The following is a 288,358-nucleotide window of genomic DNA, read 5'->3' as shown; positions in this document are numbered from 1 at the left end:
ACAACATTGAATGGGAAAGATGAACAGCAACAAACTCCTCCTCTTGGGTAAATGTGTAGAACACAGTCTGCTCATCACTAACACAATCTTTAGGCAAAATGTTAAATATAAAATATGGATGCAATCATGGTCCAAACAATAGTGCCTGATCGACTATGTTATCACCAGCCAATAAGACATCCATGATTTCAGAATTACCAGAGCCATGTGTGGCACAGAATGCTGGACAGACCACAGATTGGTAAGAGCAGTGCTCAACCTGAATATAGTCCCTCAGAGTGCAACCACCCCAAACTCAACAGATTAGCCTTCAACATAGCAAAGCTCAAGCACATTGACTGTCGGGTGCAGTTTCAGCAGTCACTTGATGACCAACTCTTTTCATGCCATCCATTTACTGGCAATCCAGCAGAAAAATGGAACCAGTCCAAAGTTGTGATTATTGACACAGCTCAATCAGTGCTGGGCCCCCAACAAAGTGTACACCAGGATTGGTTCGATGAGAACAATGAGGACATTTCCAAACTCCAAAGCAGAAAGTGTTTGTTGAATGGCAGAACATTCTCACTTCCATCTCAAAGAAAGATAGGTTTAAGTACCTACAGAGCAGTTTGAACTGAGGAGAATGCAGGATGAGTGGTGGGAAAGGAAAGCAGCAGAAGTTCAGCATTGTGCAGATACAAACAATGCAAAGATGTTCATTGATTCCCTCACAGCAGTATATGAACCATCTAAAACTGGCACAGCTCCCCCGAAGTAGGCAGATGGCATAACCCTCATCAAAGACAAGGAGGGAATCATACAGAGATGGGCTAAACACTTCAATAGTCTACTCAATAGACCATCTATAGTTGATCAGCATATACTTGATCAATTATCCCAGGTAAACCCGTCAAAGAGAATCTTGACCTCTCTCCATCATTTGAAGAGATCACAAAAGCCAGCAAACAGTTGAACGCTGGCAAGACATCTGGAAAGGATGATATTCCAGCAGATCAATACAAAGCAGCAGACCCAAAGGCTATCGAGGAGTTTCACAACATCTTGAGTAGCATTTGGGAGGAAAAAACACCATGAGACTTCAAAGATGCTATTATTGTTTTACTGTTCAAAAACAAAGGCAGTAAAGCTGATTGCAGAAACTACAGAGGCATTTCCCTCCTCTGTACAGCAGGGAAAATATACCTCTCATTTTACTGAACAGACTCATTGCAAACATATCTGAGGAGAATCTGCCAGAAGTGCAGTGTGGTTTTAGAGCAGGTTGTAGTACTACAGATATGATTTTTTGTCATAAGCAGGTCCAGGAAAATGTTTTAGAGCAGAACAGGAACCTTTATGCAGTCTTCATTGACTTGACCAAAGCCTTTGATACAGTTAACAGAGAGGATCTATTCTACATAAACTGGGCTGCCCAAGAAAGTTCATACAAATCATCTGTCTGTTCCATGACCACATGACAGTGTAAGTGCGCGCCAGTGTTGACTATTCTGATGCATTTGAAATCTTGAGTGGAGTGAAGGAAGGTTGTGTACTTGCTCCAGTGCTGTTCAACTTGTTCTCTGCCTGTGTCCTTAGCCATGCCACAAGGGACTTGGATCAGGGGATATATATCTACTATCAACTCTATGACTCTCTCTTTGATCTTCAAAGACTCAGTGCTGAGACCAAGATGCTGGAGAGACTTCTGATCAAGGCACTTTTTGCTGATGACTGTGCCTTGATGGCCCATAGACATAGCAACCTGCATGTCATCGTTGATAGATTCTCTGAAGCACCCCAGATTGTTGGCCTCACCATCAGTCTCGGTAAGACAGAGGTCTTGTTCCAACCAGCACCTCATTTCAATTCCCCATCATCAGCCATCTTCATCCAATGCACATAGCTAAAAAATGTGGATGAATTCAAGTATTTGAGCAACACCATCTCGAATGATTGTTCCCTTGATAAGAAAATTGCCTCAACAATTAGTAAAGCCAGCCAGGCCCTTGGCCAACTCCAAACAAAAGTTCTTAACCAACTTAACATTAATCTCTCCACCAAATTGAACATCTACAGAGCAGTGGTCTTAACATTTCTCCTATATGGCTTTGAAACATGGACTCTTTATATAGAGCACATTAAACAACTTGAACAATTCCACATGCACGCTCTCTGCTTCATAATGAGCATTCACTGGCATGACAGAGTGACCAATATTAAGGTCCTTGAGAGAGCAAACACAACGAGCATTGAGGAAATGCTATTGAGAGCACAACTTAGGTGGACCAGACATGTCATCAGAATGGAAGACCACCATCTCCCAAAACAGATCCTATGTGGGGAGCTGTGGCAGTGCAAAATAAAGAAGGATCATCCATATACATGCTTCAAAGATAACCTGAAGAGTAGTGTCCAGTGGACTTCATCAGTCTCAAAGAACTCATCAGAACTGGACTCACTGTTGGTCTCTGGCAAAATCAGCAAATAACAGGTTTGAATGGGATCAACAAAATCATCTCCAGGCTGTATGTGAAAGGTACCACAGAGCTGCATCATCAGACATCATAGATATGAACTTCCCATGATCTCAGTGTGAATGACTCTGTGCATCAGGGTTTGTATTTCAGAGTCATATGCGTAGGTATAGATGAGAATTGAGACAATATCGTCATTATCATCAGTGATGGACTACCAACAAAATGACTATTCTATTATCTTCAGTACTCATTATTACAGTCTAACTCATTGATCTGTAAGAACTTTGGGATACTTTGACTATGAAACACACTAGAAAAGCAATTTCACTCACAGGAATATAGATAAAGCATCCTATGTATCATGCATGCTCCTGAATGAAAAGAAACACCATCATGTGGTTAGAAGTGCCTTTGGCTTAAGGAAATGACCTGACAGTTACCTGGTGTTAAAAGTAGCAGGATGATCCCAGGAGACAGTTCATCACTGCATTGAAAACGAGGGAAAGGATCAACTCCCCAACCAAATTACTGCCTTATGCTCACAGGAAATTGCATTGTCAAAGGGCCAGCATATGCGCCATTCAGATGTCACAGAGTGTTTATTTTTCTTAATTTCGTTTTGATCCCTCAAGTCTTTTCAGGTGTTTGTGAAATCAGACAGGCTTTTCATGGGTACTTACATAGGCTGCCAGTCCTAAAAGCTAATCAGACAGAGGGCATTATCCTCCTATCATTAACATCAATGTGAATTTCACCCTTGAGGTCAATAGGCACAGGATTGGGCCTCATTTCATTCTGCATTCCTTTTACTGACTGCTTCTTGTCTGCCTGTTTCTAGACATGTTAATAATGCTTCACTCATTCAGCACTAGAAACTGATTTACTCTGGATTTAAATAGATGTACTTGGGAGCAGAAGTTGCCCAAATGTATCTGTTTACTTAATGTACTGACAAGTGAGATACTGTATCTAATGCTTACATCAGGAAAGTGGTTGTCAGGAGACCTGAGTCCTTTCCCTGACTACCATGCTATACAATCTTGGACACATGACATAGGCCCAAATTTTCAAACTTGGGTTCCTAAAGTTAGGCAGCTAAATCTATATTTAGGCACTTGCATAAGTGGCCTGGTTTTTCAGAGGTGCTGTCCTCACACAATTCCCGTTGCAATGAAATTTGTCAGTGCTTAGCACTTCTGAAAATCAGACCAATTATTTAAGGGTCCAGGTTGGAAAATATTGACCAATGCCTTTTACAAAATGTCTGAGTGAACACACAGTTAACTAACAGGTCAAAGTAGTTCTCTAGTAAAAATATACAGAGGGTTTTTTTTAACCTTCCGTGAAATGCAAAGCCTTCATGACACAAAACAAACAGATTAGCCAGTCAGATGATTTTGCTTTGAACACCTAGAGCTGGGATTTTCAAAGGAATATTTGGGGAGTTAGGAGCCCACTTCCCATGGGACTTGAGCTCTGTGATGGGGTATACAAACTCCATACTGGAGAGTAAGGGGTTAAGGAAAAACCCTAAGTACAGCCAGCCCCACCCAGACATACCTGCAAAGCCTGCAGATGCTGAAGGCAGGACTTTAGAAAGAGGAGCAGAGCTGTTCCGAGGCAGGCAGCGGAAGGGAGCAGGTGTCTGCTCTGAGCAGAAAGTAGTGCACAGGAGCTCATCCCCTGAGACCTGACAACGCAGACCTGTGCAAACCCACAAAGGAGAAGCAGGAGATGGAGCGAGTGGGTGAGAGACTTGATTGGAGTGATTTATTCTGGGAAGCTGAAGATAAGTGGGGTTAGGAAGTGGGGGCAGTGGCTTAGCACCCTAAGGTGTTGGGTGTAGCTACCCACCCTTGGACCTGGGACCAGATCCCAGAGGGTGGGCCTGAGCTCCCCTACCCACTCTGAGAAAACAATACAACAACAAGAGCCTTCACCTCTGGTGAGAGGTCAGCTGGAAAAGACTGTGACTATTCAAAGACCCAGTCCTCAAAGCCCCTGTGCTAAAAGAGAGGACTGGAAATCCTTGGTGGGGGGGGCAGGGAAGCACTGAAGAACAGGACGGAACTTCAATGGGGAAATGTCCTGCCAACCACTGCCTGACTACTAGGCAACACTGTCTGTTGCTGTACACGTTCTACAGCTACCTAACTCATGTAGGATCTTTAGAAAGACCAAGACCTTTAAGTCAGACAAATAGCAAGATATTCAAAAGTGGTCATTTTCATTGCTTCCATATTTGGGAGCCCAACCTGAAATACCTTAATGGGACCAGATTTTCAAAGACAGGTGCTCAGCATTTTCTGAAAATCGGAACCATTTAAGGTCTGTCAATTTGAGTGCCTAAAATGGAGACATGCAAAAGCACTAGTGATTACAAAAATCCAGGCAAATCTCTTTTTAATTTAGGGAAGAGGCGAGGGGGATATTTGTTTTCTAGGGCAATGGAAAGGAGGGAGATGTCACAATAAAACAAAGTCATAATCAGTTTCAGGGTTGTTCTCTCTAACAATGTAAGAGAGAGATTCACAATAAAACAATCTTCATCAGAGTAGAGAGAGTTTCTTTGGGCACTTTACTCTCCTGAATGTTGGATGGAGGGCACTTACTTGCATTAATATTTGTATATGATATTGTCCTTTAGTAAACGGGGGCCTTTAATCTTCATATCTATTAAAAGGAAGAAATCATTTCTTCCTGGGATCTGTATGCAGCAGAAAAAGCTTGTTTGTCTGGAGAAGAGCCTCTGTGGGATACCTGTTTCCAGGAACTATGAAAGCTTATCCTCCAATGAAGAAAACTGCAGTGTAAAAACAGAAAGAAGCACCTGTTCACCTCTCTCTATGAGTGCATACAAATTGGTTCATGCCATGAATTGCTTAACCTCCATTATGTTTTGCAGTGTGCAGGAAGGTTGAGTGCATTTTTCTTCATAATTTAAAATGTGTTTGTTTTGGGGGCAAGGGGATCATTTTTTTAAAAATCCCATGTTTCTCTTCCTTCCCTCAATCATCTCTATAAGTTAACATCTGCGCTTTAACATGGATGCTGAAATTCTGCCTCTGTTGACATCAATGGGATTTTTGTCATTGACTTCAATGGAGGCAGGATTTCACCCAGAATACCTGATTCTGATTATACCTAAATTAGTTTTACACCTGCTCATGGAGTGACTCCTGATTTAAACCACTGGAAGTGAAAGCACAGTCAGGTCCAGGAGCTACTTCCCTGCTGGAGCGCTTACTCAAGATGTCTGGCAACTAAGGACGGTCCATGCTATAAAGTTCATTTCTGAATCATAGGACTGGAAGGGACCTTGAGAGGTCATCTAGTCCAGTCTCTCTTCACTCATGGCAGGACTAAGTATTCTCTAGACTATCCCTGACAGGTGTTGGGCTGACCTGCTCTTAAAAATCTCTAATGATGGAGATTCTACAACCTCCCTAGGCAATTTATTCCAATGCTTAACCACCCTGACAGTTAGGAACTTTTTCCTAATGTCAAACCTAAACCTCCCTTGCTGCAATTTAAGCCCATGGCTTCTTGTCCTATCCTCAGAGATTAAGAAGAACAATTTTTCTCCTTCCTCCTTGTAACAGTCTTTTACGCACTTGAAAACTGTTATCATGTCCCCTCTCAGTTTTCTCTTTTCTAGACTAAACAAACCCAATTTTTTCAATCTTCCCTGTTTTCTAGACCTTTAATCATTTTTGTTGCTCTTCTCTGGACTTTCTCCAATTTGATCACATCTTTCCTTAAATGTGGCACCCAGAACTGGACACAATACTCCAGTGATGCCTAATCAGCGCAGAGTAGAGTGGAAGAATTGCTTCTCATTTCTTGCTTACAACACTCCTGCTAATACATCCCAGAATGATGTTTGCTTTTTTGCAACAGTGTTACACTGTTGATTCATATTTGACTTGTGGTTCACTATGACCCCTGGATGCCTTTCCGCAGTACTCCTTCCTCGGCAGTCTTAAACGTGCTTTAAATCTTAAATACACTTAGATCTGGGGAGGTTGATTCAGCACATCTCTAGCAGCTGCAAGTTTTACGGTGGTGGTTGTGGATTTGAATGCTCTGGAATATAATTATATGTGGAAATGAAGAACTGAAAGTAAAACTGTAGAGCATTCTGGATGCTAACTTAGAGCTGGGTGGGAAACGGTTTTCCCATCCTGTGACAGTTTTCCAAAATTTGAATTTTTTTCCATTCCAAATCTGGATGAAGTTGAAACTTCCCAAAAATTTCACCATCTGACAAACCAACTTTTTTTTTGATCAGGTCAATCAATATTTTGTTTTGATCATTTCTAAATATTTGGTTTTGCTTTTGACCTTTTTGCATTTTTAATCTTTTTTATTTACTATAAATTAACTAAAATTTCAAAACAAAAAGTTGATTTGAAATGGAAAACTAAACATTTTGCTTCAAAACTTTTTTTTTCAAATTATTTTTGAAATAGGATATTTGTTTAAACTGACCCTTTCCCACAAATAGTTTTGGTTTTGACAAATCTATATTTTCTATATTAGAAAATTCCCAAGCAGCTCTCATGGGCAGAAAACATGTGCCTCAGTTAGCTATAAATCACTCCAGATAAAAATTCATTGGCAAAGAAATAGAACTGAGTGCTGTATTCTTAGTAAGTAGCAAATCAGCATAGACTGATGAAGATGTATCTAGTGAGTACTTCTACAATCATGCCACACCTTCCCTCTATCTTACGCTCAATAGTGTCATGATCTTTACTCTTGTGCTACTTTGGGCAAATTATGCTTTCAGTTTATCTGTCTGTCTGTCTACGTCCACCTCCTTCCTCTCTCTCTCTCTCTCTTTCTCTTACAACAGCAACATCTTAATTTTTCAGTAATCTCATCTGCTAATTGTGTTGCTTTACAGTGAGATAAGCAACGCCAGTAAAAACCTGCTTATTATTTTACAGGGCTATTTCCAATCTATGTAGGATTAATTCCTGGCAACCTTACTAAAAGGCACTGAAGACTAGATAGCATCATGCAAATTTAATGAAGCACAAAACAAGTGGAAATATAATGCAGAAAAGAGGTCAGCAAAATAAATTAATTAATTAAATGAAATACCACGGTACTTTATTTTTCTTGAGATGGTCTTAAACATGAGATTGCCCAACAAGTGACAGTCAAAATGAGGACATGCACAGTCACCTCTGAAATACCCCTCTGGCTATGTATCTTAGAGATGAGACCAGGCAGATCACAGAGAAGCTCATAGTCATATGCTTCTGGATAGCAGAGGAAGCAAATTCTGGTTGTTCTTAATAATTAATTACCATGAATATTTTGCACTTATATGTATTACCTTTTTAGCCAAGGATCTCAAAACACTTTACAAAAGTGGGAAGCTAGAGAATCATTTTATAAAAGGGCTGAGACACCAAGAAGTGAAGTGACGTAGCCAAGGTCACACAGCAAGTCAGGAATCTTAACTGATACACCTTCGATTCCCACCAGCTATCCTTTCACATGCACCCAGCCCGCACTTTGGGGAATGAAGGGGTGTAGGTCTTCATACTATGATACTTCCTTTCCTTTCTTACATGTTTTGTGGAGAAGTGAAATAATTAACGATGTTGACATTTGAAGTATAATCACTGCCCACCAAGCAAGCACTCATTGAAATGGATAGGGCAGTTCAGCCTGCCTGCAAACTCAGGCAGACAGCTCACTTCATCTTTTGAAGGTTTTCTTTACAGCCTAATCAGCGCGGACTAGAGCAGAAGAATTACTTCACGTGTCTTGTTTACAACACTCCTGCTAATACAGCCCAGAAGATGTTCACTTTTTGCAACAGCATTTCACTGTTGAGTCATATTTAGCTTGTGACTATGACCCCCAGATCCATTTCTGCAGTACTCTTTCCTAGGCAGTCATTTCCCATTTTGTATATGTGTAACTGATTGTTCCTTCCTAAGTAGAGTACTTTGCATTTGTCCGTTATTGAATTTCATCCTATTTAGTTCAGACCAGTTCTCCAGTTTGTCCAGATTATTCTGAATTTTAATCCTCTCCTCCAAAGCACTTGCAATCCCTCCCTGCCTGGTATCACCTCACCCACACTCTTTATCAGTGTACTTTCTATGCCATTATCTAAATCAGGGGTCGGCATTTTAATTTAAATTTAAATGAAGCTTCTTAAACATTTTGAAAACCTTGTTTACTTTACATATGACAATAGTTTAGTTATATAATATATAGACTTATAGAGAGAGACCATCTAAAAAATGTTAAAATGTATTACTGGCACGCAAAACCTTAAATTAAAGTGAATAAATGAAGACTCGGCACACCACTTCTGAAAGGTTGCTGACCCCTGATCTAAATCATTGATGAAGATATTGAATAGAACAAGGCCCAGAACTGATCCCTATGGGACCCCACTTGATATGCCCTTCTAGCTTGACTGTGAACCACTGATTGCTCTCTGGGTAGGTTTTCCAACCAGTTATGCACCCACCCTATAGTAGCTTCAGCTAGGTTGTAATAAGGCTCTGGTAATGTTTTTATTTATTTGATGGGGTTGGAGGAAAGGAACCCTCTAATTTTTGAGCTTCATCAGGCTGAGGTACAGTCGATCCAAGCGAGCTTCTCTCTCAGCTGTAGGTTTGCAGCATTCTTAAATTTGATTATTACTGATAACAGCTTATTAATAGAAAGGAGAAACCGGTGATCAAGGATTTCACCGTGGAAGAAATGTAATGTACTTTGAATTACTTTGCACAGAATACAATCTTCAAAAACATCATTTCCTCTCTACCTAAAAATTACAGCCTTGGCATTTGAATTATTAGGTGGGGAAACAAGAAGGTAGTATTTCCTTGACTACTGAAAAAGAGATTTCTCCACAATGTACAAAATGAAAATTCATTACAAACATAATGTGACAACACAGAAAGCAAACGTACAGACCCAGGGTAAATGGAAAAGAGACCCAGAGTTAAAAAGAACCCGTTATATTTAATGGGAAACATCACAGTTATGTATCTTGGCCCACTCCATACAAGAATCAAATTAATGCATTTCAGAAATCATTTCTTACTGTATTTTCATAACATTGCCATATTATATTGTAACAGCAAAATTCACTTTGGAACCTTAGTATTCCCATGTAAAATGTAAGCATATGGCAGTACAATAATGACAACAGATGGCAGGAAATGATAACTTGGTTTGGGAATTCTAGAAAATATGCAGGATACTGGTTTAGGTCTAGTGGTTAAATTAGGAGATGGGGGATGTCAGGATTCCAAGGATCTGTTCCCGACTCCGTCATGGTGTGGCCTAGAGCAGGTCAGTAAACCTTTCTGCCTCTCTTTTTAAACTGAGGGTGATAATACTTGGCTACCTCCAGGTGCGGGGCTTGTGAGGTTGAATTCATTAAAATTTGCAAAGCACTCTAAGATCCTTGCATGAAATATGACCTAGAAATGCCATTTATTTATTTATGGCTCAGTCTGGTGTATGCTGAGTACCAACTGTACTGATTATTACCAGGAGTGGTCTGATCAGTTTCAATTGAGACTTTGATACATTGATCCTTGTTTTACAAACCCAGCTATTCCTCAGTCGAAAATGGCTAATGTAAAAATTAAACAAAGAAAATAAGAATGTTCAGATACGTTTATTTGTTATCAAATCCCTGGCTACAGTACACTGAGATTATGTAAATGGTTTCCCGATTGCTTCATATTTTTTCTCCACTTCATGTGGCTTATAACAGATCCCACCAGCTCCAGATATGCCTGAAATTCTGTAATCTACAAATTAACCTCACCATTCATGATTGAGATGTATAAATTGCCTGGTGTAGCTCAACAAGTGAGGTACACTGGTGTCTGCCAATGTAACCAGGGTTACTTTTCATGTCCATTCTTTGTGAAAGGGCAAAATTAATTTCAAATTTTATGTGAGGAACTATATTGGCTCATCAGCAGTATCAAGTTAGTCTTCTGTTCTGTATTGCTCTGGCCGTGGGTTTTGATGTTATTTGAAATCCAGTTACACACCCTTCTTAGAGCATAGAGCTGGGGGGCCTATGGTAAATGTTTTCAGTATCTTCCTGCTGTGTGAGATGTGAATCCTGTCAACATTTTAAGCAGTAGAAGAAAAATAGCTTTTGACATAGCAAAGTGTGTTTGAGGGTTTTCCCGCCTTCCTGGTTTCACAAATAATGAAATCATTCAATTAGATTCAATTTTGACTTCCAACAAGTAGAGTTTATGATGAGGAGACATATTTCAATTGCTCAGATATCGATCTATAAATCAATAGCAACTTCAAAAATGTATCAGTGAAGTTGAGGAATTAGTTAAGCTATAGATCTTGTGGATGGATGGAAGGGTGTCCAGAATGCTATGCAGACCAAAATCATACACTTTGAGTCCTGACCCCAGTGTTTTTTGGAATTTTTTTGGGTCTCTACAACAATTGTTTCCTCCCACTACTGACTCAGAGAAAATATTTACGAAAACAAGAAAAGTCTTTAAAATAATATCTGAGACCCCTAAAGCATGTACATAACTTTAAGGCAGTGAGTAACCCTACTGAATTCCAGGGGAGTAGTCACATACTTAATGTTAGGCATGTGCTAGAGTACTTTGCTGAACCAAGGCCCAAAACTGGAATAGGAAAAAACCCTGTTACCTGTTCATGAGTAATATAATCAAGTGGTAACAGGTTACAGGGGGAGCTGGGTTTTAAGGGTACTGAGAGCCAAAAGCCCCCACAGAAATTGAATATTGGGGGTTGAAGAGAAATAATTTTTCCCTTGGTAATCACAAGCAAATGAACCATTAACAGCAAACCAGCTGTTCATTGGGAAGAACAAGAAGGATCTGCAGTGAGTAAGAATGTGCCTAGGGCAATAGAATGCTTTTCACTTTTTTTTTTTGTTCTAATTCCCATCTCTTCTAGGCAAATGAGAGAGTTATATGAGAAAAGGATGTAAAGCTACAGAAAAAGGCATGGATGGTTATCACTGGCAAGTGCTGCTGTCTAGGCATAGGAACATGTTATTTATGGCATAGGAACATGTTATTTGGTTCGGGGGTTGGGTTAAGTTAAGGGTACATTTTCCATATGGCACATACAGGGTTACTCTCTCATCTCCTGTCAGTGTTAACATGAGGAGATCTGATGCATTTAATTTCGCATTGGGAATTGGTCCAAGTGCTGTGTTTCGCCCACAGCCTTAATTTAGCACCATTCACTGCATTGACACATGGGAACCTTTCTTTGATTGCTGATGTTCTTAACTGGTAGGTGGAGCAGCATGTAAGGTGCCTTGTGCCTGATGTACTTGGCTTATTGAGGTCAGTATATTTATGTCTGCATCTGTAACTTTCACTTCATTCATCTGAAGAAGTGAGGTTTTTACTCACGAAAGTTTATGCTCAAATAAATCTGTTAGTCTTTAAGGTGCCACCGAACTCCTTGTTGTTTTTGTGGATACAGACTAACACGGCTACCCCCTGATACTTGAGGAACCTGAAGCAATGATGAAGTCAATTATCTGTAATCCTGTAGAGTTATTTTAAAATTAGACCATATTATAAATGCAAGGGAACGTTTTTCATGTCTGTGATTAGTTATAGATCCCAGCCTCCACCAAATCCTGCAGTTCTCTCTCAGTTTGTGTTGCTGTTCCTATTCCCTTTGCCCCTTTTGTTTCTTGTCTCTGTTGTCCTGTGTGGTACACTCCTAAAATCCAGCAGTTCTCCTTTCAGCCACCTATCTATTTAGTTGGGGATTGGTCCTGCTTCGAGCAGGGGGTTGGACTAGATGACCTCCTGAGGTCCCTTCCACTGATATTATGTATTCTATGATCTTCTCTCCACCACTGTGGTGAAGTCTTTAGTATGAATTTGCTCAGTTTTTCAGACTATCTAATTCCTGATCCTGTTTGCAAAGCCTGAGCAACATGGGATTTTTTGGGAGCTTTTCAGGATTTAGTGTGGAAATTTGCCTTTTTTGCTCAGGTAAACCACTTCAGGCTGGAGGATGAGTAATGATGCAATGCAGCTTCCAAGAACAGTTAACAGAAAGAGATGAGATAATCAAACAAAAATGTGAGTTGTGGGTGGCAGGGGGACATGTCTGTGTTTGCATTTCCATCTGCTCATAATGTAAAGGCAGAGGGGAAACCCCTGGCATTTGGTTCCAGATCAGCGACATATTGCAGTCCAATATCATAACACCGAAGGCATGGCATTCATTATTCATATTCGTGAACACTCAGCTCTAGTCAAAAGTAGGGCCAGAGAAATGAGAAAGGAAGAACAGGGACTGAGTAAAACATTAGCCTACCCTCAAAAACTGGACTGGATTTCTCTTCAGGTTCCGGTTTCTCAAGTTATTCTCTTTTGCTCTCTCTGTCTAGCTCCCAGCACTGCTGCAGCTCCATCCCTCTTTCTGCACAACCTTCCCACAGCTCCTTGCTTCTCTTCCCATGAGTTCTCAGTCTCCTGCATCCCCAGCCGACATACCTCAGTTTCCCCGGCCCCCATGTCCTGGTGCCTTCTACTAACCCCCACTCCCTGCAGTTCCCCCTACCTTTGAAGTTCCTCTTGCAGAGTCTAGCTGCTCTGACAGCCAATCTGTTCACACCTGAGGGAGCACAGTCCTCCTCCTTACATATGCCCCCCACATGCTTCTGGGAGTTCTCTGGAGGTTAGTAAGCTTGTCTGCTGAAGTTTCTCAAATGTCTTTACTAAATCCCTTTAATGCTTGAAGATGGAGGTGCATCTGCCTTAGTACCTTATACATCTAAAGAGATTCTAATCTTTTAATAACCAGAGGAGGTATTCTCCATGCACATCTTAATTCCTGTCCTTCCATCCCAGTGCAGCTGATTTCTGATGTAGGCAAACAGCTGGTGTCTTCTGTGTGATGCAAACAAACTGTTTAACATCCCTGCTATTCAGTCCTTCATCTCTAATTCTCTGACTAAAGGGAGGAGGGACTGAAATCTTCCCTCAATATCATTTAGAATATTTTTTTATTTTTGTGCTTAGAGAAAAATAAAACATAATTGACATTTTAATTTCTTATTCTGTTCTCTTTCCTTTCTCATTGCTGTGTATTCATCTGAAACAGGCTCCTGACCTACATTGTCATAATTGTAAAGCTGAATCAATAGAGAAGAAGGTTGGTCCAATGCTGGGGGGCTTTAGTATAAGACTTGGGAGGCCAAGTCCCTACTCTGCCACAGACTTCCAGTGTAACTTTGGGCAAATCAATGATTCTCTCTGTGTCTCAATTCCCCATCTGTAAGAGGAGGCTAATAGCACTGCCCTACCTCTCAGGGCTGTTGTGAAGAGAAATGCATTAAAAATTGTGAGATGCTCAGATACTGCAGTGGAGGGGCCATGTAAGTGCCTTAGATAGATAGTGAACTTCAAAACATGCTGGGCCAACAAGATGCCTGCCCTGTGGATAGCTGTTTTGTATTGCTGAGGTTTTGCAGCCAGAAAGCTACCCTAAAAGAGCAGCTCAGTAGCGCCCCCACCCCACCCTGGGAAGGGATAAAATCAGCTGTATGGTTAGACCCAAAGGTTAGGAGGGGACAAAACTCACAGCCTGATCCTAGGATGGAGTGTTGTTCCTATGGGACTGCTGCAGCCAGCATAATTTGCAACAAACTGTAAGGTTACTACTTTTCCTCGTACTCTCATCAGCTCCTAAACTCAGTGCAGCTGTGGGGTCCTGTGAGCCTGAAGCGACATCTAAGAGTTGAAACTGTCTTCCAACCCTAATGCAGAACTGTCCAAACTACTTGACTCTGCTCAGTGAGTTTGGAAATCTCACAATAACATGACATTTTAAATTCTTCCAACTCTCACCCAGGCCATAACTACCATCAATAGGCCTTTTCTCCTGGTATTCCAACACTACTTCTGGTCACAGAAGGAAGCTGGCAATGCAAAAGAGCATGAAAATGAAAAATAGTGCTGAAAAACCTGTGTCGCACTTTTCAAGTCTCAAAAAGGGTTTAATTCAGAATTAAGTTTTGGGATCAAGGATTTCTAATTTTATCAAACCTCTTTCAATGAACCTTACAAACATGAGTTGTTTATCTTTGAAATGCAGAAGAAAGAGAGTCTCACTTAATTAGTGGTCTTTGGAAGTGTATTATAGGTGGGGGGAACCATGAATTAAATTGTATGGAAACTTCCTTCTAACCTGCTTACCTCATGGCTTTGCACTTTGAGGGGGTGATGGGCTCATTTGAATCAATTGAAATTTTACAGCATCGCAAGTCTGTGTATTTTTTATTATTACTTTGGGAAGTTTAAACTTTCTTAATATTGTAGAATAGGTGCCTCGAGAAGAAAATCTCAAGAGGAGAATAATATGGGATATTTGCCTCTTATAATAAATTTGCTAAGATCTCAATTCTACCAGATTTTTAAAGAAGAACAAATGGAATTTGATCTTCATAAAATGGCAGTAGAATTCTTTGTTTCTTCCCACTTGGATTTTTTTTTTAAATTAGGTCTGTCAACAAATTAGGTCTGAGATTTATTTATCACATATATTCCTACTGAGCAATAGTATCATAGAATCATAGATTAGGGTTGGAAGAGACCTCAGGAGGTCATCTAGTCCAACCCCCTGCTCAAAGCAGGACCGATCCCAATTCAATCATCCCAGCCAGGGCTATTATTGCTGTACATATGGCTCAGATTGAATCTCTAATGGGCTTTCTGTCTTCCTTGCTGTTTTTTTTGCGACGTGGTGGGCCAGATCCTCAGGACTGTTATTTGGCACCCAGTGCTAAACCACTTCTGCAGCAATCTGAATCACAGACTGCTGGTCCAGTCTGAGGTGACTCTAAATTGGGCCAGCTGCAATGGCTGCCAGTGGGTTAGTCTAGCAGCTGGAGATTGTGTATGGCTGCTTTGGCCATGAATCCTTTTCTTTGGCTCTGCTGATACCAGGGCCTGTAAGGAAAGGAACCCTCACTTACATAGTTTAAAGTGTTCCTTGTGTTGCCAGAGTGGCACAAAGAGGACTTATATGGACCAAAGATTTGTTTGTCTTTTGGATTGTCATTGTTTCTTCCATTTGGGGATTATACAGGCAGAGCATAGTTTAGATCAATATTGTGATTTCTGAGAGCAAAGATCTTCCTGTTGACATAACTCTAGATTTTGTTAGTCAAATTCTAACCTCAGAAACATAGGTGTAAATGTAAAATAGATTTAGATTTACACCAGAGACTAAGACCAGACTATGGCCCATAACAGCAATGTGTTTTGGAAGTGCTAATTAAAAGCATTAATTTTTTTAAAACAAGTTTCTGGCTTTCAGCTAGGACACCACGTTCTGTAATCACTGAGCTAAATTGCCTTGTGGCTGGTCAAAGGTTGAGTGGGAGACTTTACAGGTGGTGCTTTTGACTCAATAGGTAGCCGTTTCCCTTCTGAATATATGTTGAGCTACTGCCTGGTGTTAGGGAGCAAAGCATTCTTGGAGGTGCTATACACTGGCCTCATGATTTGAGACTATTAAAGGTCTGGGCAGAAGAGTATAAACCTGGACAAGCTCTAACGTAGGCAATTTAGCTCTGGCTAAATTTTCCATATATTTTAACTGGATATGGTATTCTTCATTTCCTATTCTACACTGTTTTGCAGCATGTTGCTTGGCACTGTTCAACACGTGTTGTGTTCCACCCAAGAAGTGGCTGCATTTCAGTATTGTGCTGGTGACTGAAGTGAAAGATCTAGCTTTAATATGTGTGTTTAGTAGCATCTATATCACAGTGGCACGTCAAAAGAGAGTTAATGATTACAAAAGCACTTTGAGATCTGTGGATGAAAGATACTGTGTGACTACTAACCATTTTGTTCACTCCTATATTAAACTAAGTTGTGTTGTCATTATTATTTGTTATTTTTGAACTCCAGCAATGTGCTTGGTGCTATACATGACCCAAATGACAAGACAGTTCCTAGCTCAGGGAATTTAGAGTCTAAAAGGCAGAAAAATAAGACAAGACATACTATTCTGGGAGACCCAGGGGACGGAGCAATCATAATTACTTTTAAATTTTGAGCTAAAATTCAATTTGGATACCACATCATGAGTAGCTTTCAGGAGCCAGTGAAAAATAGAGCTTGCTTTCAAAGGCTGTACATTTCAGGAGTGGGCAGAACTGAGGTGGTGAAGGGATTGCCATTTACCCTGGAATTTAATTTCTCTATTACAGAAGAGTAACAGCTGTAAGGAGCTTTAACCTAGATATTCTTCTGCTTATAGACAGATTTGCAGACCAAGTGACAAACTAGTGTCTTATAGGGCACACAGGGAGTAGTAATCTATTGACACTGAGCTCCTGGGCTAGATTTAAGACCTGCTGAATTTTCTTACCATACAGGAAGTGCAGCCTACTGGTGAAGGAATATGTGATCAGTTCCTGAATAATTCAGGTAGCCAGCGGCATTCCTAGGTACAGACACACATAGCTCAAACCTACATCACTTTCCACGTCCCAGTGTTGAACTTCTGGTGGCAACAGAACCCTTCTTCTCTGAGGATCCAATGCACATCTGTGAGAACGTGCTGTCTGGGAGGCTTTCCAGAAGGAGTGCTATGAAAGGATGTTTAGACTGTGTGATTAAAATCTGATCTAATTGGAGACAATCCCAAATAATCAAACTTGGATCCAGATTCATAGATTCTAAGGTCAGAAGGGAGTATTTTAACCATCTACTCTGACCTCTTATATAACAAAGGCCACAGAACTTCCCCAAACTAATTTCTAGAGCAGATCTTTGAGAAAAACTTTCGACCTTGATTTAAAAATTGTCAGTGATAGAGAATCTGAGATTCTGAGCCTTCCTTTATTTTAGGGATTATTTAGATCCGGTATTTTGGTTCTGCCTATTATAGATATAGGGGAAAGCTGCAAAACTCAGATTCAGATCTATTTTTGGATTCCAGCCCATGTACTTTTTTGAGCCAAAGATTTGATATGGGGCCCATATCTAGTATAACTCAGCTGCCTGAGTGTCTCTGTAGGACATTATCTCCTCAGATTTCTTTATTTCCCAATGGGCTGAATGTAATGAATAGTTCATGATTTTGGCCTTTCCCCCCTACATTATCTCTAGCTGGAGAGGAATAACATTTGATTGGGGTAAAGCATATGGTATATTATATTGTTCTGGATTGTAATGACTGGATATTCAATAAAGTATGTCATTCTGTACTGAGGCTGAGATTTTCAAAGCTAACCAGAGGATTTAGACATACAACTCCCATTGTAATTAATGAGCTCTGTGTACCTAAATCCCCCAGTTAGCTCTGAAAAATCTCAACTTCAATTACCACTGCAAACAAATGATTGTGGTACATTGCATATACAACTTCTCCACATATTTGTGCAATTGCTGGATTATATCTGTGTCTGGCAACTAAATGTACTACTGCATATAGAATTCAAGCAGACAGCTATGAGGAACGTAAATTTTTTGCAAACCTTCCACTACTTGTACGTTCTTTCTTGGTGCCAATGTTTGATTCCTGATTTCCTGTAATTTGTAAAAAAATACAGTTTTAGACGTTTGAAAAACCACATTACTCAGCAGAAATAACTTTTATTGAAACTTTCTGGTTAAAACAATACAAAATGGCTGTTTCTCAAATATTTGCTGTATCATTTGCATGCAAGATCTCTTTAAGGTCAAAGGCCAGCATCAAAGGAAAATTCAGGGCAGTGTTAGTGGCCCTGCAACCTACACATCAGAAAACAGGGTATAGAAAGTGGAAGCTAGTAACCTACATTATCTACTGGAACTGGACCCCTACTGTTTTTGAAGGTATTTTAGGTAGTGTGATTAGTTTCTGAAAGTTCACCTTCTTCAGACCAGGACTGGATTATCATTACACCTACCCTAGAGTGCCAATTAAAAAAGAAGCCCGATGCAATTCTACAAAGGCCATGAAAATAAACATGTGAGTTGTGTCATGAACTGCATCCTTTCTGTGTCATGTCTGCTCCTACTAGTTGAAAGTAATTGAAACAGGTGCTATATTAATATTTATAATTTCTCACTAAAACATTATTTGATCTAATCGTGTGAAATGCCACAATTGGGAAACTTCCCTTGAGATGGTTCTCAAGTGCTCTACTTCTCTGTGCATGTCTTGCATACATTATATAGTTTGCCAATGTTTTATATATCACACTGAGGGGAGACAAATATGTCCCTTTTCCCCCATAGCTGGTCAGAGAGGACTGCTTACTGAAAGGTGTCTGTGTTCAAATAGGCTTCTTTTAAAAAAAAAATCAATCATGCATTTCTAAAAATGTCAGCAAGCATGCTTGGAGGCTTGCACCGTCATCCGTGTGGACTCTGTGTGATCTTTGAGGGGGCCTGCAGGACTCAGCACGCCTCACTCTTAAAGCGATGGGAACGGTATGACCCTCTGCATATTTCTGCGACTCCAGAGTTCTAACCACTCTGGCAGTTGCTGGATATCTGTTCTGATAGGAAGTAGCCCAGCATGGAGTTGACTAGAGATGATTCTAGCATTATTCACTGGGAATATGTATGCCTTTGTATGGCAGGCACAACCTTCTGCAAATGTAATCACTATTTATAAATATCTGCTGATTCGTTTCAGTTTGCAATTATCAGCCTATTGATTGTTTGTCAACTGTTTAATTGAGATAGTCAGTGTTATATTTGTTACCATTTATATTTAACTGGTGTAGCTCACACTCCCACCCCTTCTTATACAACTTGTTATCTTAGATTGCGATAGCTCTTTGCGGCAGGCATGCTAGGCATTGGTACAGCACGTAGAATGATGGAGCCTCAATCCTATAATTGTGTGATTTATCACCTAAGTCACCCAGAATATTTTCTGCTTCTGGGCTGAATGACTGTAGAACAGGAAAACAAGAGAAGATGAATAATGAACATGTACAATGAATTTTTAAATGAATGCTAAAATTTGTGAGGCATTGCAAATATTTTCATGAATGGCCAACAATTGTCCAGATGCTCATAAGTTAATGAATAATAGGGCTTAATGAACCTTAAGGACCTAAACTCACCACTGTTATTCACAGAAATATTAATGAACCGGTTCTTTTTATTATTTCTTAGATTTCAAGGCCTGAGAGGACCACTGTCATAAGCTAGTTTAACCTCTTGCGTATATCGTTTGTGGTATCCACCATGTAATTACTTCATCAGGCCAAATAACTTGAAATTGATCTAAAACGTTTGATCAGCTTTAGACATAAAAATCAATCCCCGCCCACTAGATCCTATTGCTCTCTTTAATTGAAGCGCATACTGCCTTTCACGAGTATTTGATTTTAAAAATTAAAGTGAGAAAGCTAAGAAATTAGGAGATAAGGTTGCATGTCTCAGGCAAGGCTTAGACCCTCACTCAGATAACAATCCAACATTCCTAACTTCCAGGTCCCTGGTCTAGTTATAATTTACTGTGTATAATCACACTTCATGGTCAGACACATACCCCAGCAAACAAGGAAGAGATAACATCCTTGCTTAGGAATGTGTAACTCCCTCTAGGGATCATGGGGAGTTTGTTGCATGAACTGAGCAGAAAACAAGTCCTTGAATGTTTGCCTATATCCAGTGTAAGTATGAGAGTTTCTCTTCCTCAAACCTCTTATGGGAAAAACAGCCTATAGCTATAAACTGGCCATTATGAGCACTACTAGGGATGAAGAGGTTCATAAAAAGAGTCTTAAGGGTCTATCCAGCAAGATAATCCTTATAAGAGGGTTCTTATTCTTGGTCCATCTCAAGGTCTATACAGCACTCAGCCTCATGTGATCATTGCAGTTATGGCCCATTCCTTCCAAGTGTTCATCCAGAAAGACTGATGGGATGCAGTAATCACAGTTCCATGGGCAGGCTCTATATAGCAATTGCCATTTCACATTGAAATCTTCCTGGTCCTGTAAGGCCACTGAACGTGCCTTTAAAGGTTTTTCTCCTCATCTCCCATGCAGACGAGTATAACTTTGCGCTGGGCCAGTGCTCAAAGTGAGCAAGTATTCATAGACCTGAAATAGGAGCAACAGATTGGGGCATAGTTGCTCCAGCTGAAAAACAAGAACCCACTGCAGAAATTGAAAGAATGAATTAGAAGATTAAAGAAGGTAAAACTTGCAGATGGAAGAAGGAAAGAGAATGGGTAATTGAAATGTCCAATTCAACTTTTTCTGTAAAATTCAGGCATCCTTTATTTTTGCTCTGCTCTCCAGCTCTGCATTCTGCCCCAGGTCTATAAAATGGGGGACTGGTGTTGTATTGGGGGAGGTTATGCCTTTAAGAGCTGAGCTTCCCATGCCACAATTGTTAGCACGGCCTCTTATTAAGATTGCCCAACACTTCTCATTATAAGAGCTATTTTTCAGATGCTTACAAGTACGGCTGCGAGTTTGTCATGGATTCCGTGACCTTCCATGACCTCCGTGAAATTCCTCCACTGCAGCAGCCAGTGTGCCAGACCCCAGGGCTGACCAAGCAACTGCCACTGAGGGGCAGTTGCTCGAAGGTGGCCCCAGAGCCAGCCACACCCGCTGCTGCTGGAGCCAACCCCCAGCCAGCTGCTCAGGTGGCCCCGCAGCCAGCTGCAATGGCATTGCCCAGGCAGCTGGCCCCGCAGAGCAGCAGCCGGTGGTTCTGGATGTGGGGCCCCCCAGAGCAGGGGCTGGCAGTTCTGGCCCCAGGGCCCCCCAAAGCAGGGGCTGGACCCATGGCCCCCCAGAGCAGCAGCACCCCAGGGGCAGCTAATATTTAGTCAGGAGTGTTTTATAGTAAAAGTCATGGACAGGTCACGGGCCATGAATTTTTATTTATTGCCTGTGACCTGTCCATGACTTTTACTAAAAATTCCCATGGCTAAATCTTAGCCTTACTTATATGTTTGTGTTTGAGCTGGAAGCTAAGGTAGGGGCATGCACTGAATAAGGCAAGGGTCCTGTGGAAAAATAGTATGAGATCATGTAATTAAAGACTGTATCATAATTCAGACACACCAGGGGGGCAAAGTAACATTGCAGAGGCTACCTTAATTCTGGCATTTCCTCATTCCTGAATGCTGGTTTTCACAACCTTAATAATGTTCTTTTCATCTAGTTCTTTGGGAGTAATTAATAGAGAGAGTAGAATTATTAATTCCCTATTTAGCCATTTTTCCTATTTGCAAATTGTTTACTTTCTGCTTGACACTAAACCCAAGAAGGGGACAGGGCCTGCCCTATCAGCTCAGTGTTTGGCCAGTGTCTTGACAGTCTTTGTATGAACTAATTTAGTTGCATCAGCTACCAACTGGCATGCAGTTGCCATAATGGTGAGGAGATTCAGTTCTTTTGGTTTTTATGACCCTGTTCTCATATGAACAAATCTCAGCTTTATGGCTTGTTTGAAACTGTTCATTTCTACTTTTTGCTGTCTGTGATGGGTCACCTACATCACATGCTATTGTTTCTGGTTGGGTGACTAAACCTTTTTACAGCAGAAGATTAACCAACAGGGAATATTGTTCTTTGGACATGAATATACCCATTCCCATGCAAATATGGATATTTGTATGAAGAACAAACATTCTTCCTACACTGAAGCAGGCAAAAGCCCAGTAGCTAAAACATTCATGAAAAGCCAATAGCAAAGAGAATAAAAATGACCAAATCGAACAGCTGTTCAGAGAATTGGAAAGAAAGTTTGCAGATACTATTTTGGAGTAGCAGCCGTGTTAGTCTGTATTCGCAACAAGAAAAGGAGTACTTGTGGCACCTTAGAGACTAAGGTGCCACAAGTACTCCTTTTCTATTTTGGAGTACTTGACCGGAACTATTAATAATAAATGATGCTGTTTTCTCTTTACCACTGAAGGCTGAAGTTGAGGAAACAGGATGAGTCACTCTTTAAGCATACAAATAAATCAGCTACTTTTTTGAAAAAATATGTATCTGTTCATAAGACAGTTTATTGCTTCCAGTGCTTGGTGATGAGGAATCTAGATGAGGGGGTGATGATATCCATCCTTTAAATCTCTCCTAAAAACTCAGACCTCCTGTGGCATCTACAAAAAACAAAAAAGAACTAGATGATTCAGGGAGGATAGGTCCATCAATGGCTATTAGCCAGATGGGCAGGGATGGTGTCCCTAGCCTCTGTTTGCCAGAAGCTGGGAATGGGCGATAGGGAATGGATCACTTGATGATGACCTATTCCATCCATTCCCTCTGGGGCACCTGGCATTGGTCACTATCGAAAGACAGGATACTGGGCTAGATGGACCTTTGGTCTGACCCAGTATGGCCGTTCTTATGTTCTTATGACAATGACTAGGCAGTTGATGTGCTATGATCTCTGCTTAATAAACTAATCATAATCATTGTACTGGTCTCTTGACTTCATCTGTTTGTTGTATCCACCTGTTGTCTCTCATCATATACTGAGACTGCAGGATCTTTGGGGCAGAGACTATCATTTTGTTGGAGTAGCAGAATGGGGTCCCCCAAACCCAGCTGGAGCCTCTAGGCATTGCTGCCACACAAGTAATAAATTATAATGAATAAATAAAGTTAGTCATAGTAGTAACAGTCAGTAGAGGTGGGGTAGAATCTAGTGCATCAGGTCTGAACACTTCCAAACTTTGGGTGTGCCTGAAATGTGCTCTCTGAACTAAATCCAAATTTCACAGAAGACCCTGCCCTTTATAATGGGCTGAAACAAAACATTGGATTCAAACACCCCAGAACTCTGGAAGTTTGTAATGCAAACTTACTTCCCTTTTATTGAAGACAGTAACATAGCACATGCTTCACCCAAAATGCGAGGCTGGAGAAGTAAGCACATGTGTGATAAAACAATGGTAACAACTCAGGAGATTTATGCCTCTCTTCATTTATACAAGCTTCCGCCATCTCCATACTATTCTCAGACTCCGCATTAAAATGCCCTCATAAATAGCTTTCAACAATTCTCCCTTATTACCAGGTTGCCCTTCATTTCAGATTCCTATTCATCTGGATTCCATGCAAACCTTTTATTTTAAACACTTTTATTATTATAAATTATGTAGCTCAAAAAACACAAACTGGTGAAGCTGAGGTTATTGTTTGTGCTAATGAAATGAACATGACATAATTTCAAGCCTTCTGTGCCGCTATTTTGTCTTGGGTGTTTCTATCCCACTGCAGCTCTCATTTGAGTCTATGTCACTTGGAAGGCACAATAGAAGGTGTTACATTTAAAGGTGCCAACAAATGCCACAGTTGCTTCTTTTGAAGCAACAAAGCAAAGGAAACTCAAATCAAAAATTGGATGTCGGGGAAATCAAACAATGATCTGTGAACAGCTAGATGGGTAGTTTCTTATGAAGATCCAGTGAATTCAGGCTGTTGGAAAGCCAGTGACCATTGTTGTCCCATCTTCAGGGAATTGGGGACATTTCCCTTGTTGAGGGAAAAGCCATTATGTACAGAGCTGACCCCTTTTGGCCCCAGCCCCTGTCTCTGTGCAGCACAGACCGCAGCGCATTTGGGGAATCGTGATGGGCCTTGAACTGTGTCCTTCCTGTTTTGTATTATGCTGTGCTTTTTAATCACATGTATGCCGCTGTTTCTTGTTAAACTATCTCAGCCATGACCTCCTTCCTGTTTTTGCAGTATGTCTCAATGATAAAGTTGTTGACATTTTTAGAACACGAGAAAGCACTCACCGGAGAGTGGCTAAGGATGGGGTGGGGATGGAATTCATTGGTTAAGAGTGCCGATGCACGAGGACAGCATGCGATGTTAGAGGGTATATAAGCTTTGTCTAACCTGTATACAGGGTCCCCTCCTGACTAGCAGGGGGGCACCACGCTCGAGCGTAATGCATTAAACAATTTACTAGACTCTGCAGATCTGGATCTGGTTTTTGGTGCCTCAGCCTAAAACTCGAACCGTGCGTGACAGATCAGATATAATTCGCGATAGTTTGTAACACCCTAAACGAGAGACTTTACAAAATAGCATCTGTTGGGGGAGGGAGCCTTCTCCAGTGCTGAGACCTTGAGCCTGCAGCTTCGTGTGTCGTGCACAGCAGGAAGCATGGGATTTGTGCACTTGTGCACGTGTGTTGGGATGGCTCTCAGGCTATGTTGTAGGGGCTTGATGCTTCCAGGACACAAGTATGGACCGTTGCACCCGTAATTGCAAGGAAAAAGTGATAAGCAGAACTGATCCTGCGACAATGGGGGTGGAGCAAAGCTACTTCTGCTTAGTAGCAAGATTAAGACACAGAAGGGAGCATATAGCAATGCCCCTCATTTGAATAATGAGGACTGCACTTGAACCCATGTTACTTCAGTCACACCAATTCTCTGCCCACCCTTTTTACCCTGCGAGTGACCTGATGGCCATGCAACACTATAGTTAATGCTGCATCAGTTTTCCCTCTTCTGTCTGTTCTGTTCCTATGTTCTTTAACCTTGTGCTCATATGTATAGCATGCCATACCTATACTGTGATGGATCAGGTTAGGCATATGGAATACTAGTGGTTATTTTGGATGCCAGTGGGCTTTCTATTGTCTCCTGAGGCGTGTATGCCAGAAGCTATGATAAGAAAGATTTGACTCTACATAAGGACTGAGCAGAGATGAAGAGACTTGTACTGGCAGAGTGATGATTACGATAAACTAGAAGCAGCTAGGAGCTGTCTGCCACACCTGGCTCTCTATATCTCTGCAAGCCTCATATCTAGAGAGCAGAGCAGCAGCACTGCTACATTACGTGGGCACAAATGATATAAGGTGAAACATCCCAGCATGGATAGAACAATTCCACTCTTTTCTCAGGCAATTTCTCAAGTATTAGCAACCATGGTAACTGGAATAGAAATGTAACCAGTGCACTGTGCATTCACAATTTGACATAATAATAACAAAAACCCCTTTATCTACATAGAATATTCATGTTCAAAATAAATATAACTTACATCAGCTGCCTCAGTTACCTAAGTATATGAGGCATGTTAAACTTCCAAATGTTCGGGTTTGTCTGTAAAAGTACCCAAAGATTTGGTAGCACATGAGATCAATAGAAGCCAATGGCATTCAGCACCTCTCAGAATCAGAAATCTTCCAGGGATATCTAGATTAGAGTTGGCTGGACAATATTCATCAAAAGTTTTCTGTTGGAAAAATGCCATTTCGATTAAACCAAACTTACTCGCAAACTCATATTGCTTTTTGGCAACATTTCAGTTTGGAAAAAAGTACATTTTAAAAATGTCAAAACATCCTACTTCAACATTTTCTGAATGGAAAGTTTCAATTTTTCATTTTAAAATGCTTTTTACATTTCAAAATGTACTTTATTTTGTATTTTAAAATATTTTAAAAGGGATCAACATTGAAAAGAAACGGTCTGAATTTATCAAAACACGATGTTTTAATCTGACTCAGACAGGTTTGTTTGTTTTTCTGGAATTTTGTTTAGCTTGAAATTTTGTCTTTTCTTCCTCATTCATGATGGGGAAAAAGTTAAAAATCTTAAAATTTTTCATAGCCTGAAAAATCCATTTTGTGACCATCTGTAATCTAGATTTTAGCCCAAACAGGTTGGAATTATAACACGAATAGGTCTTTTTCATTGTATTTCAGCACCTTCAAAATACCCTTAGTCCTCCCTCTGTTTGAAATCCTGAGATTAAAACATGTAGTTTGCAGCATGCCCTTTAGAGTAACAAACGAATCGTTGTTTTGGCCTAGAAAAACAAAGATGTGTTATTGAGAAGGCAAACCTTGCACATAGTTTCTAGTCTGTGAGAAAAAAGGTTACATGTTTAAAATGTGGCAGGGGCCAATTAAATAAAAACATCATAGCAAAATTCTGCTCTCATTGACACTTGGCTGATTGAGTTGAATTGGTGTGAGTGGGAGCAGCATTTCCACAAAATGCCCAATCTGTTCAATAGAATAAGCTGCCAAGGGGGAATGTAGAATTGACATAATTGGAGATATGTAAGGTGAGACTAGAATTGCCATCACTGGAGACATCCAAGGCCTTCTTCCCTTAGTTTTGGCTTACGCAGAGGGAAATCATTTCTACCAAAAGGGGTGGGAGTGTGTGTGTGTGTGTGTGTGTAGCTAGAATGACGGCAGACCCATATTGTTATTGAACATCAGCTGTATACGGCACAGAAATGCTATGCAGTCCAGACCCGCTTGTCAATGCAGCTCAGGAGCACACCTCATTGAGTAGAAGAGGAAAGGACTTTCAGTCATCTTTGGATTCCCCACATCATGGACCAGGTGTGCACCAGACTAGAACCTCTGGCATGAGTTAGAGCAGTAGAAGTATAATGGCCCCAAAGAGCCAATATATCAGCGATGGATTGTGGGGTGCAATTCAGCTTAACCATCTGTGCCTTTCTCCCAGCTATACACAGTGAGTCATCTGCAGGTAGAAGCAGGGCCATTTTGCTTTCTCTATGACACCAGAGGTTCCCCTATTCCAGGGTGGGCCTATGCTGACTTTAAGGCTGTGTAGCGCCAATGGTGTGGCAAAAATTGACCCCAGCACTGTTTCTTTAAATTTCTAAACTGGAGTTCAATGCCGATGTGAAGAACCTTCTGATAAAGTAGATAGAAACTGGCATCCACTGAGACCTTTATTTTAATTACTATGTCCAATTTTGCTCCACTCTTCTGTGGTTAAGGAAAATCCTTAAACCTTGACTGAATTTATAAGAAGGACAGCCAGGCATTTTCCATTAAGTAAGTATATACAGTCAAGTTAGCTAGTTTCAAAGAAGATGATTGGTATTTCTACAGTTATTTATTGTACAGCACTTGGAAAATTTATTACCAACCTAAAAAATCTAGAGTCAATGTTTATTCCCAATTGCACTGGTCTAAATCAGGAATATTTTAGATCTGATTTACACCATATATATAGAATTTACCATATATATATAGAATTAGTCTTCTAGCATGTATAATGTCACATGAATATGTCATATATCAAATTCTGCCACCCTTACCTTGTCTGAATTGTACCAGCTACACAATACTTTACAAATCAATGGGACTTCTTGTGGTATAAGGCAGTACTCAGGATGAGTAAGGATAATAGACTCTGGCCTTAACAGATTCCATCAAAACACAAATGTAGGAGAAAAAGCATATTCAGATTTTTTTTGGACGGGTTCTGTTTGCTTCACCAACAATCATTGTTTAAAATTCAGATTTTAGTTTCTGATTCAACACCTGTTTCACCCTTGTGTCTTCTTCACCTTTTTATGAAAAATAAGGGCTGAATTAATTTTACAAAAAAGTCACTAACAAGCTGGCCCAGTTTAAAATCAGCGTTCCTGAATTGGTTTGTCTGTTTCAAGCACTGACTCACTCACTATGCTGGAGACACAGTCCAAACCTGGCACACGTCTCTCATTTGTAAAGTTACAGAGAATTCCACTTTTGTCTCAAATGCCTGACTGGGTTTGAAAAGAAGCACACCAATTACTCTTGTAGTTAACACTCGCTCTTCATTTTCCTTTGATCGCATTGGCAGCGTTGATAGCATTTTGCCCTGCTTAGCTTTCTGCAGGAACAGGGCATTAACTAACTTCACTCTGGCAAACCTTAAGAGGAAAAATAAAACAAGCTAAACAGCCACTAAGGTGTTGTGAGTTTTCTTTTATTTTCAAATATTTGGCAGGCGTTCCTTGCATTTGCTACCCAGCAAGGAAGGGAGCACTGGACAAATTTAAAAAAAAAAAACTAAGCTGATGTCCTTAATGTGGTAGCAATTAATAAGCAAAAGCACATGGCAGCAGGGGGAAGGCTGAGAGCATATGCAAGCATAGGGATTACAACCTATTTTTCAGAGGTAGGAACATCCCTCCCTCCCCACATTGGAAGATGTGAATGTCAGGGGTAAAGGTATAAATAGCATAGATTCCAGGCTGCTAGCCACCAAATTAGCAACAGGTTAATAGAACAGACAGCTATTTCCCAAAATGTGCTACATTACATACATTTCGGGAATGCATCCGATGAAGTGAGCTGTAGCTCACGAAAGCTTATGCTCAAATAAATTTGTTAGTCTCTAAGGTGCCACAAGTACTCCTTTTCTTATTACACATATAGGGACTGATTCTTTAAAGCTTTAATGGACTGAACAATGTGCAGTAACCCCAAATGACCATTGCTACACCCCATGGCTGTACAGATGAAAAGACTTTTCTCCCTTTCAATTAAGTTGTTAAAGCAACTGTTCCTGCTGCACATGCCTGGGACTCTTATTCAAGCAGAAGATAAAAGATAATTGTCAGTAAAGAAAGAGGGGTGTCCACGGTGTCTTGCATAACAAGTCTTGTTTGAATGAAATAGGCTCTCCTGTGATATCCAAGGCTTAGTGAGGGAGGGGGGATCATCAGAGTGCAGTAGACATGACCATACTTGATCATACAGTCACTGTACCACTGGAGCCTAGCTTGTGGCTCTGTAAAAATCTACCTGGCATATGAAAGGTGCTACAGAGAAACAAGTACTTGTAATTAGACTATGCTGGGCTCGCACTACACTGCAAAAAGCACATGCATGCTGGAGAAGCATGAAGCGTAAAGCTGACACCATTGCAGCATGACCCATCTCAATGCTCTTTCTGGGGCAGAATGATCTGCTGAAAAGAGGCTGGATAATGTGCTATCTGCCTATTTTTGAAATGAGATTTAACAATGCTGCAGCAGTTCATGCCCTGTGCCAAAATAATCAGGGACTTTGCTGTTGCCAAAATTGATTTGGCAGGAAGCCAAATAAGGAACAATCAACTGTCCTTCCAGGAATATGTTTTGGGCACCTACATGTTCCTATGATTTCTTTGGAATCAAGGACTAGGAAACCAAATTGCTGATAAATGCCCAGAGCTGATTCGGTTGACTAGAATGCATTTGTCAGTTACAGGAACAAATATAGTTAATCAGGCTTAACAAACCAGCACTGAACCTTCCCTATAACTAGAGCTGTGCAAATAACTGGTTTTGTTTTGTGTTTTTGATTCAATGGCCAAATTAAAAAAAATAAAGTCATTTCAGGTCAAATGAAACATTCTATTTCATTTTCAGGGTTTATAAACTTTTTAATTATATTATAAAATTCAGTAACATTCAAAATGTAAAAGTGTTTTGAATAAAAAAAATCTAAATGTTTCATTTTGAAAATGTCAAAAATGAACATTTTGCTTTCTAGGGATTTTTTTCCCAATCAAAGCAATTTGATTAATTTAACCCAGATTCACAAATTGTTTTGGTCACCCCAAAGCTGCATTTTTCTACCTACAGCCACACAGAGAGTAGGCTCCAATATGACTGCTGGTTCATGATGGACTATGTGATGCTATTTTAATACTGGCTTTTGCCAGGGCAGAGAGGAGAGAAAAGAGGGTCTCAAAGCTCGCTGCCTTTGCCTTGATGTGTTAGATAGTCACAAGTTAAATAAATGGCTTGTGCATGAAAGGCTGCTCCAGGATTTTAAAAAACAGAATGTTTAAAAAACAGAATGACCCACTATCAGATGGTTCAGTCTGTCTATCAGCTGTAATGTAAAGCTGATACTCAAAATGCTACAAACACCAAGGGTGAAAGGACTGTCCAAATAGGCTTTAAACAAATGGGGAGAAGGAATAGTTTTGTGGTTAAGATGCTGGGATGGGGGGCCAGGCAACCTAGAGTCTATGCCAAGCACTGCCACTGACTCACGGTGTGCCCTTGGACAAGTCATCTAACCTCTCTGTTCCTTAGTTTTCCTATTTGTAAAATGTTTCAGAGCTGTTGGCCTATCCCCAATGCTTCAGCTGTCAGTCAGCCAGAAAGACCTTATCTCCCATGTAGGTAAGCCAAGAGAGGCGCATCCTGATATCAATCCATAGCAACCCCTCTAGTTAATGGGGCAAGAGGGTTGGAGTCTCAGGCTAGGAAAAGTGTGGGGTTAAGCAGCTGTGCATGCTGACTACCTTAGTGAGCATTTGGCCCTATATTCCAAATGTGCGCCTCAAGGACTTATTTATACCATAGCAACGTAAATGTGGGCCTATTGTACGGTACACATCAAGCATATGACTAAACAGATATATCTCATCATCCTTAAATGGGATTTTTTTCACAATTTGTCATTGTGACTTGCATATTCTGCAATATTGTATTATCTGTGACAGCTGCCAGCAACAACAGATGGTTTGGTCTTCTGTCCCCAGCACTTTGAAAATGTAGAAATATAGTCATTTATATGTTCTCAGGGCTTATTCATTGTCTTTGCAAATTCTGTGAGTGCAGCAACACATGGGTAAGTCTGCACTGAATTCTGCTGGACTTTCTTTATGGACATCTTCATTTGTATGGTACCACAGATCCAACGGTACCAAATTCTCCCTCAACTTTTTGAAATATATGGTCTAGCATTTCTTTCCCAAAGGAGCAACAACTTTGCCTATAAATTCTTCATCTATTCATCTTTGACCTAGCTTAGGTCATTACAATTGCTTCTGATTCAGGCCTATAAATGATATTTTGTTTATCATACGAACATCAGTTTCACCTCCATGTCATAGAGAGAAATAGATCTGTTGCTTTCTGATGGTGATGCATGATGCACTTTGTGAACTTTCACCAGTCTCAGGGTCATTCTCATGGACAAATAGCTATAAGTGGCTCAACTAATTATTTGCCCTCAGGAAGATGTATCTTCAGTGAAGCTACTTCAGAAGTTAAATACTCTACTTACTTCTTAAAATGCTGCCTACTTCATTTAAAGATTAAGCATTGTACCCTTCGGCCCCAGTCCTTGCTAACCCCTGGGAAGCTGAGCTCTTGCAACACAGTGGGAACAACTGCCCTTTGAAAGTTCAGCAAAGATTTGATGATGTTATTCAAAATAATAACTAATATTTCTAATGCATTTTTGTTTTGACATCTCAGACCCTTTAGACTGCTGATCTTAGGGCTTGCTGAATCGTTACTGCAATTCAGTTAGACACTGCTAGCAGGTGGCTGCTGCCAATCTGACTTACACTTCATTTTGATCAAGGAAACAGGACCAATGGCTTTCACTGAGCGCTTCCAGGTAATTAATCTTATAGCATCCTCTCTCATCTATTGCTTAAAGCCTTCTAATGAATCCATATCGAATTCTTACACCTCTATGAAAACATGACATGAGAGGACAACTGATCAATGGGGAGGGGTGAAGACTCCATCTTCTTGTCTCCAGGTGGCATTTGGCCAGTTTGTGTGCAAGGACTCACTCGTTCACATTGTTTTCTTTCACAATAGTTGCTTTTTTCAACTCCCTCAACACTGTGCACTCAGTATTCTTTTCCGGAGCAGGAGGCTTGTTTATACAATGTTTATACAGTGCCTCGAAAAAATGGATTCCTTATGTAGTTGCTGCCTCTAGGCACTGTTGTATTAATTTAGATGAAATATAGGGGACCAAAGAGTCAAAGGTGTTAACCTGACTCTGAAACTGTCCAATATTAAACAAGATTCAGAAGCTGGTCTACAGTGACCACAGCCCACTTAGTACCATGGCAAGCATATTAGGAAATTCATGCCAAAGGTTAGAAATGTATTAACTGAAACACACACAAAAGAAAAATGAAGGGGTGGGGTGACATTCCCCTGGTGTTATCTGGACCAGTGATCTTCTAGGTCACTCCAATCCTCAACTCTGGGAACCAGCTTTACCCTGCTTTGCTGTGAGAACCCCCCTCCTGGGCTGTTCACGCACAGCCTCTGGCATGTAAGCTGCTCCCAGCTACATGAGTGAGCATCTTTGGCAGCTGCTGTTTGGATTGTGCAACTGATTGACACACGCCAATATCTCTGGTCCCAGACACAACCCTAGGAACCTCCGTCTTGCAGTGTCCAGTTATGCCCACTGGACGCTGCAAGCTTATATGAGTTCATCAATTTAACAAAGAAATTTATATGTACCGGGCTTGTTATCCCAAGGGGAGTCTCTGACATGCTTCAAACCAAACACACTGCTTCAGGTAGAATAAACAAACAAATTTATTAACTACAAAAGATAGATTTAAGTGATTATAAGTCAAAGCACAAGAAGTCAGATTTGGTCAAATGAAATAAAAGCAAAATGCATTGTAAGCTGATCTTAACACTTTCAGTGCCCATACAAACTTAGATACTTCTCACCACAGGCTGTCTGGTTGCCCTTCAGCCAGGCTCTCCCATTTGTTCAGTGTTCAGTCTCTTGGTGGTGGAGTCTGTAGATGGAGGTGGAAGAGAGAGCATGGCAAACATCTCCCCCTTTTATCGTGTTCTTTCTTTCCTCATGGCTTTGCCTCCTGCCCCTTCAGAGTCAGGTGAGCATTACCTCATCATAGTCCCAAACTGACCAAGGGAAGGTGGGTGACTCATTCGAGAGTCCAACAGATCCTTTGTTGCTGTCTAGGCCAGTGTCCTTTGTTCCTGTGAGGCAGGGCTGAGTTTGTCCCATGCATGCCCTGATGAGCTGTGAACTGCCCCTCTGCTCCTGGAGAGTTTTGCCTGGGCTTGTTTTAAGCCATGAGATCACATTTTCAGCCTCATAACTATATACGTGAAATTATAACCTATAACATTATGATAACAATGCTCAGTGCATCATGAGCCTTCTGAAGATACCCAACATGACAAACTTTGCATTGATACCACACAATCATATTATAAGGATGAACATGGGGGTGCAGGGTGTTCTCCCGAGGTACAGAGTGTCATGGGTGCGGGGAGGGGAATCAAAACAAGACAATAAAGCACTGAAATTGAGTCATTATGCAAAACAATCAAAATCCAGCTAAGTCCCTTTTTGGACATGGTAGATACTGGTTAAAGTTTTTTGTTCAGTCAAACCGTCCTCCTTGATGGAGAAGAAAGGGTTATATCTGTTTTTCAGTTCTGGGTTGGGAATGATACTTACTTTCCTGGTTTTAAGAATGCAGACCAACACAGAAAGGATAGTAAAGATGGGGGGAAATATAGCTTTTGTTGATGTTCTCAGGATACAGAATGGCTGGTCAGTCACAGGCTTTGGGCTAGCAGGTTGGACCCCAGCTCACCTCCCCGGTGAGGGATATCATCTGATTGATCTGGTCTGGACCCTCTCCTTCACGGTCTCAGGGCTTGTCTACACTACCGGCCAGATCGACGGGCAGCGATCGATCCAGCAGTGGTCGATTTATCATGTCTAGTATAGATGTGATAAATCAACCTCTGATCACTCTAGTGTCGACTCTGGTACTACACCTCAACAAGAAGCGCAAGGGGAATCGAGAGGAAAGAATCCCATAGACTGCAGTGAAGATACCGCAATAAGTAGATCTAAGTATGTCGACTTCAGCTACGTTATTCACATAGCTGAAGTTGCATAACTTAGATCGAATACCCCCTGCCCCTTCCCCCCCCATAGTGTTGATCAGCCCTCAGATTGAGCAGAGCTGTCTGGGCCATCTCATCTTGCTGTGCTGCTGTGCAGTACCGCTGAGAAATAGATAGACCAGGAGGATAGTGGGGGATGGAAAGGAACACATGAATTGGGGGGAAGACGGAGCAGGATCTCACATGTATCAGGCTGAGGTCCTCACTGGTATAGTGAGGTATGGTCAAGCTTTCCCACTGGAGCATCAAGGCCTGGTGTCACAGCAACAACCCTTCATCATTGCTTTATAAGAGCCCCAAAAAGGCAGTGGATAGAATAATTTCCCCCACTAATTAGGCCTAATTTCAATTTTGGTCCATTGATTTCCAGTCCTTTCTCCTCTTGTTTACCAGTCATAATCTTAGTACAGTCCTTGACTAGCCTCAGTAAACTCTTGCTATTTAAATTAATTCAGCCTGTCTCCTTCTCACACCTTTTCTTAAACAGTTTTATATAACACGTCATTGTGACCATTCATAAACTATTACCCACTTTACATAGTTGAGCTCACAACTAGGGAAAATTTGTAAGCCCAATTATTACAACAGCACTAGCACAAATATATGTGTTAAATAATAATAATGTGTACCTCTACTAGTATAGTTTTACTCTTATGATTTGGAGCTTGCATCCATACAGCATCTACTCTATGGTCCTTTCTGCCTTAGTAGATGGTAAGAATGAAGAGTACATTCCATTGAGTCAAAGATGTATCTGCACCAATCAAGGCCAGAGTTCCAGTCGAGTATATCAAATCCTGACTCCATTTAAGTCAATGGCAAAATTCACATGGGCTTCAGTATGACCAGGATTTGGCCCTGAATTTCAAAAGAAACCCCTGAGAAGAGAAGAAAATAAATAAAAAGAACATGGTTACCACAGCCCCAGTTCAAACCCCTAGCAAACTCCCAGTTAAACATAGCTTCCCCTTTACTTTGGGTGTTCCTGTACACACACGTTATGGATAAGGCCCTGTGGTGCATGTGTTTCCTGTGGGGACCCCAGCTGCTCACAGAGTGAAATAAAGGAGACTGTTTGTTCAGTGAGGCAAAGGAGACCCATTATTTTCCAGATTTATTAAATATGACATATAGGTGCCATCTTAGGCTCTGGGCACTTATCCAATAGGTTCTAATACACAAAGCTAAGGACCAATCTCAACCTTGCTGTAAGTCGGTGCAATGTCCACTGGTTTCAATACTTACACCAGGGAGGAACTTGATCCAACTTCCACAATTCCCCTCACAAACAACACTTCTATATCCCATATTCATAACCCAGAATTTCCTGCAGCTGCTGCTGCTGTTGCTTCTGAGACAGATGCTGAAAGAGATTGGCAACGTTCTTAGTGCCAGATGCAACATTTTTTGTTGACAAACTGTTAAAAAAAGATTTACTATTACTGGCCTGTTTCCCCTCAGGTTCCTTTGCTACAGGGAATAATATTAATTCTGTCAGCATTATGGACTTGTGGGAATACAGCGCAAGAATATACATGGGCTGTGAGACTCTCGAGTCAGATGGCGTTTAGCTGCTCAGCTTTTTTTAAGGTTAACAGAAATCATGTGACTCTATACTTCCATTCAGCTCATTGTAAATATCCATTTATTCAGGGAGTGTCTTGTGGCTATATTGCTGATATAATACTGCCTTTTTTGTACTGACAGGAATCAATAGCTGTATTTATGCGGCAACAATGTCCAAACAACTATACATGTATATCCAATAAATGGAGGAAATCATTGTCCAGCACAAGGTGGTTTTACAAATATCCACTTGTCTCCACATTTGCTTATTTCTCAGAGAGAACATTCAGTTACATGTGTTATTCAGTTCACCTTGAATGTGTCTGAACTCTCCAATCTCTCTTGAACATATTTTCAGCATTTTGCAATGTCAGACATTGCTTCCAGCTGTAAAAGAATTTATCCTTTATGTTCCTTTAAAGTAAAAGCAATTTAAAACATTTACGTCTGTAGAAATAGTAGCGCCTTGTGGAGTCCAGCACCCAAGAGGTGCTTGTTTTTGTACAAAATTGGACTATATCAAAGGCGGCATTGTAGAGTAGTTAATGATTGCCTTTTCATGTCAGTTTTTAAATTCCAGTGTAGAGTCTTTATTATTCATACCAATCTGTCTTTTAGATCATCTTTCATAGACACTCCAGATTAAATTTTCTTCATTATCATTACAGAACTAGATGAATAAGTGGCACATCTGTTCATGAAGTGGTTTATTATCTGTCCTGATGAGGTTTTCGATGAATAGTGGAATGACTTAAATACGGAGCAGACAAATGCACACAGGTTTATGCATAATCTTAAAATCACAGCCAGTTGTGATAGCTTAAGAAATCTGATTTTACACTGAAGAGATAATCATTAACTAATGATCTGGATCAATTTAGCATGAGGAAAACCTAATGTAGGGACATGGCAAAACAAAATAAAAATCTGGCAAATGAAACAGTGCTGACAAAGACCCCACGTTGTTTGATTGTTTCCCATTCCATTGCTGCAAAGCAAAATGTTGAGCTATGTAAATATTTTATAAACACACCAGTATTTCATCCTATCCATGTACAGCCAAATTGCATCAATAAATCTATTTATCTGGAAGCCATTAACTAACTCGTTACAACTGCATCATTTACAAAGGAGAATTGTGATCATTGGTTTGTAGTACAGGGACTCAAGTTGAACTGTCAATACACAGGTGACTGATGCCATTAGATATGGTTTCTAGAAATACCTCTAGATGACTGGAACACATAAAAAGTCATGATAGCTGTGACGTTATCTGATTAAAATATGACCATATAGATCATTGATGCAACCACTGTTATATATTTACAACAAATCTTGTACAAATGTGGCATGTAAGATGTCTGTGAAAAGGTTATGATTTGCTGGTTATGATTATGCTATCTGTATGCATGTATCATCTTTGTATTTGAAGTTATGAGTATTGACTCTATACATGTATTTCAAATGTTTGCTCCTGGGGTAACACCCACAAGGTAGTTAGCCAGCACATCTTGAAGGGACTATTCAAATTAAGTGGCTCATCAAGAAACACTTAACTGACAATGGACCATGGGAGATGCCCATCTACCTGAATGGACTGTCCAGCAAATGTTCCATCTGAAGTATAGGTAATGGCTTCCTGCAATGACTAGGCGAAATGCATGGACATGTGACTTGTCCATGTGACTCCAACCATCTTGTTACTGTACTTTTCCACAGTAAGAGCAATGGGTTTCTCTTACGGTGACCAGACAGCAAATGTGAAAAATCGGGATGGGGGCAGAGGGTAATAGAAGACTATATAACAAATTTGTCTACATTTGTCCAGCAAATGTTCCATCTGAAGTATAGGTAATGGCTTCCTGCAATGACTAGGCGAAATGCATGGACATGTGACTTGTCCATGTGACTCCAACCATCATGTTACTGTACTTTTCCACAGTAAGAGCAATGGGTTTCTCTTACGGTGACCAAACAGCAAATGTGAAAAATCGGGATGGGGGCAGAGGGTAATAGAAGCCTATATAAGAAAAAGACCCAAAACTTGGAACTGTCCCTATAAAATCGGAACATCTGGTCACCCTAGTTTCCCTCCACGTGGCAGAAGATATAAAAGGTCGTGGAAACCCCTCTATTTTTCCTCCTTTCTGCCCAAACCTTTGGACTATGGACTATACTAATGGGAACATTCTAAACAAGGGACAGAGGTCCTTCCAGTGATTTGGAAGCAGCCCGAGACTTGACTTAAGCTAGCAGTTTATTCCATCACTGCTACAAGCCTGAACCAAGAACTTTGCATTTATTGTATTTGACTCCTTTAACCAATTTGAACTCTCACCTTTCTTTCTTTCTTTTTCTCTTTTTCTTTCTTTTTCTTTTCTTTTCTTTTTTTCTTTCTTTCTTTCTGTCTTGATTGCTTTTCTTTCTTTCTTTCTTTCTTTCTTTGAAGAAACCTTTAGATTTTAAATATTAAAGGATTGGCATCAGCATGATTTTGGGGTAAGATCTAAATTATATACTGACCTGGGTGTATGGCTGGTCCTTTGGGATCAGAAGAATCTTTTATTTGAAAAGGTTGGTTTTAAAGAACCATCTCTAATTCTAGTGTTTTCGGTGGTAATAAAGGACTGGAATGCCTGAGGACACTGCCTTTATGACTTATTGTTAATCAGTGTGGTGAAACAGAAGTTTACTTTTGTTGCTGGTTTGGTATATCCTAGGGGGATTAGCCACCAGTCTTGGGGTGTATCTGCCCTATTTCTCAGCAGTTCAGCCTGAATTTGGCATTCTCAGTTGTGGCTCACTGAGGCATGGTTACAGTAGCGGTAATGAGCGGCTGGCCCTGAGTGGGTGTACAAAGGGGGGGAATGGGCAGGAGGTACAAATGCCAGCTCCCCGCTATGGTTTTGGGCTGTGGTCAGCCATAGTTGCAGTTACAGTTGTTTCACCACAAAAGGAGTAGGGAGAGCAAGGCTGTGAACCCACCAACCCTTTGAATCAGCCAGGGGTTATACATTGCACATTGTCGAAGCTGTCCAGAATGACTCCAGGGCTTTTTGTTGCAGCATAGCCTTTTCTATTCTCCTCACAATATTGGCTAGGGGTCAAAGTGACAGGGCAAGATCTTCAGCCCGTAGTAAGTCTCCTTAACCAGGACCCATGATAACTGGGGAAGGAGGGGGAGCAGAAAGGTGGTGTAAAGCTACCTCTTCCCTCCCTCACCAACCAGGTGTCCTGAGACCTGTTTCGGCACACCTGTGGATTGAGCCCATCCTCTGTAGTACAGATATGCTATCATACTGTATCAGCATGAGGTTCCTATAGGAGCTTTTTTATTATGAGACCACTGTCATAACCATAAAGCTAAGGGTAGTCTAGAATTCCTCCTTACCTGTAAGGGGTTAAGAAGCTCAGATAACCTGGTTGGTACCTGACCAAAAGGAACAATGGGGAAAGAAGATATTTTCAAATATTGGGCGGGGGGCAAGGTTTTGTTTTGTGTGTTCTCTTGAGAAGCAGAGAAGCATCAGGACAGAAAACTCCTTCTCCTATAAACCATCCTAAAAGTCTCTCATATTACAAAAATTGTAAGTAAAAGCCAGGCAAGGCGTATTAGATTATCTTTTGTTTTGCTTGTGAATTTTTCCTTTGCTGGAGGGAGGTTTATTCCTGTTTTTTGTAACTTTGAAACTAAGCCTAGAGGAAGTTCTGCTGTGTTTTTGAATCCTTTGTTACCCTGTAAAGTTATTTTCCATCCTGATTTTACAGAGGTGAATTTTACCTTTTTTTTTAAATAAAATCCTTCTTTTAAAAACCTGACTGATTTCTCTATTGTCCTAAGACCCAGGGGTTGGGATCTGTGATCACTTTGTAACCAGTTGGTTCGGATATTATTCTCAAGCCTGCCCAGGAAAGGGGGCATAAGGGCTTGGGGGAATATTTTGGGAGAATAGGAACTCCAAGTGGTCCTTTCCCAGATTCTTTGTTAAATCACTTGGTGGTGGCAGCGTACCCTACAAGGGCAGAGAATTTGTGCCTTGGGGAAGTTTTAACCTAAGCTGGTAGAAATAAGCTTGCAGGGGTCTTTCATGCAGGTCCCCAAATCTGTACCGTAGAGTTCAGAGTAGGGAGGAAACCCTGACAACCGCTACATGTAAACAGATTATGTGTAAAATATGAAACAATGTAATACAGGAACATTCCATCTTGAGAAGCTAGTGAAAAATCACTTGAGGAACATCAGCTGACATAGTCTATGAAGTTGCCTGGAACAATCAATGAAATTATTGCCTTATATGACACGGTTGTTTATCTATTGTTATGGAAATAAGGTGCCATCAAAACGGTTGAAAAAAACTTGAGGATTATAGTATGCCACTCATTTTTACACGACAGCAACATTTAATCATGTTATTTTGTTCTTAAAAAAGTCATAAACAGCTCCTGCAGTTGACTGTAGGTATCTGAAAGGCTAGTAATTAATATTATTTATTAGTTGTTAAGCAAGAACAAATTTGGAGCACCATACAGTGGCTAACCAGTCTGGAGTCCCAGGAGCATAATAAGTAAAATAACAAACAGAAGGTTATTAGCATGTCTTCCACCAAGGAGAAATGAGGATACATCAGATCCTAGGAGGTGTTAATACATGTATCATCCTTATCTATTTATATATATAAATCTGTACTTGAACTTTAAAGATAACCAACAGCAGTTAGGTTTCAGAGTAGCAGCTGTGTTCATCTGTATCCGCAAAAAGAACAGGAGGACTTGTGGCACCTTAGCGACTAACAAATTTATTTGATCATAAGCTTTTGTGAGCTACAGCTCACTAAGGTGCCACAACAGAAGTCAGCCGACGAGAAACAGTTCCCGCTCTGTTTCAGCCCTATGTATATAGAGAAAAGAGAAGAAAAAAAAAAGCCTCAAGACTTATGAAAGAGCAATTCTGGACAGTTAAACATGTGTGTTTGCTGTTCAAGTGCAGAGTAGCTGTTCTGCTCTCCATTAATAACATTGCCAGCCTCACTGTCCCAGTGATATTATGTGCACAGTCAAATTCTCAACTATACAGCATCTCTTAAGGACTGTAAATCTTAGATAGATTATATTAGATAGATAGCATCTATGCTGAAGTGGGTTTCAGCAGAAGTTTTTTTCTAAGTTACCTATATGGCAGCCAGCACCGGATAACTGAGACTCTCCCAGTCTTTTAATGTATTTATCCTCACAACACCTCTGGAGCTAGGGAAGTGCCATTTTACAGATGGGAACTAAGACACAGGAGACTAAGGGCCAATGGGAGTTAGGCACCTCGGCACTTTTGAAAATCCCACTAGGTGCTTCTCTGCATCTTTAAGCACCTAAACACCTTTAAAATGTAGCCCACAGTGACTTGCTCAAGATGATACAGGCAGTCTGTGGTAGAACAGGGACTTAAACGTAAGCCTCTTAAGCCCTAGGTTAGTGCCCTAACCGGAGGCCCATCCCTCCTCTTTCACAGAGAGTCTCTTAAGTCCAAATGTATATATGTAAACAGGTTATTGAATTCCTAAAATATAGATTTAAACAGATTGTTGAATTCCTTAGTACTGACTTGTCTCCCTCCTTGGACTTATGTCGCTCACTTCACCACACCTATCAAATTCCTGTTTCCCCTTATCATTTTCTATCTCAAAGAGCCAAATTTGCTCTTCAGCAGCGCCATCGATTTCAATGGGAGGAGCTGAGCACAGAGGAAGAGAATGACTCAGAGTAACTAAGGCAATTTCAACGTAGCACAATTGAAGGCAAAGCCTCTAAAATAGTTGGGATTTTTTAAGCTATTCTGTAGTTAATAACTTGAAGTCAGTGGAGCTACATTGATTTACATCCAAGGATCTGGCCCACTGCTGCAGTAACTCTGAAAGTGTTTTGAGCTCTGGAACCTATTTAGTAAAGAAAAAGAATACTAGCCATTTGGAACAATCAGGTCATCTCGTTTGCTGTTCAGAATTGCCACAGATCCTTTAGCTTCCATCAAGACAGATATAAAGGATCATTCAATGTCTTATTTGAAGGGTGGAATATTTACCACTCAAGCCCCTTCACTCCTAAGAAGACACAATGATGTTACTGTTGAGGATGAGCTCAGGCCTGATATGGAACGGAAATGTACTAACCTTCAGGCTCAGAGTTGAGAACACTCACAAGTTACATTGATATGTAACTAACCGAGCTTTGACAATCCTCATAAACATAGAATAAACAGTTCTCCTAACAATACATTTACAGTACACCTAAGATATGCCACTTTATAGGAGGGATATCAACATCACTTTCTATATTTATGTCCCAGATTTTACAGGTCAAGTTGGTCTTCATAATGATTTGGATAAAGAAATGAGATTTATACCCTGACAGCTGTTGCGGGCAAGTTAAATATAAAATCTATTTAGTACAGGTTAGCCTTAGAACATTATTTCTGTAATGTGTCGCAATGGCAGATACGATACAGAACATTATCTTGCTGCTTTCAGAACAATCACCGCTAGACTTGCCAACCCCTAAGGAGAGGAACATTAATCAGTGTATACTCGGAGAATCTAAATAAAATAAAAAACCCTGGCATGACTGTTTATCTAGCAAATATGAGTGGATTGCAAAATGGCAGAAGAAGAATGTTTTTACTCAAAACCCACTATCCATGACACTTATGAGGCCACAGCACTATATTAGCTGAGCACCTCACATTCTTGTTTAGTATATTTATTCTCACACCACCATTTTAAGGCAGGCAATGCTGTTATTCACAATTTACAGATAGGGCCCTGAAGCACAGAGATGTTAAGTGACTTACCCAAGTCCAAGGCTAATGCCTTAAACATTGGACCATCCTTCTTCTCCCTGCCCCGCTACATGTTACTGGAGCAGTCAGTACTGCTCAGTTACTGGCAGCTCAGCTTAATCAAGAGTTACAATCCCCTGGGAAATGCGTAAGACTTGTAATGTAATATGATGGGTTGTACGGTGTAATGATCAGTACCTGCTCTCTCCAAGCAATGTGAAATGTATGAATAAAAGGATGTCTTTTAACTTAAGATTTGTATGAGAGGTGGGTTACCCAATGAATCCAAACAGGCAGTAACATTGCTGTCTCTGGAACCCTCCATCTCCTGTCTCAGGCCTACATAGCCAACATCCATGCAAGAAGATCCTGTACTGCAAGACCAATATACTTGTACAGTGCCTAGGTACAAGGAGCTCTGAATCTCAGTTGTGGCCATTAGGCACACGTATAAGCCAAATAAGTAATGCTAATAACAACAATAAGTGATCATGCCATTTTGTACTGCCTTGTCTTTGAAATGCTCTCAGTGAGCACTGCGGCCCTGCATCTCTGAACGCATTAACAATACTTTCTGGGTCAGATTTTCTGCCAACAGCAGCAGCAAAACAAACAAACAAAAACTGTTACAGTCTGGATGCAGACGATAAGCAGGTGAAATAATTTCATCCCTAGAAAAGCTAGGTCCTGTCTCATTTTAGACAAGAAGGTACAAGAGCATTCATGGGAAGCAGAAGTCATTTGTATGGTGAAAGGAGATATTGAAGTTGGAAAGGCTAGTGTGGCTCATAGAATATCAGGATTGGAAGGGACCTCAGGAGATCATCTAGTCCAACCCCCTGCTCAAAGCAGGACCAATCCCCAAGTTTTGCCCCAGATCCCTAAATGGCCCCCTCAAGGATTGAACTCGCAATCTGGGGTTTAGCAGGCTAATGCTCAAACCACTGAGCTAGCCCCCTCCCCCAAGATGGATTGTTTCTTCTGTAAAACACGTTGGGCAACTGGCTGCTTTTCCTCCTCAAATTAAGTGGCAAGTGGAACTGGTGCCTGGTGCTTCTCATCGTTTGGCTTTTTAAAATTCCAAGCTTTTAACTTAAAATGGAAAACAACAGTACACAGTGTCAATAATAAGACAGAGCCGACCCCTCTCCCCCAGCACAGAATGTGCAGAAATCACGTGACCACAGCTATTTAACCTCAGCAACCATATTCCCCTCAATGTTCTCTGAGACTCAATGTTATGTTTGTCAGGAACTGGCAAAGCTGTTGAGCAAGAGTGTAATTCAGGGTGAATGTAGACAGGGCTTCCAACAGCTGTTGTGAGAGGCAGGCCAGATTTGGCCTTCCTTTGGCTAGCAGTTTGCTCTGCTGAGGTCTGATGCCTTCTTGCAGCACACACACAGTTTCTGCCTGAATAACAGCTATGTCAAGGCTTTTATTTATGTTTTTTTTCCCCTAGAGCTAATTCGATTATGCTGCTTCCAAATGCAATCCCAAAATGGGCCCTGTTCTGGCTCCTTGCAAAGAAGGATGAAGCAGACACAATCAAAGCTGAGTAGGCACCAAACAATTTGAGATTAGACATTTGTACTACAACAAAAACAGCATTTGATTTCTGTAGTAACTGATTGACCGGAACCAATGTCAGAAGGAATACAATTGTTTCTGTACCTTGCTAATGACACAGGAGCCGGTTTGTGCTTATCTTTTAAAGGAAGCCAGTGTTTTGGAAAAATAACATAGGGTAAATACGATGGATAGCAGGCAGGTCAACGAGTTGCAGTTCTAAGCACTACTGCTTATCTAAGTGCATTTCTTTCTGAGCTTCTTTATTGAATGTATGGAATAAAAAGTAACTCTGAAACAAAATCTTACTCTAAAGCCTCCATCATTTTCTGCATGGGTTATTTTAGTAATAGTTTAGAGTCTACTTGCAAAACATAAATCCCAAAGAATGGATTTGCTGAGGCTGGGAATTTCAAAGGACCGCTAGAAAAAAACGCCTTTGTGATACTTTCTCAGAGAAGTGCAAAAGTTGTTATAAAGGGACCACAGAGTTAGAGCCCCCACCAAGGAATACTCTCAGAGCATAAGGCTCCTACCACCAAGAGAAGAGCTGGCTCTGGCAGTTCCATGCAACCCTTAGGGCAGGTGGACTAGAGGAGGAGATTTGGCATTGAGAAGGGTGGAATTGGGTCATTCTTATCTCCCCCCACCTCGATTCTATGCCTCTGCTTACCTCATATTGGTCAGTGGAGTAGGGGCACAAATAACTTGTGCCAGGGCTCACACCCATCCCCACTATTCTCTGAACAGGAGAGAGACAATTTCCTCTCCACTCCTGCAACATTGACTTAAACTGCACAGAGGTGAATCAAGCCTTATATGATATGACCAAAGCGGCTATGAATAGCTTCCCTGAGCATTCACTCAGAGTGCATCTTCAGTGCTTGAAATCAGTGACAATAAACCGAGGACCCTCTGCCCGACTGTGAAGGTGGAGCACCTTGCCAATACTGTCTTTTGTTAACTATTCCCAGTAATATTGGAATCTTCTGAGAAAGAAAGGGCAGAGCCGTAATATACAGCAGAGTGAGGAGCACATGAATGAGGACATCATAATTTTAAGCCACATAGTATGTCTGCATAAATGTAAAAATGTTAGCATTATACTAGACTAAAGTTGACGCGCTGGTATGCATAAATGCATTTTCTTTTCCATCATATACAGTTCAACTGAAGAATTGTCCTATACTTAATAGCCCCACATATATTAGCTGCAATAGTTAAAAAAAGTAGCATTATTAAAACAGATTATACACTAACAATTATGCAAATATTCCTTCAGTGCAACTATAAAAAGTTTTGACGCTCTCATGTATTGCTATTATAAGCTTAGAAATATGTGGCAAGTGAAATTGAAGATCATTAACTTTAAGGAGTTGAGGGAATATTTTCCTAGAATTTAAATACATGATCTGGGACTCCTTTGAAGGTTTAACTTGGAAGTGATTATTAGTTAGTGCTAAAATACAGCTGCAGGATGAAACCTGGATCTGCCTAGAGGAATAGTCACACAAACCAGATCTCAAATGCTTTGTCCTTTAGCAGAAAATTTTAAAAAATAGGTATTTATGGGAACTGGAATAACATTTGCAGCTGTGATAAGTAAATGAAAAAGTTCTATGGGACAGGGCACCTCATGCTTCAGGGCATAAATGAATCATGGGGGGTGGGATTAGGAATGGATTTTCCCCATTTTCTAGTGATGCAGATTAGGCCATGTATTTTAAGGAGTATGATTTTTTTTTAAAAAAAAAACTTATTGACCATGACTGTAGATACTGGACTAAATGGAAACAAGGAAGTTAATTTGTTAGCCCCCTTGTAAATAACTGTCCAAAATTAATCTTAGAGCAGTACTGAGACCTGACTTCTCACTCAATTGACAGACCAAGAGTACATCCAAAATTACACCAAGCTTACACAAGACTCCCACGGAACATTTCTCTATATATTTTATTCAATCCATGTACAACTCTCAGGCCATGATCCAGCAATGCACATAAGCAGGTGCTTAGTTTTAAGCATGAGTACAACCATTGACGCCTTAGATACTGCAATGATAGGGACTTCATAAATATTGACAGAGCTGTTCTGGTAGAGTTGCTTGTATTTCTTTGTTATGTACAACAGATTAAATTATTCTCAACTAAATATCAGGATGTACAGAGTATAATCAGGGTTCCTAGGTGTACCTGGTCAAGTTGTCAGAACACATGGTGAATTCTTAGAGCCATATTGCATTTGGTACAATCAGGAGCTTCCACTCAGTTAATAGGCTATTTTTATTTTCTATACAGATATCTCAATGAACTCTTCCTTCAATTAATAATCCTTTCCTAAATTACCAGAATAAAGGATGGAGTCACTGGTCTGTTCTACTGCCTTGGATTACTCTGGCAACACACAGGAGCTGGAAAGCCAGTTTAACTGGCACTCTGAGGATGTTCACTGTGCATAATAATATCTAGAGCACAGAGTTAGGTTAACTGCGCCTACACCATCCTGTACAGCAGTGATTCTCAACCAGGGGTCCGGGGCCCACAGGGGGACCGTGAGCAGGTTTCAGGGAGTCTGCCAAATATGGCCAGCTTTTGACATACTAGAACCCAGGGCAGAAAGCCAAAGCCCTACCTCACGGGATTGCAGCATGGGGCACTGAGCCCCATGACCTGAGGCTGAAGCCAAAGCCTGAGCAACTTTGTTTTGCAGAGTCCTCTGTGGTGTAGGGCCCCAGGCAACTGCCCTGTTTGCTACCCCCTAATGCTGGCCATGGCTTTTATATGCAGAAAAACAGTTGTTGTGTCATACCTGGGCTGTGAAGTTTTTATAGCTTGGGGCGGGGGGCGAGGGGGCACGTGTGGCTCAGAAAGAAAAAGGTTCAGAACGTCTGCTCTACAGCCCTGGCACAGAAGTCATTGCTGGAGCATTGCTGAGTGTCAGTGATCCCACAGCTAGGTGTAAATAGAGCAGCCCAGAAGCTGCTCTAATTTATGCTGTGGGCCTGACTGGCTCTGTGATTGGGGGAGTGAAAAGGAGGCGGGATGCCATCATGCCTCCCCCACTGAGCAGTTTGACCAGACTAAGGCATCCCATCCCAGATGACAAGTAACTAACACATCAAGGTAACAGGAAAGGAATACTCACATGACTGCCCAAATTTATTTTAATGGGGAGGGGATTCCTAGCATATTGTACTACTCCATCTAATTGATTCAATATTGCCTCATGAGCCAAATTACCACCATCTTATTTATTATTCTTATTTATCATTAGTGCTGGAAAATGTGCATGGCACTTTACAGTTGGCCAGATACAATCCCTGCCTAGAGGTGCTCATGGGCTAAATACATAAGTGTTCACAGTATAATGTAAGATAGGACATAACAGTTCAGGCACATGTCATAGAGGCACTCACAGATGTGGTCATTGTAACTGGATGCTTCCTGGGATAGGTGGGTTTTCGAGACCTTCTCTAACAAAATTATGGAGGGCCTTAGCTTATAGTCAGGGCAGCTTGTTCTAGTCATAAGGGATAGCCTGAAAGAGGGCATAAAGATATGAATGAAGGGAACTATCAGGAGGGTTAGCCCAAAAGAAGAGAGGAGAGAAATGTTTATACTGTATTTTATATATATATATATGCACTGTCAAGTTGTGTAATGCTTAGAAGATGAAGAGGAAAAGCTTGAAACTTTACACACTTTCTTGTTATGTCACATCATGTTAACCGAAAACCTGCTGTCAGATTAGCATGTCATGCTTTGTGCGGTTCCACATCATCCCTACAGTAACTATTTGCCTTTAAAAGCCTGCACCTTGTGGTTCAGTGAAATGTGAAAGAGACAGATGGAATCCACGTGTTACGGGTGCAGGGGCTCGGTACTCACAAACAGCTCTGAATTAATGTCAGGCAGGACCCTCTTCAATGTGACAACCCCTCACCTCAGGGCATACTCTCACTAGGGTAAACCTTGACTTCATCGCCTCCTGGGAACAACCTCTGAGCCTTCAGCACACCTGTTACACGCCATGAGCTCCCTGCAGTGAGTCCTCCTGAATAGGGTACCTGGGGAAACCTTACACACACCCCAAAGGGTAGTCACGCACCCCCAACTTCCACAGTCCACAATGGCTCTCAGTCATCATTTAAAACAGAAGGATATATTAGTTTCTGGAATACAGCGTGAAAAAGTTCTTTGTTAGCACTGAAAACAGGAAATGACAGCAAAGTCCATCTTAGTCAGACCCAGAGCCCTGTCTCTTCCCCGCCCCCCCACCAACCCCAAAACAGAAGAGTGTCCTGTTCCAGCAACCCACCCAAAGTCACGTGCATTTGCCCCTCCTCTATCCTTTGTTCCTCTTCCCCGGGCAAACAGGATCACCCGGCCTCCATTTCAGCTCTTTGTTCTCCAACTTGTCACAGCCAGCTGGCTTCTGCAGAGGGTGGGTCCCCTGTCCTCAGTAGCTAGGTTACAAAGTGTCCAGCCATTGTCTGGGCCAGATACCTAGAAAACAGTCACACCTGGTCCTGTAGAGGTCTCAGCAAAGATCAAACACTCTTGTCTCACCACCTAGTTAATCATGCAATACCTAGGGGAAACTGAGGCACACACACAGTATTCATACAGAACATTAAGAAAATCCCCCACTTTGTCACACAACCATGGTAATGATCCCTATGTAATGGAATCTAAGCCATTAGCATGGTTTGAACATGGGATCTTCAGGCCAGGCCTTGGCACTCAGCTATAGGTGTAACTCCATTAGGTAGAGGTATTAGTAGCCTTTTATGTAATTGGACTAGCCACTAGAGGGGGATGTAACACAGTTATCCAGTGCATTATATACATCCCTTTACCAGGGGAGCTGAGCCTGAGCAATATAGGCATTCATATCATTGTATAGGTCACGACTTTGCAAAAGCCCTTGCCTCTGTCAGCAGGGCTTGAACATCAGACAGCCAGATAACAAAAGTAGACACCTCTACCATTTGCGCTAAGAGAATAACTCAACTAGGTGGTAATAATAGTGGGCTTTTATCTGTTATGCCTGCCACTAGAAAGGGGACATGACATACTTAGCCAATCCCCACCTCCAGGGATATGTGTTAAAAAATTAAATATGAGCAGCACTGAAAGCCTCCCCTGAAGCAGGTAGGGAATGACTGAGTGGGCTGATATGGAAGGATAAAATTGGCATAAAATACAACACCACGTGTAACCTTATTTGACAACTGTGGGAGTCATTTTCAGACAAAACTGGCCTATTGTTAAGCTAAATCAATCCATTCTCTTAAGACAAGACTCCCAAGGCAAAAACTCAGAGCAACAGTGCAGGCTAAAAGTTATATAAGCAAGCATGGATGTGTGCATGAAGAGCATGACAAAAAAGTCTGCTCGGTGGATAATCTAATCAATAAACTAAATCTGCAGACACCAAAAGAGAACTAAATTGCAATCTGTAGTGATTTAACACAAGTGGCAACAGATGGGCATGGAATAATTCATCTCAGAATGACAGCCACAAACAGGAGACAAAAATGGAGAAAAACAAGGTGGACATGTGGGTAGGTGCCTGGCTTTTGCTTAGGTTGGCTAAAGAGACCTTCCCTTCTATTTCTGAATGCCAAATCATGCTCTTCTTGAGGTCAATAGCAGGTTTCCCCTCTGATGACATTTTCTACTAGAGAACATGCTGCAAGCCTTCTGCTTCTGAGGTTGATATTGGTGTTAGTGATGATAGATTGAAGGAGTTGCTTCCTGGGGCTCTGGGGCCCATCTGTGTGAGGTCTGATAACCCAAACCAATAACCGAAAAAGAACCAAAGGAGTCAGTGTACCTGCTGAGATCTTTAATTAACCACTTAGCAAGGTGAAACAGACAAGACTCTTTTGGGTCAGCTGGTTGTGGAATTGCTATGTGAACAGTGGATCTGGTTGTCTGAGGACATTGTTCTGATGGGCATAGGAGTGCTCTGATTTCTGCAGGGTGACATATATTAAAGGGGGAGCATCCCCGGAGGTAATAAACCAGCAATCTGTCTCTACATTCATGCTTGTTTTCCCCTTCACATATTCAGTGAAAAAGTCCATTAGGTGATTAATAGAGGGCATTCTGGGAAAGAATGCTGTAAGTTTTCATCATGTGAGTCACATGGGTGCAGAAGGCTGTTGTAGGGTGCGAATCCAGAAAGAAAGTGGGTAAATCTACAGTATGGAACATCACTCACAAAAGTAAATTGTCTTGAATCCCCACCCTCCCTTTCTGGGATAGCAAAACAAAGATGCTGTGGGTAGTGAAGGTTAAGCCAGGGAGGTATAGGCATCTTCCCAGCCTTCAGCAGCTGGAGGGTATGCTAGACAGACTGGTCCATCCTAAAGTCTATGGGAGATCACTTGGATTAAAAGGATGGGATGAAGCCTCTCAGGATGGAATTGTTCCTAAGTGAGTGATGATTGATTCAGTCATTTAGTTTGCAATTCTGCTACTGCTGCATGTGTGGGCAGAGGCTTTTTTGTTGTTGTCTTTTTAAGCTGTTTAACTCGATAATGTAGAAGTTCAGCAACTTGTCCACATTAACTGCTGGAGATCACACTTATGTTACTGGTGTTCGGAAACTGCAGCTTTGCACATGTACTCAGTGTCACTTATGGCAGTGATAGAAGTTATACAAATTTCAGGCTGAGCTCTCTTCAGTCAGATAGGTTTGGGCCAGGTTTGATGGGAGGTGCTATGGGGAACCTAGTGGTTACAAGAAGTAGTAATATTTGTGATTTTAAAAGTGAAATGGTACATTTATTTATCACATGGCTCTACCATTTATATATGTGGATATCATCACAACATATACTGTGAACAGTCTATCTGTAGCTATAGACATACAATTATCAAGAAACGTATGTTGCATTGCAGCCATTGGTGAAACTCAGCCACCTCTTGGGTAGAACTCAGCAAGTATTCAACACCCCACTGCCACAACACTCCACAGCATCTTATGGTAGAATGAAAAATAATGTGTATTTGGGGATAAAATATAAATTATTATAATGAATAATTATGAGTGTGTCACTGTCAGCTCTTTGGGCTAAGTTTGAAAATAATAAAACCTCAACTACAAGTATAAACTAGCACCTAAGTACTGAGGTAGGATGAAAATGCACCATCCTTGATTCCATTTATTTGTGCATTGTTAATATCACTGAACCATATACGTTACATAATAAGAACAATCCCGGCTATTTTAGCTGAATCTTACTTGTAATTAACTGGGACATTTTAATAAAAAAAATTCAAGAATGATACTGAGAAGGCAACATCACAAAGTGGAAATGATAGTATAAATAATATTAAATTCTCTACAAATACATGTAGCCTTGCAAATAGATGGAATGCAAAGAAGCTATTTTAATAACAGGCTGTATTATATTTAATTTCTGGGGTGTGAATAAATAAAAGAATGAAACTGATTTGTCTTCAAACGTGCAGTCAAGGTCACTTATTCCTTTGAAATCAATGTATATAGTCCATTCCATGCTTGAAGCCCTTTATCTCTTATTGCTCATCTGTTGTTCTAGCTTATCTTCATTTTATCACAATTTATAAGCAAGGGAACAAAAAGGGGAGGAGGGAGGCAGAAGTTAATAATGTTAGGAGGATTTCATTTCTCTCCTTTAAAGCCAAAGGCACCTTCTTCTTGCTAGGTGAAAGTCTGGAATGAAAAGATTAGCTTTGTTTGTCTCAGTTCACTTGATGAGGACACTTACCTTCAGTCATTTTGTTGATGTAGCTGATTGACCACTAGACACTGAAATAACCTCAGCAGCAGCATGAAACAACCAGAGTTCTGTGCAAAGTGTTTGCCAGTATTCAGTTAGCCTACATCTTTCCTTTGCATCCATTTTAGAGTGGGCTATCTGTAGCCTGCAATTCAAGAGATACTGGAGCTTAGAGTCCAGCTCAGAGCTGAGGCAATACCGGGGGCGGGGATTTGTGAACATTCACTTGGGAAAACCCTTGAATTTTCCTTCATTCACTTTTCCCTTGGCTTCCCTTGGCTATTCATACAAGAGATTTGCGGGGGGGAAAAGGGGCCGCTTGCAAGAATGTTCATAAACAATGAATGTGTCATTCTTACCCATGGGGATATATTATTATGAATTTGTATCATTGTAGCACCTAGAAGCCCGAGTAATGGACCAATACCCCATAGTGCTAGGTACTGTTTAAAAAACAAACGATCCCTTCAAATGTATATTCACACCAGAGGAGCACAACTACTTGTGAGAATGGGAGGGACTTTATTTGAACCTGGTTATAAAATGTTCAGTCATCATCCAACCAGGGTGCAGCAACAATACCAAGTGATGGATCAGATAGAGTGTCGTGAATTATGAATGGCAGATATTCTTCATAGCAGCTGTGATCTGTTATTCATAACAAATCCATGCTTTGACATTTGTTTACAATGACGTTCATTAAATGGGGTCAGAAAATTTACTTGTGTAAAACAAAGTTCGATTATGGGTGCTTCATATAAAGAAAAGCAGATTACATTTGCAGCCTAAATTGTTTTCTGTATTTGGTTCATCAAGCTCTAACTAGGGGATCCTGGGGAGAACTAGGAGTTGCAGTATCTTGGGTCTAGTCCTGGTACTGCCACTAAGTCAAAGCTGAATCTAGCTCCCAAAGAAATGAGTCAAAATTTTGCTATAGTAAAGTCATGAGTAAAGGCTTCATATTTGGCAGCATGGTCCGGCAGGACTGGGAATAAGGTGAAATGGACTCTATTCCCAGTTCTGCCACTGATTTTCTGTATGTCCTATGGAAGTTATTCACATCATTGTGCCTCAGTTTCCCCTTCTGTAAAATAAGCATAAGGAGGCACCCCTCTATAAAGGCCTATGAGACCTACAAATAACATTTGGCACAATGAAAATTTAATGCCAAGTATTATTTATTAATATAACAGATCTCTAATGGAAAATGTATATCACAGACAACATGTTTATAATAGTTTCTAGTATTAATATTTTTGATGGTTTTAATGAGCTTGTGATGAAACCATTTTTCAAAGGCTTTCTTTTGGGATCCAGCTAATCTACTTGCAGCTCAGTTACTCTCTATTTTGTTTGACCTGATATGCTTTAAAAATGTTGAGTGTTTGGGGATGATTTGTCAATGCTTAGAGAAGTTATCACAGATGAAGACTCCTGCTCTGTGAATCAATATCACACCAATAATCCTGTTACAATCCTCTCTAATGTGCAAGATGTATCTACAGCAAATAATGTAGGACCTGATCCTACTCCCACTGAAGTCAATGGGAGTTTTGCTATTTACTTAAATGAGAGTGAGACTGTGGCTTTAATGTTCAATCATTTAGCTGCTTAAATTCTGCAATTTGGTGTAGTTTACAAAGCAGGGTTTATACTTTATTCTTTCATTTCAGATGAGATCAGGGAAAGTAGTGTGTGTCCAGAGAGCCCTCAGCTGGAAGAATGAATAGCTGGAGTTAAGTGATCTATTATTCATTCACTGCCTTGGTTCATGAACACCAATGTACGATAGGGCATAGTCATTCATCTTGGCTTTTTGCTGTTTTTCAGAGAGATGCTCCGCCTTACAGGGGAATCTGCCTTCATCCGGTACTGCTTGACCTGACTAAATACAGGGCCTGTTGCAGAGTGCTGCCCAGCATGTCTGAGGATTTGGCCCATTGACTTAAACAAAAGTTGGGAGGGAAGACAGTCCTGTTTCAAAGCAATGCAGTAGAACTCAGGAGATCCACTACACTACAGTGTTCACTAATTTTGGGTGCCCAACATGATACACCTAAGGCCAAGGTGAATCGAGCACTTACAGTTGCCATTAACTTCAAATGGAACTAAGGGGGCTCTGAAAACCAGGATGAGGGTATAACAAGTTGAGGCTCTCAAAGTCAGTGGCCAGTCATGAAAATGTTGGCTTTACACTTTGTGTGTCTCCACTGCCCCATTTGGAAAACGGTGTTAGCAATATTAACCTAAGTCGCAGGGTGACCATAGGATTCACTTATTATTTTTTTTAAATTGGTTTCAGAGCCTTGCATGGAACGTGCTAAAGAAATAAACCTTTGGCATGTAGTAAACACCATAGACAGCTCAGATAGGTGCCAGTGCTCATTACTACACAGAATCAGAGAGCATAAGGAGAACTGTTTCAGTATCTGTCTCTTTCAGATTAAAAAAACAACAACAACAGAGAACAGTTAGTGTGAATGTTTTAGCTTTAATACTTCCCATCACAAAGGAAACTAACTGTGCAAAGACCCTCTCAGTGATGCAACCTGCTAGCTTGTATTAGTAAATTGACTATTTCAGGTTCACTGGTAGCGTCACACATACCATTTGTCAAAACAGAGATGCGGGATTATTGTTTTTGCACTAAATGTATCTTCTCCAGCTGTGAAGAAAATGTGAGCTTTACACAGCGTTGCAAGGGTCTCTTGCAGTTGCACTCCTGAGAGGGGTGTACAAAACCCCGTATATCAATCAACCTAAGGACACACTGCCCTTCTGACGTCCAGTGAAACTAGTTTTGTCCTTTACTCTTAAAAGGAGCAAAAGCTTCTTTGTTTCACAGTGTGGGATAAGTAGCACATGGATTCCAGTGTTAAAAACTCTGTGACAAATGATGAAAAGCCCCATCATTCACAGGAGTGGGGTCACTAGACTGTTAGCTTTGGCGTAACTCACAATCCACCCCTGAGGTATCCTGTGGCACAATTAGAATCTCTCTTTCTCCCATGTCTCTATCTCTGTCTCCATCTGTGGAGCCTGTCTCTCCCCCTCCACAGCTGTGTCTTAATATTTCCTCTCTCTCCTTGAAATCATAATCCTCCATCTCTCCTCTCACTCAATCTCTATGCCTCCTTTGTTGAGATACCATTCTTCCCCCACCAGCTGGGCCTCCCTCGTGCTTGCACACCCATCTTCCCAAATTTCAGAGCTGTCTCTCTGTCTCATCCATGAATGCTACTTTCTGGAGAAAAGTCCATGAAAGGAAGAACAACTTAAAAAGCCACTCTCCTTGAGATATTTCCTCTCAATCTAGAAACAGAAAAGCCTAACTTAGAGGTAGGCAACCTATGGCACTTGTGCTGAAGGTGGCACACAAGCTGATTTTCAGTGGGATTCACACTGCCCGGGTCCTGGCCACCGCTCCCGGGGGCTCTGCTGCTGACCTGGAGTACTGGCTGCCAGTCCCCTGCCAGTTGGGGTTCCGTCCACTGGCCTCAGTCAGCCTGCTTCCAGCGCCGGATCCCAGCCACAGGTCGGGGGGGGTTGTACTGTGGCCAGGGGTCCTGGCCACTGGCTCAGGGCTCTGCAACCACGTTTGGCCCACTCGCCCCAGCCTGGGGCAGTGAGGGGTGCAGACAGAAGCAAGAGGGGGCACAGCTCAGCACCCCCACCTTAACAATTGTTCCAGTGCCACTGTACTGGGATATTTTTAAGTCCTGATTTGCTGCTTACATCACTCTCACACCACGTGGAACAGCACACTGTGTTTGACGTTGAGATTAGCATGTACATGCAAGAACTGGAATCAGAATTTTCAGACAGATTTCAAGATTTCCAGCGATTTGGCCCAATGCTTTCTTTTCTAATTAAACTTGAAAAGTTCAAAGAAGGTGACTTGGATTTGTCTGTATTTCAGTGGATGGGTGTTGAAGATTTCCAAATGCAGCTTGTTCAGTTAAAAAGCTCAGAATTGTGGGCATCAAAGTTTGGAGATCTACAGAGTGCACTTGAAGCTACCGAGAGAGATCATGGGGCCTCTATTCTGACCTGCTGGACGTCCCTGCCAGTGAAATTTAACTGTTTGAAGAAAATTGTGTTTGCAATGCTTTCAGCATTTGGATCCACATACCTGTGTGAACAGGTATTTTCACACGTGAAATCTGTCTTCTGCCCCTCTCGGAGCTGGTTAACAACTGATCACTCAGAAGCTTGTGTGCAGCTTGAAGTATCCAAATATGTGCCAGACATTGGGAAACTCAGCAAGGAAAAGCAAGGGCAAGGATCACACTAAACTGATGAGATCTGCATTTTAATTTAATTTTAAATGAATCTTCTTAAACATTTTTAAAACCTTATTTACTTTACATACAACAATAGTTTAGTTATATATTATAGACTTATAGAAAGATACCTTCTAAAAATGTTAAAATGCATTACTGACACGCAAAACCTTAAATTAGAGTGAATAAATGAAGACTCAGCACACCACTTCTGAAAGGTTGCCAACCCCTGGCCTAACTCCTTAATTTAATAGCTGATCAAAATCCAAAAATCAGATACAGGTCCCTCCTACCCCAAATCTGGGGTCAGGATTCTAATTGAATTCTAGTATTTTTCTTGAGTCCCAGCCATATGTTTCACCAGGCTCTGCCCTCTTGTAGTTCTGTGGCAAAGCAAAGGGTTCACAGATAAAATTTTCAACATGAAAAGAACTAAATATGTCCTGGTGCTACCAGCCCACAACACTCTAAATTTTCACATTTTCTTAAATAATCTTCACAATTACTATCTTACTTTTCAATAGATCTATTCACCTGGAGGATCCCAATTAACAACTTTATGTACACAAGTGTCAAGCTACTGACTTCAACCATCACTGACTGGCATGCCCCTGTGGGATGGAACTATGAATAGCACACCACGACAGTACACAACAGTGGCACCCACAGCCGTAGGCATGTTATGTACAATTGGCAGTGGAGAGGCCCAGCAGCGCTGGCCACCCGCTGCCCACTCAGATTAGACCTTGTGTTCCTTTCACCCTGGGGTGTCAAACCTGAGTGGCACTGTGACCCCAGTGCAGCAGGTCATCATGCCACTCACTCAATTGTGGCCCTGCAACCCCTTTGTCATGACAGTGGGCCAGTGGGGCCAAACTTGGGTGGCCATTGCTGCTCCTTCTTACCACTGCTGTAGGTCTGGCTCCTGCAGCAAGGCACTCCCCAGAGGCCTGCCTGGTCTTATCCCTCTTCCAGCTGCCCAGGTCCCCTCTCAGGGATGGGAAGTGAAACTTTAGTTGCATGGGCTGGGCTGGAAGGCAGGGGCTGAGCATGCCATAGACTCAGTGGGCAAAGTGCTGGGGCCAGCAGCTGCAGTGGGGACAGCTCCACAGGGACCGACAGTGCATATCATGGGAAAAATTTCAGGGGGGAATCTTGCTACTCAACAGTGTAGGCAGAAAACAAAGAAGGGTGCTGTAGCTAAATGAAATTGTACAGTTGATGTACAATTCAGGTAGGGAGAGCATATATCCCAAATATTTCAATGTGTAATTTTACTCTTTGTGCCATAAAAAAGTTATGGTCACTCATGGAAACACTGATGTTTTGAACACATTCTGAAATTTGCACAATGCTAGGGAACATCCAGGCATTTACATGAGTTCATCTAACTCACACCCAGACGAACCCAAGGGGGCCTGTGCAAGCTCAGCCCCCGCGAAATACGAGTGTCATCAAGCTATTTCCTGGTAAGTCCTGATGACCACAGAGAAAAAAGAGGAGAAGGGAGTAACGGAAATAGGAGCCAGAGAGAATGATGTTAATACTTATAAAAGGGGTATCATATTTAGTTTGTCATCATCTCTACTCAGAGCCTTTAGTCCCTTTTCTCCATAAAGTTTCTTATCTCTTAGGAAAGTCCAAAGTTTTCTAAAGAGGATTTGGTTTCCCACTCTTCCCAGACTTGTACCTTTTTCCCAGGGTGTTTGCCTCTCCTTCTGAGCTCTTTCAGCCTCAGTCTCTCAAACACTCACTCACACACACACACACACATACTCCCAGCAGCGTCTGATTGGATTGGTTCATTAGAATCAGCTGTTTGGGAATTTGTTTCCTCCCTGCACATGACAGTTCACTCTGTCACAATAAGACCCAACATGTCTAAAATTAGACACCCAAAAACAAAGGCACCCAAAATAACAGACCACTTTGGAAAATGTATCCCTACGTGAATTGTCCAAGGACACACAGAGTCAGTAGAAAAGGCAGGGATTAGATCTCAGGAGTTCCTAACTCTCAGGCCGGAACTCAGTTCATTCAGTCATGCTGCCTGTCTGAGTGGTACTTTATATTAATATTTAAACTGAATTTTCAATGCTTCTAAAAGGTGCTGACTCACTGATCAAAAACAGTACAGCACAGCCAGCAACACTTTATTCCATCAAATGTGTCTCACCATGGACTTTAAGGCCGGACAGGACCATCATGATCATCTAGTCTGACCTGGAGAGGGCTGGAGAAATCTTTCTAAAAGTGAGGGCTGTTCATGGACGGTGAGCCCATGACCTATCTGATGAGCTGTCAACAATGGTGCCAATTAGTATAATTTTTACTGTATTTGTTGTTTTATTTTATGTTTTTAAAAATGGGGCTGAACCAAACTCCTGATCCAGATCCTTGTTTGGCTCTGAATTCCAACCAATTTCTATAACAGCCTTATCTGAATACTGGCTCTGAACAACTCCACATTTGGGAACGGTCATGTTCAGATCTGGATTTCTAATCCACACACCTGAAAGTTGTGTTTAGACATACTGTACAGTAGGAAGTTTGGATATGTCCTGGAGTTCAATTCTAGGTTTCAAATGTCAGCACAGGGGCTTTGGTTCAGACCGTGTAGTGTCCTTCAAAACAGACCAGAGAATAGAAGACTTGACCGTAATGAATAAAAAGGCGATTCTTTATTGAAGCTGCTAATTCAGATGGACTCTGTAGCTCCTGTGTGTAGCTAGTCAAGAAGCTGGGGAGGCAGAAAAAATGACAGGGTCAATCTGAATCCAGCAGCCTCAGTAAAGAATCTCCAGTTTATTCATACAGCTGAGCCATGGGCTGCCTAGATTATGTCTGGAAAGGTTAAACTGTTTAGTTACTTTTGTTCAAAGACTATGTATGCAACTTTTGTAAAGGACCACTCAGTGCACAAGAAAGTACTGGTCTACTCACTACATCTACAGTCTGCCGACTAGGAGGGAAGTGCTGCTCTATTCAATTGCATAACAAAGGAGGGGTGGTGGGGAGGAAACATCCCCTAAGGAAACAGGAAGATAAGGAAGAGGTGGAAAATGGCTCCTACCCATAAAACTCTGAATAACCCGGTTAACCCCCTGATGACCACTTTGCTACACAAACACTGGATCTCTCTAAGTCCTGGTCTAGACTAAGCAATCAGGGAAGACACTGATAGCAACAGCAGGCTCAAACATTTATGTGATATGGATACTTGTCCACTAGAAACTAGACTGAAACCAAACTTCATTTACCTAGGGCACCAGCTATCAGATGACATAGACTTTCAGTTGGATTCAAAGCAATGACATACTCTCAGGTGAAAGACTCTATGTCTCTGTATCTCATTACCAGCTCCCTGAGTTCCCCCTAGATAAATTTTATTTAAATTGAGTTGGCATTGTTTTGTTCTAGCTGAGAAACTTTCCTAATATCTCACTGTAAGTGGTGAAAGTCTCTGTAAGCGGGTCATTTTCCTATCATATGTCATAGCTGCAGCCTCATCAATGGGAAGATGTGGTATATGTCTCAAAATTCACATGTGGTAACTCTACTATTCAGTTCCAAGACACACAGCCGCATATCTGAAGTCCTTTCAATAAATTTCTCATCTTGAACCTGTAAGACCTAAAAAATAAATCTGGAATGCCTCATCTCAGGGTCACTTTTACATCTGCTGCTCTGCACCATTCACTTTCCAAAAATAAGGCAAGTGCTTGTATGTTTCATTTTCAGGGCCTTATTTCTCTCCTGGCTGAACTTGGTGATCCCAGAGTAATCACAGAAGATTGCTATATTTGTTAACAGAGAAACTTACACTGAAATGTGCAATCTGATTTCAACAGGCTCCTTTTGGATTAGAACCATATTTCATTTTTCAAATAAAGTGAGTCTGTCATGTCATTGTGCTGCCAGCTCCGGTGAAAAGACAGGATACAGTTCTGTTTTTTATGAGATGTTTTTAATGACTGTTTCATTTATGGAAGCAATTTCCTGGTCTAGGAGGATATCTGTACTACGAGATGTACTGGGATATCCAGAGTCTGATATTGTTTTGGCAGTGACTCGGTGGGGGTGGAGAGGGGAGACAAGGAAGTTCACAGTAGTCAGGATCAAAGCAAGCAAATTGGGGGTAAAAATCATCCAGTTGTATGCTCCCAGATGCTACCTAAGGTTTAGAGTGTGACCCACACTCTGATGTCCATATATTGTGGCAGCTGTATTAATGAGATGGGAGAGTGGTGAACTCGGTATTGTGTGTAGAAGTGGTGTACATATATGGAGTGAATTAAGGAATTAGTGGTTGAAGGATTCCTGTTAAACAAGAGGAGCAAGGAACCTCCATAACAATGACCTGGTTAAAGAGAAAGAGCTTGTGATTCCCAAAGGGAGGATTAGGGTTGTCAGCACACAGCTCCCAGACAGAACGCAGAAGCTCTTACCTCACACCACATGGCATTGCATTTCACACTAGCATGTCAACCTGTTTCTTAGTATTTAGTCTCTTCTCTCTTCCCCGCTGGTTACAGCTTTCACAACCTTGTCTTGGGCATGAAAAAAATGTCCTGTCCAATGGGAAACAGAAATTTGAGATCAAATATGGAATTCATCCTCCTTGGGTGTGTTAAGGCCAGCTGTAAGGCTTGTGCAAACATCCCCATCCCTAAGTCTTAACTGGAGAGCTATCAAGGGGCAACATCCTTAGATGGCTGCTGACAAGGATGTGGGAAACTGAAGAAATAAGGTATGTCAGCAAACGTTTATTGTCTCTTGCAGAATATTGAGAATGTTTGCCCTATGGCACTGGCATGGCCCTGACTAGATGGAATGAAGAAGGAACATGCTTAGTTTTTGGTATTTTTTTGGTCAATTGGTGTCTTGTTAAAGGTGCTGGATTTACAAGGGCAGAGAGTGCAGTCCTTTTCTGTTGACTTCAAATATTGTAAGCATATGCTTAAAGTTAAGCACAACATTTAAGTGCCTTGCTTTACAAGCATGGTCTTAAGTATGTGCCTGAGGGCTTTGCTTAATCAGGGCAAGAAGGAGCTGTCTCTTCAAGGACAAGAGACCATTTATCCGTTTGCCTGTTTTCTTGTACCATACCCATCACCATGGTATCTGTGCGATGCTGAGGTCTTGTTATAATGCCTAAGTTTTCAAAAGTAACTCGTGCATCTGTTTGAGGGCTCCCACCTTCAAGCATCTTAAAGATGTCTGATTTTCAGAAGTACTAGGGGCATCTCGCCTCTGAAAAACAGGTCCCTTTAAGCTAGCTGAGGTTGAACAACCAAAAATCACAAGAGCTTTTGGAAAATTAAGGCCATGGAATCTAAGGTCACCTGGTCCATTTGCTTTACTCCAACACAGAGCTGTTGCAGAGGTTACAGGTTATTCAGAGTAAGGGAAATGTTTACTCTGGCTTTAAATGGCTTCTAGAGATTGCTATGTTTGAAGCAGCCCATCTGTAAGCATTTCCTGATGACTCTAAGAATGAATTAATGAACTAGCAGGAGTGCTGAGACTTCAGTGTACTACCAGGACATGACATTACTTGACTAATGATATATTGGCAACAAATGTGCATGATCTTAAAGTGTTGACTTGAATAATAGTGGCCCCAGGATAAGATACACATCTTATATCCCTGATTTTGCTGTCATTTCAATTGGTGAAAATGAGGAGTTAATCCACTGAAATCAACTGATTACACAATTTTCAGAGTAGCAGCCGTGTTAGTCTGTATTCACAAAAAGAGAAGGAGTACTTGTGGCACCTTAGAGACTAACAAATTTATTAGAGCATAAGCTTTTGTGAGCTACAGCTCAAATGCATCCGATGAAGTGAGCTGTAGCTCATGAAAGCTTATGCTCTAATAAATTTGTTAGTCTCTAAGGTGCCACAAGTACTCCTTTTCTTTTTGTGATTACACAGTGTAAATGTATGAGTAAAAAAAATGAGAATCAGACCATTAAATTGAATTCCCTAGACATGTTGGTCTAAAAATGAGCAAGGGAATGAAGAGAGTGTCCTGCTGTTACCCCTAGGTCATTACAGAGTAACTTTAGAGCTCATTTCCTAGGTGGGAAAGGGGAAAAAAGTGAGTAATAGATGGGTTTGGCCTCTGGAAGAGAAAGAATGCATACCAAGTATCAGAGAGGTAGTCGTGTTAGTCTGTCTCCACAAAAACAACGAGGAGTCCGGTGGCACCTTAAAGACTAACAGATTTATTTGGGCATAAGTTTTTGTGGGTAAAAAACCTTCTTCTTCCATGCATCTGAAGAAGTGGGTTTTTTACCCACAAAAGCGTATGCCCAAATAAATCTGTTAGTCTTTAAGGTGCCACCGGACTGAAAGAATGAATGATGCATCATCTACATATAAGAGTTTCATTGGGAGTTGTACCAAAGCAACTGACCACCAGTGGCTGCAATCAGGACAAATCCCAGTGTACACCAGGCCTTAGAGAAGAGTACAGATTCTCACTGGGAGTCTTTAACTGAAAATCTAGTACCCAGTATGAAGTAAAGTAAAGCGGCTTTACTATCTCCAGCATTGCCAGCGGGCTAGCTAGAACAAACTACAAAGTGTTGTGCAACAGCATGTACTGGATTCTTCTGGGGCTGTCGCTCCTTCAGTTGTTCCTAAAGCCTGCTCTGGAACGTGAAACTTTCCAGCACAATATATCTCCTGATATGATGCCTGATACCTTCAATACCACCAAGAAAGTCGTTCCCATTCCCAAGTCACACATACAATTTCACGTTATTGGGGTTTTTGTTTGTTTGTTTGTTTGTTTGCTTGTTTTTTTGGTCTTTGGTTGATTTTTATTTATCAATAAAACAATACTACAAAACATGGGAAACAGCTGCATTAAATATAGATCTGCAGTTACTCTGCCAACTTTTAACCTGCTGTATTTACAGAGTTTTCTCATCACCTCCACATAAATATTGATCAGAAGGGACCCAATGGATAGTCACCACCAGCCGGGTCACTGAAGGGCAGAACCTGCCTCCCCTGGCCTGTTGCATAAGGAATGGCAATTTGAAAGAGTGCAAGATGCAGACTTCAGCTGCATTCTGTGCTAGCTAGAGCCAACATGGCTGTGTCTCTATTCCCTGCAATCCCTGCGGTAGATCTCATCTTTGCCCTGTTCCGGCTATCTTTAAAGAAGGACTAGGATGCTGTGGTGGGATGGGGCATGCACTGACCTCTCAGAGCTGATGAGATTTCACAAACCATCCCAGTCCCACCCCTGAGCCCTGGTATCTTTAGAAAGGATCCTTTTTCACTGTGCATTATATCAAGCCAATTTCCATGGTTTTACGTCACTCCAGTTTTATTGAGCTTTTAGACATGTATTAATTTACTGCCATTTATATTGAGCCTTTGGACAGTTCTGACAGTTAACTTATTTCCTCCCCTGCTTAAAAGCTGCATCCTGTGGCATTTGCTAATACCAGGGAGTGGAGAGAGTAACCGAAGTATTAACCTGTAACCTTCCAATCAGAGACCTCCATCTGCATATTATAAATGCTCTGACAGCTTTTCATTTACTAGGTCAGAGATGCACTACATCTCCAGGAAGCTGTCCTGTCCTCTGACAAAGATCTGGACAAGTGACTCATTCTGAGTGCTATTCCTCCCACTCACAAGCACCTGTCCAGCCTTTTAAAATAAAGTTTCCTAATTTCATGTCCAGCACAGGAAAAGATTAAAATTTAGGTTGGGATCACTGAGCTTCTAGTTTTCTACAATCTAGAGATGGGGTAGACTAGAACTTAATAAACAGAGATGGGGTGGATTTGAACTACTTGTTGATACCACATGGTATCAAAGAAAAAAACTTCTACTCCCATGTCTAACACATAGTTAGATTGTGATTACAACTGCAGCCAACTATTGGGCAGAGATTGTAACCTGAAAACTCACTATAAATTAGCACCAGCCTTAAATTAAAGAAAATAAAAACCACCTGCCATCCTCCTCCCACCCCCTGTAGGATTACTGCAAAGATCAAAACTCAAGTTCCTGCTAAGAATTACATCACCAACCACCCGGGGAAATTGAAAATGGTCTTTACATAGTAGCAAATGGACCAGCTGAAACCTCCCCAGGACACCAAGTAAGAGCCAATGCTTGATCATCAGTAGAGCTGAGAAGGGAAAGGATGGCAGGGGCGTATGAACAGGGAACCAGAACAAAAGGAGAATTTTAAATGTATTTTTATTTTCCCCTTCTCTGAGAATCAGAGATTGAGAGAGCAATGAAGCGTTGGATTAAGCTGCAAAGAGCCCAGGGTAAGGGCTTTTTACACATGCACTGGAGAGAGTGAAAGAAGAAGAGAGGCAGAGAGTGGGTTGAATCACAAATGAGTATTTCAATGAGTATACCTCCTGATTTGTTGTGCCTCATCCTTATATCACTGGTCAGTACAGAAGAAGAGTTGGGGGGGTTTTTGTAAGCACTGAAGGGAATTATCACAACGCCTCATTCCTTTTCTTCTCCTGGAGGTTCCTTACTCGCAGAGCCGAACCTCACTAATATGCATTTGGCTAAACATTACTATACATAATCCACACCAAAAAAAATATGACTGTCTCTCCACTCATCTTAACAAAGATTTGGTAGCAATGACACAGTTATAGTGAAGCATCAGACCATTACCAGCACCATTTTTGCAAAATATACATCAAGCACCAACTAAAACATAATAAAGTATTATCTTAACTAAGTAAAGACAAAGTAAATGAATGAATAAGTAAGGCTCTACTGCACTCTGCTTTGTGATCTCTTAAGACATTAAGGGAAAGCAAAGAACTTTTGTGAAACTAAAACATTCAGTCCCTGAGGAGGTTCTTTTGTCTTTGTGCATGTGACCTACAAGTCAATGAAAATAGCATGGATCTGGTGTGGTCATCAGTGAGACCTCAAGAACTCAGAAGTCTTAAAGGAACTTTGGTGGGTTTGAATGAAGAGGTTCATCTTGTATTCCATAGATGAAATTCACTCCTGTCTGAAATCCAGTCCCATGCTTGTGCATCACTTTAAAATAGTGCTTAAATGGGATTTCTGGAAGACAATCATCCTTGAACTCCCAGGGATCGCTGACTGCTATGACTAAATCGGATTTAAGAAAATGATTAAAGCTGGTCAAAATATGCTGTTTCATTGCTGCCACAACATTTTGATTTTGACAAATTTTTCAATAGGAAGGTTTTTCTGAGCTTCAGGGTTTTCTAGTCACTTCAGACCAGAGAGAGACCCAAAGGAAAAACCCGACCTTTTCAACTGGAAAACAATGTTTTGACACAATTCCGAAATGTTGCCAAAAATGTTTGTAAGGCTTTGTTTTCATTGTAATGTGGACCAAAAATACATTTTGAAACTACACAAGTTGTTGCAAAATGAAAACGTTATCCTCTGGCCAGGTCTAAAAGTGCCCACGCTATCCTTTTTTACTGAGCCTGTTCCAGTTTTTTAGATGATATCCTGGTGTCCAGGGAGCTTCTTTCAGGACATCTGATGTGTTGCAGTTTATCAAAATATTTGTTTTTTTATAACTACAAAATAGTTGTTCCCGATGTAGTGCTATGCCTAGTAGAATTTGCTTTATGTTTACTAGGAAGAAACATTTCAGTGGATTGAGTGATCCATTTGATAAACACTATCTGGAGTGAAGAGGAAGGAAAAGTGAAGTCAACTGAGTAAATTATTATTTATACAACAATATACTCAGCTCTAATACAGGCCAGTCACGTCCCTCTTTATTTTCTGTGCTATCTGCATTGTTTTACTATCTGCTGCAGTATTTTCAAAAATCACTGCCGTACATTATTCCTACATCTCTACTAACATGGATCATTGATTGAATCAAGACTGACTGTGGACAGCTGTTGTCTGGGAAACTGCACACGAAGCCATGAAGCAAGTGAATAGTGATGGACTTCCTAGCCTCACACTGACAGTTTGGCCACTTGGTCAGAGATTTCATTTTACAACATCACAATCTACCAATATTTTCTCACAATTTTTCCTGCCTGTTTTCTGTATTCTACGCCATCGCCTCAGCACCATGCGGTAGTTGGTTAGTTTAGAAAAAAATCAGCTGAGATCTATAATGGCTATTGAAAACCACTAAGGAAACCATTTAAAGGCCACCATTGCTGGTTCTACAGAGCTGATACAGAGCAGATAACACAAAGCAATAATGTGACAGAATCATACAAGTTAGGGATAGATAAGTTAGATCATCAGGCCCATATTGCTACCAAGCCATGGTCCTGTGTAGGCTGCCAGTTACTAAGGCTTGGCACAATATGATGTAATATACAAATTAGTGCAGTGCACCACACTGCACCATCTGAGACCACTGAACTTCCATAAACACTTTGCTTTCCATATGCTTGTGTGGATTTTGTAACACTTCTCTTCCATGGGGACACACCATTTGCAGAGAGCCCTGCAGATCCTGGATCCTGTCAGCATCCCTCAAGAACTAGCCATCAGAAGGAACTGTCCTTGAAGATGAGCAAGGTATCAGCGATAAATAACTGTCTGAAAAACTCAGTGACACAAGTGCATAACTGTCCCTTTCTCCTTCCTTTTTCATATCAAATTGCTTGCTACCGCAGCACTTAACTGGAATTGCACTAGGATCGATATGAATTGGGAGTGGTCAATGGGGTCACATCAGTGGAGTGTGAGATCAGAATCAGACCAGAGAATATTATGAGTATATCAAGACTGAGCTCCAATTATCCACTAGACAGCTGTGCAGAAAAGGGAAAAAATATGATAGCAACCCCAAACTGTGTGTGCTGTTCAAATGCAAAAGGCTGTTGTGGGAAAGGATTAAAAATAGTTCCCACTCGCCCCCCCCTTCTATCTTTGCAACACCTAGAGGAGAAACCATCTAAAGACCTAACTGTTCTTATGCAGAGCTGAGCGCTAGTGTGCATTGCTGATCCAGTTATGGAATGTGACACATGCCTTGGGTGGATGACAAGGGGATCCAACACAGAGAAAGTTCCACTGCTGTTCCTTTTTCTTTGTATCACATCTCTCCTTATGGGCCTTTCCCTTCCTTTGCTCGATGTCCTGTATTTCCCCCAGTTGGAATTCACCCATTGTCTTCAAGAAAGGCTCCCTGTCAAGCCATATTAAAAAGTACAGAAGAAAAATAAATATCTCCCTCTTCAGATGTTTTCCTTTCCTAAGCTCTCACAGTTCCAGCTGTAACATGTAGTTTCCCAGTGGAAGTACCATAGTGGCAGGTAGTCCATATCTCCGATGAGATGAGGTCAATCCTACAAATGCTGCTTTTGATGACAGTACTTTCAGCAGTGGCATCAGAAAAAATTGTGTGCAGAAGGATTGGCAGGTAGTAAACAAGCTGCCCTATCCACTGAGCTGTAATTTTTGGCCCATCTCTAAACTAAAGTAGGAAGAAACAGAGTTCAAGGGGAATTACCTCCAATCTAAGACATAACAGATAACATCAGTTGGTGCTAAATTATAGTGTAACATGTCAGCATGTATACATCTTTATATATGACAACTACATGATACCAAATGATTTATTATGATTCGTGCCAATACAATGGATATGAAATTTTTTTTTTGAATGGTGAGACAAAATAGTAGCAGATTTGCAGCCACACAGTTTCACAATACTGATAGCTGTATGTTTTCGCTAGACTACTGTATAAAGACTAAAACAGTATATGGAAGCTATTAATATCTAATTAGAATCACTAGCAATGTAGAGAGCAAACAAAACCGCATGTTTCTCTGCCAGAAGTGCAGCTAAGGCAGAATGGTAAGAGCTACAGTTATATCTACCATTGAAGACCCAGTGCTTCTGTAAATAGGCAGTTTGTCTAGTAGTTGGACCAGATATGTCCAGTAGATGCCATTCCAAGAATGACTACTCTCAGATCACAGGTATCTCCCCCCAAGCATCTCTTTCTTTCAGGATTTTATTTTTAACAGGGAAATACAGCAGGCTAAAAGCTACATGTTTTACATACCACAGTAAAAACAGGTACTGAGTTATATTTGCTAGAGTCACAGTAGTTTATGTATATTTGCTATTCACAGACTGCAGAATATTGCCAAATAACCTCACTGGTGGGGACTGACAACATGGAGATACATGCATTCATGTGAGACCATAATCAATGATGTCTATACTGTATTAAGCACATTCATTTTTTAAAACATCTTCCAGTAAAGTTGATTCCTTTAAACTTTTAGTTAAAACTGCTTTTTTTTGTTGTTTTTTGTTGTTTTTTACAATTACTCACAAAATAACCTGTAAACAAGTTGACATTACACTTATGTACAAGTGAACCACATTGGAAAGTAGAAGAGGTAATTCAGTGGGTGCCACTTGATATACATCAATGTGCAACAGACTGACTCAGGCCCGGCAAAGTCATTAAGTGCTTGTATGAGGTCAGAAAATGTAATATGAGCAAGGCCCCATATAGATCACAATATCACAGAAGTCACAAAAGAAACAAAAAATCCTATGTTTCCTGTTGAAATATTGCATTAGGTGCATTTACTCTGTGGTTGTGTGTCTATATGAAATCTAAAGAGTTGAGTTATATTTTTGGCTAGCTCAGTACCAATTGCTGACAAAAGGCCAAAATCCTCTTCTGACATTCCCTCCTATATTCCGGTTTCTCTATATGTGAGGGGCTCCCATTGATGATGTCAGTGAGAGAGCCATGTGTGAACCAGAGCAGAGGTTTCTATGTGGAACTGAGAGAAGAATTTTGCCCATTAAAGCAATTGGGTCTGATGCTGCACCCACTGACATCAATAGGAGTTCTGTTTCTGTTCTTCAGACCAGTTCCTTTTTATTTGTTCCTTGCCATAGATTCAAATTCACAACATCATAATCATAAGCCAATTTTCATTAGAAATATCAATGCCAAGAAACATAAAATATGTCTTTAATGATTTGAACAGTGCTTTCTTGTCCCTTTCCAGTACTCCACATACAAAACCCCTTTGGGCATGAACAATCCATGATACCTGGCAATGTTTTGTACCATGATTTACATGGGGCCTTATACATAAGGTATTTGTAAAGTCAAGTCTACATGCATACACACAGCTGATGAAATGGGGTGTATGGAAGGGTAAGAAATGGGACTACCTTCTTTTAGTTTTTAGGGCAAAGAAGTGGTGGGATGAGAGGGGGGATTACTTGATTAATTTCTGGTCATTGCCAATAGTGATCAGACTTGCTTTCATTTTCTACTTCAGCACGATTCTTTGCAAAGAAAAAGACCAAATGGACCCATCAGAATTGGAATGAAAGTACAAAACCTGCCCTCCATTGTCACACTGCTATGAATCATTTACACGACACTGGGAAGTACTGCACTTACAGATAATCTAGGAAAAAAGTAACAGGGCTTTATGAAGATTTGTGTGCTCTTCCTTCCTCTCCCTTTTATGCTTTGAGTTCTACTTAGCTTATCTAGGGGTATATCTCTGTGTTTGGATTTATGAAAATGAAACACCTTCAGAAGGGACAAGATTATTTTTCAGATAGCCACCTTAGAAGCTGCAAGCCAAATCCATTTCTTGAGGAAGAGTACACAAATCCACAGAAGCCCACACAGTTGCACCTACTTACACCAGTGGTAAATTTATCATTGGATGGCTCCCATACCCCAGGGGTACATCACACCATCATGGTTGTGAAAGGTAGGTGATGGCAGCTGCATAATGTATTCAGAATACAGTCACTCCAAGGTGCACTTGTGCTATTTACAACAGAACTTTTTAAACTATATCTTAAGCAAATCAGCAACTGTACCTAAAAGATCACAAAAGGGAACAAGTTAACCAAAGACTGGTTTTGCAATGCCTTCACAGAAGTAATAAGGCCTGTTCACCACATAATACGGGTGGATTTGTGCCACATTAAAGGTTATCAGCTTTCCTCTCACTCACTCTCAGACACACACATTTTTATTACTAGCAGAACTTTTATTTGCAATTCTGGTCCCAATGAACTCAATGGAAGTTTTGAAATTAACTTCAAAGGAACTTGGATTTGGCCCTTATTATGTGTGGAAAATAACTCAAATATCCAGTTTGTTCCCCAAATATTTCAGAAAGGTAATTGCATTGCAATTTGGCTTCATGTCCATGTTATAACTAACCACACATATTCTAACAATGGGCATACATGGCTGGATAAAAACAAAATAAAAATGACTGAACCTATATTCTCAATCCAAACTCAAGCCTGATAAACATTTTTAGAGCTCAAAATATTAGCTTTTGAGTTTTGTTGTTTCAATTTCATTTTCACTCTCTGTATTACCTGGCATCAACCAGAAACAGAAATAGCAAAAAAATAAAATAAAATAAAATAAAAGCATAATTTTCTGGTATTTCTCACTAAAGCAAAAAAATAATGGAAATATTACTGGAAATGCTAGTCTCACAACATATCTATTTCTAGACCAAACCTGTATGTATAAGAATCCAAAAGTTAGCATGCTTAATCAAATGGAATTTACCAAGCTTAGCCCTTACCTAATAAGTATTTTCCACTGTATTTTACTTCCAAGTTGAAACCTGCTGCCATTAAAATCACTGGGAGTTTTTGCCATTGAGTTTTTAACAGGAGTTGGATTGGACCTTATGCCTCTTGCAGCTATATGTATATATTTGTAAGCAGCTGATATGTTACCTTAAGTTGCAAATACAGAATGCTTTGTTTTTTTTATTAGTATCTGGTGTCTGATCCTTTGTTCTAATCAGAAACATTTTTTTTAAGTAAGGAAGAAAGGAATGTACCTTGGCAAATTTTAAACAAATGACTTTGTAAGGAATTGCTTGTTGATTTCCACATTCACAATGGAAGAAAATTCTGTTGCAAAGGAAAATTCCCAGGTCAAAGGTGCACAACTAACCCCGGGGATGCATTACAGAATCAGTTATTTTTAAGAGTGAAATCAAAATAGCCAACAGTCAGCTCCTCCCCTCAGGTATGCACATAAAGCTTCTATTGACATCAATGGGAGTTGTACATGGGTACATGAAGGCACAATTTAGCTCCTAATAATTGTTTCTAAAATAGGCTAATTTCTTAAGCCCAATTGGATAAACTTGTAGGGACAATATTGCTGCTGTTGAAGTCAATAAGTCTTTTGCCATTTGGTAGACTTATTTCTAGTAGAAATAGGTTCTTTGCACCAGTGTAAATTATTGTGCATGGTGCAGGGCAACAGAGACCAACAGGATCTTCATGACTAGCCACGCATCTTAAATCCTCTGTGGGTTTTTTTACCTCTGTTTTTCTGCTATCTTTTCTTCTTCCCTTTTTCAGTTTTCTCATTCACATACATAAGGATAGATAGGACTACAGCCCTGACAATGGTTTGCTACCTCATTTTGTATAGCCAGGGGAAAATGCTTGAAAGGCCCATGTGAAATGAAAAGGCTCCTTAAATTTTGAGTAAGGATAACATTTCACTTCCATTATAGTTCTGACAGCTGCGACTGAGGTACAATTCTGCTACCCGCCTTCTGCAGGAATTACTCCTGAATCTTCTAACAGAGCGTTATGAGTAGTCCTGTGCCCTATAAATCTATGAGAACAAACAACTCCATAAAGTCCTGTGTGTGTGCGTGCATACACACACACATACACACAGATCAATTCTTCCAAAGTTTATATATTACAGTTCTCAGATAAGAAAAAAAAATCAGCCGCTAGTTACATCTCTAGGTACTGTCAGCTGCTTGTGTTTATTATGGGGCCAGGTAAAAGACCTGCTGCTCAGTTCTAACCCATTGCTGCATGTAAAAGAATGAAAAGGCCAGCGCTGAGATCAGGTTGACAAGAAAAAAAGAGTCTGTACAGTGAAGAGAGTTGATAGCCTAATGTAAGAATTGTGACTACCACTGTCACATTGAGTAACAGAAAAATTACCCTGTCTGGACAATGCCCACTACGGCTCCCAATCTGGGGGTATGTATTTTCCCCTCATTTCTTCTACTTTAGTGTTAATGAAAGGTGCCAGAGTGACACTTCTAGAGTCCAAAGTCCTCTCTCCACAGAATGTGCACATCAGAGGCAGAAGCAGTGTAAGCTTCGCACATATCGCCATATCCCTCCACCAATACTGCTAACAATTAAGTCTTGATTGTGGCTTTATTCTTCAGGCAGCAATGGATAGGACAGAAGAAGCACCAGACAGACAGGAAAATCTCTCTGCAGCTTTTCTGTGTGCACTGGGGGGGAAGCCAGGGATGGAGGAAGGAGGAGTGAGAGTGGAAACAATTTCCTTGGTGCACCAGCCTGCAGCTAGTGGGGGGGGGGGGGGAGGATAGCCAACATCCCACTCCTTTTCAACATCCTGTTTCCTGAGTAGAGAGAGTGAGCAAACAGCCCCTTCTCTCTACAAAGCATAGGGTGCACAGAGCAGAGCCTACTATCATGGGAAATTCTTGCATAGCTATGCAAATTGGGGTGTGCCTTCTTGTGCATCACCCAGACCCTGAACAGACAAGCAAGGGCCTCTGATAATCAACTCCCAATATAGAGACCAAATTCCTCCCTCAGATACCCATGCACCTACAAGAAATTAACCCAATACAAACAGCAAGAATGAGGATAACATGGAGGGATAGTTTATATGCCTAATAAACCCCATATTAACTCCCTACTATCCAAGCCTGGCCCGTCATCCCACTGAGCACTCTGCTTTTACATTGTACACGTTCCCCTTGCAGTTTGTCTATTCGTCTGCTTGTCTCTTATCTTGCAGGCAGGTTAGGACAGGGACTGTGCTCTCATCATTAGCACAGCACTCACCACATTATGGGTGCTCCTGCAAACAATTAACGATAAAAGACTCGTTTTATTAAAAGAGCCTAAGGGAGTTAGGCACTCATCATCTATTGAAAGTTCGCACCTAACTTCCTTAAGTCCCAGCCATAACGAACAATAACATGGAGGGAGCATCTTTAAGGGAAAAGTGTAGTTCCTTCCTATCTAGCCATTTTCTGTGACCTGACTCACAGAACCCAGTCAGTGCATGCTATTTCTTACTCTCCTTTCGGATGCTGATATTCCCAGCAGAATGGTTTGTCTTTTCGAGTAAGTGCCTAATTTTAGAGGATTGCTATGTCTAGGGTTCCTCTTGCATTGAGTAAAAGGCTGTAAAAAAATGAAACATATGCATTTGTTTCTGCACAGCACATACACTGCCATGCAGGAGCCGCGAGTTCCACATCAGCTTCCTAGCTATGAGGCTAGAAAGGGATTGGGAAAACTCTTTGACACATACAGGCAGCAACGGGGACAAGTTTGAGTTTAATCCTCTCTGGGCTGTTTTAGGATACTTCCCATGTAGAGCTGTCCAATCTCCTTCCCAAGGCCGCACGTACACCAAACAGAAGAATTTATTTAAGACTCTTATGGGCAAAAAGCATTTCACTGAGGGGCCAGATTCTTATTTTCACTAAGGCCTTGTACATCAATCCAGCACTGTAAACCAATCTCAAAGTGGGTGACTTTACATTGCCAAGGCAGTGCAAACTTATGCCTACACATGGAGCTGGGGGGTGCAATTCCCAGCTTGCTCTCATTGAAACTAGCACATTAAATATAATAGTGTCGTTGCAGCAGCTCGGGCTCACCACCAGAGTACAAACTCATGGGGTTTGTACTTAGGCTGACTAGCCTCTCCCACCACTCACTGCTGTCCGTGCTACCAGGACTACAGTACCGTAACTTCTCACTTAAAGTCGCCCTGGTTAACATTGTTGCGTTATTAGGTTGCTGATCTATTAAAGAACATACTCATTTAAAGTTGTGCAATGTTCTGTTATAAGGTTGTTTGGCTCCCCTGCTCTGCCCGCAGCTCCTGCCGGCAAGTGGGGTAGGGGCATGGGAGCTTGCCCCACTCCGCCCACCCGGCGCTCCTGCTCAGGAGTGGGATCGGGGCATGGGAGCTTACCCCACTCTGTCTGCCCAGCGTTCCTGCCGGGGAGCAGGCAAGCCCCCGACCCCACTCCCCGGCAGAAACTGTAAGCAGAGTAGGGGAGCCAGACAAGCCCTTGTGCCCCAACCCCACTATGCCCCTGCCTCAACCAAGCTTCACAATCATCATTGGTGAGTACAGCATTAAATTGTTCATTTACAATTATTTAAAACTTATACAGGATATGTATATAATGTCTTTTGTCTAGTGAAAAAAAATTCCCTGGAACCTAACCCCTCCCCCCCCATTTATATTCATTCTTATGGGGAAATTGGATTCGCTTAACATCGTTTTGCTTAAAGTAGCATTTTTCAGGAACAAAACTACAACGTTAAGCAAGGAGCATATTTAGCATGCTAGCTCGGAGATAGCTAGCATGACTATGTCTACACAAGCTGGGATTCACCCCTCCAGCTTCAACTGTAACCATCCCTTCGAATCAGGCCCATGAAGTCTATACTGATGTTACACAAGTGGAGCAGTCACTCTTTCAATTGAAATAACGAGGAGCATGACCTGAAATGGAGAGCTGAAATTACCAGGGAACAAAGCTATCTCTGATGGAACTTCACCATAGTCAATGGAGTTAATCCTGAGATAAATTTGGTCTTAGGAATGGATATACTATATAAGTTCCCTACAGTAACAAAGCAGAATATACATATAAGCTTTCCGGCTAGTGATTATTAAAGTTCAAGACTCTTATTTTGGTAGTGGTGCAGAGTAATAACCATTTAATTTAAAACAGGAAATATGAAGGCCACATGGATCAAACCCATTTTGGTGCATTTCATTTGGTCTGATTTTTTCTGCAAATATTAATCATTGTACAGTCCTGTGCAAACTGAGTCAAGTCCATTCAAACTCTGAGAGAAAGAAAAAAAAACAGGGTACACCTCTCCCTCTCTAAGTCCCTCATATTGTGTAATGCAATGTTTTGGAGATTAAAAAGAAAAAGAAAAAGTGAAACTCTGAAGCTGAGGATGCCAGGTTCTAGCCATTCTGGGTTATCAAAGTAGAGAAATGGTCTATGTTGTGCATGGAAATCTCAAAACAAATTCCTGCTGAAGTGAGAGCGAGAGTCAACCCTCTGCTCATTTTTCTCCCTAATTTGCTAATACAATGAATTAATGTTAGACTTCTTCCTTGTGACTTGCAGAGAGCAGAACTGATAGTGGAGGAGGATTCTGCATAATGCCTGATGGTATCAAAACCTCGCAAAAGGCTCACTTTCTGATTTGGCATGTCTGCCTGATACTGACTGGCTCAAAATAGAAAAATCACAGTTTCCAAGTCTTAAAGTGTCAGAGACAACGGAGCTGCTCTCTGGTGTGGACATAACAAGAAAGAGAAAAAGCACCATTTAAGCCAATCCATACATCTTGGGAGCCAGCCTAGTGTTCTTGCTTTGCATTGACACACACAAGGGAAGTTGCAGGCAAACTTTTTAACACAGTGCTATCAAGAGGATTCCAGTACAGCAGCTGTAAATAGGGACGAGTGAATGTACAAGAGAGACAATTGTTTTTAAAAAGAGGAAAAGCAAATCTGTGGCAAGCAGAGGGATGTATGTGTGCAAGCACATGGATGTGCAAAGGTGCATGTGACTATGTATGTGCAGGCATGTGAATGTGGGTAGGTGTGCATCTGAAATGCACATGTTTGAGTGTGAACATGTGTTTTAATAACTGAATTAGTTTAGTGCCTGATACTGTGTGGTGCAGAGCTGTCCAATTTAGCTCAGCACTTCTCAGCTCAGGCTTTTGCGTACTATATTTACTCTACACATGACAATAATTAGGAATCACCAGAACTAGCATCCCTCTCTCATGTAAAATATCTTGGTAAACCCTTGCAACCTAAACTAGAGATGACTCCAAACTACAAAATCCAGATTCATATCCCTGTAATTTGAGGATGTTTTGATGTGGGGATTTGGTTTATGCTCAACTCTGTTCACAAGCGTCTCACATTTTTCATTAGTTTGAGATATGTCACTTCCCTTTTGCACATGCAATTAGCACCCACAAAACCTGTGGCTGCATTGCACTTGCAATTCAATGGTCGGCACAAATCTGAATGATAGTACCTTTACCTATCTGATTATGCAGATTTGCCATCACAGTTCATTTTGCAGGTGCAAAAAAAAATGTAAATTCAAATTATGTGGGAGCAAATTGCACCTGCAGGCAAGGAGATTGGGCCTCAGACCCACTCAAATATACTACATTCAATCCAAATGTACCTCTATTCTATGCACACTTGCAGTCATCTCCCTTATAGCATTGGGAATTGGGAATGCTAGAGATAGTGAAGCTTTAGAAATGTTACCGACTCTAAACAAGGCAATATCACCACTTTTAAAGCTATCGGCTTTATTAATTTCTGTGCATCTCACTTTATGTCTTGAGACATTGATAGACATGTGCCAAACTCCGCAGCTAACTAGCTCCCATCTGCAACCAGTGCAAGGCCCACGTGGACCTATTGATTCAATGCTTTACAGACTGTTTAGACACCAATTTCATCCCACCAGATGCAGTCTGTCCCTGGGACTCCCCTTCATTACCTGACTCTTAACTTTTCAAATCCCATCCATGGGATCTTTGGCTCCCACTGGACTGTTGAGGGACATCAGGTTCTTACTAGTCTGTGGAAAGAATTAGCTCCGGAATGACAACTAAGATGCAGTTAGCTAGGCGAACCTGTCAAGGAAGGACCGTGCTTTTTTTTGTTGTTGTTGCCTGGGCGCAGTAGGTTCTTGTACTGCTGTCCCTGCGTGCGGCATCCCTTCCTCCCCGCAGTCCCATCAAACTGAGCTTGCTGATAGTTTCCCATTTATTACACATTATGGGTAACAAATGGTACTAAATTAAGCCTGCCATCCAATGGGTTATCCTACAGACTACAGAAAGGATGCTGATAAGGCAGTTTCCATTACAGAGTGTGTTTGGTTTCTATTCAATTTTTAATTTCCTTTTGAAATGTATCTAGCTGGAATGGCATGGTGCCTGCCATTTTAACAATCAATTTCCTGCCAATCAGAGCACAAAATGCATCTTATTAGGTTTATAATTTCTTATAATTGCATCTGCGTCGGATGGGAACGGGAGGTGGCTCTCCTCATTTGTTTGGGCCAAAGACTCTTTGGCAGCAGGGTCTGGCAGGCTTACATAAATCAGCTGAGATCACTGGCTCAGCGGCTTGACCCGCCATCTCTGGATCCCCCTTTCCAATTTGAATCGTTCCTTAATAAACCCTTTGTCAGCCAGAAGCTTTGGGGAAGAGGTGTTGGAACAAAGGAGATTCAAATATACATCATAGTCAAAAATTCATGAATAGTTTGCCCACAGTTGCAACAGACACAGACACTTTTACAGTGCTCCACTTCCAAACTCCCCCTCCCCAAAAAATAACAGATGGAGAGAGACGGTCTTCTACTGTTCACACCTCATAAAGCTAGGGGGGAAATGGAGCACACAGAGTGCTAACAATTGCTGTGTTGTTGTTGAGAAAGTGCAGTTATAAGGAGAGAACCAGAAAAATTCATTGTGCAATATAAATATACATATACACGTATATGTATATTCATGTGTATATGTATATATATATACACACACACATACACACATCCTTCATGTAAACTGACATGGCATAGCTAGTTTCTTTAAATCATGTACATCTGCCCCTCCCTGATTCCTCCAAATAAATTAATTAAAAGAAGAACTCAAAAGGCATGTAGTTTGTGGAACCCCCCCGGCCACTGCCTGATCATGTGTGGGACTTTCTCCACCGGCACCAGGTGCATCTGTGTGTGGGTTTCTTTAGTTGGTGATGTTGTTGTGCCTTTAGTGTATAAAGTATTCCGCTTGCGTAAGACTAGGAGCTTACAAACAAAAGCATTTTTCATTGTGCTTCCACAACTTGAAAAATATCATTACCCTGTGACTATAAATGTTAAGGTGAAATAGGCAAATTAGGCAGTACTATCAAGATGGATTTGTTTTGTGATCTAACAAATTGTTATTATTCCTTTTATTTCCTTATCGTTAAGGATCTCGATCTGTAAATTGTAATAAGGTTATTTTCCCCCTGCCCTGCCCTGCTCTTATAGATGATACTTTCGTAGCAGTTCAGATTGCCAGGGGTGTTTCCTTTCTGGAAACCTGTCTGGGATTTTGATTTTAAGGAAATCCTGGATACATTTTTCTAACTCTTCCTCAATAGAGAGCTTTTCTTTCACTGCTTTTTTTTTGCTAGAGTTGGATTCCCTGGAGCCAGACGTTAGAGTTCGGAGCAGGTCACTTTTTCTTCTGATTTCAGACTGCTGAAGTAACTGTACTGGGCCCTTCTTGACTGGCCGATCTAGAGTCTGTATGTTGGGCTGGCGGGTAACAGGGCCACAGATGACAGTCTCTTGTGGGGAGCTGGCTTCTGATTGGCTGTCACAGCTGGAAGTGGATAGTTCATTGCAAGATGTGCCACTTTCCCCCTCTTTATCTCCTTTGCCATTTTTGCAGCAGCAGTCACAATGGGATGAAGACCACCTTGAAGGCTCACCTAAAAGAAGGAACAAAGCACACAGTGCGGTTACAAAAAGCACAGACATCTGGGCTGCCATACACACACAGCAGGGTATTCCTTCATATGCCACCAAATAAACTACTGTTTATTAAGTACACTTGTGGTAGCCGAAGAAAATGGGGAGGAAAGGAATCTAGTATAGTGGTTAGAGCAGGATAAAGCCTCTCAGAACTCCTGGGTTCTATTGTAAGTTTTCTCAGTATAATCTTGGGTAAGTCAGTATGGCCAACATCTTACACACATGTGGAAGTGCTTTGCTGGATCAGGAACTTAAACTCGCTGGGCCTGATTCTCATTAACAATAATGTCCCTTTATTCCACTCTGGCAGTGTAAAGGGGCATTAATGTCCACTTTAAGGCCCCTATAGATTGTCACAGCAGAGCCAAGACCCTTCGTGCAAGTAAGAATCTGTTCCCCTGTGTTTCAGTTTATGTATGTGTAAAATGGTTTTGCTGTGAAACTTCATTAATGAATGTTTGAAAAGTGCTTTGAGATCCTCAGCTGAAACCACTGTGTTAATGCAAAGAACTATGTTGTTATTTTCTGAAAAGTGAATGATGATTGTTTCAAAAAGCCAGGGGAAGTCTCAAGAGTGGTTTATTTGCTGCTAACTCCATAGCAGTTTACTAACAGGCCAAATCCTGAGATGCTCACTCAGATTCTTCATAGGCAAATTCCCACTGACTGTAAGATCTGAGTAAAATCAGAATAAGGTCTTCAACCTTTGGCCCATTCCTTCAACCCTTACTCACATTAGTAGTTCCATTGATGCCAATAAGATTACCTAGGTAAATAAAGGTTGTAAGATCTAGCCCAAGATCACTAATCCAGAAAAAAAAAAGATAAGTTATAAACTGACAGCCAAATGGAGCCAATATCCAACTGGATTTCCCCCAGCAAAAATCCAGTGTTTAGGCTGCTGCCAATTCATGGACAAAGTTATGGCCTCACAACATGTAAATGGTCCAGAAGCTCATTCTCGTGCTTGGTCTTTCAAAGGTTTTGGTTTAGTAAGTAAAGGGCCAGGCAGAAGGGAACAAAACATGCTTGAAGAGAAAGGAATGAAGATATAATTCTTGTTCAGGGAATAGGTGTCTCAGAGTAAAAATCAAGCTATCCCTGAAACAGCTGCATAGATCTAGGAATTTTCTTACTTAGAATATTCAAACTGTTCTGGTATTGATTGATGAAATGTTATTCTATGTCCCATTCAAATTTCCCCATTAATAGTATGTTGTCAAGATTGATAGGCTCAAAATCCAACCTATTTTTTGCTAATATGTTTGTAATGTCCATTAATTCTTTCTGTCTTTACTGAATTCTACAATTATCTTTTTGTAAAATAAAATACAAAAGCCAAAAAACGTAGCACTCATGAGCTATCCTACAATAACAAAACAGCCTGCACAGCTTAGTCTCATGAGCAACCCTATGACAACAAGCCAGGCTGAGCAGATTAGCACCAACAGGCAGTCCTAAAATAATAAGGTAGGGCATACAACCTAGCAATCGTGGGCATCCCTACAACAACATGCTAGGGTGAAACCCTGACTCCATTGAAGCCAATAGGAACTTTGTCCTTAACTTTGAATAGGACCAGGATTTAATTCTCAGTGTTTACAGCCCAGCACTCACAAAAAACCTACAAGACAAAACTGGGAGAACTCCTCTGTCTAATGCATTAATTTGAGTTACTTGGCTGGGTGCAGAGCACACGTGGGGACACAGATGGAGTCATTTTGTACACAGACACTGTTGCTGCTCTCTATCATTGTGTCCTTACAGTCAAGTGTACACTGCTTCATCATGTGGCTCCATCACAAAACTCCCTCCCCCCGCCCACATGTAATGCATTGGTGGCACTCTGGAGCAAGATGCGATACTCCTGATAGCTCATTTGTTGAAAGAGCAAGAACAACTGCTCTGAGGCCCAGGGCAGGCTGTGAATGTGCTGGAGACAGCTTACATATCCCTATTGTAAGCAAACAGTGAGATCTACATTCAGAAGTAGCATCCTTCTCACAATGGAGCCCAGAGAATAGAATTTCATCTAGTGGAGTCGATACATACGTACACGCACACAAAAATATACCCCAAGGCAATGCATTGGGAATGTGACTGCTTCCAAGGGAAAAACCAAAATGTTCTCTATGTCAAAATAAAATCCAGACTATAATGCTTCCAGGGCCTGCAACTTGCTATTGAGAAAGATGCTGTCATTATTATTTTAATCACCATCATATCTATACTTTCATTAAATTAAATGTAGCTTTTTATTCTTTTTAAAAAATAAAAACAAAGAGCAGCACTAAAGTTCCGGTTATTGCAACTATTTATGTGAAGTAAACATTTCTCACACCACACCCGCAAAAAAGTTATGCAACAGTCATATATTGAAAATAAGGGAGCTGACTGCAAGAAGGGGTTGTCTGTGTCTACCATGTCTCTTGGCCACAGAGTACAGGGAATTCTTTTTTTTTTTTTCATGTTCTACTGGAGAACTGCCCAATAGCCATAATCCATGACAAAAGAAGGAAAGCTGGCATTGATAAAAAAAACTGTTTCCTGACCAAACTGCCGAGATAATCATGGATTTAAATGTCATTTGGAAGCATCCATCTTCCCAGTAAATGTAATCATCACCTCCAACTAGTGCAGATTGGTAGCATTATAAAGGTCAAGAAAAATGTAAATTCAGCATGCTGTAGAACAGCCTTATATCAGCAACACAGCATTTTATTCCACCCATAAAACAGAAACTGGGCATGGCTTTTAGTGCTTTACATGCAATACTTCACATTTTACTCTTCCAGGGAAGAGTTCTGCAATTTACACTGTACAAATGAAACCGAAAGAAAAGCAAGTGGTTTGTACTTTATGGAAAGATTGTGGAGGACAGACAAAGCCTCTAAGGCTTTCTGATCAGGCTGTCAGTAAGTAACCGGAAGGAGATGTCCTTCTGATTTCTGCATTATGTATCTTTAAATGTAGGGTTGTCTCCCTTTCTGTTGCAGAGGCTTCTAGGAATCACTTGCCATTTAGTGCTTCAGTTTAGCTGTGGAGTGATTGATATTTTCGCTCATGGAGACTTTGAGCTAGGTTCTCATTTACACTACACTACGCTGCTATGGTCAAGGGGCTTTAAAACGAAGGCACACACTACAGTCATATCTTCTTTGGGGCTTCTTTACACACCAGAACTCCCTTAACTGGCTGGGCATTGTTGAAAAACATGGGCACAGAGGTCCTGCTCCAGTTCCAATGGGGCCTCTTTTGCCATTGCTCTGAATCTTGTGTGGGTGTGAAACACTTGCAAATCAGAATGGTAGCATTTGACTTCCACTTTGCACTCATTTTGCACTGATATGAATGACTAAATGAAGGCAGGGCAGTGGTGAATCAGGCCCACTGAATGCAACAGAAGTGTTGCCACTGTCTCCAATGCTAGCTAGACAGGCCCTCTGCAATCTTAACTGGGCCATGGCTGTTGGGCATATACTAAAACATATAGCTGAACAGAAACTGACGATTTTTCTTCCATGAGAAAGTCAAGCCCACTGGAGTGAAACAGGGCTTTGCAAGCTCACAAAATGCTCACGCATTCTTTAAAAAGATGCACTGCTGAAATCGTCTTTCAAATTCTCCATTTTGCTAGTAGCTGTAAACAAAGTTCACATCGATTATAGAAAAAGTTGGAAAAAACCTTCCCCACCCTGTTACTTGCTGTTCCCTGTCAATGATGAAGGAGTCTTGCAGTCTGTGTGGCGAAATTTAATTCATAGACTTGCTTCAAGACTGGTTCTTTATCTAGTCTGAAAAAGTCAATAATGGCTAACTTGAATTTTTTTTATATAATTCTCCCAGCTCTGGAAAAGACATTGCATACATGAGGCTCGGTACAAACTGATTGTGTGAAATTTGGAAAAACACATCCATAAGCCTTATTGATTTGCAGCTCCTTATTGTGGTTGACATTTTAACTTGATGGCATTTTCCCTCTGCTACAACTACCTATTGTTTCCTGGTAAGAAGAGAACTGGTACAGAACTCCTGTACTGCATAAACAGAAAATGATTTATTCCAGCAAGCAACCGCAAGTGTTCAAAAGGCAGAAATCCATCAGGTGCAAACTAGCTGATAGGAATGTACGTGACTACACAATGGACCCTTGGAAAATATCAGGAATCCAGTAAATAGCTTTCTTAAAGTGACACTGTTAACTTAAAAAACATTTTTTCTGAAAATATTAAGTTTGATACAAGGGAGAGATTAGAAGGAAAAGTAAGTTTCTCTCTTTTTTCCTGTGTTTACTTTGTCCATTTGACAGCACTTTGTGCATAGTTACTTTCACTGTATTCTTCTGTACAGTCAGTCATTTTTCCCTGTTGTCTGTGTGTATCTTTCATAAAGCAACTATGGAAGGGAAACACATCTTTAGAAAAATGCTGTTGTAAACCCATGAAAATTAGTAGAAGAAGATCAGGAGCACCAGTAGGAAATGTAACTACTTTTATCTTCTTTGTTTAATTGGCTAGATTTCAAGTTGACAATGACTCTGTAATTAAAACTTGTAAAGAGGAAACCCATTTTAGTAATGCTACTCCTATCTCTCTCTTATATAGCACTTTTCTTCAATAGATTGCAACATGCTTTACAAAGGAGGTAAGCATCGTTATCCCCATTTTACAGATGGGGAAACTGTGGCACAAGGGGTAAACTGACTTGCCCAAGGTCACCCAGTGGCCAAGTCAAGAATACGACTCAGGTCTCCTAAGTCCCAGAGCTATATACAGAAGTTAGAGACTCAGCTTATCTCCTTGCATGTGCAGGATTCTTCCCTACAGCACAGTCTCTAGATTTTTGTGCCATCAAGCTTAATGTGTCCCTAGTGATGGAGCTTCAACCACTTCTTTGGGAAGCCATTCCACAAACTAATACATTGATCTCATCAGCAGCAAGATTTTTTGATACCAACCCTGAATTTTTCCTTCCTTGACTTCATCCGATTATTCTCTATTTATACCCCCCCATCTACTACATGACAAGCCAGATACTCAGCTGGTATAAATCAGCACAGCTCCATGGACAACAATGGAACGATGACATTTACACCAGCAGAGAATCTGGCCCAGATTGGCTGTGACCATTGCAAAGGTGCACAGAGGGGGAAGATGACAGGTTTCAGAGTAGCAGCTGTGTCTGTATCTGCAAAAAGAAAAAGGAGGACTTTTGGCACCTTAGAGACTAACAAATTTATTTGAGCATAAGCTTTCGTGAGCTACAGCTCACTTCATCGGATGCATTCAGTGGAAAATACAGTGGGGAGATTTTTGTACACAGAGAACATGAAACAATGGGTATTACTATACACACAGTAACAAGAGTGATCAGGTAAGGTGAGCTATTACCAGCAGGAGAGCACGGGGGAAAAAACCTTTTGTAGTGATAATCAAGGTGGGCCATTTCCAACAGTTGACAAGAAAGTCTGAGGAACAGTGGAGGGAGGGGGGAGAATAAACATGGGGAAATAGTTTTACTTTGTGTAATGACCCATCCACTCCTAGTCTTTATTCAAGCCTAAATTAATTGTATCCAGTTTGCAAATTAATTCCAATTCAGCAGTCTCTCCTTGGAGTCCGTTTTTGAAGTTTTTTGTTGAAGAATTGCCACTTTTAGGTCTGTAATTGAGTGACCAAAGAGATTGAAGTGTTCTCCGACTGGTTTTTGAATGTTATAATTCTTGACGTCTGATTTGTGTCCATTTATTCTTTTACATAGAGACTGTCCAGTTTGGCCAATGTACATGGCAGAGTGCCTGCCATAAACCTCCTATGCAAGGACTAGAGATAATCAGAGACCATGCACACACGAGAACATAGGGGTTGCTCCCTCCATCCTTCCTAAAAGTAAGGGAGCAGGTGGACAGGGCCACCCTGGGGAGGAAGCTTCAGCATGTACCCTAAAAGATGAGCCTGAGTGCTATTCAAGTGCATCCCAGAAATAGAAACAGATCAGATTGCCCTTCCCTCTGAGTGGAGAATCAGACAGAAATTCTGGGAGTGCAACATGTAACCCTGAATCAGAATCCGTTGTGTTTATATTGTGTATTAAGTGGTTTAGGTACACCTAAAGTGTTTTTAGTTTTCTGTCACATTGCCATGATGACTGCATCAAGGAAATAGTCTCATCAACTGCAAATGGTCCAAGCACTGACCTCCTTTTGGCCTAGAGATAAAAATATACAAAACACCTCCAGTCAAAGAAAACAACTTGACTGATTCAGCACACCACAGGATTCAGCCTTGAGAGAATCAACTGGGAGTGTTAAAAGCAGGGACCTTTCAATTGCCGGACCCATTTATCCTTTATGTTGAAAATACATTTACAACAGGAGGGAAAAAAATCTATAGCTCTCTCCTTTTGATAGATATATTTTTGACAGTTTTGGGAAAGGTGTGAAACTCTGCTAAACATTCTTTTGAAGATCAAGGGGCCCAGTTTACTGGTTTCAAACTGCTGTAAATCAACTGGTTCTACTGGAGTTACTCCAAAATTACTCCGGTGTAAGTGATATCAGAATCACACCCAGGCTTTCAGGCTATATAAAGTGCCATAAGTGTAATTTTTATTGGCTTCTGGCGACCACTGTGTGAACCTCAGGGTTTTACACTAAAACCCCATGGCGTCATCATTATAAAGATAACATATCACACTAGTCAGACCAGTACCTAAGGAAACCTAGAGAAAGAGGAAGAAAGCAAGGGAGGAAATTGAATGGCCCTTTAACATTTAATGAAATGGGGGGGGGAGAAATAGTTTTCATTAGACCATCTTCTGATAATAGAAAAGGGGAGAAAAAGCAGCTTTTCAGAATTAAGCAGGAATGCATAAAACATATATTTGTGTGAATCAGTATCAAATTAATTACTGTACAGCTTAACCAGTATTTCAAATGTTAGTTCAAAACAGTCCTGCCCACTGCATTTCTGCCACAAATTCCAGTTTCAAGTTGCGGCCTCTCTTCTTCGATTTCAGAGCTCACCATCCATTTTTCTGAATGTCATTCCAAGGCCCAGGCTGTTTTGCCACAAGAAGGGTGAACAGCTCCAATTTTTTTCCCCATGCCAATGATGTGCAAATAAATAATAACTGAAATATGAAGGAAAAGTTTTTCCAAGGTGAGAGCATCATCTGCAAAACCGTGTGAGCACCAGTTGTGCATGGATAGCTTTTCTCTCACATGCACGAGGTATACCTGTGCATGTGAAGTTCTGCCTGCATGCACTGTTGCCCAGTTTGTTATTTTGCAAAAACTCACTTTGTGTAATTTTGACCCCTGTCAGGCACTGTGGATTCCAAAAGCTTTCCTTAAATTCTTGGTTATGTTGAACCAACCTTGTGCCTGTTGAAGTCAATGGCCAAACTCCCATTGATTTCAGTGGTGCAGGATCAGGATTAGGAAATCAGGATTAAAAGATGTGTGGATAAGCATATGGAGAGCGCTCCCTGGTCTTCTTGTCTTGGGCAATTTGCTTTCCCTGAACTCCCCTTTTTCTCTGACTCATGATGTGAGCTCTCATCAGGCAGGGGAATTTGCAATGGAAGGAGCAGAAAGAGCTGATGCCTGGCTGGGGGATTTGGGAGGCTCTCGATCTCTTGTCCAGGGTGAAGAAGCAGCAACTTCTCCTCTACAGGAAGATTTGTCCCATCTGCTGGGTCCCCATCCACTCTAAGAAGTAAAGAAAAGGAAACTCTCACACCAGCTGCCGCATTTTGCATAACGTGTGTTCTTTGAAATGTCCCAAACTTCTAACAGGCTGGACACTGCATCAGATATCTGAACAATTTCTGGGGAAGAAGCTTTCAGACCCACACTTCATTCCCATTTTATTAGATTTTTTTTAAAATCAATACAAATACTCCATCCTGGTAGAAAAGGGAGTGGGGAGAAACAGGGATGTGCCCCTCACCAGCTGTACAAAAAGAACATACACACGTTTGTTTGCTGCTGATAGACCCAGTGGTGCTGGAACAATTTTTATAGTGAGGGTGTGGCAGAAACCATGCATCTGGATTGTTATTACTACTTCAAGCCAGGGGGGCGGTAGCACCCCCAGCTCCAGCTCTTATGTATGGGCTTACTTGGGGACAGCAGAGCCTTTCAGACACATTTTTAATCCTGTCCCCATTCTCTTCCCTTTGCTGCGTCCTGTCACTAGATGAGGATTCAATGTAACATTATCACCTCGTTACCAGTGGTGAGAGCCACCACAATTCTGTTCCTGCCTCCTTTTTTTGGATCTATTTTAACCACTGTGGAAGTGAGAAGCAAAACAGGGAGAAACAGCCTGTTAGAGACCAGAGGGCCACTATTTCAACAGCCCGTCAAGAGAAGCTACTTGGACAACTAGCCAGCAGAGCTCAGCTGCCAACCCGGGAAAGCCTAACCAGCTTGTATACTGAGCTAACTAAAACAGTCCTTGAATTTACTATGGGTGAGTTTGGCCTGAAATTATCAATCCTGGTTTGGAAAGAAGAAAAATGTTTTTGCTCAACAGAAAGGAGACAGCACTGACTGTTCAATTATGCCATGGAGGCCAGTTTGACAGCTCTTGTCTCTCTCTATACACCGTACATTAAAGCACTTATTAGGTTAGGCCGTCTGTTCCTGCACACCTGCTGGGGGTTGCTTGATTGATTCCATTGACTGGGTGCCTGGAGTCTAATTCTACAATCAGGATTCATTATATTGTTTGTAAACAATGACAGACTATGATAAATATGCATTTCAGTTAATTATTGCCTTCCCATGTGCTGTACCACTTTCTCATTTTCATCTGCATGTCACATCTTAGCACCTGATCTTGCCTTCCTCTGGCTGTGACTAAGTAGATCTGCTTATGGTAAAACAGATCAGACAGACCCACACCTATGGCCAAAGCCTGAATGCTGCTAAGCACCTGCTATGCACCTTCAGTTACTATTGACTTCAGCGAAGGATCCCTGAACCTCCCAGGAGTTGGTCCTCAAACTGTCCCATTTTTGTAGCTTTAGATTATTCTTTGCCCTTCTCTTTTTATAAAAAGATCTTTAAAAACATGAATGAATGAAGCCTCACAACTCCCCACCTTCCTTTAAGGTAGGACAATATCGCTCTCCATTTTACAGATGGAAGAACTGAGATGCAGAAAGAGACGTACCCAATATCACACAGGCATGTGTCAGTATCAGAAGCAGGAACAGTCCCCTGGAAACCCTGATTCTCAAACTCTAATCAACTTTTTCTACCAATTGAGCTGGGAAGCAGACATTCCCTATAGGTTTCATCTGATTTCATTAAACATAAGTTGTTATTTAGGTGCAACATACAGGACAAACCTGCCTCAGTTTGCTATTGCTACAAACATGTGAGACTGAACAAGCTACAGTAGAGTTCAAATATATTAAACAATATGTTATGAATCTATGTTAATATAATTTACCATCTATTTAACTTTGGACACCATGGGCCAAATCCTCAGCACATGTAAATTGCTGTTATACTAGCTGAGAATTTGGCCCAATTTTTTCCTCGCAGTTATGCACACATTAGTTAGTTGGAAAATGCTTAGTATTTTTCAAGGAAAATCTCTTTTTAAAGTTACCTGTGTACATGTTTTGGTTTTTTGACAAAAAAGAAAAATAAACACACACCCCCCACCACGTTTTCTAAACTGCTTTTGATTTAAAAAAAAAATCTGCAGGTTTGGTTAAAAAAATGGGTTTTGCAAACTATAAATTGCTTCACCTGTCTTTCTACTGCAGCGGGACCCTAAAGGTTCCACTGCGTCCTGCACTAGGTATTTTAATCCAGAAGCTAAGAGACATCCTAATGTGCACCACACTATTGGGAAGGCAGATTTTATTCTGAGGGGAAATAGTGTGGTGCATACTGGCCACCTCTCTCTCCAGAACAAGGTATGTGGTCATCATAGTCGCAGCAATGGAACCTAATGAAATCTTTTGGACCTCATGATTGCATAACTGGGGAGAGCACGCTGCCAGCTCCCTGGAACTTATCAGAAGGCCACCTTGCAAGAGATATCAAAGAAGCAGGGCATTTATTTTAAATTGGAGGGGAAGGATGATATTGTGGAAATGGCACAGAACTAAAAGTATGGAGAACAAGGTACTTTTCTTAGCTCTGTCACTGACTTGGTAGATGACCTCCAGTAAGTTACTTATCTCTTTGTCCCTCAATTTCCCTCTAGATACAATGGAGGCAGTGTTGCCTAGTGGATAGCACACTGGATTGGGAATAAGGAGACCTGGATTCTATTCTTGGCTTTGTTATTTGCCTGCTGTGTGACCTTGAGCAAGTCACTTCTATATGTCAGTTTCTGCATCTGTAAAATGGGGATACTGATACGTTGTAAACCACTTTCCTCTGTCTATGAAAAGCGCTATGTAAGCACTGGGAATTGTTATTAGTTCTTCCTGGCCTCCCGGGAACTATTCAAACTGAATTTGTTAACTTTGCAAAGCATGTTGAGTGCCTTGGACGGAAGGGGCTAATTAAAGTGCAAATTAGTATTATTATTTCTAGACAAAGCAACATTCAGATATGCACTCAGTAAAAGGGCCTTTTATACCCTGCCTAAAAATTGAAGGATTCTGAGCAAATTCAAAGGCAGTCCTGCCAAAAGGAATTTAAAAGCCAAAATCTGAACCAACTATCAATTTATCAGTCACAAATGCATTCAACAGTTAAACGAATTCATTGAATGATGCATAGAGAAGAGTGACTAAATGCAAAATGATAGCAATTCAACACAATCTACTGAACAAAAATAAATGAGGCGTATGTAGCTCAGGTTTCACTGTCATGTTTCTTTTAGAGATTGGTACAATCTTAGAGCCAGATTCTGATCTCACTCTGAATCTGAAATAACTCCATTGACTTCAGTAGAATCAATCCAGATTTATACCTGCTCTGAATATTAGAAAGCAGAGATGGGTCGTAAGATGCCAGGTTCACTTATATTTTTAAAACCCCACCCTCATCTTCTCTTTCAAGTTTAAATTCCAATCTTACAGTCATAGTGTAGACCATATGTTCTTTTAGTATCTATATTCACTAAGAATTTTCAGAAAGTTTTGCAGAATAGGAAAAAGGAAATACAGAAAAAATATAATTTGACAAGGAGAAGAAGAAAGCTTAAAATTTTAGACATTATAGAAGCCATAATTTTATCATCTTAAGTGGCTAATTTGCCCTCTGTTACATCAAGCAAAATGGTTGACATCAAAGCCAGTGAAAATGATTAGTTAACCTAGTGCAGTGACTCAGCCTATAACCTCAGAATTATGGGTAATTGCATACCCTTAAAGTCTACTGAAAAATAAAAATCTTTAGCACTGCTATTAGCAAGGAAAAATTACTGTGGGACTTGATGGCTCAGAAGATTGCTAATGGGATACAAAAATATGTCACCTCTGGCCCAGTAGTGCAAATCAAGTCCAGAACTATGAGTGCACATCAATACTACATGAAGGCAGCTTGATGGCCTGTGTGAAATGAATTGGTGGTCTCAATCCAGCTCCTAATGAACAAGTACCAATACAGCAAAAAAACAAAAAATAATTCAAATATTCATTTGAACTGGTTGGGTTTTTTGTTTGTTTGTGGGGAGTGGAGGGTTCATTTTGTTGTTTTTTGGAACCTCAGAAAATGTCTTTGAGTGTTCAGAGTAGATTCAAGTTTAATTCCTATTTTCCCCAAACCAGCTCACCGATATTTAGTTTCCCTATTTGGGAAGACCATCAACAACTTAATATGCCTTAACCCTGTACACCCCTCAATCAAGGCTAACTGACTGAGTTCGCTACTCTACCACTATTCCCAGCACTGAAAAGTTGGCTTACATAGCAGGGAGAAGCTTTAAAGAGTTAAGCAGGAAAATATTTCCTTGAGGAAGAAGCAGGCTATTTAGAAAAAAAAAGTTAGGAAATCGCAGTGGAATCATTTCTGCCCATTCCATCTTATCTGTTCCAAGACACTGAAGCATTCCTGAGAGCACTTCTTTCACAGTGGCAATCTGTCAGAAGCCCCAGAGAACTCTCACTCCTGACATGATTGAGAGGCCTGGTTTTGATGGATTTACTAACTGTGTGTCTCGGCGAGAGTGAGAAACTTCAGGGATGACTGCTGCTGCAACCTATTCGCAGCCATGTCATCGGAAAACCAAGATCTCCCCCATTGTGCCACCAATGAAGATTTTTGCATTTTGAAACTTCTGAAGCATGACAACTTTACAGAGCCCTGGTGCATTCACTTGGAGGCTTAAAATCTTGTTCAGTATTTGGGCTGAGATTGTTAGTCACCTGAGTGAGATAAAGAGGCCAGCTTGCCTTTTTTTTAGCAGTAGGACAATTAGGATATTTCTGGGTCAGCTCTTATACACTGTGGTTAGGTAAATAGCTAGACTGAGATGCAGTATCTGGGTGTCCAGCTTTTGGTTAGAGGTGTGCTGTCTGTGTTGTCCTCTTTTCTTTAGTCCTCCTACCTCTACCTGTTGACACCTCGTAGAAGACGTGCAGTTAAAGGACCAAGCATTCTTGAGAGGTTTGACAAAGTCACTACATCCAACACATTGCTTTCATAAGTATTTATCCAAAGAGGGTGAAGTGAGGTATATAATGAAAGCTTATGTCATACTGATCTTCATAATCATTGTGAGATATATGTAGAGATGATATTTAAGGAGTTCTGTGTATGTACTAAAGATATATTTAGAGACTATCCCAGGCGCAGCTGACAAAAAGGTTTTTTCCAGACAGGAGATAAGATGGATATCTCTCGGTCAGATGTAAATTAAGCATTGTAAGTCAATAAAATGGAAAGCCCATTTGTATACAGAACCAATACGGGCATGTGAAATCAACAGGGAAGAGGAATAGGAGAACAAAAACCAGAAGGCTATTTAAAAGGTTTTCTGGACTATAACTGGGGCACAAGTAAGACATTTTGTCATCCATTCCTAGAGGAAACCTCTTGAATGGCATGGGGTATTCATGAAAAGTTAGATCCTGGTTATGACTGAAAATCAGCAGCTCTGTCAAAGGCTTAATCCTTGGAAGAAAATCTACTTTATTAAATAGTAAAGTTAACCATTGATAAGTGTAAATCTAGGATTTTATTTTATGCTTTGTTTTATATGCGTAATCATTTCTGTTTTCACTTATTCTCCTTACTCACTATCTCCTAAAACTTAACCTTTGATAACAAACTTATGATTGTTCCACTATAAATATATTTCAGTGCTGTAATGTTATAAAGGATCTGAACCTGAGTTGTGCCAGCCAAGCTGTGTCTACATAGTCTCTGGAAAAAAGTAAAATCTTATAGATGGTCAGAAAATCAAATTTTTTCCTGGGAGAAATTTTGAATGAAAACAATCTTTGCTTGCACTTTTTCAGTTGAAAATTTTCAGTTCTCTCACCAGGAGCTTCAAATGAACTGAAACAAAAATCGTTTCAAAGTGACATTTGAAATGAGACAAAAATTTCTAAAAGGAAACAAAATGGCATCAACTAAAAAAAAATTAAAGAGTTGGGTTCATTTCAAAATGTCAATTTGAAATGAAAATTTTGGTTTGGAGACTTTCTGTAAAGAAAACTGTTTGTTTTTGTTGAAACTGACATTCCACTAGGGTAACCAGATGTCCCGATTTTATAGGGACAGTCCTGATATTTGGGGCTTTTTCTTATATAGGCTCCCATTTACACCTCGCCCCCCTCCCTCCACGCTCTGTCCCGATTTTTCACACTTGCTATCTGGTCACCCTACATTCTACCCCTCACCCCGTGCAAATATTCCATTTAGATAAAATTGTATATTTCAACAGGAAAATTTCCATATAAAAATTTAAATCCGCTCAAATGCATTGTACTTTCAGTTAGATTATCCTTTGGCTACAGTGCTTCCAGAAACGTGAGACAAATCTAAAGACATTCCAAGAGAGAACATCAGCTAATGTGATCCCAGGGTACGTCTTTGTAACCTGGATAACGTTATTTTAAAGTAGGAGGTTGTGTGTAATTTAACATAAATAAAGACATACTGCATATAGGGTGCACCACTTTAAAGCGAAGTGGATCAGGTAGTAATCCCTACGTAGGGAAAAATCTCTAGCTGGCAGAATCCTTCAAAAACAGGAAAAAAAGTTGTAAATATAACCACTCTATGGTGTATAATAATAAATCATTAGCAAACAACTATGAATAATGTCTTTAATGAAACTAAAACCTCCTTGGTATTTGGACACAGCTTTCAGTGCCGCTGTCAGCTCACTTGGACACAGGGAGTCTTCAGTCAAAAGAATAACCAGAGTTATCAGGGTTCAGCTGATCATCAGAGGGAGCCCAAACAGTCCCCCAGCAAGAACAGAAATATATTTCAAATGGGCAAAATTACATTAGTAGAAAACTGTTACAGAACTCAGTCATGAGCACTTTCCCTAGTTCTTTGCTGAAAAGTCTGTGCTAACTTCCTTGAAAATGAAGGCCTAATTATATTTTTAATGTGTCCTCACAAAGAAAATGAAGAAAAATTGAAATGAAGATCACAAAAGAGCCCAAGCATTTGGTATAGCTATTCCAAGGTTTGTTCAGTGTGACCTCAAAGTGAGTTGGACCAAGGGGGCTGATTCAGCACTGTGGCGCTCCAGTTTTACACCTCCATACTTTACACCAGTGGCTTTTCGGGTCATGACCCAGTACTGGGTCGCAGAATGCAAGGCACTGGGTCACCTTGCTCAGCACCCAGGGACCCTGGTGTCCGGCCAGGAAAAACTGGTAGTCCCTACCTGTTCTGACACCGTGCAGTGCCCCGGAAGCAGCCAGCAGCAGGTCACACTCATAAGCAGGAGGGCCAGGGGCTCCACGCACTGCCCCTGCCACGAGCACAGGCTCCGCTGGGGGAGGCAGTGCCTGGGGGCGAGAGCCACGTGGAGCTGCTTGTGTGCCCCCACCTAGGAGCCAGACTGGCTGCTTCTCGGACACAGTGTAGTCCGCGGTGCCAGGAAAGGCAGGAAGCCTGCCTCTGCACCCTGGCTGTGACACTGACTGGGAGCCGCTGGAGGTAAGCCTGCACCCCAGTCCTGAGCCCCCCCCAAGCCAGAGCTCCTTCCTGCACCCCAAACCCCTGATCCCCAGCCCAGAGCCTGCACTCCCAGCCCAGAGCCTGACCCGCTCCTACAACCCAACCCCCTGCCCTGCCCAGAGCCCCCTCCCACACCCTGAACCCCTCATTCCTGGCCCCATCCCACAGCCCTCACCCCCGCACTGAACTCTCTGCCCCAGCCCTGAGCCCCCTCCCATACCCCAAACTTCTCATCCCCAGCTCTATTGGGTCGCGGGCATCAACAATTTTCTTCAGCTGGGTCGCCAGAAAAAATGTTTTAAAACCACTGCTTTACACTGCTCTGGCTTTACATTACCAGGGAGAGGGAAAGCAAGAATCAGGCTCACAGATGTATTGCAAGATGCTGAGTGTCTCCAGCAAGGGGTTTAGTACTCTTAACTCCATTGCCTCAGCAGGTCACAGGCTCACCAACAGAGCTTCAACGGAGCTGTGCCACCTTATGCCAGAGAGGGACTGAACCCGTAGTTTTCTTTGCAAGTATTCTGGAATGATCATATATAACAGGAAATCCCCATGAGGTACATTTAACCATTATTCAAAAATGTTGGCTGATGTGAACTACAAATGATGGCAGCGTCAGTTCACAAAATAAGAAATACTAAAGTTAAGAATGGCCAGTTAAGTCTAATTCATCCCCCTACCAGGGCAGAATTGTTCCCTACAACATATTCACAAGTATTTTCCATGCTCAAATTGTAAGGACTCGAGTGATCGGGCTTCCACTAATTCTTCTGGAATGTGATTCCCAGGCCAATAGATTTCACTGTTGGAAAGCAGTTATTGATGTTTAGCCTAACTATGCGGCTGCACAATTTTACCCTAATTACTCTGTGTGAATTGAAAGTGGTGTGATTGGAGAGGGGAAAATTCAATTCACAATCCTAACCTGGGGTCACATTTTAGGGTAGCAGTACAGGCCCTTCATCTCTCTCTCTCTCTCACACACACACACACAACCATACACACACATTATTGCACTTGCACCAATTAATGGGGCCACAGGATTTGTGTAAACACAGGTGTATGCCCCTTTCCTAGCTAACCGCCAAAGTAACCTTCTGTGCAGGCCTTGCACAGAGTCCAGTGCTATAGAGGGCCTTGTACTACCTCCCTCCACCCAGATGAATTTCACACGGTGCTGCTGTATGATTGAAATATGACCATGTATATCATTAATATTGCCACTGGTAGACAATTGCAACAAATGTTGTACAAAGTATATCTTGTAAGGTGTCAATGGAAAAGTTATGAGTTGCTAAATAAGATTATCCTGTTTAAATCCATGTATCATCACTGTATCTGAAGTCATGGATATTGGCTATGTATCTGTATGCCAGATGTGTGTGTTCCTGGGTTAACACTCACCAGGTAAAATCTACATTGAAGCCAGACAGCTATGCGTTGATGGCCCATTGAGGACACCTAACTCTCACAAAAAGAAAAGGAGTACTTGTGGCACCTTAGAGACTAACAAATTCATCGGATGCATCCGATGAAGTGAGCTGTAGCTCACGAAAGCTTATGCTCAAATAAATTTGTTAGTCTCTAAGGTGCCACAAGTACTCCTTTTCTTTTTGCGAATACAGATTAACATGGCTGCTACTCTGAAACCTGTCATTAACTCTCACAGTGGGCCACAGAAGAAACTCATCCCACCCACAAGTCTTCCTGTGGATGTCTTAGCAGGGCTATGGCCAATGGCAGCCCCTGTGACTCAGCAAGCCATATAAGGACATGTAATATGCTCATGTGACCCTGGACTCCATTCTTGTGCCGGTAACTTTCCACAGACAGGGGCCGTGAGCTTTGTTTGAGACAGTAAAATTCTAAGCACATGTCAGAGGATATAACAGACCCTTGAAACATCTCCATGTTGCCTCTTTCCTGCTCTGATTCTCTGGACTGTGGATTTACAACTAAAAGAGCCCATTGGATTATGGACTGAGGATCTTCCAGTCTTTTGGAAGTTAACAGAGACTTTACAAGCCAGGAGTGTGTAACATCACTGCTACAAACCTGATATGAGAACATTCCATTGTTGTGTGTATATGATCTACAGTACTAACCATTTTTAACTCTCTTCTTTTCTTTATTAATAAACCTCTAGCTTTTAGTTATTATACGATTGGCAGCAGTGTGGTTATTGGGTAAGATCTGAGTTATATACCGACCTGGGTATGTGGCTGATCTCTTGAGATTGGAAGAACCCTTTGTTTGATGGAATTGGTTTTCAATAACCACTCCTCATAAAGTCTAATGTCTGCGTGGAGAAATAAGGGCTAGAATGCCTAAGGAGACTGCATTTTTGACTTCTTGTTAACCAATGTGATGAGAAAAGTTTACTTCTATTCCTGGCGCGGTACAATATAATGATGGACTAAACAGCAGTGTAGGGTGAGTCTGCCCTATTTCGCAGCAGTTTGTCCTGAATCTGGCAGTCTCATCTGTTGCCAACTGAGGCACGATGACACACCCTAAAATGTATTGCTACCTAAAGGCAAATTGTTCCTCTTTTTACACACTTTGATATAAAACTAAACACCATAGTAATCCTATTGCTGGCTGTGTGGTGGCTTGTGGCAGTTGTACCAATGAAGTAGACTTGCTAATCACCACAATAAAAATGGAACAGCATGCTTTGGGTGATTCTTTCATATTATCAGATTTGTCCTCCTGCATTCAAATTCCTGGCAGCATATCAACAGGCACAATATCCTATTAAAACAGATTCAAAAGGTGGGTATAAATAAATGCGATATACAATGGTCCTCACAGACATAATTTGTATTCTTTCCTTAAGAGGATTATTGGAACTCACTTAAACGGTGCTATTCCATGAGTTCTGAACTTCTATGTAAGTTGTAAAATAAATACAATATCTTATGCATAGTATGAACTGCCCTCAGGGTGTGAATGACAATTAATTCTGTCATTAAATACTAATCAAGTAACAAAATGCAACTATTGTATTGAGAAAGCCAGGAGGGGCATAATTCTTACAGGCTGGGAAGTTTTATACTTTATAACCAAAGCCTGCCTATTAAGGTACAAAACGTCTGAATGGTCAGAGTTTTACTGTTCTGTGTAATAAACATTTGTGGTAGTTTATCCTTTGGATTCTAACTGCAGTAGGGAAGTAATCTGAGCAAGGGCCAGATCGGTAGACAGCCTTGTTTCATTGTAGAAAGCAATTAGCTTTTGGGGTGCTGGAAAGTGGAAAACAATTTCACAGATTAACAGAGTTTAGTGCTGCTCCTTGGTGATGTCAGAAAGTGGAAAGAAACATTTTCCACTCATTCTTCAGAGCCATTATAAACCTTGGGACATTTAATGCTCTGCAGAAGGAATGCTCCCTCCCTGACAAACAGAATGCTGCTCCTTGTGTCAGAAGAAAGAGTGTTGGTACTGATGTATTAAATAAAGTCTAGGAAGGAGTGCAGAAAAATGGGAGGGGTATACTTTGCCATATTCAAAAATTAACCATATCCTTTCTGTTGGACTTTAGACTGAGACAGCAATGAAAGAAAGAACGAAAGCAAAGGCTTCATAAGATGGCATGGAGTGTCAGAATCACCTGCATCAGAATACAAAGCAGCAGATGGGCTGCAGCAGGGAGTGGAGCACCTCTTCATTTAAAGATGCTGAGGTGCATTGCAAAGAAGCAAATGATGACAGATGCCACAGGGATGGAATGGGCTCTGCTGATTACGATAAGAGACTGGTAGCTAGCACTACTGGGTTCCTTCCCCAATTCTGCCACTGAATTGGTATGTGACTTTGGGCAAGTTACTAAACCTACCGGTTTACCCTCCAGTAAAAGGAATAAAATAATGCCTAACTACTACAGTATGTACCTTATATGCATTTACCCATCAATATTCCTAGATTCCAAGGCCACAAGGGACCATTGTGATCATCTAGTCTGCCCTCCTGCACAACATAGGCCATAGAACTTCCCCAAAACAATCTTGATTTAAAAATTGTCAGTGATGGAGAATCAAACACAATCCTTCATAAATTGTCCCAATGGTTAATTATACTCATTGATAAATATTTACATCTTATTTCCAGTTTGAATTTGTCTAGCTTCTACTTCAAGCCCTTGGATTGCATTATATCTTTCTCTGCAAGACTGAAGGGACCATTATTAAATATTTGTTCCCCATGTAGGTACTTATAGACTGTAATCAAGTCACCCTTTAACCTTCTCTTTGTTACGATAAATAGATTTGGCTCCTTCAGTCTACCACTCTATGGCAGTTTTCTAATCCTTTAATCATTCTTGTGGCTCTTCTCTTTTCTTTATTAACATTTCTCTGGAATTGCGGGCACCACAATCTGGACACAATATTCCAGCAGTGGTCACACCAGTGCCAAATACATAGGTAAAATAACCTCTCTATTCCTACCCGAGATTTCCCTGCATCCAATGATTGCATTAGTCCTTTTGGCCACAGTGTCACACTGGGAGTTTGTTTTTAGCTGATTATCCCCCAGGACCTCCAAATCTTTTTCAGAATCACTGCTTCCCAGGATAAAGTCCCCAATTGTGTAACTATGGCCTACATTCTTTGTTCCTAATGATAATATTTATCACATTTATCATCATCATCCACTTAGTAAGGAACAATCAGTTCCACACATACAAAATGGGAAATGACTGCCTAGGAGGGAGTACTGCAGAAAGGGATCTGGGAGTCATAGTGGATCACAAACTAAATACGAGTCAACAGTGGAACTCTGTTGCAAAAATAGAAAACATCATTCTGGGATGTATAAGCAGGAGTGTTGTAAGCAAGACATGAGAAGTAATTCTTCCACTCTACTCCGCACTGATTAGGCCTCAACTGGAGTATTGTATCCAGTTCTGGGCACCACATTTCAGGAAACGTGTGGACAAATTGGATAAAATCCAGAAAAGAGCAACAAAAATTATTAAAGGTCTAGAAAACGTGACCTATGAGGGAAGACTGAAAAAAAATGGGTTGGTTTAGTCTGGAGAAGAGAAGACTGAGAGGCGACATGATAACAGTTTTCAAGTATATAAAAATGTTACAAGAAGGAGGAAGAAAAATTATTCTTCTTAACCTCTGAGGATAGGACAAGAAGCAATGGGCTTAAATTGCAGCAAGGATGGTTTAGGTTGGACAGTAGAAAAAACTTCCTAACTGTTAGGGTAGTTAAGCACTGGAATAAATTGCCTAGGGAAATTGTGAAATCTCCATCAGTTAAGATTTTTAAGAGCAGGTTAGACAAACACCTGTCAGAAATGGTCTAGATAATACTTAGTGCTGCCATGAGTGCAGGGGACTGGACTAGATGACCTCTCAAGTTCCCTTCCAGTCTTATGATTCTGATTCCATCATTATTGGTTGTATTTACAGTTATCACCTATAGACTCCTGAGATCAAGGGCCTATTTTGCTAGACACTGTACAAACACATAATTAGATATGGTTCTTCCTTAGAAGAGTTTATAATCTAAATACACAAGACAGACAAAGAGTGGAAGAAAGGAAATATTACTGTCTCCATTTTACAGCTGGAGAAATGAGACACAGAGAGATTAAGTGACTTGCCCTGGGTCACACAGACCATCAGTAGCAGAGTCAGGAAGTGAACCCAGAACTCCAGAGTCCCAGTTCCAGTCCCTAAACACAGGATCATCCGTCCTTTCAATAAAATGGACATGCTACTAATTTAACCAGGATCCATTAACTAATGTTTAAATGGTTTGAGATTCCTGGATAAAGAGGGCTAATTAATTCTAGCCTGCTCTCTTGCCTCTCCTCCCTGAACCCAGCACATCTCTCTCCTACTGCCCTAATTATTATTATATTATTAGAAGCAATGGAAATATTTCTGAAGAAGCATTAAATCTCTGATGTATAACTGATACCTAAAATAGCAGCCTTCCAGTATTTCTCTTCTTCTTTCCCTTCTTTCCAATGTACACATATAGACACTCCCCCTCAGCGAGGGTAAACATCCCATCCAAGGAGTCTGCCTCTATAAAAGTCTGCTGAGATGATAGCAGTTCTGATTTTTCAAAGAAAAATTACCAGATTAGCACAAAACCTCAAAACCCACAAATCAATAGAGTATTTGGTGAGGAATGATTGATGGACATTGAGACTAGACACTATAAACCCATCCCAGATAAAAGGTGCGCAGATACTGTGGTGATGATAAGCATGGATAAATAACTAGATAGAGACAGATCTAGATACTTAGATGGCTCTGCATCAACATAATATCTGAACATCCAAATACAATCCAGGGACAATTTGTAATGAAATGACACTAGATTTTATGGAGGCACATGAGAAAGTGCAAGCGTTTTGTACCATATGAGAGTGATATACAGCAATAGGGTAGGTTTGGATACTGCCATTTCTACATAACATTGGTACTGATAGTTCTAGGAATTTAAATCCTCAGTACTCTGGGTCAGTTTCTGCCACAAAAGGCTGTGGAGAGACCAAATATTACTCTCATTTAAATAAAAAAAAGTATTATTGATGCCTGATATTCACAGTACTCCTTTTATCCCACATGATCCCAATGCTTTTTGCCAACATGAATCAATTTACCCACCACTCGGATGCATTCACATTCAGGATGGAATGCAGCAGATGTTTCACAGAGCACAATATAATACACAAGGGAATTGGAAAGGAAGCAGAATATGGTATGCAATTGAAACTGATAAACAAAATCTAGCACATTGTATATCAATTATTGATTAGAGCTGAATAATCAAGCTGGAACAAGAAACACATTTTTAATGACCATTTTAGGTCAAATTTGTCTCTTTTTTCTCAAAACATTTCAAAATTTGAAAATTTCCAACCAGCTCTTATATTTTTCATAGAAAGATTTCAGAATTGAAATTTATTTGACCGGTTGTACTGAATAGCCATTGATTACCAAGAGCAAACAGGACAAATGCTCAGTTTTGCTAATAAGCGGGGCAGGTCCCAACCCCAACCCAGCGGGGTGCAGAGGAATGTTTTTGGGGGAGTGTCGAGCAGTGACGCCATGCTGCTTGGGCCAGAGATGAGAAATTGTAACTTTTCTTTCTGATTCAAAATGAAAACAAAAGTTATAATGTTGGAATTTCCTGCGGGATGGAAATTCAGTTTCCCAATCAGCTCTGGTCCCCTGCTCTTACATTCTTGGTGTGAAAGCTCATTGCTTCCAGAGTTGTATTTATTTTATTCAACCTCTAAATTTTTCAAATGCATTCTTCTATTTTTTGGGAGAGGTTGAGACTATCATACAAAACAGTGAATGGCAGTTGTATTGCTACAGATATGGAAGTGAAAATGAATTAGTAATCAAATGACATATGCAAGTTTTCCTCAGAAAGGAATAACAATTGTGCAGTAACATGGCTTCCAACATTAACAGAATGATCATAGAAAGGTACAGAGCTAGACTGACTAGATCACAAGCTAGGATGTTATTCCATAACTACAGGGCACAGTGCATATGCAGGGCTATAATGCAAACAAGTTCTGATGTCTCATGAACCAGCTAGTCTAGAAAGTTCTGCTGTCCATTATTGTTACCACCTCCAGTGGTATATGGTAGAACAGAAGTTTCAGGAGCTGATATAGCTTGAAATGATGACTGGTTCTTAGACAGGTCAAAGAAACCATCCATCACAGGCTATTTATTGGGAAGGCCAGGATGCTTTCAGCATCCCATGCACCTTGGTCCAGTCCATATCTGGAAAGGAACTAGTTTAGGATCTGTGATCATCCCAGTTTTACCCACTTACTTTGCTTGCCCCACTCTCCGCTCCCCTAACTCAATTGTCTCCCTTTCCCTAGCACCTTCTTTTTTGTTTCTACAACTCCATTTCCTCCCTTTCTTCATTCTGCCCATTTGTTTCTTTTCTTTCTCTTTTGTCTCTTCCCTTTCTAGCCTACCATTTTCCTCACTTCTCCTTTCTATTGCTTTTACTTAGCTTCCCTTTTTTTATCCTCTCTCCATGACTCCCTTCCTCTTTGTTTATTCTCCCTTCTCATCAACCTTTGTTCCTATGTCTTCTCCTTTCTTGGCTCCATTCTCCCTCACACATTGGAAGCATCAACATCTGCCCATCAATGGGGAGCTACTGCTTCTGAAGGTGCTGAACCAGTGCAGCAGAAAAGATGAGCCACTGGGGGTGAGGAACAGCAAGAGGACAAGGAACTGGGAGAAGCTTTTAAAATCTACCTAAGTTATTATTGGCAATTGATCTCAACTTAAAAAAAAACCCTCAAAACTAAACAGATCGTGTTGGGAGAAGATCAGCCCAAATCAATAAGCCGTGGAGAAAGGACCTAGCCCCTTCTCACTCATGCAGATAGGAGCTATTTGGCTCAAAGCTAGTACTCTCTACACTCATCTAACTATGGTTCACTTCACCTAAAATCATCTTCTAGTTTGAGAATCCCATGGCCTGTTTCACTCACCTCCACAGTCACCTTTGTTTTCAGCCCTGAAAAGCAAGTATTCATCTTCAACATCAAAAAATGAAACATTCAGGCTCTGAAAAAATATCACACATTATTCCTATGGTAAATAAAAAATGGATTGCCTCTAGGTCTAGAGATAAGGTAATGCTAGTAAAGTGACAATTTGATTAAGATCACTCATTCATGCATACACAACACCTCAAACTGTTTTTGTATCCATGCATGAATTAAAGGTCTTGTGATTGATGAGAGAGCAAGATCTAATTGGTGTTTTAATAAATACATTCTGACTTGGTAATCTAGCTAGATTTATCAGCAGAAAATGCCCCTAGCTAAATAAAATTACTAAGGTAATGCTTAGGAACAATGACAAATGCCATATAAGTAATTGACACTTGTTCTGGAGTTGGTGGCGGGAGGATATGCAGTAGATTAATTTGGGTATAGGATTAAGTTTCTTGAGTAAAAATCCAGCAAGCAAACAAAACTAAGGGATGACGTGATCATCGTTTAATTTGTTTTGAACTAGCCCATATGCACAGAGATAGTAGTCATCTGAACAGTTATGGAGTCATGGAAACGTAACATCTGGTGTTAGGTACTGGAACAACTTATCACAACATACTGTACAGTCAAGGTGCAATCACTGGTGGCATGGGTATAAGGCTGGCTGAAAAACAAGAATTGTATTTCATGAAAAATGTCAAGGTTTTAACATTTGGTTTCAGTCCACATTGGGATGAAACCCCAGGACCTTCAAAATGTTTCATGAAAAGACAGATTGAGGGAGAGAACCACCCCAGTGGGCACTCACCTAGGATGTAGAAAACCCAGGTTTTAGTCCTAGCTCTGCCAGAGTCAGAATTCCCTACCCACAGTGCCATTCTGGGGTCTGTCTCTCTGTCTGGTTTGATCTGAAATTCCACCCTGGACTTGAGAAACCTTCCCAACAAAAAATTCATCAAAACTGATAACTTTGGACAAATCTGCATTTTCCAAGGAACAACATTGCGTCAGAAAAATTCCAACCAGCTCTATGCGGGTGCAGGTATCTGTACCATCAACCCCACCTTCCTAAGCTGCCCTTCTCTCTTCCACGTTCTGCTATGGATTTGAGTACAGTGCTCCTCAATGAAGTCAACTGGGACTTTCCTATAAAAATCTGTGGCAGGATGTAGCCTCAATTTGGATGGTTCTCCGGAGACATAGAATCACAGAATCAGAGGACTGGAAGGGACCTTGAGAGGTAATCTAGTCCAGTCCCCTGCACTCATGGCAGGACTAAGTATTATCTAAAACCATCCCTGAGGCATTTGTCTAACCTGCTCTTAAAAATCTCCAGTGATGGAGATTCCACAACCTCCCAGGGCAATTTATTCCAGTGCTTATGTACCCTGACAGGAAGTTTTTCCTAATGTCCAACCTGAATCTTCCTTGCTGCAATTTAAGCCCATTGCTTCTTGTCCTATCCTCAGAGGCTAAGGAGAACATTTTTTCTCCCTCCTTCTTGTAACAATCTTTTATGTACAGTAGAACCTCAGAGTTATGAACGCCAGAGATACAAACTGACAAGTCAACCACATACCTCATTTGGAACTGGAAATACACAATCAGGCAACAGCAGAGAAACACAAAAAAGCAAATATAGTACTGTGTTAAACATAAACTATTAAAAAAATAAAGGCAAAGCAACATTTTTCTTCTGCATAGTAACCTTCAAAGCTGTATTAAGCCAACGTTCAGTTGTAAACTTTTGAAAGAAGAACCATAACATTTTGTTCAGAGTTAAGAACAACCTCCATTCCTCCGGTATTCATAATTCTGAGGTTCTACTGTACTTGAAAACTCTGGTCTTGTCCCCTTTCAATCTTCTCTTCTACTGTACTGTCCCCTCTCAATCTTCTCTTCTCCAGACTAAACAAACACAGGTTTTTCATTCTTCCCTCATAGGTTATGTTTCCAAGACCTTTAATTATTTTTGTTGCTCTCCTCTGGACTTTGTCCAGTTTGTCCACATCTTTCCGGAAATGTGGTGCCCAAAACTGAACACAATACTCCAACTGAAGCCTAATCAGTGTGGAGTAGAGCAAAAGAACTACTTCTTGTGTCTTGCTTACAGCACTCCTGCTAATATATCCCAGAATGATGTTTGCTTTTTTTGCAAGTGTTACACTGATAACTCATATTTAGCTTGTGATCCACTATGACCCCCAGATCCCTTTCTGCAGTACGCCTTCGTAGGCAGTCATTTCCTATTTTGTATGTGTGCAACTGATGGTTCCTTCCTAAGTGGAGTACTTTGCATTTGTCCTTATTAAATTGCATCCTATTTACTTCAGACCATTTCTCCAGGTTTGTCCAGATTATTTTAAATTTTAATCAACTATACAGAGCCTTTCTAAGTTGGATTCCATCCCATATCTATACTTGTTTAAACTTTCCTTTCCGTGTACACATGCTAGCCTGACATAAAAATCACCTGCACATGACCTCCTCAATCAATCATGGTGTAGCAGAACCCTATAGAAGGGCACCACTGGAGAGAACTTAATTAGTACTCTGTGTTGCCAACTGTAGCAGTTTTATCATAAGTCTCATGACATTTCTTAAAGTCCCAGCTCCTAAAGTCAGGAGATTATGAGAATCTCACATTTCATTAAAAAAAAAAAAGTAAATCCTCATGATTGTGAGAAAAAGTGTGAAAACATGAATACTAAAGGTTAAAATATCAAAAGGCAAATCAAAAGACACAAAATTGATTGTTTTAAAATCTCATTATTTTTAATCAAGACTCATAATTTTGAAAGCTTGGGGTTGGCACTGCTGAGCTCTCAGTGAACCAGATTCATTCAAGGACCGGGGGGCAATATTATTTCATTTTTTTAAATGCTAAAGGCCAATTTTAAAAGTAAAATTTGGGCTGTATTAATAGAGGGGTGAGAAGTCCATATGAAGGGAAGTGTTATCTTTGTTAAATATAGTTTTCAGTATTGCCAACTCTGAAGACAAATATGTGCACATCAAGACCAACTGAATATTTCGATTAAAATGTGGGGACTGAATTTGACAAGCTCTTTTACTTGTAACAGACTGCACAATAGGACCCCGTCTGATATATAACAGACCCAACTCTGAACCACATTGTCTTTCAGAATGAATGTGTCAATCTGTAACCACTACTCTAGCCTCTCGATCACACTGTTCCCAGGAAGACAGCTCAGGATACCTGACACCCAACATCCCACTACTGTCTCACACATAGTTGTATAAGTCTCTTGTAAAATGCATATCAAGTCCCCGTCAATGGGCTGGCCCACATAGCAGCCTACTTCTGCTATCAATTACTTCTTTTGCTCATGTAGTTGAGTCTGTGCTGTGGATCTGGGTCAAATCCTATTTTGGAGATCCAGGCAAGAAAAAATATTGTGTGATCATGCAATTAAAAACTATCATAATGCATATGGGGCAAAATTAAGATTGAACATCTAAGTGCTTAACTTTGCAACTTTAAAGCTCTTTTAAACAGTGTGTGTGGGGGGAGGGAGGGAGGTGTTAATCCTCTAGGGAATATATGAATGCAAAAAACCAAAAGGCACACAAACTGACATTCAAGGGAGATAAATATTTCCCATAGTTAAATATGGGGAAGCTGAGTCAACAGATACTCATTAACTTACCCAGGGTTACAAAGTTAATGAGAGCTGGAAATAGAATTCAAGAATGCAAAAATTCTGATTTCCTGGCTCCATTCTAGCACACATTCTAGCATATTGTGCTTCTAGTTGCTTTAGATTCATGATTGTGGAGTGATAGGAAATAGTTTTTAATAGTAATCATAGGTGTCACATATAACATACTTGCAGACACAAATGTGATTTTGCAGCTGATGGTACCTCTTTAAACTTCAAGCTTAACATTCAGCATTCATTGTGGACATTTGCTTTTATTAACGAAAGCAACAAGAGTGCTATCAGGAAGCACTAATTCTAGGAGAAAAAGATTGGAAATTAGTGACAGATGATTACAATAATATGGGAATCTCTGTTTTGAATTTTTAAAAAATTAGGACTCAAATTCAAAAGGACTCTAGAGATATGGAGTCATCATGTCAGCCCATGTTGTTCCAGTTAATTGCAATCAATTGGTAATTGAGAGCTATTTAAAGACTTGCAGTTGAACTGAACATAATGTGAAAAAGTTTCTTGGGGCTTTTTTCCACCATTAACGACACAAATGCAAAGAACTCCATCCCTTTCCTGCACAGGAAAGAAAGAAAGGCTGACCACCTGTATTTCTTTGGAAATATGCCGCAGACTCTTAAAAGAAATGAAAAACCATTTTACTTTTACACCCAGAGAAAAACCAAGGATTAAAATAGCCCTCAATTAGTATTTTCCCAAGAGCATTGCTTGTGTAGCACCATGACATGTTGAGCTGACAATCTGGAGATCTAGTGTAGTCTCCAGACCTAGTCAGGTTGAAGAACGAGTGTTTTTCAACAGAAATATGGGCAGAAAGGATAAGGCTGAGTGTGTGCACCCACCCACTGGAAAGGCTTTGCACCAAATCCTGCAGTCCTTCATTTGGGAGAATTCTTATTGTGGTCAATGGGAAATTAGCTTGAGTAAACAATGCAGGAAAGGACCATTTGGGGAAATCGGCATAGTCAACAAAACATGTCATCAGCCATTGATAATAATCAAAATTTATAGACAAAGTAAGAAAAATGTTGCTTGAGAGCTTATTCAAGTTTGATTTAAGGATATTTACTTTGTACATTTTGTCATGTGATGTTGATCATTTGTAGTTTAACAAGTAGTTACAGGGTTTAACTTTTGGAATCTCAACAGCTACTGTCATTAAATAAGTATTGTCTGATCACACACACCACCATTGTCTGACCCCCATCATTTCCCACACCTGGGAAAATGTAAATAAATAGATACAAAAATGTTGAAATGCTTAAAACCCATAATTTTGCACAATTGTGAAAATCTAAATGGATAAAAAAGTTGAAAAAATGCTTTAAAATGAACATCAAAATTATTGAAAAATACAAATCAAATTTTGCATTCCTCCCTGCACTCCACACTCATTTATGGTGCTAGATTAATAATGATAGGAAATAAGCTGTTCCACTGATACAAGTTTCAACTTGGAAAATGTGTGTGGGAGGAAGTTTTCTGAATTTAGTATTAAGATGTGAATGAAGGCTGCTGGAATGACAGTCCTGGAGACACTTATATAGTGATGTTAACAGTCCTGGAGACAGAAATTCTGTTCAAACCTAGATCAGGTAAAGGCTGGGTTCCCCCCTTGCCAATGCATCTCTCAATTGGAATAAGACGATCATTCAGTCTCCATGGCCCATTGCAGCTAGATCCACAAAGGGATTTAGGCATCCAACTGCCACTTTAGATGCCTAAATCCAAAATATATATTCTCAAAACTGCTCAGCTGCCACCTAAACCTGTAGATACCTAAATTTCCACTGCTAAAGCCCCTTATGTGCTTGAATTTCTTCTGAGCATGCACACAGCTGCCTAAGTGCTGACACCCAGTGCTTAGCCCACTTAAGACCTGGAGATATTCACAAACTAGGCATTCCCCTACCTAATTTGCCTGGAGGGCCCAATCCAGTAGGTGTGCTCAGAGAGCACATATCAGACCGAGCCCCACAATAAAAAGCACAGGAGAAGGTGGCATTGCTACCATCTCCCTTTTACTCAATAGAACAGTGGCTAGAGCAGGTTTCAGGCTAGAGCAGTCACTGAGGATGTGGGAGACCCAGGTTCAAATCCCTTCCCTTCTTGATGTGGCTCATTTGAGACTGTAGTTTTTTGTGATATGAATACCTGTCCAGCAGGAACAGGACTGACTGAACCACCTCATTTCACATGGGCCCTTAACAGCCTTCAGATGGCAAGAGTTACAGAACCCATTATAATGTCTGCTGTAGTATCTTCTAAGGTTTGTGTAGGAAAATATCAGGGAGGATGAAGCTATGTATATTAAGCACTGTTACACAGGTAATGAAGAAGTTTTTACTATCTATCTATCTATATGTAATAACCGACAATTAGTTCATTAACAGTAGTCCTTTCTGTTTAAGTCCAGCTCAATTTACTATAGATTCCTTTCTGTAGTCTCGGACAGTATGGATGCTCTTGGCAGAGCTCATGGAAACAGGTGTTTTCTTGATTAATCAACAGTAATGTGATGTATGCCATTATTATGAAATGAGATGAACCATAACATGTGCATCTGGATCATGCTACAATAAGAGGGGAGAAGAATCCCAGAGTTCAGCAAATCAGGAAGAAATGTCCCTTTTTCGAGAAGACTATAGCAATTGGGGGCAGGAGAAGTTGTTTAAAGAAAGCAATTACTTTGGAAATCACTGTCTTTTTCTTGATTAAAACCATTACTAATCCCCTAATTGCTAGGATTTGGTTTTCTTTTAGCTTTACTTTAAATAATCTAATGTCCTTGCTTACTATAAATATTTCACAAAAAGAGAGGAACTAACCAAGTGCATCCAATGATGGGGAAACATTGATTACAAACCTAGAGGCATGACTTGTGACTATAACATTTATTGACCAAACAGAGTGTACTCTGCTTCGTTTTCCCTGATTGATCTGAGACATCATTTTTACATCCTCGGGAGTCATCCTTGAGTGGTGTCATGAATTATTTTCATAGTTATCACGAGTTAACATCACAACAGAATCATGATTTACTGCATGGCATGGCTAGCCTTGTTTGCAATGCATTTACTGCATACTCCCTGATTAGCATCACACAGAATCCTTTGTGGTATTTCCCTCTGACAGCGGGTCTGAATAAATAACTTGTTCGTTTCAGTAACAGCCCGTTTTCAATAGCATCAAACTAAGCCTCGTTTTTCATAAATGACTTCTTAACAATAACATTGTGTGGCACTGGCAAATCGGCCAATGGATGGCAAGCACATGGAAGTGTCAGGTGTATGCATCCGGTGCCATCAACAACATCCCATAAAAACATGGGCGGTGGTAACTCATCAATTCTTACTGAGCTGGCCCTGCTATTCAGTGTGGTACTGTGCTGTACTGCAGGAGTCTTTTTTGTTCTCCATACATTTCAAATCAATTGTATCTACAGAGACATTTTTGTTACAAAGAAAATCAAAAAGTGAAAGGCTGTTATATAAGGAGGAGTCCTGCAGGGCGGACTCCTGAAGGACTATTACTTGTTAATTGAGTGTTTCGAGCATGTCTCTAACAAACTGCAACACAAAGCCAACCTCACCAAGCAGAGAGGGGAAGAATTCTGAGGTTCCATCAGGTTCTTGTGGATGCTGCCAATAGGCCTGCATCTGGGGAGTTGTGTTGATGGAAATTCTGGGTAGCTCTGTCCTTAGATGCAGGTGGTCATTTTGCATAAGCTGTTGGCAGCACAGCTTTGCCTAGAGCACAGCTGGGTCTGCCCATTCTTGGGGAAGAGCCTGGCCAGCTCTTTCTGGAAGCTTTTACATCCTTTTGCTATGTCCCCCATTAAAAAGCTGCCTGCTATGCAGAGATAAACTGGGTTTATGTGTGAGAAACACTCTTCACCACAGGGAGACTGAAAGAGGAGGCTGTGATTTAAATTCTGTATCTTTCTGTTTAATATTGTTTACTTCTTCTTATAAGTGGTGTACTGAACTTTACAAATAAATGATTGGTTTATCAACCTTACCTTGTGGAGCAGAGCAATTCTGCATCATATAAACCCATGCAGTAAGAGACCCTCCACAGACTGCATTATTAAAAAAAAAGAAACCCAGCAGTTCTTTTTAAACATTTTTAGCACCAGCATCAAGACCAATTAAGTGATCAAATGTCTGAGCAACTCTAACCACCCCCAAAGAGCAGCCTTTCTGTTCCAGAAAAACAAGGCTTTAGGATACATTGAGTGTGGCATTGCTGCTGATGCAGGCAACCTGACAAGGAGAGGAAATGCAAAAGCTCTGTTCATTTCCCTTTGCACAAAGCAGGTCTCTATGTAGGTCAGTCAGAAGCTCTTTCCAACACAGTGAGTTAAATGAACATGTTGCTTTCGCTATAACTGGCTGCTTCTATTTTTGCAATGTATAAAAAATGAATGTAGGAAACCAAGCAAAGTCTCATCTTCCTGGTAAATTCTGTTTTAAAGGGAGCTTTGTGGGCAGAAGAGAAAGCAGAATTGGGCCCTGTGAGTAGTATTTCCATTAAATGAATCAGTAACACCTGTAAGCCTGATCTGTGGGAGTAAATCCAAGTGGCATCTGGAGTAAATGACATTTAAAAAAACAAAACAAAGCATTCGTGCCCAGGTGATGGAAAGGATGCTCTGGAACAACATGAATCAGAAAAAGTGCTGACTGGAAGGTGATGCAGAGACAGACTCATTTACATGAACAGTCTCAAGTCTCTCTAACCCCTCCATGGCCAGAAAAAGCAAAACAGCCAAAGAGGCATGTGTGACTTGGCTGATTTTCAGATGAATGGCTTGGCTGGGCACAGAAGCCAGATCTCTAGACACATGCTAAGTGCAAGGTTACAAATCTTTTCAGCTGAGTAAAGATCAGAGTCACTAACAGGTCTCTCCTTGCATACCAGAAACATTACTGGACAAATTCCCTCTAAACAGTATTTGCAGGCTTGGGATGCCTTGGTTTTCTGCATTCATATTTTGCAACAAATAGAAAATAAATACATAAACTCAAAACCTGATGCTTTTGTCTGTTCTCATGTGTAAGCTTATAATGTTTTTCTGGGATGCGTGTTTTGGGTGTGCAGGAACTGCAGAACTCAGCTCTGAATAAATGAAGATACAACCTGTATAGTCCTCTGACCCTCACCCAGCAGACAATAGCATCTTTAGTTTCATTAATTGCTAGGCAAAGGCAGTTTCACTAGGACAAACTGGTAACACAACTTTGTACTCACTTATCAATAAATCCTTGCATAATAAGAGAACAAGACAAGCATTCTTTTATTATTGTTTCAAACAATACAATATGCTGGAGAACAGTAGCCTTTCTATACATCTTTTGAACCATCCAATAAAATTCTAAAGCAGGGATATTATTTTCTATTACATTCTGATAAAGGATTCAAAAACCATATAGAAAGCTTCACTTCTGCTATTAAATACTATAGGGCTTTTCCTTACTGGGTCTAAAGAATGAAATGAACTCATTTTTAGAGGTGGTCCCTCTGGATTGGATAATGTGTGGGAGATGGGACTGCTGCTGTCTATTCTGTCTATTATATGGGACTGTTGCTGTCTATTCTGCTCTTATGAAATAGCCCTATGTAATAAAAAAAAATGATTACTTTATAGGTGTTTTGAACCATCCTATAGAACTGAACAGAAAGGTATATTTTTCCATAAAATTCTACAGAATGGAACAAAAACTTTTGTAGAGAGGTTAGTATTTCCTATTAAACTCTGTAGGTTTTTAGAGTCACATCCTCAGAACCCCATTGGTTTCATCCTTATTAAAGATGTTGGTAGGTTATCAATCCTGCACTTTCATGAATTCTCACACAAACACTCAGAACATTTCAGATGCCTTAAAAGGTTAAAAGAAGGGAATTTTGTCCTGGCTACTGTCTGGAAATGCATTGAAAACAGTGGGAAAAAGAGACTAACTGTCTTGTATTTCAGAATAAAGTTAAATTCAGAAGTAAAATAATCTCACATATATATAAGAGCCTGATCCAAATGCAATTGAAGACAATGGGCATCTTTTTATTGACTTCAGTGGGCTTTGTGTCAATATCCTCTAAAAGAACACACCATCTGAAGGTTAGCGATACACTCTCTTTTTATTGTGCTTTTTTTCTATAGATACTCTAGTAACTACTAGATCTCTTTCTGCCATTCAATAACTTTTAAGGTTGACTGTTAAGGTGGGCTACAGATTTCATAGAAAACCTCAGAGAATACAAAGATTCATTAGATTAATTTCAGATTTAGTACAAAGATTGTGGTCAATCCTCCAAAGCTGATTTACCAATTCCTTGACATTATAGTTCATACTAGATGTGCTGTTCAGGTGTTACTAGTAATTACACTCTGAGTACTATCATTCAGGTAACCAACTGGTTGCTTGTACAGTTACAGATGAGGATGCAACATACTTTTGCAAAGGAAACCTTCTACAGAAAAAAAACCCAAGCCCTAGATAGTAGTGCATTACCATACTGTTTACATTTCATTCATGTCAAAGTGATTGCAAAGTAGTTTCCTATTTCTCTGAAGTACCAGCACAATGCGCAGCTATGCTGCTTCAGTCTGTTTGAAACTGGTAGAGCTACAATGTAGCTGAATTTTTTTTTTTTTTTTTTTTTTTTTTTTTGGCATTTTCTTGATTTCCAGTGTTACATTTTAGGTTTGATCATAAGTGTTTGTAATGCATTTCTGGAGTGACTGAACTGTATTATTTTCAGCTAGCAGCCTGCAAGCATAAATTACAGAAGCCATTTCCATCTCACTCCTGAAATAGAGCTCCCAGCTTGGACCCTGTTCACCCACATTTCTACAATCAGCCCTTTTAAATGGAATGCAGTGACATACTGTCTGATCTTCAGATACTCCATGTAATGACCCAGAAGAGATGGGGAGATGGGGCACCTGCAGTAAGGCTATTTGAACTCATTCAGATAAAAAGAGAACTGACCCAAACTAAACCAAATTATTGCTGAAAATTGAAAACATTTGGGTAATACTTTTCCCCATCATGTTCCATGTTAGTTTTCTTTGCATCTCCCCACTCTGGCTTAGTTTGGAAAAGGGAAAACTAAATTACCAAGAAGTAATATTTTGTCTTGTTTTTTCTCAGCATGCCTAAAAAGTAAGAGGTCACTTTCAAGGTCCTACGAACCTCTGTGCTGGTCTAGATCTCAAACCGTGTACTTCTGCCTACACTCCACCGGCCTTGGTGTCCTGTTAATAATTTTTCTCAAGCAGTTGTTGCTGTGCCTTTTTACACACCACCGTGTCAGTATGAAATGCCCTATTATATTCCACCATCTCTTCATTCAAATCCCTCCTATAGACTCACTTCTTCCATGATGCCTCCAAGAATAATAATACTTGCATCTTATTTAGTATTTTCATCCACAGATCTCAACACACTTTACAAATCAGGCAGGTATTTTAAAGATGGGGAAACTGAGGAAGAGAGATGCGGTTTGTCCAAGATCACACAGGGAGTCAGTGGCAGCGAAAGGCCTCCTCCAGACTTCCTTTCCAGCCCCTAGCCACTGGACCACACTGGCTCTCCTTACGCAGAGGAAGTCCAAAATGCTAATAATTACAAAGAAAAACTTTAACGGAAGCATGTGACTCATTCACCAGCATGCCCCCAGTGGCTGAGCATTGTGTAGCAGGCTGTCCTCCTTCAGCACCCCCTGCTGACAGACCTTCAAGCTCAGCAGAGGTCTGCTTCTTCTTATCTCTCAGCTCTTCAGCTGGGTCACATGAAGTCCTGCTCCTTCTGGGATAAATCAGTAGTCCAACAACTAATATTCCTTCAGCCGTATGTAGGACCCTCAATCCGAATCTGGACTCACTAGTCCTTACCCTGGTAACAAGGAGTTTAAGGAGTACATAGCCCTTATCAGTGGGGTTTCGGCTCCATCTTCCTTGGTGGGCTGGTAGGCGCCTTCCCTCTCCACTGAGTTCTGGTCTAGGGACACTTGAATAGGCAGTCAAGGCCTAACTACACAGACTCTCTTTGCTGCCTCCCTGGACTAATTCCTACTTTACCTTGGGCCTTTACCCCAGCCTCTTCCCAGGTTCCCCACAGAGTTTTTTAGAACATTCTGCTACCCAGCTGGTTCTGCTGCAGGAGAGTTTTCTCCACTCCCCTCACAGGGTGGTCCCTGACTCAGTAGGAGTCCTCCTGCTCCCTGCAGGCCTCTTGCAACACTTCCCTGGGCTGTGAGGCACCTTGCTGCCCCTTGCCCTTAGTGAGGAAGCCTTGTCTGTGTCAGCCAGGGATCAGCTCCCCACCTCCACTGGCCACCCGCAACACAAGCACTCCACTCTTAGCCTATGCAGGCTCTGCTATCCCTCTGCAGGTTAGCGATAGGCATGCTCAAACCAGAGGTGAAAGTAAGCCGGTATGCCATGGAGAACTGGTGTGCTGTACCGGGGTGGATCGGCTTCCCCAGGCGCTGGAGCTGCAGCAGCTGGAGCCCATGGCCCTTTAAATTGCTGCCAGAGCCCCACTGCCAGAGCCTTAAGGTAGTGGTGGCCGGGCTGGGGGGGTGATTTAAAGGGCCCGGGTGGTAGTGGTGGCTGGAGCCCTGTCCCCGGAGCCCTACCAGAGCCAGGGCTCCGGGGACAATTTAAAGGGCCCAGGACTCCGGCCACCGCTGCCGCCCCGGGCCCTTTAAACTGCTGCCAGAGCCCCCCGGCTGCCACTGTTACCCTGGGGAGGGGGAAGGAGGCACTTGCTGGTACAGGGTGGGCCAGGGCTGGCTCTGACCTCCCCCAGCCCCGCCCCTTCCAGAGGCCAGAGCCAGCCCAGCTCTGTATCGGTAAGACCCTAGACTTACTTTCACCCTGGCTCCAACCTCCAAGCTTTCCCCTGGAGTGACCAACCCGTGGTCCACTGGACATTCACAGAATTCACAGATCATCTGCTCCCAAAGACACAGTACACACCAGTTTACCAGTGTCACCTCAGATCACCGCTCCGCTTGACACACAGCACTTAGCTATATTTATAGTGAAAACATGTGAAAGTTTATTGAATAAAGAGTAGAGATATGTATGATAGCAAATAGAAATATTGGAAATAAATTGTTACATGTAAAATAAAATCATAACATGCCTTCTAAAACCTAAATTTATTTAACCAACTACTATCATGTCTTACAGTATTGCTCCCCAGCGTTTTTCAGTGCTTGTGATCCCTTTTTCATGAAAAATGCATGCTTTCAACTTGTCTCCTCCATGAAGGATATGATATGTCCCCCTGTGGTTCTGCATTCTCCTCATATTCCAGATTAATTCTTTTAGTCAAAAGCAGGACATAATCCTGCTAGACATTCCTTCCTATTGATTTTGTGATCTCTTGTCAAATTTGCAACCTTGATTAGCTGGCAAATCCATATGCAAATAGATTTACATTGTAAGCTGCACAACGGGCAATGACTAGCCGAAGAGAAATAAGCATGTCCTACCCCTTTCCTAAACACATTGTGTTTAGCACCTTCCGGTGCTCTGTCTTAACTTACATACCATAAGAACATAGTTTTCAGTATAGATACATCACTCCTTAAATATCATCCACACATGCACCTCACCATGATTAGGACAAATAGTGCATTACTGGCTGTTGGTAGTGACCTCACATACCACCCTTTCAGTGCACTATTATTTAGACATCAGACCAGGAGATTGATATAAACCTCTACACACCCCTTATGCCCTCTTCCAGATAGCAGCAAGGGGTGCCTGGGTCTCACCCCTCCACCAGGGCACAGAATGCTGGGCAGACTCATTTCCTGATGCTCTTAGCCAACTACCTTGAGCTCCCTGTTGCAGCTGTACCTTCCTCCAGGGAGGTATCAGCCAGCAGATCCACGCAGCTCCCTGACTCTAGCCAGGCTTCTCTCACTGCATGACAGGCAAAGATCTACTTTTCTTTCTAATCAGGCTCTAACTGAGCCAGGGTCAGCCATTTTAACTCCTCCCTCTAGTGTACCAGGATGTACCAGGGTGAGGCTGATTGAACCTACAAGCTCTCATTAGCCCCTTCAGGCCCAGTGTGAGATTTGTATACCCCATAACACCTAATCATTCCTTTGTTCCAGTTTCCCAGTGTGTCCTGTTTACTCTGTGTCTATTTGGGGAAGGGCACATCTGTATTTTGAGTTTTGTATGGCATTGAGCAGCATGTCAGCACTTAAGCAATAATAAACAGCCAGAAATCTTGGAAAGAAGTGTGTTCTTATGGGGCATTCAATACATTTCTGCTGCCTTAAAGGGTTCAGATAATTTGAAAAAGGTATATCAAACTTTGTGGATCTTAATTCAGGCCTCTGAATCTTTTAGTGCAGTTCAACTAAGTCACCTGTCTTGGTGGAAAGTTTGTGTAGGGTAGGGAATACTGGTACTGGAGTTGTCTCATAATTGTAACTGTAATTGTCACTCAGCTCAAGCAAACGATTTACTTATTCCAGCAGTTCACATATCAGCACTTGGAGATCTTATATTGTTCTCATGGGTCATTAGCTGTTTCTGTTCACTTTAGAGAGATCATCTGTGGTCACAAAATGATTAGTTCGTACTGCAACCCGTCATCCACCTCAATCCATACGACAGGCAACTTATCCTTAGTGGATGCAATGCCCCCCTTCTAGCCACACACTCTCAATAATTACATTAAGGAAGGTGCCCTGCTGGATGGCAGATAATTTACATAATGTCACCAATTCATCCAGCACAGAAAGGATATGGAAGGGAGCTTACGGACATATTGTCTGACATTGTCATGATCCATGAGTGGCAGAAAATAGACACCCTATAAGCAGGCAGAGTTCCATCTGGCAAGGAGTTGGCTTTAAAGAGTGGCAGTGTAAAATAACAGATAGTAATAGAAACTAGAAAGTCAGATTGGAAAATTAGCTTTCCCAGTTTCACATCTGCACAACGGGGGCAGCCGCCAATCACTGCCTCCAGAGGGAGGTTTATCTGGGTTCCCGAACACGTGCAAAGTCATGTTCCTCTCACTTAAAAAGCAGCATGAAAAAATGAATCAGCCTGTTAGAGAGCTTTAAACAAATGTGGGGATGAGAAACAAGCTGTTGCAAATTGGCACAGAGAATGCAAAAAATTAATGTGAAATGAAAGCTGCATTTTCCAATAAAATAAAGCAGTCACTTAACTCTTCTTTCCCTCGCAACACTACAAAGCATTTAAACACTTGAAGAGCTGCCTGAAGTGAATGTAAATGGTACATGAGGCACGTACGTTTTGCAGGGGCGAGTAAAAAACATGGGTGGCTCAAGTAAGCAATTTATTTCTAATAATCCCTACATGTCCTTTACGTCATAAAGCATCAATAACATCAAGTGATCAAGGCACAGGTCAGCCTGTCATGGCCATTCTCTTTGCTTGAGTGTGAATTTAGTGGGGGGCGGGGAGGGAATCTATCCACAAATTGGGTGTGTAATGTCAGGTTTCACTGTACTGGCTTGCCTAGTGTGCTTTAACACTAAGTTAGAGGGATCACTCTAAGGGTAAGAAACTCACATCCAGGGCCCCTCAGTCTTTGGGCTCTCTGTCAAAACTTGCAAAGACACCAGTTACAGTGAGACTGGGCTGAGACCTTCAAGTCCTTTCTCATAATAAGTCACCAAAGCAATGGCGGTCAGCTACTAATAAACTAGTTTTGCTTCTGAACTTGTGATCTCTCTCACATGCCCTCGCTTATATTTTGAAGACTCCAGCTACTCATTCATCCATCCACCTGTAGTAGGAAGAAAGCCAGAGACATAAGCCCTTGCATCAGAGGCCTGGTGTAAGGCCTGAAGACTGAACTAAAGTAGTGATCAAGACTTGCTAATATAAAAGCAAAAGTTAGCAAGAGACAGGCTGTGAGCTCACAGAACCTGGCAAAAACAGAGCTGGTATTGCAAAAACACACACATTCCTAAGAAAGGCTACACACAGGACACTCACACAAACACATTGTAGAAGAATGGTACCAGACACCCCAATGCCAAGTACAGTACAAACACCCCCACCCCAAAGGTAGTAAGAACATACTGACCCCTCCTAAAGATAAGGTCAGGATGACAGTGTGATGGATACAGATGTCCTGATTGAACCAACAGGTACAAGGTAATGGGGGCACCCACGTCAGGGGGCAGTAACTAACCTCATGAGAGGGGCAATACTTAATTTTTTGGATTAATGTATAAAATGAAGCCTCAAAGGGAGTGTCTTTTTCTGGCCTGGGGGGAACGGAAAGTCCCACCATTCACTGAGCTGGTCCATTGTTATGGGCATACATGTATTAGTGGTCTGATAGAGTCTGCGGGATACTAGTACCATGCTTCATTGACAATAAACATGGCCAGGTGCCTTCGTACCTTAACGGATCTTGTGGTCACTGGGCGGTTTGCTCAAGGTCCGCTGTGCCAGCTGCCTGCGCAGAGCTGGGATTGCACACAGAGGGAATACATGCAGCCAAACATCTGACAACACCACCATAGTTATGAGTAGCCAATTACAGCCACTATTCAACTCAAGCCAGAAGGAAATCCAAGTTCAGGGCCTTTGGTACCCAGAACACCCCACAATGGAAGATGGAGCAGTGGAGAGGGCTGGCTATAGTGGAGGGAAGGCAGCTCCACCAGCATCATGCAACAGGAGTTCTGGATACTTACCTTCCCACTCTTTGGAAGGGATGGGTAGAACAAACAGGCTTTGCAGCCATAGCTATTCCCTACTTCCTATCAGCCGACAGTCTCTCTTATTTATTATTTAGTGTACTGTGGTTGGTCTTTTAGTGTGTTGTCCCTCTGCTGTACTTTAGGCCATTCAGTTATATGGACATATTGACTTTCTGGACTTTGACCTAATTAAAAATTATTTCTGAAGGGTTGACGATTTGGATGTCGACAAGACAACCCAAAACCTATTGCTGCATGACTGCAAGAATTTTTCTGTTTATAATTTGCACCAACAGAAACACAGTAACAAAGCAACCTTTGGGTGATTAAACACCCTTGAGGAAGGGGCACATTCTGGCACTGAAGGAGGTACACAAGAATGCAACTGCACATGGCTGCCATTTAATGGCATTATTTAGTCTTATTACACTAATTCCCATAGGAATTGATTCGTCCTTTTCATGCAGTACTTCAAAAGCTGCGTGAAATGTTTCCATGAAACCAAGTGAAGCACACATGATTTCCAGGTTGTATTTATTTTCAAATAAATCCAGATCATGTTCACCAAGGGACAAATTTTGCCACTCTTATTCATGTTCAGTAACTGAGATGAATGGAATTAATAGAGGGGTCATGTGCTACCTCAAATATGACATGGTGGCAACATTTGGCCCTAAGTTTTGAGAACACACTAGTCCAGTTTCAAATGAAACTATGAATCAGCGTATGGCTTTGCATCAAAGACCTAATCCAAAGTCCACTGAAATCAATGGGAGTCTCTTCATTAACTTGCAATGGTTTTTAGATCAGGATCCAAAACCATGTGAAATTCATGTCACAGCTTCAATGTGAAATCAGATGACAATTGTTTGTTTCAACTCGAGTTTTGGTGGTAATTGAAACCTGAAATTCAAAATGAAACTGGAGGGAGTGTGAACTGTAGGATCTAACCTAAAGAAACTAAAACATTCTCTAGAACTAATGTAAAGGGAAAATATGGCTCTAAAGATTTCCAGTATTCATTATGTTTTGTTGGGGGAGGGAGTTTTTTCCTCTCTCTATAAATATATATCATTCACATTAACAATCATGGGATGTGTGCTCATGCATGGATACGCACACACAGAGGGAAGACTAGGTCCCCTTGTCATAAGAATTAGGGATTAGGACTGAGATTCACTGGAAATGTTATGCAGCGGGAGCTTGTACAGTCCCTGTCTGCACTGTGCATGTACCTAGCACTGCCATAAATAACAAATTTTCTTACAATGTCCAAATAAGTAAATGAAGAATCGGATATGACAATTCAAACACCTCATAAACGTGACCTTTTCATTAGTCTGCATTTTGATTGGCTGCTTATTCCAGCTTTCCCTTAGGTGATAACCAGAGTATGCAGGGAATGGGCAACAAGTCAAATTACAAAAATACTGAAAAGGTGAGAGTAGCACAGCTTGCTGTTATCTTTCACTGAGCTGATGCTGCATGAACATCCTCCTCTTTTACTGATCAGGACAGTGAACAGAAAATTTTAATGGAGTGACTCGTTCTAGTGGCTGTTTTTCAAATGACACACACAGTGGCCTTCTTTGGAGTGTTCCATTGCTGGAAGAATTGGAGTTGGGGCTTTTTATATATTATTTTAAAATACCTTTATTTGTAAACGTGGAGCCAGATCCTCCAGTCTGGCCAAATGGGGCTTAGCATAATACCTAGGGATAGCTTTATGCCACCTTTACATTGCCCCAGTCCTGAGGCGGACCTGGAGCCAGGCTGATCCCCACAGTGAACTACAGTAGACTCACGGCCCCAATGGGCTGTTCCAGCAGTTTGGTCCCTGGGTTATAGAGGCACCCTGACCATACCTTAGGAAAACTCCTTTCACCTAGGAATTCCCCCTTCAACAGTGGCTGGGGAAAGGGTGACAGAGCAGCCATTACAGATCTCTTTGCTACTGGGAATTAATCTTAAGGGAAACGGAAGATGCCAGAGATAGGCTGAAGCTGTAAAGGGAAATGAGGAGACTTCAGAAGCTGGGAATTGCAACAACAGGGGTTATGTCATTTCCAAATTTAGCTTTGTAGATTTAAGAGCTGACCCTTTCTGGAGATTCAGAAACTGGGTCCTGTATATATATGAAACAGGGGAGTTCATGAGAGCTGCAAAAGGTCAGGTGCATGTCACAGTATGCTCTCATTTTAAATTATCTTCTATTTCCGCCTTATCTTTCTTTGTGAACCCCTCAAAATTCTCCTCTTCTGTAATGCCTACAGAAAATGGATCTGTGGGCATCTGATAATGGCTAGGCAGGTGATGAATCTGATTGCTGTAACTGATTGGCTAAGAATAAAGCACACGGTAAACTTTTGCTAAAACATCCTATTATTCCCCTCTCCATATCCTCTCCCACTCCAGCTAACTTTTAGTCTCCTGTACCTGTAATGTTTTGCCTTTTAAACTATAAGTAAGAACAGTTCTGTGCTTAAAGCAGTGGGGTCCCAATCCAGTGGATGCCTCTGGATGCTCCTGTAATATACAAGTTAACAATAAAATAATAATAATAATAATAATCTTTTCCAATTAAAATTCAAGTTTGCAATGCAGAATTCCAATGACCACCTGTTCTGTAATTAACCAGTGACAATCATATGGCCTATGTAGCTTCCCAAGAGAAGGCCTCTGTGCCTAGACTGTGCAACAAAAGTGTCAAAGACAGGACATTTTCTAGAGGCATTACTGCAAACACTTCCCTGAAAGCGTTAATTCTTTCGCTGTCAGTCATCTTCATCAAAATCATGTCTGTGGACAGCGTGAAGATTAAGAATATACACAATGCCCCACTTATCGCCAGACCTTTAACCTGAAAACACTGAGTGGATTTCTAACTGGTTTTGCATTGGATTTTCAAATTTTACTTGACTGGCCTATCTCACATTGAATGCATAAATACAGTATCAGACATTCCCATAGGTAAAACAGATGCACATTTAAACTACAATGCCATGTCTGGCTACTGTATGAACTACAGTTAGAAACTAAGCCTAGGAGAACTTTGGTGACAAAGTGACACTTCAGAAAAAAAAGATTAAAATATTCAAATAATAATAAAAAAAGAATCACTGCTCTTTTTAAAGGAGAATCTCTGCACTCTGCATTGTCTGCTGCTTCACTCCACTCCACACCCATTAACTTAGGTTCTACCTCCTGGTTTTTCCTCCCTTCTTTATTTTCTTATGAACTTCCTCTCTTGAACCACCCGGTGCTACCTACAAAGACTACAAAACTAAACTAGTTCGAGGTAAAGGCTGAATACAGTATTTTTGCCGTCAGGTCTGTCTGTGTTAGATTAGAAGGAGTAACTTTTCACTAACAAATGCTTCTTGATTGAAAAATGCTCTCATTCACATATATTGCGGTTTTATACATAGGGCCCTACCAAATTCACAGCCATGAAAAATGCATCACGAGCCGTGAAATCTGCTCTCCCCCCGTGAAATCTGGTTTTTTTTGCATGCTTTTACTCTATATTATACAAATTTCACGGGGGGAAGACCAGAGTTTGTCAAATTGGGGGTCATGACCCGAAAGGGGCTGGGGGGGTCACAATGTTATTTTAGGGGAGTCACGGTATTGCCACCCTTACTTCTGCACTGCCTTCAGAGATGGGTGGCCAGAGAGCCATGGCTAGCGGCCGGAGAGTGGTATCTGGTGGCCAGGCACTTAGCTCTGAAGGCGCCCCTCAGCAGCAGTGCAGAAGTAAGGGTGGCAATACCATACCATGCCATCCTTACTTTTGCGCTGCTGCTGCTGGCAGCATCTCTGCCTTCGGAGTTGGGCTCCTGACCAACAGTCGCTGCTCTCCAGCTGCCCAGCTCTGAAGGCAGCGCCACTGCCAGCAGCAGCACAGAAGTCAGAGTAGCAGTACTGCAACCCCCCTACAATAACTGTACGGGGAGACTTTGGCAAACCAGTAAAGTGCCTGAAACCACTATGGCTTATTGCTAAAAGCAGCCAAGTCAGCAGGCTGTAAATTGGCCATTGAGCACTCTCCATTTGACCAAGGCAGGAGAGGAGGGGGGAGTTTTGGGTGCCACAGAAAGGGCAGCTTGAACCCGCTTCCTTTCTGATAAGAATTGTGTTGAAGTGGCTGATGCATGCATTTTCGAAGAGCAGGATGTGCCCCAGGAATATCTATTGGGGCCTCAAGGCTGCAAACTCTGGAAAAACCCACACCTGGTTAATCGATAATTAGAAGGAACCTCTTGCTTGACTATTGAAACTGCTTACTTAACAAGTTTTCTTTAAGGGACATGTCATTCTATTAGTAATGTATAAATAAGGGGGGAAAGTTTGATGTAGTGGGACTCTTCAGGATTGGACTCTCTTTCTCTGGATGCATCTTGTGTTTCCCAGCAGCAGACGGGCTGCCGCTGTGCCACTCGAGAGCCATGCTCAGCTTTGGTAATTATCAAGGGTTGGGGGTGTTTAACTAACCTCTTGCAGACGTGTGTGTGTATAAGTGCTTGAGACTAAGTAAAGTTTAGCTTTAAGTGAAAGCACTCGTGTTGTCCTGTTTGTGCCAGCCATCTATCAGTCGGATGGCCATGTCTCCCCTATTTCCTAACACTACCTCGCACAGAGTAAAAGTTACCAAGAGCTTTGGGTTGAAAGAACCCTGGGTAACATAACCTTGAAACCCCCCCATAACTCCTTTTTGGGTCAGGATCCTTACAATTACAACATCATGCAAGAAATTTCAGATTTGAATAGCTGAAATCATGAAATTAAAGATTTTTAAAATCCTCTGACGGTGAAATGTAGCAAAATAGACCGTGAATTTGATAGCGCCCTATTTATAAAATATTAAAATGTGGGTAACTATTTAGCTGCAGTGATAAATGGGCCATACCATTACTCTTGGCAAAACTCGAATACTGTTTTACGATTGTTATTACAGACTAGATACTTCAATTTCAGTCCCAATGCACATCTCTCATTGTTATTCAAATCTTCTATATTACTCTTACAGGGCAGTTCTCCTTTAGGCCTGAAAAACCTGTGATAACAACAGGCATATTACCATTACATAAACTCTGTCCTTACATCTTCACTTCATTTTTAGCATGATGAAAATCATTTAATCTCTTTTTGTCATCTGAAAATGCATGACCTGTTGTTCTTTAATCACAGTTTATTCCATTTCTTTTGCCACAGGCATCGTGATATATTCATTGGCTAGCAGGGTGGGAAAAATGCAACCATTTCAGGCACGACTGTGGGCAATAAAACCAAAAGTGCCCTCAAAACTTCATCTTGATTGGAGTTGCTCTCTGAATAACATCCACAATTCAGACCCACAAAATGAAAACTGTTTTAGCAGATACATTGATGAAAGAACCTGAAGGGATATCTGTGTATCCAGTTCCTTTATACTCCATGAATGCCTGCATACTTTCCAGTCTTACTGCACAGAGCAGTAAGATCCTTGGAGAGGGGAGAGGATATATTTTCTTGGGCTATAATTGTAGCATTAGAACAAAGATCGATTGCCAAACATTAAACATCTAATGTTACAGTACCAAAGACTTTATTTTTTTCTTTCAAGAAGAGAGATGGATTCCTTGGCTTCATTCACTATAGATGTTCAATACTGGAATGGAATATGATTCTCAAGTGAGTTTCCCTGCAAATGCACTCAATTCCTTGATGGGAACCAAGCGTGGGTTATGTGAGGGCATAGGAAGGGAAGGAAGTTTTGTGAAACCCTGCCCCTCTCCTAGCCAACTACTGCAGAAGGAGCAAAGCTCAGTTGATAGTACTGGGCACTGTGCATAACTGTCCCAATATTTTGAAAAGTTTTGCAAGGGACAAAAGTCCAAATAGGCTGGAGTTCTGTAGTACAGGGTTACCAGCACCTGGTGAGTTTTGTGTACATACCAGAGAGGTTTAAGATTTACCTAGTACTTTATAACATTGACCCCATGCCTGGGCTATGACAGTGCAACTCAAGATGTGTTTTAGCAAAGGTAGCTTTATGTCACCAATTCTCTGATCAATCCTCGGGCTGGTGCAGACCAGGAGAGGACCCAGGGTTTAGATTTTAAGCTCTTTATGCCAGGCCCTGACTTTTCATTATGCATAAGCGTACACTGCCTAACCCAATAAGGCCCTGACCCCTGATGGGGGCCTTTACACATTACTGAAATACAAATCATTAATAACGTAGAGCAGCCTCAGGGCTGAGAGTCCCTTAAATTATTTCAAAACTTGTTTTTCATTGAATGTGCACTTTAATGGAAAACAAGCATCAGTGTCTAGGAAACAGGCTAGTTTAAACAGAATCCAGGACTGTGGAGCAGAGAACTCAGCAGAGCTATTCGTGTGTTCTTGTTACACTCCAAACACCGCATAGAACATCATTAGCAATGGGATTCTTTCATAGACAGTTAGGATGAAAAGTAATTACAAAGAATGGTTTCACAGATGCTATCTATCAATGTCGGAGAAGAGAAAAAGATGATCTATAGCAGGTCCTTCTGGTTATCCACAGAGAGGCCACCATCTAGGAAAGTAGGTCACGTTTAACATATGAACTAGCATATTTTAACCGACACAGTTTTAAACTAGTGTGGACAGTAAAATATTTCACATGGTCAAGGTCAACATGAGGCTCCCCCTTAGGGCTAGCATTTTTAAACACAATCTATTTTCCTAGTCTAGATATGGTCACACAAGGACTGACTGTATTTTGTGTCTTGTGGGGTACTGAACTGATCATTTTTTCTGGTGCTTAACAAATCGTTAATTAATAGCAATACTAATACATGGTCATCCTGATTAAAAGGGACTGGAAACTACAGAAGTGAGGCAAAGCACCTAACTGTGCTGTTATTTGAGTCTATTAGGGTCAGCAATATCAACTGCATATTCTACATTCATTCTGTGAATGGGGCTGACACTGCAAATGTGGAACAAACACTGTATATACCATAGAGATTCACGGTATGGAGAAATCTTTAGTTTCGGCACTGATTTCTGTGTGTAACTGAAATATCTCATCTCAATGAGTGACTGGTCCATAGAAAATCAGTTCTTGTAATTGACATTTTGCATCCATTGCATTTTCCACTATGCTTCCCCCAACCAGACAGATAGAATATGTACCTATATTTTGCATTACTCTGATTTTAGCAATTTATCCAAATGTCCTTTATTTCCTCACTGCTTTAAACTCATTGGAAGTCAATCTGACCTCTTGGTATCAGGAAAGGCGCAACAAAGCCAATTAGGACTAGGAGATAACTGAACTGAGCCCAGGGCTGGAAAATGTTCATGTGTTTTTAAATTTCCATTGTATGCTGCTTATGCCTCTCTTTAATGAAAGATTTTCAGTCTCCACTTGACTAGAAAACATCCACAATAAAGCCATGTAGGCTATCGTACAGTACAAATCTCCTGAGAAAATAATGCAGTTTTAGTAAGGCAGGGGTTTCAGCTCCTCTAATCATTCTAATTACTTGAGAATGTTTCCTTCTTCCCCCTTCATCCTCTAGGGCCTTTTTGCCTTCAGATCAGCTATAGAAACAAAGTAATTTAGCCAAGTAAAAAGCTTATTAACACATGATGCAGTTCACTGGCACAGGAAAAGTACATTTCCATCCCACCCACTCCTCAAACAGGTAGACCTCAATATTACAAAAGGGCTTTGTCTGGCATAGAATAACTCAATACAGACAAACAAGGAAGGCCAGAGGCAGAAGTTGTGTGTGTGAAGGGAAGTTACAATGTACAGGGTGGAAGAAGCCAGTTCAATTCCAAGATCAAGTCAGGAGTGACAGTGACAGCAAGCAATTTTGTAAATCCTGAGCTATTAATTAAGAGGGTCCTCAGATTATTTTTGCTTTCCTGAGGACCTTGTGTTTTGTTAAATTGCCAGGCATCACTGGACATGGGAATAGCTGCGGGTGCCTGTTAGTACTCAAAGTGCAACTTTTGGACTTAAACCGAGATATCTGAAAAAAAAAATTATTATTATTTATAATTGTTATTTATTTTTCCTAATACTACAAATACTGAAAATACCAGATTCATCATCATACATATTAGCAAACAAAGAGGGTTGGGATGAAAGGAGTGACATATCTATCTTCAGGGTTTACGTTAATCATAGACTTCTTAAAATGTCAGCCTAAATTCCTTTGAATTTTTTGGGCACACCCTTTAGGCAGAATGCCAGTCGTTCATTAGCTGCAACATCAGCGATATCACTGAGGCAGGCATCAATATTTGGTGGGGATCGACTTTTCCATTTTTGCAGGATTAATTTTTTGGCAACCAAAGCGGCACATTGGAACCAGGCCACCTTGTTACCAGTAATCTCTATGTATCAGGAATATATCCAAGAGTAAAATTTAAGGGGAAGGGCTCCAATTTAGCATCCAATATCACATTGGTCCTTTAACCTACCTCATACCAGAACCTCTTGATACTGTGGCACTCCCAAAACAGATGAGCTAATATAGTACCAAGGAAGTTACACTTCATACAGCGGTCAGAATTTATAAGCCCTCGTTACCATTTGCCTATGTGGAGACAAATATATTCACAAAAGCATCTTTCTCTGGTCTATAGTTGCTTTAACATTAGATACATTTGTATTCAATTGGGTCAGAGATAAAAGTGTATCCAAATCTCTATTCCAAACAACTCGCAAATTATCCATCTATGACAGAGTTTTTTGGGCCAGAAAATCATAAAAAGATACCATTGGCAATAAATGCAGGAAGTTTCTTCTAAAATAATAAAAGTTCTGGAGCTCCCAGTGCATCTGGTCCAAATACATTCATAAGTAAATGCATTAACTGGAGATGTTTCCATTCTCTGGTGCACGGAAAGCCAAATTGTTGCTGAAGATCTACAAATGGTTTAAATTTATCATTGTCAATTAGCTGCGACGCAGTCATAATTCCTCCGTCTATCCAAACCCTCCACATCAAGGTTTTGTCACTGATTTTCAGGATAAGATTGCCTCAGAGGACCGCCTCTGCATGGAAAAATGGATGGAAGTGGAACTTTTTAGACAAGTGTGACCAACCTTGCCTCAGCCTTTATTGTGGGAGCTCTGGAGCCATCAACTCTATAATAATTTGATGCTACAATGCGAGTGTATACCAATTCTTATTCAATCTGAACCCAAGGTGGGGTCCGTGGGGTCATATCTAATAGCCACAAAGACACCTCACTTAAAAGAAAAAAGATATGTTAATTTTCCAAGTTGGGAAAATGAAATCCTCCCAGTGATAGGTGGAGCTGTAATTTGTTCAGAGGTAATCTAGGTTTCTTACCTCAGCCCTGAAGGAATGTTCTGAAAATATTGTTGAATTTCTTAAAATGTTTGCAGAATAGAAATATGGAGACCCCTCAGGACATACAAAATTCTGGCAAGGGCATTCATTTTCAGTATATTAATTTTACTGCACAAACTGGAGGATGCTTTTTGATAAACGAGCCAGACTTATTTTAGGTCAAATTCTGACGTCCATCGTTTAGCAAAACTCTCTTTGGGCTATATCCTTAATTTGGGCTAAATTATTCAGTTCTTATTTCATCTTTGTTAGGGCAAAACCCCCAATGGTCCAATTCTGTTCTCAGACACTCAGATACAAAATGAGAGGAACCTCACTGAAGTCAACACAGTTAAATTTGTGAAAACCTCGAGTACCTCTGAATGCAAAGAGTGTACACTTGAATAACGATTCAGCTGGGATTTCAGGATTTGGCACAGAGACAATATGAAAAATGGCATGGCTGCCTTTAGAGCCAACAAAGCCTCTGAGGTAGAACAAATATAGGTCTTCACATTAATGTGCTTTCTCTCTACTGAATCGACCCTTAAAATCAACCATTTGGGGAGTGAATTTAGTGAGTGTTTTAGAGGCTTGAAATCAAGGGCAAGGAGAGGGAAGTTGGCTTGTGTTTGTACAATAGGAACAAAGAATGACTTCTACAGACTGGGAGGAGACACCCTGTTTCGTTCTAGTTGTGACCTATGTCAGGATTTAAACCCAGAAATAAAAGACTAGTGCAATAATCCATCACCCTGCATGCTAGTTATTAACTATAACTAAACACATGGGGCCAGATTCTGTAAATATAGAAGCTTGACAGAAAACCAAAAAGGGAAGGCTATCTGGATGTTGTTTATCTTGTTCTAACTATCCACAAAGCCCACAGAGAAGACATTCCACAGACCCTCTGTAACAGAATGCATCTGATGAAGTGAGCTGTAGCTCATGAAAGCTTATGCTCAAATAAATTTGTTAGTCTCTAAGGTGCCTTTGGTGAGGGACCTTGTCAAAAGCTCTCTGATAATCCAAAAAAGAAAAGGAATACTTGTGGCACCTTAGAGACTAACAAATTTATTTGAGCATAACCTTTCGTGAGCTACAGCTCACTTCATCGATGAGGCATGTGAACTGTAGCTCACGAAAGCTTATGCTCAAATAAATTTGTTAGTCTCTAAGGTGCCACAAGTACTCCTTTTCTTTTTGCGAATAGAATCATAGAATCATAGAATATCAGGGTTGGAAGGGACCTCAGGAGGTCATCTAGTCCAACCCCCTGCTCAAAGCAGGACCAATCCCCAATTTTTGCCCCAGATCCCTAAATGGCCCCCTCAAGGATTGAACTCACAACCCTGGGTTTAGCAGGCCAATGCTCAAACCACTGAGCTATCCCTCCCCCCGCTACGTAGGTAGCAAATACAGACTAACACGGCTGCTACTCTAAAACCTCTGTAACAGGAATCAGAGTGGACCAATTTCAGGGCAGAGTCTAAGAGTCGGGGTCATAGCCATCAAATTGGTCCATGTACATCTGAACCCAGCAATGGTATCTAGACATCCCATCCCTCTGCAGTTCCCTCCTGCTCTGGACACGATGAATCTGCAGGGGCTTTGGATGGGGCCACAACTGGCCAGAATATGCCCATATATTTGTGCAGCGATATGCTGCGGTTCCAGAATATGACATACATTGCACTGATGCTTGCTTTATATACTTCACAGCAACATCCCAAGGTGATCACGTCGTGCTAGATAACCTTTTATAATATTCACTACAGAGGGGACACCAGTTAATTGCACCATAATAAAGTAACAACACAATGCCATAAAAGTGTATTACTGTGAGAAAACGTGAACACAGACATTATTCTCAAGAAAATAATGACTGGCAGTCATTACAAGGGCAACAGCGGTCACAAGCTCTGTTGGGAAACTGCATGAGATCATAGGATGGGTTTTCAGACTAATCTGTAGTCAGTGCATAGGTATCAAAGTAGTTTTTTTTAACAGCAGTAAAGCAAGTGCCCTTGGAATCATGGAATTGTAGGACTGGAAGGGACCTTGAGATGTCATCTAGTACAGACCCCTGCACTCATGGCAGCACTAAGTATTATCTAGACGATCCCTGACAGGTGTTTGTCTAACCCGTTCTTAAAAATCTTCAATGATGGAGATTCCACAACCTCCCTAGGCAATTATTCCTGTGCTTAATTACCCTGACAGTTAGGAAGTTTTTCCGGACATCTAACCTAAACCGCCCTGGCTGCAATTTAAGCCCATAGCTTCTTGTCCTATCCTCAGAGGTTAAGGAGAATAATTTTTCTCCCTCCACCTTGTAACAACCTTCTATGTACTTGAAAACTGTTATGTCCCCTCTCAGCCTTCTGTTCTCCAGACTAAACAAACAACCCCCATTTTTTCAATCTTCCCTCACAGGTGATGTTTTCTAGATCTTTAATCATTTCTGTTGCTCTTCTCTGACTTTCTCCAATTTGTCCAAATCTTTCCTGAAATGTGGTGCCCAGAACTCGTCACAATACTCCAGTTGAGGTCTAATCAGTATGGAGTAGAGTCGAAGAATTACTTCTCATGTCTTGCTTACAACACTCCTGTTAATACATCCCAGAATGACATTTTCTTTTTTTTTTGCAAGATTTATACTGTTGATTCATATTTAACTTGGGATCCACTATGACCCCCAGATCCCTTTCCGCAGTACTCCTTCCTTGGCAGTCATTTCCCATTTTGTATGTGTGCAACTGATTGTTCCTTCCTAAGTGGAGTACTTTGCATTTGTCCTTATTGAATTTCATTTTATTTACTTCAGAACATTTCTGTTTGTCCAGATCATTTTGAATTGTAATCCTAGCCTTCAAAGCACTTGCAACCCCTCCCAGCTTGGTGTCATTCGCAAACTTTATAAGTTTATTCTCTATGCCATTATCTAAATCATTGATGAAGATACTGAACAGAACAGGTCTGGCAGGATCCCACTTCATATGCCCTTCCAGCCTGGTTCTGAACCACTAATAGCTACTCTCTGGGAATAGTTTTCCAACTAGTTATGCACCCACCTTATAGAAGTTCCATCTCAATTGTATTTCCCTAGTTTGTTTATGAGAACATCATGTGAGACAATATTAAAAGCCTTACTAGTGACAAGATATACCACATCTACCACTTCCCCCCATCCACAAGGCTTGTTACCCTGTCAAGAAAACTATCAGGTTGGTCTGGCACAATTTGTTCTTGACAAATCCATGCTAATATATATAACAACAGTCAGCATGGATTTGTCAAGTCGATATAATAAAAATACCACTTAACATTTACAAGCTTTTACATGTTCAGTCACTTTGCAAATATTAACTAATCAATCCTCACAACACCAATATGGGAGCAATAGGTAAGTATTGTTATCCCATTTTACAAATCAGGAAACTCAGCTGGAATCCCTTGACCAAAACCCTAATAGTAAATCAGTGGTAGAGTAGGATTAGAGTCAGGATATTCCAACGAAGGCCCTGATCTTGCAACTGATACGACGTGGATACATCGCTGATCCCACATGGAGCCCAGTATGTCCCTCGGCCCACACCACTTCCAGCAGCTTCTATTGGCCTGGATCAGTGAACCGCGGCCACTGGGAGCTGCTATCGGCCGAACCTGGGGATGCGGCAGGTAAACAAACTGGCCTGGCCCGCCAGGGGCTTTCCCTGCACAAGTGGCGGAACAAGTTTGGGAATCACTGGCCTAGATGAATTAATATGACCTAGCAGTTACAGGGAAGGGACACTGAGACACTGAGTTTAAATTCCTCTCCTCTCCATACTTCTATTCCATTCTCCTACTCAATTGCAGTATCTGAGCACCACCCAAGAATTAAAAAAATACAAATAACAGCTCGCTCTCTCGCTCTCTCTCTCCTCCCCCCACCTTTTCCAGAATATGGGAGAAATGGCTTGGTTAATTCATAGATTTGGGGAAGGAGCAGATTTAGGTTTGGTTTTTGGAAGCAATTTACCCTTGAATTGCTCACTGATGTGGCCACAGAACACAACTGAAGTGCTTGTGCTACAGTTATTTCAGCTTCACTTGATGAAAACCAAATGATGCAACCTGAGCCTCTCTTCCAATACCAAGAAATTATATTCTAAGAGCATCCATGCCCCCATGTTCATGATCGGGTTGTTTCAGAGTTTTCTGGTCTTTATTTATTTGTCCACACCGGAGATTCAAATCTGGAGTGCTGAGTTATTTGGAATAGGTTGGATGTTGAAAGGTGTATTGGCTCAACAACAAAAGGAAGGTAATAATAAGATAATCTGGCTGCTATTAGCCCAAATGTGATAAATATCTTGGGCCTGATTCACTACTATATTATTCCAGTTTTATGCTGGAGTAAATCCATTGGCTTCAATTTAGTTGATTTTAATATAGCTGTACCAGCACAAAACGGAAATGGCACACTGGTGAATCAAGCCCTTGAGTGTAGCGCTGGCTGGAACAATGAAAGGATAAAAAAGCAAAAAAGATTAATTTACATTTTACATTAATCAATGTGTCAGCATTTTCCAACTAGCTCTACATAAGTTACTGAGTCACAGAAAAACTATGTCTTTGAGCAGTAGTTCTCAACCAGGGGTACCTATACCCCTGGGGATATGCAGAGGTCTTCCAGAGGTCTTCAAGTCATTGAGATCAGTGTTTCTCATTCAGGGGGTTGCAGCTTCTAGTTGGGGTCATGAGACGGATTTAGGGGGATAGCAAGTGCAGAGTCAGCATTACGGGGTGGCAAGCAGGGCAATTGCCTGGGGCTCTCGCCACAGGGGGCCCCATGAAGGTCAACCCCGTTGCCTGGGGCTCGGGTTTCAGACAAGGCTCACAGGTGAAAAACAGTCTCAATTATCACACTGAAAGATAAATTGATTGGAATATATATATTGTACATATTTTATAATTATATAGTAAAAATGAGAAAATAGCAATTTTTCAGTAATAATGTGCTGTGAAACTTCTGTAGTTTTATGTCTAATTTTGTAAGCAAGTAGTTTTTAAGTGAGGTGAAACTTAGGGTATGCTAGACAAATCAGACTGATGAAAGGGGTACAGTAGTCTGGAAAGGTTCAGAACCACTGTCTTAGAGTATTTAACATTTTTCCAACTAGCCTGTTTGGGCCTGATTGGTCAGTGAGTTAGATCTGTTTTATACCAACTCCGTCAAAATCGATGGAACTACACCACCATAAATGATGGTAATGCAGTGATGAACCAGGCTCTGCATGTCTTCCACTTCTAGGGTCAGACTTGGTATTTTGTGCAGGAGAGAGTACAAATTCATAGTGGGTATAATTTGTAAAGGGACCTGCTGACCCTCAGATAATGTGTCCACTTTACAAAACTACCATACATAATTTAGCACAAATCAGGATGGCTGGCATCACAGACAGTGGGTGAAACTTCCTGGGGGAGGCGAGCTCATTGTCCTGACTCTTCTGCCCACAGCCTCGCCCACACTCCACCCCTGCTCTTGCCCAGGCCCCGCCATCACCCACTGCTGACTTGCCACTCACCTCTTCACCACCACCCTGATCCCCCCTCCGCTCACCTCTTCTCCCACCTACCGCTCACCCACCTGCTGCTCGTCTCCTCACCCCACCGTCGCCAGACCCTTTCCCCTCCCACCACAGACCCCCACCACCACCACCTACTGTGCAGCCGGCTCGTCACTCGCTGCCTCACCATGCTGCTGCCCCTGCTGCCCCCCTTTCACCTTGAAGCACAAATAACATTCCCCAAGGGAACTGAACAGGCAACAGGTATAGCTCAGTTGCCAGATAGATTCTCCTCTGCATGGCACGGAGTATGGTGTCTGCTGTATAGAGAGAGACAAAAAAACAGGCTACCTGCATCAACCTGAAGCCTAATCTCTTCTTTTGAAAAAGTGCTTGTCATTGACAGTCTGCATTAAGACAGTAGTTTAATCACAGAATTCCCTGCCAGACTTGTTTACTTAAACTGGAATAAAATGACTAGATCAAGAAATAAACTCTCTGACTATGTCAGCTCCTCTTTGAGCCAGGTCAGCAGTTACTTCTTCTGGGTGGAGAGAATAACTGACAGGTCGTCATTTGGAAACTATTTTGACCCCAATTACACATTTTCCTACAATATAAAAGGCAGCTGAATGTGGTGAAAGGCTTCCTGGGTGTTGGCAAATGGATCCATGACCACTTTAATGGCTCTTTAACAGTGGCAGTGATCTCTGCTACTCGGTTTCTGGAAGGCTTTTTCACTGTGTAAAGTTACTCAGGGATCCCCTCTGCTCGCCTCCTCACTCCTCCCATCTGCCGCTGACCCCCCCGCTCACATACTCACACATACACCATGCCCCGTGGGGGGCAAAGGGAGAGGAGAGACATGGCTGGCAGTGGCGGGGACCTCTGAGAGGGGAAGAGGATGGGTGGAGGAGAGGCCAGAGGAAGATTCACCCGAGGCTGCTGCAGCAGCAAGTCATGGGAGCCTCAGGAAAGAGTCAGAGCAGGGAGGGGAAGAGGCAGGAGTGGGGGGCACCACGGCCCATGTGTTGGGCAACGCCTCCCCTTGCCTATTATACCCACCACCATGGCTGACAACCAGTGCTCAAGTGGGGCCAGGACATGAAATAGCAAAGGATGCTGCAAACCAGGATTCCCATGTGCTAGTACAGGTGTATGGAGACCCCAGGACTGGAATTGCAAGGTATACAACATGTCAAGTTTAAAGTGCAATGGCAAAACTATGTGGGAGAGGCATGCAGAATACTTACCTGCATCTAACAGGTATGACTACGTCCCTTACTTTAGAAAAAGAAGGTAAAAAACCTGACATTTTATCCTGGGCTCCTGAATTACAGTGCATATAATATTTGTGACTGGATGCTTGGGTTGGCAGACAATACGTATATCATCCTGGGGTTAATATTTCATTACAGATCCTCACAGTTCATCCCACTTCCTGGAAAAATCAAATAAACTGGTATCTATTATAAGAGACAAATCTCTTAATACAAAATATTTAATAGAGTGAAATTTCATTTCATGGGTGCTTGCATTTCTGCTATGATAAGTCTTATCTTGAGACCAGTATATTACCAAATACTGCCTAAGACAAAGCAATCGTTTGTCTTTATTGCAGTCAAGCATAACAAATAGCTGAGTAATATTTTGGCACAGATCTGTAATGTCTGATGCATTATTCCCTCACATGAAAAATTTACCACTACAGGTCTGTCTCTCTGCCATTATCAAAGCAAAGGCTTCTTGCACTTATTATGCTATCACAGTGATACCTTGCATAAGAAGTCTTAACAATGCTTATCTATGCATTTCATTTAGACTTTACTGGATGATTCTTACAACATTAAATAAATGACAGATTAATTCAAATAAACGTATTTAACAGAGTTGGGCAGCTGGGAAATAGATGCCATTTTATTGCGAAGTTGTTACCTTTGCAGGAAAGGGCTTTAGAACCAGATTCTTTGTCCCACTCTGCTTCCTTTGCACTGCTGTGCAGGCATAAAGAAACCTCTCCTGGTGTGGGGAAAAACCCAATGGGCATACAGGAGCAGATGTAGCTAGCTCCTATTTGACCCTCCCCACAGCCACTGGAGCTGGGTGTGAATCTGGATGGGAAAGAGGCATAGCACTGCACTGCACCTCTCCTCAGAGCGTGGAAAGTCCCTTGGGGATTCATGCTGCCTGCATGCACACGTTAGAACAGCACTAGGAACAAGCAGAGAATCAGGGAGCTGTAACCTACTCCTGTATGGTCTTTTTCCCATCACTGCTTCACTGAGCATAAACTGTGCAAAGCAGGGAATGCGGCCCATAGATTTTCCCTGATGTGCTGTCAGTGATATCAGACCCTTGTCAGTAGACATACAAGTGTAACTACTTTCCAGGCAGTGCACTTCTAGGGGATTACTGCATCTCATGCATTGTTAAAGTCACTCATCCTTTGGTCTTCTGCGTTACAACATCATTATGGAAAACATTCTAGATAATAGAGGTTCAAATGACAGGGTTCTAGAATGTAAATATATTCACATTCAATAGAAAGCACTTAAAAATCTATGGAAGTTAATAAAGAATGCTATCTTTCTGTAGGTTTTTTAACCATCTTATAAAATTCTATAGTAGGACTATTATCTTCTATTCAGTTCTATAGAATTGTCCTGCCCCAAAAGGCTTAAAAGGGGTATTACTGCTTTAAATAGCATGTGCTAACTGACTTTTTGAATCTAGGTGACATTGAAGTGGCATAGTTTCAATGCAGTAACAACTGCTTACTAACAGCAAATTATAGTGACAGATCTTCAGTTGGTGTAAATTGTCATAGCTACATGAAAGTCAACGAAGATATGACAATTTCCACCTGCTGAGGATCTGCCCATATGGTTAAATCCTGCAGTCCTTTCTCAGGACTTCCACTGACTTCAATGTGAGCTTGGTCTGGGTAGAACTGCAGAAGCTGGGACACAAAGAATCCTAAGATCTGATTCTCATTTACATTAAGGCCAATTTGCAACACTCTGGCAGTGTCAAAGGGCTCACAGCAGGTGCAAATGTAATTTATTTCCACATTAAGGCCCCTTTACACTTTCAGAATGATGTACAAGAGCCTAAAGGCCAGCCTACCTTTAAAGCTGCACAGCTGTAGCACTTTCGTGAAGATGCTCCAAACCATCAGGAGCGAGCTCTCCTGTCGGCATAGTTAATCCACCTCCCCAAGGGGCAGTAGCTATGTTGGTGGGAGAAGTGCTCCCGTCAATGTAGCACTGTCTACACAGGAGCTTAGGTCAGTATAACTACGTCACTCAGGGATGTGGCTTTTTCACACCCCTGAGCGACATAGTTATACTAATATTGGGTCTGTAGTGTAGACCAGACATTAGTGTAAATGACAATCAGGATCTTCATGTTTAACAGCTGTAAAATATTATCCGTATATTATATAGCCACTGAATTATGTTAATCCTCTACACACGTTAAAATAAATGTGTATAAATTAATGCTAGTCAAATACTACCCACTGAATAACTTATTCAGAATATTTTGTGATTTAAAAAAATAAACAAGTACATTTGTCTACCTAGCTCTAGAATAAATACATATCTACAATATAGCTGTTTAACTCCAAAATACATTTTCTATGATCCTTATTTCAATACACACATTAAGAGAGCCAAATTCATCTTCAAAGAAGGAAAGAAAGAAAGACTATGATGAATATACTAAGCCAACATTATAAAGTGCAGATAAAAGCACGTACTTGGAGCAATACTGCATGAATACCTTAAATTCGAAAAATGAGCAATTGTTATCTCTTTAAATATTGATTACCAGGATGAAACTATTATGAAAGGACTAGATAAAGTACTTAGAGCTAACGCAAAAGATTCAATACACAAAAGAATAGGGAGGATGCAGTAATCATAATAAGATTGTATGGCATAGATTCCAGCATCATGCATACTATATATATTGAGAGCTCCAGGACCGGCTCTCATACATCTAGGTTTTTTATTTGTCTCTTGTCTTCCTCCTGCATTTATCTCCTCTCCTAGCACATGTCCAAGGAAGAAGAGTGGAAACAGAAATGGGGAAAACAGATCCACATAAACCAGTAATTGGGATTTGGTCTCTAAACATTTTTCAGTTTCGGAAGAAGATGTCTGTGTGCTAAAGAGGCCATCTGGCAGTTCAAATCTCCATGACATTCAGTTACAGGAAGCAGGTCACTGAACAGTCAGTCTGATGGAACTTCGGAGTGCTTATAGCATTTTTCACATGGATTAATTGTTCTGAAATATATTAGGCACCAACAAGCTTTTTTTCAGCAGACAGCATGAAGCTTCTGGTCCACTTACTTGATCCTCAGCAAACACATTTACTTTGAGTTTACTGTGCAACATAGCCAGATAGATAACACAAGTGATCTGCAAATATTTTCATGGATAAATGTTGATGGAAGCCTGATCCTAGGTCTGTGCATGCTAGCCTCTCTTTGGCTACAATACTTTGCAGCTGCCTATCGCAACTGAGGACCGGGCGGGGAGAAAAACCTGACACATGTAAATCCAAGAGTGAGAATAGAACCTTTACGATCTCTGCTTCCCCTACCCAAGTTTACAGTCACGTTGCAGGGTCCGAAAAGAAGTCAAGGACAAAGCGAGCAGGCATCCAAACATAAAGGCAGATGTCAGTTACATGCATCCTGCACTGTTAGTACTGCCAATGTGGATTCTCATCTTTTGAAAGCCTATGTCTCAATCCTGATATTTTTTATCTATGTAGGATTGTGTTTGGAGGCTTTCACAGCTGATGGGCAACTTTTAAACAAAACCAGACTGCATAACTATTGAATTAAAAGTAGTGTAATTGTAGCTGTGTTGGTCCCAGGATATCAGTGGGGGAAGGTAAGTGAGGCTGGAGACAACTTTCCAGCCACACACACATGAATAAGAGCTTGTCTCTCTCACCTACAGACATTGGTCCAACAAAAGATATTACCTCATCTACCTTGTCTCTCTATTGAATTAAAAGTCATTTGGGCTGTTGGTTTAGGTGAACTCCTTTCTTCACAGTAAACCAGAGCCTGCAGGATTATGCACTCTTTTCTCCAGGTCTTGCTCCTTCATTCACTCCCTCCTCTGTTCACTGCAGGAGGACAATGGCTTTCATTTGACTGAGCTGAAAGGTATGTAAATGATCTCAGTGCCTCTCCTTTCATCAACCAGCAGGCATGCAAAAGCAGCAAGATCACTGACTCCTTTTACCAATGGGTGAACATGGCCCATTAGGAACACATTTAGCCTCCCTCAGTCTGAGGCCTGAAATCCTTTCTCGGTCCCTAAACAGGGCTCTCTTGGCTGGCAGTCACAGAAAGTGCTACGAAGCATGAGATGTGTAAGCCTGGAAGATGCATTGTACAGTTAGTTTCCTTTTAAACCAAATGAAAACAAGCTTGAAATGCCATCCCCTAATTCCCACGGTGCTGAAAAGCTCCTAGCAGTATTTATTTCCTTTATTTTTATTTCTTCCATATGAGCCTGTTGGGTGTATTGAGATGTCATGCTTTAATGAGTGAATTTTGTCTCCATCTGCAGCTCAATATCTCTTAAGAGGACATTTTAATACTGTATGTAATTATATGGAATTTGATTCTCTGAGGATGTGAGGAGGCAGGCAGAGAAAGCAGGGTTTTCGGGGGGTATGAGGGATCAAAGGGAGGGTTGAGGAGAGTGAGTGAGTTGGCAGGAATGGGTAGCAGGTCAAGGAAGGCAGAGATTTGGGGTGGAGTTGGAGTTGTAAGCTGTACGGGGTGCCTGGTGTGGGAGGGGGAACTAAATGTCTCTTCAATGAGGCTTCGGAGTGTGAAGTGCTCCCCCGGTATTTCTACTGACTCAGCACACCAAAGCAGCAGCACGGTGGGCAGCCCTGTAAGTGACATTAGCTACCCTCACAAGATTTCTACCAACACTGGCTGAAGCCATGGGAGAACAGCTATCCCGGTGAGATTTCAACCACATCCAAACCAGAATTGGAAACAAGGTCCCTTCTGATTTGGGATAAAGCCTGGAACAAAAACTGTAGAGGAGAATTCCAATTCAGCAATATCAGTCTGGAATTTAAACGCATTCAGATTTCAGCTGCCTGTGTTGACCCATTTCTTCTAGCAGGTACTGTGAACTGATTAACCCTTTAATGGGTATTACATGCACTTCACATAGGATCTTTCATGTCCACAGAGAGGACCCCTCCACACACTCAGCGAAGGGCAAGGACTTCTGTATAAATTGGATTTAAAAAGTAAAGTAGAGAAATAAGTTTGTAGGCTGTGAAAGCTCCCTAGCTACCTCACATCATTTCCATTACAGCTATGAAACTGACATGCTTTAAGAAAATATAAACTTAATTTTAAAACATTTGGGAAATTCCATTAAGTGATTTATCATGCATCTGAAGAAAACGTAATTTAACACTGAAGCTCTAAACAGTATTAAAGCAAGCCCCATGTGTTCAAATTAACAGTAAAATATTTGACACAGAAAATTATTGAAACAGCAAATAGTGCTGTTCTCTAATTATCCTAATGCAATAGATCACCATTCGGGCAAGCATCCCAGCAGGCATTCGCTTGGATGCATATGTTCAGGGTATTTTATTTTGCTGTTAAATGCTTGTTGCACTGTGCTGTGTGTGCAAAACAGAGTGCTCAGGTGAGTTAAATCTGCCTTGTCTTAACCCTTTACCATGTGATCCACTGACGTAACTCAGAGCTGGCTGGCATCCTGATTCATGTGAATACAGCAAAACATCACCTTGCTGACTGCAGCCTAATCACTTTCCATATCTCATCTCTTTAACATTACACGTACCATAAGGTATTACAGGAATTAAACTGGCTAAAAAAATATCCTCTTGCAGCAAATGATCCATGCTATTGCTTCAGCCTAGAGCACTCTGAGGTTATTTTAACTTCACATAGGAAACAGAGGGCAGGAAGAAAAAGTATTTCTCAGCCAGAGTATGCTTAATTAGTTTACGACTGTCTTTCTCAATAACTTGTGAATATGATCCCTATTGATCTAATTAGCAGTAATGGGAGAAAATTCTGCTTTCCAGGGCTGTAGGCACCTTCCAGATTCTAGATAAACAGATCGGCTGTTTCCCACGTGACCAAGAATGGACAGCAGGGGCGGTTGCCTTAGACACAAAGCATTTGGGAGCCCTGTAAATCCGAGGATTTGGGGAGATTCCTAATTTAAATGCTTCACTGAATGGAAACCATGTGATTTGACTGAATAATTGTCTGTTGGCATTCTGTACTATTATTAAAGAGCCTGTACTATGACAATTCTGAGCCAGGTTTATGGGCCCCTACCAGCTCCCCTTACAATGGAAATTGGCTTGCATAAAGACATTGGCCCTTTTCTGGAGCTGCTGCTGAACTGAACAGAGCACAGGCCAAGGACAAGACAGAGGTGTGTGTGCTTCCCAGACTCTAGAGGCAATGCTCAAACAGCCCCAGTGGTTGCTCTAATTTATGCTGCCTGCAATGACCCTGAGGAGCCAACCGGCAGCCCAGAACAGTCAGAGTGCAGTGAGTGTCTGCATGCATCCTCCCACAAACTGCTCCCAGCTAGGCCCTTAGTTCTTGTCTACACTTAAAATTTAGGTCTACATAGCTCTGTCACTCAGGGACATGACAAAATCCACATCCTGAACAACATTGCTATGGTAACACACCATATAGACATATTGCTCAGGGAGGTAGTGTTGCCACACTGACAGGAAAAAGCCCTTCCATCAGTGTAAGCTGTGTCTACATTATGAGGTTATGCCAGCATTGCTACAATGCCATCACTATGCCGATATAGTGCCCTGAGTGTAGACATGGTCTTAGTGTGTCCCCGTGCTCGGAGTTGTAAAGCAAGCTGTTATATCCACTCACTAGCCTTACACCACCACAGAACTCCCCATCCTTCTCAGTGAGAACCACCAGCTTTGCAGCCTCTGTAAGCCAGCACATCCACCGCACAGGTGCCACAGTACTGCCAATTACCCACTGGGCCTGATTCTCTTCTGCCTTGTGTAATCCTTTACACCTGTGCAAAGGGAGTTTCCTCGGCATAGTCATTCTGAAATTTTCAGCCTCTAGAAAAAGAAGGAAGTGAGAAGGCTGGAAAAACATTGAGGTGATTTCTTTTCCTGTAAAAAATAAATAAATAAATAAACTTCAATAGGCTGTTCCGCTCTGTAAAGTGCTGGAATGGCAGCTGGTGGGATGCTGCCAAATTATTATCAGGAATTACTGTGCTTGATAGGAATGTAGCAAGGCTTGATACGTCTGAATCTTCTAAAGGATTCTGGGAACAGAGGTCTCTTAGAATTAGTAGTTTGCTGAAATTGCATTTGAATGCTGATATAATTATGGATTATGAATGGTTAACCAGAGGCTCAATGTGTGTGTGTATTTCAGCTTGGAATTTTGGTCATGGTCCGTCGATGGCCAGTTCACTAAGTAAATCCACATTAAATATGTAAATAGTGAGCTTGGTACTAACTGACCTGGGTCAAAATGATTCCTTTAGGATGGCACCACACTAAGAACTTAAGTCAGTGGTGGGCAAACTGCAGCCTGTCAGGGTAATTTGCTGGCGGGCCGCAAGACAGTGTTTACATTGACCGTCTGCAGGCATATCCCTGCGGCCCAAACCGCTTCCTGCAGCTCCCATTGGCCGGAAACGGCGAACCACAGCCACTGGGAGCTGCGGGCAGCCATGCCTGTGGATGGTCAATGTAAACACTGTTTCGCAACCTGACAATGGATTACACTGACAGGCCAAGTTGCCCACCGCTGGCTTAAGTGAATGATTAATGAGAGAGTAAATGTCAAATGGCTTTTGGTCTGTCCCTTTTTGCCCCCTTCCAAAATATTAATTAGAAAAACAAGTAATGAAGTGCCCACAGGCATATTTCAGGGCCATTTGACTCCTGTGAGAGTGAGGGGTGTAAGCACTAAGAATATCATATGTGCAGTGGCAGCTCCCCAATTAATATCTGAAGAGGTCCGTGACACCGTTAAGACAGAGGGTCTCAGGTTAGCCAACACCCTGCTACGAGGGACTTTTGTGGGACTTTTGGACCAGAGGACCTCAGGGTAGCCAAAATCCTACTTTGGGGACATTTGACAGGCCAAGTACTTCAGAATAGAAGACTCCATGTAGGACTGGTAGCTATACCTGCTTTGTTTGCCAATCAGAATACTCTGTAGGGCCACCATAGTTACTTAGGGTTTATGCTTGGGGAATTTAGGCTTAATAAGAAGACATATTGTATAACCTTTTACTGTTTGTGTGATTCTTTCTCAAATAAATTGCTGTACTGTGAGCACATAGTATCTGATTTTTCACTGATACTGGTAACAGTCTGCCCAGCTGTGGGCCATTAAAGATCCATTTTAGCAACAGCTTTTGCTACTTGCCCAACTAATATTCTTCAGGTTATAACCTAAAGTGGAATTAGGATATGTTAACGGAGAGACAGGGAGAGCATCAGAGAATACAGGAAAGGATCCGCTATCCTCCATCAAAACCAACAGCATCTACAACGCTGGGTCATCCAATTCATTTCATTGCTCCTTCTAGTTTCTTGGAGGAGACAGTTTCTCTGAAAGGATAGTGTGTTCTCCAAGTTCCCCGTGGTGTTGCCTCTGATTAATATCATTTGCTCCATTGCACAAGCCAGGAAGTCAAAAAACCCCAAACAGACTGGATGATTCCAAGCACTCCTCACGTGTACTGCAATGGGGTTTCAGTTGAAGAATAGCTTACCCTATCAAATTAAATCAAATCAATATCTGTTTATCTCCAGTTGTTTTCATTGAAACAATTTCTCTCTCAAAATAATGATAAAGGAATTACTTGTTGGTTTTCATTTTATTGGTTACTACTTTTACTCAAAGCATGCCAGTTACGATCTAATTACAGTGCATGATTCTGTGAGCATGCCAGACTGTTCTTACACATGATAAATCACAGTCAGTTACTGCAATTATTTAATCAGCAGAACATAAATATGTAATGACTATGTAATTACACATTAATAAATGCCATGATAGTTATTTAAGCCTCAAAAGATAAAATACACTTCCCTGCATTTTAATCCTTTCACCTCTAGGGTCACAATAAGTGTTTGATATATATATCCCTGAGCAAGCAAAAAGAATTGTAGTCTGGTATTGTGCACAGTGTGCTGAACAACAATTTTCAGTCTAATCTAAGAGTCTTTTGATTAGTTCAGAGAGAAAATAGCCTGAATCAGTTAAGGTAAAATTTGCTTTAGCCAAAATGACTATGGCAAGCATTTTTTATGTTAGCAAAGCAGTAGCTATGGCTCACATTCAAGACTTGCAGGTGTACACATAGTAGCTCAAATCTTCCTACTATTACTAAACCTCCATGCAATTATAATATAAAAATTATTAGACTGGGAAATAAGGGAAGGATAAGAAAGGATTCTTATTTTTCCATTTAGGGGAAGATTTTCAAATGCACAAAAGACAGTTAGGTGCCCAACTCTCACTGAAAGTGCCATTGAAAGTTGGGATGCCTAACTAATCTTTGTTCTCCTAAACATCTCTCTTTCAGTGACTAATTTATTGTTTTCCTGGCTCTGTTCTCAATTTAACAAGAACCATAATGGGAAAATATCACCTTATTAGTTCCTAAAGTTGCATCTCCAGTTGTGACGGGTTCAGTCACAGAGACCCTCTTGGGACTGTCACCTGATGTGCTGAATTTACCTCTGAGGCCGTTGTCCCTGCCAGCTTGAAACTCCAGAATCCTGTCTTGTTGAGCCAGACATGTTAGCCTGCTGCAATACAGACCCAGGGTCTGAACCACACCCCAAAAGCTGCAGACTTAACTGAAAACAGCTCAGCAAGTACTCCTGTCTCCAGCACCCAGACACCCAGTTCCCAATGGGATCCAAACCCCAAATAAATCCATTTTACTCTGTATAAAGCTTATACAGCGTAAACTCATAAATTGTCTGCCCTCTATAATACTGATAGAGAGATATGCACAGCTGTTTGCTCCCCCAGGTATTAATCACTTATTCTGAGTTAATTAATAAACAAAAGTAATTTTATTAAATATAAAAAGTAGGATTTAAATGGTTCCAAGTAATAACAAACAGAACAAAGTAAGTTACCAAGCAAAATAAAACATGCAAGTCTAAGCCTAATACATTAAGAAACTGAATACAGGTAAATCTCACCCTTAGAGATGTTCCAATAAGCTTCTTTCACAGACTAGACTTCTTCCTAGTCTGGGCCCAATCCTTTTCTCTGGTACAATCCTTGGTAGTTCCAGCTCAGCTAGTAAATCAGGGGATTTCTCATGACTGCAGCCCTTTTGTTCTGTTCCACCCCCTTTTATATCTTTGGCACAAGGCAGAAATCCTTTGTCTCTCTCTAGGTTCCCACCCCTCCTTCTAAATGGAAAAACACCAGGTTAAAAATGGATTCCAGTATCATGTGACATGTTCACATGTCCTGCAAGACTTCGGCTTACAAGTAAACAGAGCTATCTACAACCAATTGTCCTAGTTAATGAGAGCCATCAAGATTCTAAACCACCATTAATGGCCCACACTTTGCATAATTACAACAGGATCTCCGAGTTATGCTACATATTCCTAGTTTCAGATACAAAAATGATACATTAATACAGATAGTTTATAATCTACTGAGTGTGTTCATCCTTTGTAATGATACCTTACAAGAGACCCTTTGCATAAAGCATATTCATTACATCATATTTACACTCAAACATATTTCCATAAAATATTATGGAGTGCAACATCACACCAGTATTTCACACTTTTGTATTATTAGTGTATTATTGTACTGGTTGTTTATTTATTTCAGGGTCATTTTGGATTATAGTCTAAATTTCTGGTGATGAAGTTGCACTCAAACAGCAGTACAAAACACTTCACACTAGAGCTGGTAAAAAAACAGAAACATTTTTTATGGGGAAAAGAATTGTATCTTTTCCCCTACACAGAAAAATTCTGAATTGCAAAAATTTTCAATTAACTCCACAGCCGGTGAACAAACTGGATGTATTTTTCATGAACATGTCTGCAAAAAATAAAAAACCCTTGTTCCTCTTTTAAATTGTAATATTTCTGCATTCAGTTTTTTTCAACCATCTCTACATTACACCATACTATACAAGGACAGCTAATCTGTAGAAAAATAGCATTTGCTCCCAATTTGAAAGCAGCAGTCATTTTAGTTTCTGTATTTCAGGCCCCTAATTTATATTTTAAGCATTATTTTTAACGCTACTCTATGGTCCAAATCCATCCAAGATGTAACTCCACTGGCAAGCACAAGAACTGCAAATATGACAAGCACTCATGTATACACAAACAGGAAAGTGTACCTTGAGCCCTTTTCCTCCTGCATGCACTTGGGTAGCAGTTGGTCATAATCTGGCCTATAGTCAACTGGCAGCAGCCAGGAACAAAATTCTGGTGTTCCCTGGCTCTCATTACCCTGCACTAATCAAGAACTGCTTTGTTTTGCTGAAGGTGACCCTGTGCTATTATGTAAAGCCAGGAAGGCAGCATTTGTTGTGCCTCTCTGCCCCACCCCTGGTGTTGGCACAGACCTTAGGAATAGCGGTAGCCAGCACAGTGTTCATGACCTCATTTCTTGTGAAGGATAAACTTCTGGATGTAGTCATCACACCACTCATTGTCATCACCTCCACCCATCCCATTTGTTTACGGCCAATTTTAGAACCAGAACTATATATAGGCCCTTGCAAACTGGACAAATGACTTGGTCCTCTAAGTATATTGATTTAAAAGCAGCATTAGGTCAAACATAAAATCTTAGCCACTGTTTTTACTGAAAGCTGACATGATTTTCTTGATGTTATTCAACATCTTGCTCACCCATCCGGACAGATTCCCAGTGCCCAAGGCAGTTCAGACCTGCCTTTTGCTCAGTGTTTAGTGCTCAGTTTAGAGCACATAAGTACAAATGACTCTTTCTTCCTCTCTTTTAACTGATTGTTTCCCCCTCATCGGTTATGCTTTCTTTTCCTCCCTCCTCCTCCTCTTGTCATAGTTTACCTATTCGCTGGGCGAGCAAGTGAGGTGCAGCCTGTGAAGCTACTGCTTTGTGGAGGCAAGACTAGTTAAAGCTTCCATTCCATCTACACTGTGCTCATCTACACTGTATCTTTCTACTGCTTATTCCTTACTTGTTCAATACGCTGATGGACACTGGGAGTTACGTGCAGGGAACAATACTACCAAGTGCATCAGACATGCAGTGTGGATCAGACAGAGGAATTCTGCCCAGGATCTGAGACAAAGTTCTGGACTGGTGTTCCCTTGAGGGAGGGAAGAGGGTCATGCATGCAGGAACAGGGCAGAATAGGGACCAATTGTGTCCTTGAGGATTACAACTAACAAGCCTGGTGGTGCTCTGTGGTCCCAAAAGGCATAGTTAAAACAAAGCCCTGATCCTTGTAGGCATGCTGCCACTGGCAGCAGGGCTGGGGAACTCCTGATGAGCATTTTTGGAGCTGTGTTAAGGAGCTCTGCAATATGTTGCATCACATACTCACAGAATCATCCTGGTCAGTACAGGCAGCATGACTCAAAAACCTTCTACTTGGCCATTCCCCAGAGCTTCTCACAGTTTTATGGGTAGGATCTGGCAGAAACATATACCTGCTATCTACACTGGGGCATATACAGATGCATTCATCTGAAAGAGAGCTGTAGGGTGGAATTTTCAAATATCTAAAGGAGTTAGGTTTTCAACTCCTTTGCGGTGTAATGATCTAATAATTGACATGGGAACAAGGAATCCTGAAATTGTATTTCTGACTTGGACACAGTCTTCTCCTTTTTTGGCCATTGGAGAAGCAACACTTCATGGGCAAGGTGTGCAAAATAGCCATAATAAAATAACAAAATGCAATACCATTCAAAAAGCATCTTCATTTTATTTGTTTTGTTATTGGGATTTTCCTATAATTAAAATCAAGTTCATTTCAAGCAAATATGTTGGGGGTTTTTTGGTCAAAAGTTGCAAAAAAGTAGGGATGAAAATACATGCCATAATGAAAGGGAAAATTATATATATATTAAAACTCGTGAAAGAAAAAAAAGAAATTTTTGCCTAGGTTTTAACTAATGCCTCTTCAGTTTAACTATATAGTTCTCTCTCCATTCATCCATCTATCCATCATCCATTCTCATTCACTAGGCATCTTTCATGTCTATTTTCTACAATTCTACGAGAAATATTTACATACATTTAGCTGCCAGTACTTACACAAAAGTTTAACAATTTTAATTACCCAGTTTCTTTAAGAAATATCTATCTTCAAATCAAAGGTTTAATTCATTCTCAGACTGCCACAAGAGGCAAGCAGTAGACATGATCAAAAAAGGAGAGGGGGAGGAAATGCATGATTTTTTTTTCAAAAACATTTTCCTGGTTGGTTGGGGGTGGGGGTTAATTCAAAAGTAAATTAAATTTCAAAATTTGAAAAGTTTTGACTGGTTCAATATTTGGTTGAAAAATACAGGAACTTTTTTTGTAAAAACATCATCAACATTTTTCCCATTTCTTAAACTTTGAATTTTAAATTTTTGAAAACTGTGACCAACCCTATTGAGCAGTGATAGATGGAAAGGAGAGTAATTATCTATCTATCACCCTGTGTTTCATGCATTCTTTTTTTCAGATAGAGTGGAAGTTTATAGACAGGACCAGCTACAAAATTCAGATTGAAAGCAGACTTTGAGCACTCTGAAAGTCTGGAGTATTCAGATCTGGGGTTCTTACTCAGCCTATTGCTAAGGTAGGTTGGAAAATGTGGATCTGAAGCTTGGTTTGTATTTCAAACACCCCCAAAATTCAAAGGTATTGAAACACAAAGTTTTGGCTACGGCTCTTTCACCAGAATGGTTGCAATAAGCAGAACAGCAACCTAAAGTAGGAGACATTTTCTATAACACCATCTATTTAGCCTTCAGTACTGAAGGCATTTTGTGCGCTAAAATATAGAAAAGCTTCTATATCACTATTTCAGAAATCACTTATACTGCTGTGGAAAGGGCCCCGCTTCAATCGACCCAGGGATTTGTAAAACTGATTCAGTTCCCATTCCTGGGTCTTTCAGGTGGCAGTAATTTCATACAAGCGCTGTTATTATGCCAACAAGCCAAGCTCACACTGAACACTTTCTGGAAGAAGGAGGAGTTCCCTGAGGTGACAGCTACTTCCCAGTGACATCATTATAAATACTGTATGCCAGTGCAAGTACACAGCCACTCAAAACCATAGTCAAAATGCCAAGAGCAATTACTTAATCTCTTTGATCTGTGTGCTTACAAAATGCATGGAGCATAATTATATTCTTGCTTTAAAAAGGGCTATGAAAAAAGGCTTTATTTTGATGTTTTACTGTTTGCTTCTCATCAATATGTGCTCAAAGGGAACTACAGTAATTTATCCTTCCAATGTCTCTTTCCACATTAAAAAAAAAGAGAGAGAGAGAGCAAGAGAGAGGAATAGCTGCTGTACATTTGCAACACAATTTTAGTTCCACAACATGACAAAGATTCAACAAAATGAATCACTATAGTGTGTAAAGAAAGCAGCTGAAGTAAATAAAAACCCCAGGGAGGCTGACAAAAAATGCATTAAGAAGCAGGATCTGTTCTGCAGTGGTGAAGTAAATCCAGCACTGAGGGCCTGATCCAAAGTTCATAGAAGTTTTCCTGTTGACTTAAGTAAGCTTTGGATCACAAAGCTTGATGGCAAAGTCATGATGATCTTTATTCCCGCTAAATTTCCACTGAGATCGAAGGTCCCAGTGAGAATCTGATTCTCCTCTGCCTGGCACCTTAAGTAGCCATTTATACCTGCACAAAGTGAGTACAAAGCGAGTGTAAACTGCTACCACAGAATGGTGTAAATAACAATAATCTACGTCATCTAGACATAGAATCCATATTTTGGTATCCCATGATGAACTTCCCTGAAAACAGATGGTAGGAGAGTGTCTGTAGGAATGAGGTTAATGGGAATTTTGCAAGTAATGATAGAGAACCTACCTGTTATGGGAGCCATAATGTTTCATTCAAAGGGGCTGCTCCCTTCAGGAACATAATGGCTACACTGAGCATGCTGACTAGGGCTTGATCCAAAGCCCCCTGAAGTCAATGGGAGTCTTTCCATTAATTTCTTGATCAAGCCATAGATGAGTTCAGTGTCAGAGCTATTACAGAAAGGGTACTTCCTAGAGCAGACCCACAGCACTTTCAGTTGGAACAGCTATTATGTATATGGGCATAATTTTGGAGGTACCTGTAGGTGGCACAAGCAGCTAGTGGATATTTTAGCTATAGCTCAGTCATCTCTAATTTAGAGACCAGTGTCAGAGCTGAACCTATTCATAATACACTTAAGCTTCATAAGCCTCTGTATTACATTTTAAAGGTTGAGAGCAATGAGCAAAGCCTAATTCAATGTGAAGTTTAGGCTGGTACGCTATTCACAAACAGAGAGATACAGGACTGTATGTCCACATTCGCACATCACAACAGACGTTCTGCATACGCATGATAACTAAAAAATGGATGAATAAAAAATGAATAGAGCAAACCCACTACAGTTACTTGATAATTTATTCCCATATGCAACTTCATCTTTTATGTCCTTTGTTCTAAAATTGTCTTGAACCATCTTCCAAATTCTTCTCTTCTCTCTCTCTTTTTTTTTTTTGAATGCTGCTGAGTAGAGCACATTTAAAGGGACCTCACTCCTTCAAGAAGAGTGAAGCCAAATTTAAATCAGTTGCAATATGCAAGTTCATTTTTGAACCCAGTTATACTTTTGGCCTTCACAACATCCCATGGCAACAAGTTCCACAGTTTGTGTGTTGTGTGAAGAAGTACTTTCCTTTGTTTGCTTTAAATCTGCACCTATTAATTTCATTGGTTAATCCCTAGATTTTATGTTCTGTAAAGGGTAAATAACACTTCCCTATTCACTTTCTTCACACCATTCATGATTTTATAGACCTCTATCATATCCCCTCTTAGTTGTCTCTTTTCTAAGTCCCTGGGTTTTTTTAAATCTCTTCTCATATGGAAGCCGTTCCCTTCCCCTAATCATTTTTGTTGCCTGTCTCTGCACTTTTTTCAATTCTAATATGTCTTTTTTGAGATGGAGTGACCAGAACTGCACACTGTATTCACAATATGGGCGTACCATGGATTTATATAGGGGCATTATGATATTTTCTGTTTTATTATTCATTCCTTTCCTAATGGTTCCTATCATTCTGTTAGCCTTTTTGATTGCCACTGCACATTGAGCAGATGTTTTCAGAGAACTATCCAAATGACCCCAACATCTCTTTTTTGAGTGGTAAAAGCTGATTTAGAATGCATCGTTTTCTATATATAGTTAGAATTATTATTACTGTGCATTTCTGTAGCTAACGAAAGCTTATGCTCAAATAAATTTGTTAGTCTCTAAGGTGCCACAAGTACTCCTTTTCTTTTTATCAACATAGAATTTTATCTGCAATTTTGTTGCCCAGTCACCCAGTTTTGTAAGATCCCTTTGTAACTCTTCTCAATCAGCTTTGGACTTAACTATCTTGAGCAATTTTGTATCGTCTTCAAATTTGGCCACCTCATTGTTCACCGCCTTTTCCAGATTATTTATGAATATGTTGAACAGCACAGGCCTCCAGTACAGATCCTTGGGGGACCCAGCTATTTACCTCTCTCCATTGTGAAAACTGACCATTCACTCCTACCCTTTGTTTCCTATTTTTAAATAGCTGCTAATCCACAAATGAGGACCTTCCTTCATATCCCATGACTACTTACTTTGCTTATGAGCCTTTGGTGAGGGACCTGGTCAAAGGCTTTCTGAAAGCCCACGTACACTATATTGACTGGGTCAACCTGGTCCACGTGCTTGTTGACTCCCTGAAAGAATTCTAATAGATTGATGAGGCATGATTTCCCTTAACAAGAGCCGTGTTGACTATTTCCTGACATGTTGTGTTTATCTCTGTGTCTGATAATTCTATTCTTTGCTATAATTTCAGCCACTTTGCCTGGTACTGAAGTTAGGCTTCCTGACTGTAATTGTTGGGATCACCTGAGGGGTCTTTTCTTAAAATAAGTGTGACATTAGGTACCCTCCAGTCACCTCGTACAGATGCTGATTTATGTGATAGGCCACAGTTAGTAGTTCTGCAATTTCATATTTGAGAAAGAAAAAAAATCCTGGCCCCTTCGAAGCCAGTGGGTATTTTGCCATTGACTTCAGTGAGGCTAGGATTACAAAAGGGCTATTGCCTTTATTACGTCTTTACTCAGGGCCAGATCCTCTGCAGGTGTAAACTGTCATAGCTCCATTGACTTCAGCTGAGCTGCAACAATTTATACAAGCTGGGGACCTGGCCCTCTGTGTTAAACCTGCAATTATCTGAAGGTCATGTGGGCTCCTAGAGTGGGCTTTCAGAAGCATTTGACATTGCCCTAGCTCTACTCCTTGACTTCAATGGGAGCAGAGTTAGGCTAATGCTGAGCACTTTTGAAAATCCCACCCAGGCTCCACACTATTTTAATATACTGTGTTGAACTTATAGGGACACTAATGGCAAGGGAGAGGGGAACATAATTGTGGAAGCTGAGTATATCAGTTTATTTAGTAAGACAGAACTTGGGCAGAATTCTTTTATCTTTCGATCCAACACAGAAAGATGAGATGGGAGAGAGAGATGCTTTAACAAAGGTGCCCATTGCCCTAGGCTTGCTTTCATTAGTTATAGTTCCCTGTTGTTATTCAGTTCCTTTTGGTTTGGGGAACTGGGTCACTTTTAATGGTTCACTTATTTTATATGAGAGAATGGGACAGAAAAAAATTGCTGCATAATAACGTGAAGCTTGGTTTGACTGGTGTCCCACAGCTGATGCCTCACAATGCTACAGTGGCATCTGCCAGCCACTCTATTTTTTTTTATACCAAGGATGTCCAAAATGCAATCCCAGGAACAAATATAACTCATTGGGCCATACGTTGCAGCCTATTATGACTGTGTCTCAGGGTTGAGGATAAAAAGTGATCAGATGCAGGTTTTTATTGCAAGATACAACCGCAGTGGATACCATTAAAATATCACCATTTACTGCTCCATGTATCTGCAGGACATGTGCTATCTTCCCTTGAGCAGAAGTGTAATCAATAACACTGTCTAAGCAAATATTTATGGTTATATATATTTAAGAACTAGAAGCCATCAAATGAAATTAATGGGCAGCAGGTTTAAAACAAATAAAAGGAAGTTCTTCTTCACTCAGCGCACAGTTAAGTTGTGGAACTCCTTGCCTGAGGAGGTTGTGAAGGCTAGGGCTATAACAGGGTTTAAAAGAGAACTGGATAAATTCATGGACGTTAAGTCCATTAATGGCTATTAGCCAGGATGGGTTAGGAATGGTGTCCCTAGCCTCTGTTTGTCAGAAGGTGGAGATGGATGACAGGAGAGAGATCACTTGATCAATACTTGTTAGGTTCAATCCTTCTGGGGCACCTGGTATTGGCCACTGTCGGTAGACAGGATACTGGGCTAGATGGACCTTTGGTCTGACCCAGTATGGCCATTCTTATGTTCTTTTGTTCCATGCATTTATTTTTTATTTAAAAGTTCTATATATTTATATGCAAATTAGGTGCAGTTTTGAGACTGGCAATACTGGTATATATATATATATATATATATATATACACACACACACACACACACACGGGTGAAGATGACAAGACAACTTCCTGTGCAGTCCTTTGTAGACTTGCACCAGATTTTTGTTACAAAGCCCCAGACTTGAAGAACTTGTCTGATTTCAAAGCGCAGAAGAAACATAAAATTCAGTTCAGATTTTGGCAAGACAGTCACTAAGCTCTATAAGCCTTTAGAGCTAACCAAGGACAACTTCTGACAGTACATTAACACCATCCAACATTTACTTTTTCACACGGTTTCATCATGAAACCAGTTTCCATGTGGTTTGAAATATAGTTCTATCCAAAACTCATTGTTGGAAAGGAACCAAGGCAAAACACTGATTTTCCCAAAATGCTAGGTCTGAGTAGAAAGCTAATGTAAGCTGAAGAAAGCTAGAGTCACTCAAAAAAAGCTCCTGTCTGATTTGCTTGCTATGCTCTGTGTATCATTCATGGTAGTTAAGAATCCACACAAATCCTTGTCTTTTTCTCACCATTAAAAAAAGCACTCAGTTTTGCTAGCAAAAAAAAGTTTACAAAGTAAAAATCAGCCTTTCCTTCGACCCATCCTATGCTTATCCCTCCAGAGCAGAATGTGGCCACTGGCACAGAATACGCCAATTAATGCATTTCAGAGTCCTTTGATGGTCAGTTCAATTGGGGCACAAGGAGAAAGAGGCACTATCCACAATGACAACATTATTCACAATGACATGTCTAAAGACTACTTTGGGGCATAGAGGTTGGATTGGTGCTGGATACTCATGGATTCCATCCACAGATCGATTGCTTTCCAGTTTACACTATGCAAATGCGGATGCTATTCTTGGCTCTTCGCCAAATTCTTGTATAGCATGTTCAGTTTTAAAGTAGCAACATTTAATACAGTTGCAGTAAAAAGAAAACAGTGCTCTATATCCCACACCACCTGTATTTGCTTATTTTGTTATTGCTGTTTATGATGCTATATAGCTCCTAACCTCATGGTGTTGGAAATCAACCTATAAAATGTCTTAGCAAATGAGCTGGAGACTAATGAATAGAGCCCTGATTTTACAAATATTTCAGTACGGTCCAAGTCCCTTTTAAAATCCAGGCTGCACTGTGTTTATGCCAAAACATTGTTTTGTTTAAAGATGTCACCTAATAAAAATGGTGTTGCTCCTGTAACTCCTTCTTATAGTAACACAATGAAATAAGAAAACTGGAGCGCCAGCAAGACTAAAAGAAAAGCCGCAAGGAAAAGTCCCCATACACATCCCCCCTCCCTTTTTTCACCTCAAGGGAGCGTTAACTCTCTAGCTTAGCCATGCTGAGGATCAAAATGCCAACGATGCTAACCATAATAAGAGAGGTCATATCTGAGTACAGGTTTGTGAGTTCATATCCCAGCTCCCTGGGCTTAGCTAAATCACTTGATTTCTCCCCCCATCATCTGCATAATGAGGGTAATAATACCCACCTGTGTGTGCTGATATCAATTACATGGCAAGTGCTTGGAAAATTAAAAGTGCTTTATGGCCTCATCTATAACCTAGCAAAATTCGATAGAAAAATACTCATTAACATAAATGGATTTTGGCTCAGAGCCAATAAAATCATCATCATCATCATCATCAATATGTTCAGCCCTCTCTCTGTGATTCAGTTTTGATTTATGCTACAATTACCTTACATGGAACTTCACTACAACCACCTTGAAGTGAATATTTCCAAGACCTTTGCTGTAGAGTGAGAGAAAGGAGCCAAAAAACATGACATCTATAGAATCCAGGGACACTTAGTGGGCAAAAGGCACTGCTCATTTTATTTTTAAATCTGAATCTTCTTAAGAATCCATGGTATCTTTACTAGAGCTCGTCAGGACATTTTGACAAAAAAATTCAATGAAAAAAGAAAACAAATTTTTTTTTTCAGTTTTCTGAGCAGCTGTAATATTTACTCATGGAGGAGAACAGCCTAAGGGGCCAAAGCAGTGGTAAGGGGAGGTTCAACATCCACCCATCAGATGAAGAGGAAGGGGCAACGATGTTTTTTTCAGAACATTTTTCCAGATTTGTTTCAACATAATTCACTCATGTATTTCAACATGATCCAATGGGGGCTCTAATCACTTGGAAAATATGGCCAATAAATTCTTGCTATCAATTCCAGTTTTGTACCCTCGGCAGTCTGCAGGGGCTCAGGTGGCGGAAGCTGCTTTTGTTTGTTTGTTTGTTTGCTTGCTTGCTTGTTTGCTTGTTTGTTTTCTCCTTAAGTGGATCAAGCCAGGGGGCAAAATCTCAGTCTCAGAGCAGTGGATGGGGTTAATCCATTTCTGCTAAGGAAAGTGATAGGCATGCTCCATTACTTTGCAAATAACATAAATGCATCGTGCTTTACATGTAAGGGTCACTTTAATTAAGCTGCAAGTAACATTTTTCTCTCAATACAGTAAGCATATTTTACTCCCATGGGCTTTAACCAATGGATCCCATCAGTGGAAACTTCCTCTGTAAAAAGATTTGAAACATCAGAGATTATTGAGATACTATCACCTCAGATAAATTATATCTTATCAAAGAAGCACTGAAGTACATAATATAATCATTCTAACAGCAATTTACTGATGGCAGAAGATAGACTATTTTACATATGCCATTGAGTTTATGTTTTAAGAACAATATTTTCAAGTACTATCAATGAGCAATGTTCTAATAGTGTTCCTTTCTTTCTTTCTCTCTACCCTCCGCCCACCCCGGTTCCTTTGGTCATTAAATCACGAACTAGTACATCGCTGGAATTAGTGAGAGTATAGACAAAGCTTAGCAAGATACCTGATAAATGTCTGAGCAGCATCCAGCATGGAAGAGAGAACTATATTGCCTCAACAAAAATCAGTTAGTTATCCTTCAATATAAACAAGAGAATGCCCCTAACAGGGCATTCTTTGTGAGGGCCTCAGCTCTGGATAGGTTTCAGAGTAGCAGCCGTGTTAGTCTGTATTCGCAAAAAAGAAAAGGAGTACTTGTGGCACCTCAGTGACTAACAAATTTATTTGAGCATAAGCTTTCGTGAGCTACAGCTCACTTCATCGGATGCATTCAGTGAAAAAACCACCGAATGCATCCGATGAAGTGAGCTGTAGCTCACGAAAGCTTATGCTCAAATAAATTTGTTAGTCTCTAAAGTGACACAAGCTCTGGACAGCTCATTCCCCAAATACGTTTTCAAGGCATGATGCAAAATGCCACCTTTTTAAGGGACTGTTGTTTAGCTAGACAATATTCAGAGAGGGTTCTTTTTCATGGATTTGATCTAAGGGTTAGTTACTTACTGCCATATAGAGTGAAAGGTGCTGCTGAGTCTGCCTTCATGTTTTGAATTATATTTTAAAGAACTGATAAAAGTGCCTAGACCCTGATACACATACTTTTTTTGTGTTCTATTTTTATTAATCTAAACAATTCAAGAAATAGTATTTTCAGTTACGGGAGAAGATAGCAAAGCCATGAATTAGTCAGGGAGTTATACCAGGGATAATTATTACCCATTTTTTCTGTTACGCCAAAAAGATCAAGTTTGTTAACTGTTGGGGGGGGCGAGCCTTGGGGGAGGGGCAAAGGGGAGGTCATTTTCTTCTGTTTTGGGGGGCGGTTTCTGGTTTTCTTTGATGCTGGAATTGATGAAACATTTTATTGGTATACATGATATTTCCCAGTTTCCTAGATGCTGGCTTGAAAAGTTTACACAGCTGTAAACATGACCCATCATTTAGTGTTCTACTGCTGATTTACTTTTTATATTCCACAGAGCCAGTACATAAATATGGTTAGCACATTAACACTAACCAGAACAAACAAAACTCTGGAGAACTTTTTTTTTATTCTCTGCTATTGGGACTATAAATCCTGTAGACTGCATAGCAAAGGCAGGCTTTAAATTATTATACCAAAGCCAACCTCAATGAGGGAGTCAGGCTAATAAGTAGTAAGAGTTCAATGTCAGCAAGCAATCTGTGTGCTCCAGTACACCTGGGTTGGGCTGGTCAGTGAGGGGAAGCACTTTATCTACAAGAATCTATTTTTGCCCAGTGTTGGATATTTTACATGAGAGAAGCACCCAAACAAGGTTCCAAATGAATGAACACAGTTGGAGCAATGTCTTGGAGAAATTGAGTACTCAATACCTTGAGCTTGAATGATTTAATATTGATGGGTGACATGCTTACATGACATACACTAGTAAGGCCTAGCCTGGATAAAAATCACCCTGGTATCCAGTGAGTATCCAAGTCATAGGCTGTTAATACAACACAATGAGTTTGAGAACCTGTCCTGTCCGAAAATATTATGAGTCAAATTCACTGGTCCTGATTTTCATGTACACTGAGCATTGGCACCTAGTTTGTGACCTCTTCACCCTGGCAGAATGGTGCAAAGGGGCCAATAAGAATCAGGACCACTCTCCTGAAATAACTTCCTTGGAGTTACACCTGGCCTTATAATTTGGCTTTTTGAGCCCTGGGTACAGCAGAGTCAGCACCTGGCTAATAGAGGGCATGATCCAGAGCCTACTGAAGTCAAAGGAAGCCTTTCCATTATCTTCAATAAGCTCTGGATCAGGCTGAAGTAATACTCAGCAGAAGACTGAGAATTTAAGGCTTGATTCACATACACAGAAAGGGATTTGGATAGGGTGACCAGATGTCCCGATTTTATAGGGACAGTCCCGATATTTGGGGCTTTGTTTTATATAGGCTCCTATTATCCCCCATCCCCATCCCAATTTTTCCCACTTGCTGTCTGAGCACCCTAGCTTTGGAAGTCTAGAGCTTAGATCTGTTTCTCTCCTTCTAAAAGTGAACTCAGTGATAAAAGGTACCAAATTAGCAGCAAAGGGAAACAGTCCTGCATTCATTTACAGAATAGGCTCAGCACAAGCAATGCTAGATCCCTCCATTCTCCCTCGTGCCCCAGTTCTTTAACCTAAAGAAACCACTGCTATGGATTAGAAGGTAGTGCAGTCTCCATGCTTTCTCTGTTGGTGACCTCTGTGAGGTAGACATCTGTCAATTAAACTGTATGACATCACCAAATAGTTTCATGCAGATCATTGAATTGCTACAGCTTTCAGTCAATACAACCTGCCCAATGACCTAGAAGTGGAAGATTTCATATCCTATTATTGGATCTAAGAGAAAACGACAATCAACTTTTCACTATATTTGCACAATTTTGTTCTGAGCTACTTCACACAGAATTTTTATTTTTTTGAGACATTTCAGCAAAATGACCATTTTACATCAGTGTTTTAATGGATCATTTAAAAAGTGCCAAGATTGAAAGTTTTTGATTTTCATTTGGAATTTTTCATGCCTTTGCCCAGTAATTAACTCTGACAATCTGTCTTCTTAAGCTGTACCTATGCAGGTATTTTTAATTCACAAAGATATACAAAAGTCTCATATCAGATATTGTTCAAATGTTATAACTGTTATATATTGGACATCTTCTAATAATATAGCATATTTGGAAAGAACACAATCTTTCTGAAATTCCCCCAATCACATCTATATTTACTGTAGCTCAACCTGGCAGCAGTCAAAATAAGCCTCCAAATTTTTGGGTGCTTATCTTAAAGCAAACTGAACTGACCCTTTGAATCATTCAGGAACATTTACCATCCATAATAAATACCATGGGAATTGAATCCATTCCAAATGAAAACATTTACATGGTTTAATGGAATGAACACATACTGGTAGCCATGTGCTCCCAGATTTTAATCTAAGCACAACCTGTGAGGTCCTGGACAACTAATTTAACCTCTTGCTATAAAGAATAATAAATGCACATTTGCAAAGGGCTCTATAAACACTAAGTTTCATTAATAGTAAAAAGATCCATCCAACTAAAAATCCACAAAATCCTATGGACCAGATCCTCAGCAGATGTAAATCAGTGTAGTTCCAGTGACGACATAGGAGTTAATCTGATTTACGCCAGCTGAGGCATCTGCCCAAATTCCTAAAAAAATCAATACTTTATCCAGTATTAGAAACACCAAATGCAGGAAAATAGTTTATTTCTTCCATTTCTCAAACAAACCCAGTTAAGAAGACAAAAATTATTCATGGCCAAAAAATCCAAAATTGCCATCACGGCAATTGGGCTTTGGCATGTGAATCAAGCTGTAATGAACTTTGCTTCCACAAATAAATGTAGACTTGAGGTTTAATTCTCTGCCTACATATAGGGCCAATCATTTCGCTAGAGTTACACCAGGAATGAATTTGGCTTTTGGCCTCTTATGCAGTCTTCCTTGTTTCTCAGGAGTTCCCACAACATTTTGGAAATTAACCAAATCCTGATAAATTTAAACAAACTTGATTACTTCCCAGTGCACTGGATGCAATATTTCACATCACACTAAGGAGTGGAGGAAGGAAATGAAAGTTGCATTTCCCTGAACACAATATGCCTGTTTTCCACAGATTCAGGGTGATATGTTATTGACTGGCGCCAAGGGCCTTTTTTATTTTCTCCTTAGGAAATCTTTCATAGTAAAATATGGAGACTCATTTTTTTTCCAACTCTCTCTTTTTCTGAGTTATTTGCACACGCAAACATGGGAAATCAACAAAGCCAGCTCTCTTGGCAAAGAGAATCACTTCCCTAAGGGCCATACTGCATTAGTGAACATGGGGAGATGAAGAATATTTACAACTGGACTTTTCCAATGAAACAGTTTGATGAAGACCATTTTATGCTGTTGGTCAAATCTATTATATCTCCCAGATTTTATGGCCCTGTTAGGACTATGACACAATTATTTCCGGTTTATTTTACTAGTCTGAGCTACAAACACCGACAATGAAATTTAATAGGGCAGATACTAAATACTATATTATCCATGACGAGATAGTACACACCATGACGGACAGCATAAATCAGAGAAAAATAGCAATGCATAGACAGAGATGTTTGCTATTGTATATGTCTTTTGTTGCTTGACTTCTATGGTATGTTTATTTTGTATGGTCTGTGTTTCTTTGACTTAATTGTGGCAGCAATCAGAGCTCATGAATTCATGAAAAGCACTGATTATAATGGAATTTAATACTTCCGGCTGCCAACTTCATGTAAGGTGAAACTGGCTATTGTAGCCCTTAAATGCCTTAGTGGCTCTGTACATAGGGAGGCCATGTTAGGGCAGGGTCTCTGCACTCCCTAAAACCCCCCAAAGGCATCACACTGGTCTTAAACAGGTTGGCATAGAGGGGAGGTTTGAGAGTGGGAGCTGCACAGATCCAGTGATCCTAACCCCTAATATAGGGTGAAAAGCAGCAGTAGTTGGTGTTCCCGCCTAAGGTTTGAAGTAGCAGCTCTACAGAAGATGGGCTGCAGCCTTTGGTCTTCCAAGGGATTGGAGGTATGAATTCTATCCCCCCATTCCTGCTTGGAACCTGCCACAATGTGCCACTTTTACGTGCTTTTAGAGGAAGTGTGAGATTAGCCAGGAGACAGAGGTTACCAGTCTCTTCACTCCTATCCTCCCACCAGTAGGCTCTGGCTCCTCACTGCCCCCTTTCCATCCTTATGCAGCTCCCTGCTATTCTCCCTTCCTCCACCGTCTGCATTGCTGCTTCTCCCAACCACAGCTCTTTGGGTGCCAAAGGGGACATGGGCAAGAAGACACCTTGCACTGCCAGCCTAGTGCCATGTTGAAAATTGAGCATTTAATCCTCCTCTTTGCCTTCAGTCTCTTAGCCAGTTTCAGATGCATGAAAGCATTTTACTTGTTTTCCTGTGAGCAAACAATTTCCTCAGTAACTCTTGTGATGGACTTTTTAGAGGCTTTTTGAAAGGCCAAATAAATTATGTCAGCTGGGTCTTCTTCATCCATTATGTTGCTGACACATTCAAAGAATTCTAGTACATTGGACAGGCACAATTTTCCATAACAGAAGCCAGACTGGTTATCTCCCTCTCATTTCATGTCATTCTAGGTTCTCTAAGGATAAATATGTCTAATGTTTTTATTTTGGGTCTTTCCAACAGATGCTACTCCTGAAAAGAGATATTTCTTGAGGCTGATGCTAATGGGAATTAAGTAACACCCTCAATCCAGTGGTGGATAGTCATGAAAATATTCCCATACAAAGACTGCCAATACCTCTGTTGTTCCAGAACTGAAAGTGTCCAAATATGAAGGGTAAGAGTTACTCTGTGGCATGCAAAGAGTAAGGAAAAGCAACATGGTGCAATACTATAACAAACACCATACACTATATTAACCTATTTCTTTGTATTCTAAAAACATATTTGCTTCCCGTTTTTAATATTTTATAGAAATGCAATATATACTGTAATGCATACAGATTTAATTATAATCAGTTAATGAAAACCCCGCAGTTAATAAAAATCCTAAAGCAGCATGTACAGATAGAATACAGAACAATTTTGCATATAAATGAAAAATGAAGACAATGTATACTCTAGGCCTACTTAGCTAAATTCATGCAGGTTAATTAACTCCTACTCAAACAATTATTAACATTTCTCTGTTGTTTCTCTTCCTGTTGGTTAGCTCAGGCACTGCAGAGCAAGTTCATTTAGTGCCATATTTTCAGTAGTGATACATACATTTCAGTAAATGCTGCCTTATGCAAAGGATTTGCCCTCTTTTATGCCATTTTGTTTTAGCCTTTTAAAAAGCCCTGCAGTGTACAAGAAAGGTGAAATAACAGGTATCTTCAGATATGTGTCTTTCAGAAGCTGCCTCTGATGCATGTAATTTATTTTTCAAGGGACAAAAGACAAGCAATATAGGCCCAAAATTTAGGATCTATAAAATAATGACTTTTTCATGTAATATATATTTAGCTTGTGGAATTCCCTGCCACAAGAGATCACTGAAGCCAAAAGCTTAATAGGAATCAACAGATAGTATTGGACATTTATATGGGTAATGGGAATATCATTATTACAACAGCAAGTATTAAAATGAATAATCCAAGAGTACAAACCTTCATGCTTCAGGGCATAAACCTACTTCTGATTAATGGGGATTAGGAAGAAACTTTTTCTGTAGGTAAGTAATTTCTCAAAAGCCTGTTACATGTTTTTTGCCTCCTCCTCTATAGCATCTGGTATTGGCCACTGTCCAAGACATTAACTAGATTATATGCCCCACTGACCTGATTTGGTAGGGCAATTCCTCTATCCCACTTTAAATGATTAAAATAATTTCCTTCCTTCAAAAAACAAAAACAGAAACACCTTACAGTGAAAAATAATGCCTGTTTTTAAATGTAAACCTTCCCGTGCAGTTCTTGAAATTCAAACACAACAACATCCCCAGCATTCTGCTAGTTCAGAAGAACCAGAAGTGAAACTGAATACAAACAGGGAAAGTGGTCAGTCTAGTTTTATTATCCAAATGTAGTAATATGCAAAAAGTTTTTTTTTAAGAGTGCAAATGGTGCAAAGTACATTAGATTGCTAAATGTGGGGTGTGGTTGGGAGGGTTGTTTTTTAAAAAAAAATAATTTAAGGAGTTATTAACATAAGTAAGGAGATGTTTGATTGGCTTTTTGTTGTAGCAGTGTCCCTATGATGCTTATTGGGACAAGTTCAGCTCTCCCTTACATCTGTGTCAATCTGGAGCATGTCCCTGGAAACCACTGGAAGTATTCTGGAAAGTCACAAGTATAAATTGGTACTCACTGACACAGGTCTAAGGGCCTGATTCAAAGCTCACTGAAGTCAGTCAAAAATGCCCATTGTCTTCATGGAATTTGGATCAAGCCCATTGTTCTTATTTTATATTTCTGTATAAAATGTTATTTTATTATTTTTTAAAAACTTTTATAGGGATGAATTCTGGGATTCTTACTGAGTTCTACCTGAGCGGTTGAGTAAAAAGTAAATAAGGACTCCAGAATTTGTCTCTACACATGTCAATGAAGCCTTTGGATTAATAGGAATTTGCACTGACTAAAAAGTGAAGTGAAGAGAAGAGAAGAACTTGGTCTTGCCCACCCCTTACTCCCTTTTACAGGCTACCTAGCTGTACGTAGCTACATGGGAAGGAAAGCAGTCTTCACAGAGCAGCTACATCCCCTCCATTCATGTGAGTGGGAATGGTCAGGAAAGGAAGATAATGGGCAAAATCTTGACTTCATTCCCCCCAACCCCATGGTTTATAGATGCATAGACTCTAAGGCCAGAAGGGCCCATTGTGATCATCTAGTCTAAGCTCCTGTATAAAAAACAGGACAGAGAATGTCTACAAGATAAAGGATATTTTAACTTGAGCTTATCTTTTAAAAAAAATCTACTCTTGATTTTAAAATTACCAGTGATTGAAAATCCACTATAATCCTTGATCAATTGCTCTAATGGTTAATTACCTTCACTATTAAAAATTCAAACAATATTTCCCATCTGAATTTGTCTGGCTTCAATTTACAGCCACTGAATCTTGTTATATCTTTGTCTGCTAGACTGAAGATCCCATTATCAAATATTTGTTCCACATGTAGGTATTTACAGACTGTGACCAAGTCACCCTTTTACCTTCTTTTTGTTAAGCAAAAATAGATTGAGTTCCATGAGTCTTTCACTTTAATCATCTTGAATCTCTTCTCTGAACCCTCACCAATTTATCAGCATCCCTGTTGAACTGCAGTATTCCAGCAGCTGTAGCATCAATGCCAAATACAGAAGTAACACAATCTCCCAACTTCCAGTCAAAAGATTCTCCTGAGCAGGAATGGGAGAAGAATGGACAAAGGACCCCCAAGTGCTAGACACCACAGTTGCACCAGTGTAAGTACACAGTGCCAACTATAGTCCTGGGGCAGGCTACCCGCCCCCCAGAGCAAGGGGAGAACCAAAGGCAGATTATGACTCAGCATCTTCTCCTGCCGGAGCACAACAATGCAGGACTTGTGTCAATGCCATGATTTAGCACCAAGGAGGGACTTCAGGATCTGTCCCATTATGTTTATCTTGTATATGGTTTTAATTTTTATGAGCGATTCATTAATGTATTTTAGAAATGTTAACAGGAAATTGAATTTTTATATCACAAATTAACAAAGTGCAGAATGGGTCAGATTGTGGGGAAAATAATTAGACATTTGTTGTGAAATCTAAAGAGAGTTGGAGATGGGAATTTTATCGCTTTTATCACACCCATTATATTATCTCTACACAGCAATGGGAGCCTTAAAATGAGTTTAAATCTCCTCTGCAATTTACAATACAAATTAATAATGGCTCAGAAGATAAGGTCTTACATATTATTCATGATCTTGAAACTATTATCATAATATGGAGCAATTATCAACACACACAGCAACTAGAGTAATTAAAACATCTTAACTAATAAAATAAGGTCATCAAATCAAAATACAAGATAATTACATTACAGAACTACACAACTGAAGGAAAAAATAATATGGAAAATGAATTAAAAATAAGCGAATCAGTGAGATCATTAAGCTGATTGGAACTATGTTGATGTCATTGTGGCAAAACAAAGTAATATTCCACTGTTTTTCTCCTGAGGTGGCATGAAAGTTGCCATTCATAATTGGCATATGCACTATAAACACAATAGTCTATGATCCCCATTACCTTCACTATGGTATGACCCTCTTGTCTCTGAACCCATCGTAGAAAGGATGCATAAATGCAACAAATCAATGAGGAAATTAACAATTATCAGCTTTTAAGAAAATTCCCTGAACATGCAGTTCTTTCACCCTGTAACACTTATGAACCATCAAAGACAAGGTGGAGAATGAAGCAGCCAGTGGAAATTGTGCAATCAAAGAATTGCTTATAATTTAATTGGCACTCAGAAAATCCATACATGCAGGATTAGATAGAGAAGTGATATTTTCGCTGTGACAAAGACCAAATGGAATATTAGCATGGCTATGGAAAGATAAAACTATAGACAAATACTTATGCATACTACCGTATATTCACTCCATGACAAAAACTTATAACAATATCCCATTAGTTTTCCTCATTAGAGATCAGTGAAGCAGAATGAGACAGTGCTGGATTGATATTAGGTGTTTGCACTGCAATACAGGTCAGAAGAGAGAATTGCTACTATCTCAGGATATGCTACACTGCAGCTTCTTCAGAAAGGAAGCTCCATAAAATGAGGGTGTATGGATCTCAAGTGCATGAACCGAGAATGATGGATGAGCAGAGCATCAAATATTTCTATCACTGAGTGCTGTTATAGACATCTGCAGTCTACTCTCAGTGAAGCTGTGAGTTGGTCAGTGAGAAGTCTAAAAAAGCATTCTTTATGTGATAGATATATGATGTGGCTGTACAAAGGTCAGTAGGAGATGCCATATGGTGGAATCATCTTTAGTGTTCTGACACCTTCCTTAATGCATACTTGCCATGTAATATCTAAAGATGAGACCCCTCCACTGTCCCCAACAAGCACTCCCCAAATTTAGGAACTATTTGGATCTAGAGCAGTTCTTTCTGACTGGTCCCTTTCCCAGTAATGAACCAAACTGATGCCCCATATCTGAACAACCATTCCACATATATGAATGACCTTGGTGCAAGTTTACGTTGAGTTCCAAACTTGCAGCTAGACTGTTTGTATGGTGTACCCAAATATCACAAACTCTGGGAAATTTTGCAGGCCAAGCCATCTCTGATGATAGCATATATGGAAATCTATACAGGACCATAAACAGAGATGAAGAAAGAAAGAAAGACAGAAAGAAAGAGATTGTCACACTTATCTACAATCTTTTTCTTTCTTTCTTTCTGACCCTGGCTTCTACAGGGGACAGGGAACCAGAAAGCATCTCTGATGTAGCGTTTGAAGAATTGCTTTCCTGAAAGGGCTCTTGAATCATCAATTTATCTTCAATCCATGACTACCTGGTAGCTACTCCTGATAAGTCAGTGGTGCTTTAGGGCTACATATGGCAGCAATTGTAATGTTGGGTATGGCCTTCTCACATGTGATGCATTACTATGAGATTTCACATAGTTACTCTATTTTATTCAGCAAAATTACTCAATGAAATTTAGTTATTATAAAATACTGAGGAAATTAACCTATGTTACCAGTGAAGAAACAGCTCCCCCATGATGGGCCTTCTTTGGCTCTGACTGACACCAGCATAATTTAGGACCAACTCCATTCAGCTCAATGGAGTTATAGTGGAGTTAAATCTGGTGTAACTGAGCTCCGACTGAGGTCCTGCATTCTTTTTTTCCTCTCTAGAAATTACTTTTCCTGGAGGAGGAAAGAATCAGTACTCATTGATATTGAAATCCTGAAGTGCTGATGGGAAAGAAGAGATATGCAACTGAGAACATAACTGAAACATCTTCAAATGCAGAATGTAGAGCACCAGGTATATAGGCTGCAAGTTAGATAAATCTTCTGGCTAAAAGATGGCCTGAGGAAAATTACTTTAATGGAGAAATGGCAACCAGAAAAGATGGTAAAATCAGACTTCTGCCTTATGTGGACTTAATGAGTCTGTGAATAGCAGGAAAGTAAAGCAATTACCATTTTGTAACAAAGGATATTGACTATAGCAGCCCTAGAATCCCATTATGTGCACATACTTATATCTTCTTAGAATAAATTACACTTGACAAAATAAACTTATACATCTCTTCAGCCTCCTTCCGCCCTCAGAAACACATCCTGTTGTTACATTAATCCACAATGTTTCCCATAGGCAACATATTCTATATATCATTCATGCTTGTTAAGCTAAACTGATACATGCTGAAACACACATAGGAGTATATGTATTCATACCATTATTTTAGAGTTACCCTTTCCATAGGAATTAATATTATTGTTATTATTATGAGCATTTATTTGGCATCCATCATCCTGGCATCTGAGTGCCCAGTAGAGGGAAGATCTATATTAGGAAACCAGAACACAGAACATCAACTTGCACAACAAATAAAAATTCTGGTTGTTTTCTCATCCTGGTCCCACTTTGTCCCACATCATAAAACCACTTCTCTGTCTGTCCTGACGAGCAGCAGCTGCTCAAAAGAGGATCAGAACTGAAGTAGCAAGGGTATGCCAGTGTTTGCAACTTGTACAGAGACTCAAATGTAGTTTAAATAAATATTCACAATTTTCAAAATAACAAAAGAATTACTGTTGCTATCAAGGCTAGTTAAAACTTTAAAGATAACAGTGTGCATATTAAGGACAAGAATACAACAACTGCATTTTTTAAAAATTTAATTTAATTCAATCTATTCTCATTTTAGGCCTAGATACTTAATACTGCATGCAGAGATACTTTCTGCATGTAATTATGGCAATCACACACACAAACATAATACCCACTCATAGAAATGAGTTCTTATACATGTAAATAGTCATTTTCAACATAACTGTACAGTTACTCAGATTACACATAGTCATTTTCAAGTTCAGTTATTCAGATTACCCATGCAATTGCACACGAAAAAAATTCATGCAGATATCTTACTATGCACTGTTCCCAAAACCTGGGATCAGATTCTGCTCTCAGTTGTACTGGTATAAATCTGGAGTAATTCTATCTAAAATCAATGGATTAACTAATCACCGATTCTGGCCCTGGCCCTTAAATTGTAACTTCTCTAGCTAGCAGCAGTATAATATTGGAGATTTGATCCTGGTCCCATGTAAATCTATGGGACGCTGCCCTTTATCTTCAGAGGAAGAAGCTACAAGTCCTAGATTCAGTTCTGAACCACTTCATATATTTTTTTCTGTTGTGGTGTTAATATGAAGCAATTCTCTGTACCTTTATTATCCTTTTCACTGTTTGTTCAGTTGTTTGATAGTATCCTACCTCTCTTCACTGACAAGTGTAATAAATTACTGTGAGTTACAGGACATTGGTTCTTTACTACCAAGGCACTTTACTTTACATGCCACTACAGTCCCACTTCTGAAGATTACACTTTTCTTCCTTTCTTTATTATTTAAATTTCATTGGTGACCAAGATAAGGAGAAATGAGGAAAAGAAGAGTAGTGCAGAAGATTATTTTTTTATTTTCATCTAAAGTTATTGAGTATTTTCAGTTGCTGAAAAGTTAAACTGTTTCAGTGAAAATTGGTTATTTTTTCACAAAAGTTTTGTCAACCAGCTCAAAGAAAAAGAAAAGCTATTTCCCTTCAAAAAAAAATTATGGAAAGTTTTCATTCAGCTCTAGAAAATAATTAACGTTTAAAGCAAGTACTGGGGGAAACAGTAAAAAGAAAAGGAGTACTTGTGGCACCTTAGAGACTAACAAATTTATTAGAGCATAAGCTTTCGTGAGCTACAGCTCACTTCATCGGATGCATTTCCCATCTGCTACATGGGAGATTTATGCAGGGGCAAGACCTTCAGTTATGTAACACACATTCTACTAGAGAGGTCGCCAAAATACAACTAGCAGCAGCCGCTGAAGAAGCAGGACACTGGCCCCTGCCCAATGCTTGAGTACGAGCAGCTAAGACATTATGCCCGCTGCAAAATGTATGACTTTGAGCTGATACTGAACATACCATGCCACTGATGTATTTAAACAAAACTCCCCTTGATTTCAGTGTCAATCCTATGAAGGGATCTGTGAAAGGCTATGGCCCTAATTAGTATTCTTTATGAAGTGAGCTGTAGCTCACGAAAGCTTATGCTCTAATAAATTCATTAGTCTCTAAGGTGCCACAAGTACTCCTTTTCTTTTTGCGAATACAGATTAACACGGCTACTACTCTGAAACCTTTTTTCTCTGATGTTATGCTCCCCAGGGGATAAAGAGGAGTGAGCTTGGCTTGTGAGACTGAGGGAGGTGATGTCTCTTATTCAGCAGAGTTGCAATCTGTTGCAAATAACTTGCTGAGCACTGCTGATGAAAGTGCTTAATCATCTCCTATTGGCTAACAAATTGGCTAACAAACACAACACCTTCAAAATACCAGTGCTGCAAAAAGAAACAGCACAGAAATATTAAAACACAAATAGCATATCAAAATTTTATTCTGGAGAAGGTGTTAAGAGTCCATATTTAAAATACCGAATTAGATGGGTACAGAAAATAAACCAAAAGCGTTGAAGAACAGTTACTCACATCTGCTGAGGCCTCAAAAATCACAGGCTGTACTATGATTTTTGTGGCCCCTCTTGAAAAATAAGTTTACAGGCGTTGCTTTGTGTCATATCTATTCACACAAAACTTTCGGTTGGTTGTATTTTTATAAATGCAAAGAAATACATAAATAACAATTAAAAATTTTCCCTGACTTTTAAGAGAGTATTTGCTTGCCTTGGTTGTACTGCCTTGAACTTGCATGTCAGTAATGTTAGTAGTTAGCTGAGTATATTATCATCTGAAAGCAGATATCAATATCCTAATGAGGTCTATTACATAATGTGAATACTAAATAATACGGAGGGGAAGAAAGGCTGGATAAATGATCCATAGAAATAAATTAGATTTCCTAAAGATTTTACTGATTTTCATACTTCACAAAATAATAAAACTCATTCTTTAGCCTTTTATTCTATGTATCTCTAACAAAGGTAAGTAAAATCAGAACTAATGTAAAATCCACTTTTTAAAAAAGTATCAGTGGTTTTGCGTTTGGGGATTTTTTTGCTTGTTGTTTTTTCCTGTAACTAATGGATTATAATAAAAAAATCTTTCCTTCTATCTACTGCAACCATGGTAGCATATATGATTTCTTTCAATGAACATCATACACATGGCAAATTTCTCCCTTCCCTGAAATGATTAAAACCGAATCCTTAGAGTGAATCAGTTGCAAATGGAAACAGTTAATTTGTATCAAGCTTTCAGAACCTTTTGATCCTAAGTGCTGGAGATATCACTCATGAACATATGGGAGTAATCTTGACACTTGAGTAGGAATCATGATCTTGCATAAATTGGAAGATATGTAGCAGATAGTTTTCCTAGTGGATGAACTCTAAATGTAGAGAAGTGTGGCCAATGGGTTAAGCTATAGCCTGTGAGTTAGGAATATAGGGGGTCTCTTCCCAGCTCTGCCATTGACTTGCTGTATGACTTTAAGCAAAACATGTAACCACCTTGTATCTGCGTTTGTAAAATAGGTAGAACACTGACCCATGGCTTGGAGGCTTAATGTTCATAAAGCATTATTTACCTCTTTATCTATATAGGTATTTATATCTTCACAACAGTTCTTGAGTGCTGTGATGTTTTCAGAAAAAAAGGATCATTAAAGATTTATTATTAACTAGTGATATTTATATTTTGAAAACGTTTGTCTAGAAGCATCAATTTCTTTACTATCGTGAATGCACCCCTCAAGATGCTTTAAAAAAAGTAATGGATACTTAGAATGAGGCTGCACATATAAACAAGCATTATTAAAACAACACACACAAAAAGGAAAAATTCAATATTACTAGTAATTGGAAGCATGAGAATCTTCAACAAACAGTCCATGAAAAATCTTCTTACAGAAAATAAAAGGGCAATATTTAAATTTTCTAGAACAATTCCTTACTTTCCATGTTCCGCAGCCAAAACTAAATTAGCATCATATACTTCAATGGTCATACAGTGGTATGGTTCCTGTCAGCACTCATTTTATGTAAAAAAACAAGGAGTCTGGTGACACCTTAAAGACTAACAGATTTATTTGGGCATAAGCTTTCGTGGGTAAAACATCACTTCTTCACCTGGGTGATATTATACATTTGGATTTCTTGTGCCACCAGTTGGGTGCAGAAATGTCAGTTACAGTGGCTGTGTCTGGATCATCAATACAGCCTGTCCCCACAAGGAGAACACACAGATTCAAAGGGAGAGGTCCCCACTGAACCAGATAAGCAGTTACTGGTATTGACAGGGCACTGCTTCAGGGAGTCTGCCATGCCATCACATCCTGTTTTTACCTGTTACTGTTAGCCTAAGAGTTTGTTAGCCTGAGGATGCTGCATGAAAGAAAACGAAAGGAGGTTTAAAAAACCAAAACCTTAGCTGCCAATCAAAAACAGACATATTAAGCTATTAGCAATGTTCCCTAGAATCTTTCATGTGCCGTTATTTTGCAGTTAGTGGAAATGATGCCTGTAACAAATTCTGCAGATTGGAAATTTCTTTGTATACAGGATAAATCAGATCAGAATCACTTTCATAATAAATGTACAAAGAACCCTATCTGAGGGCGAAAAAATTAAAACCTACTGACTGCTACTGCATGTCTTATTACAGACTTGTAGCTACAGCAACAGATGTACATGAGAGATATTCTAATATTGTAATTGGAAAAAATTATGGTATTGTCAGCATATATTTTGCTGGTATCCATAGAAAGAAAGGAAGTCAATAGATGTTAAAAAACTCATTATCTGTTTTTGTGACTCTGTCATTATTTTCACTTTAATGTCACAATAAACAAAACAAGATAAAACTTAGTGATGTTGATCCACAAGAGAAAATGAAGTTTCCATGGCTTACATTACTTATTACTGCCTATTTAGCTTACCTAGAGAGTCTTCAACTAATGGAAAATAGCTATCAAGGAATCGCCTGCTCAAAGTTGAATTCAGTTCATGTTTAACTATATACAGTGTCTAAAAAAATTAAATATATATTTCACTTATTAAAATACAGTTGTGGTTACCCTTGTGTAACAGGTTTGGGGAAGGCTTTCTGTTAACAGCAGATAAAGTATTTCTTTCACTTCCTGTACCTCAGTTGACCTTTCTGTTGTGGTACAGCCCAGATTATAGTCTTTTCAGGACTTTTTATATCTATCTACCTACCTACCTCATATATTCATATTACATTGCTGACAAGAGAGTGGCACAAACTCTCTATAGGAAAATGTTCAATATATACAAATACATAATAGTTTACTTGCAACCCTTGAGATAATTGTGAATATAGCTAACAACTTATTCAAAGACAACACTTTCAGGGCAGGGCAATTTTTGTATTTGTTACTTTTGCAAGTTCAAATGCAAAATATATTTATGCACATGCATATACATACCTCTCCATGGGCACTTCTCGGAGACGATTTATTCTTCTAAGTCTCTGTGGAATGGTGTCCAAGCCCTTTGTATGGCATGTAAACACCTGAAAATCTGGGAAAGAAGTGATAATCCCAGTCTCTACAAACTCATTTGAGTCTCTGCAAGGGCAACCTAACATAATTCTAGTCCAGTTCTTCTTCTCCGGTGGGATGAGGTGGCCTGCAGTCTAAACCCAACAAACTTCCTAAATCCCTGGAATACAATCCTGATACCAGACCCATCTGGCCCTTGCACCGCTCCACTACTAAGGGGTTTTTTGTTTGTTTTTTTCAGTCAGGCTCCCACTCTTTCTATTTGCTATATATTCCTCCCCCTCCACTTGAGTTCCTATTGATTATATGTTCAGAGAGTGACTCTGGATGTGTCCTGCCAGGCTGCTTGCCCACAATGGAAATCACCTGGCAGCTTCATAGCTAACAAGTACACCTAGTTTCTGCCATACCCAATTTCTTGTGATGCTGGCCCCAGACTGGCTATGGCAAGTTTGTAGGCACACAGAGTCTCCCAAAACAAAAACAAGAACTAAGTATCCTCCCTACTGTTTCTTCCCTCACTTACCACACTAAATGTTGCAATGCATGCATGTCAGATACATTAGCACTTTAACAGCTGTAGGAATTGAGCTATTTGACATTCCGGATACAACCAACCGAGTTATGGACTTCCTGTTTCAATGTCCACTTCTCTCCTCATTTCCTTGTCTGGGGTTTAAATTTCAGTTCAAGTCTTAAGAATGAATTTCCAGAATGGAATTGCTTGTGCAAGTCTATAGAACTATGCATCTGTGTATCTCTACTGGCCCATTACCACAGCAAATACCAAAGTAAGAGGTGTAATATTTTTCTAAGAAATAGAATTTAGTTTCTTTAATGTGTGGAATCATTTTATGATACTGTCCAGGAAGCTGATGAGAGGCTATCCTATCCAACATTATCGGGGGATGGCCTGCACAAAGAATAGGTTCTTATACTGACACCTAAAAGCAGCAACCTCATTTCTTGTGGATAGGAATTCCATAGCTTACACCTTTCCATTGAGAATACCTTGCCTCCAAACTTCAGGAGTTTTGCCCAGGGGACCCTCACTGCAGCATCTGATGACTGTAGCTGTTGTAGGAAGCAATGAGGGGAGAAGCAGCCCTTGAGACACCTCACTTTGGGCTCATTCAATGCTCTGAATTGTGTGTATTTATCTTCATTTTTTCTTGACTACAAATAAAAACAAAATTATGCTTTAGAATCTTCAGATAATCACCCAATCAGAGACCTGCATCGAAACCAGGGGACATTCATCACACACAGCACTGAAGATTGCCAAGAAGACTGCAAGGAGATCTGGGAGTCCAATAGCAGCAGTGGAGGGCTTAGGATGCACAGAAGAAAGTGGAAGGAGAGAAAACTAAGAACTGTGGAAGGGGTTCACAGAAGCAGCATAAAAATGTAAAAAAAAATGTGCCATTAGGTTTCTGTTTGTTCTAAAAATTGGAAATTTCCTGTTTTAAAATGCTAATAATTTTGGGCCCAGTCCTGTAACCAGATCTGTATGGGTGACCGGATCCATCTGTGCTGAGCCAACTGCAGAACTGGGGCCTTAAACTCTGCAATCCACATCCCACAGGGGAAAATATTGCTGTAAGCAATTCAGTGAGGTACCTATTGCCTGGCACCCATGAACCATTTCCCAAGACAGGGAGATTTCAATACCTTGGATTAAAAAAATAAAATAAATTACCAATGATGTGATATGGTGAAAATGAAGTTGCTTTTCTAACCCATTTCCGACTGACTGCAGAGCACAGAAGGCAGCTTCACAGAAATACTGTTAAGTACTGAATACTGTTCTAGGAACATCTGAGAAAATGCATTTCGCCATTATTACTTAGGGCACGTTGAGTGGGCTGGATGATTTCTATGAAGAGAAATGCATCCTGTGCATTAATAAGGGAAATGTGTTGGGGGCGGAGGTGGTCTGTGGCTTTTTAAAAATTATTTTTATTTAAAGAAACATCAGACGAATTCCAGTCACTGCATATTTCTGGTTGCTCAGTCAGCTCCAATGCAGAGAGTGGATTCCATAACACCATAGGGATAGCCTGCCTTGCGCTATCGGCGAAAGCAAGAGCAAAGGAAATGAAGGGAGGAAAGAACTGTTTGCAGATACCAATTTGTAACCTGAAAAGCATATGTTCTCACAAGGCAGGCGATTACCAGTCAAAGGAAGAAAGAATGATGAGAGGTAGATAATAAGCAGTCCCTATAGACAGATGTCTACACAGCCTTAGGCACTCAGGACATTTTTATGGCACTGCATGCTCACTGCCTTGGACTTCAATTTTCCTAAAATCTTAGCAGAAAGGCATTAGAGATAGACCTGGAAAACTTAATGCTGACTGAAATGGCTAGATCTGCATTCTGCTTTCATACAGCAGGATGAATGGGCTGTTTTATAACTAGTGATTGTAAATTACTTCATTCCCCTCCAGGTAAAATGCAGTAGCAAGCAAAGTTTCTGGGCACAGCCACAGCTCCCTGTAGGAAAAGACTGAGGTACTAATAAATAAATAGCAGGTTTCTTTCTTTTATACTAAGTCAGTATAATGGGGGGAACGAAATGACACATGCTTAAGCAACACTTAAAGAGGAAGTACATATGAGAAATGTAATCTTAAGCCAATAAAAATAGTCAGATGTTGGGTCTGTGAAAGTTAGGAAGCTATTAGCAAGTAAAGCTACAACAATTAACCTCTCTTACTATGGATAGGTCAGACTGCTTGGCAGTAGCTCAGGTACCTCCAAATCGGAGTGTGCTTCCTTACCCACAAAGTGAGTTTTCACTGCCTGAGACTGCCCATTGGAAATGGGTCATAGAAGTCAGATGAACTGCAGCTGTGGAGTTTTCCTTAAGTAATTTAGAGCTGCTTTTGCTCCAAAAGAAAGTTGCCTTTTATGAACTATGCTTCCTATGAATTCCCAGCACTGCCAGAAATGGTTTCATTTGGCAATGAGACAGAAAACACTGATGCTGGGGAGGAGCATGCCCAAAGAACCAAACTGATAAACAATTAGCTCAGATCTTCATTAAAATCAACACTGCACTTTAAATATCTATAAAGTATATGAAGGTGAGTTGTGGGGGTTTGTTTTTGTTTTAATTACTATCTTTCTTTTAAATGAGAAAGAACAACCCCAGAAATAAAGCCCAGCCATAAATAGCTCATTTGTGCTTGTTGTCAACATTTGTAAATCTTACTGGTTCAAAAACGATGTATTTTTCTAATGCAATCTGTATTGTATGAATCACATAAAGTCATATGTCCAGGAGTCATTGAGATTTTTATATTTCTTGGCTTTTGTGTGTTTAAATTACACTTCTTAAGATGGGTTATAACTGAGGGATGTTTCACAAGACTTTAGAGTAGCAGCCGTGTTAGTCTGTATTCTCAAAAAGAAAAGGAGTACTTGTGGCACCTTAGAGACTAACAAATTTATTAGAGCATAAGCTTTCGTGAGCTACAGCTCACTTCATCGGATGCATTTGGTGGAAAAAACAGAGTACAGATTTCCACTCTATACGGCTAAATTCAGTGCCTTGCATAATCACAGGTTTCAGAGTAGCAGCCGTGTTAGTCTGTATTCTCAAAAAGAAAAGGAGTACTTGTGGCACCTTAGAGACTAACAAATTTATTAGAGCATAAGCTTTCGTGAGCTACAGCTCACTTCATCGGATGCATTTGGTGGAAAAAACAGAGTACAGATTTCCACTCTATACGGCTAAATTCAGTGCCTTGCATAATCACAGGTTTCAGAGTAGCAGCCGTGTTAGTCTGTATTCTCAAAAAGAAAAGGAGTACTTGTGGCACCTTAGAGACTAACAAATTTATTAGAGCATAAGCTTTCGTGAGCTACAGCTCACTGAATTTAGCCGTATAGAGTGGAAATCTGTACTCTGTTTTTTCCACCAAATGCATCCGATGAAGTGAGCTGTAGCTCACGAAAGCTTATGCTCTAATAAATTTGTTAGTCTCTAAGGTGCCACAAGTACTCCTTTTCTTTTTGAGAATACAGACTAACACGGCTGCTACTCTGAAACCTGTGATTATGCAAGGCACTGAATTTAGCCGTATAGAGTGGAAATCTGTACTCTGTTTTTTCCACCAAATGCATCCGATGAAGTGAGCTGTAGCTCACGAAAGCTTATGCTCTAATAAATTTGTTAGTCTCTAAGGTGCCACAAGTACTCCTTTTCTTTTTGAGAATACAGACTAACACGGCTGCTACTCTGAAACCTGTGATTATGCAAGGCACTGAATTTAGCCGTATAGAGTGGAAATCTGTACTCTGTTTTTTCCACCAAATGCATCCGATGAAGTGAGCTGTAGCTCACGAAAGCTTATGCTCTAATAAATTTGTTAGTCTCTAAGGTGCCACAAGTACTCCTTTTCTTCACAAGACTTGTCAGCCTGATATTATCTTTCCCAAGTTGACTACCAAGAATAAATACAAGTTTTTGCTGTTTGATACAAGTTTGAAGGACGAGATTCTCAGCATTTTGGCTTTCAAATAATTGATTTTTTACATAATATAATCTCTTTCAGCTTTAGAACCTCAGAGGGATTGTTCTTGTTAATAAACACATGTGAAGCTCAGCTCTCTCTCTCTTGTGCGGGAGTTGGGAAGATACAACACTACTCTGCTTAAAAACCTTCGAGTGGGTTTTATGGTAAAACAGAAAAATAAATCAAATGTAGAGAAATCCCTAGTCCTGTAAAGCATACACATAAATGCAACAAGGCTCCCCTCAGCCAGAGTCCAAGCTAACAGCATAAAGAGAGAGGTTTTTTCCAGCCACACACAAAACGAAGGTCTGAAATGTAATTCCCTTCAGCTCCACTCAAGAGAGAAAGAGGAACTCAATCCACCCAGCTCAACTCCTCAACCTACAGATCATACCCCCTTGCCAGACATCCCACTTATACAATGCTTGAGGGAATTAATTGACTTTTCACAGCTGGTCCAGCTCTCCCTCCTTCCAGTTAGAGGGAGAGAGTTAACCCATTTTCTGCCAATATCTGGATGTATTCTATACACCCCCTGACTGAAGGGATTCACTGGAGGAGAGCGGAACAATCCTGCTCCCACTGAAAGTCAGTGGCAGAACTCTAACTGACTCTAAGGAGATCAGGATCCGGGGCAGCATCTCCATAGCACAGTCTGGGAAACATTTCCCCTTAGACAACAGTGCTGGACAAACTCAGGCATGGAGTAAAATCCTGTGGCTTATGCTGGGGTAAATGAGAGCAACTCCACAAACAACTTTGTACCAAATTCTGAGATGATGTAAATGATTGTGTAAATTACATACAACACCAGAGTAAAATCAATGAACTTAACTTCTGATTTACATTGGTGTAAAGTGAGAGAAGAATCTGACATTGATTGTTCCATTCATTTTTAAAGCTGAACTCTATTCTGAGTTCGAAGGGAACTCTGCTTCAAAGTCCATCGTATAAAATGGCCCAGACTAGAGAAACTTGCACATCTGCAGCCCTTCTTCTATGTATAAAAAGCTAAATTCATCCCATTTCAATCATTTATACCGTTGCAACTCCCTGTAAATCAATGGAGTTGCAATGGTGTACTAAGAATGGAATTTGGCCCAAGAAGTTAAGAACACTTTAGCCATTTCTCCTCCAGGAGAGCTACTTCCTCCCCAAATTTCACCCCCACCCACTCCCAGCCATTTCAGATGTTTTGGAAAGTATATATAAATTGAGAAATTAATTCCCCCCCCCCCCCGTTCTGCTCAAACTTTCTAGTAAAATTGTCCATTATGCAGACATCAGGCCTGTAAAATTTCATCCAGATGACACTTTCAGAATGTGAGCAAACCGGGGATTATGGGGAAACAATTCAATAGGATAACCATATTTCTCATTTTGGCCAGACTGTCTGTTTTTTAAGCCCTGTTCCGTTCGACCCAACTTTTTTGGCCAAAGTGGGCATTTTTCCCGTTGGTAGGAACAAACCAGACAAATGCCAACTTTTGTCAATAAAGTGGGGTGCGGAGGAATGTGCGGGGGGTGGGGAAGCAGTGATGCCAGACCCGCGCAGGGCAGGGCTCCATTGGGGGGCAGCAGGACTCGAGCAAGCAGCGATGCCAGACCCAGCCTCACGCAGGGGGCAGGCAGGTTCAGATGAGCGGCGACCCCAGCCTTGTGTGGAAGGCAGGCATGGCTTGGGCGAGCAGCGACCCCGGCCCCAAGCGGGGATGTGGGGGCAGGACTAGGGCAACCAGCTTGGGCCAGCCCTGTGCGGGGTGTAGGGAGGGCTCAGAGGAGCAGCTCGGACCAGCCTTGCGCAGGTGGGGCTCAAACTAGCCCCATGTGGTGTCTCATTTTCCCCTTGGGAAATATGGTCTCCCTACAATTCAACAACCCTAATTATTCTATCACTGGAGCTCCATCTGTAATGAAGATCAAATTGTTTCTGTGACATTTTCCTCCTTTGTTTGATGGCAGTGGTTCTGATCTCTGGGGAGAGGATACTTAGTCCTGTGGTTCCTGACTGTCATTTTTCATGTGGTTTCATATGATGCTGAATATCTGATTCATGGAGCTTTTTGGTTAGGTTTTTAACCTAGCTGATAGGATTATCTGATTGATTCAAGTATTTTGGTGGTACACCAGCAGTGCATGTATTTTCAAAGCACTTGGCTAGTTGTCACCAATGATTCCTCAAATATCCTTTCCTACTACTAATGGCATCAGCTATGATAGGCAGTGAATCAATCTTCTGTGAAGCAATTTAGACTCCATGGTATCTCACCTGCATGCCTCTACTACATGCTAAATTGTGGCAATGTACATGAAGTGTTTCTCTGAGATGCATTTCAAACTGCCCACTAGAAATGTAGCTGAAACATCCCTGACGTCAGTGGAATTATTCCAGCTTTTACACCAGAATGAGTGAAAACAGAATTTGACCCTTAATTCCTCTGATAATTCCTCAGACTATATTAAAAAAATTGAGCATCTTTGTCTACCTTATGTCATCACTGGCACCTGTGAACAGTGAGTGTGAAAAGGGCACAGCATGCTACTTTTCTGATTTGTCAGCATTTTACTACCATTTTGCACCATTAGAAATGTCAATACATGACAAAGTGCAAGGCAGTGGGCAACTGGGTCCTTGGAGGCCTAGGGGCCAAATTCTCCTCTCATTTAAATCAGAGTAACTCCACTCTGACTCCAGTGAGTGGAATTACTCTGGATTTACACAGGTGAAATTCAAAGGAGAATTTGTCTCTGGACACTTTCCTAAGGCTCCCGTCCACTCAGCACATTTTTCTGTTGTTTACAATATTTTGCCTGCTTTGCTTTTCACAACACAAAAGCATTTGGTATGAAAGGAGGGGAAAAGACAAATGACACTTGGCTACGTACGTCCAAGAAAAGAACTGAAATTTGTCCTCTTCTTTATATTCTTTTAAAATACTGAAATATAGCAGGCAGCAATTACTGGCAGCTTATTGTACAGACGAACTGTACTGTATCATTCAATATTATTTGGGAGTAATACTTATTTTTCATGGTAGCACAAAAACAGTGCTTGGGGGGAAATGACAAGATTCATTTTGTCCACAAGAATATCTGTACAATACCACTTCTCTGGGGGGGGAGGGTCAATCTATCTTTGAAAATATGAAAAAGGCAATTTTTTTCTTTAAAAAAATCTGCTGATGATATATGCTAAGCAGTAAAATAGTTCAGTTCTGCTCATCCTCATCAAGCTGCATTTGAGTGGCAAACCACTGAGATAAATAGGCCCTGATTAACACATGAAATATCATAACCATCGACATATAAGCAAAATCTCAGGTTTCTTAGTGTTTATAAAGCTTGTTTGTGGGACATTAGACACCCATGGGAGAAGAATCTGACTTTTTTTTCCTTTAGGGAGGAATCCGAGTTGTCAGATACACATCAACCATTAATAAAAATTGATGTGTCAAATCAAGATCACAGTGTGAGACTACAGAGCCACCTGTCATTTGCTCCTTGTTGACTAAAGCTGGTGGAATAATGAAACAAATTTGCTAACATTTGTAAACAAACAACTCCTATCTGAGTCACTTCAATTCCTGGGAACATATTAATCATTGTATGGACTCACACAGTCATTTGTGAATATCTGAACAACTGATGTTCATGAAAATGTTTGTAAAACTTTAATGTTTAAGTAATTTATTCAAGAAGTATGTTAAATCTCATTCTTCCTATTAAAGCACTAAGCCAGCCAACAGGGAAACAGAAATACCACCGTATGATAAATCACAGTCCCCCAGTCGTAAATAACAAATAGTGAAGAGCTGCAGCAAATAGTTATGAAACACATGTAGTGTGGAAATGTTTAATTCAAACCGTTCAGTGAATATTAATAATGTTGAAAGTTGAAGAAATCAACAACGGTTTGCCTATGATTAACAAGCAAATTCTGCTCAACCAACTCTAACATAAATAACATATTTCTTCCTACAAATCACATCACTTGATTCTTTTATATTATTTTAATCCTTTAATTATGCTCTTAGTTATGTCATATTGCTGAATTGCACTGAGGGAAGAAAGCATATAATCTAATCAGCTTAGGAAAGGGCTCCTATTATCAGTCAAGGAATGTACAAGTTTTGAATCCTAACTTATTCTTCCATATCCTGCATCAGGGTCCTCTGAGTGAAGATAATTCAGCAACATGCATAAGCAAGTGGTGCTCTGTTTGACTTTTTTAAGTGATTTTAGGAAAGGAGGATTGGTGGGGTAACAGCATAATGGGAAATTTCCTGCATAAAACAGGTCCTGAGAAATGCTAATCACTTGCAGCTCCCATTGACTTCACTGACACTCAGCAGGTGCGTCACATCTCTTAGGATCGTCCCTCACTTTGTAAATGTTTAACTTTGATCCCTTTTGTTTTTGCTACCCCTTTCACTGCCAAATGGGGCTGCAGTATATGTACTGCAATAGCAACAGCATTTGGTGGCATTGTTTTAAGTGCCAACATTCAGACTTTGATTCGTAGGAACACAGGAACTGCCATATTGGATCAGATCCGGAGTCCATCTGCTCTAGTATCCTGTGTTCAATATGCTTCCGTTCTTTGCTAAGTCAAAGCCTTAGTGAGGACTCTCCCAGCCCTTGAGGTACATTTTCTCCAAAGTACCAAGTATATCTATGTAGAGGTAATGCAGTTAAAGGGATACTGTCCATTTTGCATCCGATGAAGTGAGCTGTAGCTCACGAAAGCTTATGCTCTAATAAATTTGTTAGTCTCTAAGGTGCCACAAGTACTCCTTTTCTTTTTGCGAATATAGACTAACACGACTGCTACTCTGAAACCTGTCCATTTTACAATCACATTTCCAACTGAAAATGCTAAACCAACTATTATTACACATAATCCCTAAGAACAGAATTAAGTTAGAAAAAATATTTTTCTCTATTTCTTCCATTTGCTTACATAGTTCATTGGACAGCATTTTGTGGGGATGGTTCATTGTATCTGGAACTGGTCGGGAATTATTTCACAGACTTTTTTTTGCCCAAATATGCCTGTTTGTCACAACTGAAACTGTTGGCAATTTCAACTAAGCTCCCAACTTGAAAAAAATATGGGAAATTTTTTTTTTAAATTGTTGAACCAGAAAGTTTTGGGATGCGAGTCAAAATGACTTTGTTTAGAAAGTTTAGGACATTTAGATTAATGAAAGGTAAAAAAAGAGGAAAAATGGTCAAATTTAAAATGAAATGTTCCTGAATCAAATTTTTGAGTTTGTCGGTTTGCGAAAATTATTGGAGTTTTTTTACTTTTCATCCCAATTCAGGAGAAAAAAAATCAAAATCTCAAAACTTCTTGAGGGACAGGAAATCCATTTCCCACCCAGCCTTCACTGCATCTTTCTCATGCGCTGTTCTGGGAGAACTTATGTGCACACTCTTCCCCCCTCTCTGCAAGAGGGTGTTTACTAGTAGCAGCAGCTAAACTGAAACTGAGGAGGGAAGCAGGTAGTTGTGGGCACAGAGAGGAAAGGAGTACTGGGGAAAGCATGTTTGTACTGTTGCTCTTGGGCCTTCCCAAAAGAACCTAGTAAGCACACCAGAGAAACAGAAAAAAATCATATACATTTTTAGAAGAGATTTTTAAAAGCTCAAACTATACATTTTAAGGAGTGCTCTATCAGAAAAAAAATGATTTAAAATTAGTTAATTTTGTTTTTTAAAAAGACCAGGTTGACTGTGTCCCCTTATTACTGTTGCTATCAGGACTGGATGCCAGACATAAGGTGAAATCCTGGCCCCTTTGAAGTCAGAGGAAGTTCTGTCACTGACTCTAATGGGGCCAAAATTACACCCACAAACTCACAGGTGCTTTCTGGGAATCTTTAAAAATCCAAACATGGTCTGGGCTTCTTTCCCACAAAATTGTTAGTAATCACGTCTATTCTCTCACATTTAAAACTACCACTGGCCCCACTTGTGCTTCCTGTGTGTTTTTAAGTCTTTGAGCTCATACAAGCAGAGTTGTGGGCCCCCATATTCTTATCCCTGCACATCTCTATCTCCAAACTGGACAAGAAGAGGACCTAATCCTGTTAGAATATTTACTTTAAGATGAAATCTTAACATTTGCATTCCATCAGAGAAAATCCCTATTAATTCTCCCATCTCAAAACCCCATGAGGCGTGGAAATTGAGTCCCACTTAGGACAACAGAAGCTTTAAAGAACAGTTTTTTTGTTAAAGAACAGTTATACACCCCTCAGAAACATCAAGTTCAGCTACAGTTTCCTAGCCACAAGGTTCAGCAAACCAGAATCCAGTCAACATTACAACGTGCGGCCATGTACACTCCAGACAAATGTTATGGCATAAAAGCAATCATGTCCAGCACATTCCAAGAACGAAGCACAGGAGCAGGATGGCCATGTGAGGAAGTCGCCAGCATATTCCTTCTCTCTCTAGGAAGGACCCACCGAATGGACGTTCTGAACTGATGTTGAGAAATGACAAAACTGAAATGGAAAACGAATAACCTCCTAACATCAAGACTGCAGAACTCGAACCTGTGACATCTATTGGTTCCAGGCCAGCCAATTTGCAAAGGCTGGTCTTTCATTAACTGTTCACCCAGCTCTGCTTATGACTTAGTGTCTAGAAAGCCAAACAGACTTTGTGTTTAGCCTCCTCATATATACTTTTAAAACTGCACTGATTTTACCGAGATGTATAAATCTTCTCTATTTTAATTTCAGCATGTGGATCAAATAATTATTTGGTTTTTAATATTGAGTCTACGTTTCAGTGATTTGCATTTAAATGTGTTGTCAGAGAAATTCCAGAAATCTTTAATAAGAAGACCGATTTGCATTTTAATGTGCACTTAAAGAATTTCAAGAAATCTTTTAATGTGAATACTGTGTTATCTGAGCAATGTTCACATTTTGAGGGGAATGAGAACTGTGGATTTACTGAGAAGCATAGTTCAAACAAAACTGGCTTTCAGAGATACTATAGTTTTATTGGACTTTGTTTTTTAAAAAAAGATGGGCTTACTGAAGATGTGATTCGGAAGGGAAGTCAAGGGTGACAGAAATGCACTGTATAGAGAACAGAAGTATTGCAAAGGACTCAAAAGAGTCAGGCAAGCATTGCACATGCATTTCAAGATGTCAGCCTGTTTAGTACTCTCTCCACACCGGGACCAAACATATTTCTGGTGAGCTGAGAACAGCTGGCACATTGCAAGAAGCTATCTACACCTGGCAGGATCAGGTCCTAAGTGATTAATTTTCTATGATATATGCACATTATTCTTATTAATACATGGGGTGTTATGCATGCACATTTACAAGAGAATGTGGGCTTGATTCTGGTCTGACCCATGGATAAGAATCAGAAGAACTTCAACTGCACCTTAGTAAAAAACAAAGAAGTCAGAATCAGGCTCCTTGTGTGTCTTCAATATAACTCTTCCTTATGTCCTGGAAACACCAAGCATTAATATGCCTGCTTGTAATTTTGGAATTAAGTTTCTGTTCTCAATACAAGTCTTGAGTGAGGCCTAATTCCAGGAGACATAGTGCAAGCTATTCACCATATTCCAAGCTATGCATCTCACTTCTGACACGCAGGCTTGAGGCAAAATCTTGGTGTAGAGATTTCATTCTAAATACTGCTTTGCTTTGCTTTCAGCAGCATGTGCTCGGGACCAGACTGAATATCCTGATGGACTAAATTTGGGAAGGAATTTTCAGGATTCATGCTTCTACACAATTGAGATGAATGGGAGCATTTGGGTGAAGATGGAGCCTACCTTACAAAAAATAAACAGATGGATTGTGAGCTTTAAAGGGTTTGTTTGCCAGAGTTTGCTGTAGCTTTATAAATAATTCAGTTCGGTAATGTCTCACCATGAGCTGCACTGTAATTTAAAGAGCCAGAAGCTCATTTTTTAAAGTCAGAAGTGGAAATAGACATGTAACACTTCTGCCCATCAGAGTTGGCAGCAACAAGGGCCGGGTTCAGTATCTAGGGGTTCCATTCCAATGTAACAATGCAAAACCGGCTCGAGCCCCCACCCAGTGACCTGGGACAAATATATACCTCCCCCTGCTGGGCGCCTCCAAAAGGCAATACTTCCCCTCTTGCAAGCACATAGTCTGAGTGTAGTAGAAAGCCTTTTAATAACAGAGAGAAACAATGTGGCATTATGTTGGGGAAACACCACCAACAGGATCCAGAACACAACCCATGAGCAAAAAAAAAACCCACCCCAAGCAAATTGGGGCATGTCATTTCCCTTTGGTTCTTGAGTCCAGCAACCCAAAATCACTCAAAGTCCCAAAAGTCCAAAGACCCAAAAGTCTCTGTCCCTGGTCAGGGCAGCCCCAGAGTTTGAAAGTTTATCTGCAGAGTTTTACCTCCCAACCTGGGTGGAGATGGGGGGGAAGGGATTAAGGGACACCTTACATGGTCCAAAGCTGATTGCCCTACCTCTCCATGGGGCTCCACTCTTTCAGCCGCCCCCATGAGCTGCTCCAGGCATCCGAAATACTGCTCTGCTCCACCAGCCGCTCTGCTTGCCATCCTGCAAACTGCTCTGCCATATATCTTCAGGCTCCCACACTACACAACACTCAGTGAGTTCAGTTTGTAGTAAGGGAGCCTCAGTGGTAGTGCACCATTAGCCTAAAGTGAATTCAGCTCAGCAGCCGGTAACTAGACTCTTAATAGAATCAAAATTAGCTCTGATATTCCACAGTGGAGAGAGGAGGAAGTGCAATTAGCATACAAGGCCCTTACTAGGGGCTCATGCCACCAAGTATTAATACCTATCCCCAGCCTCTCTCCCCTCACTGGGTTTCCGAACCCATGACCTTTGCCTAGCAAGTGCTGTTTAGTTGATGGTGAGTCCCTCCATTATAACAAAAGGCCGAGTATAGTTCCACTGTCCTTGATTCACATAATCAGGATAATAACAGTTTATTCCTGCCCCAATAACAGAGAAACTGGGGCTCCTACAGCAGCCAAAGTGACCATCTAGAAAGGGTGGATGTGCCTATGCAAATGAGATCAGCCCCTGAAGTTCTTTTCACAACCCACCATGACTCACCACCAGATGTCAGGGTAGACCTCATCCTGACTCTGCTTACAGACAAAAGGCTAATTTCTCTATTGTTAGCTTCAATGAAATGCATATTTTAACTTCCTTTTGAATCCCTCTTGCACTTCATCTTTCTGAGACTTCTTATAATATTTGAACAGTACTGGTACACTTATGCCTTGGAGTTATAAGGTGACTCATCTATGTTCAAATCAATCTAGCAACATTTATATCAAACAGATACCAACATCAGGCAAGTTATTAGGAAAAGAAAGCGCAGAGACTTGGCAAAGAATTTAGACTGAACACACTTTCCATTTATAATATTACTGGTCTCAGTCCCCACTTCCTTCTCTCTCCCCACTGCCTTTCTCTGTAAATGAAGGAAGAAAGACACAACATTCAGAGTATGCACTGTCATCTTCAAATGAAAGGAAAGAAGATTTCAGGTGCTGTACTAATCATGTACAGCTGACCAACATGTGTGGAGGACCAACTGTCTTAACAACAGCAGTGCAGATGTCTGAAATACCTTATTTTCATTCTTTTTCCTTCAAAGCAGCAGAATATTAAGACATCTCACTGTTATTATGTTAATCACAGGAAAGCTGAATGGCTTTAAAAAGAAAAACAATAATCTGTTCTTCTGATGATCAGTTTGACTTGTCTATCTAAGTCTGTGTACAATACACTTGGTAAGGAAATGACAAGGAAACACATTATGAAGCAGCAGTGACTTAGCTACTCTTTGGAGCGGAAGAGAGGATTCACTTTCACATCGGCTTGGATACAGTTCAGCATCAAGTAAGAGATCAAACAAAATAGTCATGTCTAAGGCTGCATAGTAAAGTTTCAAAGTTGCATTAAGTCAATGTTCTGTTGTAAACGTTTGAAAAAACAACCATTATGTTTTGTTCAGAGTTACGAACATTTCAGAGTTAAAACAAGCTCCATTCCCGAGGTGTTTGTAACTCTGGGGTTCTATTGTATCTCTAAAATTGATCAAAACACAATTCCAAGCTTTGGGAAAGTTTGGATTCAGATCAGATGGTGGATCTTAATGTCACATCTAATCCCCTTCCCCATACATATAACCAATTATCTTCACTCTATGATGTTTAAGTAAAGCTAACTCCACCAGGGATGAATGTGCTGTGATTTTTGCATTAAAAGCTGTATCAAATACATAAGAACAGGCCATAGATGGTGCTGGTTGTAAGAAAGGGATGGAGAAAGAGAGAGAGAGAGAGAGAGAGATTCACCCATGGAGCAAGAAAGAAAGAATGGATATTAAAGGCATGGGCAACAACGATTAATGATGTGATCCATTCTTACAGACTTCAAAAGTTACTTGAGAGACAATGCCAATCGGACTAAAAACATTGTCACAGGATGGTGATCTCCTGTTACTAGACAAATGAGAGGCCAAACTGAATAATTTATCAGAATATATGATGATGGGAAACCAAGATGTTTATTTTTAGAAGATAAATCGTTCTCTGATGACATTCCATCCAATTCACTTAACTTTACTTATAGCAAGTGGTTCATTTTGTTTTAATTACTTCTTCTGATGGATGTTAGCACACTACAGTGACAGCTCTTCACTGCATGTAAAATTTACTAACTTGTTGCACTGTGACTGGATTGAGTACAGACCTGTTTAGGGCTGCAGGAGAAAGTAGGAAAGCTCAAAAGCCTAAATTAAGCATTTACTAACCCTAAGAGTAATAGAAATGTTTCCAAGAATTTTTAAAAATGTATATCTAAAGTTACTTTTCAACAAATGCACACTACTCTGCAGTGTTTGCAACCCAAACAAGAGTGAAATTTTCATCATTGATTGCTGTTGCCCAAGCAGAGAGATGTGCAAAAAAGAAAACACAATAAACAGCAAAAAGTCAAACTGGAGTCGTTTCTGTTTAAATAATCTAAGGTGTAATTAGTAAGACAAGTAAACATATTGGGGGCCTGCTGCTCCCATTATGTTCAGTGACAAAACTCCCATTGATTTTGATTGGAATAGGCCCCTGATTTTTAAGCTAACAATTTTCCAATCAGAGACCAGTCTGTTGGTTGTGTGGGAGGAAGGGGAGAAGATTATGTTTCTTAATTGAGGTGAGTATAAAAAGTATCGCATCGATTACTGCTGCATGGTTGCCAACTTTTGTGATTCTACTACAAGGCTTATGATATCTGGTGTTTTGCTTAAAGCTCCAGCTCCTGGGACCAGGAAGTTACATGCAAATCTCAACGTTCATTTAAAAAAAAAACACCTGAGTTTTTAGACTTCATCGTTGCAGAGAAAAGCATTAAAAGTGAACCCTCAATGCTAAATGACACGATTTTTTAATCGTTGTGGCTGGCGATACTGCTAAGGTTGCCAACTTTCTAATCACACAAAACCCAACACCCCTGCCCTACCCTTCTCCAAGGCCCCACCTCTGCTCGCTCCATCCCTCTTCCCTCCCTCGCTCACTCTCCCCAAACCTCACTCACTTTCACCAGGCTGGGACAGAGAGCTGTGGTCTGGGGGCGGGGTGAGGATTCCGGCTGGGGGTGCAGGCTCTGGGGTGAGGCCGAGGTGTTCGGAGTGCAAGAGAGGGTGTGGGCTCTGGGGTGGGTCCAAGGATGAGGGGTTTGGGTGTGGGAGGGAACTCCGGGCTGGGGCAGGGGATTGGGATGCGGGGGGAGGTTCGGAGTCCCAGTGGTGCTTACCACGGCTCCCAGAAAGCAGCTGCCAGGTCCCTGCAGCCCCTAGGTGCATGGGTGGCCAGGGAGGCTCCGAGTGCTGCCCTAGCACCTGCAGGCGACGCACCCACAGCTCCCATTGGTTGTGGTTCCCAGCCAATGGGAGCTGTGGAGCTGGCACTAGGGGTGGGGGTAGTGCACGGAGCCTCCCTGGCCACCCATGTGCCTAGAGGTCTCAATGACCAAGAGTCACGCAGAGCTAGGGCAGACAGGGAGTATGCCTTAGCCCCAGACTTCCACTGTACCGCCGACCAGACTTTTAACAGCCTGGTTGGCAGTGTCTACTAGAGCCGCCAGGGTCCCTTTTCAACTGGGCGTTCCAGTCAGAAACCGGACACCTAGCAATCCTAGATACTGCTGCCATACAAGTAGTAAGATACTAGCAGGCCTTCAATTTTACAAACACGTGCCCAGTCTTGCAAACTGATCCACAGGTGGGCCCCATGTCTCATAGAGTGCCCTAAAGGGATATGCCAAAGCGAGTCAGCTTGAAGGATAGAGCTGCCAGGCCCTATAACACGCCATATGCTCACTGCTGAGAATAACCCATCCAGTAGTAAATGTTTGCACTCATAGAGAGCACACTGAGAAGGATAGCCTATTTATACCATCCTTTATCTCACCAAGGATTACATATTTTAAGAAAATTCATGCTTAAGTTTCTCATTCTATAAACCAGTCCTACACTGGTGGTAATCTTCTGAAGTCCATTCATGTATTATTGTGACCTTTTCAGATTTCAGTAGAGTGAATACTTAAAGTTGCACTCAAACTGAAATCAGAAAAATTTATATTTGGAAGAAGTAGAATAATCTCCAGGTGGTATACCCAAGAGGTCCATGCTAACCATACTTGGATCTAATGGTGAATTTTCACTGATTTTTGACTGGTTGGTTGGTTGGTTAGTTATGCATTGGCCACTGTTGGCAGACAGGATACTGGGCTGGATGGACCTTTGGTCTGACCCAGTATGTCCATTCTTATGCTCTTATTTCTAAAGATAGCTACAGCACTCGATCCAAGTTTTAAGAATCTGAAGTGCCTTCCAAAATCTAAGCGGGACAAGGTGTGGAGCCTGCTTTCAGAAGTCATTTTAACTTTTGAAAGCCAATTATTGACAGGAATTCAGGAATATGACTGGGAGTCACAAATTCCATTAGGATGCCTGGTGTGCAATATATATAACAAATAAAATTTGTGCATGTGCCTTCTGAGAATATTTTAAAGGAATCATTTAAATGGGACTATTTAGCAGGATTAGTGTAATGACCTTTTGTAATTCAATTTGAATCCAAGCCCCAGAAGAGCTATGTAAAGATTTAAGAATTTTCACCGAGGGCCTTTTGATTAGTATATGCAAGCTCTACGCTTTGATAATCAAGAGATGATCAGACGAGTTCAACTTTTTTCCTTTCCTATAAAAGAAGGTAGTTCTATATGAGGTGGTATTTTCAGGCAGATACATTAGATCCGGTTTGTATTCAGATGGACATGTACTTAGTAGTTCAGTAAAAACTTGGATACCATATATTCAAACAGCTTTTGGTAAATTATGTCCCTTTGAATTTCTCACGCTTGATGTATCTTTAGGATGATGCTGTGTCGCTATAGATTAAATAGGTGCATACATTGCGTTTGCGTTTTTGTTTTTGTCTGTACTTTTAAATGTGTTTAACAGAAAGTGCTTTGGGTCCAGAGTTTTTAACTTAGTCAAAGTCTATAGGCTAAATCCTCACTGGAACAAAGTTTAGCACAACTGAGTTAGAGAGGCAAAGGCAAAGTTACCTTTCCAAGCACTCCCTTCCCCCCAATCCTGGTGCTGACCATGTGCCATTATACCAGCAAGGATTATACCAGCCTCCCCTCCGACTACCCTTGAAATATCAGCAGCTCTTTCAGGTTCATCCCCTATGATGGGGCTGCTGTGGGGGAAGGAGTGGAAGGGCACGGCATAGATCTGACTAGTTTAGCTTTATACCAAAGAAAGATTCTTTCCTGACAGGGGAATCCTCAGCTACCCATTTAGAACATGTTTTGGGGGCTTTGCACCTCTCTAGTGTTCCTACTGTTTACCAGGAGACAACTTTACAATCTTCTGCAAGGCTGATTAAATATCACTGACAATAGGTCATACAGACTCCTGAGCCAGGATGTGACCGTAAGGTGCCGCAGAAATCAGAAAAGTACACTGCTAAGTAAGCCCTCGTGCCATGCACATGAACCGTCATTTGGATAAATAGTTAGAAATATAAACAATCAAATACCTAATAATGCTTTTTAAAGTAAGTCAAAGCCCTTCATAGAGCATATCCTTCTCCCTAAGAAGCACAAAACGTACTTTACGGTTTCATTAACATTTAACTTTATCTGTTCTCTTCAGTCACTTCATTTCTTGGGAACAAGCACATTAAATGTGGATCCAATCAGGATCTCTACAAGCAAGAATGGGCATTATATTTCAATTATCAGTACAAACTGATTTAAAACTGCTTTCAGTACTTAAGTACGAGCTATAGAAGGATTGCAAATATAATCTTCTATCATTTTTTCAAACAATATTTTGATCTCTGCTATAGCCACAGCTTTGTAAAACTGCATCTACAAACAAAAATAGTATGGTATTTAATTAGAGTTGTCATTAAAGCTGAACAAATGAATTTGAACTAACAATGTATTTATCAAATTTCACTTTCTCCCCCCAACTCCTTTTCTATTTGAGAAATGTTCAGAAACAGATTAGGAAATTCCCAGGTATTTTCCTCCACAATTTTTCCTGAATTTCTCCATGAAACGGTTTACTGGGTGAATAGCTCACAAACACTTCTTTGTGAGCACGGATATTGGAATTTTGCAATTTTTGCTGGATTGGCTACTTACATAAGTTACATGGAACTGTTTCTGTTCCTTGGGTGGATGATTTCTGTAACACAGTGGGAATTTGCAATATCGCATTTGAGTACACCATTTACTTTAGTAAAGCTATTGACATACTTTCACATGACATACTCACAAGCAATATGGGGAAATGTGGTCTAGATGAAATTACTATAAAGTGGGTGCACAAATAGTTGAAAAATCGAACTCAAAGAGTAGATATCAACAATTATCTGTCAATCTAGTGTTTAGTGGGTTCTGCAGGGGTCTGTCCTGGGTCTGTTGCTATTCAATATTTTCATTAATTACTTGGATAATGGAGTGGAGGGTATGCTTATAAAATTTGCAGATGACACGAAGATGGGAGGGATTGCAGGCACTTGGAGGACAGGATTAAAATTAAAAATAACCTTTACAAATTGAAGAATTCAACAAAGATGAAATTTGATAAAGAAAGGTGCAAAGTACTTAGAAAGGAAAAAATCAAATGTACAAAACTGGCTAGGTGGTAGCACTTCTGAATAGAATGTGGGGGTTGCAGTAGATCACAAACTGAATATGAATCAACAATGTGATGCAGTTGCACTGGCTAATACCAGTGTTGGAACTAAAACACACAAGGTAATTGTTCCTGTCTAGTTGATGCTGGTGAGGCCATAGCTCAATATTGTGTCCAGTTTTGGGCACCACACTTCAAAGAAAGATGTGGACAAATTGGAGAGATTCCAGATGAAAGCAACAAAAATGATACAAGGTTTAGAACACTTGACCTATGAGGAAAGGTTAAAAACACTGGGCATGTTTAATCTTCAGAAAAGACCACTGAGTGGGGACTTTATTATAATCTTCAAATATGTTAAGGGTTGTTATAAAGAGGATGGTGATCAGCTGTTCTTCACGTCCACTGAAGGTAGGACAAGAAGTAATTGGCTTAATCTGCAGCAAGTGAGATTTAGATCAGACATTAAAAAGTTTTTCCTAACTATAAGAATAATTAAGTACTGGAATAAGTTACCAAGGGAGGTTATGGAATCCTCATCACTGGAGGTTTTTAAGAACAGATTAGACAGCCAGGGATAGTCTAGGTATACTTGATCCTGCCTCAGCACAGGGGGCTAGATGACCTCTTGAGGTCCCTTTTAGCTCTACACTTCTATGATTCTATGAGCATTTGAAATTTTCTTTGGGAGTAAGAGTCACTCTTGTGCACAGGACCTACATACGGCCTCTGCATCACTTAAATTTCACATTAGCTCTATTTTGAAAACTTATATGGGACTTAAGGGCCAAATTCAGACCAGATACAAGCAGATATATGTCCACTAACTTCAGAGGTATGTCCATTGATGTGTGACCCCCTTCATTTTTTAAATTCAGGTCATCATGCAGTAGCATATGGTGATGTAAAATGTGAGGCTGAGGCCTGAAAAGACCTGCATGGGATTACGAACTGGTGAAAGCAGGTATAACTGGAGTTAAATGGGGAGGAGGAGTGGTGTGTGAGTGCCAACTTTAAAAGGGGGAAAGGTTGTATCACATGGGATAGAGTGCAGTAGATGGCTTACTAAGGCCTTGTCTACACTACAGAGTTTTGTCGACAAAAGTTATGTTTTAATTAAATAAGCGCTTTAATTAAACTGCTGTTGCATGTCCACACTATGCGCCTTGTGTCGGCAGAATGTATCCATGCCAGCTCTTGCTTCAACACAGAGCAGTGCACTCTGGATAGCTACTCCACTGTGCAACTGGCCGCAAGATGCTTTGGGAAAGATTTGCAATGCCTCATGGGGCAGATACAGCGTCACATGATGCAGGTTTCTCAATCCCATCATTCCGTGGGCATCCTATTAAATGGCCAGCTGCTTTTCAACTGAAGTGTGAAAAGCAGCTGACATTTAACTCCAGTTATATCTGCCGTTTGCGAACAAAACTGTGTAGTATAGACAAGGCCTAATAGCATAAAGTACAACTGTCCTAGGCTGCTGTAACTCAAGCAGAGAGCAAACCAAGCACCCATCATTGTAAAGCTATAACTATGTCACGCACAGGGTCATAGGAGAATGGTAATGCTTAAGATCCTCAGAGAGAAAATAAGCAAGTGGAGTAATAGGAGTTGTATAAAGTATGTAACACCCTCACTCCAGTGTAAGGTGGAGTCTAACACCCAGTCCACCTGTTCCTCTTCAGTATTTTCACAGCCAACTGAGAAATGGCTTCATGACTAATACAGGAGTCACAATGAGATACCTGAACTTTGACCTGACCACAGCAATAATAGTTGGGCAGCTGCAATCACAAAAGAAGGGCTAAAAACTTATGTGCACATTCCCATTCTGGTGTCCAAATACACACGTCACTGTGGCTAATGCCCATAGGCTAAACTCCCACATCCATACAATTCACTGGATTGCTACACTTGAAATACTCACAATGACAAATGACAATGTTAGATATCGAAACCTGTAGCCAGAAAGACAATGATTTTGGTAAAAAGGCATGATGATCAGCATAGCCCCCTAAATGCGGTGTATGGTAACTTCAAACATGAATACAGCTATTCAGCAAAACGTACCCTGTACACTGACCTTACTATACGAACAGTGAAAGAGAAAGGATACAACTAATTAGTGTCAGAATCAAACGCTTAGTGCAAGAAGCAGCATGTGAATGTGTGATAACCATTTTATATTTATAGATAGTTTTGTTAAATGTTTATTACATGCAGGCTCTGTCTACACTAGTATGGGAAACAGCATTAGCAAAATTTACATTTATACAGCGTCAGCACTAATATACAAAGGACTATAGGACTATATATTCACATATATTGGGAAGTTTTCAGCTTTTCTTTCTAAGACCCACAATGGATCTGTAGGACTGAGACCTGATCAACCCACCCACCCCCCTATTAAACCAGCCTGGGGCGAAACTCAGGGAGTTTACCACTAAAACTGAAAAAAATAATTCTCTGTTGCTGATAAAGCACCCCTACCTCAGGGAGCTATAACCACCAAGGTTGTAAAGTAGAGACGCCCAGGCACTGGCAAATTAGGGAGGATACAGAAAGAGACTCAACAAATGGTAAAATAAGCTCTAACCAGCATTTTTATGCTGATCATCTGCATAAACAGAGAAGGTCACAACTAAGTTACAATTTAGGCATGAAAGATACAATGTAAAAACTTGGGCAGAAAGGAGGACACATAGATGCCAATGTGTGCAGAGGAATTGCTGGGAACCCCCAGATGAGTAGATCTTGACTGGCCATTGGGTGAAATTTGTCTGTATATTGGGAGTGATGAGCATAAGAGATTTGCGTGATTTATGTATTCTCTGTGTGTTGCTAATAAATAGATGTTTAGAGCACAACTGTTTAAGGTTCTTTCGCTGGGAAAAGGTTCTGCAGACCCGTAAAGCCCTGAGACCTGAGGGAAAGGGCAGGTACTTAAATTGACCAGGTTTCTTCCTGAGCCCCATGGGTGAGGAGACATGCCTTAAGCCCTGAGTCCTTGGAAGGGAAAGGGTGGGGGTGCTCTAAATTGACCAGGTCATGCCCTGAGCCCTCGGTAAGATATAGGCAGGCTGCCCTAGATTTTTACAGGTAACAGATTCTTAGATCCTTCTAGGAGGGCATTTCCAAATTCCCACTAAAAAGGAAGCTTTATCAATTGTATTAAATGCAGCAGCCTAAACTGCTTGCCACTTTTATCTGAAATGCAGATTGTTCTCACGTTGAATCTCCTGCATGTGAAAAATACATCACTTTATGCCACAAGACTTTTTTTATTAATGTTATACTGCTGGCCATATTTTCAGTGTAGTGGTTTGACAAGGTATTGCGCCATCACCTAACAACTCAACACCCACCAATGAAACGGATAAGTATACACAGGGCTCTCCTACAGACAGAAGGAACTTTCCAGATAAACAAAAGGTTTCATGGTTTAAAAAAAAATAGGGGAAGTCTTCTCCTGCTTATTAAACCAATACTAAATTGAAACTGTGTTGAAATCCCTGAAAACGTTTACGGTGTCTATACTGCTGCTTTCACAACTAGTGCCACTTTTTCAGCAACAGAGTGGAGGACAGAAGGTGGTTCAAACCCTCCCAATGTTAAACAAGAAGCTCATTTTCATAAACTGTATGTGGTCTTCACAGAAGGAGTTTTGCTCACTGCTTCTCTTCTGCTCCTTCCTCATTCTGGTCGAGCAATAAGTTATTCACCCCTTTTTGTGGAGCAGCTTCCTGCCCACTGTGCACCTGGCCAACTTCTCTGGCCAGCAAGATGGGAGTAGAGCCAAAACTATTCCCACTCCCTGCCCACTTGTTCACAGTGGAGTGGTGGAGGACATGAAACCCAGCAAGGTCAAAATCTGAGCAGGGGAGCAAGGGAGACAACCCTTGTGACTGAGTAAGGGGTGTGAAAATCTCACCTTCAATGAGGGTGGAATTTGGCCCATCTGATCTTCACTGACCTGCAGGAATCAGAGGATCACTTTAATTGGTGACTTTTTCTAAAGTTTGTCTTACTTCCTCCTCAACTTAAAGGGTTCTCTGGGGTCGTGAACTCAAACATGCCGACCTTACAAGGAATGTTGTGCTATGTAGGAGAGAGGCAGAGAAGTATTTTTGACGGCTGGGCCACATGGTCATGACAGATTGAGGCTTTCAGCCAGAGCAGCTGTCTCCTCGCCAAGCTGCTGCTCCTTCTCTTTCCTTCAGGCATGTTACACTACTTCATGCTGCTACCTCTTTGCTCATCTGTCCCCTGGGAACTCGCCTGCTTTACAGCACAATCTTTTTCAGTGTGAAATGTGATTTTATTTCTGCTTCACAGTCACCTCCTTTCTCTCTTCCTATTAACTGATGGGATCAAACAGAAGTCAGAGATTAATGTACCCTTCAGCTCCTAGAGCATGATGCAGCTGTTGTGCAGCAGGCAGCACATGTGAAAAACGTCGCTTTCATTGTAGAGGACTACAATATACCAAGCCTATGGGCCTCACTTTGGGCATCCCCTGGTGTACATCGGGGATTACGCACTGTGGTCTGCAGATCACTAGTGGTCTAGTGAGCACTTTAAATTGATTCCCAGAATACCTTCTCGCATAACCATGAAGAATTTGTCAGCCATAGAAGGCCTCTGGGAGGCATCTGCAAGGAAGAGCATTCCAGAGATGAGGCCAATAACTGCCCTTATCCTGAGGGGAACATTCCCTACCTAATCTCAATTATATTTACAAGATACTGGTGACATACGGTCCACAAATATGTTAGTCCTGAACTATTAGAACCTCTCTCCCCATCATCATTTATCCCAATAATATTGGGAAGTGCTGGTTGTGTGATCCCTGACAGGGCACAGACAGAGCAATGACCATGTGGCTCCGTACAAGTTGGGAGATCAGGCAAGTCTGAGGAAAGGGAACTCTGCTTTGGTTCATCTTTGAACTCAGCTATTATCTGAAAGAGGAACCATGAGGGTTTTCGCAGTTTGTGGGCTCAGAGAGGCCAATTCCTGCTGTATCATCTTGACTGCAAAGTATTAAATGAAGAAAAATTGGCGAGGGAAGGGAGGGGAAGACACCTTTCACATTTCACAGAGCACAGTGTTTTTGTTTTTGAAGGTAATGTTTCCAATGTAGCATAAAGTGCAGAAGTTAATATTTCATAGCTACTCAATCCATTCATCTAGAAATAGCAATGCAAACTTTCAAATATTTATGCTTCAGAGGCAAAACATTTCAGATTTAATTAGTGCATTGTACTTTTTCCTCTGCCACTGACTCATGATTCTCTCCACATCAGGTAAGCAAAAAGACAAAAATATCATCTTTAGTAAGGAAGTGGCAGTGATGATGTGATGACATAAGTTGCTTTTATATACAGTATTTTAATTGTTAATCATGCACAACTTCTCATCACCCACCTATACCTCATTAAATATTTTAATGTCCACAAAAGCCACTCAGTGCAAAATACAGGTTGAACTGTGTCCTCAAATAACCTGTCAATTTCTATAAATAGCATCTTGTAGGTTACACAGTGTGTGGCTAGTTTTTTGAGGTAGTCTGGAAGAAAAGCAAATGGGCTACATTACCTAAGAACAATGGGTGGGTTCACAATAAATTCCAGCCTTAACCAGGATAAATCTATGGCATAGCAATAATTATAGATAATAAATTATATCTGATGTTTTATAGCACCTCAAATTCTGTAGGACCCCAAATAGGAATCACTTGACCTGCCACCGACATGTAGTCACCTCTAGAATGGTGTGCAATGGGGCACAACCAACGTGGCTATTAAAGGAATAACTTTAGCAAAACCTTCCTCTAAAAGTGTCTTGGGATCCTTAATGCCCATGTCCAGCAGATGAGCTCTGATTTTATTAAGTTTTTATTAGAGAGACCCTAAGCATACATTATATGAAAATCTGCTTATCTAGCTTGGAAAAATAAAGAGCTGAATCAGCCATGCAGCCATTTGAACCTGCAGTTCCAAGTAAACCAAGCATTTCAAACCTGAAGTGTAAACCACTAACCATCCCCTGTGGTGCCAATATGACAGCTACTAATTATTGTAAAATAATTTGCCTGCACTGGGATTTTGGAGACTGGGTTCTTGGCTTTATTTTACATGTTCTTTTTATTTAATCTCCTTTTACTTGTAACAATGATCTCATAAAAGGCCTCATTCCAGGCTCATTGGATGGCAAAACATCCAGTGACTTTGTAAGACTCCCAGCCTTCTCCCCGAGAAGGGATATCAGACAATCTGGTTAATGTCTTGGGATGCATCAGGCGAGGTATTTCCAGTAGAGATAAGGAGGAGTTAGTACTGTTATACAAGGCACTGGTGAGACCTCACCTGGAATACTGTGTGCAGTTCTGGTCTCCCATGTTTAAGAAGAATGAATTCAGACTTGAACTGGTACAGAGAAGGGCTACTAGGATGATCCGAGGAATGGAAAACCTGTCTTATGAAAGGATACTCAAGGAGCTTGGCTTGTTTAGCTTAACCAAAAGAAGGTTGAGGGGAGATATGATTGCTCTCTATAAATATATCAGAGGGATAAATACCAGAGAGGGAGAGGAATTATTTAAGCTCAGTACCAATGTGGATACAAGAACAAATGGATATAAACTGGCCATCGGGAAGTTTCGACTTGAAATTAGACAAAGGTTTCTAACCATCAGAGGAATGAAAGTTATGGAATAGCCTTCTAAGGGAAGCAGTGGGGGCAAAAGACCTATCTGGCTTCAAGATTAAACTCGATAAGTTTATGGAGGAGATGGTATGATGGGGTAACATGATTTTGGCAATTAACTGATCTTTAATTATTCATGGTAAATAGGCCCAATGGCCTGTGATGGGATGTTAGATGGGGTGGGATCTGAGTTACTACAGAGAATTCTTTCCTGGGTATCTGGCTGGTGAATCTTGCCCACATGCTCAGGGTTCAGCTGATTGCCATATTTGGGGTCGGGAAGGAATTTTCCTCCAGGGCAGATTGGAAGAGGCCCTGGGGATTTTTCACCTTCCTCTGTAGCATGGGGCACGGGTCACTTGCTGGAGGATTCTCTGCACCCTGAAGTCTTTAAACCATGATTTGAGGACTTCAATAGCTCAGACGTAGGTGTGAGGTTTATTGAAGGAGTGAGTGGGTGAGATTCTGTGGCCTGCCTTGTGCAGGAGGTCAGACTAGATGATCATAATGGTCCCTTCTGACCTTAATATCTATGAGTCTATAATGGCAAAGGTGTCAATTCTCTTTTTTTTTCCTGGTGTGGCTGCTGTTCGCTGCTCTGGTGACATAATAGCCCCTGCATAAAGGAGCTTCCCTTATGATGAAGGGCTGGCAGAGCAGCCCTAGGCCACCCGCTTACACACTTTGCACAGGATGTGGTCCTGTGGCAAGAAGAAGCATGTTTGGGGTAGGAACAGGTATGGCCAGCGCATATCACTCTGACTCTTCTGGCTCGGCAGTGTCCAAAGTTGGCTGTGGGAAACTGCTCCACTACTAATAATAATATCCAGCTCTTATCCCTAGCTCTAAGCACTTACACCAACCAGGAAACTCAGCCATAAAGAGGTGAATTCACTTGCATAAGATCATGCATCTGACCAGTGGCACAGCTTGTTGTAGATCCCAGGTCTCCTATACCCAGTATGTGCGTTATCCACTGGGCAACACTGCCTCCTCTGTAGCACATAAAAGAGACCCATTGCACTGGGGGGACAAACTGATAAACTGGAGGCACAAAAGCTCCCGTTGCTTCTTGGGCTATGCCTCTTTCGAAGCAGAGAACTGGGGCCAGAGTCTTTCCCCTTCCTAAGGCCAGGTCTATACTAAAAAAGTTAGGTTGACCCAGCTATGTCACGCAGGGGTGTGAAAAAATCCTTGCTCCTGAACAACATGGTTAAACCAACCTAAACCGCAGGGTAGACAGTGTCAGGTCAATGGAAAAATTCTTCCATCAACCTAACTACCGTCTCTTGGGGAGGTAGATTAATGACAGCAACAGAAGAACTCCTCTCATCGCTGTGATGAGTAGCTACACTGAAGCCCTACAGCAGCGCAGCTGCAGTTGTGCTGCTGCAGCATTTTGAGTGAAGACATAGCCCAAGATGTTGTCTTTATTTAGGTGGTCAGGAGAGGGAGGGGAAACAGCATAAGACACACCAAGGACATCTCTTCTTAGGTTCCCAGGGTGCATCATTCATAGTCATTGGCTACAGCAAGAAATAAACTGTCCAAAATACAGAGAACTCCCCTCTACTGTTATTTGGAATGGCTTTTTCCTTTAGGCTTTTTGACTTCTCACTGGTCACCAGGTTGTGACCTCCTGCTCAGTTAACTGTCATGGTAACAAGGGCTACTGGCCAAGAACACCTCTTTATCCGCAGCTAGTCCTGAATCTCTCTCTGCAGCAAATATAGGAGTAGCATGTTTTCTTCCAAGGAATCAGCTTAGGTAGTGATCCTTTCAGCACAGATGATCTCTCTCCTGGAAGCCCAAGGGAGGAGAACATCCAACCACAGACTTGAGTGAGAAGAAGATGCAGCAAGGCCCTAATTTTTTTAGAAATGTGTATTCAGACCTACCCTCAACAAACACATCAGTCAAAACAGTCTGCCTCATCCTGGTCCCACGCTGTGTCTGTTTTTCTGGTCTCTCTTTTATTTTTGTGGTAGAGACTGTGCCTGCCATCATTTCAGGAAAGCATTTAACACATCATGGGCTTTTTTAGAAACAAATCATAATCATAACAATTAAGTCATTGAGAGTTTTGTCATTGATTTCTAAGAGTGGCCCCTTCAAAATACAAGCAACCCCCAATCCTGCCCTAATAATAACCCTAATTTATTACTGAATCAATTAAAATCTGGGCCAAACAAATAGGTCTTTTTAAAAAAAAAAAAAAAAGCAGGGATGTTCTTGTACTGGCCTGACTCTGAACTCAATTCCACACTCCGCATAACTGCTCCTGTGGTTTAAGTGAACTCAGGAGCTGCCCTGGAGCATTTAAAATATGCATTATTTGCCTAATTGACTATCATATGGATATAAACTTGGGGTCTTTTTATAAAAAAGATAATTAAAATATAATGATAAGATTAGCATTTAAATAGATACTTAAGGACTTTGTAAAAATGCTGCTTATTTACTCAATAAATCTTAATGGCTCATTAGGAGTATAAATTCCTATCTTGGGACTCTGTAAAAAGGCTGATCTTTAACCTGACAGACCATTAATAACACCAGACAAGCTCGTGTGGTCCTATTCCATCATTCAGAATTTAGGAACTTGTAAATTAGGCATCTGGAAGATCACATGGGATTGGCTGAAAATCCAACATAATATGCTCCTGGAAAATTTGGTTTTCCTGAGAAAAACCTAAGATCCTATAATTCCATCTGTTTCCTCTGGAGGAGGGGAGCCTGCACCCATGGATAATGCCAGCTGGGAGAACATGGCAGGGGATAAGTGTCATCCATTCTCAAAGTCTGCTGCCCCATTACCCAACCTTTGGTAAGCTAGCTGTGGTGGCTCTAGTGCTGCAGATTTATTAGGAGTGGAGAGCTGGTGAGCTGACAACAGGAGAAGCATGGGGGAAGGGGAAGCCAAATTCCTTTGGATTCTCTGATCCAACTTAAAGAAAAGGAAAATAAGGTCCCAGTGCAACTCTCGGACGGAATGGGATTCTGAATTCGGACTGCAGGATATAGGATGTTGTCAAGACTCCTTTATCCTCTCCTTTATCCTCTCTATCCCCCCTCAATAGAAAATAGGGAGAACAAGACATAGCCCCTTTTCTGAACTGGTCAACAGAGCCCTTCCTAATATGCATAAGAATCATGAGGGCTACCACAGCTTCTCTGTTTTAAAACATTGTAGACAGTGTTATTGAGTAGGGAGACTTTTACATTTAAAGTGAGAGACATGGGTAATGGCAACAAGCATAAGGAAAGTATAAATGAGCCCATATTACCCATGTACCTGCAACTGTATCATCTGTCCTTGTGCCTTATGTTTGCATTTTCTTTCAAGGAAATGTTTTCATGGCCTTTAATGCCAGGATGTAATAAATGTGTGACACACAGGAAGGCTGGTAAGAGACTTAACTTTATTTTTTCCTGGCGCCAGTCATCTGTCCTAAGTCAGAGTTTCAGAGGTTAATTCCCTTGTCAAATGACAAGGGTCAATATCCCCTGGCTCCAAAGGTTATTGTTACACGGGGTCAAAATGCATCATTTTTAATGTAAGAAAATGTATGGATTTTTTTTCTAATTATAGGAGTGATATAAAGTGCCTGCAAATGGTAACTTTTCCTCCTGGTGCTTCTTTGATCTTAAAAACAGATGGGGATATTAAAAATATATTTCCTTCAAACTGGATTTAATTTTTTTCCCCTGGAATATGACTTTTTATGCCTCATCTCAGGGCACCAAAATTTTCCAAAATTAATTAACTGCTGGAAATTATGGGTTCTTCTAAAGGCTCAATCCTGAACAGTGCCGAGCACCCTCAGATCACTTTAAAATCAGTAGAAGCAGCAGGTGCTCAGTATCTTGCAGGACTGGACCCTTAAAGAAAAAGTGGCCTATGCTTTTGCAGTAGAATTATGGACACAACCAATCACTATTATAAACCCTGAAGATGCAGATACCGTATTTTTTCTTATATAAAAATGTTCCTTGTGTGAATCAGAAGCGATGGCTAAATGCTGTTTGGTGATCTGCCAGGGGACTGAAAATCAAGTGTTCTGGGTTCTACTCAACAGTTACTGAATGAGCTTGGCCATACCATGTGAGCAATCTGTGCTTCACTTTACAAAGCTATGTATTCCACTTGTCTACCTACTTCACAGGATGTTCAGAGAAATAATTAAGGTTTTTAAAGCACCTGGATATCTCTACATAAAAGGTTGTAATACACAGTACATTCAGAAATTGGCTCCAATTTGGCTGGATCAATGTAAACCAGCAGAGAACTTGGCCCATTATTTTATTCTTCTCTGTAAATGAATGCATAGTCTTACAAATTATGACACAAAATAAAGAGAATGAAGGACAGTTCTTTTTAAAGGTCTTCTCTTAGGGTTACAAGAGAAATAGGTTGTTTCAAAACAATATTAGACATCAGGGCCCAGATTCTGCTCCAATGTAAATCTGCGGTAACTTTGGATTTATCACAATGTAATTGGACTCAGAATCTTGCCCTTGTTACAACAGTCTTTCATTTTTCCATTTACCAAAATCTGGTTGCCCAAGCCCTCTCCTGGGAATCAGCCCCATGGAGATATTTCAGCGTGTCTGGTTTTCAGTGAGCCTGGCATGGGATTTATTCTCCTTGGTGATAAAGAGGGCAATTTTCCCCAGGAGGGGAATAAACTGAACACGCAGCACTGACACCTCCTGAGAGCTACACAACTGTAATTGTTCCAGTCAGGTCTTCTCTTGCAGTTCTCCCTGCAAGGGTTTCAAGGACACCAGCAACAGGATTGAGGTGAAATCAAAAGGACCTTGGGGAAGGAGAGAGGGAATAAAGAGATGGGGGGGAAATGAAATTTAGGCATAGGAGGGGTTTGTTTTAATCACAGAGTTATAAGGAAGAGACAAGTTATTAGAGCATTTGCAAAAAAAAACCCAACCTAAAATGACAAGTACGGTGATAATAATAATCATAAAGTAATTTGTGCTTAACCTGCTCAATATAAAAATAACTAGCACACAAGTTCACTACTTGGGCCATCTGCATCTCATAAGCATAAGTTTAAATCCTGACACCATCTGTTCAATTGGAATTTTAATACTGTACCAATATGCCAAATCACAATTATGTTAGCAAGGACAGCAGTCTCCTCATTTACAAAATAACTCGCTATCGTACTTTAATGAGATGGGGAACTAGAGGCAGCCAGCTTGGAGCAAAATGAATTGGGTTGCTTGCTGTTAGCCCTGATGTGGAATAAACAGACACATGCTGTCAGTGGAACTCAGGTAACCATCCTCTCACAGTAAGATATGAAAAAGTCAATTTGTACAATATACAAGATGACCAGTGAGAAAACAAATAATTCTGCAGATTGTGGCGCAGTACATTTATTCCCAGCACCAACAGCCTCTTTGTCATTCTTTGGCTGCCCAAAGAATCTTTCCTTCACTGTTGAGATAGCATGTGAAGTCACTTTATGCAATGACTAAAATCACCTACTTATTGCATTATCAAGGGGACAGATAGCATAGTCCAATTGCTCCTGTCCACTTCTAAATGAAGTCAATTTAGTATCAACTACAGCTCCATCTTCTACATCTCTTTCAGAGATGGTCCAAAGGGAGCTGGTGTTCAATCTGTATCTGCATCCAGATCCCAGTTCGATTTAGATTAGGATTTGGAGTACAATTTCATTGGTGACCCAAAACTTGAGATGTCACCAAAATCTTGCAAGCTGCTGCAGGGAGATATGGTCAGAATCTTATAAGATAATGGTCTCATAAGATTTCTATCATCTTGGGCTACATCCAAACCAGATCTGAAAAATTGGTTCTAACTGGTTTTGGATCTGACCCAGAACCAAAACTACAGTGCCAATTGGGCTTGGTGATTCCAAACTAAACCCCCTGAAGTTCAAGGGGAACTGTGTTTGAATTTCTGATTTAGGCCCATCATTAATCTGTCTGTTTAATTTAGTGTTTTGTGAACACCTCTGCATATGGCTCTGCAAAACCCACAGGCAAAGTTCAGGGCCAGTAGGGTCATGCACATTCACATAAATCTGCATGAATTCACTCAGGGTTTGTTGTCCTCTGAAGCAAGAAGAGAGTGATAAACCATGGGACCTGCATCAGGCGACTTGTTCCCTCTGAACTCATTCCTGACTCTCAGCTGAAGACGGGTCCTCAAATTTGAATACAAAATTCACCAGCAAATAACAGATTTCAAAAGTTTATTGCTATGCTGCTAAAAATCCAGAAAAAAAATTGCAAAATGTCTCAATGGGCATAAAAAATTATAATATATAATGAAGATCAAACTCAAAGCAAAGCAGATTTAAGTGCTCATAAGGTTTGAGTCAAACATGTTGCTGGGCTCTAATATATACAACTAGAGGATATGTGTCAGTAATTTTAATTTACATATTAAAATAAATTGTAAATTCTGGTGAACAGGAATTTTATGGCACCTATCACCATGGGCCCCAGTACAAACCATCATCATTAATATAATCAAATATGGCAGTTTTTCATGTTTAAAAAAATATAGAGGGTAGCATGAAACAGATGACTATGTTATATTTATAATTACATAATGCTAGCAGACAGCTGAAAGCCTGCAAACAATTTCAACTGGTCTTAGTGGGAGAAGTTCACTGGAAAACGGAGATTAATATAAAATTCTGCAGGATCTGCTAACCATCCCTGCAGAATAACTTTTGGGCTGTCTTTATTGTGTATGTAAAATCATATACATATTTTAAAACATAATCAGTTACTAAAAAAAAAATTCATAGGACTTTGTTCTCTTCCCAAGGATACTACAGTGATGGGGATCATATAAGGGAATGAGAGAGAGAGAGTTAGACAAGTACATCCTTAAGCACGTAACACAAGTATATTTTTTCAGAACAATGGGAGTGGATAGGCATGTTCATGAAATATAATTTAGATTCTCTCCCTCAAAGAAACTGATGGATATATTTCCCTGCAATTATTTATTTGCTGCCTGTCATGTAGCTTTTAGCTTTCGTCCAAAGAAAGATGAGTAATTGCTGCATTTCAATGTTCATTAGCAGAGACAAGGTAAGAAAGACCTTTCAGAAGTGGTTTGCCTCAAGGCTTGATGCCATGTCTTGTTTTTCAACCTATATACCGATAGCCTTAATAAAAGAAAATCCATAGATTTATTTATACAGATTTCAGGTCTAACCCCAATTGCACTGATGCCATTAGCAAAACTCTCCTAAGTTCTGGATTCCTGCAGGTTCATGACCCTTGGACTGTATTTATACAAGTGCTCAATCCATCTGAAAGCCTTCAAAATCTTTCTTTTACACTGCTTCAGTATTTTTTAACTTCAGATGAACACTCATGGCTCCCATTGCCTTCAATAGGAGCTGAGACTGCATAAGAAAGTATTCAGAGTAGCAGCCGTGTTAGTCTGTATTCGCAAAAAGAAAAGGAGTACTTGTGGCACCTTAGAGACTAACAAATTTATTAGAGCATAAGCTTTCGTGAGCTACTGCTCACTTCATCGGATGCATCAAATGCATCCGATGAAGTGAGCAGTAGCTCACGAAAGCTTATGCTCTAATAAATTTGTTAGTCTCTAAGGTGCCACAAGTACTCCTTTTCTTCATAAGAAAGTAGTTATCCTTTAGCCAGATTCTGTCCTATGAGATGGGCAGAATTTGGCTGCAGCTGGAGTAAAAAGTAAAAACCTTTAATCTAAAAAGTTAGACCCAACATGTTAATATCTACATAATGTAACTTGGCATAGCTCTGGGTCATACAGTAGAATCTCAGAGTTATGAACACCTTAGGAACAGAGGTTGTCCGTAACTCTGAAATGACCATAACTCTGAAGAAAACATTATGGTGCTCTTTCAAAAGTTTACAACTGAACATTGACTTAATACAGCTTTGAAACTATATGATGGTGAAGAAAAATGCTGCTTTCCCTTTATTGTTTTAGTAGTTTACGTTTAACACAGTACTGTACTGAATTAGCTCTTTTTTCGGTCTCTGCGGCTGCCTGACTGAGTACTTCCGGTTCCAAATGAGGTGTGCGGTTGGCCGGTCAGTTTGTAACTCTGGTGTTCGGAACCCTGAGATTCTATTGTATCTTCATCATCAGTGCAAACATGTTAGGCTACTGCTAAGATTCTCTGAGACACTCAAGGGAATGAACACTAGCATTTAAGAGCTTCCCCATGAGGACTGGTGTATTCAGCTGTGGAATATTTGCACCTCATTTTAAAGTCAAAGCCCCATTCGGCTACTGCTGCACTTGATACTAGTTTGTTTGAAGTTCTGTGCAACCAACTAAACTGAGAACTAGGCTGTTTTTCAGCCCCTTTGTTCTGCTCAATACCAAAGTATTTCTCTGAGAATTTTTCTCACCAGTTTGTACTCTACAGATGCAATTTTCAAAAGTGCCTAGGTAGTTTAGGAACACAATTCCCATCGGCTTGTGATCCTAAATCACTTAGGCTCTTTTGAAAATTCTCCCTACGTACCTGTGAGAGAACAAGTTCCTTCACACCTAAAATCTGGGCTTCCCTTCCCTTCTCAGCTATGTTAGTTATTGTTGATACCCCAACAAAAGAATGAACTTTATTTTTAAAAGATGTTTAAACAAACAAAATTTATGGAGAATTTTAACCTAATTATAAGCAGATGCAACTCCTACTGGAGTCAAACAGAGATTTGACTGCTTACATCGAGCCTGAATTTGGCCCTAACTTTGTTATTGTTGCACACTAAAATCTTTTATACAAATAAACAGTCTCAAAGCTCTCTGCTGCTGCAGTGGAGTTAATTTTAGAATGGCAAGCTGTGCAATTGTTGCAACACCTGGGCAAAAGAGAAGAAACCCTTCTCAGATGTATGGATTGGTGCTCTTCCAAATGGGAGGTCTGAACTGTTTATCTTGTCTTTAGAGATGAGAGATTAAAGACATGCTGGGGGGGGGGGGGGAAAGAATCCATCATTTTCCAAGCATTAACATGACTTGGCTGCTAATGCACCACCTGTTAAGTATTAGTATAACTGGGAATCTGAGAGCTGCAGTTGAGGAAAAAATACAATTATTGGAGCTTAAAATGGATCATCTTCTACAGACTTTTAAGTTTATTTTCTACACTGGGTTAGTCTGTATAAGGTTAGTCTGTTTTTTTTAATCTCAGACTTTTATTAAGTAAATACTGCCATTTCCTAAATACTGCCATTTCCTAAAATCAAGAACTACCAAAATTAAAAGAGAATGAAAATTAGAGATTGATTTTGATTCCTTCATGATCTACTGGATCTGCCAGTAAACGTGCACACAGATTTATCATGAGTTGATAAAAGTGGTCTGCAAAATTCCTTACCTGGGCAATTCTGCTTTATCTTAGAACAGTAAAATGGGTTCTTATACTAATTATCCGTCCCACAAACAAAAGATCTAAACAAATGTAAAACAAGAGAAAAAGACTGTAATACCCATTTCCATTTTATATTCAAATTATTCAAATTCAGACTTTCTGGGATGGAGTTTATTTATTGTATTTCTTTTTATCATACAGGGCATTCCTGGTGCCTAACATAGAGAACAATACCCTTGCCACGAAACTCTCCCTCTTTATGATAACATGAGAAAATGTAAGCATGTTTGGAGGTTTGATTTCTAAAATCAGAAGTACCTTTGCGGTGAGCAGAGTAAGGCGCCCTGATTGTTAAGATCACTCAAACAGAGAAGCAGATGCATTGATCTTAGCAAAAACCCAAACATTGCAAATTTCACTGGAGGAACCTAATGAAGTATTGATGATGCGTCTGGTTCCCCTCACAAGAGTCCATTGAAACGATGATAGCCATTGACCTACAATATATTTTCCCACAGATAGACCAAAAGTTAGCTTCTCAGTCCTTTTTGCAGTAAATAATATCCCTAGATTTTTGCCTTGACCTACAGGATCCTTCCTGGCAAATGATTTTCTCTCATAAAATCATTACTGAAATAAATCTTTTATCAGAACTCGTATTTAAACATTCTCTGACTATTTAAAAGGTAAGCAGAATGGCCAAGACCTGAGTTTGAGGGAAGAATGATATTGTGGCTAAATATACGATTAAGAGTCAAGTGATATTGTTAGGTACCTACCAAATTCACGACCATGAAAAACACGTCACAGACTGTGAAAACTGGTCTTTTGTGTGCTTTTACCCTATATTACACAGATTTCATGGGGGAGACCAGTGTTTCTCAAATTGGGGGTCCTGACCCAAAAGGGGATCATGGGGGGTGGTCACAAGGTTATTTTGAGGGGTGGTCATTATATTGCCATTCTTACTTCTGTGCTGCCTTCAGAACTGGGCAGGTGGAGAGTGGCGGCTGTTGGCCAGGCGCCCAGATCTGAAGTCAGCACCCTGCCAGCAGCAGCACAGAAGTAAGTGGGCAGGTAGTAGGCTCCTTGTCAGGCTGCAGCTCCCATCCTAGCCCCAGAGCAGAGGGAGCCCAGCTGGGGAAAGGGAGGGAGGTAGAAAGGATTCAGCAAGGAGGAAGAAGGGGGACATCAGTGAATGACAGAGGGAGGGAAGAGGCAGAAAAGGGCTTTGGGGGGGAAAGGGGCATGGCAGGTGGCGGAGCAAGAGAAGAAGAGGCAGGGCTAGGGGGCTCCAGTTTTCAGCAATTGGGAAGTTGAAAACCCTACTTGTGGCACTGGGGATTCTAGAGACTTCACTGTCTGTTTATGGAGATAATGATTTTTTTGATTTGACTCAAAAGTTCAAGGCTTTCGTAGCACCCAGGAGGCTGCTCCAGATGACTTCTTGCTCCTCATACATAGCTGGTCACACTCTGGATCCAGTGTTCAAAAGAGGGCTGGAAGTGATCAAATGACCATTCAAATATTAGAACTTTTTTATATGACTATTGATACAGTGCTTCCTAAACGCCCTTTTCCTTGGATTTACTTTCCCACATCACCACGGTTTATAGAGGATACATGACAGTTTACTTGAAAGGGAACACAGTTAGACAGCTGGTAATGAAAGTCCCAGTCCAGGGTCCTGCTGATTGCAACACAAAGAATTTTTAAAGATTTATGCCATGGATGCGAAAGAGACAAAGAAAGGTTTCTTTGCATCTGCATAGTGTCTGCAAAATCATACATAACAGTAGGGTTCCATCTATTTGGTAGCTTGGTTTTTCTTGCTCTGAAGAATATTCTGGTTACTTTGTGGATAAATTTGTTTAGATTCAGATGTGCCTTACTACATCTGCATGTTTAAGCAACCCCCTGAGTGGACAAACATGGAAATTTCTCTGCTTGAGTTTCAGTCAGTGTTGCTAGAAGTGTTGGAGGACTTCATCCTCCACCTGTACTTTGGATGTTTAATTGCAGTGGTAAATCAGATCATGAATGGCTCCTTATGTGAGAATTCAGGGTTATTCTATAAATTATCATTTTTATGAAACATCAAGCTAATTAACTTTTTTCAAACAGGTAAAGTTTATCACTGTTGTAACTCCACTGCCCATTAGTTTTACAAAACTATGCTGAATGATCAGAACATGATGTGTGTGTGACAAGGAAAAGATGGATGAGCCTGGCCTACTTCAAGATACTTCAGCATCTACTGGGCCTTTTCTGTTGTTTTGACTGATCTGCATTTCATCAAGCAATACTAAGGCATGAGTTCACAAAGAAATGGCTCAGATGCAGGTTACTGAGCAGAATGTGCATATTGTCGATACAGAGCAGATAACCTGCTTATTCATTCCTAATACACGGAGGAAACTTAAGTTGATATTTTCAAAGAGTTACATGCCTATAACGCACATTTTTAAACAACTATGGGCATGCACACACATTGGGTTATACATATTCAGATTGCATGCAAACCGGTCTATATGCATGCATCAAGGGTTTTTCACATCTAACTCACAGACAGGCATGTAAACAGCCACACATACTTAAGCATAGGTCCAAAATATGTTCTTCACATTCCTGGACTAGGGTTCAGATCTAGTTAGAAAATTATCAATGTACTGGACATAAGCAAACATTGTTTAGATCATAGGATCTTTGGAGCAAGGACCTTGTCTTCACATCTGTCTATAAAGTGTCTAGCATCCTATGAGTATTATAAAATTAACATTAATGATAACAATAAATCCTATCTACCATTACAGTGGGTGTTATGAGCGGGACAAGCTATTATTCCCCAAGTCATAGAAATGTACCAATTCAATACATAAATGAAGATCTAGTCTAACGGCTGCTGTAGAATGAACATAAAGTAATTTACTAAGAGATACTGCATAGCTCTATGGTTAGAAGACAAGGTCTTGATGCACCATTGCTGCTCCAGAGGAAGTATAGGACAGTCTTGAAAAATATATGGAATATACAAAGGGTTAAAGACAAATAATGTCCAAGAGAGTGAAAGAGTCTAGTCAAGCAATGGGTTCAATAACTCTCTGACAAACCTAAAGGCCAAGTGTTCCAGGAGCGTGCTGAGAAGCCAGCTGCTGTTGCCACAGGACAATAAGAGCAATAAATAAGTACAGTAATAAAATACTTTAGAAATTCTCTTGGCCAGATCCTCAGCTGCTTTATATTGGTGCCGCTCCACTGAAGTCAATGGAGCAATGCCAACTAACACTAGTTGGAGATTTACCTCTTTACCACTAGAGCTGTACTACTGGGACAGTAAGCCATTTGGTGGAAAGCTGAAGAACAGAGTGAGTGAACTATTGGATGGGAAAGGGCAAGAAGAGATGTTAAATAAAAATACTGCATGTATGGTATCTATTACAGTGAGGTTTGGGCAAGTATATTGTATTGGGGGGAAATATTTTTATTGTTGCTATAAATATAATTTATTTCTGTCTTACTGTAATAATTTGATTTATTGAGTACCAAGGATTTTTACATAAAATATGAATGATACCTGTGAAGCCCAGAAAACATACATATGACATCATTTGATGAACAATGCTATATAAATGCAAAGTATTATTATTATTTTGCCATTGATTCTGAAACAGAATTCCCCTTTGACTTCCTGGAAAATTACAAATTTGAAAGGGAGTTCTGCTGAAAAATCAGTGGCACAATATGCCCTAGTGCTATGGTGCAATATATGAAAATGAAGGAGATACAATTCAGCACTAGCCACGCATGTTTTCAAAAGTACTTGTTTTTTAAAGTTTGTCTGATCCATTTGGACAGTTGCTCCCCAACTTGAACTGAAGATTGCCTCAAAAACTAGAAAGTAAACTAAATAAAGCCAAAGTACTTATGAATTAGTACAAACCTGTCAAATTCTTCCTGATGGGCTCAGTACAAATGTAGTAATTGTGCATGTCACAATTAACTTTTTTTTGCATTTTTTGCCATTTTTTTCAACGTCTTTAAACTTTTTCAAGAATTACAATCTTATCTTTTTATTCACAGTCCAAGCCTCCTTTTTAATGCAGTTCCTAAAACAGTCACACAGTGAGACAAAAAAATCTGTCTAACTTCAATAAGGAAAATAATCTGCATGTATGTTAGATGTGAGCATTTTTACCCATAGTTCAATTGATTATCAATAATCACATTTTGAAAGGCATATACAAAGTATACATCTGTGGAAAGCCAACTATGTGTTCAAATGCAGCTCTCATGACAACCTTTGGAAATCTGGCAGTAAATATCTGAACATTCCTATATTACCAGTTAAAACTCTGAGCTAAGAGGAACTTAATAGATTTCCTTAAAAGGGGCACATGCAAACTTCTTCAGATTCTATCCCAGCAAAGGTTTCAGAGTAGCAGTCTGTATTCGCAAAAATAAAAGGAGTACTTTTGGCACCTTAGAGACTAACAAATTTATTTGAGCATAAGCTTTCATGAGCTACAGCTCACTTCATCGGATGCAGTGAGCTGTAGCTCATGAAAGCTTATGCTCAAATAAATTTGTTAGTTTCTAAGGTGCCACAAGTACTCCTTTTATTTTTATCCCAGCAAAGTCTCACTCATCAAATTTTGCTCTGAGATTTTGGCTTTGAACAAACTTAAAAACTCAGTCAAACCACTTTTTCATTTATTCTATTTCAACTTGGTTTGACTTTGATATAAAAATATACACTGAAATGTGCTGGAAACTTAATTCATGTTCACTTGAAGTGGGGCTAAGGTTCCCTCCAAAGGTTTGCAGAGAGTGGGAATGCTCCTCTGAATAAGGTTTACAGGATCTGGATAGAGGCTTAGAAACCCAGAGAGAGTTTGGAACTCCATTCCCAAACTAACTGTGTTCAGATTTAGATTACCCTCATCCTGCAAGATTACATTATCCCTGAAATGCAGCATGTGATCTCTATAACAATTACATCCCAAAATCTTCATTTCAAGCATATAACCTCCATATCAAGCCCAAAACTTTCATGTCAGAACCATGGCTGAGCAGGTTTACAGATTACAACATGGGTGACAAACAGGGGCTAGATTTTTGAGTGGGGAGGATTTGGAATGTGGAAAGCAGGCTTCAAACTATTCCTGAGGTTACAAAAAGTAGTTTCAATGGGAGGAGCAATATGTTAAGGGCCAGTTATAATAAAAAGAGAGCTGGTAAAGTGAATTGGTTACAGTGTTTGGAAAGCACAGTAAAGGAAATTAACAACAATCACTGTCTAGTCACTGAGCAGACAAATTTACCAAAAAAAAACCAAACCCAAACAAACCCTATTCAATAATTTTGCCTCCAGGAGTTCAAAGGGGCATTTTAAACCTCTATAAACAGAGAGCACCAACGATATTTCCAAGAACGTTTGCAACTTATAAATAAAGCAAAAGTTTAGGATGTTTTAGGAATGGTGAGGAAATGAAAACCAGCAATTGTTTCTTAAGCCTCTTAGTATACTGAAGTAATTCACATATTGACTCTAAGGAAAACTTCATTTAATGGGGATTGAAACAGTATGATGAATTCAAGGCTCTCCCCTTCCTTTTTGCTGAACACCACTAAGATGCCATTTGGTATTACTTCATCAGGGCCTCTTGCTTTTAAAACTAACAGGTACATTACAGTATTAAGTATTTTCTTCCCAGGAGTCACTACCAAGCAATGTAAAAATCATCTAGGCACTCAACACCTAGAGCAAAGTGCTGACCATGCTCACAGCACCAGTATTTCAGTAGTCTCTGGAGCCCAAAGGAAGCAAACAGAACACTCCAGTAATCAGCTGAAGCACAATGTTCAGCTGTTCATTAAATAAGGCCATTTTTATAAGGGGGTTTTAGGATGGATTAGAAACCAAGATGGCCAGGGTTTTCTTCATTATCATTCTTTTATCGAGTTTTTTTGACTGCCTGCAGCAGCTAATCAATGAGCCACTACAAATTGCTAATCACTTTAATTGCTAATCACTAGAAAATTGTTAATATTACCAATTTAAGAACCAGCTTCCTAAGCCTGTTTGTCTAATACAGCTGTAGCGTGTTCAACATCAACATTTGGCTTACACATGGAAAGGCACGTACGTTACTGATATTCAATTAAAAGTGGTCAGTAAGATTACAGAGTCTAACTGAATAGTTTATATTTATGGGTACCTCAACAATGCCATAACTAGGTATTAAAATGTAAAAGTTTTATCACATCATTAGATTTTTAGTTAACTTTTAAAATATTATTAGAAGGCTAATAAAACAAGCTTAACTGTGGAAACCAAGAGTAATAGCATACATTGTGCTAATGCCAAGGACATAAGAGCTCCCATATTGGGTCAAAGCATGGTCCATCTTGCCAAGTATCCTGTCTCCTACACTGGCTCATGCCAGATCTTCAGAAGGAATGTACAGAACAGGGCAATTATGGAGTGATCCAACTCTGTCTTCCACTTCCAGCTTTTGGCAGTCAGAGGTTTAGGGTTGCCCCGACCAGGGGGTTGGGTTCTTGGCCCTCTGGACTAATTGCCACTGATGGACTTATCCGCCATGAACTACTCTATTCTCTTTTTCCACACCATTCATGATTGTATAGACCTCTATCATATCCCCCCTTAACTGTCTCCTTTCGAAGATGAACAACCATAATTGTTTTAGCCTTTCCTTGTATGGAAGCTGTTCCATTACCCTTGATCATCTTTGTTGCCCTTCTCTGATAATTTTCCGGTTCCACTATACCTTTTTTCAGATGGGGTGATCTAAACTGGACACATATTCAGTGTGTGGGCACACCATGGATTTATATATTGGCATGATGATATTTTCTGTCACTTGTGGTGGGATAGCATTTCTGCCCAGCCTAAGAGCTAAAAATCACTAATAGCTGGGTGGAACCTCAAGAGACTGACCTGCACAGGTCACAGCAGAGAGGCATGTGGCATAAGGAGACTGGTGAGTGGAACCACAGCTCACATGGCAGCCAGTGAAGAGGAACTGCGGCTCACAGGGCGGCCAGCCAGAGCAAGTGCTCAGATGGCGGAGCAAGCAAGGTGCCTTCTTCCCTGAGTGGGAGAAGAACTCACACAGATGCACCTCTGACCCTGGGTCCTCACTGACCAAAAGGACAACCACCATGAGTGGGGTATGGTGAAGGAGCCGAGGGGCACAGAAAAAGAACTTTTGGTTGTAAACTCAAGAACATGAGGCAGAAGACACTGTCCCACGTACTCTGGGGTGGGTGTCCTCCTCACAGTTTTATGATTATGAATTTTGCTTGTGGCATTTTCCATAATTAATGTCAGATGATTTGCCTCCTTTCATTAAAATTTTCTTTTCCACACTCAGACTCTGTGCTTGTGAGTGGGGAAGTATTGCCTCTCAGAGGCACCTGGGGTGGTATGTAATTTTCCCAGGTTAATGGGTAGGGGCTCGAGCTGGTTCTGTGTTGTATTGCTGAAAAGGAACTCCTAGATATTAAACCCGGCCCTCATTGCTGCCAGCTCTACATGGCAGAAGGGTTACATATAATCAGGATTATTTTTCCAATATGCCTTACCAACACTGAATTTCATATGTCATTTTGTTGCCCAATAACCAAGTTTTGTGGGCTCCCTCTCTATAACTCCTTACAATCTGCTTTGGATTTATCTATCTTAAATCATTTTGTATCATCTGCAAACATTGTCACTTCACTGTTCACCCCATTTTCCAAATCATTAATGAATATGTTGAACAGCACATGTCCCACTATGGATCCATTGGGCACCCCGCTGTTCATCTCTCTCCATTGTGAAAACTGACCCTTTATTCTGAAACTTTTTTCCCTATATTTCAACTAGTGATGATTCATGAGAGGACCTTCCCTCTTATCCCATGGCTATTTAGTTTCCTTAAGAGCCTTTGGTGAGGGACCTTGTCAAAAGCTCTCTGATAATCCAAAAAAGAAAAGGAATACTTGTGGCACCTTAGAGACTAACAAATTTATTTGAGCATAACCTTTCGTGAGCTACAGCTCACTTCATCGATGAGGCATGTGAACTGTAGCTCACGAAAGCTTATGCTCAAATAAATTTGTTAGTCTCTAAGGTGCCACAAGTACTCCTTTTCTTTTTGCGAATACAGACTAACACGGTTGCTACTCTGAAACCTGATAATCCAAGTACAGTATATCGACTGGATCACCCTTATCCACAATCCTGTTGACTCCCTCAAAGAATTCTAATAAATTCTGAGGCATAACTTCCTTTTACAAAAGCCGTGCTGACTCTTTCCCAACAAACTGTGTTTATCTAGGTGTCTGGTAATTCTGTTCTTTACTACAGTTTCTACCAATTTGTCGGGTACTGAAGTTAGACTAACCTGCAGTCGCCAGGATCACCTCTTCAGTAATCTGGTACTGAGGCTAATTTCAGTGACAGGTTACATACTACAGTTACAGAGTAGCAGCCGTGTTAGTCTGTATTCGCAAAAAGAAAAGGAGTACTTGTGGCACCTTAGAGACTAACAAATTTATTAGAGCAAAAGCTTTCGTGAGCTACAGCTCACTTCATCGGATGCATTTGGTGGAAAAAACAGAGGGGAGATTGATATACACACACAGAGAACATGAAACAATGGGTTTATCATACACACTGTAAGGAGAGTGATCACTTAAGATAAGCCATCACCAGCAGCAGGGGGGAAAGGAGGAAAACCTTTCATGGTGACAAGCAAGGTAGGCTATTTCCAGCAGTTAACAAGACTATCTGAGGAACAGTGGGGGGGTGGGGTGGGGTGGGGTGGGGGGAGAAATAACAGGGGGAAATAGTTTTACTTTGTGTAATGACTCATCCATTCCCAGTCTCTATTCAAGCCTAAGTTAATTGTATCCAGTTTGCAAATTAATTCCAATTCAGCAGTCTCTCTTTGGAGTCTGTTTTTGAAGCTTTTTTGTTGAAGGATAGCCACTCTTAGGTCTGTAATCGAGTGAAAGAAAATAACAGAACGCCACTAGCCATCACCTTCAGCCCCCAACTAAAACCTCTCCAACGCATCATCAAGGATCTACAACCTATCCTGAAGGACAACCCATCACTCTCACAGATCTTGGGAGACAGGCCAGTCCTTGCTTACAGACAGCCTCCCAATCTGAAGCAAATACTCACCAGCAACCACACACCACACAACAGAACCACCAACCCAGGAACCTATCCTTGCAACAAAGCCCGTTGCCAACTCTGTCCACATATCTATTCAGGGAACACCATCATAGGGCCTAATCACATCAGCCACACTATCAGAGGCTCGTTCACCTGTGCATCTACCAATGTGATATATGCCATCATGTGCCAGCAATGCCCCTCTGCCATGTACATTGGCCAAACTGGACAGTCTCTACGTAAAAGAATGAATGGACACAAATCAGACGTCAAGAATTATAACATTCAAAAACCAGTTGGAGAACACTTCAATCTCTCTGGTCACTCGATCACAGACCTAAGAGTGGCTATACTTCAACAAAAAAGCTTCAAAAACAGACTCCAACGAGAGACTGCTGAATTGGAATTAATTTGCAAACTGGACACAATTAACTTAGGCTTGAATAGAGACTGGGAATGGATGAGTCATTACACAAAGTAAAACTATTTCCCCATGGTATTTCTCCCCCCCCCCACCCCAGCCCCCACTGTTCCTCAGATATTCTTGTTAACTGTTGGAAATAGCCTACCTTGCTTGTCACCATGAAAGGTTTTCCTCCTTTCCCCCCACCCCCCCCCCCCGCTGCTGGTGATGGCTTATCTTAAGTGATCACTCTCCTTACAGTGTGTATGATAAACCCATTGTTTCATGTTCTCTGTGTGTGTGTATATAAATCTCTCCTCTGTTTTTTCCACCAAATGCATCCGATGAAGTGAGCTGTAGCTCACGAAAGCTTATGCTCTAATAAATTTGTTAGTCTCTAAGGTGCCACAAGTACTCCTTTTCTTTATACTACAGTTAGTAACTCTGCAATTTCATATCTGAGTTCCTTCAGGGCCCTTAGGTGAATACCATCTGGTCCTGGTGACTTATCACGATTTAGTTTGTCAATTTGTTCAAAACCTCCTCTACTGATACATCAATCTGGGACAGTACTTCAGATCTGTCACCTTAAAAAGAATAGCTCTGATGTGGGTATTCCCCCCATATCATTTGCAGACGACAGATGCAAAGAATTCATTTAGCGTCTCTGTAATAGCCTTGTCTTCCTTGCGTGCTCCTTTAACACCTTTGTCATCTAGTGGCCGCACTGCCTCTTTGGCAGACTTCCTGCTTCTGATGTACTTAAAAACCTGTTTATTATTAGTTTTTTGCATCTTTAACAAGCTGCTCCTCAAATTCTTTCTTGGCCTTCCTTATTATACTTTTACATTTTATTTGACAGAGTTTGTGTGTTTGATTTCATTGGGAACTAGAAGGTGCTCAGCAACTCTAAAAATCAGGCAAACAGTGGGCCATATTGCAACATCAGTTTTTAAGTAGGACTATTTTTAATGAGTCATAATAGCACAATATGCCTCACTACATGTGTAATACATTGATTTAATGCATATGATTTTAATAGGAAAATTTGCTTAAAATAGATAGCGTGATATGGCTTAGTATTTGTCTTCAATTTTCTTTATTTTTATCCCTATATTAAACTTGTTCACATCCTCTGAAAGCGATAAGGCAAAAATCACTCATGTAATGTTCTTCAGCATGGCATACTCATTCCCCACTTCATTTTTAGAGACAATTTAAATCATTCCACCAAATCTAACCCACTCAATAACTATTTTCCTTCTTTACCAAGAAGAATATGTTTTATGGTAAGATTCATAAAAGGTTACTCTAATTCATTCTGAACATGTAATTTAAATTGTGCTTCCAGTTTCCAAATGTGCCATACATTACCCTAGCCTTTGAAACGCTGCAAAAATGAGAAGTAGAGGAAATGCTGCTGCTAACAATTCCAACCATTCCAGAATAACTGAAAAACAATTGCCACAGTGAAACATTTGTCTGTATATTTTCATAAGTTTGTTAAAATCTAATTAAAATAAGTAGCTTCACTGTGCTCTCTCATTCTTGCTCTTTTATTCTTTCCTATTTTGTCTCTCTTAAAGAACCACAGCTACACTCCAGCCAACTTAAAAAAAAAAAATCTGAAGTCATCAGACTGGAAAAAGCACCAGAGAAGAGACTGTTGAGAAAAATTTTGAACTGGTCCTCAGGGAAGATATAAAATGACAGTCAAACATTTCCATTTCTAATTTCTATAATTCTATTCTCTTCAGGGAACCTAGCACCTGGAATTTTTCCTCCCACAGTATCTTTAGAGAGTTCAGTGTTAGGGTTCCTTTCTTCCACGTCTTTTCCAGGGAGTTTGGTACTAAAACTCCCCAGAGAGCTATTACATATATTATATAAATTACAATGCAATTCTAAACTCAAAAGTGAATCTGGGAATCAGGCATTGTTGAGGTCCCATGGTTAATGCCTCTCAATGACATCCAGATCAAATGTGATTAGTTTACTATTAAAATGATGGGGGGGTTAACTGCCAGCCCTGTAAACTCAAAATGGGCACTGGAAGTCAAACCAGATTATTTATGTCTTGTACATGAGCAGAAGCAATAAAGATTCTGCAAATCAGATCCTGTCCTCAATTATACCTGTTAATCCCACTGCAGAAAACACGCTTCACAGGCATAACTGAAGGCAAAATTTTGCTTTGCATATAGGCCACTGAATTCAATAGGAGACTTTCCATAAACTTCACTGGCATTTGGATTAGGTCCTTAAAGTTTAATTAACATTTCTGTTGATGATACCCAAACCAGAAGAGAATTCAGCTCACATTCGTCAAGTTGTTGTGGATCTGCAGCGCTAACAAAAAGAAAAGAATAGTAAAAATGTTTTGTCACTAAAGTAAGCCAATGTGAGCTGGGATACAAAGCAGACCCATAGCACTACATAAAGTGCCATTTTTACATAGTCCCTTTTCAGATTAGAAAGGACCACATTATTTCATGGAAAAGCCCCTAAAAAATTTATTAGAAAATTATAACTTTTTTAAACATTCCTTAAACCATTCTATAGGGATTCATAAAGAACTAAACCCATTTTATAGGATGGTTAAAATACCTATAGAGAAGTGATCACCCTTTATTAAATTCTTTAGGTCTCTAGAGTAATTTCTAGAAAAATTACATTACCATATAACCCTATTGTGTTTACCTTTGTTAAATTCTATGGGATTCTTCCATAAAGATCATGACACCTACTTTTAAGATTTCATCCTTGGCCTATTCTACTTAAAAGCTGATGGCACAATATGACCCAACAAAATCAGGCAAATTACCATTCAAAGTTAGAGAACCCAAGTGACAGAAGGTTTGAGTGACCAGCAGAAAGTCAGCAAAAGGATGCAGCTTCTGCCAGTGGGACTCCACAAGAGTACTAACTATAATGAGGGCCCTACCAAATTCACAATCCATTTTGGTCAATTTCACGGTCATACAATTTTAAAAATTGTAAATTTCATGATTTAAGCTATTTAAATCTGAAATTTCCGTGTTTGTAACTGCAGGGGTTCTGAACCAAAGATGGGTTGTGTGGGGGTGGGAGGTCACAAGGTTATTGTAGGGTGGGGTTATGGTATGCCACCCTTACGTCTGCACTGCTGCTGGCGGCAGAACTGCCTTCAGAACTGGGCGGCCAGAGAGCGGAGGCTGCTAGCCAGGAACCCAGCTCTGAAGGCAGCGCCACTACCACCAGCAGCAATGCGGCAGTAAGGATAGCAATGGTATGGTATTGCCACCCTTACTTCTGTGCTGCTGCCTTCAGAGCTGGGCCCTACGCCAGCAGCCACCACTCTCCAGCCACCCAGCTCTGAAGGGAGCAGCACAGAAGTAAGGGTGGCAATAATGTGACGCCCTACAATAACATTGCAACCCCCTTTTGGGTCAGGACCCCCAGTTTGAAAAATGCTGGTCTCCCCCATGAAATCTGTATAGGGTAAAAGTTCATAAAAGACCAGATTTCATGAGGGGGACCAGACTTCACGGTCTGTGATGAATTTTTCACGGCCATGAATTTGGTAGGGCCTTAACTATAACTCAGAGCTCTTCTTCCCCAATGGAGAGCTAGGTAACAATATTGAGTGCCTTTGCTTGTAGTGAATTCACCCAGAAATCAGCCTGACACTGAAGCAGGTCAGTACAAATTACATTCCCCAATGTGGAAAAATTTTGGACCAGGAATTAAATGGTATTTTTAATTACAGCACCATGATAGGTCTACATATTGATATTAAACATGCAAGTCTACACAGGGCATATCCAAGGTGAGAGTTAAGATAACTACTCCTCACGGTGAGTACTGTGTATCTAGAAAGGCACCAATTCAGGGGTGAAAGTAGGCCAGTACAGCGTACCAGTAAGAAGTGGCCACCGGTACTGGCCCATACGCAGCCGACAGGGGCCGGCAAAAGGGGCAGTGATGTTGAAGCACTGCCACGGCAGCTCTTTAAGGACCCTCCTTAAAGCACTGCCATGGCAGTATTGTAACATTGTTGCCCCTTTTGCCCCCCTCACGGCCGTCGACGGGGGGGGCAAAAGGGGCAGCTGCCCCGGAGCCTGGTGATTTAAAAGGGCCCAGGGCTCCCAGCTGCTGCTACTGTGGCAGCGGCTGGAGCCCTGGGCCCTTTAAATCACTGCCGGAGCCCTGGGCGGCTTGGGCCAGGCAGCGTGGATAGGCTGGCTGGGGGAGGCTGACCCCAGCTCCTACCCCTTCTACTTGAGGCCCTGCCCCTTCTGGCGGCCCATACCAGTATCTCTTTTATGTTACTTTCACCCCTGCACCAATAGTGCCATCTCCTGCTTTAAATCTTCTGAACAATAGCTATATATAGTTTAATATGACCGGAGAAGCATGAAGACAAAACAATGAAGTTAGACTCCTTAAAACCAGCAAAACCACTTTTTAAGGGTTTGTTTCACTTAATTGCTGAGATGAGACCTTAACCTAAATCTTTAGGTCAATTTGTTTACAATCAGATTAGAATAATGAGATTATTCAGGTTACGTATCAACATCTAAATAATCAAACTTCTGATCAGTGGGCTGACTCTAACCAAACTGTTCCACGATGGTAAAATTCTCAAGAGCATCCTATTCAGTCTAGATAACAAGTCGGACACAATTTGTCCTTCACCCAAATTTAACACAGTGCCTCTGGCCTTTGACATAGTGCCTCTTGAAACCTCCTGATTTGGTGGTAACATAAGCAGAATCACACCCTCATCAAGCTGGCTAACAGAATCACACCCTCATCAAGGTGTGGAAGCGAAGCCTACTGAGACTTCAGACAAGTCTCTTATTCAGCATGATAGACAAGGAACACTGCCGAATAAGCTTTTCACCCAGCAGTAGAATAAGAAGCACAGATAATGATGATGATGAACTGAAGGCAACACAGTGGGCGGATGGGGGCGTTGAACATCTCACATCAGCAGAAACTGAAGACTGAATCATTCTCAGGGCCTGGTTTCATTTTGTTATTTTTCTGATCATTTTGATCCTCTTCACTCAAGCCATTTAAAATTAGACTGAAGGAAATACTAGAAAATATACTAGAGAACAATATAAAGAGAACAATTTGAAAAGGCAGAAAGATGGATAAGATAATTTAATAGCCTTTTCTTCTATGCCTAATCCATGTGGTTTTACATCTTGTGGATTTCAAAATACACTTTTATTGAATTTTGTCTGTCAAACTTTTGCCTTGAGGCTCAAGTTATTTATAGTATGTACATGTACACACACACACACACATACACTAATTAAATACTCTTTCAGCTGTATTCACATGAAAACACTGACCTGCTGATGCAGCTGGTTACATGAATCTCGGGTAAAATATGCCATATGAATACCATACAGACTATAAAAAGAAAAGGAGTACCTGTGGCACCTTAGAAACTAACAAATTTATTTGAGCATAAGCTTTCATGAGCTACAGTTCACTTCATCAGATGCATGCAGTGAATATATATGTGAGATTTGCACTTTCAGTTAAAGGCCATTAGCTAAATTCTAAGTGGATACCAATTACTTTACTTCTTCCCCCATCCAACCCCACTTAATAGGATATGATCATTAAACTGAAGATAATTTGAGAATACTCCACAACCATCTCTTTATACCAAACTTCTATGATCAAAGTAGAAAAATACCCCAACAAACATCATTTTGTTAAAAGGATAAGGTGAGAATGGGGCCAAAGTCTACAACTCTTGCCATAACGCGTGGTGGCACAGCATGTCTTTAAGGAGCAAGAATCCTGTCAATTAATTTTCTACCTACAGTCATATTGCCATGGATGTTTCAAAGTTTCCTTTGAACATTACAGCTACTTGAGATGCTCTGCGTGCTTGGCTATGAATTGGCCTACTCAAGGCCAGGCTTAGGGAAATGTACATAATTTCCTGAAATTTAAAAGTAACTTTCATGCTTGCTTAGATTTTGGACAATGGCTTGAAGAATAATTTATTTGCATGTATCTCTGCACTCATTATGTGGACAATAATCTAATCTAGTTCACTGGCTCCCCCAACCTTTTCTTGTTGGAAAATCATTAGAATACACTGGAGGATGGACACCCTCACCAAGTCCCCTTCCACCACATTTTGGCACAGCTGTTACTGTCTCTTCTTCTGTCTGTTCATTTGCTCTCTCTCTCCAATTCTTTTCTGTATTTTCTCTTCTTTTCCCTATCAGTTTTTTGTGTTTTTCTTTCTCATTGACTCTCTATTCCTCCTCCAATTCAACAGAAAGCTACCTGTTATTTGGGGTGTGTATCGGGTTATTAGTTGGTGTCACCCACAGCTATAAGGAGAGCTGCAAGAGGGGAGAACAGGAGCTTAGAATGGCAGGCTACAGTCTAGACTTGCAGCCATATGTATGTGAGCTGCTCCCACAGCCAGCTTCATGAGAGGCCACTGAGAAGCAGAGAGAGAAGGTGAGTGTCAGTGGCTTTAAAGAAACCACCTGCTACTTAATACTTACAGCAGCAGACTTTTTTGCAGTAGGAGCACAATGGATATGGGTTGTGTAGCTTTCTCCAACCCGCTTCACATTGATATTCTCCTCTGCCCTGTATTCCCGAACCACTGTGGTATACAAACGCACACACACAAATTGGGAGCCACTGAGCTAATGTTTAAAACTGGGGCTTTTCAGTTTTCCAACCTCTTCTCTCCTACGTCAGGTTTACGAATTCACAGATATTTTTGTGTGAGACCCAAGCCAACTGCTCTGGCAGGGGTGTAATTTTGGAATCAAGTGGAAAGATTTACTTTGTAATCTGCTCCTAAAATAAGAGGGGGGAAGTCTGTATGTACACATTGCCTTAAAATTAGAGGGACTCAAGCCACAAAATTCTGACCCAATTCCAGATTTCAAAACACACCAAAGTTTAAGGGGTATCCAAACCCAAGCTTTTGGTTCAGTTTATGACAAAGATTGAAAACGTTTCAAAAAGGAATATCCAAGTGCAGAGAGTGAACACTAAAAGATCAAGGTGTTTGGATGTAAGGTGTTAATTCAAGACTATCTGTACTTAAAGCAGTAGTAGAGAAAGTACATCAAAGGTTGACACTCTTCTCCCTGGATCAAATTCACCCTTCGCCAATATAAACTCTGCTTAAACAGCCTTAGCACAGGAAAACTAGGGGATGGAGTAGGAGAAAATAAATCTGTCCTTCATCCTCAACTACTGTCCCACCTCTGAGAAGGAATTGTTTACTCCCTACACAAATACTGCAGTCCCTGGATCTGTTTAATTGTGGACCCATTGTACAAACATAGCCTGTCTCCAAATTTCCCTTTGCACTGGCCTATTTGAAACTGGAGTGGAGCCCAGCTGCACTGCACACATGGGGGAGGGAGGTTGCACAGTCATTCTGTGTGCTTGCTCTGCAGCCATTCTCAGCAACACGTTTGCAGTGTTGGATACTTTCTGTGGCCCCTGAAATTCTGGTTAAATTTCACCCATTGTGAACATGAATCTCCCATTAGCCTTAATGGCACCTACATATGCATACATGTCCCTTAGTATTAACATTACATTTTGTTGACTGCACAATCTGTAGCTATTGGCTTATCTGGAAAACTTCAACCTTGCTTATTTGTCTTCGGTCCATCTCATTACTTTCAAATGGTTTAATTTCCACATGCATGATATTCTTTATCTGCATGCCAACTACGGGCTTTCAGATTCCAAACATTTGGAACATACATTATCAGAGACCAACTTGGTTTTTCCCTCCATTCTTCTTTCTTTTAAAAATGAACGTCTTTCATGTCCATTCCCCACCTCCAAGGAGTATCTGAGCTTTACATTTTCACAGGAGGTAGTTAAGCTGCTCTGCTAAGAATATCTTAGCAAATAACTACAGTAACTAGTTGCCTTAGAGCACCTCCCATGGTTTCGGCCCATTAACCTGAGCACAACAGCTTGATTAATTAATGTTTATATAGGCACAGTTGGCAGCTTCTAATGAAATAATTATGGCTAAGCAGCTGCACAGAAGTAGTAATGTCCCACTAGAAAGCCAGCTGTCAATTTTACTGGTCTTCAAAGCTTTCGAAAAATGACTTTTGGAAATTAGATGTGAAAGGGTTTTTTCCACTCTACACATAATCTATATGTATTGCCTCCGTAAAATCCCTGCAATTCAACAATGGCAATTGTCACAGTAACTGGAGACAAACTAATCACAACAGTCTGAATTGGATCTAGATTTATCAGGATGAATTTGCATCATGGTCATTGGGTTGGCCCATTACAGAGGAACCATTTGAAAAATGCACATCTGCATCTAGGTTAGAATTTCAAACATCCACAAAATTGAAGTGTGTTCAGATAGGGTCAGACATAGATCCTGCTGAATTCAATGACAGTCTTTCCAGGGACTTCAGTAGGTTTGGCTCAGGCCTGTATTGATGGCCTAGGGAAGCGAGGTTAGATCAAGCTCATTACACACACTCACACTCTCTTTTTGCTCACAGATATTTCTAAGGCCCTTATCACAGTGATATCTAAGCATCATCACTAATCATCACCAAAAGAAAGCCAATACCTAGCACAGTCTATGAAGCATAAAGTTCTGAAGAATATGAATAAAAGATATCAGTGATCTCTATTTGCTAATTAACATAACAATATTTGGGTCCTGCTTCAGTTTTTAAAATAGTTGGTAAAATTCCAGCAAGCTTATAGATTTTTCTGATGTTTTTAAAATTTAAATATGATTTACTACCATACATTTCTGGAATCACACTAATTTTACTGTAACTTCATGTCAGATATTGATTTCAGATATTAGAAACCTAGTAATATAAATCATCCAGCTCAGCCTGAGTTTGAGCTGATCCAAGACCTCTGAAGTATTTTACCAAGAAGCCCTGATATAAAACTAATTTTCAATAAATCTATGCATATCAAAAATACAGAAGGCTTTTTTGGAACGCTAATTTAAGCACTATTACATAAGCAGATTTCAGCTACCTGTTGAGCTCAGTAACAGGAGTAGGTGGTACTCAATCTAGTGTTGCACTGTAGTTTATTACATGTCAAGAAACTACTCAAGTTCTGGGCATCTTTCAACACAGTCAACTCTTCATGGTACTGGGGGATATACTTACTATGGTAGTTATACAGCGTAGCAGGTGAGACAAGTAGCTGTTATTCACCTTTCTATTCCTCTGCCCTACACATGATCTTTGAAAGATGATAAAATCCACTTGTGCAAAGGAACTAGGGAAACATTCTCTCCTTTACCGTTTTGAAGTAAAAGTAAATAGCCTAACCCACTCCTAGAATATTTAAGTCCCAGAGTTGTGTAATGATTTTCTGATACAGGATTATGGAATCAAAATTACCCTGATGTTACCATTGGTAACAGTGTCCCTGGCTGAATATCAATTTAGGAAGTTAATGAGCCTGCTAGAGCTATCAGATCAAAATTAGTACAACAGTATGTGATCTGATGTGATTCCAGTTAGCAGGACATATCCATCTAGTTAGGAAGGGTCTGCTTTTCATAACGTGTTTCATAATAGCATGTAGCCACCTGCCTATCTATCCACTGAATCCTCATTTTAAAGAACATAAGTTGGTTCTGAAAAAGATCCCTGTTGAAAAGGAGCCAGCACGACTGCATTTTCTCCCTCTTCCCTGCATATATGTGTGTCAGCCTTGTTGACAGATGGCTTGGCTGAATGTGCCTATATCAAACATCTATTACCTTTGTATATTGAATCTCATTTGAAGATTTTCTTTAATTAAATCTACAGTGTGTTTGCAAGGCTTACATTACATCCAGGGAGTACTCAGGAAATGTGTAAGGCAGTCAAATGGCTGATTCACAAAGCCTCATATATTAACACCTTTCGGTTGTGGGGAGAAAAGGTGCTTTTGGCAGTCTGTGCTGCCACCTAGCCAAGACCACACCATTTAGTTCAATGTTAATTTACATTTTAAAAGCTTAAACTAAAGCATATCCCCTTGGATTCTGTTTTATCAGATGAGAACTCCCATTAGCTGCAGAGAAAATGACATCAAACTTGCTAGTGCTCTGAAAATGAAATGCACACCAAATAAGACAGGCTTTAACCAGATAATTATTTTTTTCCCCACAAATCTCTTGTACTTACGGTAGAAGACATATTCAGTGTAGCTGGACCAGACTTTATCATCTGTGTACTGATTGACAAAAGAAGCCGTCACTGAGGAATTGCAGGCCACCATGTGGAATCCACATTCTGACAACATGTCAAAAGCCCTCTCCAGGTGCTTGAACTTGAGATAGAACCTGGAGGTGTATCTTTCCGGTGCCCTATCTGGGTCTCTACTCTCATTCAAACTTTCTCCAAAGACCTCTTTGACTAGAGCAATCCTTCCACAAACCAAAATCCTCGGGACTCTCCTGAACTTGGCATCAGCTTGGCTCTCTCTGCCCATGGTGCATGACCCCCTGTACCCAATGGTAATGAAACCCCATTTTCGATCTGAAGGTAAAAGCGATGATGGGGGGCATATTCTTGTGTCACTGCCTTGGGAGACCTCCTCATAGTCACTGTGGTAATAGTCATCAGGGCTTTGCTTGACATCATCAGGAGTTAGGAGTTTGACCAAGTCTGGAAGCTGAAAATATTCAGCTTCCCTTTTAAGCCTTCCCTTTTCTGGGAAGTGATCAGGCAGGGCCACTTGCTTGTCCCTGAGATAGTCCAGAATGTAGCGGAAGAGGAAACCATCTCTATCAATGAAGAACCTTCCCTTGGAGTCCTTAGCTAGATCACTGGCTGTGTCTCTCTTGGGGGTGAACATTTTCCACAGCAAGGAGTGGGGGATGCCCACCAAGGTGGAATGGCGAGTGAAGTATACTTGACCACCTACGTTTAGCTCCACCACCTCTGGGAAGGAGTGTAGACCAGCCCCTTGTTCTCTAGGAGGGAGGTAAGTCCTGCAGTTTCCACTCAAAGCCATTGTATTTTAAAACAAAAATCAGCCACAAGGAATGGCAGGACTATCAATCACATCAAAGAGTAGAATGAAGCTCCGTCACCAGACCCCCAAAAGGGCTCATAATATTTAAGAAGGGGTGGAGGACAAAAAGTTAGTATATTAAATAAATCAGAATTGTCCAGAAGTGACTATGTCACGGAAGCTGGCAAAGCAGCTTAAAACCTAAACAATAGATGGAGAGCAATAACTTCATGAAATGCAATCAGATCTTCCAACAAAGTCCCAAAAATCAAGATCAAGCCAAGCCTACGATTATTCCAGGTCTGTTGAAGGGGGAAAACAAAATAAGACAATTATTTCCCTAAGCATCGTAAAAGTAAAAATAGAGGGAATTAGGTCAGTTCACAAAGCCCCCTCTAGTACTGATTGCAGGAAAGAAAAATCAAGATCTTTTGCTAAATAAATTTTTTGGCAAGTTTTTTTTCTCCCCAAGCAATAATTAACATATTTGGGGGAGGGATACATATGGCAACATTTTGTTAAAAAGAAAAAACATACCTCAACTTTAAACAAGTGTCTAATTTAGAGCCTTTACAGATGAGAGAATGAGAAAGAGCATCAAGTCTTACCTTGGTTACAGTTAATGTATAGTTCTTGTGAAAGAAAGAAAATGTTCAGACCAATCAGAACACACACAGGCACACTGAGTCCAGTTAATATCAAATCCAACCCCAGAAAGGGACACAAAAAGTAAGAAAAGTGCTTTTAAGAATAGCCATTCATGTAGATCTCAAGAGTTAAACTGAGTCACAGGAAAGTTAACCGGGATGGGTAACGATGAAAAAACAATCTATATAGCAATATCTGAGATGGAAAAAAACAAAATAAATCTCAATCAGGATCCTTAAAAGAAAGAGAGTTTCAGAAAGGACCTTGGTTTAGATGACTTGCAGAAACCCCAGAATCTGAGAAAAGAACTGACATATTTCAGTGGGTTCCCAAAGTGGTATCCTGCCTGGCAGGAAGGGCAAAGAAGCTCCCATGTTCCCAGCAAGGGAAAGAGAAGACAAGCCTGCAGCCGTTTGAAAGGATGCCCAGGGTAGCTGCTTGGTCTGCTCTTGCTGCCCGAGCTGCTGCTCTGGCTGCTGAGCTGGGTGGTTCCACAGTTCCCAGTGCAGTTCAGATGCTGTTGTTTCAGCAGTGCAGGGAAGAAACCATCCAGGGAAATGACTATTACATCATCTTAAAGGAATATGGCTTTGAGAAAACAGAAGAACCTAGAGGGGCACTTTCTGGTTCATTTTCCTTTTTTTTTATTTTTTAACAAGTTACAGAAGCAGCAGCACTGCCCAATGCTGCCACAGACAGTATTCCCAAAGCAGCTAGGGGCTCCTCCAGGGAAGGTTGAACTATGACTTTCCATTTAATCCTCTGGATGGACAGAGAGATTCCAATTGCTGCTTCTTTTGCAGACTTCTGTTTTTTAAGTTCAAATAAAGTTCTTTCCTGTTCTAAGCATAGGGTTTTTTCCATTAATCTTTTAACATTACATATATTTCTCCTACAACACAAAAATTGATGCACCTATATAGCACAGAACCAAATGTGATTTTACTCAGGGAAACACAGATACATAGAGCAAATGATCGAACATGTAAAGACTCAAAATGAATTTTTCTATATTTTATCACAGTAGGTTAATTCATCTTTCAATTCCCTGAGGCAGAACTTACTGGGACCAATTATAAAGATATTGTGGAATATGCAAGAGAGAAGCAAGTTTTTAAAAAAAATAATCAGAATAGGAGCACAATTTTGCCATTGAACTGTAATTTCATAGTTAAACTAATTTGTAGGGGATTTCTAACACAGGAGTTAAAAATAACCATGGGGACTTTGTCAAAGGGCTTGTAAAGTTGTAAAAATGAGCAATGTTTGAAAACATTTTAGCTAATATGTGTTAATTAAGCTGTATTTTACTGGTACATCAGCTTTATTGGGCCATTATAGTTTTGAGTAGACCTTCAGGCAATGCAATAAATGTAATATACACCATTCAGCTGAAGGCCTTATTCTGCTCTCACCTGTGATGGTGTAAATAGGCATTAACTCCTATTTAAGTCAGTGGAGTCACACCTTTGTAGAACTGTCAACAGCAAGGCAGGGGAGAATCACGGATTTTGTTTTCCAATAGTTCAACCATGATAGTTTCTATTTGGCCCTTCCTAGACCTTAGAATTGACTGTGACCACATTAACACATTTTTAAACACCGCTGTCTTTGTCTACTATATGTGCTAAATGGTATACAATATGTTAATTAACACATATTAGCTAAAACATTTTCAAACATTGCTCACTTTCCCAATCTAGACAAGCCTTTTGACAAAATTAATAAACTTCTCGACTTATAAATATGTCTCAAACAATCACCTTGCTGAATGACAAGTGAACCTATAACTTAAGAAATATTTTACTTCCTTTATTATGAGGCAGATTCTGATCTCACTCCAGTGTAACTCCATTGGCTTCCACTGAAGTTATGATTTACAACAGTGTAGGTCACATCAGCATCATCCTCAGTATATTTAAACATGGTCAAAATCGTGTGCCAACCAATATATCGAATTAATATCAATCAGGCATTCTGCAGTACTTAAACACTGATTTCAGCCAGGCATACCCAACTTTTAATTCACATTTTAAACCTTTTTAATCTTTAATTTGTTGCAAAATACAAGTATCTCCATGTATAATGCCTAGTTTTATTACCACCCTGCTAATAATGTCCAGGTCACTTTACACAGTCAGCACATTAATAAACTTCTCATTGTTTATTTATATTTAATTCAGCCTCTTCAACCAACACATTAACCTGTTGTAGCTTCAATAACTTTGTTCATAGTGCAAGACTAACCTACAGTATATTTTTACAGGTTTCAGAGTAGCAGCCGTGTTAGTCTGTATTCGCAAAAAGAAAAGGAGTACCGGTGGCACCTTAGAGACTAACAAATTTATTAGAGCATAAGCTTTCGTGAGCTACAGCTCACTTCATCGGATGCATTTGGTGGAAAAAACAGAGGAGAGATTTATATACACACACACAGAGAACATGAAACAATGGGTTTATCATACACACTGTAAGGAGAGTGATCACTTAACATAAGCCATCACCAGCAGCAGGAGGGGGGAAAGGAGGAAAACCTTTCATGGTGACAAGCAAGGTAGGCTAATTCCAGCAGTTAACAAGAATATCAGAGGAACAGTGGGGGGTAGGGTGGGGGGGAGAAATACCATGGGGAAATAGTTTTACTTTGTGTAATGACTCATCCATTCCCAGTCTCTATTCAAGCCTAAGTTAATTGTGTCCAGTTTGCAAATTAATTCCAATTCAGCAGTCTCTCGTTGGAGTCTGTTTTTGAAGCTTTTTTGTTGAAGTATAGCCACTCTTAGGTCTGTGATCGAGTGACCAGAGAGATTGAAGTGTTCTCCAACTGGTTTTTGAATGTTATAATTCTTGACGTCTGATTTGTGTCCATTCATTCTTTTACGTAGAGACTGTCCAGTTTGGCCAATGTACATGGCAGAGGGGCATTGCTGGCACATGATGGCATATATCACATTGGTAGATGCGCAGGTGAACGAGCCTCTGATAGTGTGGCTGATGTGATTAGGCCCTATGATGGTATCCCCTGAATAGATATGTGGACAGAGTTGGCATATTTTTAGCATGCTTACAGCACCACCGTATGGTTTGTAGATATAATTACAGTTACATTATTTAAGAACATGATGGCTCTAATTCTACATCTTTAGCTAGCTTTCAACTTTTATCCAGGAACCATTGTTGTGTGAACTATTTTTGCTTTTTGTCTTTAACTATTCAAATTAAGTCATAAATTCAAACAAAATATCAATTATACATTGTTAGGGAAACAACTTTTTTATGGAAAAAGAAAAGGAGTACTTGTGGCACCTTAGAGACTAACAAATTTATTTGTGCATAAGCTTTCGTGAGATACAGCTCACTTCATCGGAATGCTGTACTTCTAATTATATAGGTCCCCAATCAGAAAACACATATTCAAGTCCATTCCTATTCAGCAAAGTATTAAACACATGCTTAAAGTTAAGTCAACAGGTTTTAAGCATGTGCTTAAATGCTTTATTAAATCAAAGCCATAATTGTACATGTCATAACTGTTTACAACAAACATCACCCTGAAATTATATATGCATTGAAAGGCAGATCCTATGCCTTTCACATCATCTTTACCCAAAAACAAATGCTATTCAAAATTCTCTGAAAGTATAATAATCAAATAAGAGTCTTAGTTTCACAAACCAAAGACACAGTTTTAAGCACTACTCCATTTTCATCACTGTGTTTTTGCATGGTTTAGTTGTCTATACCTGTCTTGGGGCATTCAAAACTAATTTGTGTACTCAATCTGAAGTTTTTGCTTGCAAAAATGGGGTAATGAAAAATTGCTCATTCAAAGTTGTGCCTGCAATTTCAGAGGCCAGACTGAAATTTTGAAAATGTATCCATAATTTTATTTACAGAAAATACCAACACAGTGATTGAAAAATGTACTTTACTGTAATGTATCAAAATTAAAGGGGGGGATTATTTATTTAATTTCTGATTTTAAAAGCGAATGATGAATGATGAAATCTAAAGCTGATGTTCAAAAGGAGAGCTAAACATTTATTCAAATCTGTATTTTTTCTTAAAATGGTTTCAGTTGGAGGCAATGGTTGGGCTCCCAGGTTAAGTATCTCAATTAGATTTCTGGATTTGACTTCTAATTCCAGTTCAGCAGGGCCTGGGGACACTGTGGAGATTATGCAATTGAGCGTCAGAAGGAGGAAGGATAGGGAATCTTGCATTACTTGGTTTCAGTCCTTTTAGCCCAATTTAATAGTTGCCATGTTAAGATCACAAAGGCCTTGTCTAAACTAGGATTTAAAGATGTGATGTTAGAACATGTTAGTTAACATGTCTGAATTAACACATTGGAAAAGCCTAGTACAAACAAGGTAGTGTAGGCTTCCATTAGGATTTAACTCAGTTTAGGACCTGTTAAAAGCAGTGTGCCTTGTCTACACTCTTTAGAGTTCTCAAATATGTTAGGTGGAACCTGTTAATTTATATGTTCTAACACCACATCTTTTATTCTAATCTAGACAAGGCCAATCGCAGCCTATAGACTAAGTGGGAGTTTTAGAATCAGTTCACCACTGGTCAGTAAAAGCTGAGCCTGCACATACCAGAGCTAAATTTGCCCCTAGTGACTACACAACATGCTACCAGGAGTAAGGTCTGAATTCCAATTCCAAGCTTTTGGGAGAACATGTCTTGGAAGTACTGCAGAGGCATCAGGCTCACTCTGCCTCACTTCACTTCATACTGAGTGTATCAGTGATAAAGAGATTCCAGTAAAGAGCATGGTGGTGCCTGTAAACATTCCCACAAAGTACGCTGGCAATGATACCATGTGATTAGTAACACTGATGTGTTTAAGCTCTAAGTTCTTTTGAAACATTATAATCAGAATTGCCCTTTGAAAAGAACAATTACTTTAGAATCTTAAAAAGAAAAGGAGTACTTGTGGCACCTTAGAGACTAACAAATTTATTAGATCATAAGCTTTCGTGAGCTACAGCTCACTTCATTGGATGCATTTGGTGGAGCTGTAGCTCACGAAAGCTTATGCTCTAATAAATTTGTTAGTCTCTAAGGTGCCACAAGTACTCCTTTTCTTTTTGCGAATACAGACTAACTCGGCTGCTACTCTGAAACCTTTAGAATCTTAGTCATAACAGGTTTAGAAATGCAGTCACACTTTTCAATAAATTCAGTCTAAGATCTTGTTTCTTTACACAGGTTTTTTCAATGCTGAAATAGAATGCAATTTCTTTTGGTACAATTGCTTCTTTAGTAAAGCATCACATAAAGCTTCAAAGCCAAGCACAAGCCATCAGCCAAATTCAGCCTGAAAAGAGTAAAACTCCCTGAGTCAAGTATTGGTGTAACATATACATAAGGTCAGGTATAAAATATATAGTAGGTATATACATATATAAGGTCAGGTATAAAATTATGATCTTTGTTACTCCAGTGTAAAACCACAACTCATCTAAAATCCAGTGTAGAAGAAATGCAGCACCTATCCGAAAGGAGTAAGATTAAACATGTTCTTCTTTATAACTAATACCAGAACCACCTTCAGTACTCCTGGAAGAAAATTTAGTCCTGGAATAAAGTGTAGTTTCCAAAGTGATAGGAAACCTATGCTCAAATCTGGTAAATCAAGGGTGTGACATCATTCCTGCAAACATCACTATTTACATGCAATTGTTTTTTCCAAAGTGGCATAATAACATTAAGGCTTTCTACGATTCATAGGACTAATGTGTAAGACAAACATTGTGGGTGTCTATCTCTAATAAAGAAACATTGACTATTTAAAGTAAAGAGTACCTATTTGCCTAAATCTATAACAATCATGATAGATATATAGAAATATATCACATTCCATCCTCCAGAACTGTTTTAAAGACAAATATACAAACTATATACAGGAATCAATTTATGTATCTACAGTGTGAAATGTGGAAGCTGTTTAACAGCACTCAGCGACACTACACAATAGTTTAAAATAGTAAGTGAAGAATATAGTACCCAGATGAAATTTAAGAAAGAATTTTGAGAGGGAGAATATAATAATCTGAGTTGAAATTTGGCTGGGACATTTGAGTTGGGAATTTTGATGACTATAAGTGATCAGGATCTAATTTTTATGCGATACCCAAAAGACAACACATTCCAGCAGCACAGTGCTCTCTAACATCACCACTGACTCAGAAATGGCTGGGAGGGGAAAGTGCCATATCCTGCAGTACTTGGTGTTCTTTGGCAGTTTAATATTTAGATCCTGATCCAACCCAACCCTGTTTATATTATGAGAGAGAAGCAGATCACAGCATATCGTGCTATTTCTGGGGAGCCTAATGTACACTAAGCCTTATGTACACTTTAAGGCCCCTTTATACGGCCAGATCACTATAAAGAAGCCTATTGTGAATGAGAATCAGATACCAACTCCAGTAGACAAACTCTGGCTGTTACAATCAAATCTCCAATCTAAACCTGTGACATTTTCTTTTCACAGAGAAGCAAAAGTGTACTTGAAGGTGCGAACTCCAAGCTGCTCCAAAGTAATGTACCTTTAAATAAAATAAGTTGTTCTAGAAATGTTTATAAAATGCATCATGCTCAGTGCTCACTTTCTAGCACTCAGCAGTCTTCACATCACTCAGAGAGCTTTGGAAACTGACGAAGAACTCCAAATTCTGAATATGACAAGGAAAGGTACAGTAATCAGTTGAAATAATCAGCTTCCTATGGATACAGCAGTATGAGTTACATATGGTAAAAGTGTCGCCTGCTGAAACTCAGCAATTCTTGTGAATGAGAAGTCCTAATAAAATCTTTCACTTTGAAGAAGCTACATAAAGAAACATGAAATGGCAGACTTGTCCCAGAAAAGGGCTTGCCAGCCAAAAAGCTTGAATACCATAAAGTACAATTCATCAAAATATACATAGTCAGGCATTATGAAATTCTGCTCTAGATCTTTTATTCATAAGCCGAGTGCATAATGTACGTCCATCAGAAGAGAGAGAAAAAGAAAGACTTTTACAGCTGCTTAGCATGTGGGCAAGGTATAAAGGGGAGAGAGCCTGCAATTGAAATATGGGATGTGGGAAAACATTGTTTCTTCACCATGTAAAATACAGGATGTGTGCACAGCTTCTGCAGAGAAAACTGCATGCTAACTTTATCAACCACCATCCAAAGGACAAACATATCACACAAGGCCCAGGTTTTCAGAAACTGACTGCAAGGGGAGGCATGTTCAATCAAATACAGTGACTGTCATTGCACATCAGACAATATTTCAACCAGGAACTGATGTATCCTTTGTTGGCAAACGTGTTAGGATTTTCTTTGTTCTGTTCAATAACACAGATTAACATACAAATGGTCCTGTACGTATGTGACACAACAGTACACCATTGCACAGACCCATGGGTAGACAGAGACCTCATCCACATTCACACAAACACTCAGAGATTAATTGAAACTGTAAAGAAATTGTCCTGTTTATCATCCAATTACCCTTTTATGAAGCAGTTTTATTTTATTTCTGTCCAAAAATATTCCTTATCATATCCCTTATCTGACAAATCCTCTCCTGATTTCAAAGCCCTCTTAAGATGTGACATATTTATCCACAATAGAGCTAAGAGTGTTGTTCTGCCTCTGGTCCAAATTCTCCTTTAATTTACACTAGTGCAACCTCATTGAAATCAATGTGGATTCAATGGATATCCAGTGTTTCAACTGAGTGAGAATTTGAACCTCAGTGTGTAGTAGGCGTTTGTACAGTACATAATAATGTACATGTTAAAAAAATAGGGCCTTTGTCTCCGAACTTGGGAATAACTCACATGTAGCAATGAAAATGCCTTGAGTTCTAATTCTTGCAGGGAGAAGGGCAAGCTTTTTTCTCCACTGCAGAAGTGACAGAGGGGAAGGCCATGTCTCTTGGGAGATCATCTGGAGCCTATGCCTTGCCTCTGCTTGGTTCCTGCCATTCTGTGGCTCATGGACACAGAGATTTCGCTATACTCCCCCCAGAATTTCCCCAACACCTCCCCTCCAAACTGTCAACTAATTACATGCAGTGTTGCCAATATAGCTATTGGTTGGAAATTTGAATTGAAATTGAAACATTAATACACATTTTAAATGTATATACAGTATATGATAAAATACCTATACCTGAAAGCATAATAGGTTTGAAAAGTATGAACAAAGATTAGCTTCCTCACAGAGCTGTTTTTATGACAATTTTAGCACATTTGTTCTGGTGATGTTGGCCAACCTAATAATTTCAAATTATGATTTGTAAGTAAGGTCTAAATGAGTTCTCCGCTGTAGCTGAGCCAGAGGGTTGGGGGAAAATGGCCTCAGGACCAGACTGTATTTACATGAACACACCTATTCTGCTTAGGTATCCAGTAGACAGAGCTGTGTTGCCAAGTGATCAATTTTGCTGGTGTTGGGTTACAAATCACTTTTGTATTCAAAGTGAGGGTAATGAAATGTTGTTATTCCTATTGTATGAGTAAAGAGCAGCAGAACTGTGCTTAGCCTTTCCTGATTGAGGGAGTCACCCTCAACTGAAATGCACTCACTGAGCAGGGGGTTCAGATGCCAGATCCCACTGGAGAGAGAGTGGGTGGGGACAGGTGTTTTGCCTAAGAGTCACAAGTACTATTTGACCTGCCCCTTTCCACTGTTTAAAGATAGAGCTGATTAGTCTCCACAGAGATTTTTGTTTTGTTAAATAACCACTAGAGCAAAAATAATTGATAATCAGATCTAAGTGCTTAGACCTGCTGTGGAACAGTGTTTCTGTAGAAGGGACTGCCCAGCCTGCACGAGCAGTGATTTTCCCCATTGAGAGCTGGATGGAACCTCAAGAGACTAACTCACAGAGGTCACAGTGGCTGGCGGCAGCAGGTGATAGTGCAGGGCCATTGGCAACACAGCAGTGGAATGAACAGTGGCACAACAAACAACAGTGGCCAGAGCTAGCGGTGAGCAGCTGGAGGAAAGAGCAAGGTGCTTTCTTCTCTCCACCCTCCACCCACCTGGGGAGGAGAATTCATGTGAAAGCACCTCTGAGTTTACACTGGTCAAGGACAATGGTGAGTGGGGTACCGGGGAAAAGTGAGGGGCACATTAAAGAAACATTTGTGGCATTGGCCACTGTCAGAAGACAGGATACTGGGCAAGATGGACCTTTGGTCTGACCCAGTATGGCAGAACATAAGAATGATGTTTTAGTGACTTTGCTCCAGAATGCTAGATTTGTGACTGGGAAACTTATATGTTTCCTAGTATGCCAAGATTTTTAAAATGCATTATTTGCCAAGGTCATTATCCTCACATCGTTGCTATTTTGAGCGGTCATTATCTTGGGGAGTTTCTGAACTAAACACTTTTATTATTATAATTAATTTTTACATAAGAATGGCCATACTGGGTCAGACCAATGGTCCATTTAGCCCAGTATCCTGTCTTCTGACAGTGGCCAATGTCAGGTGCTTCAGAGGGAATGAACAGAACCGGCAAATATCAAGTGATCCACCCCCTGTCATCCAGTCCCAGGCGAACAGAGACTAGGGATACTCAGAGCATGGTGTTGCATCCCTACCCATCCTGGCTAATAGACACTGATAGATCTATCCTCCTGGAACTTATCTAGTTCTTTTTTTAAACCCTGTTATAGTTTTGGCCTTCACAACATCCCTTTGGCAAAGAGTTCCGTGGTTTAACTATGCGTTGTGTGAAGAAGTATTTCCTTTTGTTTTTTTTTAAACTTGCTGCCTATTAATTTTATTTGGTGACCCCTAGTTCTTGTGTTATGTAAAGGAAATAACATTTCCTTATTCACTTTCTTCACACCAGTCAAGATTTTATAGACCTCTATCATATCCCTACTTCGTTGTCTCTTTTTCAAGCTGAAAAGTCCCAGTCATTTTAATCTCTCCTCTTGTTTCATACCACTAATCATTTTAGTTGCCCTTCTCTGTACCTTTTCCAATTCCAATATATCTTTTTGGGGTGACCAGATCTGCACACAGTATTCAGGATGTGAGTGTACCATCAATTTATATAGTGGCTTTCTGATAATTTCGGTCTTGTTATCTATCCCTTTCCTAATGGTTCTTAACATTCAGTTAGCTTTTTTGACTACCACTGCACATTGAGTGGATGTTTTCAGAGAACCATCTGCAATAACTCCAAGATCTGTTTCTTGAGTAGTAAGAGCTAATTTAGACCACATCATTTTGTATGTATATTTGAGATTGTGTGTTCTAATGTGCATTACTTTTCATTTATCAACACTGAATTTCATCTGCCATTTTGTTGCCCAGTCACCCAGTTTTGTGAGATCCCTTTGTAGCTCTTTGCAGTCTGCTTTGGATTTAACTATCTTGAGTAGCTTTGTATCATCTGCAAATTTTGCCACCTCACTGTTTACCCATTTTTCCAGATCATTTATGAATATGTTGAACAGTATTGGTCCCAGTACATACCCCTGAGGGACACCACTATTTCTCTCTCTCCATTCTGAGAACTGATAATTTATTCCTACCCTTTGTTTTCCATCTTTTAACCAGTTACTGATCCATGGGATAAGAGGGAAGTCTCATGACTGCTTACTTTTCAAAAGTCAATTTAAATTAAATACATTTTTAATTTTTCTATACTTGTTTTAAAAATCTAGAACTGTTATGTGTTTTGGTGTAATTTGTATTATGCTTATGTTAAATTTGCATTATCCTAACAAAACATTTAATTTATTAATATATCTTTTATAAGTTGCAGGCCAAAGTGAAAACAAAAAGACAAAAAACAATGCAAAATTTTTTCTACACATATGTCACAAAAAACAACCAAGATAAAGAACACACCAAGAACATATCAATGTCATCTGAACGTCCAAGTGGTGTATCTACAGCCGACCAGCTTGAAGCACAAATACATCTACCTACTGAAGAAACAGTGTCTCCAAATCCTAAAGGCAGTTCCTGGTGTTTGTCGGTCAAAGTTTTCCCATTTATTGAAGTTACAAAAGATGGCTACTGATACACCCCTTGCAAAAAAGCTTATGAAAGCTTTCCAATTTATAATTGGTAAAAGTGGAGGAGTTTGGTTTGCCAGACCGATCAGCAAAGCCAATGCTGACAAACTATGTGAAAAGGCTGCAAAACACCAAGGCTCTGGACTGCATCAACATGCAGGAATGAGGCTGTTAAGAATGCTGGAGACACAACACAGTTCATGAGAACAAACATGGCTGTGGCATTATACTTTCTATTTAAGCAAGATATACCACACACTGCAAACTGGAGGCCAATGTTAAGTGCATTGTTACTTGTTCCAAACAACTGACTGGCTAGAAGCATGCCGTCCAACAGTGAAAGACTCAGCAATTGAAAAAGTGAAGAACTCTCTCACCACATTCAAAAAATTTGCATACATGGCTGATGAGTGCACCAATGCAATGCAAATGCGTGTCAAGTATTAAGTCATTGCATTCGTTATCTTGATGTCAGTGGTAGGTCAGTAGATGCATTTCTAGATGTTCAAGTTAGAGAAGACACATCGGCTGCATCTGTGACAACCCACATCTAAGAAGACTTAAATGCTTGTAAATTGGACCCCAAACAGATAGCTGCTTGTGCATTTGATGGAGCTGCAAACTTCTCTGGAAGTCATGGTGGAGTACAAGCTTTGCTCAGAGAAAAATATAACCCTAATCTCTCCTATACACACTGCAGAGGCCATCTAACCCAACTAGCAGTAGTAAGAGCTGCAGACTCTTCAGAAGACATTTAAAAAGCCATATATTTAATGTCTTCATTATGGGTTTTTTTTCCAGCAAGAGTCCAAAAAGACTGACCGTCTTGGAAAAATAGAAGATACACTGGGACTGAAGTTCAAATTAGTCCAACCTGGGAAAACCCACTGGCTTTCTCATGAGCAATCCTTGGTTGTTGTCTTAAAATTACTGCAACTGTTATTACTGGCTTTGAAAAATATCTACCAAACTGGGATGGATCTAAGTACTGAGGCTGGTGGACTACTTTTGCTACTTCATTCAGAGAAGACCATTTCCATTCTGTCTCTTGTAAGTCTACTGTTGAAACTAATTGGGTCATTACAATACCATCCAGGCATCTGCTACAACAGTAGTAGATCTTTGTCAAGCAATAAAAGCTACAGTTGAATCAGAGATATCCATTGAAAACATAATGAAAGAAGCAAAGACTTCAGTCCAGAAGTTGACTAATGATGGCATTTATATTGAATCCTTAAGTGAAGAGGACAAGAAGTGTTTGTTAAGACAGCTGAAAAAGTACACAAACTTGATTCTTACAAACCTACAACAGCAACTTCTGGATTCTACTCAACCTCTATGTAGCTTTTACAGAACCCTGTCCTATAAAAACACTAACAGTTAAGTGGAGTGCAATGGGGCTGCCATGTGATCAGGACAGAATAGAGAATTTGAACACAGAGTGGAATATCATATGATGAATGAATGAAGATTTGACTTCAACTTCTTTTTTATCGTCACTAGTGGCTCGACCTGATCTTTGTGCTATGTTTCCTGGGATGAAAGAAGTAGAAATTCATCTCTTGCTACTCCTAGTCACAACAGCTACAGTTGAACATTCTTTTTTTGTCATTGACTAGAATTTTGTGTTCTGAAATAAGTCGCCTTCTGCCTGATCATGTGAATGAACTAATGAGCATATCAATTGAAGGAATGGAAGTACTGGACATGAGAAGCCACCAAAGATGAACACAGTGCATTCAATAAGTTTATTAACAGAGTTGTGCAAGATTATAACAAGAAACCAAGAAGGATGTAGATGTAGTGCGTTACAGAAAGCTTGAGAAGCTAACTTTAATTTATGTGATGATTTTAAGACACGAGTTAAAGCTAATAAAATGGTCATGAAACATTTTTCAGTTTTTACAATGGTGCCATACAGCCCACCTTCACCCTTACAGTCTCACCCCACATCGGCCCTCGCGCCCCCCCCCCATTTCAATTCCCAGAAAAACACTGCATGGACAACATATGAGCCTTGTTATGTGTGGCTTGTTCATAGGAGGAATAAGTGGAATTAGAGGAAGGATGGCGAGTGGTTAGGGTGCTAGCCTGGGACCTGGGACACCCACATAAAATGCCCAGGTCCACCACAGACATTCTCTATGACTTTAGGCAAGTCATTTAGTCTCTCTAGTCCAGATCCTCAAAGGTATTTAGGCACCTAACTCCCATTGATTAGGTGCCTAAATACCTTTGAGGATCTGGGCCTCAGTCTCCCATCTGTAGAAGGGGACAATAGTACTGCTCTACCTCTCAGGGGTATTATGAAGATAAATACATTAAAGATTGCGAGGTGCTCAGATACTACAGTAATGTGTCACACTTATATAAGAGACAGACACAGTAGATTCTCTTTTAGCAGCCTTCTTTCAAAAGTCTACTGACCACTATTCCCCACATAAACAAACCTGTAGAGAAGGGGAAAACAAACTACTGCAGACTCCGTAGGGGTGTCCATCCCTACTTCTAGAGCAGGATCCTCAGGGAGACATTTTGGGAAAAGGAAGGAGCATGTTGTGATCTGGCATGTCTCCATTCTGCAGCTGACTCTCCCCAACCAAGAATTCAAGGACACATGATTTCCTCGACTGACAGGAGCACAACAGTTTCTCTTTCATCCTCTCAGGTATGAAAATTCAATAGCTGCAATATGTCATTAAAACATCAAGGTGGTCTGGCTGTGCAAGACAGGCTTTTGAAAAATCAAATGCTTTATTCTGAAATAAGGTCAGAAAATTCTCCAAAAGACCATGTAAATTGCAGCAACTTGAAAGCGAAGGCCTGCATTAGCTTTATATGATGGCAAATAAAGACTACTTTGAAGGGATGACACTTTTCATGCACCTTTAATTTGAGAAAATTATATAATTAAAAGAAGAAGAAAGTCAGAGAGAAATAACAATCCATCAGTCAAAAATTAAGAGTATTGTCAAATGTGCTATTGAGATTTACTGATAAATTGAACATCTCAGATTTGCTTTTAGGTAAGATAGATATAAAGAAGGCATTATTACAGAAGCTTCTGCATTGTATCATCCAAATTACCCCGAGTAAAATCAGTATAAAATCCAAATTAGTCAAGCCAGAAAAAGAACTTTAACAATAGAGCCTACTCCTAATGAGCTTCTGAAATACGCACATGCAGCCGGGGAAAAAAGGAACAGAGACTATTCATAACAACTTCTTGAAATGTGGGTCTGCAGAAAGGGGTACAGAGCTGAGGTTTGCAGCACACAACTATCTGTCCTTTTATTTCAGAGACCAAAGAGGGGATTGTTTTGTTTGGAAGTATGTCTTTGTGACGGAGTATAATATATATGCAGTGGATCTAATTTACCTAGATTTCAGTAAGGCATTCGATACCGTGCCACATGGGGAATTATTAGTTAAATTGGAGAAGATGGGGATCAATATGAACATCAAAAGGTGGATAAGGAATTGGTTAAAGGGGAGACTGCAACGGGTCCTACTGAAAGGCGAACTGTCAGGTTGGAGGGAGGTTACCAGTGGAGTTCCTCAGGGATCGGTTTTGGGACCAATCTTATTTAATCTTTTTATTACTGACCTTGGCACAAAAAGTAGGAGTGTGCTAATAAAATTTGCAGATGATACAAAGCTGGGAGGTATTGCCAATTCGGAGAAGGATCGGGATATTATACAGGAGGATCTGGATGACCTTGTAAACTGGAGTAATATTAATAGGATGAAATTTAATAGTGAGAAGTGTAAGGTTATGCATTTAGGGATTAATAACAAGAATTTTAGTTATAAATTGGGGACACATCAATTAGAAGTAACGGAAGAGGAGAAGGACCTTGGAGTATTGGTTGATCATAGGATGACTATGAGCTGCCAATGTGATATGGCTGTGAAAAAAGCTAATGCGGTTTTGGGATGCATCAGGAGAGGCATTTCCAGTAGGGATAAGGAGGTTTTAGTACCGTTATACAAGGCACTGGTGAGACCTCACCTAGAATACTGTGTGCAGTTCTGGTTTCCCATGTTTAAAAAGGATGAATTCAAGCTGGAGCAGGTACAGAGAAGGGCTACTAGGATGATCCGAGGAATGGAAAACTTGTCTTATGAAAGGAGACTTAAGGAACTTGGCTTTGTTTAACTAAAAGAAGGTTGAGGGGAGATATGATTGCTCTCTATAAATGTATCAGAGGGATAAATACAGGGGAGGGAGAGGAATTATTTAAGCTCAGCACCAATGTGGACACAAGAACAAATGGGTATAAACTGGCCACCAGGAAGTTTAGACTTGAAATCAGACGAAGGTTTTTAACCATCAGAGGAGTGAAGTTTTGGAATAGCCTTCCAAGGGAAGCAGTGGGGGCAAAAGATCTATCTGGTTTTAAGATTCTACTTGATAAATTTATGGAGGAGATGGTGTGATGAGATAATGGGATTTTGGTAAATAATTGATCTTTAAATATTCAGGGTAAATAGGCCAAATCTCCTGAGATGGGATATTAGATGGATGGGATCTGAGTTACCCAGGAAAGAATTTTCTGTAGTATCTGGCTGGTGAATCTTGCCCATATGCTCAGGGTTTAGCTGATTGCCATATTTGGGGTCGGGAAGGAATTTTCCTCCAGGGCAGACTGGAGAGGCCCTGGAGCTTTTTCGCCTTCCTCTGTAGCATGGGGCATGGTTGACTTGAGGGAGGCTTCTCTGCTCCTTGAAGTCTTTAAACCATGATTTAAGGACTTCAATAGCTCAGACATGGGTGAGGTTTTTCATAGGAGTGGGTGGGTGAGATTCTGTGGCCTGCACTGCGCAGGAGGTCAGACTAGATGATCAGAATGGCCCCTTCTGACCTTAGTATCTATGAATATACTTGGTAATAGTAATGAGAAGATATCCCAATTAAAATTCAATTTCTAATTCTCACGCCTGGAGCAGGAGTGCCCCAGAAACAGGGGCTACTCCACTGCAGCTCTATAGCCCGCTGGGAGGACCCATACCCATCCAAGCACCTACAGAATTCCTAGCATACAACCCAGCCACTTCAGCTGGCTGGGTTCGAGGATTTGAACTACAACATGTTGTATGTAGTAGGCACTCAAGAATCTCCATATCAGGTAACTTCCAGGGTGAAAGAAAATCAAAATAAAAAGGGGAGTTTACCAATTTTGGTGGCTGTCATCATGGCTCTTGAAGTCATGTGGTGCAGCAGCAGTGCACCGTCATTTTACAACAACAGGAAGTATCAATAAAGGACAAGAGAAGAAAAGTATCTGAAGGAGTTCATGTCCCCATGCAGATTTATGTACGATAGTAGTGTGTATGTGTGTGCATGCACACGTGCCTACCTGGGTAGGGTCACATCCCTAACCACACCCTTTCCTATAAAAGCATCCATTAGGTGTGACCAGAATAGATAGTCTATAGTGACAGGAAATAAAATAGATATAGTGATTTGGGAAAGGTCCTTCCTCAGAAATTTGTGAAATATCCAATGAAATGTCCTGTATTTTAGATTTTAAAACATTTCAAAATGAAAATGCTATGCAAAATCTCTATGTATTACGTATCATACTGGTTCTGCCTGCTGGTGTCTTTCCTCCATTGGAGAGAGGATGCTGGTAGTGGCAGGTTTCCTTCTTCTCTCTTATTTGTGGTGGATAGCTATTCCTGTGGAGGTGCATAGTGACTGCAGATCATGCTGCTCCACCTACTGGTAGGCCCAGAAACTTTGTAACCTGGCATCAGCCCCCCATGCTGCTCCCACTTCAGTAAATCCTCACCTCACTAGCCAAGGAGGAAAAGGAACACAGGAGGAGATCGGCTCCGCCATGTTAGGCAGAGGAGGAGAAGGGAGATGTCTCATAGATTCATAGATACTAAGGTCAGAAGGGACCATTCTGATCATCTAGTCCGACCTCCTGCACAGCGCAGGCCACAGAATCTCACCCACCCACTCCTGCAAAAAACCTCACCTATGTCTGAGCTATTGAAGTCCTCAAATCATGGTTTAAAGACTTCAAGGAGCAGAAAATCCTCCATCAAGTGACTTGTGCCCCATGCTACAGAGGAAAGCGAAAAACCTCCAGGGCCTCTTCCAATCTGCCGTGGAGGAAAATTCCTTCCCCACCCAAATATGGCAATCAGCTAAACCCTGAGCATATGGGCAAGATTCACCAGCCAGATACTACAGAAAATTCTTTCCTGGATAACTCAGATCCCACCCATCTAATATCTCATCACAGGCCATTAGGCTTATTTACCATGAATATTTAAAGATCAATTAATTACCAAAATCACATTATCCCATCATACCATCTCCTCCATAAACTTATCAAGTAGAATCTTAAAGCCAGATAGATCTTTTGCCCCCACTGCTTCCCTTGGAAGGCTATTCCAAAACTTCACTCCTCTGATGGTTAGAAACCTTTGTCTAATTTCAAGTCTAAACTTCCTGGTGGCCAGTTATATCCATTTGTTCTTGTATCCACATTGGTACTGAGCTTAAATAATTCCTCTCCCTCTCCGGTATTTATCCCTCTGATATATTTATAGAGAGCAATCATATCTCCCCTCAACCTTCTTTTAGTTAGGCTAAACAAGCCAAGCTCCTTGAGTCTCCTTTCATAAGTTTTCCATTCCTCGGATCATCCTAGTAGCCCTTCTCTGTACCTGTTCCAGTTTGAATTCATCCTTTTTAAACATGGGAGACCAGAACTGCACACAGTATTCCAGGAGAGATCTCACCAGTGCCTTGTATAATGATACTAAAACCTACTTATCCCTACTGGAAATACCTCTTCTGATGCATCCCAAGACCGCATTAGCTTTTTTCACAGCCATATCACATTGGCAGCTCATAGTCATCCTATGATCAACCAATACTCCAAGTTACTTCTCCTCCTCCGTTACTTCTAATTGATGTGTCCCCAATTTATAACTAAAATTCTTGTTATTAATCCCTAAATGCATAACCTTACACTTCTCTCCTACTGTTTCCTCCTACATTCTATTCTATTCAGGTTCATATACTGCTCTAATCACTGTGGTACCTTTTTAACCCCTGATACTGATCCATAATCTACTTTTGGCATACCTGGTGCTTCATGAGATGGTGAAAACCTCTCCAATACACCTAGCCAACTGTGCATTGCTGCACATGAGAATGAATTTCTCCCTAACCATTGCAGTGGCCAGGGTATGCCCTGAAGTAATGTCATTCTGCCTAGTTCAAACAGAGAAAGCTAAGATAATGAAAGCACTATCCTGACCTGCAATTGTAAGCAGAGCCTAATAATATAAATGAATCCAAACAGATTTATGACCACAGTAAATTTAATCACCAAATCACAATTAGAGTATGCAGACTGAGATTTGGGATTGGGGGGTCTTAACTAACTGTCTAGTGAACTGTAACAAAACAAAATTGCAAAAAGAAGCCTGCGCTGTGGTTGCTGATCTGTGCCCTACCTGTGGTTCTAATTCCAGCACTGTTATTCCATTCAGTTTCCACAGACACAGTGCATACTTTCTACAGGACTGCTCTTAGGAGAACCAGCATTTAGATTTCATTGCAAGGCGTGTGATATAAGGGAGATTTGATAAAAGACTTCAATAGAACTAAAATCTGAATACAGTAATCTCACCAAGAGATCATTACATAGCGGAGAGCTTCATAATAAAATAACCGTGAACATATTCCAAAAATGGAAACACAAAGGCAAAGAAAAAGGTGCACCTATTTAAAAAATAAAGGCTCACATTTTCTAAAGCCTATGTGCCCAGCTGGCAAGTGTTTAATCCCAATGTGCATATACATGTCAGACTCACATACAGTGGGGATTGTAAATGTTGGTAAGTGCTCAATTAACACATTTTCTGATCCTTATTACCATGCACGTATTCAGCAACAACCTGCAATTATGATTCAGATCATTATGAATTCTCAGTTAAACTACCTCAGCTGGGGGTTTCCCTGTCTCTGCCCACATGGAAGCTCATCTTAGTCAGCAGTAAATGCTTGCTTCCTCCTGTACTAAATAACTCTAGTTTTTATGAGAGCTCATAAAAACAAACCCTAATTAACACAGTCTGAGAATATGCCCCTTCCCCTGGCCCTACAATGAGAAGGGGGAGAAAATGAGGACACTGGAAGAAGTAAACAGAGCAACTGGCAAAGGAATGCAAGATAAAGCTCTGAGGACAAATTAGCAGCAGGCCAGCGGCAGCAGCTATACAATTTGAAAGCATTGGAAACATAAACACAACACTAGAATAGTTCTGTAATATTTATATAACATTACATACAAAAACTACTTTAAAAGAATGTTACAGTTGCAAAGTTCAGCACTCCAAAGTGAAGGAACGCTAGAGATAAGGTTGCCTGTGCAAATTCAGTCCCTTTGTGCATATGCATTATGATACAGTCTTTAACTATAGGATCACACACTTTTTTTTTTTCCACTAGACTGTCTCTCCAAACTTGACCTCTTCTGTCCTTGGCCCCTCCAGCCTATCCATTTTCCTGCCTGTCTTCCCCCAAGCCTCTCTCAGCTCCTTGTCACAGATTGTCATAGCGCTCTCCACCCCTCCACTGGCTCTTTGCCCCAGTCCTGCTATGGCCACCTCATCTTCTCAGATCCACATCCCAGTTCCAGTCCCCCTACCCCTTCAGCCACTTGTCCAAGTCCCCACTCCAGACTCTGAGTCTTCCTCATCTACCCCAGGCCTGGCTCCTCACTGTCACAGTTTGGGGTAACTACACCTTCAGCAGCCATGATGGTCTGCACAAGGAATGCCCTCTCAGGCCTTCAGCCATCACCTCTCTGGGCAGGGTCCTGTATCCGTCTCCCTTTCAGATTTAAGCTTGCAGCCCTCTTGCACTTCAGTGTATTTATCCCAGCAGTTCTGACAACAGTCCAGGCCTAGATCTATCCTCTTTGGAGCCCCCATTCAGGTAGTTGAAAGCAGCTATCAAATCCCCCCTCATTCTTCTCTTCAGCAGATTAAATAATCCCAGTTCCCTCAGCCTCTCCTCATAAATCATGTGTTCCAGCTCCCTAATCATTTTTGTTGCCCTCCGCTGGACTCTTTCCAATTTTCCACATCCTTCTTGTAGTGTGGGGTCCAAAACTGGACAAAGTACTCCAGATGAGGTCTCACCAATGCCGAATAGAGGGGAATGATCATGTCTCTCTGCTGGCAACGTGAAAAGGTGTCAGTGATGCGGCCCTCGGCCAATGTACTAGTCCTCATGTGGCTCTCATGGTGATTTGAGTTTGAGATCCCTGCTCTAGCCCATGGGCTGAAATAGCTATCCCAACCCTTCTACTCTACTTTTGTTGTGTGGAAGATTCACTGGATTTATATAAAGCAGATCCGAAGGTCCCTCCCACATGGTCTGCCCCAGACACATTTCACATTGACCTATGCAGGGGAGCTGACATGGACAACCCTTCCTGCACAGAGGAAGGTCCTCTTCCTGATTAAACTGGCATATTCACTCTCCACCACCCCAGCAAGGGGCTTCATGGGTGTGGCAGGCTTGCGCTGATCCTCCATATCAGAGTAATACTACCACGTGGAATTATGATGACCAATATTAAGCTTTACATTTTAATCCCAGTCCTCGTCAAATGGATCACAAATATAAAAAAGAAAAGGAGTACTTGTGATACCTTAGAGACTAACACATTTATTTGAGCATAAGCTTTCGTGAGCTACAGCTCACTTCATCGGATGCATTTGGTGGAAAATACAGTGGGGAGCTTTATATACACCTATATATATATATATATATATATATATATATATATATAAATCTCCCCACTGTATTTTCCACCGAATACATCCGATGAAGTAAGCTGTAGCTCACGAAAGCTTATGCTCAAATAAATTTGTTAGTCTCTAAGGTGCCACAAGTACTCCTTTTCTTTTTGCGAATACAGACTAACACGGCTGCTACTCTGAAACCTAAAATAAAAAAATAACACTTAACAATAATTTAGCACTTTACAACTCCCCTTTCAGATAAGTGGGTATTATTATTATTCTCATATTACAGATAGAGAATCTGAGACCCAGAGATTTGATGATGCAAACCAATAAGATTTCTAAAGGATATAAGCCCAGATTCTCAAAGATATTTAAGAGCCTAACTCCCATTGAGGTGGCCATAGTGACTATTAATTCATTATTTTAACTCCCACTGGAGCCTGGTCTTGCATACTTGTGTATCCAAAACTTCCAATGAACTCAGGTGAGATTTAGATTATTATTATTATTTATTTGTACTTTATTATCTCCTAAAGGCCTAAACCCCATTGTGCTAGGCACTATACAAACACACAATGAATGACTAAAGCAGGGTTGGGTTCATGATAAGCAACAATTTTGCAACATATCAGAATATATAAGATGCCTGTTTTCCACTGATGCATAGGAAATGCATAAGACAAAATTTCATTAATAGGAGTCATCTACAGTAGACTCATGCATCAACAGAAAAACAGACAGCTTTTACTGCTTCATGCTATCAAGTATGAAAATGAACTATCAGGAAGTGAGGGGGAAAAAACAAACCCAGCTCTGAGATCTCTGAAATGTAAAATAATTAACATTGACTATATGTTACTTGTGTGTGCGCATGACATTCTGGAAACATGATGTAAATTAATCTCTGAATGCTTTACTAACCACTTTGTATTGTGTTTTCTATTTCTTTACTAGGTACTGAGACTTGACACTTTATCACATCCCTCTGAATGATTGCACAAAACAAAAATTAAGTCCTGTAATTCAAACTGAACGTTTAAAAAATATATAAAAAATAGAAAGATTTTTATCAGTTTGCAGTATCTGCAGTTCAAGTTTATGTGATCCTTCTTATTGACACATGGAATTATGGGAAAGATAGTGTCTACAAGACTATAAATCAGACATCCGCAAATCCCAAACTCATCCTCTGATGGAAAATGGAAGATTTAAATATGCAGTAAAACCAGGCGAGACATATTGATCAAAGAACACTCTGCAACATCCATCACACAGTATAAAACAGGAGGAAATAACAATTCCACGTGAACACAAACATTTTGGTGATTTAATGGATTTACAAGAAACTGTTCCAGGCAATGTCCCAAATAAAGACTTAAATCTGGGTACAAGTATGTTCTTAGCACATTTTGACTAATAAACATCACCATTTCTGAAAAACTCTGACTTGCATGAGTAGTAGCCTCACTGGTTTCAATAACATTATTCACACAAAGAAAGGTTTGCAAGATTAAGTCCTTTGGTATCCACAGCAACATGAAAAGAAAACTGTATTCTTCACTCATGAGGAATGGGGGATCTTCTTTCAAAACACTGACATAAATATCACAGTAAGTCTCTAAAATCATTGTTTAAAAAAATCTTTTAATACATGTACTGTCTGTTCATCCCTGAGTTACTGCCCTTACATGCTGTAAATCAGCCATTTCAGAAACTGAAGAAAAAATGAACTAAATATTACTCAGTAGAAAATGTATTGACTAAAATTTTATTTAAATTTCAGCCACTAACTATACACACAGAAAGAAAATCACAAGTGCATCATTAGCTGACTAAGACAAGGCTTGAAATGCATTACAGTTACAGCATTCACAATACTGCACTTAAAAATCTCTCAGGCTTCTTCTAATAGACCAAAAAAAAATTGATCATATACCCAGTCAGTTCAATGGGAGTTTCAAAGGCAACCTTAATAGCAGCAGAGTAGGGGCCAGGAATATTGAAAGCATTATAATTCTGCATTAAATATGTCCATAGGATTAAATTTCCAAGCAATTCCTTAGTGCAGGACGAGGCTTGTGTATAAAATATAAAGAGGAAAATTTCAATTGTAGTTTTCCTGATGGTTTTTTTTGTTTGGTTGGTTATACAAGGTTAGTTTTTGCATCTTTTTTTGCTTCTACAATAGAAAAACAAAAAATTTATGCTATATGAGGACAATATTTCTTTAATACCAAAACTTGTGATTCAATAACCTAAAAAAGTAATGAAATCTAAAACCAGGCCATTTCAAGCCATTACATTTTAAGAAAAACTCTCCACCAACTCCAGTGGGGCTCTGCTTATCACTTGATGGCACACTATTTCCCACGACGCCTTTTTAATATGAAATTACAAATTATTGAAAAACATCACACTTACAGGCAGACAGGATCTCTTAACCTGACAGCGTGATTTCTGTTGTTGTGGTTTGAGTTCTGTATAAAAAATGGTTGGTGAATTTTTCTGTTTAAAGAAGGTTATGCATGAGGTCAGTCTCAGATGATGATCAAAACACGCAACCTTATTTATGATGCATAAGTAGCATGAGCCACTGCTATAAGCACAGGCTTAAAAATAGACACTCCTGAGTTCTAATTCTGGTCCCTGATGCTAACTTTCTTTAACTCCAGAGGTTAGCCTCTTTCACCTCTCTGCCTAAGTTTCCCAGCCTGTAAAATGGAGATAAAAAAAATATCACATACCTAACAGGTTTCATATGAAAATTAACTAGTTAGTGTTGTAACACAATACATATTGTTATTAAGTGAAGGATGAATTTGTTAAAACAAGATGTCACTGTTAATTTTTGTCGCATTAAGAACAGCTGCTTCTGACCATCTATCTAATGGCTGTTTCACAGCCTATTTGGAAGGAGTTAATGGCATAATACTGGAAAGAATTAACAAACAAAATATCCCCAGTTAGTAATTGGCATGTGTCATAAATATAAAGGGAAGGGTAAACACCTTTAAAATCCCTCCTGGCCAGAGGAAAAACCCTTTCACAAGTAAAGGGTTAAGAACCTAGGATAACCTCACTGGCACCTGACCAAAATGACCAACCAGGAGACAAGATACTTTCAAAAGCTGGAGGGGGGAGCAACAAAGGCTCTGTCTGTGTGATGTTTTCGCAGGGGACAGAACAGGAATGGAGTCTTAGAACTTAGTAAGTAATCTAGCTAGATATCTGTTAGATTTTGTTTTCTTTAAATGGCTCAGAAAATAAGCTGTGCTGAATGGAATGTAGATTCCTGTTTTTGTGTCTTTTTGTAACTTAAGGTTTTGCCTAGATGGATTCTCTGTTTTGAATCTAATTACTCTGTAAGGTATTTACTATCCTGATTTTACAGAGGTGATTCTTTTCCTTCTATTAAAATTCTTCTTTTAAGAACCTGATTACTTTTTCATTGTTCTTGAGATCTAAGGGTTTGGGTCTGTGTTCACCTATGCAAACTAGTGAGGATTTTTATCACGCCTTCCCCAGGAAAGGGGGTGTAGGGTTTGGGGAGGATTTTTGGGGGAAAAGATGTTTTCAAGCAGGTTCTATCCCGGATATATATCTGTTAGACGCTTGGTGGTGGCAGCAATAAAGTCCAAGGGAAAAAGGAAAATAGTTTGTACCTTAGGGAAGTTTTAACCTAAGCTGGTAAAAATAAGCTGAGGAGGTTTTTATGCAGATCCCCACATCTGTACCCTAGAGTTCAGAGTGGGGAAGAAACCTTGATAGCATGCTTATTGGCAGCCTCAGCAAAGATGCCAAAGAATGAACAGACAAGAAAAATAAACGAATCTCTATTCCCTAGACGTGGTTCCACCATGTCAGGGTTGAGGCAGATTGGTGGAGTCATCATGTGGGTGAAGCTTGCTCTGCCACAACACATGCTATAACTTTGCATAAAGATAGAATTTTTGAGCCTGGTTCCGATCTCATTTATCCTAGTTTAAACCAACAATGTCAATGTCGTTACACAAAGTGAAAACTGTCTTGTGATCAGAATCAGGCTTTCAGTTTCCAGTGATGTAATTTTATCGACACTTTAAAAAGTGAAAATAACCACTAATATTGGCAATGTTGTTCTGGGTCTCCAGCTTGCAATGTTTACACATTAATAACATCTTGGTTTACAATATGTGACAAGACGACAAAGGAAATGCCCACAATCCCACTGGTATAACCAACATTTTCATTATGTCTGTGAAAATCTCTTCCGAAAAAAACTCTCCAGGGTTCCTATTATGGAGTCTGTCTTGGATCATGGGAAGCTGCAGCTAGTCCTGGTAATACTGTATCCTGGAAGACTAATACATGCTGACACTCAAAGACAAATACTGAATCCTGTTAAATTCTGATGATAACCAGCAGAAATTTGTTTATAAGATAACACTATGGGAAGCAATAGCAAAAGAACACTGAGCAGTTCTAATTAAAAAGCCCTAGCAACCTGAGCAAACTGGTATTTTTTATTTGTAGTGTTACCCTCCTTCTGTGAAAGGTTACTGTAATTCACATTAAGTAGCATTGTATAAAACATTTTAGATCTGCATTTAATTTTTTCTTCTAAGTCTTGTTTTCTCCTCTGCAGAAATACACAAAAATACAATGATTTTTCCACCCTATTATTTCATAAGTGCTACCATTTCATAATTTATGTTCAGTCACTCATGGGAAAATACAAGCAGATAAATGAAAAAATTAAAAGATATCTTTTTTTTATAAAAATCAGCACATTTTGAAGCCAGGGAGTTAGATAATTAACTTTCTGAACCAATGACTATTCTTTTAGTATCATGGAAAGTACAGGAAGTTTGCAAAAATATATGATTAAAATGAAAATGAAAAACAAAAACCTTAAACCTAAACTACTCCTCCCTGAAACAATCAAGCAGAGGTGAGGTGGGAGTGGGGTCACATGCTAGCCCAGCTTTCTGCCAGGGTTCCCCCCACCCCCTGAGTGGGTTCAGAATTGAGCCCAACCCCCATCAACAGTTACCTGTAGCCTCTGCAATCATGTCAGTTACCATAGGCAAATCTCATTTCAATTACTAGTAAAATGACAGGTTTCAGAGTAGCAGCCGTGTTAAGTCTGTATTCGCAAAAAGAAAAGGAGTACTTGTGGCACCTTGGAGACTAACATTTATTTGAGCATAAGCTTTCGTGAGCTACAGCTCACTTCATCGGATGCATACATGAAATGAGCTGTAGCTCATGAAAGCTTATGCTCAAATAAATTTGTTAGTCTGTAAGGTGCCACGGGTACTCCTTTTCTTTTTGCGATTACAGACTAACACGGCTGCTACTCTGAAACCCCCAACTTCAGTAATTTAAAACAAGGTGAGCAAATCATACCCCAGGGAACAATAAACAAGAACCTTGTTTGTGCAAGAGTGTGTCCCCCCCCCCCCCAAACAATCCTTTATCTCACAGAGATCTCTGTCCCAGGCGCAGGCATACTTTTAATACAGGGTGGAGCGCTGGTTCGTGCTGGACGTTTCCATTCATTGTCCCACAGCTAGAAACGTGTGTGCAAGAAAGGGAGTCGAGGTGCCGCGGAGAACAGCGTGAGGTGAACGCCCACTCCAGGGACGACAGGAGGGGGACCCAGACGGCGCCTGGAGCCTTCCCCCCAAAGAGGGGGGCGAGGCGGTGGGTGAACTGACCAACTGGAGCCGGACAGGAATCCCAATCCCCTCCCCCACCCGAGCCCCCTGGGCAGCCTCCGCCCCTCCCCCACTCCTTGCTGAAATTGTTTCCAACCAAAATAAACTTAGGGCCAGCCAACGCCTCCCCCACCCATCTCTCTTCTCCTACCCTTCTTCCCGCCTTCCCCTGTCCCCCCAGGCAAGCCCTCCGCACAACCCCCCTCCCCCGCGCTCCCTCAACCGGCACCACCCGGGAGCCGTTACGGCGCGTGCTCAGTCACTCGAAGGTCTCGGGGACGGCCGGAACCGCCGCTGCGCATGCCCCGTCCCGCTTGAGCCGGAAGTGGTTGGTTTGTTGCGTGACACGTCGCACCGGGGCGGCAGCCGGGGGGAGGGATTCTCTCAGCGCTGCGAGGAGGGGTTGCCAGGTGAGTTTGCGGAAAGGTAGGGGCCGCTCCCCTGACGACAGCGACGGGGAGCCCTTTCCCCAGCCCACCCTATTCTCCCGGGCGCTGCCCCGCTCCTCCCCGTCCCGGGGCTCCGAGCCCCTGCCCCACAGTGGCAGGCTGGCTCGGGGTCCCCTCTTTCCGGAGGGGAAAACAGAGGCACGGAGGTGATTGGGCCCAGGCTACTACTGCGAGACAAAAAGAAAAGGAGGACTTGTGGCACCTTCGAGACTGACAAATTTATTAGAGCATAAGCTTTCGTGAGCTACAGCTCACTTCATCGGATGCATTTGGTGGAAAAAACAGAGGAGAGATTTATATACACACACACAGAGAACATGAAACAACGGGTTTATCATACACACTGTAAGGAGAGTGATCACTTAAGATAAGCCATCACCAGCAGCGGGGGGGGGGGGGAGGAGGAAAACCTTCCATGGTGACAAGCAAGGTAGGCTAATTCCAGCAGTTAACAAGAATATCAGAGGAACAGTGGGGGGTGGGGTGGGGGGGAGAAATACCATGGGGAAATAGTTTTACTTTGTGTAATGACTCATCCATTCCCAGTCTCTATTCAAGCCTAAGTTAATTGTATCCAGTTTGCAAATTAATTCCAATTCAGCAGTCTCTCGTTGGAGTCTGGTTTTGAAGCTTTTTTGTTGAAGGATAGCCACTCTTAGGTCTGTGATCGAGTGACCAGAGAGATTGAAGTGTTCTCCAACTGGTTTTTCAATGTTATAATTCTTGACATCTGATTTGTGTCCATTCATTCATTTGCTTCAGATTGGGGGGCTGTCTGTAAGCAAGGACTGGTCTGTCTCCCAAGATCTGTGAGAGTGATGGGTCGTCCTTCAGGATAGGTTGTAGATCCTTGATGCTGAAGCAAATACTCACCAGCAACCACACACCACACAACAGAACCACTAACCCAGGAACCTATCCTTGCAACAAAGCCCGTTGCCAACTCTGTCCACATATCTATTCAGGGGATACCATCATAGGGCCTAATCACATCAGCCACACTATCAGAGGCTCGTTCACCTGCGCATCTACCAATGTGATATATGCCATCATGGGCCAGCAATGCCCCTCTGCCATGTACATTGGCCAAACTGGACAGTCTCTACGTAAAAGAATGAATGGACACAAATCAGACGTCAAGAATTATAACATTCAAAAACCAGTTGGAGAACACTTCAATCTCTCTGGTCACTCGATCACAGACCTAAGAGTGGCTATCCTTCAACAAAAAAGCTTCAAAACCAGACTCCAAGGAGAGACTGCTGAATTGGAATTAATTTGCAAACTGGATACAATTAACTTAGGCTTGAATAGAGACTGGGAATGGATGAGTCATTACACAAAGTAAAACTATTTCCCCATGGTATTTCTCCCTCCCACCCCACCCCCCACTGTTCCTCTGATATTCTTGTTAACTGCTGGAATTAGCCTACCTTGCTTGTCACCATGAAAGGTTTTCCTCCTTTCCCCCCCCCTGCTGCTTGGTGATGGCTTATCTTAAGTGATCACTCTCCTTACAGTGTGTATGATAAACCCATTGTTTCATGTTCTCTGTGTGTGTTTATATAAATCTCTCCTCTGTTTTTTCCACCAAATGCATCCGATGAAGTGAGCTGTAGCTCACGAAAGCTTATGCTCTAATAAATTTGTTAGTCTCTAAGGTGCCACAACTACTCCTTTTCTTTTTGCGAATACAGACTAACACGGCTGCTACTCTGAATACTGCGAGACAGTGGCAGGAATTGCGGGTGGGCCCCGGCTCCGGGCGTACGGATTGGGGTGTCAGGGCCGCGAACGGGCGAACTGTGTGTGAGCAACACACATGTTGTTATTGTTGTTACTTAAAGCTGCACCTCATGCTTGTAACGTTGAAAACGCAGCAAGGTTTGTGGTGTCGCTTCCAGGCTGTGTAGCGCCTGTCGTTGCTTGGCCCGTTTGTTAAATCAGTTCCATTGTAACTGTTAATCATACCGGTGACACATTTAACTTATGCATTAGTGACTGTGGAAAGAAACACTCCTCTTATATCCATTATAATCTACATGTTTTGAGCTCTTCTGGCACTGTAAAATGTTAAACATTTACACACACACAGATGACAGGTTTCAGAGTAGCAGCCGTGTTAGTCTGTATCCGCAAAAAGAACAGGAGGACTTGTGGCACCTTAGAGACTAACAAATTTATTTGAGCATAAGCTTTCGTGAGCTACAGCTCACTTCATCGGATACTTTAGAAGATTGTGTAATGCATCACATATATTAGAGGGGTAGCCGTCAGTATCCACAAAAACAATGAGGAGTCTGGTGGCACTTTAAAGACTAACAGAGACTAACTTAAAGACTAACATATTGGGGTATTATGATCATTTTCGGAGTGTTCTTGAGTTTGCCTTCTTTCTAGCAAATATTTGTACCTAACCGCATCAACAATTTATTAGAGTTGTATGACAGCCAGAGGCCAGAGTAACCCTTTGTGACTCATACAAGCTTTGATGTTCTTATTTTACAGATAATTTGCAATGTCTGGGTTTGACAATTTCAATACAGATTTCTACCAAACAAGTTATAGTATTGATGACCAGACAAACTCCTATGATTACAATGGAAGCGGAGAACCATACAATAAGTAATTTGTACATTTTTTTCCATTCTGTAACTTGTATAGTATTAGTTTATCATGTCTATGATTGCATTTCTTTATATCTCTAACACTTAAACACATACAAACAACAAAACTGTTCCAGATAAGAATGGCCATACTGGGTTAGACTAGTGGTCCATCTAGCCCAGTTACTTGACTTCTGACAGTGACCAATGCCCATTGCTGCAGCAGCAATGAACAGAATAGCAATTACGAGTAATCCATCCCATGCCATCCACTCCCAGTTTCTGGAAGTCAGAGGCTAGGAACACCTGGAGCATGGGATTGTGTCCCTAACCATTTTGGCTAATACCCATTGATGTACCTATTCTCCATGAACTTACCTAATTCTTTTTTGAACTCAGTTATAGTTTTGACCTTCACAATATCTCCTGGCAACAAATTCCACAGGTTGACTGCGTTGTATGAAGAAAAACTTCCTTTTGTTTTAAACCTGCTGCCTATTAATTACATTGGGTGACCCCTGGTTCTTGTGCTGTGTAGGAGTAAATAATACTTCCTTATTCACTTTCTTCACACCGTTCATGATTTTATAGACCTCTATCGTATCCGCCTTTAGTCATATTTTTTCCAAGTTGAAAAGTCCCCATCTCCTTAATCTCCTCTCCTGTTCTATACCCTTAATCATTTTTGTTATCCTTCTCTTTTCCTTTTCCAATTCTAATGTATATTTTTTGAGATAGGGTGATCAGAGCTGCACATAGTATTTAAGATATGGCTGTACCATGATTTCTATAGTGGCATTATGATATTTTCTGTCTTATTGCTCTCTTTCCAAATGGTTCCTAACATTCTGTTAGCCTTTTTTGACAGCCACTGCACACTGAGCAGATGTTTTCAGAGAATGGGGGGAAGCGGTAGATGTGGTATTTCTTGACTTGAGTAAAGCTTTTCATACTGTCTTGCATGACCTTCTCATAAACAAACTACGGAAATATAATCTAGATGGAGCTACTATAAGGTGGGTGCAGAACTGGTTGGAAAACCATTCCCAGAGAAAATTTATTAGTGGTTCACAGTCAAGCTGGAAGGGCTTATCAAATAGAATCCCGCAGGGATCAGTTTTGGGTTTGGGTCTGTCAATATCTTCATCTATGATTTATATAATGGCATAGAGAATACACTTATAAAGTTTGCAGATGATACTGTACCAAGATGGGAAGGGTTGCAAGTGCTTTGAAGGATAGGATTACAGTTCAAAATGATCTGGACAAATAGTCTGAAGTAAATAGGATGAAATTCAATAAGGACAAATGCAAAGTACTCCACCTAGGAAGGAACAATCAGTTGCACACATGCAAAATGGGAAATGACTGCCTGGGAAGGAATATTGCAGAAAGGGATTTGGAAATCATAACGGATCACAAGCTCAATAGGAGACAACAGTGTAACACTGTTGCAAAAAAAGCAAACATCATTCTGGGATGTATTAGCAGGAGTGTTATAAGCAAGACACGAGAAGTAATTCTTCCACTCTACTCTGCACTGATTAGGCTTCGAGTGGAACATTGTGTCCAGTTCTGGGTGCCACATTTCAGAAAAGATGTGGACAAATTGCAGAAGATCCAGAGAAGAGCAACAAAAATAATTAAAGGTCTAGAAAACATGACCTATGAAGGAAAACTGAAAACATTGGGTTTGTTTAGTCTGGAGAAGAAGAGACTGAAGGGGAACATAAGTTTTCAAGTACATAAAAAGTTGCTAAAAGGAGGAGGGAGAAAATTGTTCTCCTTAACCTCTGAGGATAGGACAAGAAGCAACGGGCTTAAATTGCAGCAAAGGGCAGTTTAGGTTGGACATCAGGAAATACTTCCTAAATGTCAGGGTAGTTAAGTACTGGAATAAAATGCCTAGGGAGGGTGTAGAATTTGTCATTGGAGATTTTTAAGAACACTTGTCAGGTATGGTCTAGATGAAGTACGCAGTCCTGCTATGAAGTGCAGAGGACTGGACTAGAAGACCACTCAAGGTTCCTTTTAGTCCTACAGTTCTAAGATTGTATGAAGTAGCAATAATGATGCCAAGATTTTTTTTTATTTTTTTTATTTTTTTTTTGAGTGCTATCAGCTAATTTAAATCCCATTATTTTGTATATATAGTTGGGATTATGTTTTCCAATGTGCATTTGTCAGCAGTGAATTTCATCTGCCATTTTGTTGTCCAGTTATCCAGTTTTGTGAGATCCCTTTGTAACTCTTCATAATCTGCTTTGGATTTAAATATTTTGAATAATTTTGTATCATCTGTAAAATTACACCACCTCACTGTTTACCCCTTTTTCCAAATCATTTTTGAATATGTTAAACAGCACTGTTCCCAGTACAGATCCCTGGGGGACAGTCCTATTTACCACTCTCCATTCTGAAAAATGATAATTTATTCCTACCCTCTGTTTTTTAACCAATTACTGATCCTTGAGAGGACCTTCCCTCTTATCCAATGAATGCTTACTTTGCTCAAGAGCCTTTGGTGAGGGAACTTTGTCAAAGGCTTTCTGAAAGTCCAAGGGCACTATATACACTGGATCACTCTTGATCACATGTTTGTTGACACCCTTTAAAATATTCTAATAGATTGGTGAGATGTGATTTCCCTGTACAAAAAGCTCTTCCCCAACAAATTGTGTTCATCTATGTGAGAAGGCACGTCAGCTTAGAAAGGGGAATTTCTGTGTGGGTGGGGGAAAAGGGGAAGGGAAGAGAAGTAAATGTGTTAGTGCTCCTTCAGGAGGGTCCAGAGGATCGGAGTGTTGCAGAGGTGTCTGAGTTTTCCTCCCATAGGGGTAGAAAAGGAGATTTGATTGTGGAGGGTCCCTTCTGGGCATGGGTTTTGAGCAGAAGGAAAGAGGGAAATTACAGACCCTTGTAATGAAATTATTCATTTTTTCTTAAATGTCTCTGTACAGTCTTGGCAGTTGCTTTCATTGATGTGCAGAAAGAACTTATTAGCATTAAATTATACAATGTACTTACATCTACATAATGAGTAGAGAAAAGAGACTTATTGAAGAACAACACTCTATTAGATATACATTTATTTTTATGTAACATCTATAAGAGGAGGTTTCTCAGAAGTGATTAGGTATCCCTCTGGGTGTCACAGTAGTGATTCTTTGCTGGTGAATTTTTGCAGTACTAGTTTCAGGCTACCTGTGAGATAGTAAAGTGTTAAAATCATTTTGTTTTGAAGCGTGTGGGTGCAAGCAGCTTGTATTCAAACAGCTTGTATTCAAAAGTGCAAACTTGACACAGAATTAGTATTCTGTGACCAGAGTTTGAGAAAATTTGAGTTAGAAACTGAAATATTACTAAGGTGTCATCTGCATCAGGTCATGGTGGAAGATGTCATAATGTGTGCTTATGCACTGAATGTCATAATCCTCATCATATGTATGCTAAGAGTGGTATCTGATACAATTGCTATATGGGAAGGGGGAAGATAGTCTATTTGTCTTTCAACTCTATGAAAATATCATACGGGAAGCTTAAATAATATGAAGACTTTGGATCTCCTTTCAAGATTGAGCTCTGTTAAATATAGGATTTAATACTGAGTATAAATTCATGCTGTCATTTGATAAATTATAGGAGTGAGATATACAACTGAAGGGGCTATATTTGGATTGACAGATACCTTTTGCTAGTCTTCTGTAGGCCCAATCTTGTCATATTTTCAAATTTAAATGGGCTTGGATTGGTTTTGGTCTGAAAATGCTACTACTTGGAGGCGTCTAAATTTTCTTACCACTGTGTGATATCTGATGATAAAAAGGTGTAAAAACTTATAAACTAAGCAATATTTGACCTGATTACTTAAATTAGAGAACTTGAGATAAGGAGTCCATATACCTTTTTAAGTCACACTTTACTCCTTGTGGTGGGTTGTGGTGAGTGCATCTGTGCAGCTACACATTTAGGGTGGGAGGAGTAATTAACTTCACTTTAAAAATTAGCTAAACAAGATTATATATTGTATACTAAATTGTTATAGAAAGAGTGTCTTATGTGACTGGGGAAAGGTTTAAAAAAACCTGTGCCTGCCAGTAATATTATGTTGTTCTCCACAGACAATATAGTGGCTATGACTACTCTCAGCAAAGTGGATTTGTCCCTCCAGAGATGATTCAGCAACAGCAGCCTTACACCGGGCAGATTTACCAGCCAACACAAACATACACTCCAACTACAGCACAGTCTTTCTATGGAAGCAATTTTGAGGATGAGCCACCCTTACTAGAAGGTATAACTTGTTCCTTACTACTCATCTCCAAAACTGTCCCTAACTTTGGGGTAACCTAAGAAGTAAGGAATGTACTTTCTAGTTAACTTAAAAAAAAATGGAAGTAATTGCATCTGTCATGCCTGCCTCTGAGTTCCCCTGCCAATTTCTCATTTTACAATCACATTCTCTTATTTCTCTCCCCTGTTGGTTTCTGAAGGCCACACAAATTAAATGGGAAACTGATTGATTGTACACAACATTGTCAGATGTGGGAATAAAAGCATAGATTTTTTTCCTCAGTCTGTTATAAAAGCTGTTATTTGCAACAACAAAAGGTTAAGATTTTTGAATTGATAGTGCCTCTTTAATGAATTATAAATAACTGACTTTAGTGTTTAGAACCCAAATTCTAATTTGAGGAAGGGAGTAATAAACGTGTAGGATATGTCCTACAAAGAATACAAGGTGCTGGAATTGATACATATTGAGAATACTTGGACTGATGGCTGGATTTTTCACCTTCTCCATATGTTATACTCTCAATCAGAGTTTAAGACAAATTACCCTTCCTGTTATTAAATGACAAGGAAAGTACTAAGCAAAATTTGTTTACTAATCTACATAGATAGTGTCCCATTCCTTGAGTTGGTAAATCAAAGCTGTGCCATGCAGAGGGTCAGTATTAGAAGCAATCCTGTGTTAGAAGCAATCCCAAGGAGTTCTGATTGAAGAATCTGGACCTTAGAGACTAGCAGTCCCTCATTCATGAGTAGTTGAGAAATGGAGTGCCACAGAGACAGTACGCTCAACCGCCTAAAGGAGAGATGGAATGTCTTCTATCATTCTTTGGTCATCTAAGGAATAGTACTGGATAACCATCATGTCTTGCCTTCAGTCTGGAGCAGATTTGAAAGTGAAGGGGCAGGAAAATGGGGGCAAAGGAAAAATAAAAAGGGAAACAAATCTTCATAATTTTTTTCATGTAACCTGTAGAATTAGGGATCAATTTCGACCACATCTGGCAGAAGACACTAACAGTTCTACACCCATTAAAAGTAGCAGATGGCAGCATCATGAATGAAACTGATTTGGCAGGACCAATGGTCTTCTGTCTTGCCTTTGGAGCCACGTTATTGCTGGTAAGATACAGATTGCAAAATATTAATGTGTATTGTAGTCCAAAAACGTTGAGAAAATCTAAATTATTCTTGGGGGGTCTCATAAGAATCTCCATGGCCTGCAAGTCACAAAACAGGTCTTGACCAAGGATTTGTGGCTCATTAGTACATGATTTGGGGCCTGATTCAAAGCCCTTGAGGGAAGTCTTTCCACTGTTCTCACCATGCTTTGGGTCAGGCCCTTTAAGTAATGTGCCATGTTTCTTTATGTAGTGGCTTCTTTGCATATCTTCCTTTTGTGAATATGGCTTCTGTTGTCACGAAGACTGAAGACCATAGTCACAATCTGGGAGGAGGACGGGGGGATCAGATGACTCATTGTCCTTGGTTTTATAAAGTTAAATCTTCGATTTCTTCAATCTGGTACAAATCAAGATGTGGTGTTTGCTGTCAAACACAGGTTCAATAGAATTTAATTGTGTTATTTGCACAAAATGTTTTAATTTGGTTGCCTTATCCATAGTTTTGGCTCTTGATACATATTCCGTTTATACATTTAGTAGCTTTTTCTATCATGCCAGTTTCTGATGCACAGAAATTTTACTTTGGGTTATTTTAATATTTCTTTGTTCAGTATACTTAGTTTATTGTTGGTAGTTTTCCTTTAGCTGATTGTCTTTAAGAAAAAATTAATAAAGGAGGTTCACAACTATTCAATTACTTTTTAAAATTATATTGATGTGGTTGACACCACCAATGTCAGCATTATTAAACATGATTTACCACCAGTTCAGCAAAACAATGGCCAAAACGGTTAACATTTGCTGATTGACCTATAGACTTTGATGGGAACAGGCCTGTGGTCTCCAACCTTTTTATATCCAAGATCACTTTTTGAACTTAAGGGCAACCCAGGATCTACCCTGCCCCTTCCCCAAAGCCCTGCCATGCTCACTCCATCCCTAGTTCTCCCCCCACCCTCACTCACTCTCTCCGGGCTGGAGTTGGGGTTCGGGAGGGGGTGCAGACTCTGGGCTGGGGCCAAGGGGTTTGCAGTATGGGAGGGGGCTCCAGACTGAGCCTGGGGCAGGGGGTTGGGATGCAGGAGGGGGTGAGGGGTGCAAGCTCTGGGAGGGAGTTGGGGTGCAGGAAGGGGCTCTGGTCTGGAGCAGAATGTTGGGGTGCAGGGTGCTGGCTCTGGGAGGTGGGTCAGAGTTGGGGCAGGGAGTTGGGGTGCTGGCTCCAGGAGGGGGCTCAGGTTTGGGGTATGGCCTCCTGCTGGGCGGCACTTACCTTGGGCAGCTCCCAGTCAGCAGCGCAGTGAGGCTAGGGCAGGCTCCCTGCCTACCCCAGCCCGATGCACTCCCGGAAGGGGCCAATGTGCCCCTGTGGACCCGGGAGGGTTTTGCCATGTGGCTCCATGTGCTGCCTCTCTCTGCAAGCACCGCCCCCGCAGCTCCCATTGGCCACAGCTCGCCGTTCCCGGCCAATGGGAGCTTTGGGAGCGGTGTTTGCAGGCAGGAGCAGCTCACAGAGGGAGATCCCTGCACCTTCCCCTCCCCTTCATCCCACCCCCACCGGGGCTGCGCTGACCGCTTCCAGGAGCGGTGTGGCACTGGGACAGGCAGGGAGCCTGCCTTAGTGGCAGCCCCACTATACCACTGGAGATCGTGTTCGACTGGGAGATTCTCTAGAATCGACCAGTCAATTGCAGTTGACCAGTTGCTGACCACTGCTACAGGTGTTTTGCCATTAAACTTAATTGGAATAAGATTGACTCCCAGGGTCTCTGCCAATCTGACGCAGTGGAAAATTCCTTCCCGACCCCAAATATAGCGATCAGTTAGATCCTGAGCATATGGGAAAGACCCACCAGAGAGAGAATTCTCTGTAGTAACTCAGAGCCCTTCCCCTTTAGAGTGAAGAAAATAACCACTTTGTGTGTTACCAGTTTGAGAGTGAATTGAAAACTAATCTGAAAATGGGTATGTGTAGGCACAACAGGTAGGGTTAAGACAATAGAAAATACACTGAAATGAAAACAGCTGAGAAATTGGCATATTGGAGGATATTACAATGGTGGGTAATCACTTAATAAAACTCAGGATTCTGTTTATGCAATGTTTTGAATTTATTTCAGTTTCAGTCACTTGGCTGATCCTGCATCTGAACATCACTGCTTTTGGGTCCAGAATTCAGAGTATTACAGCCTGCTTCTCCCAGAAATTTCACTATATCTGTACAGGATTCAGTCATTTGGTACAGTTTTCTTGGTCTGTCTAAAAATTAAAGAACGACTTCCCTGTGCTTCTAGCACTGTAGTTCATACATTTTCCTATCTGCCAATCTAAGGCAGTCATGCAGCTCTTTCCATATTGGATGCATTCTTAAGCTGGGTCTCCAAGTCATGCTCTGAGAGGATACATACCTAAATAAAATGGAATCAGATTTTTAAATAGTATATTAACACTATTTTACAAGACCAAAAATAATTCTAGATGGGAAACAAAAACCTTGAAATATTGTATGATGATGAATTTACGCTGTGACATTGCTCTCTGTGGCGCTTCACACGCAAAAATTACACCCCTTAAGACAAAAATCAAGAATCTGAATCACTGGTAGAGATGGAAAGAGTTATGTCACATGCAATATTTTTCAGTGCATCGCTAATTTACATTTTTTATTTAGCCTTTGATCCTTGCTGCAGTAAAGGTGCTGATAAAAAACCATTCAGATAATCCTCCGAGTAGGATCAACTTGCAAATAGAATGGAGTAAATCCAGCGGAGTTGATAAGATTTTTTGTAGCTCAGCTAGAACTACGTGTTACATAAGCACACTAAGTTTGCATCTGGTTAGATGCACCACCTTTTGTAATTGAAAACTGATATGGTAAATATGCCTATTGGACATTTCGGTATACAAGTACTCTGTCTGGATTGTTTGTGGGATACTTTTCTTAATCCTCTTCATCTTTATCCCTAAATCCTACTTCAGATTCCTCCCTAGGTTAAAGATTACCACAATTTTATACTCTCCTTATTTGTAAAATGCAGTGTTTAGTCAACTTTAAGATAAAACATGTTTAACTTGTATTACTCCTCTCATCTTTAGGTTGGTAAAATTCAATTTGGGTATGTGTATGGAATTAGTGCAATTGGATGTTTAGGAATGTTTTGCCTGCTGAACTTAATGAGCATGACGGGCGTCTCGTTTGGCTGTGTTGCTAGTGTCCTGGGATACTGTCTTCTTCCTATGATCCTCCTTTCCAGTTTTGCAGTTATATTTTCCTTGCAGTAAGTATCAATACTAACTATTTATAATAAAATCCTGCTTTCATATATTGTGGATTTTCCCCCAATTGGAGGGAAGTTCTGTTAGATGGAATTTATATTGTATTAATAATGGATTTGCCAAATGAAGTACACACTTATACATCATGAACACTTATTCACTATCCATTTTCAGTTATTATAAATTACTTTTAGATTCAAATTATAGTAGACTTGAAACATGTTTATTTATGAAACAACTCAAACAGGTTGTATATCAGGATATAGAAAACTGAAATGATTTAAGAAATATAGATTAAATTTTAATTAATGTTGAATCTGGAAAACTAAGTTAAATGCCCAGCACAAAGAAAATCACTAACTTTATTACTCATCACAGAAAGCTACTTGTACAGAAGAGAAAGGAACACCTTGTTTTGAGTTTACTCAGTTCTAAACCTTTTTGTACTTAGAACTTAATTTGTCTTTTTTTACTAGTCATTCTAAAATCTTTACTGAATAATAAATACTAATTTTATATTTACTGAAATTCCATGTACATTTTATTTAAAAACCCTCAATGATAAAATTCAGTATAAAGTTTTAAAACAATCAGCCTTTGAAACATATTTAATTTACTAGAAAATATTCTAATTCCTGCATTCATCTAAGCACGCACACACACACACCTTTTTAAACTGCTCTTTTCTTGTATGTTACAGGGGAATGATGGGAATTGTTCTCACTGCTGGAATTATTGGATGGTGCAGTTTTTCTGCTTCCAAAATCTTCATTTCTGCCTTAGCAATGGAAGGACAACAGCTTCTAGTAGCATATCCCTGTGCTTTATTATATGGAGTCTTTGCTCTTATTTCTGTGTTTTGAACTGTCTATTCTGATTACTGGACTTCAGTGGGCTAAACTGAAAGGAGAAAGGAAAAAAAAAAACCCCTTGGAACGCTTAATTGGACTAGCAAACAGCTACGTCGCTGCTATCATGCAAACTTAACTCTTGAATTGTCTGATGGAGCAATGGAAACAAACATGTTTTGTTCACTTTTATAGGACTCGTGAATACTGTTTGAATTGACCTGCAGTGTCTATAGCTAAGTTTTCATGCTTATACAGTTAAATATGTAATGTTTCTTTATCATTTCTACAGCCTTTAGAAAAGTAACTTTGGGGGGTTTTGGGAGAGTTGGGGTGGGAGGAGAAGTGGAGTTGTAGTTATATTTGGTAGGTTTTTAATCAGCAAAAGTAAATGAAACTACAGACATTGCAGTCTTTATTAAAAAAAAAAAAAAAAAAAACCCCAAACAATCTTTGGCCAGCCCAATTTCTGTCACCTCTATTGCAAAGAGTTTCTTAAGCAAGTTGAAAATTGCATATTTTCTGTATTTTAACAAATACTCTTTAAGCTGTTGTTTATACAATGTCGGTATTTCAGAATTCGATATGCAATTTAAATTGTTTAATTTGAAAACAAATCCTTTAGTCAAAATTATACAAATTAATTTCAGACTTGAAACGTGAATGTGTTTAGATGTTAGCACCAGTTTAAGTGGTTATACCTTCTTGGGTTTACCAAGATTACTTGCAGGAGCTTGTTCTAATAATGCACGTATTAATGGCTCAAGGGTAGACTTTTTTTTTTTTCTCTCTTTTTTTTTTTTTTTTTTTTTTTTGGAAGTATTACTTCCAGGGGAAAAAACCCACCATTTTGAAAAGCATATTAAAGTGTCATGGTTGTCAGTATTGCAGTTATTGTAAAGGTCATTTGATGCATATTGATTAAATTTTCCCCTAAATAATTTTGAGCTGGAATTGACTTTCTAACCCTCTTTCTGCTTTATAGTTTTGAATGTCCATAATAACTAGAGAATTTCAACTATTAAAATGAAATTAGAACTTTCACATTTGGAATAATCCACAACACTTAAATAAAACAGCAATACTCTCCCTTCTTCTGGTTACTCTTTTGATACATTTGAATTAGCTTTTTACTGTGCTTAATCTTGCAGTAAAAGCATAAACTTGTTTTTGGTGATAGTCATCTCTGACTCAGCATTGTCATAATTTCATGGAAAAAAATAAGTAGGAAAGGGAAGATGGGTAGTGTTAGTTTATACACTTTTTTGCTTATTTTTTAAAACATGCATGAAAGAAACCATTCTAATTTTGTTTTACACACTTGTGGTTATGAAATTCTTCTTTCTAGGGGTAGACTCTGGTTTAAGATTCAAATTCTGTCCCTGTTTGGAATATTCCTTGGTGAAATGGTAGAAGCTCTTATCAAGTTCTTGGCTGAGATTTGCTCTTATGGTGGGTAATCTGGAGTAACAGTTGACTGCATTATAGTTACTCAGTTTTTTACCAGTGTAACTATCAGATTACAGCTTTGCTTCTGTTAGATTACACTATTTTAATTTAAATGATTGTTCCACTTTTCCTTCTCTGCCCTAATAGTGTTTACATTTCAACAGTTTGCTTTCAGTTAATGCTCATGTGCCACGGTAATGCAGTCATCTTGGAAATAACTTCTTCACAAGCTGGTTGCATTTTTGAACCTTTTTCTGTTAAATTCAGTTGTTGAATACACAACGGTGTATAAGTTCTATGTTTGCAATAGGTCTTATTTTAAAGGGAGATTTAACAAAACAATCGGGTACTAAAAGCTACTGCCATTTTCAATGCAAGCTCTAATCATAACATTGCAAGTGTCTTCTTAATGTTGCATGGATGATGAGTTTTAAAGGAATCATACAAGAGACATTTGTTAACCCTTCTCCCACTGTTCCGGGAAAGTGAGTTAGAGGTAACCATCTCACAGTAACATCTGTGGAATTTGGGCCCGCTCTTCAGAGATGCTGAACATCCCATTGATGGCAGCTGCAGATGGGGAACCGTAGATGCTCCCATATTCACAAAAAGTAAGGAAAGAATTTTATCATTAGCTTATCACATACTATTAATTCAGTGTGGCAGACTTCTCAAAATTGATTTGAAGTGTCCTATAATACAGTATAGCTATATGCTATGAGCCATAGTAGATACACACATATATGCCTTAAATTTGAATTTCTTTTCATGAGAGTAGTTAAGATTGTCAACATAATCTTATCCTTTCAGTGCCTTATTACAAATTATCCAAACCGATATTAGGAAAATCCATTTTCTTTACTTTGACATAAAGTTAAAAGCATTTTACTAAATATTTTGTAGTTGGTTTTCGTCATAGATGGAAATTCCACAGCTGCCCCAGTGCAAAAAGTTCCTACTCTGTTTAATGAAGAACATTATCTGCTGATGGAGCACAGTGTCCTGTGTTTCTGCAAGTAAATTAAAATGATTACCTTTTTAAATGAGAAGTAATTAATTACAGAACCATTCCCCTAATAAATTTCAGAGCTCAAATACTTTGAGCACATTAGGTTCTAAAACTCGTATTGCATTTTTGAGAGTTAGACTAATTAGTCTATCTTGAATATATAAATTGGTTAATGTTTGAAAACTAGCAGTAAATCTGCAGATAGCTGGCATGGTGATTAATTATGCATTAAACTGTTTTTAAATAGCTTTTCTGACACTGGCACAATAAGAAAACGAAGTGCGAAGAAAAACTTTTTTTTTTGTTCTAGTCTACCAGTTGTCTTAACTTTTTATAGAAAGGGAAAACTTGAAAGCAATGGGAGAAAATATTTATAATTTCTATACCACATTTTTGTAGATTCATAAAACGTAGGTTTTGACATTTAGAGGGACACTGTCAGAATAAAACTCTCCACAAAAACTGTTTTACCAATAAAACCTAATTCACTTTTTCCATTTTACTATGGTCAGACAGTGAATTTAGACTAGTTAAATTCAATAGGTAGTTCCTGTGAACTAGTACTAGCACAATTGTGGTATCCTGGTTCACATTGCTACAGAAGTGAATTTTTTAAAGTGTGTTAACCGAACCTTTTTCAATTGTAGAAATTGTAAATTCAGTTTTAAAAGCCAAACTTAAATTTTGGGCCTAAATTCCTTTGACAGGCATTTACTTTCAATGTCATGAATTTCCAAAAAGAATAGGTAATATGACTCCACTGAGTTCATTTATCCAACTCTCCAAAATGAACTGTTTCCTATAATCAGGCTCTCGGTCACCCCACCCCTGGATTCCTTCATATACCGTATTGTAGGGTATCTTTCACAAATATATAGGAATGCATGTTCTCACACACTCACATTTGAAGCCTAAATGTGGTTTTAGCATATCACTTTAATAAAAAAAAAAAAAAAGTTTAGGTCATATGTTTTCCCCATCTTTTCAAACTCAGACATGGTTCACACTACAAGGTTAGGTCAACAAAGTGCCTTTCATCAACCTACCTGTGGAAGTGGCTTCTCTTAAATTGACAACCCACTGGCGTAAGTGCCTCTCTATGTTGATTTAGGCCTGGTCTACACTGGAGGGCAAGCTAAATCAGTCTAAGTTACACAACTTCAGCTACAAAAATAGCATAACTGAAGTCGACTTACTTAGAGCTACTTACCGCTGTGTTTTCACTGTGATAGGTCAACTGCTGATTCTCCCCCTTCGACTCTGCCTACGCTTCTTACTCCGGTACTGGAGTCAACGGGAGAGCGCTTGACGGTTGATTTAGTGCGTCTTTTCTAGACGTGATAAATCAATCCCCACTGGATCAATTGCTCTGGAGGTAAGTATAGACATGCCCTGAGTAACACCATCTCCCTGAGCAGCGTAGAGTCACAGTCAATGTAATTAGGTCAATGCATTGTCAGTATAGACACTGCATTACTTACATCAACTGTTACTGGATTCCAGGAACTGTCCGACAAAGCTCAACACTGACAATAAATCAGTACAAGTGCTTCTGGGGAGGACGCACGCTGCTGAGACCAGGAGCCAAAAGTTCACACATGCGAGAATAAGTGCAGTGGCTGTATGCTGATCAGTGTTCCCTCTCATTTTTCCCACCCGTGTGGAATTAATTTTGTTACGTGCACCAATAGGGAAGTGATGTGTGCACATAACAAAATTCATGTGGGAGGGGGCTCAGGCCTGGGGCAGAGGGTTGGGATGCGAGGGAGTGAGGGCTCTAGCTGGGGGTGTGGGCTCTGGTGGGGCTGGGGAAAGAGAACTCCCCTCAGCTCTCTCCCTGCAGCACCACCTGGGCTGCAGGGGAGGGAGACAAGCCCTCAGTTATGTTACTTTTCTCTGGCTTGTCCATTTAAAAGTGATATTTTGACAGCAACTTTGTTTTCAGGTCACTTACTCTGAGGTACCTATTGCCTGCAATTTGATTTGTTTCTATATGTAACAACTCTGGCAAGGACTGAACTTCAGGTTATGCCTAATATAAAAACTATCTGTTCTGGATTTTGTCTTTGCCTATAATGAACAAACATCTTCAGAACAAATGTTTTCATCTACCACTAATTGATTTGGAACTTTTAAATAAATAGAGGCAGCTGTTATTCAGGAATCATTGTTAGGACATAATTCAGCTGTCAGTAGAGTCCTAGTTACCTATTAGACCCAACGTAAGTGTCACAGCAGCACTCTGGACTGTGCACTCTGGTCAGTTGAAATTGTTTATTATTCATAGACTTCGAATGGTTTAGGAGCCAGCTACTGTACAGACCACCTCTTTCCCTAGTATATGTTATCATTTTGACCCTTTAGGAAGGTCCTGTGGTCATTCTTACTCCCTTCCCACACGACACACACACACACACACACACACACACACACACACACACACACACACACACACACACACACACACCCCCTGTTGAACTCCTGGGCACTACTATAAGATATTTTCAGAAGAGGATCTTGCACATGGTTGAACTCATTCCCTCTCACATTTCACTACAGACTGAGAAGTTATTTTAATATGTGCAGTAAAATGCATACAGTGTGGCGTTAGAGGAGGAAGTGATCTTGTGGTTGTGGAAAAGATTGTGATTGCAAGTGGCTTCTAGGGTGCAGCTTCTACCAGCCTGAAGGTCTGCAGTGCTGAACTATAGGAAAGGGAGAAATGGGAAGGTGTGTACAATCTCCCACCCTTCTGTCTCCCAGCTCTCCATCATATCTGAAACTGAAATGTGGCACCTCTGCAAATGTGCTAGGAGCACAGCAAGCATCTGGTCATGATCTTGCTTGTCTTCCATTTCATAACCGTCTTACCTGGCCTTGAGCCAGTCCTGTACTTAAATAACATTTCTTTATGTCATACTGGTCTAACATCCTTCTCCCAGAGTCTACCAGGTGACCCTACAACACTGGCCTTAATGCTGATTAAAATGATCATTTTTATATTAAGTATATGACAAGTAACTAGTACCCAAACTCTACAAAACAATCCAACACACTTGTTCCAATGTACTATAAACTTTGGGATTAGCACAATAGCAGGCACGGGGTGGGCTTGTACAGATACCAACAGCTCTAACAAAAGACTCAACATTTTAAATAACTCCCCCAAATTAAACTTCATGGAGAATTTGCTCACAGCACATTACTTGGCTTTTTTTTTTTTCCCCTTAAAGGGTTTGCCAAATGAAAGGTTTAAGAGAGACACTATGCTCTCCCTCTGCTACATCTGTTTAAACTAACCTTCTTCCCAGAGCTCTTCAGTCGTTGATTATACTAGTATACAAACCAATATGTTTTTGGCACAAGTGGTGCAGTATAAATTGCTGAAGAAAAGCATTTAGTAAGTGCCTCTGATCAAGAGCCAATGATTATCTCTGCCTATGCCTCCCAACAGCAACATAAAACCACATTTCTTGCAGTCTCCTCTGTGAACTAGATCAGGCTACGGGAGTGCCTTCGCAGTTAGTGACGACTCCTCTTGGACTCTCCCTTCCTCATTAATCATCTTCAGAACTATGGGCAAGACCTTGATTTGGATCAATTCACCTCTGAATATTTTCTCTCTCAGTTCAGTTTTTCCTCTGTTTTCCACCCTTCCCAACTCCCATTTGGTTTGCCCTAACAACCCCACGCTCTGGGGAAGGCGGGAGATCTGGAACCGAATATTGAAGAGGTTTAGAGGCAACCTGTATTTGGGTTAGTGTTTTAAAAGCATTTACAGTATGGACGTGCTATGGAAAGCTTGATAAAAGAGTTACATTTCAACTCCATTCAAAATACAGAAGAAAAGTAATGTTTCCTACACCGTGGAGGAGGAAAAGCAGTACTTTCTGGTTTCCAGAAGAAAAGTCCAAAATTCCTTTAAAGCCCTTTTATATTATCTCAGGATTAAATGTTTGGCATAAACTTCCTTGATCTTTTATGGCCCCACTCCGCCACATGAATTTTGTTATGTGCAGCAATATGGAGGTGATGTGTGACATAAATTTCATTCTGCACCTGGGTGGAAAAAATTAGAGGGAACACTGTACAAGAGTCAATAATGGTTAAAAAGGAAAGAAGAAGAAAAAAAACAAACCTTATTCTTGTTAAATAGATACCACAGCCTCACAAAATTGTTTAGAACTGTTACTAGCCCAGAAGAGTCAACTCACCTGCACTCATCATGATTATTGCCGGTAATGGAAGAGTGATATTTTACCCACCCATCAAAAGACACAGAGTGCTGTGCACAAAGGTACCTAGGCACCTAAGTCCCATTTTTATGTACTACTGCGATCTGCAAAACTCCCACTCAGCTACCACCTAATCTTATAGGTGCCTAAACTCACTCAGCTCCTAAGATTCTGCTGTAAAAATTCCCTGGACAAAGCCTCTGGGCACATGCTTTGCTGCCTCCCTCTGGCACCTAGGTACCTACCTCCTGCCTACACCTCAGACCAACTGGAGAAGATAGGCATTCATATGCCTGTCATGTGCAGGGGCCCAGACCAGTAGGTTTCCTACTGGATTGCGCCCCGCATGTAAGTTTACACAAAACAGCTGACGGGAAGGCCTTTCCTTATAACCTGTAGCCTAGTAGACAGGGAACTCACCCAGGCTATGAGATACCCCTGCTTCAAGTCCCCTCCTGCTTGAAGGGGAGAAGATATTTGATCAGGAATCAGCCAATTCAGGTGATTGTCCTGATCACTAGGATATAGAGTCATTCTAGTGTTCTCTGGCCCAACTCATATTTCAAGTAGAACAATTTTAACAGGAGAGATTGAGAGAGATCCATGTCAGAATATTCCATAACCTAGTTGTTAGGGTATTCACTTGATACAAATATAGCCTTCACTAACATGTCTACAAGTTAATAACATTTAAATCCCAACTGAGTGACTGACGTTCAGTTAGCGAATGGTTCTGATTGCTTATGCCCTTCCCTAAGAGCACAATGTCTGAACAAAGATTAATATCAGTTTCATGAAAGTTATTAAACACAGAATTCACCACGATAAAACCTGCTTACTTAGACATACTAGAGGGGAAACAATCCCCTGAAGTCAGTGATTTGGTTTTTTACCATAGGCTTGCTAATGTGACCTACTTATTGCAACTTCCTCCTCTTTGATAGCCACCCAAATGCCACAGCTAAATGATCTCCTCATCTGGGGCTTGATCCAAGTCCATTGAAGTCTATGAGAGTCTTTCCTTTGACTGCAACAAGCTTTGAATCAGGCCCTTGATCTATCCACACTACTCAGTTCTTCAAATTCTCCCATCAGGACATCTTAGCCACCATAATACTGATTGAAAAATTTAGTTACAAAGAAGTTTTGACAAAAAATTGGCTTTTTAATTACATGTATATACTGGGGGTGAATTTAATTTTCATTAAAAATAGGTGTTTATAATAACCTGACAATTTCAAAGAAAATCTTTGACAAAAGGGTTACTATTTGTCAAAACTGTTGATGGTAAAAGTGTCCAGACCAGTTCTAATAAGTTTGAGGGGTTTTTTCTTAATCTACAAAGACATGCATAACTAACTGTGTCCTGGCCAAAAAACTTGTGGAGCTGCAAGGGAAAAGTTTGCATAGTTGTTGCCTCTGCCCGTACTTCTTTTGTAGACTTCAGTCTCCAGGACTATAAATCTTTCATCAACATGTACTCACAGTTATGTTACAACCGTGTCTCCCCATAAATTGCTGAGCCAGCATATGTGTCTAGAACCATCATGTAGTTTCATACTATGCAACTTTTTATAACAAGAAATTGAAAAGAAAACATAACCCACTTGATCCTTCGCTAAGAGCTACATTGAACAAAAGCTAAGGGACACAGCTGTGGAGGTGCCTCAGCTATTTAAGAGCCTAATTCTGATCCAGCAATGAAATTGTCTCCTTTTGGCACCATTTGGAATACCTGGTATAGGTAGGCTACTCCTAGCTGAGACTGTGAAGATGCACTTTCACTAGAGTACATATGTTAAATTCTCCCATACAGGTGAATTCAGAAGAATATAAGTGTGATTTCCAAATAGTATTGCACAAAAATACAGTGTTTTGCAAAGCACTTTGAGAAGGCTCTCAAGGAGCAATGGGAATCTCCGAATATTTTTGCTGGATAAACATCTTGGGTCGAAAACAGCTGGGCTGGAAATCTCATGAGAAGGCCCTCATGAGATTTCTAGTGCATTACTCTATCCAGAAAGAGAAAGAACAATAGACATGAACTGTTGCCTAAAACTTGAACCAACTCCTTTTGGGGGTTGGAAAGTATTAAGTTCAATTTTTCTTTCTCTACTTTTTTGTGTATTTCTACACTTCCTTATTTCTGCTGAAACACTGGAAAAGAGGTTGTTTTTCTGGTATCTCAGGCCCAGAGGAAAGCAAAATTACCCAAATTTCCCAAGAATCATGCAGGTTTGCAGCCAAGTTTTGTGGACTCCAGAAGGCTGGAGGATTAAAGTCAGCCTCAAGTGTCCAATCTTAGAGTAGATTTTCAAAGGAACAAATAGCAGTTAGGCACCTAGGACTAGATTCCAAAAGGACTTAGCTGTTCCACTGTGGATAAATAATTTTAAAAAGGTCACTGGAGCAGGGGTACTGGATCTCCTGCTTCTCAGATGAGTGCTCCAACCACCAGGCTACCAAGTCATGCTCAAGTTTGCTTTTCCCCTTGCTTTGGCCCAATCACTCTTTCATTATTAATCCAAACTGGAACAGCTTTCACAGGAGAGACTGAGGGAATCCCACATCAGAATATCCCAATGGTTAGGGCACCTCTCCTGGAAGATGACAAATCCCTTTTCCTCCTCAGGAGGAAGGGGGATTTGAATGTGGGGGCTCCTATATCTCAGATGAGTACCCCAACCACTGGGCTAAAAGTTACAAGGGAGATCCTCCTCCTCCCCAGCTTCTTGTCGCAACAGCATAGCACCTAACAGCAAGAGAGGGTTTGCAGCAGAGAATCCCAAAGATAGGCACTTCGGTGCAGCCCAGAAGCCTACCCCTGAGAAAGAGGTGAGGCTTAGCACACAACTTGGCACCTCCCATTGGCTAATTTAGGTGAGGTGCCACCCAGCATGCTGACTTTTGTGAATCCTATTCTGAGGCACTTATCCCTCCCCCCATTTATCGTATAGAGAGCCAAGGTGTCTAACCCAGGCTTTGTGAATCCCAGTTATTTTCTAGGTGCCTAAAAGTTAGGCATGGCAATACTAAGCATCACCACCTCTAAATTCCCTTGTGAATCTAGCCCCTAATTCCCACTGAAGAAAATCACTGGGAGTTAGGCTCCTAATTTCTATTTGTGCCTTTGAAAATCTCCACCACTGGCTTTTTCCCTGCCATTAGTTCAGAGGCTTTTTGTTTTATTTTTAATTAAAACAGTATCTGTGTTTTCTAAGGCTTTTTAAAGCTAACAGCATGGGTGATACACATGTAAATGGTACAGATTAAAAACTAAACCTAAATGGGATGGTTTAAAGTATTTTATACCGCACATTTAAAAAAACAAAAAGAAAAGAAAAAGAAGTTACTAGGACTTGTTATGCTTTAGGTCTCCACTAGGTGGGCCTGCAGCATGTCTGATGCAGTACTGCTCATTCTAAAGCTAAACTCTCATCTACTGCAGTTGAGCACAAGAAAAGCCTTTTGTCCTCCCTCTTCATCTGTACCCAGCTACATCAATAGGAATTCAATTACCAAGCAGTTAACTCACAACTTTACCAATTCAGATTTCTATTTCCTGCAAAGAACAAGGGATTCATTTCAATCGTGGCCTTTCAAATTAGCACAGATGTTGTTGTAAGCCATAGTGCACTGGGTAACCCTGGTGATGACTGAGAAAGCATTGCCACTTCATGTTGTACATTGAGTGCTCCAATTTTGTAGTCTGAACCAGTTTTTCCTCCCTTTCACGGGGAAGCCTCCTCACCTTCGGCAACCACAACAAAGTCAAGAAAGATTTTGATTGGGCTCAGTGTAATTCCCCCCTCCCAGAGTAACACATCAGATAGGGCTTCTCAAACTTTTTCACAGTGTGGATCCCATTATAACAGACAGTCTTGTGGGCACCTCCCCCTCCATTCATAAAGACATATTCTCCTACCATCCTCTATTTGCAATTGCTAACATCCCTATGGCAACTAAAGCAATGGTTTACATGGAGAAGTGACACGAAAGAGTATTTAGTTTTCAGTTTAGCAGCTGTAAATAAGGCAGAGAAGCTATCTTGGGTTCTTATCTGTTCCCATTACCATAGTATTTGAGCACCTCACACTTTAAATGTGTTTTTATCCTCACAACACTCCTGTGAAAAAGGGAAGTGCTATTATCCCCATTTTACAGATGGTGAACCTAAATAAAAGAGGTGGAGTCACACAGGAAGTCTTTCAAGGAGCAGAGACTTGAACCCAGGTCTTCCAAGTCCTTACTAGTCTAACCACTGGACCTCTCTAGCACCCTTTCACCAGCTAGCTCTCCAAGGATGAATTCTCCAGCCTACTCTCTAGGACCCCCAGTTAGAAAACTTTGCTATAGAATCTATTAACTGTTACCAACTCTTTTTTACCCTGTATTCTTTCTTACTTCAAGCTGTCAAGCCATTAGCAAGACGTCACTTCAATACTTTTGGAAAAGGCTTAAACATTGTGCTCTTAGGTTTGTTTGTTTTTTACTTCTCCTCTGATTTCTTTGCTTCCAGTGTGGGAAATACTGAAGGAAGAAAGCAAGGATTTCCTGCTGTTCATTAATAAAGACATTCTGATGAAGTGGAAACCTGTGTAACATGAGTCATTAGTGTCCTTGAATTGGCCTCCCAATGCAATTTCTCCTCTTTATTAAGAGATGCTTCATTCCATCTCTTCACACACCCCAACTCCAACACACCATTAATAGTAATAGCGCTGCTTTGCAGAGTGATGCTCTACATCACTACTACTGATATTTGAATGTTGATTTCCCTAATTCCTCTCCCTTTGTAGCAACATAAGGAAATCTAGTTTTCTTCTTGGCAACCTGCCTTATTTTCTCATCTACCAGATCCACTTGCTTTCCCAGCCATGTATAAAAGCAGATGCACATTTCAAGAGCTGATGCCAGAAAATAAATAGCATTGTGTGGTTCTATTGGAAAGACCATACCGTTACCCATGTTCCCACCTCTCTTCCGCTACACACAATCCTTGTTTTGACATGAAGTTACCATCATACTCTGGACCAGATCAAGCTAAATAGTCTTTTAACCTTGCCTGTGTCTTCTCTTGGGAGGAAGTCTATGAAACCCTGATTTACTGTTATGAGAAAGCCAGGAAAATTCCCCACCTCTAATCTTTCTGCTCTCTTGCCCAAAGTGTTAAATAGCTCCCCACGCACAGGGTGTACTTTCCCCTCTCATGTAGGTTGCAAACCACAGAAACATTAGTTGCTAAATATATTATAACGTGCTATTACACCTTGGCCAGCACCTCCAAGACCTTCACATAGATCTCCTCCCACCCAGCTTTTCTGCTCTGAGGAATCTCACAAATAAACCATTGGAGTAAAACATACTCCAGTGAATCAGCTAAACTCTAATCCAGGTCTTTTATTTCACATGCTTTCCAGACCCACTGGCAAAGCAGCATGCATCAGCAAGGATTTTATTTCTGAAGTGCACTTTTAAGTCAGCAGATTTCGATTCATGTGCACACCTTCAAAGCGATTTTTAATCATGGGATCGAATCCTGAGGTTTTCACTTGGGGCCCAATCCAGCTCCTATAGAAGTCATATGAAAGACTCCTATTGACTTCAGAAGGAATTGGATCAATATTCAATTTTCACTCTGACAAAATTCCCTTTGAGATCAGTAGGAGATTTACTTGAATCAGAAACCTCAGGATTTGGACCATTACTATATTACAGTCAAATAAGTATGATTATCTCCATTTCACAGAGACAAACCTAGGCAGACAGATTAAGTAACTGGGCCAAAACTACAGTGAAAGTCAGTATCAGGATCAAAAGGCACATGAGTCCTGCCTCCTGCTTCTGCAATGTGAACCATGCCTCATCTACAGAGAAAAGGGTTTTATTTGTGATAGAGTAATGCCAATCCCATACCCAACCTTTGAAGTGTTCCTATTCAATTTGAAAGGTATGTTAACACCAAAAATTCAGTTTAATAAATAAATTATGCCCTGCCTATAGGAAAAAGAAAGAAAGAATTTTAATAACCTGTTAAATTATCCAAAAGGATTGGAGCTCAGATTTATTATAATCATACCATATAGACAAACACTGAAGATTCCTGGCAGGTTATTGGGAACCTTAATGAATTTAGTGCCTTCTGTTTTGTTCAGTTAATATTCACTTTATTAAAACAAGTCAGTCGTCTGATTTTTCAGTAGGTGGTTCAAATGTTAATTGTCAACAAGAGAAGATAATCCAGCATCTTGGCAATACTCTATTGATACTGCGGCTGCTTTATAGAATCACAGATGGAACATTCAAATTCAGGATGATTTTCTGTTCCAATTATCAGTTCACCTGAGGTTAGGAGATCTGAAAACTGCAGCATCCACGCTTTACTAAAGCCATCAACAGACACCACATTTCTTTCCTGCTTTCCTACCAGATTCATTTTAACACATTCTGCCAAGCACCCATTCAATTCCTATTTACAAAAGGCCCAGGTCTGACCTTGCAAGGTCCTCAATTTTCGTTGATTTAAATGGGAGTAGAGAAAAATTTAGCATTTCTCAGGAGGCGCCCAAGAGATGTTTGTGTATTTTGGAATAGACAGTGCCGAAAAAGCAGAGTGGGGTACTCTAGAGAACAGATATAGGACAAAATCAGAAATGTTTGTCTAATTCTCCTCTACCTCATAACTTCGCCCAGTCTTAGCCTGAACAAAGTAGGATCCCAATTATCGAACATTTTGGTTTTGTAAAACCAAAATTTTGACACATTTTGAAAATCTAAGACTCGTCCTCCACCCCCAATTTCATTTCTCTTTTGTAGATATTGTTATTAATTCACAAAGGTGAGGTTTGTTTCCCTGCATAAAGCATGAGTGGTTGGGAGGTTTTAGAGGATGTGAAATCCACCATCCAACCTGGACTGTGGGGTTAATACTGAAGCCCCATGCAGCCACTGTCAGACTAGGAATTGGAGTAACAGCCCAAAGCCCCCTGCAGAGGAGTATTGTACTGGGATGCTGGTTCAGCATAGATACAGATTATGTAGCTGTCCCCTTGTCTGCTTCACTTGCTTACTTCTGATGCAGCAAGCATCAGGTGTGGAGGCTAATACTCTACCCTCAGTCCCACCGCACAGCCCCAAAGTAGGGCGCAGAGGGGGAGAGGGCTTGCACTGGCTGGCCTTCTGAACTTCCTTGCACTTTAGGGCTTGATCTCTGGAAAATCTAGGTCCAATATGGTCAAAAGTACCAGGTGCTGGTCTGAAAACAGATGTGACCTGACTAGATTTTTGTTAATGCCTTTGAATCACCCACAATTCAGTGCGACTAGCAACCTCTGCTCAGAAGAATCCTTTGCTTGGAGCAGCAGGTAGATCCACAAGTCAGACTGAAGTTCATTAGCCAGATTTATTGGAGAAGGTTGCACAAGTCCCTAGATAATAAAGTTCTAAAAAATTCCCAAATTCACTAAAAAAAATTTAAAAAATCAATGCATTTGTTACTAGTTTAATTCTTATTTCCATATGAAAAATGCCCTGGGCAAAGTATTTTTATAGTTTATTTAATGAACAAAAATACTAATAACTTGACCTACAAAATGGGACCATAATTATGGAACAAATTGAAAACAAATTTAGGGGAAGACGAGAAAAGGCAGAAAGACAACACATAGAACATCAGTGAATTTGAAGAGCTTACATTCAAACTACATGAAATAATCATCTGCGTAAAGAACTGTCTCAGAAATGCTAACTGTGAATAACATTTTAAAGGTTAAAGAATAATATTAAACTGAGGGCCCACTAATCTACACTTAATATGACAGACACAAATGAGGAAAAAATAAGAGGAATCTTTATTAACTAAATCTGTAGAAAAAATATCTATAATTTTCACCTATAAATCTGGATTTATTAAGTTAACAGTGAAGTTAGCATCAGGCTCCAGGATCAGAGCTTTTAGCAGACAGTTTCTATTCAGTGAATATTTAACATTGGTCTGTGGAAATACATCTTTCCCACTCAGAAAAATTCAGGGCCAGATCATTCCCACCCCACCCCACCCAAGCTGCATGTAGAGGAGTTCTCCCTTTTCTGAAGCAGGAACAAGCTCCTCCTCTGGCTTCCTCCAGGCCCCAGGGATGCTCAACACCCACACTCCTGCTCTGCCCCAGGCCCAGACCCAACCCAACCCCTTCCTCCCAAGTCCCCGGCCTGCCTCTTCCTATCCCCGCTCTGCCCCAGGACTCACCCCCACCCCACCCCAACCCTTCCCCCAAGCCTCCAACCCTGCCTCTTCCCACCCAGTTTCGCCCCTTCCCCCGCCTCCAAGCGCACCGTCCCCTCCTCACAGGGGCGCGCAGAGATGTGCCCGCAGCTGGCCACTTCCGGGAGCGGCGTGGGGCCATGGCAGGCAGGCAGGCAGCCTGCCTGAGTCCTGCTACACTGCCGGTCAGGAGCTGTCTGTGGTAAGCACCTCCCGGCCGGAGTCTGCACCTCACACTCCTTCCTGCACCCCAACCCCTTGCTCCAGGTCAGAATCCCCTCCTGCACCCATACTCCCTCCCAGACCCCACACCCCCTCCTGTACCCCAACCCCCCGCCCCAGGTCAGAATCCCCTCCTGCATCAAACTCCTGCCTAGACCCCACACCCCTCATCCTCTCCTGCACCCCAACACTCTGCACCAGTCCAGAGCTCCCTCCTGCACCCAAACTTCCTCCCAGAAAGAAACTAATATAACAGCTGATCTAAGATAAGAAGTAGGCTATTTTGAATTAACTTAACTATATTCTATATGTTTTAAGATTGAAATGTAACCACAGAATGGCTTTATGTTAAGTAAAAGGCAAGTTTAGTATAGTGTTAATAGCCTCGATGCCATAATTGTGATCATTTTGTTTTATATTAGGAAAAAGACTTGTATACAGGGGCCCCGCAAAATCTAATAGCCCCAGGCCCACAGGAGAGTTAATCCAGCCCTGCTGAACACCCACTAATTTTTTTCCATGGGTGCTTAAGCAGTTAGATCCAGTGAAGGAAGAATGAAAGAGTATGGACTGGGAGCTAACATGTTGTTTCCCCATAAATTAACACCATGAGATTTACCCTTGTATGTGGCTTTCTGCTTCCTCGATGTCCTGATAGCACAGCTCCATTGAAGCCATATTGCCAGAGAGCTGGAGGCCAGGTTCCAGGCACAGGGTCTCTACTCACATTGTTCTGACTTCCCATGGATCATAGAGTTTAAGGTCAAAGGGACTACCCGATCATTTAGTCTGATCTCTACTATATCACAGGCCACTGAACACCACCAAGCCCAACAACTACAGTCAGACCAAAGTATTACATCCTTAGGAGACTAAACTATTGTGTGCCACAGGCAGAGACAGGAGGGATAAAGGTGCACCAATGTCCAAGGCCCCTACCAGTGCGGGGAACTGATTAAGTGAGATATACCCAGATATACACTTCCTAGCATGTGACCTGCACCCCATGCTGCAGAGAAAGGCAATCTTACCTCCCACACAAGAGGACAATGCAGGAAAATCTCTGTAAGAGACTCCTCCCACAAAAGCCTCTTTCCATGGGTTTTAACACTGGAGTGGATTATCTGGTCTATATATGTTAGTAGGGAAAAATGCAGCAACATTTGCATCACTCTGTGAGAATTTCATTATTTTTTTTTAATAAAGTTGCTTCCATCTCTGGTCTGTCACCTGGAACAGATCCAGAAACGTAACATTTTCCCTGGATGAAATAATGTTTTGTTCCATTTCTCTCTTGATTTGAAACATGTTTAAACATCACCATACAAACAAGTAGTGACATAAAATAGAACTGGTAAAGCCATCGTTTGACTGTTCTTCCTGCTTTGGGCGACCCAGTACTAGATTTTTACATGTCTAAGGGTTGCATACATTTTCACATCTCTATTCTTCCCTAAATAAAGATTATTCAAGGAAAAATCCAATGTTCTACTATGGCCCGCGGGTTGGATCCAGCCTTCAGGGCTTTAAATTTGGCCCGCGGAATTGCCAGCCCTGTGGCACAGTAAGGCTAAGGCAGGCTCCCTGCCTCCCCTGGCCTCGCACCGCTCCCAGAAGTGGCCGACACCACGTCCCTGCGCCCCTGGGGGGTGGGGTCAGAGGGCTCCATGCGCTGCCCTCGCCTGCAGGCACTGCCCTCCTCCCTCCCCTCCCGCAGCTCCCATTGGCCGGGAATGGGGAATTGTAGTCAATGGGAGCATTGGGAGTGGAACCGACCAGTGAGGGCAGCCTGCAGCGTGCAGCGGAGTCGCCTATCCCACCCCACCCCACTGCTGGATATATTGGTCACTTCCAGGAGCGGCGTGGGGCCAGGCCAGGCCAGGCAGGGAGTCTGCCTTAGCCCCGCTGTGCGCCACTGCCACCCCAGAGCTGCTCGAGGAGTGGGTGCTGCCCACACCCCAAACCTCTCCTGCACCCCACACCCCAACACCCTGCCCTGAGCCCCCTAATGTCCTGCTGGGAGCCCCCTGACACACCCTTCCTGCACCCCAACCCCTTGCCCTGAGCCCTCTCCTGCATTCTGTACCCCCTCCTACACCCCAATCCCCTGTCCTGATCCCCCTCCTGCATGCCATACCCCCTCCTGCACCCCAACCCCCTGCCCTGAGCCTCCTGCCACACCCCGCATCCCTCCTGGACCCCAACCCCTGCCCCAGCCCTACATTCAATTTTCCACCCAGATGTGAGCCTCGGGCCAGAAAGTTTTCCCACCCCTGTTCTACAGGTTTTTCCTTATATTTATGGTAACGTGATGTCTGATTCTTCTTTCTGGAAAGATATGCTGCAATGGTTTGAGGAATCTATATACAATTTACAAACAGTTCATTCAAACTGGAATTCATATTCTTATGTCTTAAGTTATGACTGTCTTTTACTGTATTCTATCTTAGATGCCTTATGCTCAGGAGACAGGCAAGATGTGAATGCTGGGTCTTAAAAGTTACAGTTTCTGAGAGACTCAGAATAAACTCAGAGACTGAGCAAATTTGGGTAGGAAAGAAGAACAGAGGGGCCAGCCAAGGAAGAAGGAAGCTGGCTGCACAGAAAACAGAGACTCCATGATTTGGAGGAGAAGCCACAGGTAGTGGTGGTGGTGGGAGGGGATCCTGGATTTCTTAAAGGACACTGACCCAAACTGAAAGAACACTCAAGGATGGGGAGGAAATCAAAGCAGGAAAATGCGTTTAAGTGTTTTATCGTTTTGTGTAGCTCAGTATATTTCTTGCTTTAACTGGATTTTGCCAAAGCCTGTGTGTCTCTTTGCTTCCACTATCACATGTTCTTGAAGAGGTGACCTGTACACGAGAGAATCCACGAGGTGGAACTCTGGGAGAAGGTATGCTTAAGCAACTGGGGTGGTATGGAGGGCTGGAGGACGGAAAAGTCAGTACTAGTCCTGGGGGTCTAGGGCAGCTAGACTATCAAGTCCCATTTCGGTGAAGGAGCAACAAGAACTTGTGTCCAGGAAGTGTCCTAGAGAGCTCAAGGAAAGAGACAGTGCAGCCTTCTGAGACCCAAGGAAGCCTAAAGCATATGGGCCCACTGTGTGAGGCCCAAACAGCAGCCTGGTGAGTGTCCAGCAGGAGGAGCTATACCAGGGCTGTGACATATGCATTGAGTTCTCCATGCCTGACATTTTCTAATCATAAACCTCTGAGATGTCATATGCATGGTTTGTATGTACAGTTAAAATCTTTTAGGCCAATTTTGCATTCATATCTCACAAAATAGATGCCTTTAAAAACCTTTTACTTTGCAGAGGGGTATAAGACTACACAAAGTAGAATTTTTTTTTTTTAAGAATGTAAAAAATGTGTTAATGTCAAGGAAGTGACTGTGAAAGATCTTAGCCTGACAGCACAAGTGACCAACGCCTTTTAGCCACAAAATACAGACAGTGGAGAGAAAGGCAACTTTGCACCTTGCATCCTGTATATTTTAGGCAAAGATCTGCAGTAAAACTGCTTCCTTTTTAACAGTGCTAGACATCTGGCATAAGAAATGTGCCATCCACCCAGTGCATTTGAAACCAGCATTCCACTTCATTTCAGGCAGGCAGTTCTCTCTTTACCTTGCTGTCACTTCATTTTTTCCTGAATATTCAGGAAAAGAACGTCAGATGGAACAGAAGGTGGTTAAATAAGATATTGATGAACATTGTCAGTGTACTTACAGGTATGTGTGAAAGTAATTAGCAGGCTAAGATTCAAGGGACTAAGTCCTGCAGTCTTCATTTATGAGGACATTACTATTTTGATTGCTACAGTTGAATGCTTATGTTTTAAAAACTGTACAAATACAATGTTATTCGTAGTTAATTTAATCTTGATCTAATCTGCTGAATATGTTTCCAAGAATTCTGATGGGCTTCCCAGTCACTAGGGGATTGGTCCTGCTTTGAGCAGGGGGTTGGACTAGATGATCTCCTGAGGTCCCTTCCAACCCTGATATTCTATGATTCTATGATTCTATGATTCTATTCTTAATACTACTGCAACCTAAATGAGGTTGTAGTGTGCACTGATAGTTTGATGCAGAGTAAGCTTGCATTCCTCATTATTAGAATCCATGCTACACTTTTCCTATGATTAAAATAGGCAGTTCTGTCTCTTCGGGGATCAGAAATGCCAATATGGCCCAAACTGGCCAACTTGGATGCTTACAGTTATTTGTTTATACACATTTAGGTAGCTAAATAAAAGTTGCCTGATTTTCAGAGCACAGCTCCAATTAAATTGTTATTGTTTGGAGTCAGAGCTGAACACCTCTGAAAGCCAGGTCATTTATTTAAAAGCCTAATTTTAGGCATCAAAGAGTGCCTTTTTTTGGCCCAAGTTCAATTCATAGATTAAAAATCTGGATCGTTTTAGAATGGGCACACAGCAATGTTAT

General features: G+C 40.6%; 2 protein-coding genes and 1 long non-coding RNA gene across 3 annotated transcripts; 1 reads left to right on the top strand and 2 right to left on the bottom strand.

Annotated features, from left to right (window-relative positions):
* Positions 1-32,712: 32,712 nt before the first annotated feature.
* Positions 32,713-48,423, bottom strand: LOC122455561. The gene is made up of 3 exons (XR_006273830.1): positions 48,408-48,423; positions 47,803-47,805; positions 32,713-33,065 (listed from the first exon to the last, which is right to left on the bottom strand). It is a non-coding gene; the product is annotated as an uncharacterized LOC122455561 (long non-coding RNA).
* Positions 48,424-67,913: 19,490 nt separating this feature from the next.
* KCTD16 (potassium channel tetramerization domain containing 16) lies at positions 67,914-230,093 on the bottom strand. Its single transcript, XM_038414909.2, has 3 exons — positions 229,555-230,093; positions 228,115-229,248; positions 67,914-78,534 (listed from the first exon to the last, which is right to left on the bottom strand). Exons 2-3 carry the CDS (start codon positions 228,944-228,946, stop codon positions 78,083-78,085), a joined length of 1,284 nt encoding a protein of 427 aa, XP_038270837.1. The 5' UTR covers positions 228,947-229,248; positions 229,555-230,093; the 3' UTR covers positions 67,914-78,082.
* A 26,253-nt stretch (positions 230,094-256,346) lies between these two features.
* YIPF5 (Yip1 domain family member 5) lies at positions 256,347-269,824 on the top strand. The gene is made up of 6 exons (XM_038414368.2): positions 256,347-256,548; positions 259,096-259,212; positions 263,315-263,487; positions 264,463-264,608; positions 267,704-267,885; positions 268,584-269,824. Exons 2-6 carry the CDS (start codon positions 259,106-259,108, stop codon positions 268,744-268,746), a joined length of 771 nt encoding a protein of 256 aa, XP_038270296.1. The 5' UTR covers positions 256,347-256,548; positions 259,096-259,105; the 3' UTR covers positions 268,747-269,824.
* The last annotated feature ends 18,534 nt before the right edge of the window (positions 269,825-288,358 follow it).

The sequence above is a fragment of the Dermochelys coriacea genome, chromosome 8 (assembly GCF_009764565.3).
Source record: "Dermochelys coriacea isolate rDerCor1 chromosome 8, rDerCor1.pri.v4, whole genome shotgun sequence".
Taxonomy (NCBI): domain Eukaryota; kingdom Metazoa; phylum Chordata; order Testudines; family Dermochelyidae; genus Dermochelys; species Dermochelys coriacea.
This window is presented reverse-complemented; position numbering and strand designations above follow the sequence as displayed.

What these genes read in the sequence shown, in the direction of transcription:
- KCTD16 (XM_038414909.2), bottom strand. Translation starts at nt 228,946, where the DNA reads ATGGCTTTGAGTGGAAACTGCAGGACTTACCTCCCTCCTAGAGAACAA. An exon ending in CACTGAATATGTCTTCTACC is followed by an intron (nt 78,535 to 228,114) that starts GTAAGTACAAGA and finishes TCCTTCTTTTAG; the next exon opens with GTGAGCCTTCAAGGTGGTCT.
- YIPF5 (XM_038414368.2), top strand. Translation starts at nt 259,106, where the DNA reads ATGTCTGGGTTTGACAATTTCAATACAGATTTCTACCAAACAAGTTAT. An exon ending in TGAGCCACCCTTACTAGAAG is followed by an intron (nt 263,488 to 264,462) that starts GTATAACTTGTT and finishes TGTAACCTGTAG; the next exon opens with AATTAGGGATCAATTTCGAC. An exon ending in TTGGAGCCACGTTATTGCTG is followed by an intron (nt 264,609 to 267,703) that starts GTAAGATACAGA and finishes TCTCATCTTTAG; the next exon opens with GTTGGTAAAATTCAATTTGG.